Source organism: Melopsittacus undulatus, chromosome 19, assembly GCF_012275295.1.
Source record: "Melopsittacus undulatus isolate bMelUnd1 chromosome 19, bMelUnd1.mat.Z, whole genome shotgun sequence".
Classification (NCBI taxonomy): Eukaryota; Metazoa; Chordata; class Aves; order Psittaciformes; family Psittaculidae; genus Melopsittacus; species Melopsittacus undulatus.
The window spans coordinates 4,437,708-4,704,330 of NC_047545.1; the positions used below are offsets into that span (position 1 = coordinate 4,437,708).

The 266,623-nt window shown below is 52.4% G+C and overlaps 10 protein-coding genes across 17 annotated transcripts; 6 read left to right on the forward strand and 4 right to left on the reverse strand.

Moving 5' to 3' along the window:
- Nucleotides 1-7,442: 7,442 nt before the first annotated feature.
- RFX2 (regulatory factor X2) lies at nucleotides 7,443-51,924 on the forward strand. 2 transcript variants are annotated; one of them, XM_034070957.1, is made up of 18 exons: nucleotides 7,443-7,560; nucleotides 29,546-29,658; nucleotides 31,915-32,004; nucleotides 32,621-32,700; nucleotides 33,326-33,593; nucleotides 37,456-37,530; nucleotides 40,847-41,028; nucleotides 43,654-43,773; nucleotides 44,609-44,724; nucleotides 45,384-45,502; nucleotides 45,829-45,941; nucleotides 47,616-47,764; nucleotides 48,253-48,350; nucleotides 49,112-49,261; nucleotides 49,648-49,856; nucleotides 50,182-50,335; nucleotides 51,642-51,684; nucleotides 51,806-51,924. In XM_034070957.1, exons 2-18 carry the CDS (start codon nucleotides 29,554-29,556, stop codon nucleotides 51,913-51,915), a joined length of 2,181 nt encoding a protein of 726 aa, XP_033926848.1. In that variant the 5' UTR covers nucleotides 7,443-7,560; nucleotides 29,546-29,553; the 3' UTR covers nucleotides 51,916-51,924. The 2 variants fall into 2 exon arrangements, with proteins under 2 accessions (XP_033926848.1, XP_005141287.2); XM_005141230.2 differs by lacking the exons at nucleotides 7,443-7,560; nucleotides 37,456-37,530 and having other exon boundaries at nucleotides 29,554-29,658.
- Nucleotides 51,925-55,238: 3,314 nt separating this feature from the next.
- Nucleotides 55,239-57,168, forward strand: LOC101875414 (la-related protein 6-like). Its single transcript, XM_005141245.3, has 3 exons — nucleotides 55,239-55,408; nucleotides 55,641-55,839; nucleotides 56,209-57,168. Exons 1-3 carry the CDS (start codon nucleotides 55,239-55,241, stop codon nucleotides 57,166-57,168), a joined length of 1,329 nt encoding a protein of 442 aa, XP_005141302.3.
- A 9,058-nt stretch (nucleotides 57,169-66,226) lies between these two features.
- Nucleotides 66,227-94,116, forward strand: CTXN1 (cortexin 1). Its single transcript, XM_031055003.2, has 3 exons — nucleotides 66,227-66,316; nucleotides 93,153-93,266; nucleotides 93,691-94,116. The coding sequence occupies exon 3, from the start codon at nucleotides 93,801-93,803 to the stop codon at nucleotides 94,086-94,088; it is 288 nt and encodes a 95-aa protein (XP_030910863.1). The 5' UTR covers nucleotides 66,227-66,316; nucleotides 93,153-93,266; nucleotides 93,691-93,800; the 3' UTR covers nucleotides 94,089-94,116.
- Nucleotides 94,117-96,147: 2,031 nt separating this feature from the next.
- Nucleotides 96,148-183,300, reverse strand: LOC101873380 (fibrillin-2). Of its 3 annotated transcripts, none has more exons than XM_031055007.2 (65): nucleotides 183,145-183,300; nucleotides 179,199-179,501; nucleotides 168,016-168,098; nucleotides 165,937-166,035; nucleotides 161,566-161,661; nucleotides 159,715-159,810; nucleotides 146,842-147,039; nucleotides 146,312-146,437; nucleotides 137,332-137,457; nucleotides 131,256-131,408; nucleotides 130,434-130,631; nucleotides 129,661-129,804; nucleotides 128,829-128,948; nucleotides 128,091-128,216; nucleotides 127,504-127,626; nucleotides 126,560-126,835; nucleotides 126,142-126,195; nucleotides 124,484-124,609; nucleotides 123,982-124,107; nucleotides 123,299-123,418; nucleotides 122,454-122,591; nucleotides 122,324-122,374; nucleotides 121,178-121,303; nucleotides 120,409-120,636; nucleotides 120,177-120,302; nucleotides 119,691-119,819; nucleotides 116,875-117,000; nucleotides 116,477-116,602; nucleotides 116,018-116,140; nucleotides 115,622-115,747; nucleotides 115,366-115,491; nucleotides 114,833-114,955; nucleotides 114,379-114,501; nucleotides 113,968-114,093; nucleotides 113,649-113,771; nucleotides 113,147-113,269; nucleotides 112,497-112,658; nucleotides 111,946-112,014; nucleotides 111,577-111,702; nucleotides 111,183-111,308; nucleotides 110,949-111,098; nucleotides 110,718-110,789; nucleotides 110,403-110,528; nucleotides 109,831-109,956; nucleotides 108,832-108,957; nucleotides 108,479-108,595; nucleotides 108,146-108,274; nucleotides 107,430-107,549; nucleotides 106,860-106,985; nucleotides 106,629-106,781; nucleotides 106,170-106,235; nucleotides 105,812-105,937; nucleotides 105,530-105,649; nucleotides 105,020-105,142; nucleotides 104,617-104,748; nucleotides 104,011-104,136; nucleotides 103,584-103,790; nucleotides 102,829-102,954; nucleotides 101,924-102,046; nucleotides 101,329-101,445; nucleotides 101,042-101,170; nucleotides 100,305-100,424; nucleotides 99,743-99,974; nucleotides 99,320-99,488; nucleotides 96,148-98,679 (listed from the first exon to the last, which is right to left on the reverse strand). In XM_031055007.2, the coding sequence occupies exons 2-65, from the start codon at nucleotides 179,366-179,368 to the stop codon at nucleotides 98,305-98,307; spliced, it is 8,622 nt and encodes a 2,873-aa protein (XP_030910867.1). In that variant the 5' UTR covers nucleotides 179,369-179,501; nucleotides 183,145-183,300; the 3' UTR covers nucleotides 96,148-98,304. The 3 variants fall into 3 exon arrangements, with proteins under 3 accessions (XP_030910867.1, XP_030910864.1, XP_030910866.1); XM_031055004.2 differs by lacking the exon at nucleotides 183,145-183,300 and adding an exon at nucleotides 182,191-182,210; XM_031055006.2 differs by lacking the exon at nucleotides 183,145-183,300 and adding an exon at nucleotides 181,996-182,128.
- A 26,605-nt stretch (nucleotides 183,301-209,905) lies between these two features.
- EBI3 (Epstein-Barr virus induced 3) lies at nucleotides 209,906-212,072 on the reverse strand. Its single transcript, XM_034070874.1, has 6 exons — nucleotides 211,966-212,072; nucleotides 211,427-211,651; nucleotides 211,227-211,344; nucleotides 210,965-211,137; nucleotides 210,393-210,556; nucleotides 209,906-210,298 (listed from the first exon to the last, which is right to left on the reverse strand). Exons 1-6 carry the CDS (start codon nucleotides 212,063-212,065, stop codon nucleotides 210,146-210,148), a joined length of 933 nt encoding a protein of 310 aa, XP_033926765.1. The 5' UTR covers nucleotides 212,066-212,072; the 3' UTR covers nucleotides 209,906-210,145.
- An 845-nt stretch (nucleotides 212,073-212,917) lies between these two features.
- ANKRD24 (ankyrin repeat domain 24) lies at nucleotides 212,918-220,301 on the reverse strand. 2 transcript variants are annotated; one of them, XM_034070977.1, is made up of 19 exons: nucleotides 220,191-220,301; nucleotides 219,107-219,237; nucleotides 218,921-219,009; nucleotides 218,560-218,624; nucleotides 218,308-218,365; nucleotides 218,159-218,229; nucleotides 217,852-217,958; nucleotides 217,589-217,776; nucleotides 217,020-217,048; nucleotides 216,793-216,885; nucleotides 216,260-216,364; nucleotides 216,125-216,169; nucleotides 215,920-216,018; nucleotides 215,774-215,846; nucleotides 215,566-215,687; nucleotides 214,316-215,488; nucleotides 213,587-213,724; nucleotides 213,435-213,500; nucleotides 212,918-213,137 (listed from the first exon to the last, which is right to left on the reverse strand). In XM_034070977.1, exons 1-19 carry the CDS (start codon nucleotides 220,257-220,259, stop codon nucleotides 213,060-213,062), a joined length of 2,799 nt encoding a protein of 932 aa, XP_033926868.1. In that variant the 5' UTR covers nucleotides 220,260-220,301; the 3' UTR covers nucleotides 212,918-213,059. The 2 variants fall into 2 exon arrangements, with proteins under 2 accessions (XP_033926868.1, XP_033926869.1); XM_034070978.1 differs by lacking the exons at nucleotides 218,560-218,624; nucleotides 220,191-220,301 and having other exon boundaries at nucleotides 219,107-219,152.
- Nucleotides 220,302-222,013: 1,712 nt separating this feature from the next.
- On the forward strand, nucleotides 222,014-228,037 carry SIRT6 (sirtuin 6). The gene is made up of 8 exons (XM_005141234.3): nucleotides 222,014-222,126; nucleotides 222,527-222,654; nucleotides 223,356-223,538; nucleotides 225,279-225,338; nucleotides 225,816-225,911; nucleotides 226,305-226,385; nucleotides 226,673-226,796; nucleotides 227,586-228,037. Exons 1-8 carry the CDS (start codon nucleotides 222,061-222,063, stop codon nucleotides 227,919-227,921), a joined length of 1,074 nt encoding a protein of 357 aa, XP_005141291.2. The 5' UTR covers nucleotides 222,014-222,060; the 3' UTR covers nucleotides 227,922-228,037.
- Nucleotides 228,038-228,400: 363 nt separating this feature from the next.
- On the reverse strand, nucleotides 228,401-233,230 carry CREB3L3 (cAMP responsive element binding protein 3 like 3). 2 transcript variants are annotated; one of them, XM_034070845.1, is made up of 11 exons: nucleotides 232,792-233,230; nucleotides 232,346-232,413; nucleotides 231,497-231,612; nucleotides 231,070-231,325; nucleotides 230,556-230,671; nucleotides 230,190-230,321; nucleotides 230,002-230,108; nucleotides 229,824-229,892; nucleotides 229,623-229,707; nucleotides 229,100-229,196; nucleotides 228,401-229,010 (listed from the first exon to the last, which is right to left on the reverse strand). In XM_034070845.1, exons 3-11 carry the CDS (start codon nucleotides 231,608-231,610, stop codon nucleotides 228,670-228,672), a joined length of 1,317 nt encoding a protein of 438 aa, XP_033926736.1. In that variant the 5' UTR covers nucleotides 231,611-231,612; nucleotides 232,346-232,413; nucleotides 232,792-233,230; the 3' UTR covers nucleotides 228,401-228,669. The 2 variants fall into 2 exon arrangements, with proteins under 2 accessions (XP_033926736.1, XP_033926737.1); XM_034070846.1 differs by lacking the exon at nucleotides 232,346-232,413.
- Nucleotides 233,231-233,837: 607 nt separating this feature from the next.
- Nucleotides 233,838-244,311, forward strand: MAP2K2 (mitogen-activated protein kinase kinase 2). Its single transcript, XM_034070901.1, has 11 exons — nucleotides 233,838-233,963; nucleotides 235,028-235,238; nucleotides 236,258-236,404; nucleotides 237,048-237,125; nucleotides 237,572-237,623; nucleotides 237,719-237,843; nucleotides 239,510-239,723; nucleotides 240,590-240,654; nucleotides 241,224-241,285; nucleotides 241,931-241,976; nucleotides 242,810-244,311. Exons 1-11 carry the CDS (start codon nucleotides 233,878-233,880, stop codon nucleotides 242,918-242,920), a joined length of 1,197 nt encoding a protein of 398 aa, XP_033926792.1. The 5' UTR covers nucleotides 233,838-233,877; the 3' UTR covers nucleotides 242,921-244,311.
- Nucleotides 244,312-246,105: 1,794 nt separating this feature from the next.
- Nucleotides 246,106-263,996, forward strand: ZBTB7A (zinc finger and BTB domain containing 7A). Of its 3 annotated transcripts, none has more exons than XM_034070698.1 (3): nucleotides 246,106-246,213; nucleotides 258,349-259,553; nucleotides 262,128-263,996. In XM_034070698.1, exons 2-3 carry the CDS (start codon nucleotides 258,364-258,366, stop codon nucleotides 262,579-262,581), a joined length of 1,644 nt encoding a protein of 547 aa, XP_033926589.1. In that variant the 5' UTR covers nucleotides 246,106-246,213; nucleotides 258,349-258,363; the 3' UTR covers nucleotides 262,582-263,996. The 3 variants fall into 3 exon arrangements, with proteins under 3 accessions (XP_033926589.1, XP_030910839.1, XP_030910838.1); XM_031054979.2 differs by lacking the exon at nucleotides 246,106-246,213 and adding an exon at nucleotides 247,251-247,818; XM_031054978.2 differs by lacking the exon at nucleotides 246,106-246,213 and adding an exon at nucleotides 254,837-255,040.
- The last annotated feature ends 2,627 nt before the right edge of the window (nucleotides 263,997-266,623 follow it).

The window sequence follows — 266,623 nt, forward strand, 5'->3', positions numbered from 1 at the left end:
TTCGGACCACAACGTAAGGACATGGAGCTGTTGGAGCAGATGGAGCAGCCCCTGTGTGGAGGCATCGGGGCTGTTGAGCCTGGAGAGGAGAAGCTGCGTGGAGAGCTAAGAGCAGCTTCCAGGGTCTGAAGGGGGCTACAAGGATGCTGGAGAGGGGCTCTGCATCAGGGACTGCAGTGACAGGACAAGGGGTGATGGGTTCAGACTGAAAGAGGGGACGTTCAGGTTGGAGATAGGGCAGAAGCTGTTCCCTGTGAGGGTGCTGAGGAGCTGGCACAGGGTGCCCAGAGCAGCTGTGGCTGCCCCATCCCTGGCAGTGCTCAAGGTGACCCAATGGTTTGTGCTGGGAGCAACCTTAAAGCTTCTCCAGCTCCAACCCCTGCCACGGGCAGGGACCCCTTCCACTGGAGCGGCTGGTCCAAGCCCCTGTGTCCAACCTGGCCTTGAGCACTGCCTGGGATGGGACATGCCATGAGGGAAGCTCCTGCTGGAGCCCACAGCAGCACTGACGATATTGCAGCTGCAGTGACTCGATGATCTGAAGTGTTTTTTAAAAGCCTCAGTGATTCTGATGCCTTCACGTTTCTGTCCTGCCATGACAACTGCAGGTATTCAACATGCTGTAGCAGAAGACTAAGGTGGAGGAAGATGCCATCAAGGACAGAGATGTCCCTCAGAGGGTAAGAGTGGAAAGATAAATGCCTTGACAAGGGTTGGGATAAATGCAGATTGGGGCCATGGTTCTTTAGGCTTGTGCATGTCAAATCACCCAGGCGTGGTTAGAAACACTGGTCTGCAGGCACTTCTTCCTGTCAGGGGTTATTGGTGAGGCAGAGGCCAGCTGCTGCCATGAGCTGCATTCTGCTTGGCCACATGTTTCCTGTGACCTCCAGAACATCACCCCCCTTTCCAGTGAAACAAAAGGAATTCCATTGGCAAGTTCTTTCTTACCTCGAGCAAAGAATCATCCACAGCTGTGGACACAGAAAGAGTGGGAGTAAGTTCCTCTCGAGCTTAATTGTTCCCCATATGGAACAGGTCATATCTGCCCACATAAATGACACAAGACAGTTACACAACTTTTATCAGCCTTCTATCAAGCCTGGGCACTGGGTCTGTGAGCTATTCTGGGCTAGCATTCCTCTGATAACACAAACTCCCAATTCCAGAGTCACTGGTAGCAAGTGTAACTGCACCTCAGGACGTTGACTTGAAAGATAATGGGGGGGGAGCAATGCACTATATCAGTAATTTCCATGTGAAGCTCAACAAGAGGATAAATGCACTGAGAAAACATGGTGCTAAACATGTGGTCCCAGGGGAGGAAGGGAGGCAGAAGAGTCTGTTTGTTGCATAATAATGTCTAAACTCCATCAGGTCATGTTATCTTTCCCACTGAGGACTTGCAGCACCTTTCTGGTCATGTGAAAGTGTCTACAGCAAATAGGTGTGGGTCCCTCTGGAAAAAAACCCCCGACAAAGCAAAACCCAAAGCACGGACATACCATTACCACCACTGCAAAGAAAGAGACAGACTAAAATCCCCCTTTAAGTGAAGTCCTGGGTTCACATCCAACTTTCAGCTGTCACAAATCACAGAATTAGAATCTCTAGTCTATATCATAATTTAGTTTGGTATTAGATATCACCTCTTTTTAGAGGTCTTACTTAGATCATCTGAACATTAAAGCTAAAACCAAATTGCAATGCTATTTATGCTCACAGGTAACTTCACTTTCAATAAAGAATTGGATGGAAAGCCATTCGCTCCAAAATAAGATGCATGCAGAAGTTACATAGACTCATATAATGGTTTGAGTTGGAAAGGACCTTAAGATCATCCAGTTCCAAACCCCTGCCATGGGCAGGGACCCCTTCCACTGGAGCAGCTGCTTCAAGCCCTTGTGTCCAACCTGGCCTTGAACACTGCCAGTGATGGGGCAGCCACAGCTTCTCTAGGCACCCTGTGCCAGCACCTTGGCACCTTAACAGGCAAGAGCTTCTTCCTTAGATCTAACCTGAATCTCCTCTGTTTCAGTTTAAATCCACCACCCCTTGTCCTGTCACTACAGCCCCTGATGCAGGGTCCCTCTCCAGCCTCCTTGTACCCCCCTTCTGACACTGGAATCTGCTCTGAGGTCTTCACACATCTTCTTCTCTCCAGGCTGAACAGACCCAACTTTCTTAGTCTGTCTTCATATGGAAGAGTTGCTTCCAGCAGCTCAAAAAAACCCCAATTGCATTTCTGACACTTCAATAGCAAAAGAATTGTGGTTTTCCTCTTGCTGCTGTAGGATGAGAGCAGTGGGTTTGCTTCCCCATTCCCAACCCAAGGGACTTTGGTCACAGTGTTTACCAGGCAGGTTTACCAAAGCAGAACAAGGCTGTTCCCTGTTTGTCCTCCCTGTTTAAGCTGTGTTATAATGAGGGAAGGGATGAATTTGCAAACAGAATAGCACATAATAACACAGAAACATGAGCTATCGCTTCGTTGCCCAGAGTCCAGATACTGTTGTTTGCTGGTGACAACACAAGCAGAGGAGTTGCTGCTGGTTGGCTGTGGCTGGGGTATGGAGCAAGACCTGTGCACCTGTAATGCAGACAGAAATGTTAATAATCCACAGTGCTACTTAATATTTTCCTGTGTTTTTTAAACATAAACTCGCTCTAGTAAAAAAGTGACAATTGAAAATCCTCAGAGTCAGGAATGTGTGGAACTTCCATGGGAAAGAGCAGAACCTTTCTGGTTAATATTCAGGTTCCAAATTTATGTAAGGTTACATATTTTGTCCCTGATCAGGGTGGAAGTGACCTGAACCATTGCAAACACTCACGAAGAGAGGTTGTGTCCTCCCACAGGCTGGTTTTCAAAGGAATTCCACCCCAGCTTACCTGGTCAGCACATGAGTTTCCCTGTATCCCTGTCAACAGGGTGGGGAATACTCAGTTAAAGTCACTGCACCAGGAAAGACGTTTGGCAGTGGACAGCAATTCCACTAAAACCTTATGTTTTAGTCAGTGATTGGGGGTTGAATTACACTGATGTTGCCTCCATCCAGAAGTTGTGTTGACAAAAGCTGCATTGATTTTGTTATATCAATATGTCTATCTTTGACTACATCCGAGTTGTGGATACATCCTCCTCTAGCTCCTGTGAGCTGAGGAGGCTGCAGCTCCCTGCAGAGAGTGGCACACAGAAACCCACAAACTCCAGTTTTTCCATGACTGTACCCAGTGTTTTTTACAGCATTTCCAGGCAGCTACGGCCAAAGCAAACAGATAACATGCCAGATCAATGCTTAGTCCTTTAATTCCACTGAAAGGAAAGAGAGCATTTGGGTTTCTAGCTCTGCTAAAAAGATGTTGGGGGAAGACACAAGGTTGGGAAGAGCAACCTCTTTCAAAGTCCACGTCATCAAAACACTGAGCCAGGCAGCCTGTGCCAGAGACTGTTATGATACCTCCTGCCACCCAAGAGAGATGGAAGAAAGAGCAAGGGAAGGGCTGAACTCCCCTTCTTCTTTCTCCCGTCTTCAGCACTTCAGCCCTGGGTGCTTTCAGGCTGGGTAAGGCTGGAAGGACAGCACAGAGCATCCTGTAACTGAGCAGTGACAGCCTGGATTTCAGTTTCCTGCTGAAGACATGTGCAAAGGATGATGTGCTCTGATGCCACTGGGAAATTACAGCATGACCTTGGCACAACCACACTCAGATTTATCCTCTTAAGCCCTGGTAAAAGCATTGAAGAGGGTTGTTGTCTGACCAGCAGCAGTTTATGATGCAGAGGACAGCACTCCTGGGGCTGTGGTTGGAGCAGGCTCTCACCCAGTGTTGTCAATACACTGTGGTGCTTGAGGGATGTGCAGCTCCATGCAGGAAAAGCCATTGCTTCAGTTGGGTTCAGTCCCTCTGAAGATGTTGCCTCAGGAGAAGGTGGTACAAAACCAGAACCTATCCCACCTCTCATCTAAAATGATTGTGAAGTTAAATTTTATCACTGATATATTGAAAGAAAATCCTTTATGGTCGTTTAGACAATCTGCTTGGCTTGCTTGGGATGATGCTGTTTATACTGTGGTAGAGCAGACTCTGAGAGCCACAGGTTCAGGCTCTTGCTGTTTCACACCCTATGCACTGAAGTCACTCAAAGACAGCACAGATGGGGGAACCGGACACAGAAAGCTCTCAGGTAGAGCAATACCTGTGCCAAAAAGGGAATTCTCCCCATTAAAAGTGGCTAAACAAGAGCACACTTTTATTTTAAGCAAGAAAAACCCCAAAGGCGATGTTTTGGTCTGTTTTGGTTTTAATAATTGGGATTTTATTTTCATTTCTTCACTAAAACAAGTCAAGGGAACAGCTTCATTTAAGGTTTCATCACCAGCAACAGAAACAACAACATTTTTCACAGATAAACATGAGATTTTAAAGGACCCCCCCACCTTTACAGAGCATTTTCTTCCATCAAGAGATGGTATTTTGTCAAAATCTCCCTTTAGTGAAATCAAGTTGCATAGAGCCTTTGAGCGGGGTTGTATTTGAGCTCAATTTCAGTTTGCTTTGAGGAATGTGCCCTCCTGTGGGTATGTGTTACAGCTGCAGCAAACGTGCCTTTGAGCAGGCTCAGTTCCTTCTCTTTCCATATCACCGGCTTCTTTCAGGAAGGTTCCTTCCCCAAGACCTAGCCAAATATTGCACTGAGAGGGAAAAGGTCTGGCTTATGCAGACAAGGAAACAAGGAGAAAATCATTCCAGTGATCAGCCTGACCCAGGAGGTGACAGACAGGTCCCTGTGATCACTCCCCAAGTTCCCAGGACTGAACTGGTGAGCTTTCAAGGTTTGTGGGGCTTAATCAAAACTTGTGTGCTGGGCATTGCAGGGTATCGTCCAAGTGATAGAGTCATGGAATGGTTTGGGTTGGAAGGGACCTGAAAGCTCACCCAGCTCCAACCCCTGCCCCAGGCAGGGACACCTTCCACTGCTCTCAGGTCTCCCCTTCAGGAGCCTTCTCTTGTCCAGGCTGCCCCAGCCCAGCTCTCTCAACCTGGCTCCAGAGCAGAGCTGCTCCAGCCCTCACAGCATCTCCATGGCCTCCTCAGGCCTCTCTCCAACAGCTCCACGTCCTTCTTGTGCTGTTGCCCCAGAGCTGGACACTTCTGGAGAATTTCTTTAAACTCTCAGTAAATTTGAGTAATGACTCAAAATAAACGTGATGCAATTCAATATGGGCAAATGCAATGGTGCTGAAGCAGGAATAAGTGACCACAGTATTGCAGGGTTGAAAATAACTGTTTACATAGCACTTGTGTGGGAAAGGCCTGGATTTTTCTTACAGTAAAACCAGAGGGCTGGTCAGTTTAAAAGGGAAGAAATAAGAACTACCTTCAATCACATTAGAACTCACTGTTAAGAGAAAGATTAATCTGGTTTCTATTTCCCATGGTAAAGGTGGAGGTTTATGTGCATTAGATGACTTCTTACAAACCCTTCCATCTCTGTTTTCTATTTTACTGTTTATTGAGCATTGACACCCTCACCTAAAAGCTGATCTCTTTAAATATCCTTGGCTTAAGGGTCTACAGCCCACTGAGAGACTTTGCAACTTCTTGAAACCTCACCTGATGCATACTGGGTGCTCAGACACACACTCTGTGGATGCTTCCAGTATAAGCCTCCTAGTGAACTTCCAAAAGCAGATATATCAACCCCCGATCTGCAGACAGACCAAGAGCTACCTAACCAGCAAGACCAGTCTCTCCAATTTGCATTGCTTCACTCCTCACTCAGGGACTTTTTCTCCGTCGCTCTCTTTTCCACTTACTCCTTTCCTGATACGTTAGGTAAGAAAATGAATGATCCTGCGGCAATTGGAGCTGGCTGTGTTATTGGAGTCTCCATGGGTACGAATTCCACACACTTCCTTGGCTTAGGCAGGGACATACTTTTCAGAAAACGTTAGAGAAAAATACATCCTCAAGGCTTTTCATTGCATGTCAATAAGGTTATCCTTGACATCCTGGAGTGGCTGATGGGGAGTTTTCAAAGCATTTGGAAAGCGTGTGGTGATGGGGAGAAGGGTTCAGCTCTAACAGTCATTTTTCTCCTCCTTAATAGCTGGTGCGGTGCTGTGGTTTTGACTTGAGCCTGAGAACAACGCTGATAACACACTGATGTTTTCAGTTGTTGTTCAGTAGCATTTACCCTGATCAAGGACTTTTCGGTCTCATGCTCTGCCAGTGAAGAGGGGCACAAGAAACTGGGAGGAAGCAGAGCCAGGGGAAACAACAAAACCACCACAAACAGAAGTATTCCATAAAGCTTGGTGGAAAATGCTGCTTTCCTTGGCAGCACCTGCCTTCAAAAACCATGGGGAAGAGCACAGATTGGTTTCATTATGCGGTAACAGCTGAATTAAGTGAAACTGAAGTGGATGTGGGAGCAAAGCACCTCTCTCCCCAGTAGTTAAAGCAAGTGTCTTGGCCATTGCAGATCCACCACTTCAACTTCAGATAAATGCCCTGGACATAGGACAGCTCAGGCCAGCTCCGAAGCAGCAAGGTTGATTGACATGTGTTGGTGAGAGTGGAAGAAGGACACATTACCCCCTGTAACAGCCCCCTGTGGCTGTTCTTTGCAAAAAGACCAGGATAAGTTCCTCACTTGTGCTCCAGGCCCTGCATCAGCATCATTGCCCTTCTCTGGCCCCGCTCCAGCCCTATAATATCTCTCTTGTAGTGAGGGGCCAAGAACTGAACACAGGATTCGAGGTATGGCCTCACCAGTGCCCACTGCAGGGGCACAACCACTGCCCTTGTCCTGCCACACTGGTACTGATCCAGGTCAGGATGCTGGAGGCACAAGCTGCTCATGTTCAGCTCCATCACTCAGCATCCCCAACTCCTTTCCCATGAGCAGTTTCCAGCCGTTCTTCCCCAAGCCTGGAGCCTTGTGTGGGGTTGTTCTGCAGCACTTTGCCTTGTTGAACGGCATCCCATTGGCCACACGTGTCCTAACCCAGGCTCCTGGCCCCTGCTTCTCCATCCGTGTCCCCCTGTTTGGATGGCTGTGACGTCACGGCCGGTCGCTATGGAAACGGTGTGACGTCACGGGGAGCTTGGAGCCCCTCCCCCCCCCGTTACTCGGGATCCGACGGGGCCGTTTTAACGGGGGAGAAACGAACTTTTCCCGTCGGCGCGGGACGCCGCGCGCCCGCCCCGCCCCGCGCCGGAGCGCCAAAGCGCGCGCCAACTCTCCGCCCCGCCCCTCCTCCCCGTCCCCATTGGCACAACCAACCCCCTAGTCCCGCCCCTCTCGCGACAGACAGCGGCGGAGCCAATGGGATGCGGTGCCTCTCCGGACACGCCCACCCCCCTGCCCTCCCCTCGCCGCGGATTGGGCGGGGCCGGGCGGTGACGTGCGAGGGAGAGGGTAGCAACAGTTGCCTCGAGACCCGGCGGCAGGCGCCATAGTGACCGTAGCCCTGGAGACTGTTACTTGCCAACGGGAGCAACGCGCGGCCCCGGCGGCCGGAGCCCAGCGCAGCCCGGCGGGGAGGGCAGGTGAGCGGGGGCGATGCGCGCTCCCGGGGTCCGGTGGGGGGGGGGGGGGGAGCAGATCCCCCCCGTGCGGGGGGGGCCGAGGCGGGGGGACCCCCTCCCCTACTCCATCTCCCTACCCCCCCCCCCCCTCCGGTGTCCCCGGTGCCCCTGGAGCGCATGGTGCTGGCACCGGAAAGTTGGGAGCGGAGGAGCCCCCCCCCCCCCCCCCACGGCAGTGGTGCGGACCGGAGCTGTGAGCGCTGCCCCGGACCGGGGTGCGCGCACACAGCCCGCACACCCCCCGCATCCGGGGGGGGGGTCATCGCGGCTCGTCCCGTGCCGTAACTGCGGGTGTCCGGTTGAGCGGGGCGAGCTGGGAGCGGACGCGGCCGCAGCCGCTCTGCCTCCGCACTCCTCCCATCCCCGCTGGGAGCTGGGTCCGACTCCAGCACATCCCTGTAGTTTGCCGGAGCTCTCGGATCCCAGCGCTTGCTCTCTTGTTGGTCTTAGAAACGAGCGAGAATTGCACTAGGTCCTATTTTTAAGCCTTTGCCGTCTATTCCTGACTTGGTTTCTCCTGTTTGTTTTGAATAAAGTGCGTTGTGAAACGAGACTCACCTCCTGTTAAAGCAGGATTTTGTGTATGTGCCTATTTCAAGAGGGAGTTCCTGCAGTCTGATTAAATCTTTCCATTCTTTTCGCTTAGATAACTTCTCTAAAGTCTTTATTTTGGGGTTTGCTATTGAAAGAAGCAAAACTTACCAATTAAAGAGCAAGGTGGAGGAAATAGTAATTTTATTAAATCTACTTCATGGGGTTTTTTGCACTTAAACCTCAGCTTAAACATCCTCAGCTTGAGATCCATTTGTGAGTCAGGAATTTCTTCATCTGCTTCTGGCCAAACTTTTCAACTCAATCTCAGTAGAAATCATTGCAGAATAGAGAGAAACTGTTGGCTAGGAAAAAAGATCCATCTCAAAGCATAAACTTTAAGCTCCCAAAGCCTTGGGATCCTTCTCTGCCTCTGCTGTTTCCAGGGTGAGTTTGCCTCAGTCCCTTTAAGATGGATTCAGTCGTATCCTAGGCTTTATTTTGAAGTTACATGTCCGATGGAAGGCGTTTTGGGAGGCTCTCGCATGGCTACGTGGTTCAGGATGGCTTGGATCAGCCGCTGGAGGTTTCTGTTTCACTTCTAGATGACTGAATTCAGGTGAGGGAAAACTGCACTTTGCAGGACCATTGGTGTACTCTGATGTGCTGGGGTTTGGAGGTTTAAGCCTATGTTCTCAAAGCTGTTGCCATAACGGTGAGGTTTGGAAATGCCTTTTTTAAGCAGAATCTGGGTTCTCAGGTAGCTGCAGGCTCTCAGCCTTAAGGGTGAAGGTGTGCACAAAAGCAGGCGAGGTGTTGAGAAGTGGAATTTCTTTGTCCCTCTGGCTTTCTGCAGAACAGGAATGATCCCAGTGCGCTCGTGGTGGTGAGAGCATCCTTTGGCACAGAGGAATGTGAGGACCACGTCCCTCAGACTTCACAAGGGACTCCCCCAGACAGTCCCTGCTTTGCATTTCCCTGCTGTGTCATTTGCATCTCATGAATTCCTCTCCTAGCACCGTGTCCCTGTCCTGGGGCCCAGCTGCCAGCTCCGCTTGCTCTGGAAGGCTCTGCGCAAGCGTCGAATCCCAGCGCTGTGCTACGGCAACCAGAGAGGGTGCAAGACACTGGGGGCCATAGCCCAGTGCAGCAAATCCTCCCTTAGCATCAGCTCTGCCTTCTCAGAGAGCAGTTTGGAGGCTTTGTATGTAAGTTTAGAGGTTTGGTGTACAGATGGAGGCCTGTGTTCATCAAGGGACTGGGCATCATGGTTCTGTTGAGTCCTGCGCAGCAGGGCTGGGAGGGAGGGCCAGGGTCACCTATCTCAAGGCTTGAGGCTAAGCCTGGTCTAGTGAGAGTCACCGTTAAATCATGGGTGAAGTACCTGAAGGTACCTTAGAAAACCACTTCCTCCATGTGGAAATGTGATCTGATAGTTTAAGGCCATCATCACTGAAGCTGTGAGCAGCCTCCCATAACACTGACTGGCTTCTGGTGTCCTGTCTCCTTTGTTTGGGTAAATTCTCCACTTGGGAGTACTCATTGCCACTAAAAGTCACTCTCTCCATCACGAAGCATCTTCAGGGCTGCTGTGAACGTAAAGCCTCAGTCAGTGCTTAGTAACTGTGCCTTCTCCTCGCTGGAGCGCAGTGAAATAGATGGCGCCAGTCATTGTCTTTAAATAGTCTCCCGCTTGTAACACCTCAGCGCACTGACAGCTGCTCTGTTTAATCACAACGTCCTTTCACTTTAATAGCGGCCGGTAAACAGAGCTGCTTGAGCGCATTCATTCCAGCAGCTCTGCCTTGGTCGCTTTTAGCACTCCAGAGCTAAAAGCATCGTGCGGAGTCACAGTGCAGGGAGGGCTCTGCTGATTCAACAGGCGCATCTCACCCGCTCCGCAGCCAAACTTGCTGCTGGAGGCTGCCCAGTTATATTTAAACCAAGTGTCCCCTCTTTCCCTGCCTCGGAACCCATGCCAGCTGGAGCACAGGGCTTGCTATGGGTGCTGCGAGAGGAGCACCCAATGCCCCTGCCTCAGCTCCCTGATCCCGGGGGATGGTTCTGCTGTTTGAAGCATACTCAAAGCTTCTGTCTGTGATCTGCACTTTGAGACGTGGGGTTTTGGCTTATTTGGCCCAGCAGTTCTTTATTGCTTCGTTCAAACACAAATCCACCTTATTGTCTAAGAATGTGCTGGCTTTCTCACATCAGGCTATCTCTGTCTAAGCAGCATATGAACTAATTATGCCATAAATACATAGATAGACAACAAACGGTTTCTTTGACACAAGCTATATGTCCCTCAATATACTGGACAAAGAGAAACCCTTCCATATGGGGCCCTACCTCCAGACAGTCACTTCTTAACACAGAAAGCACAGAGACCATTATTTCAATGCACAAACTGTTTGCACGTAGGGGGGAAGTTAAGAAACCAAACCCACCTTCAGCTTTGGGTGGTGTTTTTCTGATGTCTCTATTTCCCCCAGCTGAACCAGAAGGACTAGAAAAGTTTAAATGTCCTTAATTCAGGGCACTTGTTTTGGCAATGTGTAGTTACCTGTAGACATGTGATTTCATGTCAATGAATGCAAAGAACTTCCTCTTCCAGTGATGCTCCTCTCGCTTACAACACTCTGGGGTTAGGCTGTACCCATCAGGCATTCAATTGACAAGGAGTATGTGAAATTGCACCAGAAACTGGAGTCTTCCCAATCAGAACTTTCTAAAGAGCTTTGGTGTGTTGATCTGGTGTTAGGTAGCAGTTAAGGAGCCTAATGAAGGTGTTTGACAAGTCACATAAAGGCAGCCTGTGCTGAGCTTGCAACTGGGTGAGCTTTAGGGTCCCTTCCAACCCAAACCAGTCTGGGACTGTATGATTCTGTGGCTGATGGTCCTTTGAGGTTAACGCAGAGTGAAGGGCCCCACTGAACTGAGCCTGGAGTTAAGAATGCTCCTTCTTTTAGAGATGTCCCTAGTTAAGACTGACAAGCAACATCAGGGGAAGAAGAAAGAAAGGAAAGGGGCCAAGTGGAATGATTATAAGCAAACAACTTCAGCATAATAAAGCAATTTCCTTAGCTGCCACCAGTCAGTCATTGTGAGACTGTTCTTTAGTATCAACCTAAGATCCCACTGCCACCATGACAACCCTGGAACTACCCTGGATCATTTCTGGCTTAACACACAGCTGATCAAACATTCACCTTGGCTGGGGAATTAGCTCAGTTATTTTGTTCCCCCTAATCTCTGGGGGAGGGTGTTCAGCAGGTTTGAGGCAAAGGAACCTCATGCTCCAATTAAAACCCCCAGCCTGGCTCTGTGTAACCAAGCAGGGAGACACTGGGCCACAAGGACTTAGGGGTTTTTTCCTTAGAACTATAATGATGAGAGGAATCAAGGCACTGAGCATGTAATTCTTGTTACGATCATGTATAGGCATTCAGCAGCCCTCCATTGGAATGCAGCAGTGATGGCCTCACTACAACGCTGGTTGAAGTTATCACCAGGTAGGAGGCAGTTACCCAGGAAGCACTTAGATGGTAGAACTGCTGCTTGCCTTGTGAATAAATGGACTGACTTAGATTTCAGAGTATTGCCTTGTATGCAACCGTGAGAGACAACTGTGGAAGGTGAGGGCTTGTGAGCCACCTAATTCATGTTTCAAGTTATACTGAAACACAAAAGTGCTTTTTGGTCCTTACCACTGCTGTTTTCGGCATTTTCATGCTTCCCAATTGAGATGCTGCTCAGAGGTTAAAAATAGTTAAAACCAACCAAAAACCCCATCAAAACCCATAAGTTAAAAAGCACAATCAGCATTTCTGTGCCACTAAACTGTGTGTTCCCAGGGGTTTACCTGGCTACAGCAGCCCTGAGTCAGTTCATTACTTACTCTTTCTCGAGTTAAACCCTGTGTCTGCTGGAGCTGTTCCAGTGCTGGGATGCCCCAGTGTACCCTGGCACCCCATTGTCCTGGTGAAGCACAGCAGAACACTGGGGCTGGTCTCTGTCACAGGGCAGGGGCAGAGCAAAGGTTGTCTTACAGCAAAGACAGGGCTTAATGACTTTGTGCTGGCAGTGGGTCTTATCCGTCACAGAAACCTCCTCTGCACTCCCCATCCAAGACATTCCAGTGTGATGCCTCATCGGCTGCTGCTGCGTCATCCCTGTACTGTTGGGAAGCGCCGTCGCCACAGCCCTTGGTTACTAGGGAAGAGCCAAGGGAAGAGCCAGCTCCAGGTAGAGGATCATTAGGCAGTTTAAGATAGAGAACTCCCTTTAGAGATCACCTCCACTGAGAGCAATCACCCCTGATGCTGTCATGGAAGGAATGTGTGACGCACGAGCTGCTGTGCTGGGGCTCAATACACAACCTACAAACACTTAGCTTTTAGAGGTGGTTTGGGGAGTCAGCATTTGGATTCTTAACAGGGTGTGATGACAGAGAGACACAAGTATAGGCCAGGCAGTGCCTTTCTGTTTATCCCGTGGTATCCATTGTCACAGTGGATTACATGAGCTGGGGTAGTGGATTGCAGTGTAAGTCTTTCCTAAATGCAAACTGTGGACTTTTCTGCATCTTTTTCATGGATGCAATCACTCAGAACCATGATTCATCGTATTATAGTGCTTAGGAATTAAGTCCCCTACTGCTTTGTGTGTAGCTCCACAGGTACCCTGCAAGCTCTGGTTTCATATCTCATGTGTAAGAAGCACTAATCCTCACTTCCTTGATGGGGACTGAAAAGAGAAAGTTCGATATCAAAACATCTGAGGGTGTGTTTGTCAATGATATCTGTATGCTTATGCAGGCCCTGGGGCTGTATCTGTGTATACACAGATGTATGTGTGCATACACACACACACAGGTATATGTACATGATACATATGCTATATATGATATATACACATCATGATGGAGTGTAGTTCCAAGAGCACACCACACCGAAGGATGTTTATTCCACACTTCCAATGCACCTCCTTGCCTTCAGGCCCAGTCCTCACTGGGATTTCTGTGCCACCTTAGACTTTCCAATGGGATTGTGCTCTCTAAGTCCTGTCTTCTCCTGCCCCAGAATCCACATCTACTGGTACTTCCGAATCCATGTGGGAAATGTGGCTTTATTTGCTCACTGCTTTCTCTTCCATTTTCCATTAAGGAAAAAGTCAGTTTCCAGGAGCCAGAAAGTTGAGACTTGTAAAGATTCAGACTTATAAAGTGCTTTGAAATCCTCAAGTGATGGCTGCTTTACTGATCAAAACCACTGCATTGTTGTGGCTGGTGTCATTCTTGCTCTCCTTCGTGCCCTCTCACAACCCCTTGTGCAGATGCACTTGCTATTTCCTCTCTGGACACTGAGATTTTAGCCTTCCTCCTGCAAAGGGCTGCAGGGGAGGATGTGGAGATGTGCTCAGTGCTATGCTTTGGTCCTGAGGACTTGAAAGATGACAACCAAGCAAGCAACCAAACCCTCATTAGAGCGATTCCCTGGGGGAAGTGAAGGGATTGGGGTTTTCTTGCTGAAGTGGGGTCATTCTTCAGGCTGTTTTACAGTCCCAATGAACACACATGTAAAGTGCTCTCAGAAAGGAATTCTATTGGGGAAGATGAATTGTAGCTGAGCTAAACTCCACTGTTCATCTTGCTCTGTTTGCGGTACCTGATGAGAAACACAGGCTCGTTTCAGTGACACTCCCTCTCTTTGCACATATCCAGAGACAGTTTATGGCTTGGATTGAATTTTTCCAGCTGTATGCTAACCTCATGGCCTTAAAACTCCAGCTTCTTTCTTAAATGCCACCAAATAACTAAAGTAATAGCTCATACATTGCAATTCGTATTCATGTTCCCCAAAGAATTTCCAATACTTCGGTGATGTGTCTCTTATTAGTCTATCATTAAGGAATCTTTGTGATAGCTTTCATTTTGGCTGCTCTTTGGTTGCATTTACATTGTGATGTTGGCCAGCAAAATGTTCCACAGTGAACATTTTGAATGCATCTCCTGATTTCTAACTGCTCTCTTCATCTATCAGGATGGAATTACAGGACATTACACAGTTATTTCTGCTGGAGAAAAGCAAACTGGCTCTGGATGAATTCTGCACTGCTGGCTTATGGCCATCCTAGGCTAGTAGGGAACTGGAAGTTGGACCTGTGACCTCATTACACCTCAGCTGGGTACAGCAGGTTGACTGTGTTATTCCTTGGAGATGAGAGTGTGTTGAAGAGCTGTTTGGAAGGTAAAATCCCTGTCCCGATGCCTTGTGCTGGGTTTATAACATCCGTGGGTATTTTCCCACTGCAGAAGCACAAGCACCATTCCCCTGTGGACACACGGGAGCACACACATGGAACTGGAGGTCAAGGCTGTAAACACAGTTTCCCTAAATTCCATTCTTGTTCTCTTTGCCAGTGGCTTCTGGCACCATTGCTGGACCTGCCTCCTTCCTAGAGAAGCCAGTGTCTCTTGTGAACTCCATATAAACTCCTTGTGGTGCTCCTTTGAGTCCATGTCTTGAATTGGATCTTTACAAGGCCCCCCCATAGCTTCATGTCCTTGTTGAAGATGAGCTGACTTTTGGCATATAGTGATGATGGGAGGAAAACCAAACTGATGTGGATGCTCAGCTGAGCAATGTGCATTATTGCTACTGGAGTGCTTTGGTTTGTCTGAGCAAGTGAAGTGCAGATGCAGAGGAGAAGGTGTTTTCTTTTCCCCCTCCATCTGCAGAAAGAACTTCACTAAGAAAATGAATGTCATGCTTGATTTTTAGAAGCTGCTGTCAATGGCTCTATTGTATGGACTCCCCTGACCTATACCACTGAACTAAACCCATTTGCTTTTGATTTATAGCATGCTAAATAAGAACAGAGACTGACCCTTCTGTTTTGGAAGACTCAACTGGAAATTCAGGAGTAACAAAATCCACTTTCTTTTTTGCCTGTGAAACAGGCAGATGGGACCATTTAACATCTCCTTTGCTATAGGTTATTTTTGCTGACGTCTGATGTCAACTAGCATCACAAGCAAATATTTAAGAGTAAAATACCATATTGCTGACTTACAACTCTGTTGCTGCTGGTTTACACTGACTATGGTTATAAAATCACTCGTGTTGGCAAAGGTTCTGTTAGCAGCACTGGAATTGTTTGTCTATAGCATTTTAAAGCAGTTATGTTTGCTGCTATTACGTTAGTGGAAAGCATGTTTTGACATCTTCCCCTTAGCTCCCTGACTAAGCTCGGGATTTGGAATTCCATCTGGCTGCACTGAAGTAACACGTTCCTCCATTCCTCACCCAAACCTCTCCTCGGTAACTAAAGGAGCCACTGAGAAGGTTCAAGTGGTTTTTAAGTGAACAAATCATTCTGCTTTGAACAGTGGCAGAGCAATGGTCTCTGCTGGCTACCTGCTGAAGGGGGCTCTTCAGAGGTACTGGAAGCCTTTTCTAAGATGCTTCAAGTTGTTTGAAGCATGTTTGGCTCATAAATGCCTTCAAATCATAGCCCAGGAGAGGGTATAAGTAGGGAAGTAGAAAAGGGTCAAGTATGGATGTGGTAGAAACCTCAGTCCCATTCCTTTAAGTTACAGAATAAACGGATGTTTCATTTGACAGTGACAGAACCCGTCTGTAATTAATGCTCCTTGACCTGTCCTTTCCCTTATGTCTCCTTATTTTCCTTCTCTGTTGTCTGTGTGGGGAAAGATGCTGCAAAGAGGGGGATGAGCCTGTGGAATGTCGAGTTGAGCAGCAGCTTCCATCTTCTGGCTTGCTTTTTAGACAGGTTTATGCAATTCCATCAATGACAGGAAAATGAAGAGGGAGCAGTCATGGGTCGGGAGGTAAACAGCTCCTCATTTAAAAAGAACAACAATGAAGTGAATCGCCAGCAGCAGTGGAAGATGGGGATGCTGCCTTGTTCCTCTGCTGCCTTTGAAGCTGCACAGCTCAGGGGAATCAGGCTGAGGGGGTTTAATCAACCACTCGTGCAATGTCTGTCATGGGAACAATCCATTGAAAGCATCAGAGCTCACACAGAGGAGCAGGGTCTTGGCTTTTAAATGTCTCCCCCTGATCTCCCTCTCCTTCATATAATGACAAATCCTTATTGCTCTGTGCAGCAGAACAAGGAGGAAAGTTGCTGCTGATGGCTCGGAGCAATTCAGTGTTCCCAGCACTGTGCTTCTTGCAAGGACCAGACCAGGTCCATGTTCCAGGTGGCTCTGGAGGATGTTTAAGGCCGGGGTATTCAGTGGTGCTCTGGGATGCAGTCATGGAGCTACAGCTCCAACAGCATCCTCACACCTCTGTAGCTGTTCCAGAGGGCAAACATCTGCTCCTGGGGTTTGCAGCTTTGCTGCAGGAGTCCTTTAAGGCAGCTGTGGTGGCCCTGCGAGGGAGCCTGACCTTGCTTAGAACCATAACAAGGTTCAGCCTGACCAAATAGGCCTGACAGGCTGTTGTCATATGAAATATCCATGGGAAAAAGTGGATGTCCCAACCACTGATCCCTGTGGTGTCTGGCTTTGTCAGGTTGATCCATTCTCCTGTGCAGTCATAGAATCATGGAATAGGGACCTTCAAGCTCAAATCCCACCCCCCTGCCACGGGCAGGGACACCTTCCATTGGAGCACCTTGCTCCAAGCCCCTGTGTCCAACCAGCTCAGTCTCCCCTCTGGCAGATTCAAGCCATTCCCCCTGTCCTGCCTTCACCCATGAGAACATGGTGATGCTCAGGGTATTGCTTCTCACTCTGCCTGTTTCAATGCTGTATCATTTCAAGTGAGCTTCATTACAACACACTTTTTGGCTGGAGTATTCCTAGAGAACTTTTCTTTTTGCTAATGGTGCTGCATCTTTCTACTAGTATTTGCTTTGCGGATTGTTTGGCCTTAGAATAGCTGCGTTGTTCTTAGCACTGATGCTTTCCTTTCTAGAGGAGATGCATTTGTTTATTCCACCCTTGAATAATTTAGCTGCTGTTGATAGCTTAAAATGCTGTTTTTCAGAGTAACTGGGTACTTGAGTTAGGCTGCAAATGAATGCTCTTCTGGATTTCCACCTGCAAATGACAGAGCTGCTACATGAAGTTTGCTATTACAGAGCTTTAGGGAATCCAGTGGAGTTTGCATTTAATCAATTTGGTTTGTGGAGGAAAATTGATATCAAATCTGGCAGTGATTTCAGCAGTTATGGTTCAGAAATGAAATGATGCCTGATTCTGGTTCCACATGTGCTGGGAAGAAAAAAACCAACAAAAACCAAACCCCACAATTATTGCTTCTCTTACTCGTGACATGGGCAGAGCCATTGTGTGTGAAGAGATTTGTTTCCAGTTGAAAACGTTTGTCATCCTCAGCTCTAGCCCACTATTGCTGCTCACCAGTGCAGCCCTAACCCAGGAAACATAACTTCAAAAGACCTCTATTAGAGACAGCATTTACCCTGAACACTTGAATTAGATGGTGACATAAATTATAGCACCCTGGAATGGTTTGGATTGGAAGGGACCTTAAAGCCCATCCAGTTCTGACCCCTGCCATGGGCAGGGACCCCTTCCACTGGAGCAGCTGCTCCAAGCCCCTGTGTCCAACCTGGCCTTGAGCACTGCCAGGGATGGGGCAGCCACAGCTGCTCTGGGCAGAGAACCAGGGGATGCTCTCCCTTGAGGCAAACACGGGTTTCTTTGCTGGAACACGGCAGTGAGATGTGATACTGGGGGTACCCTTTTCATCCCTGACCTGACACACACGTAAAGGAGGAATGTGTGAAGATGTAAAGCAAAGCCCAGCCTCCTCCCTGCTTGCTAGTGGCATCTGAGCTGAGCTGGCAGTGCTTGGCAGCTCATGTTTGGGATGCAATGGGGCAGCTGCAGAGGGGGATCTGACACCAGGACCTGCTCCGTTTCCCAGGCTCCAGAGGTGTGTGGATGCTCTTCTGTGCTCCAACTCCTGCTCTTCCCACTGTTGCCCAGATTGCAAGAGGAGGGATTCTTAGCATTCCTTCCAGTCTGCATCTTAGCTACACAACGTCTAATTACACTGCTCCACAACAGCTAGCCAGCAAATTAACATTAGAATGGATCTCAAGGTTTGTAATTACTCACAAATGTCACTGAGCTGGAGGAACCTGGGCTCTGCCTATCACCAGCCTCTCCTCCGATGTGCAGCCACCTTCTCCTGCTTCTGGAGTCTACCTATAGGTGACTGATTCCTTGTCCTGAGGCTTTATTGTCCTTAGCAGCACCTTCCTCCTCTATTGCTCTGGTAATTACTTTGGATACAGAAGTGTCACCAGAGTTCAGTGAGCCCAGGCTCGTAAGGGGAACTCGATATGTGTCTTGGTTAAACCACAACTGATTTTCTTTGCTGGGCTGAAGTATCCCAGCCCTTTCTACACACTGGCAGCTGCTGCTTTCTTCTCTCTTGTCCCAGATCCGATTTTTGTTCCTTCAGGCAAAATATCTGCTGTAACTGCTGGAAGAGTTGCCTGTGGCAATGATGGGGATGCTGCTTAGAGACCTGAATCGCCTGAGGGAGGGGAGTAGGAAACCTCACACACTGTGTAGTCTCCTTAGTGCTTGTCCTTGGGCAGGGCAGTGGCCTCAGCATCCTTTCTGCTGCTCATCTGCCCTGCTTTCCAGCAAGAGCAGGGGTTATCATCACAGGGGTTCCCACCTCCTGTGGGATGGCTCTCACTGTTCAGGGGCTGGAAGCAGCAGGAGCAGTGGGGATGTTTGCATTGTTTCCCTCTGGGCTCCAAACTTAAAGCAGGATCTTAGGCTCCCTGCATAGACAGCACAGAGGCAATTACCTCCAGAATTTGCCTCAGGGTAGCTGCATCTCCTGGTACACTAAAACTGAGCTTTTCAGCCTCTGACAAGAGCATCTGGGGGTAGGTAGCTAATGCTGGGTGCTGGAAATCCTCTGCCTCTCATAGCGCCTGCATCAAGAGCATCCTCTAACTAAACAGGGTCTATTCAACCCTTACCCGGATTTAACTCAGTTTTCCAGCTTAGTTTAACCAGCATTTGCTTTGGAGAAAAGAACTGTGTGCTGGGAATTGAGGTTTGCTGCCTTTTTGTGGAGAAGGGGGAAAGGAATGAAATAATAGTTAATACTTAATGCATATGAGCAGCAATGCTGCTGGGGTTGCCTAGCAGCCACTTAGACAAGCAAGGGAATAAAAAGGGCTGTCTGAACGTGGCTGGAGCTGCTTTCTGGGTTTGTGGGTGGAATCTGACCCATGCAGTCCGGGTTGGGTTGGTTTTGGGAGGGGGAGGAGATGGTGGAATTTACAACTAATGGATATTTTAGCTCTGCCGGATCATCTCCATCCGCTCCCTCACCCCCATCTGGTTTTCCTTTTCACTTTTTCAAGTGTAACTTGGAAAGCTTGAGCCAAAGGGAGGTGTTAAAAGTTTTGTATGGTTTCTGGAGCTGGAATGGGCAAAAAACACTCTTTCAGAGAGACTTTTCCCCTCCTCTTTAGGACTGCATCTCACAGTCTGGAGAGCATTAGCATTTCACGGCCTCTTCAATGCGCTGCTCAGCACATGCAGTAGATGCTGTGTAGCCTGGAAATAGCTCCTGCAGTCACACTTGACGCTTCTCCCTTTGCTCTCATGCTTGCAAGGAGTGGATGTACATTGAGTTTTCTGAAAAGCAAAAGCAGAAAGGGATAAAAAAGAAAAGAGGAGGAGGGAGTTGCTGTATGATGGTGAATAAATGCTCCCCCTCCTGGGACCAGAAAACCCCAAAAGGATAAAGTTGGATTAAACCCCATTAGGCGATAAAACGAAGGAAGGCTGTTTAAATAGTGGCTTCTTGAAACTGTGTTCTTCTCTTACTTCCTCACTAAAGGCTGGAAAGCTGGAAACCCTTTCTCTTGTCAGGCATAGCTCAGTGGGAGCAACAGGACTCCAACAGCTGAAACGTTAAACCCCTGCCAGCATCCACACTCCAGAGGAGAGGTGTCAGCTCTCCATTTCAATGTGTTTGCCTTATCTCAGCGGTAACTTTTTAGCATATTAAAGCAGGAATGATGGCACTTAGCACAAAGAAATGGGATGAGAAGACTCTTGGACTTAATGTGCCCATCTTAATAAGGTATAAGTATTAGGGCAGCCAAACTCCTTTAGGCCCTGAAATGAGCTGATTGGACTTGGGTCAATGCCAGCAAAAAGATCACTTTAGGTAATACTGGTGGAAGGAGCAAGGTCGAGTTGTGGCTGCTCTCATAGAATCCCAGCCTGGTTTGGGTTGGAAGGGACCTTAAAGCTCCTCCAGTTCCAACCCCTTCCACTGGAGCAGCTGCTCCAAGCCCCTGTGTCCAGCCAGGGATGGGGCAGCCACAACTTCTCTGGGCAACCATATTTCACCCAGCATCAAAACTTCAATGCTGGAGTTTTCCATAAGGCAATAGGCAGGGTAGGGAAAGGTATCATTAAATAAAGGAGCTTGTTTTGAGTTTAATTTTCCCTGCAGTGAATGCAAATGCTGCTGCATCACCTCCACCCGCTGCTCATGGTGAGGGGTTGATCCCTTTGCAGGGGAGATTCTTCCAGTTATGCCATTTCTTCATTCTCAGTTGTCACTTTTACATTGCCGAGCTGTGCCCCTCTCCTGCCTGTCTCGCACCAGCACCAGCTCTGTTGCATGTGCCCAATGACTTGTTATTTCTCATCCAGTGGGTGAGTGATGTCTGCTTTCCATGACGTGTGCCTCAGAGAGGCAAATACCTTGCTGCAATTTGTGCTGTGCCCTGGGTGTCTGTGCCATGGGTAGAGAACCACCCAAACCCATGGCATAGGCAGTGCTAAAAGCACATCCACATCCGGAAAGCAGCAGCCTCTGTCGGTAATCACTGTGTGGGTGAACTGATGGGATGCCAATTCCTAAGCTTGGATTTCAAAGTTGGAGGGATAAATTCTGCCCAAATTCGGCTCCTATTGAATTGGGGAACCTGTGACAGCAGCATTAGCATCATGGCGATTAGCAAACACAGCAGAACTTTTCTGTTTCAGGTCATAGCACTGAGCCCAGGACAATGATGTGTTTCCACCAGCCCAGCAAAAGCCTGTCTCTAGCTTGATTTCCACCTTAACATCCTCTAAGTGTTTGTAAGTTTTTGCTAATGATTAATTGCCTCAAATTTTAATGTAAAAAAAAGCAAAGTAGAGAATTTAAATGAGTTTCCCACGTTCATGGAATTAGAAGAAAACATCTTTTTGGTGAGTTTCTCCTCTTTATCAAATCAGAAGACACTCACAAACCACACACGCCCTCTCCCAACAGCTCATTTCCCAGCCTACCTCCCTCAGGCTCACACATACCACTAAGGAAAAAAGCAAACCTGGTTTATGTAAGCCAGATCCTACTTTAAAAGGATCTAAATTGGATCACAGAATGGTTTGGGTTGGAAAGGACCTTAAAGCTCATCCAGCTCCAAGCAGGGACCCCTTCCACTGGAGCAGCTGCTCCAAGCCCCTGTGTCCAACCTGGCCTTGAGCACTGCCAGGGATGGGGCAGCCACAGCTCCTCTGGGCACCCTGTGCCAGCGCCTCAGCACCCTCACAGGGAACAGCTTCTGCCTAAGAGCTCGTCTTCATCTTCTGGGAAACCTCTGGAAATCTACACATAGGTGATGGTGGTGGGGAAATAAAGTTGCAAGAGGACTTGCTCAGGGACTCGTGTTTGCAGGGAGCTGCTGCTGGTGCCTTCCCTGGGCAGCAAACTGCAGCCACAGCATGGGGGTAGTGCGTGCGTGTGTTTGCCTAATGGCCAGTTACAACCAAAAGAGGTTAACTCCTTAATAACGTTTGTAAACCCAAACAAACCGAAGCCGGTTCCTTTCCTGGGCATCTGCTGTGGAGCAGATCCAAGTGCCCAGCCTGGTAATCCGTTTCTTCTGCACTAACACTTCAATAAAGCCCAAACAAAGCCCCGCAGCCCTCGGTCCCGTCCCCGGCCCCCCCTGCGCAGTTACTATAGCAAAGCAACTATTTGTCAGCCCTCCCGGCCTGCTGAAAATACCCACTGACATATTTAGTGAGCGCTCGCGATGGGGATGGGGATGTTTGGTTTGGGAAGCGCTCCCTGCGTTGCCAAGCAACGCGCCCTGGACACGGGAGGGGACCGCGTCGCCCATGGCAACCGCTGTTGCTCCCCAAACAGCGCTGGCTGCGCATCCTCCCCCCCCTGTATCTGCGGCTTCCTCCGCCCTCGCTGCGCTTCCGAGGGGCTGGGAAGGGTCCATGGAAGCCCTCAGGGTAACGTGAGGGTCAGGATTCAAGTCAGCTTCCCCCTCCGTGAGTTTATGATGCCAAAGGGCTTAAATCTTCCCTCTGGGTTTCACAGGCTCCGAGCACAATGAGGATGTTAAACTGCGGCTTTGCCTTCCCTGCTCAGTGGATGGAGAAGATCAAGTGGTTTGTGGGTGTCATCTGAACCCCTCCCTAGCCAGGCTGAGGACGGAAGGGGCAGTGGCCTGAGATGCCACTCACACGAAGCCACCCCCCCCTCCTTATATCTCCAGGCCAAACCCACTGCCCACAGGAATTTATTGCCTGGATAAAAGGCATAATTCACTTAATTCTAGTTCCGCAAGAGTCAATTCTCTTTCTTCGGGAGAGTGGGAGCCATCAGTGCAGTTGTTGCAAGCTCTTCTCCCATTCGTCTAGAACACGGTCTGTCCTCCTCCTCCTCCTCCTCGTGCCTGCCCAGGTACTACCTGCCTCTCAGAGGGCAACAGTGACCACTTCTTGTTTCTCTCCTTGCTCCTTTCAGGCTTCTCAAGCTCCCAAATACAAACCCACAGCATCCCCAATGCTCGTGACCGCTTGCTCATCCCCGTGAGCCACGTTTCAGCCCATGAGCAGTCTCCAGAGCCCATGAGCTCAGGCTGTAGAACCCGAGACAAAGTTGTCTCTCCTCTGAATGGCCACAGTTGATGTTTGTGGCTTGTTCTGCTTAACTTTGTTAAGCCCCGCACTGCTTGTGAATGGTGCTGTATAAATAAATAACAACATAGAGGGCTGTGTTGGCAGTGGTTGCTTCTGTACTGGTTGGTCACTGGAGAGGCATGATGGAAACAGCCACCTCTAAAGGAAATCCTGCAGCAAATCTCCTATTTCACACTTACAGTGGCATATTCCACAGTTTTCTGTCATAGGACAAGTTAGAAAAGCTGCTATTGCAGAAACACAGTCAAAGTCCCAAGGTTTGCAGTTCCTGGTCCCAAAATGAGCCCAGTTCAGTGTGTGGGGAGTGGGAATTAGCTGTACCCAGGTACCTGGGATCATCCTGAGAGCAGACAGAAGCAGGGCTAGAGACCACAGGGCTCAAATAACCAGATGCTCTGATTTGGGTGACTAAGATTTGGCTTAGGCAGGAAGCTTTGGAATGCTTTTGTGCCAGATTTTCACTTGATGTGCTGTATTTCCCCTGATGAATCACAGCCTGGGAAACCCCTGCAGTGCACCTATTAAAAATGTGAGGAAATGAGTAATATGAGCCCAGAAGTTGGGCTTGGGTTTGCCAGGCAGCACCAAGGCTGATGCTGGAGCCTGTATCTGAAGGACCTTGCTATGGAGTACAGTGTGATGTGTGACTTGTAATTCCTCCTTCCGGAAGCTTCCTTACTGCTCACCAGGTATCAAGGTGTTGTTTCTTGGGTACCATTATTTGCCATCATTGTAGCAAACCTGTCCTGAAGTCAAAACTGAGCTAGTGAAGAGGAAGGAAACAACTCTTCCATCCCTGGCACTGTTCAAGGCCAGGTTGGATGGGGCTTGGAGCAAGCTGCTCTAATGTAAGGTGTTCCTGCCCGTGGCAGGGGGTGGAACTGGATGAGCTTTAAGGTCCCTTCCAACCCAAACCAGGCTGGGATTCTATGAGTTTCAAGCACTCGTTGGACTTTGAGAACAAACAGGGGTTCCCAAGTAGTTGTGTTGGGAGCCTGAGGGTGAAATGCAGAGGCAGTGAACAGGCTGCAGGCTGGCCCCTGCACCAGAAGGGATGCTTTCAGATCCGAAGGAATCCACTCCTGGCTTTGACACTTGGAGCATATTCCTCTTATTAACCTAGAAAGCAAACAGGACAGGGTTTTGTGTATGTGTGTGTTTGTGGGGAGGTTCACAGCATTGCATTGCCTGTGTTCAGGTCTGAGATCCATGCACATGGGATGTGTGCATAGAACATTAAACCATCCCAGCGTCTGCTCTTCAGTCTCAGCTGGCTCTTAAGGAAGCTCCACATTATGCAGCCAGCAGGGCCACATTCCTCCCTCTCTTCTGCCTCTCTGAAAGTTACTTTTAAAGCCACAGCAGAGATGAGTGAGCTGCTGTTACACAACAGTGCAGTGTGTGTGTGTGTGTGTATCTGTATTACTTGAGTCCATGAAGTCTAATTAAAGACCAAGTGTATATTTGTATTTTGGTGTATTATTAACTCACTAATAAAAGCTGTTTCCAAACTTGTATTTTTCCATGAGGACCAGGTTGCTGAAAACAGAAAAGCAACCAACTAACAGAGCCCCTGAGCAGCTCTGCGCTGCCTGCTGCCCTTGGGATGTGTGCTTCGGGTTTATCTGTGTTTGCAGGGAGCTGGAGCTCTTGGACAAGCGGCCTTTGCTTCTGGTTTAAATTCATCCAATCTCATCAGGGGAAGGGTCTGGTGCCTTCTCTGTTCATAACATTTCACAGCAATATAACAAACAGCCTCTCCAAAATCAGGTTCTTATCAGGTTCCTTGTCGGGTTTCTTTCCCCCTTTTAGCCCCTTCATTTCCTGCCACTTAGTAGAAAGCTGAAGGTTGTGACATGAGGTTCAAGACACCCTTCAGATGATCACCCTTCAAGTGCCAGCCCCTGCTCATCTGACAGGGCTTGCTTTCAGCTGCAATGGCCATAAGGGCACCTCACCCTGCCCAGAGCTGGCCCAAACCTCTCTCCTATCCTCTGCAGGAAGGGGGTGCTGGTTTAGGAGGGGCTGTGATGCATGCAGATGATACAGGAGCGCTTGTGTCTGCTGCTGGGGATGCCCAGCACCATCCTCGGTGCTGCTGCAGGCATTCTGGGCTGTCCTTGGTGTGCAATGAGGGGTTTGGATGGAGCTCAAGGTTTTGATGAGCTGAGATTTGTCCTGTCTTAGCTATTCCTGGCATTCCTTCTCTTACTTTCAGCCACTCTGGAGAGCACTGAGGATTCTCAGGAGTGAGAACCCCTCATTCCTCTTTTAAAGCCCATATACAAACGTGATGCTCAAATAGCACTTTTATTCCTTCTGAATTCCCTTACTCCAGTTCTGGATTTCCTATTTATGCAAGCTCCAGGCCAACTAAACCTGAATAAAAGTGCCAGAAACCAAAGAACCTTTTTCACATGTAAAAACCCCTTCTTTTGAAGTAAAAAACACACAAAACCAAGCAAAAAGAAAGCAAGCAAACCCCTGGGTTTAGGTTTTGATCCCAGCAGTGTTCACCATCCCCAGCATTTGCAGTAAAATCCCAGCTATCAGGAGGTTTCTATAACAGGATGGCTGTATCCTGAGCTTGCAGATGGAAACGGGACCATATGTGATTCCCTGGTTATTTCACCCCCTGCTCAGCCCAGGAGCCATTTGACAGGAAGAATCCATGGAGCCCAAACTGTGCACAGCTGAGCACCCGGTGCTGGGTCTCCTACATGGCATTAGCTCCTGCTAATATTAAAGATGTCCAAAGGTTACCTCCTGCGTTGATTCAGGGTAAAGCTTCCTATAAACTGCCATTAGCAATAACATCCAGTTCTTGAGGTTTCCTGGTGCATCCACCCTTTGTAGTCCTGTGTCTGCATGGAATGAAGCTTCTGTCTGTCCCCGTGGCAGATTTAGCTTGGATTCGTTCTATGGGATGTGGCTGACAATGTGTGCAGGTGATGATGAAAAGTTCAGGATACCTCCTTTTAGCAGGAGAGCTAATGCACTTGGCATGTGCTTCCTGTTGGAACAAAACCATCCGAAATAAAAAGCAAGTGTAATTAGAGCAAGTTCACCTGGAAAAAGACACTTTTTCCACCTTTTTATAGAAAAATAATATAGTAGAATCATTGATAGTTCTTGAACAAGAAACTCATCAAAGATGTTTTCCTTTCCCTCACTTATGTTCCAGTATTACATAGCAGCCTCCCAGTGTCTGAAGAGAAGGCTCCAGGGAGACCTCAGAGCAGCCTGAGGTTTTGTAGCCCTAAAGGGGCTACAAGAAACATGGAGAGGGGCTTTGGACAAGGTTGACCTTTGAAAAGCAAATTAAATACAATTCTTTATGTTACTTGTCTTCAACTAAGCAAGTGATTCACTGGAACAGTAACAGTGTTGGTGCTTCGAAAGCAGCACTGCTATGGATGTATGATCAGTCTGGATGCTGGCGTAGGCTAGCTCATGCATTTTACATTTCTGCCTTCAGAAAAGAAAGAGATATAAATGTGAGACCTAAATACCCCATGAGAGCCAAGACTGTGCCAGTCCCACCCCTGCTTTCTGTAAGGCCGCTCCTCAAATAGAAAAGTGAGGCAGGGGAGGATTATATTCACTTCCATTGGTGACATCTTCCAGTATAAAACCACCAAGGAAGTGGGCTGCAATTCCAGCAGGAGCAATCCTGGGCCTGAGGAAGTCAAGCACTTAAACCCTCTTTTATTGGAAGGCTCAGGGCTGCCTGGGATGCTGCTGGTCCTCCCATGTCCCACAGAGCATGGACCAAAGGAAAGCAGCCCAAATACATCCCTGGGGCAGGCTCCTGCTCTGGCTCTGCTCAGCAGCAGGTACTGGATGCTTGGGGTGTTGGCATTTAGCTTTGGAATGGTTTTGAGTGCTCAGGAGCTCATAGTTTATATGAAACCGCAGTTCCTCCTCATCCCCTGGCAGCACAGCCCCAGCACCCTTCCAGCTCCTTCCTTTCCTGAGCCCTTCTGGGGTCCTTGGGAACCGGTGCAGAGGATGCTGCTGCTTTCCCTTCTCAGCACTTGGAAGCTGTGGGATGCTCTCCTGCTGTCCCCCTCTTTCCCTCCCCATTGAGCATGGAAAATGTTTTGCTCCTCTTATCTCTGCTTTCCCAGTGTCTGGCAGCTGGTTCAGGCAGGAGAGATTAACAAAGGCAAGGCCATTTACATGAAGGCAATGTGGCTTATGAATGGAATGGTGAGAAGTGGGGTTCTTATCAGCCCTCAAGGCTAGTGATAGTACTGCTTGTCTTTCTCAAATGCATTCAGACTTGGAGGCCAGTGCTCCACAAATCCCTTACCTGGGGGAGTACTGTGGCTGTTTTAGGAGTGGGAAACTTGAAGCCTGGGGAAGGGGAAGCATCTGTTCAAGGTCATGGAGCAAATCGGTGGCAGAACCAGAAACAGCACCCAGGAATTCGTAGTTGTTTTCTGTCTTTTCTTTCCTGTTTGCTTGGATACCCAGACAGCTGTGAGTAAACAGGAGCTTTGTTATCTGCCTGGTTCATTCAGGGATGATGCAACCTGGAATCCAGATTTCTGCAATGCCTTCCACAGTCCTGATGCTGCCCCTGGCATCACCAGCCCCATTGAGCTCCTGATGCTGCCCCTGACATCACCAGCCCCATTGAGCTCCTGATGCTGCCCCTGACATCACCAGCCCCATTGAGCTCCTGATGCTGCCCCTGACATCACCAGCCCCATTGAGCAACCGGAGTTTTAGACTTATCTGTACCTGAATCACTGATGTCTTGAGCAAGGTGCTTTTCACAGCAATTTCATTCCTAATGGTCAGGTCCCTTCTGCTCTTTTTCCTGCCATAACAACTGACTTGTCTCTTTGCTCTTCCTAGCCCAGCAAGGAGCCCTGGATGGGGATGCTGATCCTCTCTGTGACCCACCAGCAGCTCTGTTGACTACTAATGAGCTTCTCAGTTCCTGCCAGCTCCCCAGTGCAGGGGCTGCCAAGCTGCCAGGCTTTCACCCGCTGCCAAACACCACAAGACACCTTCTAATAGCTTCTGTTGGTCACTCCTGCTGTGAGAGAGCTACAGCATCCTTCCCCAGGCAGCAGAGGAAGCAAGCATGGCTGGGACGAACCTCTCTCTCTTAGACCAGATCTAAGAGGAAGGCAGCAAATCTTAGATATTTGGGAAACAGGAGGGCTCACTTCAGAGCCAAGTAAGGAATCATGGAATGGTTTGGGTTGGAAGGGAGCTTGAAGCTCATCCAATTTCAATCCCCTGCCACAGGCAGGGACCCCTTCCCCTGGAGCAGCTGCTCCAAGCCCCTGTGTCCAACCTGGCCTTGAGCACTGCCAGGGATGGGGCAGCCACAGCTTCTCTGGGCACCATGTGCCAGCGCCTCAGCACCCTCACAGGGAACAGCTTCTGCCTAAGAGCTCAGCTCAGTCTCCCCTCGGGCAGGTTCAAGCCATTCCCCTTGGCCTGTCCCTACATCCCTTGTCCCAAGCCCCTCTCCAGGTTTCCTGCAGCCCCTTTAGGCACTGGAGCTGCTCTCAGGTCTCCCCTTCAGGAGCCTTCTCTTGTCCAGGCTGCCCCAGCCCAGCTCTCTCAGCCTGGCTCCAGAGCAGAGCTGCTCCAGCCCTCGCAGCATCTTCTCTGATTCATCTGCATCTCTGTTAGGAGAGGATGATCAGAAACACTGTAAAACTTTCTTCCCTGTGGGAGGTGATAAATGAGATGGAAGCAGAGAAGCGAGGCCTTTCATGGGCATTGGCTTTAGGGATGTGGCAGAACTGCCAAAGAGCTGCTCAAGCAGACGGCCAAGCTCCAGCAGCCGATGTCCATAAAGGAACCACAGGGGTGTTCCTTATACCACACACATAGCACCCAAGAAGAGGGAAGAGCAAGACTTCGGATGCCACATTCCCTCTCCTGGAAAGCTGATGCTTTATCCATCCTCTGGATCTCTGGCTCTCATGTTCACTGTTAGAAAGATGCTCTTCATGTTCCATTATTGGTTATTCTAACCCAAACTGGCCACCCTACTTTTCTGACAGCATTAGCTAAGCTCCAGGCACATATTTATTCAGGGTTTTTCCTTTGCAGGAGTTAAAGATGATAAGGAATAAAACTGACTTTAGAAGTGTGCTTTTACTCTTCCCGATCTGGAGCTGTCCTCACTGTGACACACTAATTTTCCAGCGCTACTTTTTGGTTATATTTAGAAATGCATTTTCTGTTCCTTCCCTCTCCTTTCTGTGGAACAATTGTGCAACTTTCTTTTTTCTTAATATAATCCCCTATTAAAATTAGCTCCAAGCCTAAAAAAGAGGCCTCTGTGTAGGAAGGTAGCACCTTCCTTCCTAGCACTTCCCTTGGATCTTCCAGTGGGATTTTGTGCCGTTCGGGTTGCTGGGATGTAGCTGTGCTTTCCCTGCCTGACCTCCCCTCCGCTCTCCCCAGCAGTGAGCATGCAGAGTTCAGAGGGTGGATCAGACTCAGCAGCTTCTGTGGCACTTCACACCTCAGCATCAGCCCAAGCTCCGGTGGTGCAGCTGGTGCCATCATCTCAGCAGGTAATGGATGCACAGGGTTTCCATGGGTTTGCTGGAAGATGTACTTTAATCCAGGGGGTTTATACAGGGAGAGGTCAGGTTGGATGGTGCTTGGAACAAGCTGGTGTAGTGGAAGGTGTCCATGCCTGTAGCAGTCTGGGATTTTAGGTTTGTTAATCAGCAACTTGAAGTAGTGGAGAGAAGCTGTTGCTGGACTTTGATAAAGGCCACAGGTATTTGCTGCGTTAGCCATGCGGACCTGCAAGCTATAAACCATGGGATTTAGACCTTAACTTGGCTACCCAAGGAAGCCACTTCATGCAGCCTGGTGTTTGCTTTGGTGTCAGATCCTGTTGTTATTTGGTGTGTCAATAAATGTAGGAGAAAACGAAACAGTCCTTAAAGGCATCTCTGCCAATGAGGTACTGAACTCAACAGAGAAGAGGTGAGGGAAGTGCTAAGGCAGGGAGAGGGGGAGAAGCAACATGCTGGTCTATTCCTTTGGTAGGTGGATTCTGCCATTTTCCACAGGGGAGGTGTCCGTGATTCTGGTACATTAATATGATGCACTTGGGAGGTCTCCTGATGGGAGAGAAATGAGAGCTTCAGCTGATAAATGAAACTGCCTAGCTGGAAATGAGAAGGGTTAAGTAAAACTGGTTCCTTTTTGTGCCTTTTGGGGAACTATTACAAGAAGTTGTTGTCGCAGGAAGCTGGAGGGATAAGAGGATGGCTGGGTGTAACTTAGCTACACCCTTCCCAGCTCCCAAGTGAGCAGAAGGAGCTGCCATTGGATGCTGCTGAAAAGGAACGATTAGAAGTTAGGAACTGGTAGGAGCATCTCCCCAGCAGACCTGGACATTCACCTCACTGCTCAGCTCACTGTCACCTCTCCAACTTCCCATCTTGGATTGCTCTGGGCAGCGTTTCTTGTTCCTGTTGGAATGATGCGGATACCCCTGAGCAATAGTGCCAAGTGTTTTAGGCATCGTCAGTCATTGGTGTGGATTTGACTGTGACAACTTGTTAAAGAAGTTTAGAAACCCCACTGGCTTTGGATTATGGAATTACCCATCCAGCCTGTGCCGGTGCATAGAGTATGGAGTGGAACTCCATGAATTAAGGAAGGCCAGAGGATCATGGAGGATTGCTGAAGAGGAGAAGCATGCAGAGCATTCCCTTCTCACCAGCAGGACAAGGAAAACACTAGGGATGAACTGCTGGCAGCGTGACTGGTGTGAGGCTGAAGCCTTTGGTGGTGTTGATCACTGGGCTACCTTTCAGTGCGAGCAAAGGCTGTACGAGCAGGACGGCCTCATCTTACAGGTTGGGGATGAGTAATTCCAGCCAGAGGGCTAAAGATCAGAAGCATGTGTGTATAAGGTAGCCACTAATGGTCAAGGTCTCTTTAGGATTTATGTGGGATTCTTTGGCCGCTTTTCGTTCTGTTGGCCCAATCTGCTGGGCATTTTTAAAGCCTGAGCCCACAGAAGATGACTGTTTCCTTGGGGAAGGTCCTCACTGGTTTAAAAGACCATACTGATGCTTGGCTTTGGGCCTCGCTGAATCATTTCCATCCCCCACATCCCCATGCTTGTTTTGTTGGATCTGCAAGGTGCTGAGCACTCTGTGAGGTGTGTGTCCAGCCTCAAACAGCACAAAGAGCAGGAGGATGATGGAAATGACAGGGCAGAGGTAGAGGACAGTGACCACCGCAAGGGAAGGCAAAGCAGTTTTGTGCCCATGGTGGCACTGAAGATGGAGATGCTTCATGGGAGCTTTGGTGCTGGTAGAAACTGGAAGGGCTGTGCTTGGAGAATGGGATTTCTTATTGCAGGAGGCAGAAGGTGGTTTGGAATAGAATCATAGAATAGTTACGGTTGGAAAGGACCTTAAGATCATCCAGTTCCAACTAGATACAGTTGATATATACTAGATATATACTAGAATAGCAGCCCTAAGAGAAGAAACTTTGCAATAGGAGGAGAATGTGAATGTGTGAGGAGTGGTTCTTGTTTAGCTGTGACTGAACCTTATATTGAGCTGTTGTTATTTCTTCCTGGGGAAACAAGATGATCCATGGCAGACAATGTGGATCCAGCTTTTGGGGTGTGGGGTTCAGGGGGATGTCTGGTGCAGATTGCATTGGAAGGATGGGAACTGTAGGGATGCTAAGAGGGACTAGTGCTACTGAAGTAGGAGGCAAGAGTGTGAAAGAGAATACCTAACTCACCTGTGTTACACACTGAGAGTGTCTGTTGCTGTATCTTCTTTCAGAGGGTTTTGGTCCAAGCCACAGGCTCTGCTCCCAAAGGAGCGCAGATGCAACAAATCTCTGTTCCCAGAGTTCAGCAGGCTGCACAACAGGTAATAATACCTCTGGGGTGAGACACCACCCACATCTAAACATTGCCAGATAGCTGCTTAGGAAGATCCATGCTCTTGATGAGAGAGCCCTGGACATCACTACGAGAGCAGCTTTCACCATCTCCCTTCCTTTCTTAGACTGATGACAAAAGAACCTCTCAAGATACTTAAAGTTTAGAAAGAACCTTTAGCATCCTGGTTGTCTTCAATATGTCTGAAGAAAAGCCCAATTTGACTGAGGACAACTGTGTCCCTCCCACATGGACATTGCAACCTCTTCTCTGAAGGGAAGGCTGCAGCATGATCTCACCCTTATTAGTCAGCAGAGAGCCAGCCCTGAGACGTGTGTGCAGAGGAAACCCTGCTCTATTGTTTCCACTGCTCATGGAGCAAGGACTTATTTATTCACTTTAATTTGACCTTTAAAAATAAATATTTCCTTTGGGATTCCTGGGGGGGGATTGTTTGGTTTGGTTTTCCTTCTCTTTTAAAAAGAAAACCTAAATGTCAAGGTAAAGTTAAGTTTCAAGGTTGGAAGTTGTTTAAGGATGTGATGTGCAATTCCTTCTGCTCTTCCCAGGCAATCCCTAACTCAAGTTTCTGATGCTTGTTTCAGGTGCAAGCCGTGCAGCATGTCTATCCATCCCAGGTCCAGTATGTGGAAGGAGGAGAAGTTGTTTATACCAATGGAACCATGTAAGAGTCCCTTGTTGGCAGTAGCAGAGCCCTGTTCCCCTCAAAGCTGGGTTGAGCCCTTTGGTCCTCTCAGGCTCTTTCCACCCCGGCACTGCTGGCACAGTAAAAGGAGGAAGAGGAGGAACAGTTGCTTCTCGTGCCATGTTACATGCATAGGGGTAGTTTCAGCCAGACTCTGGCCTTGGAAGAGGTATTCTCATAGAATTCCAGGGAATCCTGCCACATTGAAATGTCAGGTATTTGCCTTTGCCCAGCCCATTGTGTGGTGATGTGGGGTGGCTCTAGGAACCAGAGCAGAACTACTATGGAAAGAAGGGGGGTTTGTAAGGTTTCCTCTTCCTCCTACTGTCCTTGGGGATGCTCTCAGCCTTCCTCACTGGAGTTACCTACAATGGCTGCAGAGCTACCCCTGGGCTCTGCTCTCACTGTTGCCATGGGCCTTTGCTCCAGGGCAGCCAGAGGACTGATCACCATTGCCAGCACTGACTCCTCCAGCACAGGTTTCAAGTTCAGTGGAGCAGATCCATCCTTTTCCCAAAGGTGTTCCTGATTTCAGGAGCTGTTGTCCATGAGGTCAGATGGAGGAGCTCCTCTGCACCTCCTGACCCTGTTGTTCCTTTGACAGACGAGCTGCCTACTCCTACAACACGGAAGCTCAGATTTACGCCCCCAGCAGCGCAGCATCCTACTTCGAACCGCAGGGAGGTGGAGCTCAGGTGACTACAGCGGCATCCTCCTCTCCTACAGCCATTCCCTCTCACAACATGGTGGGCATCACCATGGACATTGGGGGAAGTCAGATCCTCTCCAGCTCGGGAGCCTATCTCATTCATGGGGGGATGGAAAACACTAGACATTCTCTGTCACATACTTCACGCTCCTCTCCAGCAACGGTATGTAGCCCTGCAGATATTGCAGCTCAGGGGCCAGGAATTAGTCCAAGGGGAGTGAAAAGCCTTCAGAGAATAAAAGTTCCACTTGGTAGTTAGCACTGTGTATATGTCTGTATAACATGCCATGCAAATGCAGGCGGGAGAATAGACACTGGTGTACTACAGACCTTTTGCAAGGGGAGTTTGCAATGTCTCTCTTGGTGGTGGGCAGAGGCTTGGCAAACTCTCAGTGGATCACTGAAATGATGCAGCACGGAGGTAAGGATAAGTTCCTGGGGGTTCTGTGCTTCCCCCTTTCTCCCTCCAAGCAAAACGTTTTGGCTTTCCAATTCTAAGCAATTGTCTACATTAACATTTCCGAATAACATCCAAACATGGGGCTTGGCTTACCCAAAATCAAGAAATAGATGCTTTTAATGAAGAAAAGACCTGAATAATCCATTATTAACACAGTAGATAACTAGCCTGAAAGGGGTGTCAAGCTGATCACACCAAACGCACAGTGATCAAAAAATCTTTATATGTATCTCCTACACCATTGTGTATTCTGCCCATGCCACGTTGCAGAAAATGCATTTTAGGGATAAACCTGATCAAACAGAAATGTTTTAAAGCTCTCCTTTGCTTTAATGGTGTCAGTGGAGGTGCCAGGATGCTGGAAGCACAGCTGTACAGCTGCGTGGGACTCAGGGGGATGCAATTAGTAACCCAACCCAGCCTTTCTGCAGCTAGAACCTACCAGGGCTTTTACCTGGGATCTGCCAGGAAGGGCTGGAGCTCATTCCTGGACCACTGCTCACCTTCCAGTCCTGAGTTCTGTGTGTTGCTACACGTGAATGCAAACAGAAGCACAAATGGAGATGTAATTCAGCTTTTCAAACATGAACAGCACCACCCAGGGAGAAAAGCAGGAGCTGGTTGCTACCGAGCACTCCTGAAAGATGTGGTTGTGCTTCCTCCTCCTACTGAGTTTTCATAGAGACTTCATGGGGCTCAAATCTTTGTGCTTCAAAGGTTGTCTTTGATGCTGGAGTGCCTGTGCTCTGCCTTAGGGAGCAGTAGGGGTAGAGTCCTTAGCTTTGGGTGGAAGGGAAATGCCAGCTCTGGGTTAGCTGGGGGTCATTTCTTGTGTGGTGATTGTGTCTGTGTGTCTTTTAACTGGTCAGAGGTTAAAACTAGCACTGGATTTACTGCTCCAGGGGGTTGGGAGGAAGTAGCTGCTGATCTTGTCACCCACGTGGGGCTGCATCTTGCAGAGCTGCACAACACCACTTGTGGCTTTGGGGCTTGTGGCTTTGGGGGTTTGTCTTTTGGATGCATTTCTCATTCCCATGGGGATGGGCACAATGGAAAGAGCCCAAGTGGAATGAATCAGTAGAACTGCCCCATCAACAGCTGTAGTTTGGAGCTCTCACACCAGGTAAAGCTGTTCAGCAAAACAAAAGCATTCAGGAAGTGACCTTTTGGGACATGCCTCTGAAATAAATCCACTCTGCTGCAGGTGGGAATGGGCTCTCTGAAGGAATTGTAACACGGAATGGCTTTGGGTCTTGTGGAGGGGCTCGAGGTGGTGAAACAGTGCAAATAGTGCCAAGTGGGGATGTGTCTGTGGAAGGCTCCAGCACAGACCTGAGTCAGAGGGGAAGAGAGGAGAGCCATGATAACTGCTTTGACCAAATCAATGGGCAGGAGCAGTAGTTTTCATTGCAATGTCTTGCTTAAACAGAGGGTAGGAAAGGCTGGTGGTAAAGAGGATGGAGAGGCTGAAGTCCTGGAAACGTGTACTTTGGGCAGGATTAAGAGCTTTGTGGAGAGAAAGCAGTTGTGCTTGGCTCCTGTAGCTGTAGCATGTAGTGTTTGCATGTGGCCTGGGGTGTAGTGCAAAGGGGATGGATGTCAAAGTGGGCAGCAATGTGAGGGCTTAGCTATGTGAGAGGCAACTGTAAGGAATGGGGAAGCGAGAGGGCTTCCGTATCTGCTGGAATAATGATGTCCTGCTCCATCCAACGGGCTCAACCAGCAGCACATGGAACAGTCCCATTCAGGCTTTGCCAACAGAGCACTGTTAGTCTTGATTTAAATTAGGCTTTGCCATCTTCCAAACCTCCCATAAGTGGGTCCTTGAAGCTCTTCACCTTCGTGCAGGGCTGTTTAAGAGCTTTTAGTTGTTCCCCTGTAATATTGCTTCTTGCAGATGCAAAGTGTCCATTTATATGGGACACTTCCTGCAGTGCCAAGAGGACAGGCAGCATCGCTGTGCTTGCATAAGAGATGTTGCTCAACTGGCACCACGCTGTGAACAGAGGAAGGAAATGGTGTTTCCCTCTAATGCTGATTCATTTCCTGAAGGCTGCATCAGCAATCAGGCCTTGGTTCCTCATGGTACACCAGGGTGTGATGGGCAACCCACTGAAACAGAGTCAGTCTTAGACTGACCTTTGTTTAAACTCAATGATAACTACTTGAGAAGTGCTACAATGGATGGAAACCAAGGAAGCTGTGCTGGCAGTGCTTGAGCAGAGGATCAGGTTCAGAGATGGGTATGGCACAGACTGTGTCTTTGGGTGTCCAATGGAGTTTTGTTTGAATGCTTGGGTGTTATTCAGAAGTTAGATGTGGTTTGTTCTGTTCTCCCAGCTTTCTGACAGAGCTTGGGGTTGTAAATGGCTGGTTTTAGCTCAACCTTTATCTTCACTGTGCTAGGAGTTAGTGCAAAGGGGGTGCAGGACCTGGCTACTGCGTGAAGGAGATGCTTTGTGCCTACAGAAGACTGCATGTTAAATGAGGACAGATGCTAGAGACAGCTGCTGACTGCAAGCTGCACTGGCTGATGGGTTGCCTTGTCCTGCCTGCACTAACAAGTCACAGCTAACATGGGTTTGAGCACATTTCCTGGCAGGAGCAGGCAGTGCCTTCTGTGGGGTTTGTTTCTATCGGTTTGGGGTTTTTTCTTTCCTTCCTTACCTGCAAAAACACTTGTGCTCAGCAGCACTGGAGCTCTGGGACCTCAGCCTCATTGGCTAGAGATTGACAGAGATTGGGAACAGAGTGCCATCAGCAGAAAGGAGAAGACAAGAAGGGTCCAGGACAGGCTTTGGGCCCGAGGCAGCAGCCAAGGCTGGGCTGAGCATAGAACAGAAGCCAGGCAAAGGGAACAAGGAGACTCAGGGGCTCTTCAGGAGCCACAGTGCCCCACCATGGCTCTGCTTGGTGAAGCTCTGAGGTGATGGACATGAGCACAAGTAGCATCCAGATGCAGCAGCCGGTCTTCATTGGAAGGTGAAATCTGTCTTCTTCCTCCAGAGTCCCTTTGCAGTTCTCTTCAGCAGCAAAAAGAGCTTTAATACATCCCATTCCATGTGTCAACACTCCTTGTGCCCCTACCTTAGTTAGTTGCCATTGGTTTTTGTCAGACTATTAAGAAGTAATAACAGAAGTCATTACTTCCAGCTCTCCTTGGAAGGGCTGGCTAAAGCTCACCTTCTCCATAGCACATCCCCATTGCCCTGCTGCAGCAGTATCTGTCTGGTGAGGTTTTGGTCTAGGCATGAAGGGGAAGGAAAACTGCTGCTCTTTTTAAAGTGGGCAATAGTGGAAGGTCACCCCCCGTGGTCTGTTCCTTCACCCTCACAGGGGTCCTTGCTGTGATGCTGCTTGCATGCCATACAGGAATGTCTCTGCAGCTTCATCCCATAAAGACTGTGCCTCGTCTGTTTGCCTCTTTTTCACAAGCCTGTTGGTATAAAGCATTAATCATTCAAGTATTAATAAAAACCAATAATCTGGCTGTTGCTAACTATCTGATTTCCTTTCTTTTTCTTTTTTTCCCTGTGTTTTTTTTCCCTGTGCACATTTTCTGTAGCTTGAAATGGCGATTGAAAACCTACAAAAAAATGAAGGAATTACATCACACAAAAGCAGTTTGCTCAACAGCCATGTAAGTTACAATCAGAATTTACAACCTTTCCCCTGCTTTGGTAGGAGCATTATTTGTAGCCCTTTGGTATATTCAACAGCACGAGCCACTCAAAGCAGCCTGTGATGCAGCTGCAAGAACCAAGAGCCTGCCCCAAGTGCTGTGATGTTCATGTTTGTTGGTGAGATGCTCTGGATTCTGGTAACTGCCTCTGCCCTGTGTTTGTTGATTCCATCTGCCTGGCGATGGAAATTGCTGGCAATTAAATAAGCACATTTGAGGAAGTTCTTTCTTTTCACTGGAATTGAAAGATGGCTGGAAAATCACTTGTAATTCTACAGCAATAACTCAGCAGGGATCAGCACAGATATCCCTTAGATAGCTCCTACCAAAAGCCTACTCCTGTGAATGCCTTTATTGCCTCTTACTGTGCCTCAGAAAGACCATTACTGTTACAATGCTCTGCTAAATCCATTTGCTAGACCTCTCTCTTCTCACTACGCCCACAATTTCTGTGCTTTGTGTGACGTTCCCCCTATTCTGCTGGTTCTCTGCATCGTGGTTTATGGCTCCCATGCAGTAGTAGCTTACCAGTGAGCACATGCTTGTGTGAGATTTGAAGGCTCTAATCCAAGCCCTGTTGAAGTCATTGGGCTTGCCTTGACTTCATTGTGTTTTGGTTAGGCACAAGCATGTTCTGCACTGAGGAATCACAGCGGACAAAAGTGATGCTTCTTTATCCTAACAGATTTCTCTTTGCTTTGCATTTGGGGGTGTAGCTGTTGTCATTCTTAGGGCCTGCAAAATCCCTGCCCTTTTCACCCCAAGGAAATAAAAGGAACATCCCAATGCAGAGCAGGACGCAGTGGGTCATGGTGTGCTGTTGAAGGAGGTTTGAAAAGGAGCAGGAAAAGGATAGAGGAAAGAAAGTGAAGATAGAAAAGAGATTTAATCTGACCACAGGCTGTACAGGATGGTGCTGGGGCCTGATCCAGCCTTTATATCAGATCTTCCCCACCTTTGTCTTGCAGGATAGAATTAAAGAACCTAATATATCTCTTCTCAGGTCATGGTTCATAGTTTGGCACAAGGCAAATTCCAAAGCAAATAAACTGCTTCCTGAGCATCCAACTCCCAGCCACAGTGTGTGGAATGGCCCAATGAGCCTGCAGCTCTTTTCACATGTTCCCTTGCATGTGCTTTGCCTCAAGGGTTTCTGCTCTCTGGGGTGGTTCAATTTCCACCTCTTTATGTTAAGAAACCAAGACAAAACCCAGGCAGATCACTACCTATCCCAAACACTTGTGTGGCCAACACAAGATATTGTCAGGATCACACATAAGAACCCAATTTGCCAAAGCTGAAAGCAAAATATGAGCTAACAAAAGCTACTAGCTGAGGAAGTTGTGAGATGATGCTAACTGCACTGTTAGTTGTGACTGAATTGCTCTGAGTCTTCAGGTTGCAGAGTTTATCGTTCGATGTTTATAGAACCATAGCATCATAGAATGGTCCGGGTTGGAAAGGACCTTAAGATCATCCAGTTCCAACCCCTGCCATAGGCAGGGATGCATCACACTAGACCCTGATGAAAAGTCCTTCTCCAGAATCCTTGGAGTGTTCTGTCCCTCATTTGAAATGTCACAGTTTGCACATGTGGACATTGGTGAGATCCTGGTTCATTTTGTTGCTGTCAGCAGATGGTTCATGCCAGGAATCTTTGTTTCAAGCACAGTAAGAAAACGAAAGGTATCTTAGTCAAGAAGAATGTTCTTTTGACATAATGCTGTTTAACCAAAGTGATTGTGAAATGGAGCCATGCTTGATGGCTTAATTTAGCCTCAAAAACCCTCCGAGAAGGTTATTGAAGTGCACTTGAAATACCAAATTTGGAAGCTTAAGCTAATGTTAATACCCCAGTGACACATGATTGCTCTAATGAAATCGTGTCGATCTATTACTGGTGCTGAAAGGGCTCTGCTCACAAGTGGGCTCTGGAGTCACTGGGTCAAAGGATTATTTCTTTGCCAATTATGAGCTTGGAGATGATGTAAAGAAATGTGAGAAAAATGACAGCATAGCACTCAGAGGAGGAAAGGGAAAAGGTGGTTTTTCCTCACTTCCTCTAAAAGAAAAAACCCCAAAACACCAAAATAAACCCCCATCAAACTACTGGACTTCTGAAAGGTTCTTAAGTAGTGCTGAGGACAAGAGCTTACCCCCAAATAGTATTTAAGTGGAAAAGAAGAACCATAGAATAGTTAGGGTTGGAAAGGACCTTAAGATCATCTAGTTCTAACTAGGAAAACTCATCCAGCTCCAACCAGTGATTGGATTGGAACCTGCTCATAGTATGCACAGCAATGAAAGCGTAGAATAACTTTGTCATTGTCACAACTGTGCAAACGTCAAGAAGAAGGGATACAAATGGCAAAGAATCTTTAATGTTCTCATTTTAAGTGCTTGCAGGAAGAGCAAAAATAATGTTTTTTTGTGAATTATTTATATTCTGACAGATTTCTTTTTTAAGCTTTTCTGTGTGTTTCATAAGAGATTTCTAATTCAATTGTGGGAGTTCATATAGTGAAACTCTGTAATGTTCAAAGGACTATAAGGCAAATGAAAGCTGAAAGATGAAGAGAATATTCTAGAAATATCTGGGATTAGACTAAAAATGGCCAGGATCAAATTGAAATGGGAGGGTTTTACCTGTGACTGATGTTTTGGCATCCACAACCCAAGTCGGTTTTGCCACTGATGGGGAAATGTGTCTGGTGAATGTGATGGGGATGTGTCTGGTGAGGGCTGGAGGTCTGCATTCAGATTCACTGCACTCTTTCATCAGCAGCAATGTCAGGAGAAGTTCAGACAGTAAATCCTGAAAACTGGATTTTGGAGCTCAGGTTTTGGAGCTTGCTTTGGTAACTGTTGATGCTATTGGTAAGGGAACACTTGCAGATGCATGCCAGTCTTCACACTGATAAAGCCTTTGCAGCATATTTGGTTCCTTTATTCCTCTGAGGCAGTATCTTAACATCGTTATTGCTGAAAAACAAGAGGGTTTACAGCTTGATTTTGGCTCTACAGGAATCCATCTGAAGCCAAGGTGGACACTTTGCTGGCAGGTGGAGTGGGTTGTGATGCTCTTGCAAAGCCTGTTTGGGTGATGCAAAATGCAACTGGCAATATAAGTTACACAAATGAACTCAGAGAGATGAAGCACCCAGCATGAAGCTCTCTTGCAAGGGCAGATGGGCATTGCCACTGTTTGACGAGGCCAGTTCCAGCTCTCTTTAGACTTTCATGTGTTCTTTCTTTATGTTTCCCACACATAAAGCTCCAGTGGTTGTTGGACAACTACGAGACAGCGGAAGGTGTCAGCCTTCCCAGGAGCTCCCTCTACAACCATTACCTGAGGCACTGCCAGGAGCACAAACTGGATCCAGTGAATGCTGCTTCCTTTGGGAAGCTCATCCGCTCAGTGTTCATGGGGCTGAGGACTCGTCGCCTGGGAACCAGGTTGGTACAGATCTACACTGAAATACAAACCTCAACCCTCCCACAACACCTCTCATGCATATTGAGGAGCTGCTGAGCATCATTGAGCAGGCACAGGTCCACAGGAAAAACCAACCATGATCCTGTAGGGAAAGAAGTTGCTATTGTGAGGCATGGAAGTGATTTCCTGTGAGGCAAAGCTGCTTTCTCATTAGGAATTAGCAGTGTGAGAGGCTTGGCAATACAGTGAATGGCAGACACATTCCAGGGCGCCGGTGACAGTGCCTTGCCCAGCCACACAGTGGAATTTGGTCTAAGTCCCTATCCTAAGGAGTTGAAAGAATATGTTATTTGAACCTCGGCTGCCTTCTCATTCCATTACTGTCTCTACAAGACGAAGTAACTCAGCTGGAATAGGGTTAATTTTCTTCCTAGTGGCTGCTGAAGTGCTGTGGTTTGGCTTTAGCCTGAGAACAATGCTGATAACCCAGGCATGGCTTAGCTGGTGCTCAGTAGCACTTAACCCTGATCAAGGACTTTTCAGTCTCATGCTCTGCCAGTGGGGGGGGGCATGGGAAACTGGGAGGAAGCAGAGACAGGACACCTGAACTAGCCAAGGGGTTATTGTATTGAGCATCACTTATGTTTATTATTTTTCCTTTCCCCTTTTAGTTTTATATTCTCTCCCCCATCATTTTCCTTATCGTTAGTAGTAGTAGTAACAGTATATTTTGCTTTAGTTATTAAACCCTTCTTATCCCAACCCATGGGGTTTACATTCTCTCCATTCTCCTCCCCATCCCACCTGGGGAAGAGAAGGGGGAAGGTGATTGAGAGGCTGCATGGTGCTGAGTTGCTGGCTGGGTTTAACCCATGACAGTCAGCTGCAGAGCCCCAAATCCTGGTGCTGTACAATGGTTTCTCCCTTTGGGTCCATCTCTGGATGCAGACAAACTGTACAGATGGAAATGGATTATTTCTTGAATACCCAAAGCTGAACTTGTGACAGAGGTTTTTCTTTTAAAGCATCAAAGACCCATAGGATGTTACAACAAAAGCATAATATAAGAAACTATACTTGCTCTGAATTACATGTGTCCTACAAGGGAGCATCCAAAGAACCTGCATGGCTTGCAGAGCTGTGTGCATTTATCCCAGCTTTGAATTTATACAAGTAGCTCCTACACTAGAGAAATACAGATTGCTCTGATTGTGCAAGGTTTTATAACCAAACTCGAGCTTAGATGTTTGGGCTTCTAAAGAAGAACAAAACCAGATGTGTCCAGGGCATTCCACAGCTGGAATGTGGAGGCAACAGTCATAAGAAGAGTTTGGATTTCTTTAGATTGGTTCAAGTGCAAGAGATCTGAAATCATTTCTGTAGAGGAGAGAAAATCTTTAATCTCATCAAGGATTAAAGGAAAATAACAAGCAAAACCCAGCTTAAAACTGCAAGTGTGCAGCTGGCATGGATACCAGTAAATATGGAAATAGCTGCCCACTGTGATTTGCTTATTCATTAATTGAAATGATAAATGCAGCAATCATTTAATTTGCAGGCACTTAAAATCACTTAAGACGTGGCCATGGTGTCCTTCATACCTGAGCCCTCAGTGTGTGCAACCCCTCTTTGGTACAGTGCCAAAGACCAGACGAGTCAGCAAGGAAGAAAGGGTTAATTCCTTGACAAATATTCCTCTCTTAAATTTCCTATCTAACTTTCCAATGGGAAGCATCACTGGATTTAAGGTGCTTCCAGACCATGTCATGGTGATGCAGCAAATGAATCTGAAGCATCCCCCATCCCCATAGAGGCTCTGGAGACCTTCCTTGCTGCTCCTTCTCAGCTCAACTGTTATTAGGGGCAGACTGGCTAAGCCAAGCTGGACACACTGTCATCACGTATCCATGGCTGCATAATTGTCCTTCTCCCTCCCAAAAGCAGATGCTTGGGGAGTGCAGAATTCCAGTTGGATGGAAAAGCTGGAGCTGACACATCTGTCTGATGTGATGGAAAGATGCTCTCCTGAGATGCACGCAGCAGCTTCACTGGCCAGCCCAGGGAGCAGAATTACAGCCTCCTTCCCTTGCAAAGAGCTTTTAGTTTTCACAAAACCTCCCAAAATGAGCAACTCCAAGAACAAAGCCACATCAAAGCCTCTTGCTGTTGCTGTCAAAGGGCTGGCAACAGAAAGACGTTTTCCTTATCGTAGTTGGCTGTTCAGTCAGGCTCATTTTCTCCAAGCCTTGATAAAGATGGAAGTTTGTTTTGATGGAAAAACAAAGCAAATCCTTAAATCCTAATCAAATAGCAGCATCCCCTGAGGTCTTCCTGTCATTCTGTTAAATAACACTTTGTATTGTAACACGTGGCTCTTCTCTGGTTACCACGGGTTACTTGCAAGAAACCTGGCTGGGTTTTGCATGTGGATGTCACTGAACTTTGTGACTCGGGGTTTTAGGTTTTATAGGGGATGATGGCATTCGTTAGTTCCTCAGTTCAGGAATTCTCATAGTGCTTGGCAGCGGAGCAAAGCGTGCTGTAAGAAGCAGGGTGTATTGTCAAAGCAAGCCTAGGAGTAAATAGCAGGGCTGGGATGTCCCTTCCATTAAGTTGCTTACACTGAGCAATTTCAACACTTTCAGGGGAAACTCCAAATATCATTATTATGGGATCCGCCTAAAGCCGGAGTCTCCGCTGAACCGTTTGCAGGAGGATACACAATACATGGCAATGAGGCAGCAGCCCATCCACCAGAAGCAAAGGTAGGTGCTGCAGCAGCTTGGAGCTCACAAGCTGCTCCCCCAACGCTGCCAAGAGCAAGGGTCCTTTCCCAAAGGATGCAGCAGACCATATCCTGGGACTTGACTTCCCTTGGGAGCAGAGAGAGCCTGATGGGACAGGTCAAACCCAAGTGTTGCTGAGGTGCCAGAGCTGAGCTGTGGAAGAGGGACTGCAAATCTCTGGCTGCACTGAGAAATGGAAGGGTCCAACAGTGATTCTGGGAGATGCTCCATCCCTGCAAACATTCAAGGCCAGCTTGGATGCGGCTGTGAGCAACCTGATGTAGGGGAAGATGGCCCTGCCCATTGCAGGGGGGCTGAACTAGGTGGCCTTTAAAGGTCCCTTCTCACCCAAACCATTCCATGATACTATTATCTCCCTATTCTGTTTGTAGTAGTCCCCTGCTACAGAGAATGCCACTGTATGTGCCCCCTTTTCCTGGTGTCCCTGTGACCAAACTGTTCTAGGACCTCAGCTTTGGAGTTATTTGTCCCAAATGAGTGTAAGGGACTTGGAGGCTTCTGTTGTGTTTGGGTAGATTTGGGGTTTTGATTGGTTGTTGGGGTTTTTTTGGTGCCAAAGTGCAAGTTAAATAGTGCTATGGTTAGTTTTGTGATTGCTTCTCCTTTTGGTATCACCTTGGGCTAACTTCTTAGCCCCTTTAATTCCACCTTTGGAGGTTCTCATTTCCCCTCCTCTGCTTGAATGTAAGCTCATGTATTACATGATGAAGGCAGAAGTCTTCACGCCGGTGTTGCAAATAACGTGTGTGTTTGCTCCTGCCTGTGTAAATCCCAAACCATGCTCTACGTACAGGTACAGACCAGCTCAGAAGATGGATGGAATGTCAGAGAGTGGCTCCAACAGTAACTCACACACTACGCCAGAGCAATCGGTTGCTGCTCAAAGTCAACATCACCAGCAATTCATAGGTGAGGAGACTTCTTAACCTGTCTGGTTTTCCCCAGGTTGGATGGGAGGAGTGGAGGTCCTGAAGAGCCTGCCTGAGACTTTATGTCTTCATTCCAAAGGCTGCAATAACCTGAGGGCAGATGATCCATGTGGGCCTTCTCCTTGTGAGATGCACTCTCTGGCTTTACTGGTCCTGGATCTATGTGTCTCCATCACTCCAGGACATAGCAAATCCCAGCCAGCTCTGAAATACAATTGCTCCTGATCCATCTTCTATGTTCCATTGTACCCTCAAAATACCAAAGAGGCATTTTGCAGGCTTGAGAGAAAACCTAATGAGAAGCGTGGTAGAGAGGACAATGTATTCTTCTTCCTTTTATTACAAAGAGAAGGAAAACATTTGCCTTTCTACACTGAATGAAGAGGTTGTGCTTGTTCTCTTTTTGCCCCCTATACCAACATGAATCAGGGAGAATACTTGTCAGGGAGTTGGGGGACTTGGTTTAAACCTCGACAATACTGAATCATCAGTCTTATTTCTCCTATTTCCTCCCAACTAAAACATGAAAGATTATCATGCACAAAAGCAGCACCTTGTGCTCATCTGAGTGCTGAGTGTAACTGAGTAACTGAGTGCTCCTAACTCTCACCATCTTTCCCAATCTTTTCTTTTCCCTAGATGTAACCCATGTCTTTCCTGAGTTCCCAGCCCCTGATCTAGGCAGCATCCTCTTACAAGAAGGGGTGACCATGAATGATGTGAAAACTCTGCAGCTTCTTTACAGGCAACACTGCGAGGTGATGATTTGGAATGTTTTAAATGGATTTATTAATCAATGTAGGAAATAATTCATGTGCTCATCTCATATCCTGCTCTTAGGAAAAGCCAGAATATGATAGGGAACGCTTGATTTGCTAGGTAATACAACTTAAATATTGTGCTTTCTGTTCTTTTCTCATTCTGTGACAAGTTTTATGCTGTGTTGATTGCCAAACCCATGCATTTCCTCTTCTTTTCCTTGTAAAGTATTTAATCTAAATGGCAGCACATGCCATTTATGCTCACACCATGTGTCAAGATGCTGGCAGAGCGGCTAATGGCTTCTGTTCTTTGTTGTTGTTAGGTGACTTTGGATGTTGTCATGAATCTTCAGTTTCATTACATTGAGAAACTGTGGCAATCCTTCTGGAGTCCTAAAACACCATCTAGTGATGGCTCTGCTGCTCTGCCGGCCAGGTACACACTTCCATTCATTCAGAGCGCTCTATTTCTTGGGGTGGTATTCATCCATTTAAAAATGCCTGTGGTATCTTCAGCTTCCTGAGGCGTTTGGGGTGCTTGGTAGGACTCAAAAGTATTTGCTTCCCAGCAGAATCATTGCAGAGGCTGTCAGGAGTGTCTGTTGTAGCAAGCACACGAAGTTCAGACCCCTGAAGAAAGCGTCTGCTCTGATCATGTACATCTCTGTGCCTTAAACCTCCTGTAACAAGTGCTCATTCAAAATGCAGAGATGGATGAGAATGTAAATGGTCATTAAGAGCCATTAAGAGTTAGGATTCTGTGCCATTAGGTATCCATCCGGAATGACATCTAAGGCTCTGAGGTTTTAGTGCCATTGAGACTGATTCGCTTCGTTGACTGCCTATCCAGATCTCGATGTGCCTTATAGTTCGAGTAATCAGCAAATACCCCATAATAATCTGTGCAATTGTCCTCAGTAGATGTTGCCCAGTGGATCTATTCCTGCAAAGAATCCCTGTAGCTGTGTTTGATGGTTTCCAAATCTCCTTTACTTCAGGCTGTATCCAAGGCACAGTGCAGCACCCAGAGAGCTGTGCTAGGTACAAACAGGCTCACTAAATGCTGGAGGCAGCATTTCTGCAGGGCTCTGTCTAAACCAGCGTGTCTTGCTAAGGGTGCTCTCTATACCACTGCTATAGGTAAATCACTCCCTCCCCCTGCTTCACAGATATACAAATATAAACCCAAATTATTATCAAATTGAAAGCACAATAAAAGGCAGATCATGGTTCCACTTAACAGAAAGTTCAGGTACTTGATGGCCAGTTCCTCCATGGGGCTCTTCTAGCTTGTGGAGTTCATTTAAAACTGCTCAGGCAAAGGCTTCAAGTGCCTTTATAGTATGTCCAAGGCTTGGCTTTAATGCTTTTAATGTAACACATGGGGAAAGTCCCTTCCAAATCCCCAGTTCCCAACATAACATCTGAGCAGCTCTGCTTTGATGCGCTGGCAGTGCATTAAGGCTTTGGTTTTCTTTGCTTGCTGTTTAACCAAGTATCTTATGCATTAATCATGCAAAAAAAAGTTTCCATACATTTATAAAGTAAAAATAATGCAACTTGGTTGACCTCATTCAGCAAGAGACAATACACTCTGTTCCCATCAAGCACCAGTTATTTTCCCCTCTGAAAACATTCAGCATTTGAAGGTGTTAAACACTGAAACCATTTGTAGTAGCTGTCAGTACTGACTGAGCTGCTCAAACACCATTTGTTGCCACTGCTACAGCTGAGGAGGTTTAGAGCACAGGGAAGAGGAGAGCTGTAAAGGTTTTAGAAGTGGAGAAGAGAAGCTGCATGGAGACCTCAGAGCAGCTTCCAGTGTTTGCAGGGGAGCTACAAGGATGCTGGAGAGGAGCTCTTCATCAGGGACTGCAGTGCAAGCACCAGGAGATGTGGGTTTGAGGGAAAACTGTGCTCAGAGCCCATGGACAGAGAGGTGCTTATAGAGTCAGACAAGACTTGCACAAGCAGTCAGAGATTTCCTTTTGAATGAAACATGAATGGCTTCTGCCTTTTTTCTACTGCAAATGGGTTAGAAATCAAGAAGAGTGAACACACTGAGCACAGATCTGCTGCTAATGCTGCCTCCCTCCTCCTCCTCCTACAGTGAGGAACATGAAGCAACCCTCTCAAAAGAGAAGCTGATCAATCTGTGCAAGTACGAACCCATCCTCAAGTGGATGAGAAGCTGTGATCACATCTTGTACCAGGCTCTGGTGGAGATTCTCATCCCAGACGTGCTCAGACCAGTGCCCAGTGAGTATCCTGCAGTCAGATCATGGGATGTTGTGTTTGACAAACAGCCATCAGCCTGGCTACCTCTTGTCACAAAGATTTCCATTATAAAAGCACATTTAGAGGGGTTTGTTTTGAATGCAAGCTAAAATATTATGGCAACAGCAATATTCATCCTGCAGCATTGCTCTGTGTCAGTGGTACTTTGTGGCCCCTGGAAATTCCCATGCCTCTTAAAACCTGGTTTATGGCATATCCCATCTCCTGAGTTTGGCTAGGAGTCAAGATGAAAGCATAGCCTCAATGCACAAGAGCTAATCCTTGTGAGATGCTTCCTTTGAGATAGTATATTTGGGTAGGACAATCCTGTCCCATGCTGCACCTCCTGAGAATTTGAGGTCAGTTTTCATAGGGCAGATCAGTGATGGGCTGGGCAGTACTGGAAAGCCACATCCCTCTGAGCTGCTGTTGCCAGTCTATGTGATTTCTAACTGCAGGCTTCTTTGCAGGCACACTCACCCAGGCTATCCGTAACTTTGCCAAGAGTTTGGAAGGGTGGCTGATGAATGCCATGAGTGATTATCCCCCCGAGATTGTCCAGACCAAGGTAAGCAGAAGGAGCATGATACAGGTCAGAGATAGGAATTAAGTACCTGTGTGTTGCGGTTTTCCAGTGACTGGAAATCACTGCTTGGGTTTGGCCGTGTGTGCCCCAGACTAACACAATGCAATGGATGGTTATGAACCAAAGTAATTATGCCCCATCCCTGGCAGTGTTCAAGGCCAGGTTGGACACAGGGGCTTGGAGCAGCTGCTCCAGTGGAAGGGGTCCCTGCCCGTGGCAGGGGTTGGAACTGGATGAGGTTTAAGGTCCCTTCCAACCCAAACCATCTGATGACCTGCAGGGGAATGTCTTTGTACCAGCAGGTGATGATGCTCTGTCCATTGAACCATTCATTTATCCTAAGATAAAGGCTCTGTGGAAGAAAATCTCTGCACTGGAATGAGGTTTGTCCTGCTAAAAAGCACAGGACACCACATAGACTGAATGGCACTGCAGAGGCTGAACCCAAGGCTCCTACTTCCCCTCTCCTTAAAGCCATGTATTCGTGTAGCCTGTTCTCACTTTGCTGGTCTCTGCTGGAGGCAGAGCGTGAAAACCCTTTAGCTTCAAGAAACACAGAGGCTGGTTTGCAGGATGCTGCCAAAGAGCTGCTCTGAAGGAGCTGGGGCATGCTTTGGACAGCAGCACAAGTAGGGCTACGCAGGGTACCCCATCTGATGTGCGCTGTGTGCTTGAGCTGAGCACAGAGCTCGTGTCCCAGCTCCATGGGCTGCTCCTCACGGAGCCCTGTGGCTGTGTTGCAGGTCGGGGTGGTCAGTGCCTTTGCTCAGACACTACGGAGATACACATCCCTGAACCACTTGGCCCAGGCTGCCCGGGCTGTGCTGCAGAACACCTCACAGATAAACCAGATGCTCAGTGACCTCAACCGAGTCGACTTTGCCAACGTGCAGGTAACTTGTGGTGCCTTGCCCTGTGTCCTATTGGCTAGAACAGGGACTTGAAGGAGGTTCCCTGCTCATAGCCAGCATCTTCTTTCCAATACTAAAAAGCAGTTAAATGACCATTTTCAGGGTTTAATGTTACTTTTCCAGGTAAGTTTGCCAGCGCACTGTGAAGAGTGGAGCAGGCGTTAAGGAATTTGTGTAAGAAGTAGTGGTACCAACCATTATATAGTTCTAATAATGATATTGTGCTGTAGTCTGGATGAATCGGAGGAGACAGGATTCCGAGCTCATGCACACTTCTTGTCTGCTAAGAAATGAAGTCGAATTCCTGGGATGGGATGCAACAACCATTCAGGCTTGGCACAAGTAACTCAACCCTTCTTTCTGAGCAGGAGCAAGCCTCATGGGTGTGCCAGTGCAAGGAAGGCATGGTACAGAAGCTGGAGCAGGATTTCAAGCTCACTCTGCAGCAGCAGAGCTCTCTGGACCAGTGGGCAAGTTGGCTGGATAATGTTGTTACTCAAGTCCTGAAGCATCATGAGGGCAGTCCCAGCTTCCCCAAGGCAGCCAGGCAGTTCCTGTTGAAATGGTCTTTCTATAGGTACATTTCCTTTCTCATTTTGGAGCTGTTTCTGCATGGGGCTTAGGGCATGTCAATAGCTCCTTGAAAAGCCAAGGCCAGTTTCTTTACTCCCATGCAAATCTGGTTAACTGTTGATCTGCCCTGGTACAGAAGGGTACAGCTGTGTCTCCTATATCCTTACAGGATGGGGTTAGGATGCTCCATCAACTCAGTTCTTATAAAGTGCTTTTCTAGTCTTGGGCTAGAGGTAGAAACAGAGCATTGTCAGGGACAAGAACCCACATCAGCTGTGATGCAAGTGTAAAACACAACCCAAATATTTTGTTTCCTGGCCATTTTCCAGCTCCATGGTGATTCGTGACCTCACCCTGCGCAGTGCTGCCAGCTTTGGCTCCTTCCACCTCATTCGCCTGCTCTATGATGAATACATGTTTTATCTGGTAGAGCATCGTGTTGCCCAGGCAACGGGGGAGATGCCAATTGCCGTCATGGGAGAGGTGAGAATTGTTTATTCCCTAGAAACAGACCCAAATTTATCAGCGCTCCAAGAGAAGTGGTTGGTTCACAAACCACACTGTGTCCTCGCCATGTTCTTAGAACCAGCTTTGCTGAATGATTTACTGACTTGTTTTGAGTGCCTGGCACAAGGCTTCAGCTCCTTGAGCATCCTTCATTCTGGCTGGTTAATACCTGAGCTGGGGGGGGGATGCAGTTGAGCATCAGCTGGGTTTTTAAGGTCTCTCCTTAACCTGTGGGTACCAACCCTGACTTTGGGGTTGCTGCCAGAGCAAACACAAGAACTGAACCAAGCAAAGAAAGGTCCAGAAGTAACTTTCCCTGCAACTTTGAGTTCATTTCAGCTGTTTTCTTCCTTCCATGGAGTTCATGTGAGCTGCACAGATCAGCTGTGTGTGCCTCTTGCTTCCCCTTCCCCTCCTATTGGACCCATGCACCAAGTCAGCAGTGCTGCGAGTTCCCACTATTCCCAACAAAAGCCTCTTTACTGATATTAAAGGAACATGAAAGGCAGGGAGTGGCTCCCAGGAAAAGCTGCCGGTGGGAATCTTTCATCCTGCCCTTTTTGCCTTGCCATCATTAAACTCTTGCACTGTTTCTGTTCTCCAGGAGGGGGCTGAGTCTCCCCACCAAAAGAGGGTGAATCTCACATCCTTCCATTTCCATTGCTCCCTTTAGAGCTCCTGTGCTCCTCAGTTCCTTCTGCTGCCCCACTTTCAGCGTTAATGTTACAGCAATTTAGTGTTTCAGAGGGAGAGAACACATCTTCAGACCAAGTATATCCCCAGCTCTCGTTACACTTGGCACAATGGCCTTGCAAGCCAAAACACTCTCCTGACATGAATGCAAAGGCTTCACAGAGAGTTGTAGAGGTGAAGTGATGGGAGAGTCCCAGGAGTGGTGGTGAACTGGGATGGTTTGGGTGAGCGGATGCCCAGCAAATGGAGAGGGCTGGAGAAAAGGCACCATCCTTTGGTCTGTGCCAGCACTTGGATGTGATGTGGGAGATGGAACAATTTCTTCCTTCATTCCAGAGCTCAGTCCTGCCCTGGATTGTTGTTGGGGTCGGGTGGGGGGGGGTTTCCCAGAGGTTCATATGGCAGCTACAGGCTTTACCCCAGAACACGTGGTTGGTTTTGCTGTTCTTTACCATTGCTGCTGGTTGTGGCTTCTCCTGAGCGCTCCAGCTGCTGGTTAGAATCGCTTGGGAATAGATGCCAACTTGCAGGACTGATGCCTTGGGTCTCCAAGGAGCCTCACTTACCTTGTCTTTCCTTTTCCTTTCAGTTCGGTGACCTCACATCCCTGTCCCCAACGCTGCTGGACAAAGGTACCTCCTGTCCCTCAGGGTTGAGCTGCTGTGGGAGGGGGAAGCTCGTGCAGGCTCTCTTGGGAAGGAGAAGCTCTTCCCCTCTGAGTGCCACTCTCATGCTGAGCTCTGTCCTTTGCAGATGACGTTGGTGACATGGGCACCGAGGTGGACACGGACTCCCGGAGCATGGGGGAGCCGCTGGTGAAGCGGGAGCGCAGTGACCCTGGTTACTCACTGCAGGAGATCTGAAACTGGGATCAGCTGGGGGGAGACGTCTGGAGCCAGGGTTGATGCTCACAAGCCTGAGTCTCCTGTATCTGCGTTATTAGTGCCTCTTAGTTTCTCTTTATGTTTACTTGTGTTTGAGGAGGGCTCCGGGTGAGCCCAGGATGGAGCTGCTTTGGTCGCCTGCTTTCCTCCAGCATCACTGGTGGCTGGAGGGAGATGGTCCAAAGTCTGCTACCAAGCGATGGAAGCCCCGTGGTCAGCAGCAGATCCGATGTGCCTGGCTGGGTGAGCCTCTCCTCTCCAGCCTGAGCCAGGCAGGCAAATGAGGCTTCCTCTTTCAGGGAAGGTGGTTTGGGTTTCTTCCCCACTTGTCAGACTTCACTGTGATACAGACTTGAACCAATCAGTGCCCAAGAAGAAAGAAAGATGCCTGACCCTTCTCCAGCCTTTCAAGACAAGTCCTGGCTCTGACTTTGCCAAATCATTTGTACCAGGGAGTGCAGGACAGTACATCCCTCGTGTACCCAGCGGGGCAGAGGGCTCCAGGCTGCACATCCATCTGGTCCCAGCGGAGTGGTGCACATGTGTGCTCTGGCATTGACACACACATGCTCTGGGACAGCATTCCCAGCTGCTCCCATGTCTTCCCAGCTCAGCGTTCCATTGCTGATCTGCAGATGCTCCTGGGCCACTGTCAGGCCAACTCAAGATACCAAAGGACTGAGGAAGCAGCAGCTGGTCACAAAGCATGTCCATTGCCCCCTGTGCTCGGATGCCTATGGGCAATCCCCATCCTCCCCAGGGTACCCAGGCAGAAGGGAACTGGTCAGACTCCTTGATGTCCTGCTAAGGGGTTGAAGGTGGGTGCAGCTGCCTGGAGGGCTGCGTGTGGATGGGGTGAGGGTGTGTGACTGCAGTGCCTTAGGCTGGGCTGGCTGAGCCCATCCCATGGAGCAGCGAGGGGCTGGCACAGCCCCGGCTGTGCTCATCCCTCCACCAGCATTCCCCATGGCTGTATCCCTTCTGCAGCATCGTGCTGGTGGCTCCCGTGGGGCTGAGCTGGGGGAGCTTCTGCCCCAGCAGGGTTTTATTCTCCCTTTCCATGCCCTGTGAGGCTGATGTGGATTACACAGGGCAGAGGAAGGGTTGGAATCTACCATCCAGTCAACAGCAAAAACACCCCCCTGGGGAAAATCTGTCTGTGAATAAAGGCTGTGTCATAAATAGCTTTTATTATTATTATTTCTCCTGATGCAGTATTTGATGTGAGCTTTTCCAGGGGTCTCGTGTACATCTGCATATCAGTTTCTTCTATCCAAATATATTACTTACTCACTCCAAATGGTACTAAGGTAGCTGTGACACTTGAAAAACTAGTGCTAATGGAAAGTAAAGAGCGTGTGTTTAGTGGCACATCTCTCCCTCCCACTGTCCTGTGCTGTTGTCTGTCAGGGTGATGTTTGTCTGTAAATGTCTCATAGCAAAGTAGCAGGAGACAAGTGAGAAAGCTGCATTTGTCTGTAAATAACCACAATGAAAACTCCCTGGGTCAGAGGCTGCACTTCAGATCCTGCTGGTAAAAGGGTCTAAAACACCAACTGAGCAACCAGGTCTCAAACTCCCCTGCTCCCACCCAGTGTGGCCTGAACCAGTGCTGGGGCACTGGCTCTTTGCAGCCGCTACTGATGGACCTCAGCCACCGTCTGCTTCCCATGGACGGACAAAGGAGATGCTCTGGAGCTCTGCAGCACTGTGCAAGGAGTCTGGATAACACCTACACCCCATCTGCACCAAATTCCCAGCTAAACCTGAATAGCAATAAACATATATCAAATGCTCAGGCCTGTACAATCCATGTTGTGGTGCTGTTTCTTCTTCAGTCATTGAAAGGAGGTGTCAGGAGGTGATGCACTGAGGGGAGATGCAGGATCTGTCCAGTGTGGTGTGATCAAAGCAGTTCTGGCCAGGGACCTGGTGCTTCCCACCACACATTCCTTGTCACCCACCACCCAGTGCCACCACCTTCCAGTGGCTGTTGCCACTTCCTGTGCCACCTCCTGCATCCCAGGACTGTCTCTTGCACTCAGCATCACCACCACACAGAGAGCCAGGATGTGACAGGGAAGTTTGAGGTGGTGCTGATGAGGGGTGACACCGATTGTGCCAACCCAGGGCGTGCAGCATCCCAGAGGCAGTTTGGCATTGCCAGTCCTTGGAAGGATGAGCTTCAAGCAGGACAGTGGGGCACAGCTGGGGGTGCAGCAGCAGGAGCCCCACAGGGCTGGGGCAAGGCATTGGGGCAGGGGACCAAGGAGGGAGGGATGCTGCTAGGGATGCATCCTACAGTGTTCCCAGAGCTCAGGGTGGATGTGTGATGGGCCCCCTCTGCCTGTTCCAGAGCCCCTCTGATCCCAGCATGGGCTCCAGCAAAGGGATGGGTTTCATCCCAAACCTTCCGCATCTCCTACTGAATCATGGGATCATACAGCAGTTTGGATTCAAGGGAGCTTCAGAGCTCATCTCTGCATTGAGCAGAGACATCTTCAACTAGAAGAACCTTCACCTGAGGCTATGGGCTGTGCTGCCCCACAGCATCACCCCATCCCAGGGCACCCTGGCCTTCACCCCTGGGGCTCTCCTGCTCCTTCCCCTGGCACTGGGGTATTGCTTCAGGAGGAAGGACTTTGCCATCACTCCGGCAGCACCAAGAACCCAAGCGATGCCCTATGGGTTCAGCCCTATGGGCTGAATGAACCCTCCCTACACCCCCTGTGCCTGTTACTGCCCCCACAGAAGAAAGAGAAACTGAGGCACAGAGAGAGCTGCCTCATGGCAGCGGTTCACTGCCCCACTGGCTCCCACAGGGAGCCTGTACTGGTACCAGTGCTGCTACTGGTGCCTCTGTGCTGCTACTGGTGCCTCTGTGCTGCTCTGCTGCCTGGCCTGGCTCAGCAGCGACCACAGGGGCTGCCCCCAGGGCTCAGCTGGGGCTGCTTAACCTGCAGAGAGGTTTCACCTGGGGCTGCTGGGTCCAGAACCCATCCCTGGGGCTCCCTTGGGGTGGCTGCTCTTATAAACCAGCAGCCTGGGGGCTCTGAGGGCTTTTCCTTCCTTTCTTTTCCTTTCTTTCCTCTCTCAGGAGCCTCTGTTCGGAGGTGGGGAGGGTTTGGGGTCTGTGCCTGCAGGGGTCTGGGATGTAGTGCCAGGACTTTCCACCCTTCCCAGTACTGCCAAGCAGGTAAGGGCACAGCCACAAGCTGCCTCTGCTCCCCCATCCTTGGGCTGGCTGTGGTTGGGAAGCATCCTGGTGTTCCTCTTCTCCTGTGTAATGTTCCAGATGAAGGATGCTCTCATCCTATAGCTCCGGGGTGGCCTTAGGGCCCTGTTCCCAGCCCAGCTGCAGTGCCCCAATGCCAGGACCAAGGAATTCCTTCCCAGCACAGCATCTTCATCCACCATGGAGCTGCTCACTCGACCTCCTCAGGCAGGAGGACTTCATTGAGAGCTTCAGTGGGTATGTGGCTACTGGGATGTGTGTGGGGACTGAGCATTACATTTATCCCCATGGAATGGGCTTAGCTTCACTGTCTAGCACTGATGTTCCCAGGGTACAGACTGGCCTTGCTCCCCTGTAGCTGGGGCAAAGCTCTGGCTCTCTGCTGTCTGCACCATTGTGCCTGTGCCTGGGCACTGGTGCACATCCCAAAGGCCACCAGCTCATACTGGTGTCCCTGCTGCCCTGCCAGGACCTTCCGCAACACGAGCCCCTCAGGGGCCCATCTGTTGGACTCCAGCCCCGACCAGCAGCTGATCCAGAGGATTGTGTCCCAGGTGGAGTTCTACCTCTCTGATGAGAACCTGGCCAGGGATGCGTTCCTGCTGAAACACGTCCAGAAGAACAAGATGGGCTTTGTGAGCATCAAACTCCTGACGTCCTTCAAGAAGGTGGGCACCCCCCATGGGTGATGTGTGGGGGCTCTGTGGGGCTGTATGGGGAAGCTCAGGCTCTGTGTGCTGGGGAAGTGCTGGTGGTGCAGGACCAGGCTCTGCTCTTTGCCTTTCAAGTGCTGCAGCAGTCTGGGGGCTGCTCATGGTTCCTCTGGGATGCTTTGGGAAAGACCATCCCAGAACCAAACCACTGCAGGGAAGTGCTGTGATGTGTGGGGAGCCAAGGGGGCACTGGAGACCTTCACCTGAAGATGCTCCTGTGGAAGGAGGGGGTTGTCTTGCTGCGACTTCAAGTAGATGGGGTTGAAGCCTGCCTGGATGGGGATGTAGACTGATGGGGATGTGGTGTCCCCCTCTCTCCCATAGGTGAGGTACCTGACGCGTGACTGGCGGCTCACACTCTATGCTCTGCAGTTCTCCAGGCTGCTGGAGGTGAATAAGGAGGGGACCAAAGTGAGGAGGAAGATTCCCATCCCCGAGTCCCTCCTGACTGTCCCCCTCAGCAAACTGCTGCTGGCCTGGGAGCTGCAGCCCCAGGAGCGGGATACCCACAACAGCTTCCTGGACACCATCACAAGGATGTTCAGCCCCTTTGGAGCCATCGCTGCCATCCGCATCCTGCGTCCGGGCCACAAATTACCCTCGGATGTGCGGAAATACACATCCCGCTTCCCGGAGCTGCTGAGCAAGTGCTGTGCTATGGTGGAGTATGAGAGCCTGGAGAGCGCCTGCAGGGCCTTTGAGGAGCTCAGCAGCAGGAGCTGCCTGGGCAGGGAGTGCATCAAAGTGGTCCGGCTCTGGATGAGGGACTCCAAGAAGAAACGTGGTGCTGAGAGGAAGGCAGAGGAGCTGGACCAGGTGGGATGGAGGGTGCAGGCGGCGGCTTCCGTGCTCCCCCATAGCCCTGGGGACTCCGGGCTCTGCGGCTCTCCAGGGTCAGATGGTGCCAGGGTCCCACCACCCCTGCTCCAGAACAAGGACCCCTCAGCACTCGCCTCATTGGATGGGAGCTTGAAGCTCAGCACCTTCAGCAACAGCATCACTGAGCCCCAGCTCCTCAGCAGCAAAGTCTTCCCTCCGCTTGGCTTGGATGCCGGGAGCTGCTCCAGCCCCATCTGCAGCCCCGAGCGCTGGCGCGGATGGAGCCCCTGGCACAGCAGCCCCGTTCCCGATGGCAAACCCTGTCCTGGCTCTGCCCCCCCAGTACAGGGGATGCCGAGCGACCGCCTGGGCCTGCGGGACCTGGTGCTGCGCCTGCCCCACGGCTCCGATGGCACCAAGGGCTTCTGGAGCGGCAGGAGCGGAGAGCTGGTCCTGCGGCGCTGAGGCTCCGGCGCCGCTGGGATGTGGGTTTGTTCCTTTGTTTTCCTCCTCTCGAGGACTGGGGAGGTGAAACTGCTCCTGCTCCCATGGGGAATGGGCAATAAAGAGGAGGAATTTTCCAGGCACTTCCTGCTGCTCTGGTTGGTTTTGTTCTTTCTTTGCCCCTTCTTGGCCTTGGGGCCGCCCAAGGTGCGGATGGAGAAGGGTGGGAGGGTCCCTGTAGCTCCCTCCCTTGCATCCTTGGGGTGCTGTGGGGTTCTGTGGCTGTGCAGGGAGATGGAGCTGCTCAGGATGAGGCCTTGCAGGCTGTCCTGTTGTGAGTGTCCATCCCCACCCCGGCCCCAAGGTCCTTATCCCCTTCAGTGTGGGGCTGTGTCCATGAGTCCCCAGGAACCCATCTGTGCTGGCTCCAAGGGGGCTGTGAGGCATGGTCAGAGCATGGGGAGCTCCAGCGTTGGGCTGGGAGACACCAAAGAGCCAATCTCTGCCAGGAGCTGCCCTTCCCCATAGCCCCGGGCTCACCAGCAGCTCTGGCACATGGCACCTTCTGCACCTCCAGCATCCCTGACCCCATGGGTCTGCTGCAGGAACCTCTGGGGATGGACCTGCAAGTGAAGAGCAGCCTTGGCCCAAGTTTAGCAGTGGTGGATGTTGGTGATGCTCAGATGGAGCAGTGTGCCCTGCATCCCAGGAGGAGCATCCTCATCCTGCTGCTGGCCATGGTGTCAGTGCCTTGCCCTTACCTCCTTTCTGTCTTCAAGATGCTTTGAAGCTGCATTGGTGACATCTCCCCTTTCTCCCCTCGTGTCTGCCACAATCAGACCCCATAGAGCATAACCAGGCCATGATGTATCCTGCAGTGTGAACAAGGTGAAGGTTGTAGCAGCAGGAGATGGATGGGGACCAACCCCAAGCAATGGGGCTGCTTGGTGACAGCTCAGGTCTCTTGTCACTTGAAGGGCAAGTCTTGGCCTTGAGGGCAATTCCCTCCTGCACCAAACTCCAGTTAGCAGAGCCACTCATCCTGCTGCCAGGCTCCCATGCTGGAAGCACAACTCACAGTCCCCATGATTATAGACACAGTCAATTGCTAATTGTGTGCAATTTGCAGCAGGGAGTGTGCCTGGCTCTGGGATGTGTGTATATTTACAGTGCTGGATACAGCAATACAGTCATTATGTGGTATTAATAACATGGCCTGCTTTATAAATAACAGGGAATCTCCCTCTGGCTCTGCTGCTTTGCAGCATGGCTCAAGGCATGGGGTTCTGGGCCTGCTGATAGCAGGAATGGGGGGGGCTTTCCTGGTTCCCCCTGACTCCCTCACTGGGGTAAATGGAGTCAAGTACCATGTGCAGGGTGGGTAAATGGAATGGGGTTGATGTGGGATGGGTTGGCTGTGGAAGTGTCCAACATCCCAGCTCCTCACCTGAGCCCTTCCTTGCATTGCTGCCTCCTCACCTCACCTGCAAGTGATGCTGGTCCCTGGGCAAAGCCATCCAAGGCAGATCCTCCTGCCAAACCCCTCCCCTGCATCCCATCCCTCTCCAGAAGGTGCTGGGAGCTGGGGAAGGATGTGCCAGAGCTCTGGGGACAGCAGCACCTCCATTGCTTTCACCTCCATCCATCCCAAGGAAACCATCCCCAGCCTTTTATGACACCAGTGTTTCCTTCCTGCTCTGGGCAGCATCTGCTGGAGCTGTTCCCTGTATTTGGATGGGAAAGCTGATGATGCTCCTTGAGCACATGGGCACTTGCACTCTGCTGAAGGTGCTGGGGGCTTCCAGCATCCCGGCTTTCTGCTGTGGTTACAAGTAGAGGAGGGTTGTGACCTGCTGCAGAGGGAAGCCCCAGCTGTGCTCAGGAGCAGCTCTTCTCCATGTTAATGAGGCCTTTCCAGCAGGAAAGATGTGGCAGTGATGGATGATGCTGTGCTCCCAACCTCCCTTCCCGGCTGCTGCAGAGCAGCTTTGCCTCCCGCATCCCAGCTCTTGGTCACAGAGGGAACCTGGACCTGGGTCCCTCTGAGGATGCAGCCATAGGGGATCCCTTCCCACCATCAGAAGGCAATTTGGGTTTTGTTTTCCATAGGGAATTCCTTGCCAGCCCTCTGGCAGGATCAGCACATGAGCACTCGTGCTTCCCTTGGTCATGCTTTGCCTTTTCCTGTATTGCCTCTTTCCAATAGACCAGCCTTGGAACAGCTTTTACTTTCCCAAGGCTTTATTTCATCTTCCCATCTAATCCATCTCCACACAGGATCCCAGGATATTAGTTAAGGCTTAGTTGGAGGAGTTCCATGTGGCTGTATTTCCTGCCCAGCTTTCACAGCCTAACATCAGACAGGCCATTAACTGGAGCAGTGAACCTCACGAGAAGAAGTGGTCTGATGTTGTAAGACTGATTCAGTGTGATCATCCCCGAGCACAGACAGCTCCCACCAATCCCAGCTCCTAAACCCTGCGATGTCCCACTCCTGCCCCACATCTCTGTGTGTTTTATGGGTGTGTTAATCCCTCTCTGATTGATTTCTTTGTGTGCTCCATCTGCTCTCAGGACCAGCAGGATGTGGATGCTCTAGAGATGCTCACTGGAAACCTACCTGGGCTGGTAAAGAGACAGGGCACTACTTCCATCCAAGCTGCTTCCTCACTTTGTTCGCTCTTTAATTCCTGCAGTGTTATTCCATTTGCCTTCATAGTCTCATTTGGGTTTCTCCTCCCAGCCCTGCTTTTGTAGTTCTGATTCAGTACTTTGTACTGTGGCTCAGCTTTACGTGTCTCTTTCTCCGCTTAAATCTGTAATTGCCCTCGTTATTCCCAATGGAGGGAGGTCTCTTGCTCTGCATTATGGTCTTGCCTTGAGGGTGAGGTTCTACAAGTCCTCTGGAACCAAGTCTTTAATCTCAGGTCTATTATGAGCACTTTATTTCTAGGAGCATGGTGTTCTCACTTCCCATAGCAAGTAACCAGGGCTTGTGCTCATCACCTCATCTCCCACCAAGCACATCTCATGGCCCAATTCAAGGAGTTGATTCCTATTCACATTCATTCATTAGCAAACCTTGATAACCAGGGGCAAACCCTTCCTTTGACTCTTCCCTACTGTGCTCTGGACCCTTTGCCATGCAGCAGAGGTGCAGGTGGCATCTCCATGTGCTTCTGCTGCTTTCAGACACTGCCCGTTTCCGCTGCCTCTTTGGGGCCGTGGGTCATGTCAGGACCATGCTGGTGCTCAGAAGTAAGGTGGATGTGTGTGCATTGGAATGCACGGCAGGAAGCTGGATGAAGATGGAGAAGGGAGAAGGAACAGGGATGGATGAAGCTCCTGGGGCCAGCACAGGCCAGCCTGGAAGCAGGAATGGGGAAGGCCGATGCAGGGAGAGATGTCCTCTGTGTTCCCTTTGCCTTTCCCAGTGTTATGAATTCAGGTCCTGTCTGGACCTGAGACTGTCTGCAGGCCAGAGGGCACTGTGGCTGCCAGCAGACGTGAGGTGAAGCAGGCTCAGATGGATCCTCTGTGCTGAGCCAGGCTCTGGAAGGTCAAATGAGACCCAGGCTGGGGTTCCACCATGTGCTCACCCTTAATGCATTGGGGGGGCAGCTTTGGAAGGGCAAAATCCCCCCAGGAAGGGTGTATGGGGCAAGCAGAGGGCTCAAGGCTGCACAGAGAAGCATCTGCCTTGATGATGGAATGAGCCTCCAGCTTAATGCATGGCAAATCCTGACATCAGTGAAATAAACCATGTCCAAGTGGAACTTCTTCCCAATTACAATTCATTAGCGAGCCCTGAGCCGCTGGCCTGACCACAATCAATACTTAGCTGGGAGAGGAGCAATTTGCATCCCTCCCTGGGGACCTGAGGTACAGCATCCCATACCAGCATGGCTGGAGCAGAGCCTACCTTCAGAGTGGGGTCCCCCATGGGTCCCATCTGGCTTGGACCCCTGTGTATGGCACAGGGATGAGGACAGCATCCTCCTGCCTTTGTCTTGCCCCTCCATGGTGCTGTTGGGGTCTTGGTGTGGTTTGAGGTGGGTTGGCCATAGAGGACACGAGCTCCTGACAGCTCCCCCCATACCCTCTTTTTGGAGGAGCTGTTGTAGAGCCATAGAATGGGTTGGGAGGGACCTTGAGAGCTCAGCCAGGAACCCGTCTGCAATGAACAGGGACATCTTCACCTTGGCCAAGGTCCCTCTGTGGAGCACAGCAAGCCAAGGGGGCTGGTGAACATGTTGCCTGCCCCCCCCACAAGCACTGTCCCTGCAGACTGAGCCACTGCAACCTGGGTGCTGCTGGAGCCAACTGAGGGCATGGGGCCAGCTGGGTCTAAACGCTCCCATTGCATTCACAAAGTCCTTAAGGAGTGGTGGCATCTCCACTGCAGAGGGCTTCAGGCCTGGGTTAGGTGCCTTTTGGGAATGGACATCTTGGCCAGTCAGGAGATAAGCCTTGGGCAGCATGGTCTGGTGTGAGGTATCTGTGTTCGTGGTCCTTTCCAACCCAGACCGTTCTATGGTCCTATAAGCAGGTACCTGGCCCGCATCATATAGGAGTTCTGACTTGTCCCTTCTAGCATCTCCATCCATGGGTAGGAGTGGTCTTGACACCCTGAGGAGCTTGGGTTGCCATCTCAGACCTCCTCCTGCTGTCATCGCCAGGCACTGAGGGCTCTGCCCTGCTGCTCCTGTTGTGTTTGAGCTCACAGCTGTGTTTGCAGACCAAACACTCCTCACAGAAGATTTTGTTCAGCCATTTCCGAGTTTTCTGCTTGATTTTGATGAAATGTGGCACCCGGGATAGCTCTTGAAAGGGTCCCCAGTGACTCCTCTGGTTCACTTGGTTGTCTGTTCCTCCACCAAACGGCACAGATTAGGGATGCAGCCCGTGCTGCCAGATGCAATTGTCCTCTTTGGACTCTCTGGCACAGGCTTGTTTCTTTTCAGACTTTAGCATACAAAATGTTCACTGCCAGATTACAGCTCCAAGGTAAGCCCTGTGCCAAGAACAATGCCTCAACCTCATTTAAGAGCAGCTCATTAGAGGTGGAAGTTTTGGGCATGAGGTGTATTTCATCTCAGGAACGCACCTGCCTGGCCCAGGTACAGGTCTATGGAACAGAAGTGTTTTGTGCTGCCTCTCGAGATGCTCATCTCCCAAAGCCTCTGAGACGGGTTCATTTTGGTGGTGAATGACTCCAGAATGGTTCTGGAGAATCACGGAATGGTTTGTGTTGGAAAGGACCTTAGGATCATCCAGTTCCAACCCCTGCCATGGGCAGGGATGCCTCACACTAGACCACATCACCCGAACCCCATCCAACCTGGCCTTGAACACTGCCAGGGATGGAGCATTCATCACTCTTTGGGCAACCTGTTCCAGCCTCGCAGCATCCATTTACACATGGATAAGCTCTGTGAGCACAGGGAGGTGGCTCCTAGTGCTCGAGGTGGGTTTGAAGGTGCACATGTGGAATATGCCGGCTCTTACAGTGCGGAGTCATCACAGAGACATGGACCATGACCAAAGGAACAGCCACCTCCACTTGTCAGCTCCGCATTATGATCTGGGCAGCAGCTGCAGATGCCATCAGCAATTTGCTTTCCAGAGGGAGAGTGCTCAGCGTTTCCAAACGTCACATCCACGTTAAAGAGTCCAGAGGCAGATGCCCAAACTGAAGAGCATCCTTGCCCAAGCTCCAGCAGGTTGGAGCGTGTGGCCAACCACGCTGCAGCCAGGAGCTGTCAGCAGCGAGACACAGAAAGCTTGCAGACAGCTATGGGAAAACTCCCAAGGATGCTCTGGGAACAGGGAGAGGGGCTGGAAGGGCCTTGGGAATCCCAAGGAGATCCAACGTGTCTTGTGTTCCCCTTTAAAAGCCATCCCACTTCCATGTAATATTTGTACTAGTTGTTTGCAGAACAAGTCTTAATAGACAAATGACTGCAGATTAAAGATGAATACATTAGTTTTCTTTTGTCCTTGATCTAAATCTTGTATTTCCCTGGTATGCTTTCAAGTGAGGTGTTTTCTACAGCAGCTTTCCTTCATCTTCACTCTGCTGCTGCAATACCACTAATTGCTAACTGGAGCTATTTGATGGCATTTACAAGTTATTTTGAAAGAGAAAAACATCCCAAAAATACCACATTTTAAAAATACAAATTCAGCAGAAACTTAAGGAAACCATTTCCTTAACAGACACCCAAAATGTGCCGTGGCTTTGGAAGGATCCCTCCTCCCAGGAATGTCAGCTCTTGGAAAGGATGTGAGCCTGAATCCCAACATCCTGACAAGCTCTAATTGCAGTGAGGTCTGTAACCATGCTCTGACTGCCCAGGCAGGAGCAGCTCCTCAGCACACACTGAAAGCTGCCTGGGAACATGTGCCAAGCTTCCAGGCCCACCTCATCCCTGTGTGTGTGGGATGCTCGCTTCTCCCGATTCAGTTGGCATTTGGGCTGCATCCCCATCGGTTGCTGTGTGGGTCTGCATGGAGCACCTGCCCTGATGGAGATGAGCTCCCGCAGTCTCTATTGACACCATCAAGTCTGATTTCCCCGGTAACGTCTTTACATCCTCCGACACGATCTGCTGTAACCATAGAGACACAGCAACACTTTGCCATGGTTGGGGTTGGGTTTCTGTCCCCCTCTCAGATGCTGTCAGCCTCCTCGGGGATGTGATGACTCCGGCTGTACCCTGAGCTCGGCATCATACAAACGGAAGCTGGTGTGTGCTCTGAGCACCCCACTGCTGGGGGGGAAAGGGCTCTGCCCCACCAAGGCCACCTCTTCCCATGTAATGAGAAGGCAACAATGAGCTTCTGCCCCTGGAGTGGCTCTGATGCAGCCCAGCAGCTTCTCTGCTCCTGGGGAGCCAGAGACAGCTCAGGGCAGGATGGAGAAGGGGAAAAGATGGAGAGGGGCTTGTGACAAGGGATGTAGGGATGGGACAAGGGGAATGGCTTGAACCATTGAGCCAGAGCTGCTCTGCAGGAGCAAAGAGCTCAGGGAGAGAAAAAGGACTTAGCAGAAGGTGTCTGTGCTACAGTGACACAAAGAGCAGGGCAGAGGCCACTGCAGTGACTGTGCCTGGGCACAGCTCAGTGTCCAGCACCCAGTGTCACAGCCTGAGCCCTGCTGGTCCCCAGAGCCAGCATCTCCCAGGAAAGGAGCTGGAGCGAAGGAGGAGCATCCACTGCTGAGCTCTGGGCTGGGTCCCACTATAGGAATGTTAGAGTATCTGTGTGTGGGACACAGGCCCATAAGCACAAACTGGGCATCAGCAGGAGCTGTGCTGACCTGTCCTACCCACCAGCAGTAGCCATGGCTTTGAATGCTCCTCTAACACCTTTATTGCTCTGTGCATGTATTCTGTATCATTGCAGAGGACACAAGTCCAGGCGGCACAATCCTGCCTGAGGAGATGCTGGGACAGACACAGGAACACAGGAGCCTGGGGAGCTTGAAGCCTCTTTAGGCTGAAACAGAGGAAAGGGGACATGGTCATCCCCACTGTGTGCAGGAAGCCAGCTCTGGTGCATTGCTCAGGAGGATGGATCCAGGCAAGGGATGGCTGCTGTGCAGCAGCATCAGCTGTGCTTGGCTGCAGGGATGGTCTGAGGGTGCGCTGGTAGCACCTTGCTAGGGAGGACCTGCAGCTCCATCACTGCTCCTGTCCTGTATCACCCCATGCAAGTCCCCTGGAGATGCCCCAGCAGGACAGGAGAGCTCTGCTAATCTCTGGTAGCAAAGTGTGCTCCCAGCTGTGAGCTGGTGCTGAGCACAAACAGCAGCAATGCTGTAACATGAATGCATTAGAGAGGGATCATTTCCTGACTGGAGAATCCTGGATCCCTCCTGCAAATTGTCTGCTTCAAGGCTGTGGTCCCTTCCCCAGCATCCCTTAAACCCCAAAGCATCCCTTAAATCCCAAAACCTCCAGCTCTGACCTCTGGCAGCATCATCACCCCTTTGGTCCCACAAGCACTGGGGCACTCCTCACACGCTCCCCACCTGCACCCTCAAGCAGATCCACAAACCCCCTCACTGCTCCCTGCTCCCCAAGCCCCACACCTCCAATGTTCCCACAGCAACCCACCAGCCCTGCATCCCTGCTCCTAAGCATCCTCGATGCTGCATCCCTGTCACCCCAAGGCCATACCTGTCCCCTGCATCCCCACATGGGACTGCCATCCCCTGATCACCCTCCATGCCCCTGCAGCTACCTCACCCCCCCATTAACCTCCCTGTGTTTCCACAGCAGCCCCATGGCACTACTCCTCCCTGCAGTGCCCCCCACTCTGTTCCCAAGGTCCTCCCACAGTACACACCAGCACACACCCACTGCAGCCCCCAGCCACTCGGGTGGCCCCCCGGGGACCCCATAGCATCACATTCCCCTGCATCCACATTCCACACACAACCCCCCCCCCCCGCATCTCTTTTGCACCCCACACTCCCTGCATCCCCAAGGTACCACATCCCCCTGCAGCCCCCCACATCCCCCTGCATCCTCCCAACATCCCCCTGCATTCCCAGGGTACCACACCCCCCTGCAGCCCCCCACATCCCCAGGGTACCACATCCCCCCACATCCCCCTGCATCCCCAGAGTACCACACCCCCCTTCAGCCCCCCACATACCCCCACATCCCCCTGCACCCCGAGGGTACCACATCCCCCTGCATCCCCCTGCATCCCCAGGGTACCACATCCCCCTGCAGCCCCCCACATCCCCAGGGTACCACACCCCCCTGCAGCCCCCCACATCCCCAGGGTACCACATGCCGCCGCATCCTCAACACCCCCAACTCCCCCTACTCCTCTCCTGCATCCCGTGTCCCACCTCCCCTCCCCCCCCCAGCACTCCATCCTCCCCACCTTCCTGCATCCTCACGTTATCCCACCCCCTGCCAACCCCTACCCCCTATCCCCACCTCCCCCATCCCCATCCCCTCCTCCCAGCCGCTGCATGCCCCGGTCCCCACCCCCCCCCCCCGGGCCCCACCCCGGTGCCCCCCCCCCTCCTCCCGCAGCCCAATCACAGCGGGTCGGATGAATTCAAACCCCGGCCCCGCAAGCACCGGCGGTGGTTCCGTTCCGGGGCCGGGGCTGGGTCCGGATGGGCTCCGGGAGCCGCGGGGCGCAGGTGAGCGGGGAGGAACCGGGGATGGAGGGGGGGATGCTCCGGGTACCGGTGTGTGTGTGTGGGTCCCGTCCTCCCCGGTACCGGTGTGTGTGTGGGTCCCGTTCCCCCCCGGTCCCGGTGTGTGCGGGGCTCCCATGGGCCCTGGGAGGATGGGGTGTGCAGGGGATGTGTGTTGGAGCCTGGGAATGGGGTTTGGGCAGGAATAGAGCTCCTGGATGGGAAAATCGGGTGGGGCATTGTGGGGAAGAAGTCGGGAACGGGAATTTCTGCAGCTGCTGCAAACGCGCTGATTTCGGAGTTCGTACAGCAGGAAGCGAGGGGGGGGGGGGGTCTGTGGGGACCCCTTGGGGTGAGGGGCCTGGAGGATGCTCAGGGCTGGGGGGCGAGAACGGAGCCGTGAAACTTTTACCTTAAATCGAGCTGATTTCTGCCTTGTGGGGCTGTGCGGAGCAGGGGAGAACTGCACCGGGAGGGGGGCAAGGAACCGGCCCAGGCAGCCCCACGGAGGAGCTGGGGTCCCCCCTTGGGAAGAGTGGAAGCTGCGGGGGGTGCCCGTGTGATGCTGGGTGAGCCCTGCCCGTGCCAGAGGGGATTCTGCTCTCCTGAGCCCTGGGGAGGCTGGAGGCAGTTTTTGGTGCAGAGGCTCATGTTAACCATGAGGACACAAGCTGTAGTGGCAAGTGGGGATGTGACAATGGCTTTACTCGCGTCCGAGTCTCCCTGCCGATCCTGGGGTTGGGCTGTTTAATCCATCTATTGTGATTGTTTTCCCCCAAACCGGAGCAAGAAAACCCTTAGGCTGGTCGGGCAGACTCGTTTGCAGTACATGGGGATGCACTGTCTGCTGGAACCACCCCACCCAGCAGGAGCATGTTGTCCCAGTAAAGCCCAGTTTGGGGCTGGGTGGGAAAGGCCCCTGCAAGGTAAAACCCAAGGGATGTGTTGGTGTTCCTTGCTGGGAGCGTGCTGGTCCTTGGGTTTGCAGCTGGGAGGTGGCAGAGTTGGAAGCATCCTTTGGTTTTGCTGCGAGTGGCTTTTGGTAGGGCTGGTCCATGGGATGGGAGGTGGGGAAGGGTGTCCTGGGTGCTGTGTTCTTCCCTTGGGGATGCAGTGTGGGATGAGTGCTCAGGATGCTCCCCATGGAGCTGGGAAGGGAGAGCCCCGGCATCACCCCTGCAGGCTGCCTGCACATTGCAGGGGTTAAATACCCAACCTGCACATCCCCCTGGAAAACATTGGGATCAGGGATGCACAACCTCACTGCGTGCTGCCAGCCTGCTCCATAGGCTGGGAGAGGCTGGGTCTGTCCTCACCGGTGCTGCTCACTTGTTGCAGGTGGCACAGGCTGGGCCATGGAGACAAATCCTGCTGCTTCTCACTGTGTTCATGCCAGAGATCCTGCTCTTTTGTCCCTAGCATTGGCGGCTCCGCTGCTCTGTCTGCAGCGTGGCCAGGGCAGCATTCCCAGTCCTCAGTGGGAATCAGGTGGGCTGCACATCAGTGACCAGTGCTCCCTGCGTGAGGAGCAATGGGAGGATGCTGGGTTATAGCAGCAGACCTGTTCTATTGCCTCTGTGCTTTGGGGGTGCTGATGTAGGTGACAGGAGCGGGTGGCATCCTCTGGCTGGTGGCTCCGAGCTACCTTCTATTGCCAAGTGAATCCTGAGCCGATGGGGTTTCTGAATAGCTGCTCCCAGGAAGAAACCCCTGTTGGGCTGTCGGGAGCCTGGGAGCTCGCTCGGATTTTACTGCAAAGATTCCCTACAAAGTAAAATTGATGGATCTAAATGTAATATTCTGGAGGGGAACTTAATGGCCATTAGGCTGTTTCTTTCCAGCTCTGAGTGCAGAGCTGCGCCATTTAACTGAAGGATTAAAGGCATAAAGATAAATGAAGAGGCTGCCAGATGGGTGGAGGGTGGCAGGGGGTGGATGCTCTGGGGCATGAGGCCAGGAGATGGAGAGCAAGGACCTAGAGGCAAGGTCTATGTGCGCTCACAGCATCCCTGCGGGCAAGAGTGCCCTTGGCTGAGGCTGAAGCAGGTGGGGAAGCTCTGGGGGTCCCTGCTGCTGCTGTTGGCTCTCATTAGGCAAGGGCAACCCCAACCCAAAGCTGCTTTATGGGCCAGGGGCTGGCCCTGATGGAAGGGCCGTTCCCGGTTGGGAAGCTCAGATCCCTGCTGATTCACTGAGGTGCTGCAGGGTCGTCTTGGAGACCTGGATGTGGGTGACTCACACCCTGCACTGGTGTCCCAGTACAGCTGCTCAGCACCCGCTGAGCGGTCCCAGCTCAACCCCAGCAACAATAGGTCCTTTCCAGGTAATTCCCCCAGTTTCTATACTGGACATGATGTGCTGTGGGGTGGAATAGCCCCTCGGCTAGTTTGGATTGGGTGTCCTGAGTCTGTTTCCTCCCAGCTTCCTCATTCACAGAACATGAGACTCAAACACATTGAGGACCATTCCGTGTCTGCCGCTCCAGCATAGGCAGAAGGTTTCTGTTGTGTGGGGAAGCAGGATGCTGCTTGGAGCTGGGATGTAGCTGAGGTGTAGATCTGGAGCCTGGGCCAGGATTCAGTAATAAAGACATAGCTATGGATATTAATGGCCTTTCAAACCCTTATTTGCCATTCTCTTCCTATCCTGGCAGGGCTCAGTGCCTACCAGATCTCTACATCCCAGACACTGAGGAAGAACTTCCTTTGGGGGGGGGTTTGTCCTCTAAACCACTGCATTTGGAAGCACATTTAGCTGCTGCTTGAATTACCCAGTTAATGGAAGCTTAGGAGCAGAAGGGGTTTGAGCAGGGATCATTGTGCCCACGAGAGAGCGATCACTTGAGTCCATGGATAGGAACAAACAACCCCTGGGAGCTCCAAATTAGGCAGAGCATCATTTACTGAGCTTTGCCTTCAGCCCTGGCTGTGCTCCGGAGCACTGCATGCCTCTGAGCTGTGTTCTTGGGCTGTAGACCACAAGCAAGCTGGCTTCTCCTCCCACATTCCAGGGGTGTCACATGCAGGGGCTCTGGGAGAAGGGAGGTGCTGTGGGCATGGGATGCTGTTGGATCTGCCTCAGCACTGTGCTGGTGCTGCCCTTGATCTGCTTTCCCAGCCTTGCTGCTCCACACGAGATGCAGTGATGTGAGTGCAATGAGTTTGCTGCCCCTCTGGGTGGGATCTGAGGGTTAAACTGCATCAGGTCGGGGGCTGAGGAGTCACCTTTGGGTGTGATGGGCTTTGCAAGGAACTTGGCCATGTCCAGCCCTGCATTAACCCTCCTGTTCCTTGCTGCAGGGGCTCTGAATGTATGAGGTGACCACATCCATTGACACAGCAATGGATGTAGTGCCAGCAGGATGGGGACCCCTTCAGCTCAGGGAGCCATGGGGCAGTGATGCTCACAACTGATGTGGCTTAAGGCTGTTGGGAAGTGATTCATCCCACAGCTCTGTGAGGTGATGGTCATCTTCAGGCTTCTCTTAACAAATGCCATGGGCTGGAGCATCCTGATAGAAACCTACAATGGGTTGGGTTGGAAGGGACCATAGTGCAGTGGTGCTGAGCGGGGACAGGCACAGAGGGATGGAGGACATTTTGGAACAGAAGGTGTTTAAGGGCTGGTGGGCCCCAGATTTGGGGCAGCACATGTTCTCCTGCCCTTCCTTAAGCAGTGTGGGCTTTGAGAGCAAGGACCTGGGCTTGCTCAGCCCCATTCCTGAATGTGAACACCTTAGTAGTGTCCCACTCTTTGAGGTCCAGGTCATGACTTAGCTCCTCTCTGCCTGCTCATCCCCATCTGCTAACAGTGCTGTTCCAGGGCATCACTGGTCAGTTAGCACTGAGGCAGTGACTGAGGGCTAAAGGGATGATGCTGGCAATGGGAATGGATTCCTTGCTGTTGTTTCTCTCAGGGTTGGAGCTGTGGCTTTGGGGAACAGGGCAGCTCTGTGGGGCCAGAAGTTGGTGCTGGGGGGAGTCTGTTCTGCCTGCAGGAGACCTGGAGCTGTTGCCCACACTTGTAGGGGCTGGTGTCTGCACACCTTAGTGCCAGTTTTGCAAGGGAGGAGGGCATGAAGAGCCGGATCTCCCCATCTGGCCTCCAGTACGGAGATGCTGGAGATGCCAACGCTCCTGTCACACTCAGCCTAGGTGTGGGCTGTGCTGATCTCATCTTCAGGCTCTTTGGTGAGATCCAGGAGCAGCCTCCAGCCCATGCAGTGCTTGGGGAGGAACAAGCTGGGCTCAGGCTGGTGTGGAGCTCGCAGGGAGGATTGCAGGGGATGGTGGTCAGTCCAGAGCCAGCTTCTGAACTGCTGAGCTGTAGAGTGGGCTTTAGCCTTACCCCTTGCTCTGTGCTAGGGCCAGACCACTGGGATAGTGTGGTCATAGCACCTGGGTCTCACCATGGGCCTCACTTCATGTGTCTTGGCTGAACCCAAGAGCAGCAGCTCTTAGCCGGGCGGACCAGGTACCGCAGACACAGGTTTGTGTGCTGTGCTCCCCTCTGCAGCATCACATGGATGTCATGGATTCCATGTCCTTTCTGCCTGTCGTGATGTGGTTTCTGATGTGGGGCTCCACACAGTCAGAGCCCTTTGCGTAAATGAGCTGCTGCTTCTGGTGTGTGGGGAACAAGGTAAGATAGAGGGGATCTGGACATGTGGAGGGGCAGAGCATCACCCCTGGGCTGTCCATGCCAGTTGGCAGAGCTCTATCAGCAGATAGTTCTATAGCGGATATCCCATAGCAGAGATGCTATGGGATGACAGGGGTGTGGGTACTGAAGAGGGATGGGGGTTAAGATGCAGCCAGTGCCAGGGTTCAAACATGAGTTCAGGTCCCAAAATCTTGGCATGGGCTTGCATAGTCCTTTTGCCTGCAGAAGTGACCCAAGCAGGATCTGCTGCCTTTTGTAATGATAGCTGTAATGATATCCTTAGTATCAGGAGCCCATGTGGATAATAAGGCATCAGCTCAAGGCCTGGGAGCTGTTGGAAGCAGCAGGCTGGTTGCTTGTGTGGAGATGCATGGGCTAAGGCAGCCCTCTCTTCCTGCCTTACAGTCCTGCAATTGCCATGAAGGGATTAGTGTTGCCCCATGCCTTGTATTCCCAGATTAGTCCCAGTGTGCTCAGAGCATCCTGTGGGAGCTGCTCCACTGCATGGCATGGGGGGCATCCCTTGGCATGGCTTTGCATGGCCAGGCTGTGCTTTCCATGTCCCACGAGGAGCTGTTTCTTCCCCAGGTCTGTCCTTTCTCTTCATCATGGGCTGCTGCTTCCCTGGGAACGCAGGAGGGATGGGGAGAGATGCAGGGAGTGAAGCCACAGGAGCAAGGACCTCTCTCTGGGGACGCATGAAGACATGGGGCTTAATGCTGTAACGCATCTTGAGCAGCCTTATTTCCCTCTTCTGGAGACCCTGTGGGACCCGTTTCCTTGATTCATTTATGTATTTACCTATTTATCCTCTCCCAGGATGTGCAGTGATAGCAGCTTTGGTTTGGTAGCTCAGGCTGAGTGTTTCTGCTTCACCTCCAAGCCTCTGGGTCCCCTCTCAGCTATCCCACAGGCTGTTTCACAAGCAAGGACACTGGAGCTGTTTCTCCCCATAAGTTCTATCCCTCACAGCCCTCATATCCATGCTGTTTGGCTGCTCCCAAACCAGGCATTATCCCTGCTCCCTTGTTATGGGTGGGCAATGCTGCTTTTGATGGCAGTGACCGCCTGTCCCCATCACACAGCTCTGCTACCCCAGCAGCAGCACCAACCCAGACCTGTGCTGCAGCCTGCACGAGCCTCTGGCAAGGTGGCTATGGAAGCAGCTCGAGGCACTGATGCTCCCAGCATATCAATTCTTCCATGTATTAAATAAAAGAGAGAAATAAATCTAAGGCAATAATAGCCCAGAAAGTGATAGGCCAAGATCAGCAACAGTAAATGGATAAACACTCAGCCTTTGGGGAGAAGCAGAGCTGTTTGATGCTCTTCAAGTGCACATCTGAGCAGGGGCACGCGGGCAGATGTGTGTACCCATACAGATGTGTGTGCCCATACGTGTACCTATGTCTTTGTGCCATACAAACCATACACATGTGTGGTCCCAAACTTCCTCTGCAGAAGTAGCTTTGCTTTTTCCCCTCATTGTCCAGATTTTCCCTGTGGCATTGAGCTCCTGGATGGCCCAGGTTTGGGGGATGAGGGATGAAGGCCCTGATTGTGGGGTGTGAGATGCTGGTGTGGGGCCAGCTCCAACAGGTCTTGTGGAGTGAAGGTTAAAAATCACTGTGGAGCCCACAGTGCTCTCCCTTGGTGGCAAGGAGGGATGGGAGCTTGCATGGGTCAGCCAGGGCCAAAGGCTGTTGGTGTTCTCCATGAAGTGTGGAGGTGATGGAGATGGTACCTTGAGATGTGCCTGATGGATGTGTGACGCTTGGGTAATGGGGACCACGGCCCCATCTCCCACCTTCTGGTAAGGACTGTAGGAAGGTACTGAGGCAAGATCAGGTGGAGATAAACCTGCCAGTGAGTTGTTCTGCATCTTGTAGGGTTGCAGGTTCTTGAGGCCAGATGGAGCTTGTCTGGATCTAGAATGGGGAGACCTCCAGGGAGGGGTGCAGAGACTCGGTGACAAGAAAACCTGATCACACCTTCTCCATTCATTGCCTTTGCCATTGTTCCTGCTGGTTGTGTGTAACCAGCTCCAGCCCCTCTTGTCCCAGAGATCTCCTCTGGCTGGACCAGTCTGTCCCCATCCCTCCTCAATCCCTGGGGCTCCTCCACAGAGCCCAGTGTGATGGAGGAAGAGCAGGGCACAACCTCCGTGTGCAGCACATGGGCTGCAAACAAGGCCTGGGGGAAGCATCAGCTCCCATAAACCCAATGGGGAGGTGGATGGTGAGTGAGACTGTGCCGTGGGTCCAGTTACACCAGTAGACCTGGTCTTTGCTTGGTGGGGTTGACATAAATGACAATGGAGACTGGAGCTGGGGCAAGAATAGAGCAAAGCTCAGCGGATGGCAAAGGAGAGAGCATCATCTCCATCATCCAAAGGGGTTCTTGTTCCGGAGGTGCCCGGGTTTGGGTAAAGACCACGTGTCTTTGGGTTGTGATTGTCTTTTCCAGTAAGAGCAGTCTCGGAGGAGTCAGCAGGACTCGGCCCAGCCGTGCATCCCAGTGTGCCAACATGCTTCCAGGAATGAGCATGGGGCTGCATTTCTCAGTTGTTATGTGGCAGGGAAGCAAATCAAGAAGTGATGACAAGTGCTTGGCACCGGGATGGCACACAGTGTCCTGGCACAATGGGCCTTGTGCAGTTAGACAAGACCAGCACTGCCCTATGAGTTCTGATACCTGGCACCTTGCCGGAGCTTAGCTCAGTGGCAGCCAACCTTGCTGTATCCCAAAGGATGTGCTGCAGGTCTCCATGGATCGTGGTCCCATCTCCTGGTGTCCCATAGCTGCAGACAGGCATTCCTGTTGCTCCTGCTGATCCCTGCCTGTTCCTGCTCTGCACACACAGCGTGAGGCTGGCACAGCAGATGTGGGAAGGGGGAAGTGTTTCAGCAGTGGGCTGCAGGAATAGGGTGTCTTTGTTGCCTGTGGCTCTAGTTCTGGAGATGCTCTTCCCTCCCACTGCACCTCGTGCTCTGCTTCCCAGGCTCACAGATGCAGGTTTGACTCTTCCACAATATGGGACTGATCCTGAATTTCCCCTCCCCTGGGGAATGGCAGCACAGGGCTCAGGATAAAGAGCATCACAACCCTCAGCAAAGCTCTAGCAGTGAGTGCTGAGCTCTGGGGAAGGGCTTCAGGTGATAAACCCCACACAGAAGGACCCATCCCACTGCAGCCGAGTGCCTTTGGTTGGCTCCATGCAGTGTGCCCCATGGCTCTGGTGAGCCTGTGAGCAACCTCTATCTGCTGGGCAGCCTTGCATGGGGGTCTGTGATTGTGACCCACATAAGAGAGGGCTTCAGCCACCCCTGTGCTGAGCTGCAGGGGTGATGGTGCTGCTCAGGTCCCCCAGTTCAGGGTCCCTACCCCTGAGAGGAGATCAGGGTGGCTTTGTTTCCCCCTGATTTTACATGGTGAAATGCAGAGCTGCAGAGTCCAGCTGTGAGAGCTGCAGTGGGATGCAGAACTAACAACCCTTTCCAGGTCTGAAGGTGATCTTCTGATGCATCCAAAAGATCCCCAGGGTTCATTAGCACCAAAATATCTGCAGATGAATATAACAGGCAGCATCAAACATCAGGGCTATCTTTTGTACTGCTGAATAAGCTCACAGTAGGGATTAGAGAGCCTTGCCCTGTGCTGGGTGATGTTGGAGCTGTTTATAGGCACTGGTTTACAAAAGCCAAGTCCAGGGCGTCCATGAACACTAAAAAGCCATCAGGCCAGGCAGGATGGTTTAGCCTGGCTGTCCTGTTTGTGTCACTCATCCCACCATTCCCACATGGATGCATCCTTGGCCATGGGGTCACACTGGGGAAGTTGTGGGCAGTTTTGGCTACCGCTGGGGTAAGGAGATGACAGTGGGTCAGAGGGATCTGCTTGAGCCCTTGCTGTGGTCCAGGGCAGTGCTGTGTCTGTAGTGGGTTCATGGTTGCCCAAGTACAGGTCAGGCAAAGGGAACTGTGGCCAAAGTGAGATGTGATGAGCACCTTCCCTAAGGGAAGCAGAAATGGGATACACTGGCTTCCTGCAGCCTGCTGCCTCTTGCTGCTGATGGTAGATAACATCACTCGAGTTAGTAGCAATCTGCTCCAGTCACGAGAACAGCATCGATTTACACAGGCTGGAGACCTGGAATCGATCTGCATCTTTATCAGCTCATCTCAGCTGACAGGAGCTGCAGAGAAGCTCTGTCCTGGGGATGCTATTGTTGCTTGCTTCAGCCCCTCAGGTCTTTGCTTGGTCCTGCAATGTCATGCTCCTGGCTGCAAAGGCTGGAGGGATGTTCTCCAAGGGGAAGCTCTTGCAGGGAGTGCAGTGTCCCCACACTAACCCTGCAGGCTGCTGACAGCTGGGGGGCTTTGTGGAAGGTGCAGGCCAATTCCAGCAAGGCTTTGCCTTCACTTTTCTCCCTCCCTCTCCTGCTTTCATTTGCCTCTGAGCTGGAGGGGTGGAAGGGATAAATCCCAGAGCATTCAGGTGCCAGGGGCTCTTTTTGCCTTTGCCATTCCTGAATGAGAACAATTGGCCCATGCTGGCTTTGGAAAACTTCCTTCTCCCTTTGCATTTATCATTTATCAAAGCCTTTGCTGTCTGTTCGAATGGGTGGGATAGTCCTCTCCAGTCCAAGCAGGGCTGCACTTCTCATTTGGAGAGCAGGAGCTCCCGAATTGAATACCAGGATCCCTTTCCAGTGTGATGGACTCTGCCTCTGTGCACTTTCATGACAGGAGCTTGTTCTTGGTTTTGCTGTTAACCTCAAGCTGAGCTATGGGGCGAGAAGTCCTCGCTAGGAAAAGCATCCTGTGCAATTCCTCCTCCTTCCTTCTCCTCCATGCTCTTGCCTGCCAGCAGACAGGAAGCTCAGAGCAGGGAAGGGGGTTGGTTTCACAGGTTGCCATTGCTGGAATGGAGAAATAGAGCAGCTTTGGGCAAAGCTGGAGTTCTCTTGCCAAAAATGGCATGAATAATTCAAGTCCTCAAGGAGGTGTTTGCTGATTTGGAAGGATTTTTTGATGCAAAAGGCTGAAGGTACCACCTGAGCAGAGCAATACATTCATTTAATGCTGTCTCTCTTCATGTTACCTATTTCTATGATTCTGGGATTCTCTTTCCCACTGAAGCTGCAGCTCAACCTGCTGCCTGGCAAGTGCTGGGCTTTGGTGGTGATGCCCCTGTCTGAGCAGGAGGCTTGTCCAGAAATGATCCCATTTCAGCCCAAGAACAGCATCAGGCTCCAGCTCATCCCCTTTGACTCCAGAAGGACTCGTCCCTTCTGCACAATGTGGTGCAATCCAGCCCTGCCTTTGTCCCAGGCAAAGCACAGTCAGCAACCCATAGCAAGCAGGCTCAGGACGGGATGAGGATGGGATGCTCCTCTTGCAATTGTTCCCTTCTTCTTGGGTTTTTCCCTATTCTACCAGACATTAGATATATGCTTAGAAACTTGGAAGTGATGTAGAAGTGTGGGAGCAGGGAACCTTGGCTGAGTTTATTCTGGGTGGCCTGGTTCCCTGCCGGAGATGCATCCTTCTGCAGAGCCCTGTGTGTTCCAAACATCACTCCCACCCAGCTGGAGGAAGCAGCAGGACTTGAGAGAGGTAAGAAGGCTCAGGGGGGGCTGGCAGAACGAGCTGGATTTGATTGGCAAAGAAAGGGAACTAACTCTTCCCAGCGCATAAAGCTCTTATAAAGTGATCAATTGTCCTTTGCGTCTGCTGGGACAAGATGAGAAGTGATCAGCTTAATCTGGAGGTAATGAGATTTAGGTTAGAGATGAGTGAGATGCAGATGGGCGACGGAGCTCTGGGACAATCCACTCCAGCTGAATCTTAACAAAGCTCTGGGCTGTTCTCAGCATCCTCGGGCTCATCTCAGGGCTGGGGGCAGGTGGGTTTTGGGGATGCTCATGCTTTCATCCGTTCCTTGTGTAAAACCCTCCTCTAGAGTAGCTTGTTGGTGCAGACCCCCTGTGCTGCAGCATGCCAAGGGAGCTGGGCAGCCTGGAGTGGGCAATCCAACTCCTGCACGTTTGCAGCCATCAGGATGGAATGTCAGCTCCATCATCTACAGAAACCACAGAACAGTTTGGCTTGGAAGGGATCTTAAAGCTCCAACCCCCTGCCATGGGCAGGGCAGCCATACCCAGGCACCAGTCTGCATATTGCTGCACATGAATGGTGGCAAGCAGGACAGCAAGGCAAAGAAACAACTTAAAATCACTTAATTGCAGCAATGGATTTCTTTGCATTAGCTTATTTGCCCACTTGCTAAATAATGAATGTGAGAGCCTGGTAATTAAATGCTGAAGCCCTGATTCGCTTTGCATTGTTTAAAGTTCTATTACCATTGAAATCCAAGAATTTGCCAAGTAATTTAATTGCTAATTACCAGTAATACAGTTACTTCCCATCTTACCAGCATTAGTCAGCATTTATGTGTGTTGTTTGCACAGGGCATAAAAACACTCCTGCTCTTTTTTCAGCAGCTATCTTGTAAGCTTATCAAGCATTTGTGCTGATGGAAGGGCCTGTGGCACATCTGCTTTCAATGGCTATTCAAACCATGAGTTAAAATGCAGATCCAAAGGCACAGGCTGCCTGTGGAACGTGCCCAGCTTTGCTCCGCATCTTCCTCCTTCCTTTCCCTGCTGAAGGTCCCATGGACACCAGCCCCCGTTGCACTTACAAGCTCTTTTGCTGTATATAGCCTTGGGTACAGTGATATTGAAGGTTCTAGAGCTAGAGAACAGGCCTGAGCATCATCCAAGATGTTGTTTTCAAGTTAGGAGTGACAAATAGGCTAAAAAGGCATTTTCTAATCCCTGAGAGCTGAGCTTATTGGGAAAGGCCCTGGAGGAGGCAATGAGATGTGCTGGGATGGTTTGGATTGTGCAGAGGCGTCAGGAGGAGGGTGAATAAGATCTAAGCTGCAGGGACTGAGGGCCATGGAGATGCTGCGAGGGCTGGAGCAGCTCTGCTCTGGAGCCAGGCTGAGAGCTGGGCTGGGGCAGCCTGGACAAGAGAAGGCTCCTGAAGGGGAGACCCTAGAGCAGAGGGTGCTGAGGCGCTGGCACAGGGTGCCCAGAGAAGCTGTGGCTGCCCCATCCCTGGCAGTGCTCAAGGCCAGGTTGGACACAGGGCTTGGAGCTGCTCCAGTGGAAGGGGTCCCTGCCCGTGGTAGGGATTGGAGCTGAATGAGCTTTAGTGTCCCTTCCAACCCAAACCAGGCTGGGATCCTATGGCTGGAGCCCCCAGTCTTATGGAAGGCTCTCGGGAATTAAAAATCAAGCAGGTCTGCTGGATCAGATGAGGGATTTGGGTGCAGATCAGTGGTGCATCGCTCTGGGCTGTGTGGGCATACTGAACAGTGGATGTACTCACTGCGGGTGGGTGGGAAGGAGAGGATGTATGTGGATGAGTGCAGAGATGGGGGATGTATGCATTTGTGTTACATGCCTGCATGCATATGCAGGCTGTGTGCATGTGTGGTGTATACAGCATGTGCTGGGAGAGTGTGTTGGGGGGTACCAGAGATGTTTGGGGGTGTTAAGGGACTGTGACTGTATTTGTATGTGATCCCCAAGAAATAGTGAGTGCTTCTCAGCTCTTCTGAAGGGAGCTTGAGGGATGTGCTGAGGTCTTGCTCCAATGAACTCATCATTAAACATTTGTAATGAGTCACACGCTCCCAATCAGGAATACTTACTCAATGTCAGTTCATTACTCAGCTTCTTCCAAGGATTTACTCATAGCTTTTTATACGGGAGCAGGACAGGCCACATTCACAATGCCAAAGCAAGGCTGGGTCCCTGTAAGGCAAAGTCTTTGTGGCCCCTTTCTAAGGGCTTCCATGCTGGGGTGGCCTCTGCTGACTTCATCCCTTCCTAACCTGGGCTGCTGCTCACCCTGCTTATGGGTGCCTGCCTACAGGGCATCTTCCCCACATCTGGTGGACCCAAGCCTGACCTAAAGTGGATCCTCCAGTCTATCAGAGTGCGGGATGAGGGTTTGCATCCCCTTGGTTCCCTATGGATGAAAACATCCTGACAATCTTTTCATCAGCATCTTCATGTTTTGGGCATTATTTTCCATGGGGATAATGTTAACTTTGAGAGGAAACCAAAATGCTGTTCTGAATGAACACCTTCCGTTTCAAATGCTAATTCAGATGAGAGGATTCTGCTTTGTACAACGTTTTATCACAGTGTTCAGTGCTGGAGTGGGGACCAGTTTTGTTCCTGTTAACGATGGGAATGCTTCATTCTGGGAATCTCCATGTGGAGATGTTAACCTCCCATTGGGATGATTTCCCTGGGACCTCTGAGGACCTCAACCGTGTCAGCAGATGTATTCTTGTCCCATCCTTACACTGCTATTGCATTCAGAGAAGTCTAGAGCAGAGAATGTGAGTATCTGTAGCCTAAAGAGTCTGGATGCAGCTCTGAGCTATCCAAGGCTCCAGTTTACTGAAGGAATCAAGTCATCACTAATAATAGTCTGCCAGTTTCCATTAGCCTGGGTCATTTCCTTCTCTGAAGCAATAATCAGAAATGTGAGATGCTGCTGAGTGCAAGTAGCTCTCACTTTGCTTTCCATCCTGGAATCTGAGCAGCAAAGAAGTGACTGGGACTTGTGGGGGAGAGAGAAGAATTGCTCCTGACCAATTGCTGCAGGGTGCTGGCATTGCTGAAGGCATTAACTGGTTCTCCAAGCTCTTGGAAATGATCTGCAGATCTGCTCTCCAGCCATTTGGTCCTGGTGTAGAGCATTATTTTGCCTCCATGAACCACAAAATCAACCAGGTTGGAGAAGACCTTTAAGATCAGGTCCAAACCTTTACCCCAGGACTGCAAGTCTACCACCAAACCACATCCCTTTGTATCTGCTGAGGTTTCTGTTCGTTCTTTCCTCCAGCTTTCTGAGGTTTTGAGATTGCATCTGGACCAGTATCGCCCTGTGAAAAGCATCACTGGTCATCAACTGCCTGTTCCACTTAACCATTTTCACCTACTTGCCAACCAACATTCAGCCTCAGTTTGTTTCCCAGGACACAGTGGGAGACTGGAACCCTTCCTGTTTGTGTTTTAGCTAAAGGTGAGATTTAACCTGGTTGGTGATAGCTTCATACCATGGGTATCCCATGTGGTGCTGCCTGGCTGCCATAAGAACATGTGAGGGTTGATCAGGCTCTTTCACAGCTGGATCAGCTGGAGGACTTTGGGGACAACCCTGACCATGAGCTGACTGAAAAGAGAACTGATGGACTTCATGGGGTGATGCTCTTCTGGAAGGGCACTAAAGCAGGGGCTGGGTAAAACTGGGCTGCCCCCTTGTGCAGTGTATGAACACAGGCTGAGAACCAGCTCTGAGAGGTAACGACCATGGATGGGAGCTGGGTTCTGCTATAGACACAGGGAGGTGTCTATATGTGATTGAGGAGGCAGCTGATGGTAGAGGTGGGTCACTCATCAGCAGGCTCATCCAGCCAACAGTGTGTGTGCTGCTGGAATGAAAGAGGCTTGGGGAAGCCGGGGGAATGCTGAATGGGATCTGGGCTTCCAGCGTGTGGCTGTGACTAACACTCCAATGAGCTCCTTGGCTGGGGAATTGCAGTCTGGAGCAATAGTGCCATTACTCACCAGGGATCATCAGAAGGATATTAATAAGTTGAAGAAAAGTCAGTGAAGAAAGTGACTGATGAGTGAAGATGAGAAATGGAGGCTTTACATCGACAGCTTGGCTTATCAGAGGTATCTTCATCACAGGGTACTAATGTCTGGCTGGGGAAGCACCTTGTTCTACCAGCAGAGATGCACCTAAGCCCAGCAGCTGAAAGCTAAAGCTAAATAAGCTCAGGCTAAGTACAGGTGCAGGTTTTAAGGGTATTATTCAGTTACCAACAGCACAGGCAGTTTTCAGAGAATAAAGCAGTTCTCTATCTACTGTGAAGAGGAATCACCTCAGGGCAGGTGAAGCACTTCAGCTTCCTGGCATTCACTTGGAAATAAGCATCTAAGGGAAACAATCTATTGAGTGCTTATTTGTGGTCTGCTTAAGATTTGATTCCTATTTTTAGCTGGAATGTGACAACTGGTGCTGGTTTAAAAACAAGCCCCCAAAACCTCAACTCAATACATCCTCTTCTGACACCAGAGGCCTGGCAGGAGACTTCTGGCATCACAAGAGGTATGAGGCAATGGTGAGGACTGGAAAGTACTGGGGATTCTGGGCTTTCAGAGAGCCCTGGCTTTGCATTTGCTTCCTCTTTCAGGGGGATTCCTTTTGTCTTGCCAAGCTCTAGACTCTGGTTCTGTTCCTGCCTTTGGATCTATTGCCCCTAAGCTCTGTGGATCTGGTTCCATCTGCTCAGAGAGGGAGACCTGCAGAACATATTCTTACTGGTGTTGGGATCTCCCTGAGCACCTATTCCTGTTATGTTCAAGGTGCTCCCTTGAGATGGAGCCATTTCTCCCTCTCTTAAAGCTCTCAGTGCTGTAGTGGTCGGGGTTGTAGCCTCCAAGACTGACTCCTGTGCTTCAACCCTGTGTTTTGGGGGTGGAAGGGAAGACCTGAGATGGGTATCCCTCTAGAGAGCTCCTGGGGGCTTGGGAAGTGCGTTTTGGCTCTCCTTATGGCAAGCCTGGGTCCTAAGGAGAGGACACTGCACCAGCTCCTGACCTGCAGTGTAGTGGCAGAGACGCTTGTAAGGGTGTTTTAATTATTGAGACACTCATTCTAATTGTGTCCCCTGGTTCCTGTTCTGCTGAGATTACATCTGCTCCTCGTTTTCTCTATCCTGGCTCTTCTCCAAGCCTCTCTGCTGCGCATATGGAGCGTGCAGAGGGGAACTCGCCCAACAGACCAGAGAGTGGGATGCTCACTGCCCCCTTCCACCTACTGCTAAGGTAGGGAGGAGACCTGGAACACTGAGGATGGTCCCAATGCAGCCTTGGTCACGGCTTGGTGATAACTCCTGTGTCCCCATGATGGCCGTGCAGACCAACCCCATGCTTGTGCCTGCAGCTGTGTGATGGCAGTGGAGATGCAGGCAGCCTTCAATGCAATGCTGTTGTGGTACTAGCAGACCCTCAGGGAGATGCAGCTTCTTCTGGCCAAGGAGAGTTTGCAGGTGCTTTTTATACCCAGCCCTAGAACAAAACTAAGGTTGTTTCTTTTTCCTCTGTGACCATCTCTGTCTCCAGTTCCACTGCTGCAGTATTGTCAGCCAAGTTGGTAGCATCTGTTTTATGCTCCAGAGTGCCTTAGCTTTGTTGGAAAGGGTTTGGAGTGCAGACTGCTCTCAGACATTGAAAGTGGATAATGGGGAAACATCTTAATGGAGGAACATCCAAACCTGCTGTGGTTTTAGTGGGTTGGTTCAGGATGTTCTGGGTAGCAGCCATCATCTGCATCTCTGGGGCATCCAAAGCCTTGGGAGGTACCTAGAGGGACAAGCAGCTGTATGTAACCATCCCTGCCACACCAGAGAGTCTTCTGGTGAGCAGATGAGGGTTCCTGTGCCCAGGTCAGGATGTTCTCAGGGTGAGGATGAGTAGTGCCTGAATCCAGTCAAAACCATTTCCTGATGGCCTTGGACACTGCTTGAGCTACTCTTGGCCTTTATATTTAACAACACTTCCCCCTCTCTGCTCTTTATTCACTTGTGGATGTTTTTGGAGAGCAGCCATTGCCTCTCTGCAGGTTTTTCACTAGGCTGAGCTCTTCTGGTCTCTTATCATAGAACTTCCCATCCCACTGATGAGCTGCACAGCGTTCACTGCATCCAGCCCTGTTTGAGACCGTGCTTTGGAGCTGCACACACTTCCAGATGGGGACTCCTAAAGCCTTACCCTTATTACTTGCCTCATTTCCTTCATATAAACTCTTCTTGATGGCTTAGGTTGCTTGGGAATGCTCCATCCCTGGCAGTGTTCAAGGCCAGGTTGAACGGAGTCTTGGGTGATGTGGTTTAGTATGTGGTGTCCAGTTAGGAACTGGACAATCTTAAGGTCCTGTCCAACCCAAACTATTCTATGATTCCATGACACTATGGTCTTTCCAGTGATGTCCAAGTCTTCCATGAGCTCAGTGATGTCTCTCAGACTCCCATATTCCATTTTGTCCCTTACTCTGTTGTGTCTGGCCAGTTACAGCCCCTAAATGCAGTTGCTCTCCAGGAGCAGGCTGTGAGAGCACCATTAGCAACAGCTCTGCTCACTCCCTTCTTCTCAGCAACCCCCCTCGCATCTTCCTCTGTGGCTGACAGCTCATCCTGTTTCCTTCACCATCACCCCCAGCCTAACTACAGATTTCTCACTGCACCAAGTACTTGCTGAGATCCTGGGAGATGACAGTAATTGGGATTTATTTCTATACACAGGGATCTTGTTAAGAAGAGCCATCAGCTTGCCTGGCATGGTCATGCTGTTAATGCTGGGGCGTTTTATCTCACATATATGTCTTTGCTTTGTTCCCAGTTTACTTTGAACCATGAGTGCTGTTGTAGCTGGACTCTATGGAGTCTGTAGTTGCTTGTGTATCTATTTACATCATTGTGTATTGTTCTTTCTCCAGCCCAGGAACTGTATTTGCTGTTCTCCAGAAAGAAGAGAGTAATCAATAGCCTGTAATCCCATATCCTGGTTTAACACAGTTATTAGCATTCCCAACTAAATATTCCTGACTTTAAGTGCTGTTTTTCCATGGGAGATATGACATAGGTTATCTGGTCCTGCTGATTAAAACGTGTTAGATCTCAGGCTGATGCTCAGCTTAACCAAGCTGTTCCCACTGGCCCAATGCCTGTCTCTCTCTCTGAATTGGCATCCTGCTCCTGTGCCCTGGCTGCAGCTCAGCTTCCCAGAGCAGTTCAGGTGAACACAAGAGCCCTTTGCTCTGACACCCAGCAAAGCCAGGACATCTGTGCCTGCCGTGCCCCAGCCGGTGCCCTGCGCGGAGGTGATTTCTAGGTAATCTGAAGCAAAACAAGGCACCAGGTTCCCTTCCCTTTGTCAAACTGAGCTCCACACTCTCTGACTCTCCTCCCATGGCTATTGCTGGTTTTCTGGGAGAAGGAATTGCAGCCATAGAGTGGTTCCTGGAATGCACAGGGCGTCATTAGCAGAGGGTGAGTGGACCTGTTGGAACCTAAGTTTTCCCATGGGTGATGCAGAGGAACCCCACAGGAGCAGAACCATCACTGTGGGGATACCTGGAGAGTACTGGGGTTGTTCCTTAGCTCCTTGAGCTTGTTGCTTTATGGCTCAAGGCCCTTTTGCACTGTGATGCTTTGATAGACGACCAGCCCTCACTGTAACGATGGCTGCGCCTCTGGGTGCAGTGCAGTCCCTCCAGTATCTTTATACTGGGCACCCTCCTGCTCTGGGAATAGATTTCCAGACAAAACTGGGTTATGATGCAATGAAGACTGAGAAGATTAATCAGTGATTTTAAGGGAGTGGGGGGAAACACCTCAGGGGGAGGTGGCAGTGATCCCACATCGAGCTCTGCTCAGAGCAAACCAGATAGAGACAATGGTTGGATGTGAGCACCTTAACTCTGCCTGGGAGCTGTGCCAGGCATTGAGGGCCACCGAGCTAGAGCAGCGTGATTAGGTGGTTAATGTCAATGCAGTTAAAGAACACTGTGGGTACCATGGCAACTGCACTGGCCACCGGCTTGCTCTTGGAGTCGGGATGCTGCAGGAGCCTGAGAGGTAAATGAGCTGGGAGAGAACCTGCACTGGTAAAGCACCAGGAGGGTGCAACAGGCAGGTTTGATCCCCACTGGGGATGGTTCTGCATCCTCACTGATGTGGCTGCGCTCCTCATTTGTGTGTGGATGTTGAGTGTTTGAGGTTAAATAGCTCAGAGCACTGGATTGGATGAGCCCTAAACCAATAGACAAGATGATGGGAGACTGGCAGTAAATACCCTGGCAATTTTCCCCATGACATTAGGAGAGGTCGTGAGGTCTTCAGGGTGGTGGCAATGTCTCTGCTATGCCTGAAGGGAGATGCTGAGGTCTCCGGCTGTATCGGGATACAGACAGAAGACAGAGGAGCACAAGTGCTGAAGATGAGCAATTAGCTTGTGGTGCTCACACTTCCAGATTGTCAGCACAGCCCCAAGGAGCCAGCTCAGCATCAGAGTCCCGACCTGCAGAAGCAGTGACTGTGCATCTTGGTTTCACCACTGAGTTTAATGAGGCTGAATGCACACATCCAGGGCTGGAGCTCCTGTCCTCTGGGGCTGAGTGATCCTCTGGTCCCCCTTGGCCGAAGAGCTCTTGTTTCTGGTCAGGGCACAGCAAACAGCATCTTAGCATCTGCAAAGGCTGCTCCTGCTCCTGGGGAGCTTGCTAATGAGATAGTGAAGGGCTGTTGCTCTTCAGAGCAGATGTTCACTGGGAGCTTTCTTCAGCCAAGGAATTGCTGGGGTTGTTTTACACAGCCCTGCTCAGGGATGTGGGAGTTAAACACAGGAAGGTCCCTGTAGGCAATTTACCTGCTGTTGTCAGCCAGCACATGGTGGGAATGAGCTGCTTTGTACAGAAACAATGGAAGATCTGTTCCTTCTCATTCATGGGGGAGTTCCGTGCTCATCCATGGAAAGGTTCATTAAGTTGTGCATGGACTGATCAGGGTCTGGCAAGCTATCGCGAGGGGTCGGAGATGGCTCTTGTCCTATGTTGTTCATTTCATTGAAGCCTCAGAGTTGTTGCCCTGGCCTCGGAGCAGGGATTGTAAATCAGAGAGCTGAGAGTGAAACACGTTTCTGTAGGCTTGGATGAAAGGGCCCTGGGGAGCTCTGGAGATGGGTTATCTTGATGGGGTCAGAGCCATAGGCATGAAAAAGCACACTAGTGATGTGCAAGACGCTGATAACATTTGCTTGTTCCTAGCTTGAAGACTAGCTGGGTTTTCTGTACACTGAGCTGGGGTTTTTTTGCTGCCTAAGCCCTTCCATCTGCCCTTTCTTCCTTTCATTCCCAAATAACAGACTCTAGAGACATCTCGGTTCCTTCACGTCAGAGCCGGAATCTGAATTAATAATGTGCTAAGAAAATAAAGGCAGTTCCACAGACTTTAAATCAAGGAGAGAGCAGCATGTTAAAGAGTTTGAGCAAACCACATTACTTTGGGTGCAGTTTTAAGGCTGGTGGAAATAAATCTCCCAGCAAATTATTGATGGTGACACATCCTTTCAGAAAGAGCCTGCTCAAGGGATGCTCCTCTTTACCATGAGGCTCTCAGTGTGATTAATCTCAGATTAATGTGTCCCGGTGCAGGTGTCAACACCATTTGTGTCCCAGAGCCTCCACATCACCTGGGCTGCCACATCTGGTGAAGACCATCTCGCTTTTGTGGGTGCTTCTCCCTTTGTGGGCCTGGGTTGGGCAGAACCATCCCCAAAGCCGGGTGGAAGTTGGGTCTTCCCGATTGGAGGAGGATGGCTCTGGGGGTCTCAAGCACTGTGAGCCTGCCCAGATATCACTCTTTACTCAGCAGCTGCATCCCAGCTTAACAAGGAGGAAGGCAGAGAAGTTAATTTATTGCTGCAAATGACTTTGAAGTAATTAATTGATCTTGTCAAAGGCAAGGGATAATTTCATGGCTGTGTAATCCCAGCAGAAAGATACTTCTTGTCCCCTGACAAGGCAGCTTTGATAGAGCTATTTCACTCGCACACGCTGGAGTCAGGAAGGGGACATCTTATTTAATGCTTCACACTAATTAGAGTGAAGCAATCGTGTTCCCTCTCTGCCCCAGGGGGGGCTCAGCATGTGCCACACAGGCAGGGGAGGTCCCCGGTGACCAGCAGGTCTCAGCATCCATGTATGGACCTGGCTGGGATAAAACGGAGCTGGAAATGAGGAGATTCCCGACCATTGGATGAGGGAAAGGGGGATGAAAACAACCTCCCATCTCCAGTGGAGCAGAGCTCCTGTTGCAAGGACTTGGTGCTTGGGATGGGGACTGTGGCGCAGGATTAAATCCATGCTCTGAAGTGCACTCAGAGTTGATAGTTCTGATCACCAGAGTCTTCCACGTGCCTCGGGGAACTTGTGTCCTGCGTTTCCTCAAGGCTCATCCAGCTCTTCCTGTTCTAAGAGGTAAAGTCTTCAGCAAAAGGGTATCCTCCAACTCTAATACCTTTCCAAGGAGTTAGGGCAGGGTGGGAAGCAGCTGGAGTTGGACTTCCAGCACAGACAGGGCTCATCCTTATCTGCTCAGGGACAGAGGGATCGGGCACAGGGTTGGGAATCACATCCTCCTTCATTGAGAGGTTTCATTGGTTTGTTGCATTAGTTTGTAATGGTGATTCTTTTACATGTTGCATCCCTGTGCAGGGATACAGCTGGAACCTTTGCCTCCATGCGGAAATCTTTACCTCCATGCAATCGGCTTACACATACACCCATCCAACTGCCTGCAGGTGTCTTGGGAGGCAGAGATGTTCCTGCATACACTACAGGTTCTGTGTTCTGTAAGGCCTGGTATGCTGTGTATACTGGAGCTGGAGAGGGATTCTTCATCAGGGACTGTAGTGATAGGACAAGGGGTGATGGGTTCAAACTGGAACAGGGGAAGTTCAGCTTAGAGATAAGGCAGAAGCTGTTCCCTGTGAGGGTGCTGAGGCGCTGGCACAGGGTGCCCAGAGCAGCTGTGGCTGCCCCATCCCTGGCAGTGCTCAAGGCCAGGTTGGACACAGGGGCTTGGAGCAGCTGCTCCAGTGGAAGGGGTCCCTGCCCGTGGCAGGGGTTGGAAGTGCATGAGCTTTAAGGTCCCTTCCAACCCAAACCATTCCAGAGCCTTATGATCCTGTGTACAAGTCATGGCTTCACTATAGGGGAGTGCAGGGGTAGTTTGGGCAATCCACATGTGTAGTCACTAAAGCTATTTGTGCTCCACAGCAAGGCAAGGTCTACACCATCCCCTGGCTCTGCTGCTGCTGCCCCATACTCTATTCCCTGTGCTGTTGGGATGGCGCAGGCTTCACACCTGCATGCTCAGCACTCTTCCTGCTCCTCTTGGCTCTCCCTCAGTGCCAAGTGCCCAGTGAGTGTCACAGATGCAGCCTGCTCTGCTGGAGACAATCCCAGCAAGGGAAATCCTGTTCGCCCCACACCATGGCTCAGCTCCTGGAGAGCTCTCAGCTGGAGTAATTGTGTTTGCACAAACAACCCTCCTCGGCTTAAAGAGGATAAAATCAGCAGGAGCTCATTGGGATGCAGCCCTGGTCTCCGCTAGGAGCAGAGATGCTGCCACAGTCTGAGCAGCTGGACCAGAGGATGCTCTGGGGGCATGATCCCTCCTGGGCTGGTGCAGGGTGCTGGCTGCAGCCTGGGTGTCCAGAGCACCTCTGTGCATTGCACCCAGGTGCTTTCTGAGGGAGGAGAAAGGTTGGAGGAGGTGTTGAGGACCCCTCTGAAGAGATTGGGCTTGGAAACGGTAGCAAGGGCTGGAGCAGACTTCTTCATAGAAAGCAAAGGGACATGGAGAGGGGTTGGTTTGCACTCCCTTGTCCTCACAGCCCAACAGCCTGGGCTAAAGAGTGATGGGGAAAGACCCGATCACTCTGAGAGATGTGATGGGCAAATGAGGCACCATGAGGAATCCCACAGCAACACCTGGAAATGGTGACCATTGATTCCATCATCTCAGGGACCAGCTGCTATCCTGAGACCTGCAGAACCTGGGCATGTTTCCCTGTGAGCTGGGTGTGACTCCCCACAAGCTCTGTGCATCCCAGGATGCTGATTGCTGCTTCAGCCTGGGGTGGGAAGGTGCTTGTGGGGCTGCAGTGGGGCTCTGCAGTACCTTGAACATAGAATCACAGAATCAACAGGGTTGGAAAAGCCCTTTAAGAGCATCCAGTCCAACCCTTACCCCAGCCCTGCCAAGGCCACCCCTAACCCATGGCACTGAGGCTGTGTGCACACTCGCAGGGCCGGTGCCTGCAGCCCTGCCCTGGGCAGCCTGTTCCAATGCCTGAGCACCCTCTGGGGCAGGAATTGTTCCTCAGCTCCATCTAAACCTGCCCTGGTGCAGCTTGAGGCTGGTTCCTCTTGTCCCATCCCTTGTTCCTTGGGAGAGGAGACATCTCCATAGCCAGCTGTGTCCCCAGCATCTCTCTGATACACGACCCCTTGTCCTGGGTGCAGCAGCAGTGGTGTGGGTGACAGGGGCTGCCTGCCTAGCAGAGATGCTGTGCTTGCTCCAGCACATCCCAGGCTTCCAGGACTGGGGCTGCACGTCTGGGATAGGCACACTGGGGACAGACAGAGGTTTTGGATGCAGTGCCCTGGGGATTAAAGGGTCTTTCACAGGGTAACAAAGGGATTCAGGAGTTTAAGGCCAGGCTCAGCCGCCAGCCCTGTCCTCTCCCATGGTCTGGCATTCCCAGGCTGGCAGCTCAGGAAACTTCTCTCGTCTCCAATTGCTGTGCTCCACCTTTTATTCTAATTGATTCTGCATCGCCATAGGAACCCGCTCCAGCGTGAATGAGGAGCAGCTGCCTTCCCTTCCCATTCCTTCCCTTCCCTTCCCTTCCCTGGGCGCTCCGGGAGAGAGGCGGCTGCTCCTTCCCTCGAGATGGCAAGTGATGGAGCCGGGATTGCACACCAGCCAGGTACCACCCGTGCCCCATCCATCCCTCTGGAGCACTCATAGGGAATGCTGGGGGGGGAGGGTTGTTCCCTCTGTGCTTGGCTACCAGGGACCCCCCCACCCCTCAGGGTGATGGGCGCAGGAGATGGGGCTGGCGCTGTTTGTGTGGTGCTGGGGTCCAGTGGAGCTTCTGATGGATGGGTGGAAGCAGCTTTCGGGGGGGGGGGGGGGGGGGGGGGGGGGTGTAATCTTCCCTGGTGGCTTGGCTTGGCAGCATTGGGTTTTCCATGTGTGCTGGGATAACCATGGAGAGGGGCATGTGAGGGTGTGCTGCAGAGCCCTGCACTTGGCTGGGCTTCCCATGGCCTCCAGGGAGAGCAGGGATCACAGAGCCTGGCCTTTGGAGGCAAGCATCTCCCCATGGCCGAAGGGTCACCCCTTTCCCTTGCAAGAGAGCGGATGGAACACCCCTCACAGTGTCTCATGCTCCTGCTCTGACTTGATCCACTTGGTTCTCCCTTCCATGCCTGTGGTCTGCTTTACCTTCCCCTGGTCCTGTGGCAGAGATTGGCACTGCCTCCCTGGGCATCTGCCCCATATTTGCCTGTGCAACCCACCCGTAGGTGGGTCAGACACAGCCAGGCTGATGCAGGGGGGGCTCAGCATCCCTCCTGGACCACAGTATTGTCTGTATGCACACATAACCCACCCTGATGGTGATGGGGGTGTCTCCCTGCCAGGGATGGTCAGTGCAGGCTGCTGGGGTTAAGGCTTGGGTGCAATAAGAGGGAAGCTGGGAAGAGGTTGGATACGCTGGATTCCTGAAATGGGAAACAACTTTGTTCCTGCTGGGGCCTGGCTGTGTGCTGAGGAAGGGCAGAAAACATGGCCCTTGTGTGAGTCCTGCATCAACAGCTGGTGGCAAAGGCAGGAGCAGATTCCCATGGAAAACACAGCACCTTGGCTTTGGGATGCACAGGAAGGGAGGACAGAAAAACGTGGATAGCCCCAGCCCTATTTGCTCACAGGGCCAGGGTGCATCCCATAAAGAACCTAGAGGTTCACAACGTGCTTTGCTGTGGGGCAGAAACACTTCTGAGGGCACAGTGCAGCTCTTTGCTCCCATTGGAAGTGCGTCTTCCCTGGTTGTGCTCCCAGCGGCAGCCACGCGGTGCAAGCACCCATTCCTATGGGATTCATTTGCTTGACCCAGCAGCAGCATTTACTGGAAAAGGCAATGAATTCATGACAAACATGGGACAGTGCCAAGCACAAGGATGCACTTCCCAGAAAGGCATCCAGCTGCCTCCATCCCAGCCTTGGGCTTTGGGATACAGCAGTGGTAGGAGATGGGGAGCACCACAGCCCATCAAAGCCTTTCCCTATCCTTAAGGAGCTTCGGCCCTAGAGATCTTCCTGCTTGGCAGATCCCATTTGCCTGCAGCCCTGGCGAGGGCGTTTGCTGCTGGGTCTCCCTGGTGATCACATTTGCTGTCTGGTGGCAACAGGCGGTTGAGCACCATGTGCAGCGCTGCAAGGGGAGCACTCGGGGCTCGCAGGGAGCAGCAGATGCGCTCAGAGCCCTGTGTTAGTGCTTGTGCCACATCGCCCCCCCCTGCCCTGCTCGGGTTTGGCTGCGGAACCAGCTCCGTTTCACATCCCGAGGATGCTGGATGCGGCGCTTTGGCTTTTAATCCCCCACATCTCAGATATGGGGAGCGAGAACAGGGTTGTCCTTTCCAAAGCAGGGTTGTTTTAGCGCTGGCCTGATGGATTCACTCCAGTTCTGTGTGCAGTCATTTTAGTCTGGTTTCTGTAAAATCTTCATTGGAATTGAAGCGTTTTAGCCCCTCCTGGCTCTCCTTCATCAAAACCGGCTCCACTTTCTCCTTTGAAGACTGAAGTCGCATTTCTCATTGTTATATAATTGTAAATGTCTATTTTGGGGTATAAAAGCACTAAGTTGGGTTTACTTCCAAGTGTGCAAATTGGATAATTCCCTAGTTGCTGGACTGCATTCCCAACACCTCTTAATGAAACCCTGCCCCACTGTGCCTCGCATCCTCTTCCAGTGTCATTCTTGAACAGATCAATCCTTTCTGGTGCAATTCTGCTTCATTGTGCACATCACTTAGAAAACACACATCCTGCTCCCAGAGCTGGGCTCCCTGCTCACCATCCCCTCTATACCACGCATGGAGCATGGGCTGTGCACTAATGCAGAGCAAAGCGTGGCTGTGCCAAGGCTCCAGGTTTCATCTTTTATTTGCTGGTGGGTGTAAAGTGTTTGGAGGAGGAACAGATTTGTTTGAGGGAGGTTACTCTGCTGTAAATTGGAAGTAAGCAATACCCAAAATGTTAGCATCCAGAAATTGCTTTCTGGCTGACACAGGAGACTTTCTCCAGCTGCTTTTCCTAATTAGGCTCTGATTCTGCTTTGGACACTTCCAATCCCAGCCTGGTTTGGGTTGGAAGGGACCCTAAAGCTCATCCAGCATCCAGGGACCCCTTCCACTGGAGCAGCTGCTCCAAACCCCTGTGTCCAACCTGGCCTTGAGCACTGCCAGGGATGGGGCAGCCACAGCTTCTCTGGGCACCCTGTGCCAGCGCCTCAGCACCCTCACAGGGAACAGCTTCTGCCTAAGAGCTCAGCTCAGTCTCCCCTCTGGTAGGTTAAAGCCATTCCCCTTGGCCTTGCCCATCGCCTCCCTTCTGTGCCCACTCAGCTTCTCAGCCTGGAGGTGTGTGCAGTGGGAAGGGTGAGCCCCACATCCCAGATGGCATCCTGCACCCTGCACCGCATTCCATGCTCGCCATTCCCAAATTAACATCTGTGACATGTTTCATACCCAGGAAGATCTCAGCCCGGCGCTGCTGGATTGTTGACAGTGATCCTCTTCCTTTGTGAGTTCTGTCCCTATTAAGCAATTTCCTTGCTCATAGTTCTTTTTAGTTACTAAGGGAACATGAATCTTAATAAAACTCAATCAGATGTTCCTTAAATAACAGCTGCCTTCGTTTAACTGCCTCATCAGTGGGTTTTTTTCCTCCAGGAAATGAAGATCTGCTTCTTTACACAGCAATGAAAAAGCAACAGATCCCAAATGCAAGGGAAATCCTGGCTACTACAGGATATAATACTGGGAAGAGCATTTAACAGAAGATCCTCTGTTTTGTCCTGAATGTGCCATTTCCTCCCTGTACTTTTGATGTGAATTAGTTGGGCACCTCCACATACCCGATTTGTGCCCAGGTAGCTCCTATTGCAGCAATGCCGGTCCTGCACATCTCTGGCACTGAGAACCAACCAGGAAGAGGGGATTTCTCAACCCAAATGTGCCCATGGGAAGCATGAATCCCTGAGCACGATGCTTTCAAAGCCCAAGGGGTACTCGAGGAGATGGACACTGTGATTGTCCCCAAAGACCTCAGTGGAGAGGAGCAGGATGGGCAGGAGTTGCCTTGTGCTGTTTTACTGTGACTCCGAGTGACTGTTTGTCCTTTTTAACCTCTTGTGCTCTCTTTGTCCTCTGCTTTGCTTCCCTAGCCCAAGAAAGCTGGACCCTGGAGAGCTTCCCTCAGTGACGTGGCTGCTCTCACGCAGCCTTCTCCTCCTCCTGCTGCAATAGCGATGCTCATGTCCCCATGCAGCTGCAGTGAGGTACGTGCCCTCCTCCTCCATCGGGACTCAGCCTCTTCTATGCCTGCTTCAAACCCCCCTCCATAGGAGCAAGCAAACTCTAAGCTCGTGTCCACCTTAGAGAACATCAAGACCAGAGCAGCTGAAGCTCTCAATGCACTCGGACCCCACTGCTGGGTCCTTTTCATTGTGAATGTCCCTGTGATCCAGAGCACTTGGTCCAAAAGGGGTCCTGCAGCATTAGCTTTGGTGGGCACTGCTGGGGATGTATGACCAGAGAGTCAAGCTCTGCACCCCTGCCCATCCATCCCATGCCCTCATCCCCTTGAGCTTGCTGGAAAACCCGGGATCCACTTGGGAACTTCCCTGCTCCTGGTTATTTGGCAGTGTGGCTGCAGCCTGTGTCCGGCTCCCCCTCCATCACCATCTCTGTTTCCTCCTCCAGGAGCTCTTGGCTTGGTCAGGAGTGAATCCCGAGCTTGGCATAGCAGCACCAGCGGCTATGGAGCGACCTGTGCTCCGGGTGCGTGCCTGAAGCGGCTGCCCGGGCACCGAATGCGCCCGGCCCCCGTGCTCCTCGCCTCTGCCATGAATGATGCATCGACGATGGATTATGAACTGCTGTCCCCCTCCTTGGTGGAGCACCCAGCCGGCGCTGCGGGTATGGATGCCGAGCAGAAAACCGTCTTTGCCTTTGTCATCTTCCTCCTGGTCTTCTTAGTGATGCTGATGGTGCGCTGCTTCCGCATCCTGCTGGACCCCTACAGCCGCATGCCTGCCTCCTCCTGGACTGACCACAAGGAGGGGTTGGAGAGGGGCCAGTTTGACTACGCCTTGGTGTAGAGGGCAGGGATGGGGCGAGCCTGGGTGCTCCGTGTGCCTCCCACCCCGGCTGGCCCCGGCCCCGGCCCCCCCTTCCTCTGTGGTGTTGCAAGGATGCTCTGGGCAGGGAGGGGAGGTCAGGCTCTCTCCTGGGGTGGGTTTTGTAGGGGTTTCTCTCTTTTCTAAGCACTTTTCAGTCCTCTTTGCAGTCTGCAGGACTCTTGGAGAGATGTTGGAGGGGGGGATGCGGCTCTGCATGGTCCCTGCTGCCCCCCGTGGGGCAGGGGCAGGAGGTGATGGGGCCGGGCATGGCAGGACCTGCCCTTGGCCACAGCCCATGGGGCTCCTGCTCTGGGTGCTCTGCCTAGTGCCAGGCCAGAGCTTTGACCCCCACCTCCTCCTTCCCCCCCCACGTCACCCTCGTCTGTGTCCTCTGGGGTGTGCTGACTGGTCCAGTGCGTGTGTGTGTGTGTGTGTCCCTGTAGCTGAGCTGTGTCTGTCAGGGGGTTTATAGGCACCAGACCCAAGTGCTGGCTTTGTTCTTCTCTGTGTGGCAGCCCCGAGTGCCCCCAACCCCTGGTCCACAAGTGATGGGGAGGTGCAGCCCCCTCTGGGCATCCAGCCCTGCAGCCTGCTCTGCTTTACACCACAGTCCCTGCTCCATCGGGACTGGGGTGGCCTCCTCATGCCTGAGGGCTGCTAGAAGGGGCAGGGGGGGGGTGGCCCTTCCCTGGCTGTCCTGCATCTGGGTATCAATGTGTGTGTAAATAGCTGAGGGGAAAGCCAGGCTGTCCTGCCTGGTGAGTGGGATGCTGCAGCTAGCCCAGGGCTAGCAAAAGCCGTGGTGGGTTATGGCTGTGGGCTGGTGAGAGGGTTTGTACTAAGGGAGGTGAGCACATGGGGGAGAACCTCTTCCTCCACCATGGAAATAAAGCTGCACTGTGCTAACCCCACACAGCTCTTCCTCTGCTCTTTGATGCATCCCATCAGGTGCTCAGTGGAGAACCGGCTGCTCCCCAAGCACTGCTGGGCTGCCCCATGTCTCTGTCTGAGCCAAGGCCCCACATCTACCAGCACAAGCTGGAGCTGCTCAATGGGGACGGGTGATGCAGGACAGGAGCATCAGTGGTGGGTGCTCCTTGGCCACAGCACATCCCCAACCTGGCCACATCTGCAGCAGGACCCGTGGGCCATGTCCGGATGTGTCTTCTGCATCAGTCCAAGCCTCAAGTGCCCCCAGGGTTGTGTGAGCAAGGGCACGGAGGGAGAGGCAAGGAGTCCCTGCAGAGCAGTGACCCACAGCACAGGGGTACCCAGCCCAGCACCTGCACTGGTGCCACACGTCTCCCACCACTCACCTACTGCCAAGCGCAGGCAGCTCTTGGAGGGGCAGTTTCCAGCTGTGAGCTCCATGGGATCTTGCTTTCCTCGGCCTTGGTTTCATGGCTTCACTGTCCCCCTGGCCCGAAAAGCAGCAGCTCCGTCCCTGTCGCAGCGATGCTGCAGCTCTGCAGCCCTCTTGTGGCACATGGCTGTGTCCAGAAGGGGAGGTCAGGAAGGGATGCTCCAAACGAGACCAGCAGCCGGACCCTGTGGGCAAGTGCCTGTATCCCTGCACACACCATTCACTGCACAGGCTCCACAGGCCTTGCCCTCTGCATTGCAAGCAGTAAGGGATGCTGCACAGGCAGGGGGAGCAGGGCAGGAGCTGGGGGAACAGCAGCTTTGTCCCCACTCTCCTGCATCTCCTCTGTCTCCTCTTTGCTGCTCCTCAGCCCAGCAGCACTGAGGGATGGGGTTCAGACACCCATCCGGGTCTGCTATCAATCACTTGCCTTCCACTCCCTTTGCTGGGATAGAACAGTAGAGCAGAAGAGACTTTGCCTATTGATCGCTTTGGGATGGACCCCAAAACCCCTCTGGGTGCTGAGGCACAGAGGGATGGGCAAGCTGGGTGATGCTGTGTGTCTGTGAGGAGGGCAGACAAGAAACCAGCGTGGGCTCCATCCAAGCTGGAGCTGGGATGGATCCCACCACATTCCCAGGTGTCCGGGAATGAAGAGGAAGGAACAGCCTCAAATAACCCAAAATAATTTTATTGTTGCTGTTGCTTCTGATACAAAACAAGGGATTCCACAAGGAGCCGCCTCCGTGTGCGGGACAAGGGGGAGCAGGGGCTGGGATCCAACACTTCCCCTCCCCCCCCAGATCAAACCAACCAGCAAGAAATGTCAATACCATAGAAAACACCACAACAACCAAAAACCAACCCGAGAGGAAGGAAGGGCCCTTGAGCTTTGTCACGCACACACAAACCCAGCTCTGCTCATTATTATTATTATTAATAATAGGTTTTGATTCTTAAAAATAAAAAAATTCAAAAAAAAACCAAAAAAGCACCTGTTGGAAAAAATAAAATAAAAATTAAAAAAAAACCAAACCAAACAAAAACCAAACCAAAATAATCCTAAACCCAAGCCCAGCCATGAGCCCCCCCCGGGCACAGCGCTGCGGCTCTGGCACAACCCAGAGCCCAGAGCTGCGCTATGGAAAAGCTTCTTCAAGTTTGCCATTAGCCCCAATCCAGTCCCCATTGACTGCCCCCAGCCTATGTGGGGGACAAACCAACCCCCCCTCCCCAAGTCCCAACCCAAGACTGCAGGAATGTGCCCTCCCCAGAGCCCCCGGCAGCCCCACGTGTGGTGGTTATCCATCCATAGGGAAGGGGGCATGGCTACAGTGCACTGACGCTGACCATTCAACACCAGCTTCGGAGAGCTGGAAGCACCTCAGGTTTGGTGATAAGGTAGTTCTGTGTGTCACCGGAGTGAATTAGCACCTTTCTGTCCTGTGGTGAAGCACAGGGTTGATGCAGAACTGAAGAGAGGGTCATGCAAAACTAAGGGGATGGCATTGCAGAGATGAGCTGGGTGAGGAACATTCATGAAGGAGGAAGGAAAGCCAGGACAGAGCAGTCTGGACAGGCTGCCTGAAGCAGCAGGGAGACCCCAGTTCACTTAACTCCCATTTCCCAGGCTCATTTTAGTGCATTTCACTTGTCTGCATTAACCAGAGCCCTCCCATCCCAGCTGTCCCCTTGGCCTGACCAAGATGTATGTGACAACCAGAGGGGAGGCACCTGCAGGCCCTGCTCCTGACAGGGGGGGATCTGGCCCCCTAAGCACCACTCACACACAAGAGTGGCTCGGAGTCAAGGGCTGTTTGCAGAGTGAAGCTCGGGCTGTCCCTGCCTCTTCCTCCCTCCCACTCCATCCCCAATGTTCCTGCTGCTGGGAAGCTTTTCCCAGGATTTCCAAGCACTCCATCAGTGCTGGCCAGGGAATGTGCCCTGCAGCATCCGCACACATCCAGCGAAGCCCTCCATCCCCACTGGCATGGGAAGCAGCCAGATGCTCTGTACCAGACTCATGGCGTTTACTTTGTCCAACCACATTCAGCAATGCAATCATTTTGCCTTTCCCCAGAGCTTCTCCTCCACAGAAGGACACCTTAACCCCTGGACTTGCTGGAGCTCTGGAAAAGCCCTTCCAGCTCCAATCTTTGGTGGCCATGCACGCGTGTTCAGCATCCTGCAGCATGAAAACCCTGGCTTCCCTTCAGGAGCTTGTGGTCCTGTAGCCTGGCTGCTTCCTGATGTGAGGTTCACAGCATGAACTGCCCCTTCACTCAGAGGGGACCTTTTCTGTTTGACAGAGCCTGAAAGGACCGGAGAAAGACAAGGAGAGGACAGAGAAAGCCAGAGCATGGGCAGTGTGGGGATGGGTTGGTTTCTGCACAAGCAAAGGAGGAACAAGAGCTGTTGGGATGTGCACTAATACCACATCGTGCCATAGCTCCTCCCAAAGCTGCCCCCAGGCCCCCCTCACATTTCCTGGCCTGTGCCCATGGAGGACAGGCAGCTTCCCCATGGTACCAGCTCGGACTAACACAGTACCTCGGTTAAAGGAGACAGGCAAGAGCTGAGCAGAGGACTGGGGGCCAAGGTCTGAGCCTTTGGCACAGGTCACCCGAGCTCGTTTGTGGTGTTGGACTCAAGCCCCCCGTGAAGCAGCGTTATCCCTGCATGGCCAAGGTGAGTGCTGAGCCCAGAGGGACGTTTCCCATCAGTGGGGGAGATGGTGGCAGGGGGTGCATGAGAGAGGAGGCAGATGTTTCCAGATGTGGATGGCAAGGCGAAGGACTGGACTGTCGGTTGGGCGGGTGGATCTCATGGGTGTTAGTAGAGCTGGAGCTGAAGCTTCATCCTCAGTGCTTGGCCCAGCTCCCCTGCTAAGTAGTTGAGGTGGTTCTTGGCCTCCAGTTTCTGCAGTTCCCTCTTGCGGTACAGGGGCACGCTCACGATCTCCAGCAGGTAAGTGCCCGGCAGGATCTTCTTGCGGCCGAGGTGCAGGAAGCTCAGCCCCTCCTTCTGGTGGATGCGGAAGTAGCCGTCCTCATTGCCATGGGATATCAGGTACCGCACGCGGTTCTCCAGCGGCTCCACAGCCGGCAGCAGCTCCAGGATGTGCTCCTTGTGAGCCAGGTCAGACAGGTTCAGCATCATGGACAGAGGAGCATCCACATCCATGCTGGCCAAGTTCACAGTGTGATCCTTCGGAAGGAACCAGGCATGTTACTTACATGTTACTTGCATGTTACTTACAGATACCAAGCAAAGCTCCTGGCCAGGTGAAGGACTTGATTTAGAGGAGTTCTGCTTCACAGAATCAGAATGGGTTGGGCTGAAGGGCCCATAATGACCTCCCAATCCAATCCATCCTGCCCAGGCCTGTGAAATCCTTGGGGGAGCCTTAGATAGAGCTTCCCTCTGAGGAATAACCTGTTATTTATAGCGACAGGTCCAGTCTGGAGTGAGGAAGTAAGTGCTTAACACTCCTCTATAACCCCATGGGAACTCCTCCCCTGTTCCCTTGCAAGGAAACACGTATGTTTCATTCCTTGGGTGCATTCCTCTCCAGACATGTGTGGTCAAACCACACAAGTGCATCTCACTTCAGATTGCCCTGATCTTCTCTAATGTGTTTGATTTCTGCAGGACTTCTGGACTCAGTGGCACTGACAAACACCCAAGCACCCAGCATAGGCAGATACAGAGCTGCTATCTCTGCCTGGACTCAGGCAGCTCCACAGGAATGGGTACAAATGCATGGGACCTACCCCAGGCACTTATCCCCTAAGTGCCCGAGCTCTTCCCTTGCTCCACCACATGCAGGATGCCATGGATTCCTCACCTGGTGCTTCTCAGTGCCATTGACACTGCGTCGCTGCCGACCCCTCTTGGGGTAGCCATTTATCTTGCACTCATAGCAGGTTTCAGGGGAGAGCAGGTTGTCCTCATCCTCTTCCTGGGGGGCAGGAAGGTAGGAACCCTTCCCAAAACCCAAGCCAGAAATGCAGTGTCTGGTGGCAGAAGAGCAGAGAGCCCCATCTCAGATGCATGCTTTGAGAAGGAAATCTTACCATTGCTCCAGGTTCTCCACATGGCACCCAGAAACACTTGCAGGATAGGATATAGGGTATAAGACATGGCTTGTACAGAATGACTTTAAATTGGATTGGTGGCCGAGAACTGCGGTGACTGAGCATGTTTGGGGGTACCATGCCCTTGGCAGCCTGCAGTATCCCCCAGGACCATACAGGGACTATCTGCTTACCCTTGTCCTGCTCGGAAGTAGCCTCCAGGACATCCACAGAGGTAACCTCCATCTGTGTTGGAGCAGCCATAACTGCAGGGGCTGCCTCCTGCTGAGCATTCATCCACATCCTGGCACCCACCAAAGGCTTGGTCAAAGTCAAAGCCCGATGGACAGACACACTTGAAGCTCCCCAGAGTGTTGTAGCAGGAGGCAGAGCCGCAGGCAGTGGGGCTGGAGCACTCGTTTTCATCTGTACCCAAAGACAGAACCAGTCAGAAACTCACTGTGCTGCTGGTGCTTCCCCACCCCATAGGACCAAGGGCATCTGCCCATAGCCATTGCTGAGCTGGCAGTGAGCTCCCTTCTGAATGGAATAGAATCACAGAATGGTTTGGGTTGGAAGGGACCCTCAAAGCTCATCCAGTCCAACCCCCCTGCAATGAGCAGGGGCGTCTTCAACTGGACCAGGTTGCCCAGAACCACATTCCCCAAGGGTGGCTGGAGAGGGATTTGGGGTTTCAATGCCCTCTATCCCCCATCCCACAGCTACAGGACACAAGAGCCCCCATCCCACACTCACCTACACACTGGTTCCACTGGTAGTGCTGCACGTAGCCCTGTGGGCAGCCGCAGCGGTAGCCCCCAAGCACGTTCTGGCATCCATGCTGGCACCGGTGGTTTCCATCACACTCGTCCACATCTGCATCAATGGAACCCAGATGGGGTGAGACAAACTCTGCCTGACTCATGGGCAGCACTGGGGGCACAGGACCATGCGCACATGGTATGTGCCTGGCAGCCAGTGCCCTTGAGGGTGCTCAGGTGGGTTCTTCTGCCTAATTCAGTCTCTGCAGCTTGGAACCAAATGACACCCACACCCTAACCCATCCATTCCCTTGCAGCCCCTACTTGGATGTTCTGGCCTTAAGATTCTGTTAGCTTTGATTCTGTTACCAGATCTACTCTGCTTCAGGCTGCCTGTGCTGGACACAGGCTTTTCTTTAGCATAGCATATGGTGGGTTTTGGCCAGCACGAGATCTCCCCTGATGAGCTACAGGACCATTCCTTTCCCAGCTTTGGCTGCTGAGCACTGAGACCTTCCTCTACTTGCCCAGGAGCCGGTGCTCCTCCAAGCGGGTCAGACACTGATCTCTTATTTGCATCAAGAACCATTCCTTTTGCAAATCCCATGTGGATTTCTGGTGCCTTACAATAAGGAGCAGTCCCTTCGGGCTGGACTGAACTGCCTTAGAGAACATGAATGAATAAGGAACCCTTCCCCATGGACCATGTCCAAGCCCCAGACACAGACCCACCTTCGCAGTTGACTCCAGAGCTGTCCAGGGAGAACCCTTTCTGGCACTCACAGTTGTAGCTGCCTGGTGTGTTCAGGCACTGGCCCTTGGCTCCACACAGAGAGGGCTGAGCTGTGCACTCGTTGTTGTCTGCAAACACAGGAGCCCACTTGTAAGCCCACCCCAGGGCTGTGGCTGTGCTCAGCTCTGCAGACAACCACTTCCCATCATGGAGCTTCCCCAAGCAGGCACTGGGAGGGCTGGAAAGTCTCTTGTGCTTAAAGCTAAGCCCTGGAGCCTTTACTCACCAATGCAGGAGGAGTGGTGCTGAGTGAAGCCTGGGGGGCACTTGCAGTTGAATCCCCCGATAATGTTCACACAGAGGAACTGGCAGTTGTGCTGCTTGGTGGAACATTCATCCAAGTCTAAAGCAACAAGCGCAAGAACACGTGTCTCAGTTTATCTTAGTGAGAAAGTGTCTTAGTGGTCTGAGTCTGTGACACCTGCATGGATATGGGGATGCCCAGTGGGTCAGTCCAGCCTCTCCCCACCGCATACACAGACACATTTAGAAGGTGCAGAGATTCCTCTCTGCTTATCGTGTAATCCCCAAATCCCAGGTCCTCCTGCATTCTTAGGGCACCCTCCTCACACTGCCAGCACCAGGAGGAGCCCTGACAGTGACATGCACAGCCCGTGATGCTGACACAGGTCTAAAGGGTCTGTGGAAGGATGAAACCCTAATGCATCAGTCCACAAGGTCCAGCAAGGCAGCTTTACCCTATCCAGCCTTGCCTCGTGGTGAACAGCAGGACCTGACTGGTCTGTTAACCAGCTCTTGTCACCCCAGCTCAGCTGCCAGAGATGGGGCAGGACCTCTGCTGCCTTCTCCTGCATGAATACCTTTGCAGATCTTCCCATCTTCTTGCAGAATGTACCCTCGGGGGCAGGAGCACTGGTAGCTGCCTTCTGTGTTCTTGCAAATGAAGTTACATGGCTTAGGGGACTGGTTGCACTCATCCAAATCTAGACTCGAGAGACAAGACACATCAGCATCCATGGGTTGTGTTGCTGGACTCTGTCCCCACCACCATTCAGTCTACATGTGGCAATCGCAGGTGTCATGGCCCCACATGTCCCTAAGATTCTGGCATTTCCTGCCCCAGATAAATGCATCTTTTCCACTCTCCAGGTGAGCAGAGACAAGGGGTTGGAGGGAACACCTCAGTCTGAGCCAGCACAACACATCTAGATCTCTTACAGGAAAAGAGCTGGATCAGCTCCCTGCTCAGACATGGGTGCTGTGGGACCTGGTGGATCTGAGTGACACCTTTCCCAGGCTGAAGAGATGGGGAGATGCTCCTTTTGAGTACAGGGAACATCAGGGATAGGGTCAGCCCTCTACTTCTGCAGCTTTGTCATCTCTGCTCATCAGAATTAAGACAAAGCCAGGCTGAGAACACTGGGGTTGTTCAGCCTGGAGAGGAGAAGCTGCCTGGAGACCTCAGAGCAGCTTCCAGTGTCTGAAGGGGGCTACAAGGATGCTGGAGAGGGGCTCTGCATCAGGGACTGCAGTGACAGGACAAGAGGTGATGGGTTCAGACTGGAACAGGGGAAGTTCAGGTTAAAGACAAGGAAGAAGCTCTTCCCTGTGAGGGTGGTGAGGCCCTGGAATAGATTGCCCAAAGAAGTGGTGGATGCTCCATCCCCAGCAGTGAGAGCTGGCCCTGGGCATGTGGAAAGTAGGGGTGGAAGCCCCCTAAGGCCAAGGGCTGTCCAGAGACGTGGGTTTCCTTGTCCCAGCTCACCCACGCAGGCGGTGCCGGTGATGTCTGCAGTGTAGCCCAGCCTGCAGTGGCAGCGGAAGGAGCCGATGCTGTTGATGCACTGTCCATTCTTGCAGAGGTTGGGCAGCACCTTGCACTCATCGATGTCTGCAGGAGGGAGGGAAGGACCTCTTAGTGTTGGTGCTGCCTTTGCCACCATGCTCCTGTGCCAGGGGAGATCAGACTCTCCCAGGGAGCCAGAGAACATGGGCAGAGAGATGAAGGGCCTGGAGCACAAGGGATGGGGAAGGGCTGAGGGAGCTGGGGGGGGTCAGATGGAGAAGGCTCAGGGGGGACCTGATGGCTCCCTCCAAGTGCCTGCAGGAGGATGGAGCCAGGAGGGGCTGGGCTGTGCTCCCAAGGAACAAGGGATGGGACAAGAGGAAATGGCCTCAAGCTGCACCAGGGCAGGTTTAGATGGAGCTGAGGAACAATTCCTGCCCCACAGGGTGCTCAGGTATTGGAAGAGGCTGCCCAGGGCAGGGCTGCAGGCACCGGCCCTGCAAGTGTGCACACAGCGTGGGGACAAGGTCCTCAGTGCCATGGGGCAGTGATGGCCTTGGCAGGGCTGGGAACGGTTGGACTGGATGAGCTTAAAGGGCTTTTCCAACCTGGATGATTCTATGATCCTGTATAAGATAATGTCACAGAGGTTTCTTGTCTGCTTCAGGCACTGTGTAGGTCTATCCCAGGGGAAGTCATCTGGTACCCACATCTTTGCCTTTGCCTCAGCTCACCTCTGCCATCAGTGGAGTACCCTGGCCCATGAGGACACATCTTCTTGTACTGGGCAGTCCCAGGCAGGGGGCAGAGCTCGCACTGGGGGCCCCAGCTGCGCCCACTGTTGCAGCAGCACTCAGACTTGGTGACCAGGTTGCGGTTGGTGGAGGACATCTGGCACATGGTTTGCAGCACTTCAGTGAAGCAGAAGCCTTGACGGGTGTCTGGGCAGAGAGAGGGAGGATACAAGGTCAGGATGTGAGTCAGGGGCATCTTCAGGGATAACCGAGCAGCTAGTCCAGCCTGTACCAGTCCCAGACAGGGGGGTAGTGTGGTTTGGGCACTGCTAAAGGCAAACCCGACACCTTTCTGCTCAGAAACACCTCAAAAGCATCATCTGCTGTTACAGAGGCTGCTCAAGCCCCACCAGGACTTGACAATTACCAATACACTCTGTGCCAGACGGGCTGACTTCAAAGCCTTCATTGCAGTCACAGCGGTAACTTCCCACCGTGTTGATGCAGCGGCCATTGGGGCAGATGCCAGGCTTGGTGCGACACTCGTTCTCATCTGGGAAGGAAAGAGCCACAAAGAGGTGAGGCACAGGCCACATTCCAGCTTTCCATGAGCCCCCGTGTTTGAAACACCCTCACATAGACCCTGAGGACAACTTCTGCATCCTTAAGCACCTGAGGAACACATCCACCTGCTCTGGACCTCTCCCAAAGCAATGTGGCTTTGGGTGAGAACCCAGCTTCCCTGCTGTGCCTAACACTGCAGGTCTGGGCTTGACACAGACCTGGAGAGACTCAATAGAAAGGACACATGGCATAATGTTGTGCTGGAAGTGTATAGACCATATGTCCAGAGGTGAACAGAGGTTTTGTGTGTGTGGGCATCTAATAGGGCATCCAGGAAGTTCTGACACATGGGCAGCCCTGGGGAGGAGCTGTTTGACAGAAGGGCATAATATAAAGCCACATGGACACTGTCTAGAAGAGGATGGTCTCCAGCCCCCCTGGGGATCCCTCCCAGCCTGCTCCTTGCTACCTGTGCAGCCCTCTCCATCCGGCCTGCGCTGCATCCCCGGTGGGCAGATGCACATGAAGGTGCCGATGAGGTTCTTGCACAGCATCCCTCTGGACTCGCAGTCATGCAGTCCCTCTGCGCACTCATCCAGATCTGCAACCGAGAACCTCGTGAGCCCACGTTCAACCTGCCAGTGCTGTTGAGACCACTAGGAGCTGAGTCCTTGCATCTGCACCACTGCAGCATCCCCTCCTGCCTCGGTCCAGGCTGGCTGGCACACAGCATGGACACCAAGGCAGGTGGGAGCAAGCCCAAGCCCAGAGATGCCAGCTCAGGAGTCTTCCACCCAGCACCAGAGACCCACAAAGTGCAGGAGCAGGGGAGGGTGTGGGACCCCCCCTGATGGGTGCAAAGGGGATTTTACCTCTGCACATCCTTCTGTCTTCTCGCAGGGCATATCCGGACGGGCACGTGCACTCATAGGAGCCAAAGGTGTTGATGCAGCGGAAGGCGCAGAGCAGAGGGTTCAGTGAGCACTCGTTGATATCTGGGGGGCAGGAGAGAGGAGAGAGCTCCACTCTGTGCTCTCAGCACTCAGGAACAGTGGGGGGTCCCCCCTCCCTCTGCATTCATCTCATAAGAGCTCTGTCCCACCAAGGCTTCCTGCCATGGTCTCCACCACTGATGGGTACCTGGTGTCAGCATCGCTGACAGAGCCCTTGCTGAGGCAGCTCCTGCATCTCAGTGGGTCCCCTCTTGGGCTCCAGCCTCAGAGGAAGCTGAAGGGGACCAGTGCTGATGTGCACAATAACTAACGTGGAGATGAGCCCCAGCCAGCCTTCCTGCCCTGCCCATTGGAGGCTGAGCTGCTGCTCACCCAGGCAAGTGACCCTGTGTGCAATGGGGCAAAGGGATTGCCCCACAGCAGCATTACCTTCACATGTCATCATGGGACCTGGCTCGAAGCCCTCATCACAGGCACACTCGAAGCCTCCCACCACGTTGGTGCAGGTGCCATTCCCACAGGGATTGCCAATGGAGCACTCATCAGTATCTGGAGGAAAACAGGACCATGTTATGGAGAGGAGCTAGGAAAGGTGCCAGAGCACTCAAACAAGCCCAGCAAGCTTTAAGGCTTAAGATCCTAAGGATCTTAAGGTCCTTTCCAACCCACTCCATGATTCTATGATAGAAGGAAGAGGAAGCAAGCTCTTACCCACACAGTTGACCCCTGTGTAGTCCAGGTTGTACCCAAAGGGGCACTCGCAGCGGAAGGACCCATCAGTGTTGATGCAGGCCCCATTGATGCAGACACCCAGGTTCTCTGAGCACTCATTGACATCTAGAAGGGAAACCGAGGCAATAAACCTCATGTGAGCACGTAGCCAACAACATCCCTGTCCTCTCAGCACTGACCCTGCAATCCCAGATGCTTCCTCTCCAGAGCTGAAGTGAGCATGAGCCTGGGAGAGCACCCAGTCCTATGTCCCTCCAATCACTGACATTCACTCTTACTCTCCAGAGAGCCTCTGGCTGCTTCTAGGCAGCCTCCCCATCCCTAGATCAGACCTTACCTTCCCGGGTGTCACCTGGGCCTGGGATAGCTCCATGGCCATATGGACACAGCTCCTGGAAGGCAACTGGAAGAAAGCAAGCAGAGAAGTGAGGTGTTTTTACAAGGGAAGTGTCCTGTTGCTGTGCACCACTGAGAAGAGGCTGGCACCATCCTGCTGGCACCTGCCTTTGTGCTATTGATCTGCACTGATGAGATCCCCTCTGTCTGCTCTTCTTCGACCAACCAAGCACAGCTCCCACAATCTCTCCTCATCAAAGAGATGCTCCAGACCCCTGAGCATCCCTGTGGCCTCTGTTGGACCCTCTCCACTATGTCCAGAACTGGACATAGTCCAGTAAGGGCTCCTAGGTTTGAAGGCAGTATTCTCCAGATGGAGGAGAACACTGTGCTGGTTGTCTTGCCCTTGCTCTGCACACAGAGCCACCTCTCCCATGGAGCTGGCTCCTAGCACACCTACCATTCCCTTCCTGCGGACACAGCTCACAAGGGTCTCCCCAGCCTTCTCCTGGCATCTTGCTGCAGCAACAACGAGCCTTGGTGGTGTTGAAGGCCTTGGGGACAGAGCACTTCCCGTTGTCAAAGCGAGTGAAGCAGAAGCTCTGGCGAGTATCTGGGAGAGGATGGGTTATGCACAGCTCGTTGCAGACATCCATTATCCTCCCTTCCCACCCGGATGAGCTGCACTCACCAAAGCACCGTCGCCCGTTGTCGGACAGCACAAAGCCTGGAGGACACACACACTGGAAGCTGCCAGGGGTATTGGTGCACGTCCCAAAGAGGCAGATGTTGGGCTCCTCTTCACACTCGTTGATATCTGGGAGCATCAGGAACACACAGAGCAGCCAAAGGTGACTCCTTTCATCATTGCATTAAAACCAGCTGTGAAGCTGTGATGTGTGCAGAGCATCATCCCAGCCCTCACCCTTAACCCTCCCTGAGGACTTATGGGGCAACGAAGAGGCACAGCAAAACCACCAAGCCTCCTCTGTCATGGGATCAGGCCTTGCCTTGCCTTGCTCTGGGTCCAATTGCTTTCAAGAAGATACTTACTGGTGGTGATGCCCCAGCCCGCTCAGGAAGAACAAGGGAATAGTCCAAGGTCACCCCTCAGTGCCATGGGTTAGTGGTGGACTTGGCAGCCCTGGGGTCAAGGTTGGATTTGATGACCTTAAAGGGCTTTTCCAACCTGGCTGTTTCTATGGTTCTATGGAGCAGATGAGCTGTGCTGGAAAGGGAGGAGGCACAGAGCCAACATTACCGATGCAGTTGTCGTTCTGCACCTCGTAGCCGGGGGGGCAGATACAGCGGAAGGAGCCCTCCAGGTTCTGGCAGGTACCCGGGGAGCAGGTCCCAGGCAGGCTCACACACTCGTTGATATCTGCACAAGAGAGGAAAACACCCGGGATAGCATCCACGCTGAGCATGGAGGGCTTGGGCACAGGTACATCCCTGCCCCGCATGCAGCTGCACCCTTCTCTTCCCAAAACATGGAGAGGAAGCAGGTAAGACATTTCCTAGGATGCTCTATCTCACGTACCCTGGGAATATGGACTGACCCCTGCAGGACCTGGTGCTGCAGGAGGTGGAGTGATGGGCACTGAGTGCAATGTGCCTGTCTGTGCCCACAGCCCCTGGTTGCAGGGTAGCTCCCAAGGCATCCCTTGGTGCAGGGGCATGGATAGGACATTTCTCCTCACTGCCTGCAAATCTCAGCCCATAGAAAGGAATTGCCTTGACTGTTCCCTGCATTGCTGGAAGGGAGATGCAGGCATAGTGAGGCCCAGTCCAGCTTTCATGGGCAGTCAAACGATCAGGCTTTGGTTGTGGAGGACCTGAAGCCTTGCAAGTGGGGTTCTCAGTTGCCTCCAATAGGATCATCTTGGGGACCACATCTCATAGCACTGCCCAGTGCTAACCACACCAGCATGCAGCAAAACCCCCAGAGGAGGGCCAGCCTGCTGCCTGAACACTCACCTACACAGTTCTTGCCATCAGGGGTCCGGTCATACCCCTCTTGGCACAGGCACTGGAAGGAGCCGATGCTGTTGATGCACTGACCATTCCGACACACCTGCCCCACCAGGGATGAACACTCATCAATGTCTGCGGGAGGGAAATGAGAAGCACGATGGGAAGAGGGATGTGCATCGTGTGAGTGTCAGTCCTACCCCTCTGACACATCCAACTACCCCTACAGCCACTGCCAGCTGACAGCCTGTTCCCTGTATGCCACCGTGTATGCCCCCCAGCCAGTGCCACGTTGGTCCCAGTCAGCAATCCGTGAAGCCAGGATTTCACACAGCTCACCCATGCAGTCGTTGTTGTGTGTGAGCTCGAAGCCAGGGAAGCAGAGGCAGTTGTAGGAGCCAACCGTGTTCTTGCAGGTCCCATTCCCACAGGGCTGTCGGTCACACTCATCAATATCTGCAGAGAGAAGGTCACAGCTCATTCAGGGGCTGGGTGAGCTGAGAGCCACTGGTTTGGGTGTGCAGATGGGGTCCAGGCAGCTGCACAACACCCCTGTGGCTTTCAGGGGCATCCTGGGACCTAGAGGACACCGTGGCCCTCGGCTGTCCTTGGCACCAGCCAGCGGGTGCTGGATGGAGCTCACATCCATCCTGATGGGTGCTTGCCAGCAGGGCTCTGGCAGCCACACTGACCCATGCACATGGTCTGCTCCCCCGTGGCCTTGAAGCCGTTGTGGCAGATGCAGACGTAGCTGCCCTCGGTGTCCACACAGTCCCCGTGGCTGCAGACATTGGGGATCTCCTGGCATTCATTGCGACCTAAAACAAAGCCAAATGGGCACCAGTGAGCAGAAGGGATGGACCAGATGGGAAGAGCTGACACGCTGCTGGGCACTGCGTCTGTGAGAAGCAGGGTCTCTGTTTCCTGAGAGCTGGCTTCACAGAGAACAAGATTTATGCATCATGCTGGTGCCCTCAACATAAAAAGGACATGGAACTGTTGGAACAAGTCCAGAGGAGGCCACGAGGATGCTCAGGGGATGGAGCAGCTCCTGTATGGAGCCAGGCTGAGAACATTGGGGCTGTTCAGCCTGGAGAGGAGAAGCTGCATGGAGACCTCAGAGCAGCTTCCAGTGTCTGAAGGGGGCTATAGGGATGCTGGGGAGGGACTCTTCATTAGGGACTGTAGTGACAGGACAAGGGGGAACGGGTTCAAACTGAAACAGGAGAGGTTTAGATTGGATATAAGGAAGAAATTCTTTACTGTGAGGGTGCTGAGGCACTGGAATGGGTTGCCCAGGGAGGTTGTGAATGCTCCATCCCTGTCAGTGTTCAAGGCCAGGTTGGACAGAGCCTTGGGTGCCATGGTTTAGTGTGAGGTGTCCCTGCCCATGGCAGGTGTTGGAACTGGATGATCTTAAGGTCCTTTCCAACCCAACCCATTCTGTGAGTCTATGATAATCACAGCACAGCCAGGCCTTAGCCCACAGGCTTGACGAAAGACAAGGAACCCACACATGGGACTGGCCCATCCTTCATCCTGTCCATTGGACATGGAGCATCCTTCATCCTGTCCTTCCTCTGCTCCACACATGGGGGTCTGTAAAGCCACCTGAAGAGCCTATGCAGGGGTGTCAGCACCTCACACACGTGTCTCTGGATGGAATAGGTAGCAAAGAGCTCCCCTCTTACCCACGCAGGCTCCGCTGGGTGACAGCTTGTATCCGGTCGAGCACTCGCACCTGTAACTGCCTGGGATGTTGATGCAGTCGGCATTGCGCTGGCAGAGGTTCTCCCCACTGCTGCACTCATCGATGTCTATGGGGAGAGCAGTGCAAACCTGGGCTGTGCCACCCACAGCCTGGCAGGGCTGGAGGGGCTCAGGGCAGGCAGCTGAGGTTAACCTTTGGTTTGGGCACATCAGGGGCAGGTTTGGAGCTTTCAGGAAAGTAATGGGTATAGTGGCTTTGCAGGAAAAGAATGGGAATTTCAGTTCTCTCTCAAAACTTGGAGTCACATTTGCAACAAAAAACAAACCAAAAATGGAGAAAGGGAAAACCAGGCAGGAAAATGAACAGAAATCAGCACATTTTGTCCAACCATTGATGTGGAAAATGAAGATTTCAAGAAGGCTGAGAGCATGTACACTCTGTCCATGTCTGCTGACAGCCCTCACTCTGGTGCCCCATGGGGAGACGCTGATGCCACCCTGAGATCCCCCCTCGTGGGCATCCTTGGCAGTGTTGCCCTGGCTGCCCCATTACCTTCACAGATGAGCAGGATGTTGTTGTAGCTGAATCCAATGGGACACTCACACCTGAAGCTGCCAATCTGGTTGATGCAGACACCATTGGTGCAGATGGCAGGGATCTCACTGCACTCATCAATATCTGCACACAGACAACATCTCTCAGCATGCCAGGAGGGCAGCAGGGAGGAAAGCAGCCCCCATAGCTTCTCTATTTCCTTGTCTTACCTCTGCTCAGGACTTCGTTTACCAAGGGAGGGGAAGGGAACAAGCTCACAACCACTGCAGGCAGAGAGCAGAGGGGCAAAGAGCTCCCAAAGGCTCTACTCACCAATGGGCTTTCCCGTGTGGATGTCGATGATAAAGCCAGGAGCCTGGTTCCCACACAGGATCTGGTACTCGGCTGCAAGAGGAACATCAACGTCATGCCTGTCCCCACAGCACTCACCCCCAGGCACCCTCTGCCACACAGGATGCTCTCCCTTCTCCTCCTGTCAGTGTCTGTGCCTCACAGTGCAGGGGATGGCTGGAAGGGCAGCAAGGGGCAGCCAGGGTGACTTACGGCTGGCTGGAGTGGGGCAGGGCTCGCATGGCTTGTTCCAGGCTTTGCCAATGTTGTAGGAGCAGCAGCACATCTTCTTGGTCATGTTGAAGGAGAGCTCGTTCTCACACGTGTCGTTGTAGTTGCGGTAGCACACGCTCTTCCTCATGTCTGCAAAGGCAGCCCCAGTGTCTTGTGCCAGCCCCACCACTGGCACTGCCAGATCCCTGCCCGCAGCTCCAGACCATGCCATACCCATGCAGTTATTTCCTCCATTGACTTGCATGTACTCAGGGGGACACACGCAGGTGTAGTTGCCGAGGGTGTTGTAGCAGGTCCCGGGCCCACAGATCCCAATGTGAGCAGAGCACTCATCAATATCTGCCAAGGAAAGGAGATTGGAGGTCAAAGCACTGGGCAGAGGGGGAAAACCCGACAGGGGAGTGGTGATAGGTTTGGCACAAGGTTCGGATGGGCCTGATACAGGGACAGGGTTTGTGATGAGGATGGGAAGACTGGAAGAGAAAGGGGAAGTGATTCTGCCAACCACTCCTAGGGCAGCCCAGATACACACATGTTGCACACACATGCACATGTACACACGTGTGTGCCATACACGCCAGGCTCACAGGCACCACACTGCAGCTACCTTCACAGATGCGCGTGTCCTCATTGAGGTAGTAGCCAAGGGGGCACTCGCACTGGAAGCTGCCAAAGGTGTTGACGCAGTTGCCACCCTGGCAGAGCCCCGGCAGCTCCTGGCACTCGTCGATATCTGAGGAGGGAGAGCAGGCAGGGGATGGTCATTGCCTGCCAGAGCAGTGCAGGCAGTGCCTTGACGCTGGCATCCACAGCGGGTCCATCCCACCACCTCCAGCCCCTGCTGGAGCACACCAGAGGAGAGCACACACATCCTGTTCATCACTGGTGGTCAGGGCTCAGCGTGCACCCAGCCAGCCCAGTGTCACAGCAGAGAGTGCCCACACAAGGCTGGGGTTTGGGGTCCATGTCCGCTTACCTTCCAGGATGACAGTGATGGGGTTGGGCCGGAAACCTTCCCCTCCAGGGCACAAGGTCTTGTATTCAGCTGCAGAAAAAGTCAGTCAAGGGGGTCCTGGGCTTAGTGGGCTCCCATGAAACAGGAGGGGCAGTGAGAACCAAGAGAAACCCAGGAGACACAGGCGGTGAGGATGGTGATGGAGCATCCTGACTCCCACTGCATGCCAAGCCAACTGTATCTGCCTGCTTGCCCTTGAATGGGGTTATTCCACATCCACATGCTCTCCCCTAGCCCACTGTACTGGAAAGAGGGATCCCAACCTGTATTCCTCAGGCACAACCAGCCTGGTATCCCGCACCCCATCTCACCACTCCCACTGCACTGACACAACAGGCTTACTGCCTTCTCCCTCAGCTCCCCTTGCTCCATCATGATGCTACCATACCCTGGACCAAGGACCCCCAGCCTCAGTTGAAAAGCCACAGGGAAGTGGCCCCATTTCTCTTCTCAGCTCTATGCTGCCCATCCAGCCCATGCCCAAGCTCACCCCGGGGATGTTCCCAACTCACTTGTGTTGGCTGGAGGACAGAGCTCACAAGGGTTGCCCCATGCACGCCCCAGTGAGCAGCAGCAGGATGCCCGAGTGACCCCAACTCCAATCTCTGCGCTGCAGGAGATCCCCCCATCTCCTCGATCCTGGGTGTCGAGGAAGCAATTCCCAACACGGGTATCTGCACAAAGACAGCAGTGGGTGAGGAAAAGCCGCTCCAGTAAAGACTTGTGTGCACAGGAGGAAAGAATGGCACTATTGCTTCAAGAAGCAGGGAGAAGGATAAGACCCTAGTGCTGAACCAGATGCCCACACTGTCCGTCTGTGTTGTACTGTCCTTGCAGCTCATGACTTTGAGAACCCTTCAAGAATAAAGGGTGTCCAGCCTTGCATGCCATCAGTATGGGTGGGGAGCATGACCCAAATCATGCCCCCAGTAACCCAGGGCCTTTCAAGGAACAAACACTGAAGAACAGCTCCAGAGCTGCCCAGGAATAACATTACTTCAACCAGAAGAGCACCCACACTGGTGTCACAAGGTGGACCAGGCTTAACAGGAGGTAGGGACTCTTGTGCTGCTGCAGTGCTAAGCCCAGCATGGACATCCCTGGGATGTGGGATCAACAGGGAATGCCAAGGTCTTGGATGGAAGGTGTCCTCTCCACTCACCCACACAGCCCACACCAGTGGGGTTCAGCTCAAAGTCCTGTGGGCAGTTGCAGAGGTAGCTGCCAGGGGTGTTGACACAGAGACCGTTGATGCAGTTCACAGGGTCTGCACATTCGTTGATGTCTGCAAGGATGGAAAGATGAAGACTGAAAAGTGAATAGATGAAGAAACCACAGAAATCCAGCCCTAAGCTCTGCACTGTATGTCCAGGACACATCCTCACGTCCACAGTGTTTCTAAGGCTCTTCATGTGATGGTAGGCAAAGCCCTTCTAGAAACAGACCTTGCTTTGCCCTACTTCACCCCACTACACACAGAGTCAGAAGAAAGGAGCAGAGCCACAGCTTTCTCTCCCATCCACCTCCCACCAAGAGCAAGGACACGTCACCACATCACACAGGGATGCTGACATGGCTTTAAGCTGCTAGTGCCACTCCCAATGTCATAGCTGGGGCAAGGTCCCACCAGCAGATCACAGATCCTCATCCAAGAGCCCTTATACCTGTGCAGTTGCCTCCACTCCTGTCCAGTTCATAGCCCTCATCGCAGGCACAGCGGAACATCCCAGGCAGGTTCTGGCAGGTCCCAAAGACACAGATGTTCTGGAAAGTGCACTCATCAATGTCTGCAAAACAGAGAGAGATGAGGATTCAGGATCTGGCGACCCACCTGAAAGCAAAGCCACAGCCTTGCACCACCAGGGGATGGTTGGGCTTGCTTAGGAACAGCTCAGGTGGTGACAGTGCAGTGGAGAGAGCAAGACCAGGCAGGAGATGGGCACTGGACCTCCTAGAGCAGCAGTCCGAGGGCTGGGCACTCACCCTGGCAGGCCTTGCTGTCCTCCGTGGGGTTGAAGCCCATCTCGCACTCACAGCGGTAGCCCCCGGGGGCATTGAGGCATTGGCCATTCTCACACAGGTTCACGTTGTCCGCACACTCGTCCACATCTGGAGAGAGTCAGAGGCTGAGCTGGTGTCCACCCCATGAGCTTGCCCAGGAAACCCCCTTGAGCTACTTTCCACCCCAATGCTCCCCCATTGCCTTGACCCTCCCCAAACACATGCTGAGCAGAGGGGGATCTCTGCTGCAGGCTGTGGCTCAGCGCAGGCTGCAGTGGCTTTGGGGGGACACCTGCTTTGGGGAGCCCCCAGCCGGGCGCTGCACCAGGCTGGTGGTTCCCAAGGGATGACTCCATATCCCAGCAGGATGCCCATTGAGTCTTTGGGCCTCACCAGAGCAGGAGAAGCCATCCCCATTGAAGCCTTCTCGGCAGGCGCAGCGGTAGGAGCCTGGCGTGTTGACACAGTTGGCATTCAGGTTGCACTTGTGCTCTTCGGTTGCACACTCATCCAGGTCTGGGAGGGGAGAACACCCTGGTCAGTGCTTTGCCTCTGGCCTTCCCTCTAAGCCCAGGCAGGTAGAGGACAAGCAAATGGCCCAGGAGACCACAGCCTCCAGGCACCTGCAGCACTCATGATGCTCCAACACATCTCTGTGAGCCCCTATGGCCATGAGACACTCCCATGGCAGTGCTGGCACACACAGGATGGCAGTGAGACACTTCCACACACATACCCACGCTCCCAGTACCACCCCAGTACAGACACACGTACCCTTACATCCCTTCACAAGTGTCCGTAGAACATCTGGACACACAAAGACCCTCTCCAGGGATGAGGAACTCACCATTGCACTTCAGCCCATCTCCAAGCCAGCCTGTACGACACTTGCATTTGAAGCTCCCAGGCACGTTGATGCAGGAGGCGTGCATGTCACAGTTGTGAGCCCCAATCTCACACTCATCAATGTCTGCAGGAAGGAAGGACATCAGAGCTGACACAGCTCAGCCTCCCTCAGAGAGGAGGGGGTAAGCTCCTGCTAATGGGTCTGGGTACCAACAGCTCCCAGGATGCTGAACCCCAGGGCATGGGAACAAGGTGCTTTGGGGAAGAGGCTGCCCTGAGTTGTACAACTCTCACCCTGCTCACCCCTGGAAGATGAAGACAAAAGGAAGGGCATGTCCCTGGCTTGACTATCAACTAGGAGAGTGCCAGTTCCTGCCTTGGCAATCTGCCTGCCCACAGGGGCTCCCAGCACACAGCCACATCCCCAGGTGTGCCCAGCATCCCGCAGTGCCAGGCTGGTTTCTGTCCATGGCAGCTACAGGAGGTGTTTGTGAGGGCTCCCACCAGCACCCTCCCAGCCTGGTGTGTTCCTACCTGTGCAGCCTGTGGTTCCCTTCTTGACAAAGTAGCCCAGCTGGCAGTGACAGATGAAGGAGCCCTTTGTGTTTTCACACTCGCCATGCAGGCAGATGTTAGGGTTGAGATCACATTCATTCACGTCTGCAGGAGAAAAAGGACTTTCTTGGAACGGCACAAGAACCATGACACAACTCTGGGGTAACCCTCTGTAGCCCTTCCTCCATCCAACAGCAGCCCTGTGATGCAGTGCTGGCCACTGCCTTGGCCTCACCAATACAGGTCTTCATATCCAGGGATGCCATGAAGCCATCGAAGCAGAGGCAGCGGTACTCCCCAGGGATGTTAGTGCACTGCCCCCCATCGCAGATGTCTGGATTATCCTCACATTCATCAATATCTAGAGAGGAGACCAGAATAAGGTTGTTAGAGCCAGTGAAAGGCTATTGTGGGAGCAGGAGGGAGTCACAAGAGGGACTTTGCTCTAAATCACATAGTGACAGGACTCTGGAGCCTTTAATGAGGAGCTGGACATTGCAGTGCAAAGCAAAAACATCTGTCCAGGAAAATCACCTCTCTGGAAGTGACTTAAAGCCAACGCTAAGGCTGACTGGCCATGGATGCAGAGGTCCCTGGGGCAGCACCTATGAGAGCCAAGCTGATTGCTCACCTGCACACGATCTCTTGTCTGGCATCAGAGCATAGCCTTCACTGCAGCTGCATTCATAGCTGCCCTCCGAGTTGGAGCAGTGTGTGTCACAGCCACCGTTGGTTATGGTGCACTCATCAATGTCTGGAGGAGAAGGGAGAGGTCAGGCAGCTGCCTGGGTCATGGACCCATATGTGTCTTGCAATGGAGCTGCTCACAGGGCCCGTAACAGGGACAAGGTGGGAGAGGTGTTGAAGAGGAAACAAACCCCCCCAGCCACGAGAAAGCATCTCCTGCTTTCCATGCCAACCACTTGCAGCTTCACAGCTGATGACCAGCCTGGCTGTAGCTCAACCAGGAGATCCCCCCTTGCCTTTCCCTCAGACACCCCACCAAGCATCTTAAGAGGCATGAGGCCAGGAGGGTTCTGGATGTACACTGGGGTCTTGGCACAGCTATTTGGCAAAGAGAAGCACTCACCAACACAGCCCTGCCTGTCCAGGGTGGCCTGGAAACCCGAATCACAGGCGCACTGGTAGGTACCAATGACGTTGACACAGCGTCCATTGCGACACAGGTTGTCACTGAGGGAGCATTCATTGATGTCTGCAGTGGGAAGAACAGTTTGAGCAGCCAACCACGCTGACATCACGATGAGCATCATCTGGTCCCCTCTCTGGGTACCCCCCACCTACTCCTCTCCCCAGGCTGAATGCCAGTGCCCCACTTCAATGAACAGCAGGCAGAAACCAGACATCATAAGTGCAATGAAACCCTGGGAACGACCTCAGTCCCTCCCTGATGAGTGTGTTCTACCCCCATTCAAGTCTCCCTGTACCATTACCCTTGAACACACTCTGGTTCTAACATCATCTCACCTATGCAAGTGTTCCCTTCAGACGTCAGCTCGTGTCCAGGAGGGCAGATGCATTCAAAGCTGCCATCTGTGTTCATGCAGATCCCACCTCTGCACAGCAGTGGGTCCCGCTCACACTCATTGATATCTACAGAGAACGACATGAAATCATAGAATCATAGATGGGGTAGACTGTCCCCTTCAGTTTGGTTTTCCAGGTGATGGGGTGGAGCTGGTGCCATGCACCACAGTCCCATCACCACAGAGGGACAGCACAAAAGCCAACAGGGCAGCAAATGCAGGGCTTGGGTGGATTGATGGCTGAAGTATGCACTTGGGAAATCACAGCTCTTGTCTTGAGTTCAGTCGAATGGGAAGTGTAACATGAGGAGGACAGAAGTCATTAGCATTGTGCACATTAGGCAGCAAGGACTAGAAAGATAGTTCCCAGCTCCCATCCACCTAGGACAATGTCCTAGGGTAACAATGTGAACATTCTTGTTACCAGCCTTCAAGTAGTGCCAGCATCACACACAGGACTAGGAAAAGAAATCTCATTACTGAGAGAACTTAGCAGGGCATCAGTGGGACTGTGAATCTCAGTATCCCAGAAATGGAGATGGAAAAGGAGGAGCAGGATCAGTGTGAACTGTGGGAACCCACACCACAAATGGCATGGAAAGACACAAACCCACGTGAGTGGCAGGGATGCGTTATAAAGAACTCAGAGAATCAAACATAAGAAAGAAATCCATGGTATTGAATCAAGCCACAGACTGAAGTGGTTTGACAGCCCAAGCCAAAGCAGAAAGAGCAGAATATGAAGACTGTCAGTCAGACAAGCTCTCCTGGCTAGACAGATGAGGAGAGGACCATGGTATGCCAGGAATTGGAGGACAGCAACAGTCTGGCTGACTTACTGGAGACAAACTGAGGTACTGAGGTCATTGAGGGGGGATTTGTTTTAAGCTACAAACAAGAATTACTCAATTGAAAGCAGATGAGAAGCTGACAGAAGACAACCAAGCATTGGCCAGATAGGAGGAGCTGTAAAAAATGATCTGAGGAGAAAGGATGATTAAACGGGCAGTGAAAGGGAGCCCTTACAACCCTAACTGGGAATAGAGTGGGGTAGAAGGATGTAGATGGTCTACCAGAGCTCCTCATGCAGGACTTCATCTGTGCTATGTGTTTGGGGAACTGGACAGGGGCTTGATTAATGGTTGAGGTAGGGAAATGCTGCAGATCCCAAGGAACAGTGAAGGAAGAGCAGCAGTTGATGAGATCTCACCCAGAAGTGAGACCTGGTTGAGAATCGTTTTAGTACAGACTGGGTAGAAAGCAGGCCAAGGAAAACGGGTTGAATCAGCAAGATTCAAGCTGGAAGCTATTGAATGGTGAACCTCTTGCTGAGCAAGGTATTTCTCCATGTTCTCATGCCAGTGGAGGCATTTGATTTAATGGCACGTGGCTGTGGGATGTGCAATGACAGCAGTGCTATGAAGACCAAAGCTTAATGCGTCTTCTAATAGGGGAGTAGAAATAATAGGTCTATTAATCTCAGTAGTGATCTAATCATAATATAACTGACAGCTCCTTGCAAGGAACATACCTTGTCTAAGAAGGGGACCAAGCTACACGTAACTGGATTAAATGACTGATGTACTATGTGAGACATCATTTAGGGCAGGTAGATGAACCAAGTTAGGAAGATACCTGTGGTGGCATGGAGACATCTAGAAAAACATCTACAAGTGGAGAAACATCCTGCAACGGTGTTGGAAAAGACATGGGTCAATGTAAGGGTTGAACATGAACCATGTCTGGAGATGGGTGTACATTTAGAGTGTGGATATGTAAATAATCAGTGGCAGAATAAACAGAAGATGGGTAACACAAGGCTGAAAAGAAGTAGAAGGAGATGAGACATCACCCAAAGGAAAGAGCCAAGTGTGCATGAGAACTGGAGCTCACAGCCAATGAGTTCAAGCTGCTGGCCTGGCAGAGCTCCACTGGGCAGTAGCCAATCTCCAGTACCAAGGTTGCCATCTCCCTACATACCAGGCATGGTTCCTGTCCCAGCTCAGTGGCAATGCCAGGCTTGAGCTCCAGCTGCTGGTGGCTGAAACAAGAGGAAAGGTTGGTGGCCAAGGTTTGGTGCAAGGGGAGCTCGAAGTGAAGGAAGAATGAGCATTGTGCATAGACAAGTACAAGATGGGAAAGGAAACTTAGTCTAGTGTAAAATAAGGGAGGAAACAGTGCACTGGGATTGCAAGGAAATGCCCTTTGGGTACAGCAAGCAGGAAAGGGATGGGAAAGAACTGGAGAAAAGCTGGTTGGTGGCACCTGGACTCCCCTGTGGCCTCCCACCGCTGAGGTAATGGTGGCCAGGAGGTGGCAGGGCAGGATCAACGATATCCCATGGATGTTGCACAGGAAGAGCCCAGGATATATATAGAAATAGATAGATATAGATATGTGTATATATATATATAAAACTACGGAGTCCTCCCCGATGCTGGTCTGGGCTTCCCTGGCTCATGGGACACCCCCAGCCCCGGTGGCAGGCACAGGCTCTGGCCTCTGGACCAGGAGGTCATCATGAATAGAGGTCTCTGAGGGAAGAATCCCAGTTTTGGCTGGAAGTCTCACAACCCTTTCAGTGCCTCTGCATGGTGCAGAGCCTTGGAGCACTGCTTAATACCAAGGACCAGACAGGATGCTAGAGAGGCAGGCACATGGAGAGCAGCTCGGCACAAAGCCCTTTGTGGCACCAGCTACTTTCTTCCCTGTTACAAAAGAGTAAGGTGCAGCCCTGCCCTGGGGACAAGTCCTTACCCATGCAGTTCTTCATCATCATGAAGCCACTCTCGTAGCCTTCAAAGCACTCGCACTCGAAGCTGCCTGGCGTGTTGACACAGGTGCCATGGCCACACAGGTCTGGTGAGATGCGGCACTCATCGATGTCTGTGGGGATGAAGAGCAGCTAGTGGAGGCAGAACAGACTACACGCACCACTACAGCTGCCTGTAGTGCACATCACATTCAATGAACAAGGACTGGCAAGTCTGGCCCAGCAAACCAAGGAACTCCTTTTCCTGAAGGGAGAGACAGCAGTTAAACTTTCTCTCTGGTGCAGGATTCATCTTTCATCCCATGAGCAAAGAAGCCTTCCACTCATGGTCCTGCCTTTGCCTTCTCAGTATGTCCCTAAGATAAAAGCTCTGCCTCCTCTGGGTACCACCATCACACTAAGAATCCCACAAGGTGGACAGGGCTGCAAGCTGGGCAAGAGTGTTCCAGAGGAAGCTGCTCTTCCCTTACCTGTGCAGTTCCTTTCTTCAGCATCCAAAGCAAAGCCGTTGCCACAGAGACACCTGAAGCTGCCAATGGTGTTTCGACAGGTCCCATGAGTGCACAGGCCGGAGAAGACCTTACATTCATTCACATCTGTGGGTGAAGACACAGCAGGGATGTTTCAGGGAGGGGATGTCTGCAATGAACCTTAGAGTCCCCAGGCAAGCAGCAGGGTCCTTGTGCTCCTCTTTCTTCTCACCTTTGTAGAAAGGCCTTCCTGAAAGCACATCTCCTCGGTTGGCGAAGCCGGGTCCCCTTGGGCAGATGGCCTTGAACTCACTGGAGCCAACCTTGGGACACTCTTCACAGTCGATGCCCCAGGCTGAGCCCACGGAGCAGCAGCACATGTCGATGCGGTACTTGCCTGGCAGAGGCTCTGTGCACTCATCCTCATCCCATTTCATGTAGCACTGTTCCACACGCACATCTGGGGAGAGAGCAGAGCTGAGCCCCTGCCTGCAGCACCCAACCTCTGGGAAAACCAGAGGTATTATTGCCTGTGGTACAGTTGGCAAGGTTTCTGGATGGAGCATCCTCCAAACAATGCCCAGGTAGGGGCCATGTGAATGAGGCCACCTTGTTTGCAGTGCTAATAGCATGGACATGGCCAGCCTGTGACTGCAACAGGAGCAGAGAAAGGAACATCCACAGTGTAGTCAGCAGTGCTGATGGCCCATATGAAGGGCAGAGTTTTGTCATGGTGTGCCCAGAAAGCAGCCAGGAGTTGGTTTAGGGTTGCTGGTCATTAACCAGTTAGGTTAACTGTATGTCTACCCCTGAAGTCCACCCAAACAGAATGATTGCATTACTAGCTGAACCTGGAGACATGAAGCTATGGCAGCCTTGCAGGTATGATGTGCTATCACTCAGTTCTCAAGACTGTTGCACATGGTGGGTAGGGGATGGTTGGACCACTGTAGATAGGGCTGAAGAGTGACCAGGATGCAGCTGAGAGGAGGTGTCCTTACCCACACATGTCCTGGCAGTACCATCAAGGGTCAGTCCTTCTGGACACTCGCACCGAAAGGAGCCAGCAGTGTTCACACAGCGCCCATTTGGGCAGACACCAGGGAAGACCTCGCACTCATTCACGTCTGTGGGCACAAAAGCAAGAGACAGGCATGAGACCAGCACCTGGACAAGCCCAGAGTGGCCTTAAGGAGCTCTTGGAGGAGATGGAAGTGGTCCTGCTGGCTGGCATAGCACTGACAGTGACAGCAGGACTCACAGACATGGGTACTGCTGATGGAGCAGCTAAACTTGGAAACCCACTTCCAGGTACATGAATGACAAGAAAATCAGCAGCAGGCATCAGCATGGACGGAGCAGGGGGAGTCACGACTGATGAGCTTGATCTAATTCTATGATAAAGTGGCTGGCCCAGCAGGCAAGGGAGTAGTGGTGGGTACTGTCCACCTAACCTTCAGTAAGGCCCTGAGCACTGCTTCCCATAATGTCTTCATACAGTAGCTGCTGATGTATGGGCTGGTTGAGCAGACAGTGAGATAGACTGAAAGCTGTCTGAATGGCTGGGCTCAAGAGAGTGCCGTTCAGTGGCCTCAGTACCGGGTCTGATCCTGTTTAACACCTTCATTAGTCGTCAGGGTGATGGGGTAAAGTGTATCCTCAGCAAAGCTGCTGATGGCACAGAGCTGGGAGAAGTGGCTGCTACACCAGAAGGTCATGCTGCCATCCAGAGGGCCCTTGGCAAGCTGGAGAAATGGGCTGCCAGGAGCATCCATAAATGCTGGAGGTCACCCAGCTGGAAAGCAGCTCGGCAGGAAAGGGCCTGAGGTCCTGGTAGACACCAAGTTGAACATGAGGCAGCAACGTGCCCTTGCTGCAGAGGCCAATGGTATCCTGGGCTGCATTAGGAGCATTGCCAGCGGGCTGAGGGAGGTGATGCTTCCTCTCTGCTCAGCATGTGTGAGGGCACAAATGGAATCCAGTTCTGGACATCCCAGTATGAGGCAGAGATGGACAGACTTGAGAGAGTCTGACAAAGGGCCACAAAGTGTAGATCCCCCCCCAAAGACTCAAAGTTGCAAGACAGCAATAAAGAATGGCCCCGTTCCTAATAACCATGCTCCTCTCCTGTGTCCTGCAGCAGTTACCTTCACAAGTGACCCCCTTCATCCTGGCATACCCCCGGGGACAGGCAGTATCTGCAAGAGAACGGAGGAATGTCAGCACAGAAATGGGCTTCCTCCTGCTTTGCCAATGGTGTTGCCAGCAGAGCCTTACCGATCTCACAGCGCTCACAGGGGCTGCCCCACGCTGCCCCCAGTGTGGCACAGCATTCCGACTTCAGGGTGGCCCCGTTGATGTTCACCTCGCACCGTCCGTCCTGGATGTTCAACCAGCACGTCCCTTTCATGCTGTCTGGAGAGGCAAAGACAAGAGGTGAGTGAAGAGATGCTCCTTGATGGAGGTTCCCTGCTCCATGGAAGCCAGGCTGCCGGGAGAAGCAGCTAGGAGGAAACTCATGGAGCTGCAGTGGGACTATTGTTCCCTGGTGTCACTTTAGCCTTCATGCTGTGGAGTAAAGTGCATGGGCACAAACACTGCTGAGTTGTGGAGCAGCATCTCTGTGCTCTCTGATACAGCTACTGCATCACTTCTGTGTCCTGCCCTTCTAGTTCCAGCCTGCTCCTCTTCTGGGTAGAAATAGTCCTTTCCTCCAGCTGCCCCTGACCATCTGGGAGTGGGAAGTGGGTACCTCATCTTGGTGAGATGGGATCTACTTCATCCTGATGTGCCTTAATGTCAGCACACTACAAACCCATCTGTTGATGGGAACCCAGCATCCTGATGCCCTGAGGGTCCCCTGAGGGCTGTAGCACAGCCATGTCTGCTGCACACTGCTCAAAGCACTGCCTGAGGCTGCAGCTTCTCAGGCTCTCTGGATGCATGAATGAGGTGTTGATTGTCACCAACAACCAAAGAAGCACCGGATGAGAAAGAGAGGGGTCAAAAGATCCCCATCCCCAAGCCAGGAATACAAGACTTGCTTCAGATGAACAGCAAGGGATGATGATGGGCACTACCAATACCAGCCACTGTGCCAGAGCTGCCTGTCACATCCTTACCCACACAGATGGTGCCGCTGGGGTCCAGCTTGCTGCCAGGGGAGCACTCACAGGCAAAGGAGCCAGCATTGTTCCTGCAGACACCGTTCACACAGGGGTTAGAGGTGCACTCATTGATATCTGTGGGAAGAAAGGGACTGTCACTGCAGTGAGTGCCATGGGACCTGATGTTCTGGGCCAGAGACTGGGGGGAGATGATGAAGAACATGAAGAAAAAGAGGTTTTCAGCCTCCCAGAGGACCCTCAGTCCAGGCCATTTTTCACCTTCTTTACAGAAAACCTCTTTTTTCCCCCTCTAAACAGACATTTATGTGCAAAGGGCCAATTCTCAAACATTTGAGGACTTTGTGGTCAGCAAATCATTTCCCCCACTCCAAAGCGTAAGTTTGCAATCAAATCACCAAAACTTGCCATTTTGGTCAGGCTTTAGCTAAAATTTGGGGGCTCTAGAGGAAATTGTTCTGGTTTTCTGTCACTGAACAGCCCAGATGTTCTAGGTTTGGACGTCTGCTCTTTTGGATGAAGTGTGAAACTTGCCCCTCGCAGGAAAAGAAACCACAAACCCAAAGCCTGGATCTGCTCCAGTTCAAACCACTGTGGTCAAAAGGGAACCAAAGACACGTTAGACCTTGAGCTCCCTCTCAGGCATAAAGATGCTCTCAGGTCCTTTCAAGTCTCGTTACCTTCACAGGTATCTGTCTCTGTCCTGAAGACAAAGCCCTTGGGGCAGGTGCAGGTGTAGCTGCCGGGTGTGTTGCGGCACAGTCCATTGTCACACAGCAGACGATTGACAGTACATTCATCAACATCTGTGGGCAGAGAGATGGGGTTCATGAGCTACAGCATCTGCAGAGCTCCAGCAGCCAGAGAGGCACAGAAATGCATCACCACCCTCAAAGCAATGCCATGTGGAAGGTATGTTACATCACATACACGTAGCACCTTGCTACACGTACATGTGATGTACATACATGTAGCTTGCTTGGTACAAGGTGTTATGCAAACACAAAGCACCTTGTGCTCTTCCATGTGGACAACGCATCCCTGAATGGGAACAGTGCTAGAGAGCATCAGCTCTATCACCTCAGGCTCCTGTGCATGTGGCTCCCAGCCCCACACTGAATGTGTGCCACCCTCTCCCCAGCATCCCTGAGCTCCTGGTCCCTGCCACAGCCCTGAACTCACCCACACAGTTCTTGCCCGTGGGGTCTGACTCGTAGCCCAGGTTGCAGATGCAGCGGTAGCTCCCACGCAGGTTCTCACACATGCCATTGGGGCAGATGTCTGGGTTGAGGGCACATTCATTGATGTCTGCACAGAGAAAGAAGTCAAAGCAGATGGATCCTGGCAAATGCAAATACAGAAAACTTCCCCCCATGAATTCTTCATTGTTCCTTACAGTGGGTACCCCCCTGCAGGAATCTTTCCTTCCTGTCCTACTGGTTTGACCCAGTAGGTCCTGGAGACCCTTTTTCCTCTCTTTCTGGGGCTATGGCACTGCCTATCTTGTCCTGGGGACGCACAGGTATGATCTAGCATAGGGCTTTGAGCTCAGAAGGAGAGAAATGGATAGGGGGTTGAGATAAACCCAGATTCAGCTCTTTATCAAGGGCTTTCGGGTCTTTCTGGTACATTCCTGAGTCTCCTTACACTATCTTTACCCCAAGTACTCAGGGCACACCATTTAATTATCCCTTCTACTGGTAAAGCTGGGAGGAAGAGCTGTTTGTAAGATGCTATGAGCAGGATGCTGGGTCCAGCTGGGATAAGGGCCGAGCATGATGAACAACCTGCTGTGGTACCCAGGCAAAGAGATTTACCCTGGCAAGAACCAGGCTCCCCACAGAACAGGGCAGGTTTGTGTCTGTACAGCAGCATCCTCACAGTGCCATAGAGCCAGATGGCAAGAAGCCCAGGACGCTGCTGGCCTTTGTCTCCACGCAGTTGGATTCCAGTTACATCCCCAGAGAAATGCAACCCTGGAGAGCACTGAGTGCATCCAGGCCTGGCTGCAGGCAGCAATGGGCTGACCAGAGCACGTCTGACGTTAGCTTCTTGCTAGAAAGCATCTTATCGTTAGCCTGAGAGTGACTTTGGCCAAGAGACGGTGCCCTGGAAGGGAGCCCAAGAAGTCACCAGGGTTCTGCCTCTGGCTCATTCCCATTTGGAAGGTTCTGAAAGACCGGAGCTCTCTGGCTGCTTTGTGCTCTTCCTGCTGATCCAAGCACTGCCCGGGGCTGGCAGCGCAGCCGCCTGCCTGACCTCTTGCTGTCTAATGCAAAGCAGCCCATTGGCAACACATCCCAACACACGCTTATCACCTCCCTCTCCCTGAGCCCTCTTCCCCCGTGACCATGGAGCTGGAGGGCAGAGGATGGAAACAAGCAAGAGGATGCAATTGGTCATGCTCTTCATTCCCACCAAAGCCAAACTCTGTGTGTGCATCCCCAGCAATGTGGCTCCCACAGGGTGCCAGGAATCAACTCCTTGTTCAAGTCCTCAGGGATGCTTGCTCAACATTAACTCATGGAGGGAGGAGACAAGGCACACAGCACTCCTGTCTCCCTGTGCCCAAGCTCACATCCCACCCACTGACACTCACTAACACAGAGATAGGTTCTTGCATGCACTTACACCCACCCAGGCTATGCAAACTACCCTGTGCCTACTCATAAACAGCTCTTACACACACAGGTGTCATGGAGTAACTCTCCAGCACACCCTCCACAGTGGTAAGCCTCCCAGGGAAAACACACCTACAGATGCATGCACTCTCCATTAAAAGCAGCTGAGAGTGATGTTAGAGGTGCCTGTGTAGAATCTGCTCCATGGGATGCACATACCTCTGCCATCAGCTGTTATTCCAATGCCACTGCTGCAGAGCGCCTGGAATTCAGCTGTGTGGAAAGCACAACAGAGCTGTTAGCTTTTCTAGGCAGTTCACACATAGTCACATAAACTCTTGGTAATGCTGGATTTATTGCTTGGTTGAATGTCACCTATGGGCTTCCAAGCAGTGTCAGTTTACACTCATACAATGTGTATTTTAGAGCTGACACACTTAATAGTCCAACACTGTAAGAAGCCCTGCAAAGAGATCAGCATCAGATTTGTGGCTCCAACCTCAGTTTGTAACTGCATGGCATTCCTTCCCCACTGCCTATGGCTTTCCCATGTCCCTGCCAAGCCGTCAAGGCCATCTCCAGGACCTGCACTGTCTCCAAGCACCTCTTTGCAAACTCAGATGGAAGAGGAGCTCACCAGAGTTCTTGGCTGGACAGGGCTGGCAGGGCTCTCCAAAGCCATGGTCTGGGTTAGCACAGCAGCACTCAGACTTGGTCACTGCTCCAGGGAAGGGACGAGCACATGTGCCCTTTTTAATGCCTCCGTAACATGTGCTGCGCATGTGGGTGTCCACACAGACCCGTCCATCCACGCCGATGGCCAGGCCCCCCAGGCACTCGCAGCGGAAGGAGCCCTCTGTGTTGATGCACCAGCCATTCATACAGATCCCTGGCGTCTCACACTCATCGATGTCTGAAAGAGGAAGGAGGAAGTGCCTGTTACTTACCCACAGGCAGAAGGAGACACTGACAGGAGCTTTGCACTGCTTTGCAGGGTGACTTGGATGCTAAGAGGGAGCCAGAGATGCAGTTAGAGCATCACATCCCTTGTGTGCTCTGCTGACTCTTCCTGATGGTTCAAGGAACCTGAGACCCAGCCCATTGAGTAGCAGGGTCTCTGCCCTGTTTACAGCTCAGTGACCCAGAGAATTCACCCAATGTCACAGCAGTATAACAAAGAAATGTGTTCTCCTCCTCCTTTCTCCACTCTGCCTTCCCATTCTAACCTGCCTGGCTTTGGGAGGTGGCACACAAAGTGCACTGGAATGTGCTGCAGAGGCTGGGGAAGCTATGGAGATGACTGCTGCAGCTCACACTGGTAATAGGAAGCTTCACAGCCCTGCTTTACCTCCCTCACAAAGAGGATTGAAGCTCCAGTTTGTGCTGTAGTGGAGGTGCAAGAACATTTCCCCCTGTGCCCATTCTGCTGTGAGGGGGTCATTTCTGAAGGCAGAACAGGAGATGTCTGGTAACAGCCTTGGTTTTCCTCAGCTCCTCTTGTCTCAGACACATCTCAAGTCCCCAGGAATGTGGGCAGCATGTTCAGAAGAGGACAGGGACCAAGGCTGGGGACCTACGCACCCACACAGTACCGCCCATTGGGAGCCAGCACAAAACCAGGCTTGCAGATGCACTTGAAGCTGCCATCCTCATTGATACACATCCCATTGAGGCACATGTTGGTCGTGGCACATTCATCATGATCTGGGGAGGACAAACAGAAACCATGAGTTGAGCCTGAGAGCATCAGCAAGACTCTCCTGTGCTCAGAAACATTCTGGCTCCCATCTCATGGTCAAATTGGTTCTTATGGCAGTGGGTGCTAATCCTCAAGGCAGAGTTCCCACTGCTGCTCCTGGGTGAGAGCTGTCCTGCTGCATCCCTGCTGCTCTCAGTACCCTGCTCAGCCAGTGCAGCTCACAGCAGCACTCACAGCTGGAGAATGTCCTCCTTCCAGACCCAGCCCTGCTCACACTCCTGGACCCAAACCTACAGGAGCACTCCAGCAGCACAAGCACCCCTATAAAACAAACACCTTCCCATTTCAGTGCTCTCATTTTAAGATGCACTCTGCCCTAGAGATGAAGGGAATACAGCAGGGATTAAAGTAACCACCATTCCCTATGAATCCATACTCTCAGTCCCAAGTGCACCAGGAGATAGCTTACCAACACAGTTCTTGCCATCAGGGGTGATTTCAAAGCCTGCATTGCAGATACACTGGAAGCTTCCATCAGTGTTAACACAGCGGCCGTTCCTACACATCACCCCGTTCATGATGCACTCATCGATATCTGCCAGGGAAATGAACACAAGGAAGTAGCAGCAGGTGGAGTGAGAAGCAATCCAGCTTAGGATCAGATCCAGTTTAGGATTATAGAATCATAGAATGGATTGGGTTGGAAGGGGCCTTAAGACCATCCAGTTCTAACCCCCTCTCATGGGCAGGGATGCCTCACACTAAGACCGTGTCACCCAAGGCTCTGCCAGTCACCTTCACAGGGAAGAGCTTCTTCCTTATCTCTAACCTGAACTTCCCCTGTGTCAGTCTGAACCCATCACCCCTTGTCCCATCGCTCCAGCCGCTGATGCAGAGTCCCTCTCCAGCATCGTTGTAACCGCCTTCAGACACTGGAAGCTGCCCTGAGGCCTCCACGCAGCTTCTCTTCTTCAGCCTGAACAGCCCCAAAATGCCACATGCAACAAGCGTAAAGAAGAAGTGAGGACCCCATCTCCACCAGCAGAAAGAGAACCACAGCTTAAAGGATTTAGTGTCTCTTCCAACCCAAACCATTCCATGACTCTTCCCTCTCCTTCCCTTTTACAATCATTTTCCTTTGGTACCCAGGTCTCTTATAACCCATCTTGCAGCACACTGTCATCTCCAAAAGAGAAACAGAACCCACCAATGCAAGCCTGCTTTGTGGGAGTGCTCTGGAAGCCCTCGTGGCACTTGCAGTGGTAGGAGCCCGGTGTGTTCACGCAGTCACCATGCACGCAGGGGCTGCTGGAGCACTCATCCACATCTGCAAGAAAAGCCCGAACCCATGAGTCACCACGATACACAGCAAGCTACAAGGAGAGGCAGCAAAGGCTGCCTTGATCCTGTCCTTTCAACCCCAGCACTCAGCATCACAGCCAGCAATGGATGTATCCCTTCCCTCAAGTGAACCAACTGCAACACTCAGCTTGGTGTCATTTGCAGACTTGCGAAGGATGCCCTCAGTACCATTATGGCACTGATGAGGACACTAAAGAATGGTCCCAGAATGGACCCTTGAGGGACACCACCCTTGGACTTTGAGCCATTGTCTATAACCCTTTGAACACAGTCCCCCAGCCAATTCCTTATCCATCCAGCAGTCCCTCTGCCAAACCCACATCAGTCCAATTTAGAGGTAAGAATGTTGTGGGGAACTATATCAAAGACCTTACAGAAGTCCACACAGATGACAGCACAGCTCTTTTCTGTCCACTGATGCAGTCACATCAAAGGCCACTAGATTGGTCAGGCATGATTTGCCCTTGGTGAATCCCATCAGCTCCCAACAGACCCAGCTTCTCCTGACTACTACACTGCTTGTGGCAATGCTGTGGCTACCACAGGAGTGGTCACCCTCGCAGGGCACACACCTTCTTTCAGCCACACTGCTTTGGAACCTGACATGAGCCCTCTATCTCCAACGCCTTGTGTGGGTCTCTGACTGCAATGGGGGCTCTGGGGCAACAGCTACTCACCGATGCACTCCCCACGCACGTCCTGCTTGTAGCCCATGTTGCACTCGCAGCGGTAGCTGGATGGGGTGGGGATGCAGCGTCCGTTCAGGCAGAGGTTAGTGAAATGCTTGCAGATGTCAATGGTCTGATTCAAAGTGGCAGTCCCTGGAAAGCACAAGGGACAGCATCAGGGTTACAGCACAAGGGACAGCATCAGGGTTACAGCATCAGGGTTACAGCTCCCTTGATTGTGCCCAGGAAGCACAAGTGTCCTTAAGTCCAAACCCTGTGACAATGATGCTCCTGTACAAGCATGGGGCTGCGGACACACACTCAGCTGTTTCAGAAGCCTCTGCAGGGTGCTGCAGTACCTGGCTGACATGCACAAGATGGCTCAGCCTCTTGGAAGCAAGGTGGGAATCAATACTTATTGACATCCAGTGCATCTCCATAGGCTTCAGCCCTTAGCATGGAGCTATACAGGGATGCCCATGAGAGAGGTACCCAAAGAGGCAGGAAACCCAGTTTTGTAGGGGGGAGGCAGAGACATGAAGCTAACGTGAAAGCTTCATTCCTATTTGGTCATTACAAAGATATTCTGCACTGGAGCCAGGCTCAGCTCTTGCTCTGCCAGCAGATGCTGTTTGATCTGCTTCTGGGCTCAGCACCCTGCACAGAATTAGTGTCGCATCCCATCACTCGCCTTGTGTCAGAGTAAACCCTGTGGCTAAGAACACAGCCGTGTGCAGGGATCAGCAGCAGGAGGATGCAAGTAAGAAAGTCAGTTTAATTACCAATGCTTGAGCTTCCTGCGCCCATTCCAGGCAGACCTGGGATCCCGCCTTGTCCGTTTGCCCCATTTGGTCCAATGCCTCCAGGCCCATTGAGTCCTGGCCCAACACCATTGGGCCCGAATCCAGGGATTGCTGGAAAGTTCCCAGGGAAGCCTGGCACGACCGGGAGTCCTTCGATGCACAGTCTGCGGTACTCATCTGAAACAAACCAGCTGCCTTAGTGCTTTCCCATGAGCACCAGAACCCTCCTCCTGCCTGTGCCAGGAACAGAGGGATGGGAGAGGGACTGGCAGAGAGCAAAGAGGATGGGAGCTGATGGGAACAGGACTGATGGGTGAGGAGAGCGTTAACACTCCGGAGCAGACGGTGAGACACAGCTTGCCAGGGTGTTTGGCAACAGCTTCTTGGGGTGCACGGCACCATGGGCTCCCTTCATGCAGGAAAGGACGGGACATGGGAGAGTGCCAGACACTGTAAAGCTCTGCCCTGCTAGGAGCTGGTGGTGAAAGAAGAGAGGCAGAGAGCTGTATCTACAGTGCTGTGCCTCCTCAAGGCCTCCTGCTGCCGGGACTCACCCTCTTTTGGCCCCATGGTTCAATCATGGTGGGAGCCAAAGGGAGCTGAAGGAGCAGGAGGAAAGGGATAACTTCTTGCCTTGACTGAACTCATCTGGCTCAACCTCAGATGAGACCCGGGCAGGAGAGCCAGCATCCCCATATGACCCTTCCCTGCATCGCATGGTGATGCTTGTCCACATCAAACCCAGGGTACCACTACAGCCATCAGAGCCAGGACTTGGCCATGGATGGAGGCTGCACTTACCAGAGCCCCGGACAGGGCACATCTCCGGAGTCTGAGCAATGGCCCAGCAGCGCCCAGAGTCACAGCAGCACTGCATCTTGGTGTACTGGCCAGGAAGGTCCCCAGCACAGCGGCCTCCGATCAGCGCAGAGAAACATGCCCCAATCCGCTGGTCTGCAGAGGGAGAGGACAAGGAGCCACGTTCACAACATCTCATCACCATGCTCCTGGTCACCATTCCCACTGGTGCCTTTTGTGGCTGCCCTCCCGTTCTGTCTCATCTTCCCCAGATCATGGAGTTCTCCAGCATCTCCATATGGAGCACATCAAGGCTGTAGGGCCAGGCCTCATTTCCCAGTATTACATCTCATGTCCCCATTTAGGCTTCTAAATACTAGAAGCAGGCTGAACAAGAACCAGAAACAGGCAGGAGGTGGGAGCTGGACAAGCAGACCCAACACATTCCAGCTGAATCCATAGATGAGATCCCCCACCACATCCCATGCTCCCTCAGCTTCCCAGGGAAATGGGGTTATTTACAGGTGTCTCTGCTCTCACCAAAGCTTCTGCACTTACAAAACATGTCAGCGACGGGTTCCCCCACTGACCTGATGCTCCAGCTGGGGCAGGGAACAGGCTGAGATGAGGTGGACCACTGCAAACACTGACACTATGGACACCTGGACCTAGCCTGTTGCTGGGGACAGATAAACTGCTGTGGACTAAATCAATGCAAAATAGCATCCTGGAGCTGAGGTGTCCATTCTTCAGGTTCCCCTCCGATGTTAGCATCTCTCTTGTTTAGTTATATTTGTGAGCAAGGGTTGGCCATCAATGCCGATACTGAAGTCCAACAGGCGCTGAACTTGGCTACATGGACTCTTCTCCTCTCTTGGGCCATTGGACCCAGCGTGGTAGATTTTCCTCCAACTTCTGCCACTACAAACACTTCCCTGTGATAACAACAACCCAGTGCTGCCTGCTTCTATTCTGAGGGTTCCCAGGCTCAGCAGGCATTCCCCAGCATCCCTGCTCCAGGCTGGAGTCTTGGCTGCAGCCCTCCTGGGGCAGGGCAGGGCTGGCAGACCAAGGTGCTCAGAGTTTACCTGGGGATCCAGGTACTCCCTGCATCAGTGATCCCCGATGCTGTGCTAAGGAAGGACCTTCCCACAGCCACCACTGTCCACTGTGGTCCTGCACATCTCAGGCCTGGCAAGGACCTGGATCTCATTCCCACAACTGATTAATGGCAGATGTCCCAGGCTTCCCATGAGGACACATTCCCTGCCAGGTCCCAGTGGTCTCAGCATCTCTCACTAAACAAATGGACCTGTTCCTAATTCCACATCCCTCCAGCCTACCCACTCCCATTCCCAGTGGATGCCCACTTCAGGTCATGGGTCAGTTCCCACAGCCTGGATTGAGCTGGGAGGAGAACAAGTCCTGGATGGTGGTCAAAATGCATGAGCCTGGCCAAAGCCACAGACACTGGCACCAGTGTTTGGTGTGTGTGGAATCTGGACCAGGCCCAGGAGACTGAGGGTCTTTCACACGTCTGGCAGGCTCCGTCTGGCACCAAGTCCTCCAGGAAAATCTGGAATCTTCCACTCATTCATCTCCTATCCTTGTTTCTCAAGTGAATTAATGAGGGGGAAAGTCTGGTGCGATTCCTCATCTGTGCCTCTTGCCATCAGGCTGACACTTCCCTCAAGTGTCATTGGGATCAACTGCATGGAGCTGTTTGATCTCTGGGCTGTGCTTACATCTCTTCTCTCACCACAGCTCAATGACTTCCCGAGGACAGTGACCCCAGTTAAAGCCAGGAGCACTAAACCCACAGGTCTTTCCCTCAGATACATCCTTTCCTGCTTTCTGAACGAGCCAGGGCAGGATAGTGGGGCCATCTGGGAAAGCTGCACATCAAACCCTTAATGTGGGTTTAACTCAATCAGGGCTTAGGGCTGAGCTACAATGAACCTCGAGATCTGAGGGTGGTAGTTTGGAATAAGCCCTTTGGGCATTAGAGAGGATGGATCCCACCCGGCTCCTACTGCTCTTCTGTGGGATGCTTGCTGTCCTGAAGCTGTGATACATGGTGACAGCCAGGCAGTTAACGGGTAAGGAGGGATTTGGAGCAGGCAGCCTCCTTCCCCACAGACAGACATGTGCTGACAAGTTTGACAAGGTCACAGCAGTTTGTGCAATGGAGGGAATGGTCCAACCCTTCTCATCTGGACACGGTTATGACATTCAGCTGCCTTCGCTGCAGTTTGCAATGATCTCTCTCAGAAAGAAAGGTCAGAGCTAATTGAAAACTCATCTGGAGCTGCCTTTGGGCAGAGAGAGGGGTGGAAACGAAAGACAGAAAGACAGAAAGACAGAAAGACAGAAAGACAGAAAGACAGAAAGACAGAAAGACAGAAAGAAAGAAAGAAAGAAAGAAAGAAAGAAAGAAAGAAAGAAAGAAAGAAAGAAAGAAAGAAAGAAAGAAAGAAAGAAAGAAAGAAAGAGAAAGAGAAAGAAAGAAAGAAAGAAAGAAAAGAAAGAAAGAGTCATCCACCTCTGTGACCTCCTGCAGGACCACCCACACCAGCACAAAGCCATGGTGAGTTTGTTCTGCCTTCCCCTGCAGCTGCAAAGGGAACAGGTTTGCACAATAACCTCTGGAAATCAGATAATGCTGCAGGCAAGAAAGGAGGTGAAATTCCACATGAGATTAGACAGGGCACAGAGGTGGGGGATAGAGCCACAGGTCTGCCAGAGGTCTCTGACCCCTTGTTTCAGTCTGAACCCATCACCCTTTGTCCTATCACTGCAGTCCCTGATAAAGGTCCCTCTCCAGCATCCCTATAGCCCCCTTCAGACACTGGAAGCTGCTCTGAGGTCTCCATGCAGCTTCTCTTCTCCAGGCTGAACAGCGCCAATGTTCTCAGCCTGGCTCCATAGGGGAGCTGCTCCAGCCCTTGAGCATCCTCATGGCTCCAACAGCTTCATGGGCTTGTGCTGAGGACACCAGAACTGCAGGTCGTCTGTGCACAAGGCACCTAAGACCGGTTGTGCACCTGCAAAGGACTCTGCAGTTTTCATCCCTGTTTCTTTGCTTGGTGACAAGTGGGGACAGGGGGAGATGGAGGAATGGAAAAACCTGGTACTGCTTCCCAGGAGAGCCCTTCAAGGGGTGGGTATTCCACTCTGTGTCTTGTCATGCACAGAAACTGAGAAGCCCAAGTGACCAAACCCAAGCCAATGGTTGCAAAAGGCATTTGGCTTTGTCTACAAAGGACTCGAGGGCTATTGGCTCGGAATGGAGCTGCAACACAGCAGCATGGAGCCAAAGGTCTCCCACCCAAGATGTCCAATGTTGCTTGGCTTGCAAGATGGTGGTGCCTGTCTCAGTGAAGAGTCACGCCAGAACCAAGGCACAAAGCACAAAGCATCCCTCTGTGCACAGCTCCTGCATCCTTCAATGCCCTGGTTGCTACTGAGGAGCTCTGCTCAGAGTCCCAGCTCCTTATCAACCTGTTTTGAGCCTGTGACCCTCACCCCACTTCCCTTTGTCATCTTGCCCTCATATTTCCTTATTCCACTCGCTCTTTCCTTCCCTGGATAACAACCAAGGTGGGTTAAAAGGTGTCCCCAGGCAGGTGAACTCCTCACTGACACCCTCACATCCTTCTCTGAGCCCAGGACTTTGCAACCATAAGCAAGATCTGGCCCTACCCAGAACCATAGGCAATAAATCTGCTGATGCTGCCCAAGCAAAGCAAGACCCAAATCATTCAGAGCATTTGCTGCACTATCAGGGAAAAAGAGCAAAGCAAGCGATGTGCAGAAGTGCTGACTTGCCACAACCAGGGGAACACCATGTGCGTGTCTGGAAATGCATCTGCAAGGCCGTTTGCTTAAGCTGTTCTTGGAAAGCAACACATTGTACTGGAAAGGGAAAACCCAGCTCCCAGCCTGCCGCAGCTCCTGGACAAGCCTGACTGAATGAAGCTGCTCTGAACATGCATGGACCTGGATTCAAGGTCAAGCACAAGTGGTTGGATCATTCAATAAATCACAGCGTAGCACAGAATCATAGCATCGAGGAGGTTGGAAAAGACTGTTAAGATCATCAAGTCCAACCGTTATCCCAGGACTGCCAAGGGCATCACTAACCCATATCACTGAGGGCCTCATCTGCATGGTTTGTGAACACTTCCACGTTCATTTCAAACTCTGACAGCTTTGCTGCTGTTCACGTTTCACACTGAGAGCACCTAATGAGGGTTGGGCTCAACCCCAGCTCGGGGCCTTGCTGTTTCAGCTGCAGAAACTCCAGGAGATTGTGCAAATGCAATAAAAAGGTGTTTACTTTACTAAAAAGGGAGGGGAAAGGGATGGCAATATATGAAGGCTGCCACCATAAAGTCACCACCTCACCAGTGCTGGTGCCCCATGATATATGAGGCACTGTGGTCACGTCCAGTCTAAACATCTGGAGGTGGCAGTGTGACAATCTCTTCAGCTCTGTTCATCCACCTTATTTATTCATTTCCAGTTTTACAAACTATCCCTGTGATTTATTTCAATCAGGGACTTAAACTACCATAACCCCCCCAAACCCAAGCAATAAACTCACCCCTCAAATGAAAGAAACAAATGAGGGTTTGCAAACTACGGATCCCAGGGCAACAACACCCCAAAAGTAATTGTGTCTGATGCCAGAATAAATACTGTCTGTCCCAACATGTGGCAGCACAGCAGCAGCATGTATGAGCTGAGGGAAATGGCTGGAGCATGATGTATTGAGTTCAGCTGCAGGCATAGTCCACTGCAGCTAAATAAGCTTCAGTCCTTTCCAGCCCCAGCTACTCCATGATTCTGAGTCTATGGCTATTTTTAAATCTGGGCTTTCTAATTTTACTTCGTTTTCATTTCTCGAAGCTCTTGGTTTCAAGGAAAGTGGGAAATGTCCATATGAGTCATCCATCCCTCCAGGCGGATGGCAGGGTCTGGGAACCAAGGGAGGAAAAGCAGCTCATTCTCATTAAACTCTATCAGAGGTGATTCTTATGTTAGACTCGACACCAGTTTTCTCTCCACAACTAGAACACGATCATTTTGTACTCCAGTTTCTGTGGATAGAAAAGAATCTGGAAAGGATTCTTTTCCCTGTATTCATTTCCAGGCCTCACCGGAAAGCAGCACCTGACGTTTGCCATTGCACTAACATTGCTCTTGTACCAGTTTCTCATCGCAAATCAGTGCATCCTTGCCTTTCAAAAGGCAAATGACCTCCCTGACCAGCAAGACAAAGGCTTGGATTCAGTTTAGCTAAAGTGAGTGCCCCTGCTGAGAGCAAGTGAACAGAGCGCTGATCTATTTCTCATAGAAGCTGTTGTCTGATACAGAGAGAAATGGACCATCAAATAGTTACAAGGCTTGGAAAGGCATTTTGATCTAATTTTTGAGCCATTACCTGTGGTCGAAGCAGGAAAGAGGAGATGCTATAGAGGTCCCTGTTTGTTTGCACTGGTTATGCAAACACTTGGAGTAAACCTTTCCCCACTTCAGCTCTGCAAGGCAAGCGGATGAATGTGCGGTCGTGGGATGTTCCCCACCACTGGGCTCCTCTTTGCAAGGCTTCCCTTGGATTTACACACTGCACAACCACACACTGTGCCTGCTGGGCAGGTGTAGGGAGGGTATCACTGTATCTCTCCCTGGCTGACACCTGGAGAAAAGGGATTCTCCCACTAGCTGATGCAGTTCTGTGGGTAGGAGCACAAGGATCCTTCCTCAACCAGACCCTTCCACCCCAACCCTGCTCCTCAGTGTCTTCAGCAACCCTTTTTTCAAGCACCTCAAGCACTGAGGCTCCTGCAGTTCAAATTACGGAGAGGGAGGAAGCCCTGGTCTGTAAGAGCATCAAAACCTGTGACCAGAACAGGCACACAGAGGTACAGCACAAGGAAAAGAGCATTTTCCAGCTATGGCAGGAGCAATGTGCCCTCTGATCTGCAAAGATAGTGATGTGCAAATCCTCCCCTCTGGGGTTCAGAGCATGATGTCTCCCTGTATCTGTGGTCCTCGGATCTATTTAGCATCTTACCAATGCAGCGTGATCCATCAGGGCTGGTCATGAACCCACGTGGACACGTGCACACGTAGCTGCCTGCTGTATTGGTGCACTCGCCACCATCGCACACGCCAGAGATTGCACCACACTCGTCCACATCTAGAACAGAACAAACCAACAGTGGGTTAGGATTCCCTGCAAACCATCTCCTTGCCTGGAGTGCAGATCCAGGACCAGTGCTGGGATCACAGAGGGAAGCAGCTGCTGTTATGGCTTGTCATGGGATGCTTGAGACCGGCTCATGCATTATCTGATGAAGTTCTCCATACAGGAGGGATTTGGATCAATTTTAAGCACATTCAGGCATCTAAATCCAGGTGAAAAGGCATCTGTACTATTGGTTAGGCAAGGAGGGTCCAGACATGTCAAGCTGTGGGTTCAGCTCCTCCATCAGCAGTCCTGTTTTAGTGTCATTTGTGTAACAGTACCATGAGCATGCCATAGTTGGAACTGTTTTATCTCCTCACAGGGAAGACTGGAGAGATGGAGCATCCTTGGAGAGATCCCACCTAATTATCCATGGCAATCCAAGAAACACCATCCCTGTTAGCAAGTCCTGCCCCACACTGCTTCTGCTCAGCCTGCTTCTCCAGCAGCCCACCGTGGTGTGTGTGACTCTAACACCCCAGGGAGGTGCATCTCCCTGGATTTAGAGCATGGGAAATAAGGACATTGCCATGAGGTTTTGGAAGGTGGAACAGCCAGACCCAGACAACAGAAGGACCAGGCAGCTCTGGTACCCAGGCAGGTGGTAACAGTCATGGGAAGGTTATAAGAGCACCACATCTCAGAGGCACTCACCCCAGTAATGCAGCTTCTGAACATACAAAGTTCAGCAAGTACCAGTACAGATGACACAGAGGGAGACAGACCATAACTTATAGAATAGAATAGTGAGGGTTGGAAAGGACCTTAGGATCATCTAGTTCCAACCTGTTTGCCATGGGCAGGGACACCTCCCACTAAAACGTCTGTGTGCAGCTATCACCTGGGACCTAAAGCTTTGAAAAAGCAATGGGAGCAGAGGGGTAAATCAGTTCTTTTAACAAGAGCAATCTATTTTCCACTAATAAATATAATTAGTATATATGAATATTAATATATAATGGTAATATCATTAAATGCAGAGGTTCCGGACGTGCTTGTGGGGCACTTGACTCAAGAACTTGCCTGGGAACAGGGCTATCGATATTTCTATTGCCAACTGAAATCTGATTCAGAAACTGAGATGGAATTAGAGCCAACCCCTACTTAATCCACCCAAAGCCATTGGTTGGGGCTTATGGCCCAGGTGGTGGTAAAAGACAGAAGCAATATTTGCCCAATAGTTTTTACAGTGGCAAAATGAAAGAAACACAAGAAAATGTGTCCTGGCAATTGGCAAAATAAAGTATTTCTGCTGAGCAACTTGATTTATTGGATTTTAAACCTATGGTGCTGCTGTGAATGGCTATGGGGGGGGAGGTTTATATGCAATTCAGATGCTGCCTGGGGCTGGCAGGAAAGTAATGAAAAGGAACTGGTCAAAGCCTGCTCCTTTGAGAGGGGGTTTGCTGATGTGAACAGCACAACCACCTTGCACAGCCTGATGGCATTAGCATGTGTGAGGTTAGAGATGCTGCAGGGCAAAGGCAGACCAGTAAAGACCTTTCACATGGGAATGGGGATGGAGAATGTCTTTGGAAGAGCTTATCGAGCAGATTTCAGTGATGAAGGGATAATGGGAAAGTTACCTGGAGCCAACCCATCAGGGCAAGGGAGGGACCAGAAGAGCTGGCTCTGATGATGGGTATATGAGCCACAGTGTCAGAGCTGAGGAAGAGGCATGAAATCTGTGTAAGGAAGAGGAGTGAGGTACCCAGAGGGGTGCTGAGCTGTGTCCTGTCCAGTGAGAAACCGGGAAAAGGAGTTGGGAAGGAAATGTCTGACTCCAATCTCACAGTGCCATGCAGTGGCTACTGATGCTAGTGCAGCCCTGAGCAGAAGGATGGGGAAGCAGGGGTGGTGGTACCCCTGAATAAGGTTCATTCCTGGATACCAGAGCTCTGTGTGGTGCCAGCTCTCACAAGAGGGTGATAACAGAAAGGGGGGTCAGACAAAGTGGGACACAGTGAAATTCATCCTGCCCAGCTCAGCAATAGACAGTGGCAATGTGATGATCTGAGCTGCCCTTTGAAGTGAGACCTACAGTACGGACAGAGACCCCCCCCCCACAGGTGCTTCATGTGGTCAAAGCAATCCCCTTCAATCCCTCCTCCTTGCTCACACAACCTCTTACAAACACAATTGGCTTCTTTTTCCCTTTGGCTGCAACTCCCCATCCTGCGGAATTGAATGAAACCCTATTTCAACACACACCAAGTGCACAGGGCAGGTTGTACACCCATACATCCAGGTGTATTCCTGTTTGGCTTCTTAGGAACCCCGGACCTCAGCCAGCCAAAGGTTTCAAGCAGGTTGTGCAGAGACATCGCCTCTGTCCTTGCAGTGCTCCTTTAGCTCTTTGATGCTCAGAGCCCTCCCAAGCCACAGACACAACTTGAAACCTCCAAAGGCAGCAATGCAAACCCTCAGAAAACACTTCCCCCACCTGGGCCCCTGCAGGGAAAGAGATTTTATCACTGCAGCCTGCCCTGTCATTTAATTACAGGCCTGTGTTTGGTTACAGTTTGCAGAGCACTGGAAGGGAAAGAGCTTTATGAAGCGAAAGCTGCTTGTGCTATTTGAAACAGCAGCTTAAAAACCCCTGCAGAGCTCGCCTGAAGCTTGTTGTATGGGAGATCTGGAGGCCAGCTGACGGGTGCTGCATGCTCATGACATAGCATCAGTCATCCAAAGAGAAGCAACCACATTCCATTCTTAAGGAAAACCAGAGGTAAATCAAAAGGTTAAACCAAACTGCAGCATCCTGGTCCCCCTTGGCAATCCCAGCTCACGAGGGCAGTGCTAGCAAGGAGGAGGGAGAAAGGCGGCTTCTCAAGACTCCTCACACATGGTGTACATGGAGAAACTGAGCTCTGGGCTTTGTTTTAGCTCTTCCCCACCACATTCTGCCTTCTTTATGTGCTCTTTGTAAAGGGTCTCCTGGTTTCTGATTCATTCCAAGCTGAAGCCTGTGGGGAGCTTGACACAGTGGGGGCGGATATGGAGAACTCTCATTAACACCCAGCTCCGGGCAGGGAATCCTTCCAACTCCAACCTGGCTACTCCAGGACTTTTCCAAGCCTCTGTTAAGAATTAAAGCAATATTCCGCATGCTCTGCTCCTCAGACAACGCAGGATTCAATGCAAACGTTGACTTTGGATCTGCTCTCCAAGGCGCTGGGTTGGAGTTGGCCTCATCATTAAGGCTGAAAACACTGGAAGCCAAAGGCTACAGAGCTTCAGGAAGAGAGCTGCAGCCTGCACAGCCCATCCACCACGGGTGCCCATAGACATGGTGAAAGCCCAACCCTTCCATCCGCTGGGAAAACAGGGCTTGATGGGGAAAACATCCCTGTGTCACGTAGCAGAGGTCATGCCTCATCAGCCCTCTCTCGTGCAGCACATGGAGCTTCCCTTCCAGAAAGCACAAAGAAACCACAGAGGAGCGTAATGGAAGGCTCCAAACCACACCAAATCCATGGAAATGAGCTTTGAATGGATCCAAACAATGAGCTCTTCTGTGGACATTTTGTAAGCAAATTGAAAACTCCCTAATAAAATGGCTATCGTGTTCCAGTTGGGAGGAGAGGGGCCAGCCTCCCCTCTGCTCATGGAAAAGCAGGAAAGCTCCTTCCCATTCAGAGCCATGAATGAGATTCAACAGGGTGAAGAATACAGAGCCTTGTTTTCATTAGAGAAATGGGGATTTTGGGTGGTGGTGACGAAAGAGAAGCCTGTAGGGACACAAGTAGCATCTACTGTGTCACCCTCCCGATGCTAAATGGAAAGGGATGAGTAAAGAAGAGAGATTTGGTCTCCCTTGGCACAGTCTGGCCCCTGGAGATGCCAAAAATGGTCCAAAAGGCTCAAGCCTGCCTGGATTTAACAGAGCCTGCACTGAGCATGCAGTGCCTCTCACTCCCTGGCCTGGTGTTTCTCCATGTACTTATTTGTACCTTGTATTTTATCATCCTGGAACAATTTTGGATGCGAGACACTCATTCCTTTTGGGGTATTGGGAAGCCTGCTGGGTGAGGTGCTGGCATTCCACACTTCACTGATAACAGAGCTGGCTTAGCACTTTGGATACAGTAGAGGAAGAGCTATAGGGAAAAGAAGCTAAATTCCCATCAGAGAGCCACTAGAATGATGGAAGGAAAAAGCTGTATTCAGTGATTCCACCCCTAATTCTGTGCCATGGAAATGTTCCCTTAAGTGTCATTTTGACAGCTACTTCCAGGTTAACTTCCAACTGTCGCTCTGTGTAACAGCCCCTCACTTCCCTATGTCTTCTTGATAAAGGTCTTTGTACCAGATGATGTGTCTGATTTTAGCTTTGACGATTCCTCTCCTCATTTAGCACCTTCAGTGTCAGAAGGGCTTTGTGTCCTCCTCAACAATTCCATTCTTCCAGCAGCGTTATCCATTGGATATAAGTATGCCCTTCTCTCAGTGCTCACACACTTCCCATTCCCCTGCAAGCCTCAAGATCCAGCTCTTTTCCTGTTTTTCCCTAAACCAGGCACAGGGTCTGTCACTTCAGCCCTAAGCTGGGAACATCTGCTCTCCTTGCTCATCCTTCCATCCCAACACAACATAAATGCAGCTCTTTGGCCCTTGCAAAGCTGCCCTTGTGTCCAGGGGTGATGAACAGAGATCATTCCCCTTCCACCCCACTGCTGTGTTTCACCGACTGCTATAAGTGAGCAGCAACTCTCCCTGCCAGAGATCCCATTATACATTGCACAGCCCCAAACTCAGGAACTCTTGATCCCTTGAGCTGCCTCGGAATACAATGAACAAAGGCATAAAATGAGCCACTCTTTGGAAGTGTCACATTCATTAGGGATGTGCAGCAGAGATAACTCTGGAACTGAGCGACCCTGAACGTGGAGGATATTTAGGTTCACATCCAAACTTGATGCTGTGCACACATCCTCATGTGCTGCAGGAAGAGGACATCATTTGCCTGCTGGGGTTGACCAAAATTCATCCAGGGCCTCCAGCTGCAGCCCCTTTACGTGCCTGGGAGATGAGGCCTGAGCTGGCCTCTTATCAGCATAGAAGATCCTGCATAAGAAAAGCATCCTTATACTTCAGGGATTCAGGGCCTGAAAATGAAGCCTTAATTCAGGTGCCGTTTGTGCTAAGAGATAAGTATCACCATGGGAAAGAAACAACATTATCTCTACTGCCTTTTCCCACCGACAAACAGCCCCAAAGAAGATTAGTGGCACATGCTGCTGTTAATAAGGGAGACATCATTCATCAGCAGAGCCAGTGACATGGGCTCTGACCTTTGGCTCAAACGCAATCCCATCTGCTGACCTCACTCCCCAGCAGGAATCTTCTAAGCAGAAAAGACAAGCTCCTGGGAACTGGGGAAGAATTTGACATAGACATTTAATCTAGTTTTAATACTTCCTGGATGCTAGGCTTGGATAAGGAGTCTCAAAACAAGAGGAAACCAGCTCCTCCTCCTAAAGCAGGATGGTCTCAGTGCAAGTTGAGAAATCCCTCCTTTCACCAGCTATAAATACAGTGCAAACAGGCTCAACAAGGGAACTCCTGCAGCTTTGAGGTTTTAGGCTTGGAGCATACCTGGATAAAGGAAATATCCTCTTATGCTCATAGTTGTTATTTTGATGAGCACCCTTGGCTCAGTGAGGAGGTTACTTGGACGGACGCAGCTCCTTTGGCAGTACAATCTCAGTAGAGCAGGAATTCAGCTCTATCCACTGTACCAAACAGTGCTCCTGATGTATCAAAGCACGCAGCAAACACCAAGACAGGGTCCAGATCTTCGTGTCTTTATAAAGTGTTAGCATCAGAGGAAGCCCTTACAAGATGCTGGCTCTATTCTGCTCTTCAGTGACTTACGGGGGGTGTATGTCCTACAGGGAAACAGGGATAACCCAAATATCCTCTTCACCTTCTGGCTGCCCAGTGGGGATGTGCTGGTGATTTGTGTCTGGGAAACAAGCCCTCAAAAACAACCTCTACCCTGTCTGTTTAGAGCAGCCTTCATGCTTATCTCATCTGCAGAGAGGGACCTCTAGGTCAGTAAAAAGCATCCTCTTTTGGTGGTCTCCTTAGCAATTGAGGTAAGATAAGTGATGGAACAGACACTATAGATGCTGAAGATGTCTCTTTTTATGGCTATCCAGGAAGGAGAGTGAAAGGAAGCTGTTTATGGCCTCATCATGCTGCTTTTGCAGGCGTTCTGGGAAGTGGGGACCCACGCAGAGGCCCCTAGCATCTGGATGACAGATTCAGACAATGGATTGTTTTTAATCTTGCCATATAGGAGATTCCAGCTAAACTGATCTCATATGTGCTTTGCCTGGTCCCCAGCCAGCACGGGTGAGGCAGAGCAAGGCAAGAGTGATTTTCTGTGTCCTGAGGTTCTAGTGCAGTCCAGCCTTTGCCCATCAGGCAGCCAAATTGCATGGGACATCATTGAATTTGGGAAGCAGGTTCTTCACCTGAGATGCATGTAAAATGCTTTGGATTCCATGAGATCCAAGTCCTTGGATGCTGGAGCACTGAAACTCTTCCGTTAACTTGAGAAAGTCTCGTGGCTTCCTGCCAAGGAAGATCCACAGACAGATGTGACATGAAAGAGCCTCCATTCCCCACCAAAGGATTAACCTCTGTAGGTTGTGTCTCACTACGGAAAAGCTTTTCAGAAGGGCTGAACCCAGATCACATGGAATGCACTGACACAGAGACTACTACAGTTATCCTAACCAGGAAAGGTCTGGAGTACAAGAAAGTGAGGGTATGGGAACAGTCACCTGGAAGCAGTGATGCTCCTTTCCCTGAGAACTGACTGCTGGGGAAAAAAAAAACCATAGAATCCCAGATTGGTTTGGGTTGGAAGGGACCTTAAACCCCCCCATCCAGTCTGGTCTGAAGCACTTCCAGGGAGGGAGCATTCACAACTTTCTTGGGCAACCATGAGACAATGGATGCTGTCAAACCCACAGTGCCGCTGGGGTGGGTTCCTGTGATGCTGACTGCTTCAAGTGCTCTCTCTATATGATTTTGCCACTTAGAAACAGATTCCAGGTTAATTGTCTGGATTCCAGTGCATTTATCATCCCTTGTCTCGGTTACAACAGAGCCTGGGAGGGGAATGATCGGGAAGTGGAGTTCCTGAAGCCCAGCTAGGTGGGTTGCAGTCACACCAGTGCAATGAACACATTTTACCCCTAAAATGGCAAACGCAGGCAGCAGGGTTTCATTAGGGTATGTGGGAAAGAGCTTTAACAGCCAAGGCAGGAAAAGTTTAATGCTGGTTTCCTTTTCATTTGCCAGATGTTTGGAGAATACAACAAATGTTGATTCCCCTGTTCCTGAGTGGTGCAGGCTGCATGGCAAGGTGCTGCTGTGAAGCACTTGGGGAGAGCATGTCCTTCCCATCACACACCTCTAAGGTCTGCACAGCTCTGAGACACACCAAGCAGGGATGAAGGAGATGCTGAGACTGGACCTTAAGGAACTGGAGCAGACTCTGATGAAGAGGGCTCAGATTGGTGGCACTATGAATGTTCAACATTCCGACTGCACCTCATCCTGCCTGTGCTCCACGCAGGAACATGTGCCTTATGGCATGGACCAAGACATTGGTCTCACTGTGTGAGTCCTGAATTTAACAAAGTAACACAGTGGACCAACTTACCCTAAGTCCAAGAGCAATTCCAGGGCTTCCAGAACCAGAGATTTCCCTTAACTGCCATGACTAGTCTTAACATTGTTAAATCTTCATACCCTGAAGCATTTTGAAGCACTGCATCATCTCCAAGAGATGCTGAGGCTGAAAAGGTCACTCCTATCTACACCACCATTGGAGATGAGCGAGGTGCATCCTACACAGTAACCAGAAAGCCAGGAAAGCCAGGCAGGCTGTCTGCAGATAACCCTGGCCTGGCAAGGGGGAGTGCTTCCCCAATGGGAATGGGGCAGTACCAGGCCACTGGCTCACAGGATCAATGCTCAGAGGATAGTGACTGACATTTCATTTGTCCCTGCTTTGTACTGAAGGACAAGGTTCAGGTTCTGTCCAACACGTCAGTCTGGAAAGATGTCACCAAGTCAGTGAAGCATCACTTGCTCCACACCCTCATCCCATGGAATCAGACTTTCTGCCCTGCACTGAGGGCCATGACTTCATTTCTGGTTGTCTTATACCATCACCATCCCGGTTAGTCAGACTCCACCTGCTTTGCCTTCCTTTCAGTTGCTCTATTGAATTAGAGGCAACAAGTTGCAAGCTGCAAAAGGATGAATATCAAGTGGATAAGGAAAATATTCCTCACCAAGACAGTGGTGCAACCCTCAAACAAGAGCCTCAACAGGAAAGGCTCAGACTGAGCAACCTGATAGAGCTTTGAAGCCAGGCCTGATCTAAGCCAAGATCTAAAGCCTTCCAGAGGTCCCTTCTGTTCAATGGGTCTGTGGTGCCATTAAAAGACCTTTCAGAGAACACCTACATGAATAAAAACCCTCTTCCTAGTTGAAGAGATCAGGCAAGCTCTATTCCTCACTGCCTTGGGCTCTGGGAAGCAGACAAAGAGATCAGAAATGCATTCTAAAGTGGGTTTTCTATCGTGCCTTCACGCTTGCCATACTCCCTCCTGATTGAAACTAACACCAAGGCTGGTATGGGAGCTCTTTCACATCTCTATTTTGCCAGGCCAGGAGATGCCCTGGGAGCAGAGAGGTTCAGGCCCTTGTGTTCCCAGAGTGTATCCTGAGCCCTGTGCTGAGCAGGCTGGTGAAGATGTGCAGGAGGTTGCAGTCCTACCTTCACATCTGTGGTTGGTCTCACTCTGCTTGTGACCCGCAGGGCATTTGCACTCATAAGAGCCCACTGTGTTGATGCAGTTTCCACCTTGACAGAGGCCAGGAATGGCTTGACATTCATCCACATCTACAGGAAGAAGAGCAAAGATCTTAGAAAGCGAAGCCATTGCAACACACGAATTTTCAATCCCATCATGGTCAGAACCCTATGAGAAATAAGCTTTGCTCAAAGTACATGGATTTACACTTCATAACACAATTGCCCATCAGATCGCATTAGAAATAAGGTGAAGGACAGAAAATGGGCATAAATATGTTGCTGCCTTATCTACACAAGCAAGAGGGGGGTCAAAGTATAGTAATGCTTTCCAAAGCAAACATTCATGTGTCTACATAGAATGATGGCTTTAGAAAAGCTTACACAGAGAACCAGTGTCTGTACTGGGGCTCCTGGCAGGCGTTCACCGCTCACCCTGTCAGTGCCCACCAGGATGGGTAAGGGAACATCCCCTACATGTTCATGGCATTTACCTTGGCAGGCTCCAGTACGAATATTGGGAATGAAACCTCGGCGGCAGGGATGCGGTTGAGCAGGGCACATCTCACATGGGTGACCCCAGGCCCTCCCAATGGTGGCACAACACATGGTCTTGGTGCAGACGATCCCACTGAGCTGGCCCTGGCACATCTGGTTATTCACTTGGCTAAAGCAGGGACCGGTACGATAGTCTGAGGGAGAACAATAACGTCCACAGGTTAGATCAAGACACAAACACGAGGTTTCTGTCCCACACAGGGTGTCTGTTCCCCTGCCTACCAGCACAGCTACTCAGGTGCTAGGGCCCACTACTGGAGGTGGTGACCTTGTTTCATGTCATCATCATTAAGAGGTTCTCCAAGCCAGCTCTTCCTGATCTCCCTCAGGCTCATCCCATGAACTACACTCATTCTATGCCTTGAGACACTCCTTTTAAGTACTGGCCTTAGAATGAACTCAAGATACGAAGTCAGGCAAAGAAGCAACTGCTGGGGTTAGCAAAGTAATTACTTCATTTCAGTTAGGGGCAAAGATGCCTATGGAGATGCCGTCGTACAAGCATCTCTCATGGACAGCCTGTATACCATAAACATAGAGGATGATGGAGATGTCTTGCTGTCAGATCATCTCTACATGGCTTGCAGAGTAAGAGTCACAGTTCTCACCCATTAAACATTCTGGGAAAGGATTCCCAAACCTTTCCCCATGATGTCTACTGTAAATGCCACAAAAGGATTTCTACACTCTCTGACAGCCTCTGTAAAGTCAGCCTCCTGCTGTTATACATGTCACTGTGATTAATCTCTTTGGTTTAACTCCTAAAGGTCCCCTGGCAATTTCCACTACATCTTTAAACCCCAGATGCTGTAGAACCCACCAGCCTGTTTCCCATTCCCAACAAGGATCCTCCTACCCCTTAAAGCCAAGAATATTTTGAAGGGCTTGTTTGCACTAAGGAATGTGGCTTTGCCACTGTCTGGGCTCTCATGACCCTTGATTAGGGATATTAGCACAGCAGGCATTCATCAGGAAAGAAGATTCTGAAACAAGAGGGATTTTCCTTCCCCTGGGAATAGATGATTACATGCAAGTGTTTGATCTGTGGCCGGAAAAAGGACCTTTAACCACGTTATTGTCAGACCAGAAAATTCCCCATTAACTGCCTAAGGATGTTGGTCAAAGAGCTGCTATTTCAGATAGTCCAGCTGCGCTTTGCAAAGTTGCTTAGGGAATCTTGATGTTGAAGTGCCCAGTAATTGGCTGTGAACCCAAATCCCTGCATCACTCCCCAGCTTAACCCCCTTTGCAGTGGAACATTTGGGTTTGACATGTGAAGCAACAAAAGACTTGTATGGAAGGTGGTTATACCTCAGTCATGAGCCCTGGGCAGCATGGGCACCACATGTAAAGGTGAACAGTTCTGTTTCCAGAAATGTCCTGGTATAATACAGACACTGAACAAAAGAAAGCTCCATTTCTTGGCCTGCAAATTCTCAGCTAGAAGCCTTTCCACACATGATCTTTGCAATCAGCTCCCTTCTATTTAAATCCTTACACACATGTGCAAAGAATAAAAAGCAAGAAAAAACCATAGAATTGATGGTTTGAAACAGAAAGCTTTCTCCCATAGGGTATCAGATCCCATCTCCCATAGGGTATGTGTGCATGACAGCCACATTGGAGAGCCTACATTTGCATGAAACCAGGAGAGAGTGGCTTCATCCTGGGCTGTAAAAGATCACCTGGAAATCACTGCAGGCTTTAGGCTGACAGTGCCAGTGCTGATGCTCCTTCCTCAGTCCTGTGGCAAAGCTGAGTAAAAACCATGAGGTTCAACTGGGTTATGGGTGTCCCACCTGGCATCAGGGTAAGCAGAAGCTACATGGAAACCATTTGAGTTGTTGGAAACAGAGCTTTGAGGCACAAACTCAGCTCAGCTTGAATGTGGCAGTGCCCATGTGCTTCCTGTGAAATAGTGAACATCATCTGAGCTGCTTTGAAGCCTTGTTAAGCCCAGGACAATACCTGGTCCAACTGCTAACAAAGAGCTTGCTTTCCCCCTTCCAAAAGGAGCACGGAGAACACGTGGCTGATGTCGTTGTGGTGTCTACCTACAGAGGGCTCCTAGAAACTCACATCACACAAATGTAGAGCCCAAAACTCCATTGTACAGAGAGGGGAAGGGTAAACCTGCACCTCCCACATCATCCCACCGAGCCTGGACGCACCACAGCAAGAATTCCTCCGCATTGATAACGAAAGCACAAGGAGAACACCCCCTTTTAAACAAATAATTGACAAAAATAGATTTTCATATGTAGATCACTCCTTTGGAGGGAGCGAAGCCAAGGAAACTGCAGTCTGGAATGCAGAGAGCCTGGCTGCATTCCACCGCCCATCTGTGGCTGATTTTAATGGTGAAATGATTACATTTTTAATGGGGCACCAATCACATTTTATTAAGGAAATATGCACGCTTGGATGGCTAAAGCCCTTTTACAGTCACTGTTTGGGATCCCACTTTCCAGGAACCCTGTCACAGGTAGCTCTCCTTTAGAAGCTTGGTCTTTGCTGGTATGTCTCTTAGAGAAGCAGAGACAAGGTGGCTTCCTCAATGAAAGCTGAGCTTTCTTCCTGTTTCCTCACCCTTTGCAATAACAGTGCCCAGTGGTAGGATATGGATGAGTTCCCCCTTTCCATCTGCAGGTAAAGTTCTCATTCAAGAGCTTGTAAGAAATGCTGGATCAGGCTTTAGCTGGGGAATCAGAATCTTTTCACCTCTATGGAGGAGACTTTTAACACATACGTGGGCCTTTAGGATCACTTGTAGCTGCAAAAATCAATCACTGCCTGACTTAACCTCTCCAAATACAGTTAGAATCATAGATTGCTTGTCACCATCAGGTTAGATTAGGTTACTCTTCACCGGAGCAGGCAGCAAGGAGAGAAAGAGCTCACAGGGCAAAAGGCACCACGGAATCAGAGCTGAAGCATTAACATGTTTGCATGAACCACGAGAAATCTGACTCTTTGCTATGGTCCTTGTGTTCAAACCCAGTCTCCCTCCACATATGAAGCATCACCTCCCCCATACTAGCGACTTGTGCAGATGCTGCAGAGCTATGGTGTGGCTATCGTGAGTCTTATCTACCCAACCCTGCAGCCAACGCAGGCCCCAGATGTGCTCAGAAGAGGAAGCTTAACAGGAATAGACCTCATTCCCAGTTCCCATGTTTGGCTGGTTGTCATGGAGATTGTTAGGAACCCCTATAGCTAATGAATCCCTGACAGTTCCAAAGCCGCAAAGCCTTGGGGGGTTGATGGGTGGGATCCTTGCCATTACACATGCTCTTACACTGAGCCACACTATTCCACTTGCAAGCAGCTTCCTGAAAATATCCCTGTAGACATTTTGAACTCTCCTAATGAGTGTCTAGGATGTAAGTGGAGGAACACTATATGGTTGCTGAGGACATCTGCCTTCACCCACGTGCTGCATGGAGTCCTGCTGGAAGAGCTGGGACATTAAAGTGCAATGAAGCGCATTATGGTTCAGCCAAACCAGTACCTAAAGCCTCAAAGCTTCCCCATGTCCACCACTTGAGGACCAGGGATGCTGCCCTGGCTTTGCCTACCCTGCTTAACCCATGTTCACCTTGTCAGAGCCTGTCCAAGCTCCTCCAAGAGGTGATAAAGAATGATGCACTGCTCTTTATAGCCAGCCATGGCTATAATTTAGAGCAGAAATGCAGCTTGGAGTCATTAGAAAAGAATAATCAGTTGCAGACACTTTAAAATCACCACTCTGAAGCTATCAAACATTTATGGACAACACTTGGAAGGCACCTCCTCTATTGCTCAGTTTGCCCAGTGCTAAATGAAAACAAGGGCTATCTTTTGTAGGGAATGGTTCCCTGGGATATTCAGTGCCATTAGTTTGCATGGAAATGTTAAATCCAGGCTGATTCCTTTGAAGGAGACCTCAGGCTGAACACTTCCCTAAACAAGGGTGTTCTTCAAACATTGCCTAACACCTGAATTGAAACAGCGCCTGAACCATTTACAGCTTCATTTCATATCCAATTCAAATGACTGCTTTGTTGGAGAACAAAAATTAACATCCCCTCCCTTTTAACTGATTCTTCTTTTCTCTTTGTGGAAATCAGTAGGTTTAGACCAAGAACTCATGAAAAGAAGCATTTTGCTGGACACCTCTCACAAGGAAAAGGATCCCTCCACTCCTCTAACATCCCTCTTCCCAGCAGGGTGTCACCAAGAGTGCTTGCAGTGGAAATTCAGATCCCAGGGTAAAGATGGAAAAGCAGGAACAATCCCTTGCTATTTAAAACACAGTCCTAGAGGCACCAATACGCCTGACCCAGCCATATAAGCAGAGCCCAGAGGTGAAGGGACCCAAGAGCTCTCCCTTGCATCCCCAACCCCATCCTGCAGCCTCCAGCACCATTTGGCTGGGATCCCCTCCCGAGCCAGGCCATGGGATGGGTGAATTCCTTCTTCACAGCATAAATAAATAGAGCAGTGAGGAAGGAGAGATTTTCCTTTGCTAAAACTCAGATCCCTTCTCACAATAAACAACACCACTGCCGAAGGCTTTTCCTTCAAGCACTAAGGACAAACGTTGCCTGTAAGCAACCCCCAGGGAGCCACAGACCTCGCTGGGATGAGGTCACTACCACATATGCCCCAGGCTTTGGCAGGCTCCCTACAAGCTCCAGTAAGGCAGCAGAGCAGAGCAAGGACAGGAATATCCAGGCTGATGGCTATTTCTGCTGGTTTAATGAATGGTTTCCATCAGCAGAAGGCTGGTCCCATAGGCACAGCCTGGCAGCTCCTCCTGTCTGCAACCTTCCGGAGCAAGGCAAACAGCCTTGGGAAAGGGCAAGAAGAGACCAAGGCAAAGCACTGACCTGATAGATCCCTCTGCAAGCTTCTACCCAGAGAGATTCCCACACAAACTGGCTGCTTGTGGTGGGGCCATTCCCTAAGGAGCCCATGGAAAACTGATAGCTTCCAAATTAAAAGCTTAATGGAGCAATTCATGTCATAGAGACACCAGAACGTACAGGGAAGAGCAGCATCCAAAAGCCACCAACCAACCGAGGAGCCAACAGAAAGTCCTGTGCTTGTTTCTGTTGCACTGTGACTGCAGAGCTTTCACATGGCTATAACAACCATCTAATGCTGATCCTCGGTCTCGGCACACACCACAGCTCCAAGTATCTGTTCAGCCTCTCAGGCTGCCTCCTACGTGACAGCTTTTTGTGGATGCAGGGAGAACAGCACAAGGGTCTCCGTCAAGGGCTCCTTTCTCATGGAATACTTTCTCCACCTAGTCATTTCCTTACCTCATACAAACACAGCCACATTCCTCATGTTTAACTGCTTGGACTTCTGCAGAGAAGAAAAAGCTGGCCGGGGCGGTTCCTAAGGCCAGACATTCCAAGGGCTGCAATAACATATTCCAAGGAAATAGTAAAGGGAGAGCTTTTTTAAGTTTTCCTGTCCTATTTTTACAGTTTCCTGTCAAAGTCTTCGCCTGATGAAACCTGAGATAGAGCTCCACGCACAGCCCAAGGGCTCTCCACTGCAACGGCGTCTGAGGCACAAAGCACACACACTGCAACATGGGGCTGGTAGTCCAAGCGGTTAGAGAATCACAGAAACAACCAGGTTGGAAAAGAGCTTTAAGCTCATCCAGTCCAACCATTCCCAGCACTGCCAAGGCCACCCCTAACCCATGGCACTGAGGCCTCACAGGGCTGGTGCCTGCATCCCTGTCCTGGGCAGCCTGTTCCAATGCCTGAGCATCCTTTGGGGAAGGATTTGTTCCTCAGCTCCATCTAAATTTGAATTAGGAAAACGCCTGGGAGTGTTGGGGCATGGAAGAGACCATGAGCTCGGAACACTGCTGAATCACTGCCTGGTCACTTAATGCAGAGATGGATGTGCAGGAGTGGAGGTGCTCGGGGTGGCAATGGGGTTTGATAGCTCCAGACTCTTTTCATGGGGTACATGGACCTTGCTTAGTTGGACAGGCCTGAAGCTGCTGTGCCACCATGAGCTGAATGCCTTCAGTAGATGTGGACCAAACAATGCTTCTCCTGCCAGTCTGCATTCCTCCTCATCCATCTTCATAGGCTTGCAAGAAAACAGAGCTGATGCAGAGCCTTGGGTTAGTGTCAGTGCACAGGAACTGCAGCCGTTCATGGGTCTACCTCCAAATGTGCTCAACCAAGCCTTTGGGATGTGATGCTCCACTGCACTCCTCACAGTCCTGCAGAGCGCTGCTTCCAGACCTTGCAGAGCCTTCAGATTTGTGTGAAATGGGAAAAGAAGCATTTCTCTCTGTGCCACTTTCCTCCCACAGGGATCAGCAGGTTCCACAGCATCAGGATACTCCTGTTCATGTGAGAATGCCACTGCATCCAAGAGTGATGGAGAGTCAGCAGATGAGGCAGTCGCCTTCCTGCCCAACCCAGAGCAGGCAATGAAGTGTCAGCTGCAGACAAGGAGGTCCAACCCATGATGGTCCAGCCTCCTTGGCTCACTCAGCTACAGCCAATTCAAATGCTCCCATGTCTCTCAGTGCAATGCAAGTAGCTTGGTTTTGAGCAGGGTTGACTCGAGCATCTCATTGCAAAGACCCCTTTTGCTATTACTTGTACTTTTGCTAAATTTTACCTATTTAACCTCGAAACAGGTTTATACCAGGATAAGCGGTTTTGGAGAATTCCCATCAAAACATTCCTGTCATCTTTGAAGATAAATCTTGGGAATGCTGTTTCCATGAAGGGCTCTGGAGGCAATTCATTCTGATTCCAGAGGCTGCTTCCCATTCTGCACAGCAAACCAGCCCCTGAGCCACATGCTGAGCACCAAGCCACAAACAAAGGTATCAAGAAGCTGTGCTGCCCACACGGGCTGGGAAAAGTAGTGATTGTCTCATTAAAGATTGGACCGTAAAGCCCATGGCATGCAGGAAAATTACATGTGCAGGATGTGCCTCCATCCACCAGCATTCCCAGCAGCCTGCGACTGGTTTTCTGCAGGGATCAGAGGGAAATGTGGTTTTACAGCACTACAATTATTCCATCAGGGAAACCTGTCTGCAGGAGGAAAATGGCAACTTACGGCTGAGGAAAGACTTGAATCCCACTCCTTGGGCAGTTGGTGCCAGACCTTTCCACACAGATGCAGGTGATGAAGAGCAGTAGATGCCAGAGCTCTTTAGGACCACAGTTCCCAAAATGTGTTTTTTACCACAATGTAGAGAAATGGGAGGTTTTGCCCCATCTTTGGAGGCAGGCTGAGGAGAAGGAGCTCCACCACATATCTATATCATATATTCTATATCCCAGCGACATGCTCTGCTTTGTGTCTTAACATCTGTATTAGCAGAGGACTAGGACAGAGGAGCTGAACACTCGGTTTCTAACAAGGATGAGAGATCTCTTTATAAACACAGCCTTTTATTACAGAGCTCATCTGGGGGGTGGGAGATGCCAGCAGCACTCCTGCAGAAGAGATTTGATGGAAGGAGTATCAAGATTAATCTGGAATTCATAGGATGAAGGGCTTGATAAGTGTCCAGCAAGTGCCCCCCCTACCTTTTTCCTATCCCAGAGAACTGATATCGAAGGACGGACGGACGGAAGGAAGGAAGGAAGGAAGGAAGGAAGGAAGAAAAAGAATTCCTGGCACCCTGGGACAGCCTTGCAGCTCAGGGGATGCATGGGGAGAGGCAGGCAAAGGGCACTCAAGGAGCCACATCTCAGTCCATGGTTTTGGGATCTCTCCATTCCTCTGGGACCATGTGTTGCTCTTCCTTCAGAAGAAGAGCTGGATTTGGGCTCAGTTTCACAATGGCCGTGGACCTCAGGCACCGCCTGTTATATGGAAGAGAGATCTTTGACATATCTTCATCTGCAATGCAAGGCTGAGATTAAAAACCTTCCTGCATTATCCCAGAGAGCACTGAATTCCCATGAACTATTTGTGGTCCCTTTGTCGCCAGCATGATGTATGTCTTTGTGTGCCTGGCCTCCGGGGGAGCTTCCAGCTGAAGGTATGAAATCCATAAAGCCCTCCCCATTACTTCACTAGGAGCAGCATTTTGGAGTTCAAGTCTGTGACCTGAGTTAAGAGAGGAGTGAGCAAAGGGACCACATTACTGCTGCCTGCTTCCTGCTATGGCTTTTGCATGCACCCGGGGGGCTCAGACACATCCTGTGTGGCTGTTTCCTTTCTCCTAAGCCTCCAAATTAGACTGAATATTTTAAGGAGGGGGAAAGAAATCATTATGAAGAGGAAACAGAAAAGCTGAGACAAAGCCACTCTTCAGCCTCCTCAGGAGGGGGGTTGGAGATGCTTCACAGGCAAGAATAATGGGGTATTCTGCAGTATTCCCACCATCTGGAAATCCAAGTGGATTAAAATGCAGTTTATGCTCAGCCACTCATGAGCATCCATCTGTATGCTACAAGACTGTGTTTTGGATCATGTATTCTGTTTATACATGGCAGGGGATGTCTGACACTGGAAAAGCTACGGCTGGAGGGAGCAGTAGAGATCACTGTGGATCTGTCTTGCCTTTAGACAAAACTGACTGCCAGAATTAGACCTAACCAAGGCTTCAAACCAACCCAGTCCTGGCCATGGGTTTGGAAAGAGAACAGTCCCACAGTGAGGATCATGGAAGAAGAGGAGAAGCTCACTGCCTTTTCCATGGATGTTGCACATCCAGGGTCTTCTGCGGCTCCCATCCTTGGTTTTGTTCACATGTCTGGAGCTCTGTATTCAGTGATGAGGCTTTGTTTTCTTCTACTGCCTAATGAAGAGCCAGAACTCAGGCACTGGATGCCAGCTGAAAGTTTGCTGTTATCTCTACATGGACACAACTCCTTCCAAGGCTCTTGTGGGATATGGGACTTGGGAACAACCATGCAAGGCTTCAGGAGCACAGCTGGCTTTCAGCTCAGTGTTTGTATTGAAGAGCATCACCGCAGGAGTTTGCTGGTTAACCTTGCACCATGAAGAGGAGGAGAACATGCAGACACAGCCAGAGCCCTTTGAACCAGACAAACCAGAGCAACCACAGACAATCTCCACAAAGATCAAGGATGCTACTCTAAAAACCTCATTTTCCAAAGGAAAAGATTCCCTTCCATGAGAGGTACCAATGGGCATCCACAGCGAAGACCTCAGCAGCTGGACGGGAAGAAAACCCAGTTCAGCCTCATCCTTGGAACACAGGAGGAGCTTCTCCACCTCCACCTGAGACAAACATTGTCCCTTTTCACAGCCCTTTTCGTCCTGCTTGAAGGAGGGTGAGATCAGAGACACGACACCAAAATGTCTCCTTTTTCTGTAAACCCACTGAACACAGAATGTGGCCTCTTTCCCCACAGATTCCTTCTTCCTGTACTGCAGCTTTTTCCTCCCCCACTGATGCGATTGGAGTTCGTGGTACCAGAGGCTGCTGGGGTTATACAACATACTCTCTAGTTCTTCATCCCTGAAGATGTCAAGTAGAGAGAGGAAATGATGCTAAGATTCTCTGAGTACCCGGCTATTAAGGTATTTACCTCTGAAGTGGAGTATTTCCTGAATGAAGTGTGAAGTTGGTTAGATTGCTTCTACTACAAAGCAGCCTCTTACTGGAGCCCTGAACTGTTGAACATGAGGCTTGTTGAGTGCATGGCAGCAGAAGCTGTTGCTTAGCCTTCAGGAATGTAGTTTATTACTGGTTCAAAGGAAAATTATCTCCTTTTAGGGTTATAGCAAAAGAAAGGAAAATTAAAACCATAAATAAACCTGCAATTGGATTGATTTGTGGGCTTTGAATCCCTTCTTTTCATCAACATGGATGACTGGCATGTTCTCCAGTGCTTGCCACTGCAGACAAGTCCATAGTCCACCTGTCTGTGGCAGAACAGATCACTCCTCTGCACACACTCATGCTACAGTCAGTGCCTGCACATTACCCAGCAGTGATTCAAAGCAATTGCCCCATTCCAGTAAGAGAGATGGATCCTACAACACATCCTCTCCTCCACAGGCTGAGTGTGGTCTGATCTCCCACCCCAGCTGGTTCCTACCAGTAGACATCTCACAGCAAAGTACTAAGGGAAATGATTGTCCATACCACGTTATCCCTGCTTCCTTTCCAGTTTAAACTACCCGTAGAGAGAGCCTTGGGTGAAATGGTCTAGAGTGAGGATTCCCTGCCCATGCAAGGGGGGTGGAACTGGATGAGCCTTAAGGTCCCTTCCAACCCAAACCATTCCATTCACAAAAGCTCTCTGCCCACTGAGATTCAGGCAGGAATCCAAGGAATTTCCAGACTACTCAACCACATTCCCAGCCATGCATGGATGATGTGGTGATGCTCCCATAACATAACTGTTCTTCCTCCATGTGAAGCCAGTGGCTTTCAAGCTCTGCTTTGAATTAATCTTTCTTGGGGGAGAATCTTTAGGAACGAGATTCAGAGCTATAGATGGAGCTAGAGATGATCTGTGTTCCTTCCAAGCCTGTTACTGGAGACTCCCAAGGATGCTTGTAAACATGTCAAATACCACGGCTGCTTTAAATGGAGAAACTGAGCAGAAAGCCAACGGTGGTCCTGTCTCCAGTGAGTCTGGGACCTCATCGTAACAGATGGAGCAGGACTGAGTTTGCTCCTTGGAAGGGTTAAGTCCTTCGCTGTCCCCCCATGGGTCAGTCTCCACCACCTCACCTGGCTGCCAACTCCCCAGCCAGGAGCCTCTTTGAGAAGTGTAACTTTTAACATCTCTTAGCAAAGCAAGCACGCTGTTTGTCTTGGCAGGGAAGAGCCGTGTATACACAGCTGGAGAGCTTGTTTTGTCTCTTTGTACAAGTCTGGACTAACCCAAATCTCTAAAGGCTTTGTAAAAATGCTCTCTTTATGTAAAGCTTTTTATACATTACAAGATGTCTCCAAAGCCTGGCCCTGCTGAGACCCCTCGTTCCCTGCCTCTTCCACTCTCTCTGCTAACCCCTCCACTACCACGCATGCAAAGCCAGGACAGTTGGGATTGTTCAGTCCCTCTTGGCATTGCTGTATCCAGAAGTTTCCTTCAGAAATTCCCAGCTTTCTTTTCAAACCCAGCCAATGTCTGTGTGGATTTACAGACCTCAAGACTGCAGATCCCTGGGAGCAAGGCAAAGAGAAAGCAGCTCTGCAGACACAGGGTTGGAGCGTGGGTTCAGGGGATGGAGCCTTGCAAGGCAGAGCCTTGGGAAGAGAAAGGCTGTTATCATAATAGCCTTCCATAACTAAAGCAGTGCAGATCTGCACGTGTATGTATGGCAAGGAGAGGGCTTAACAAATATAGACCTGCAGTGCTCAACCGATATCTGTGTTTGAAGGAGAGCACAAAGAAGGAGGCTGGAGCAATGAAAGGTTACTTCAGTAAATGTGTGTGGAGGCTTTTAAAGAGCTTTCCCTTCTCTGCAGCCAATAAATGTGAGGCTCAAACCACAGCAGAGGCCTTTTATGGGGCACCTGCACCGTTAGGTTCAGTAGACACTTCTGCAACCCAAGGAACATTGCACAGCTACGTTGAGCTCTGCCTATTTCTGCTGGCTGCGATTCAAGCAGGGCTGACTGATGCTTGGGCTACCAGAAACCAACTGTTATTCCTATCTCACCCTCTAAATCACACTGCCAAGAATCCCCAGCTTGGAAAAAGAAACATTAAAGGCAGGAACAAGCCCAATCCTTGGACACGAAGTGAAACAGAATTCGCCCAATCTCGGGAAAGTGAGAGGCTAGGAAAAACAGAGCGTTTCCAGGGTGCTTTGATGTTAATGCTGGGAGCCTGCACGTTGGCTTTGTGTTTCAGTTTCATTTCTGCTCTGTGCCACTCTGCCCCTTGCCAAAAATCATATCAGAGCAGCGTCGTGGGATGTCCATCCAAGCCAACAGGAAAGGGAGACATCAGCCAAACCCTCAGTCATACCCACACCGCCCAAGTGTAAATCTGATCTACTCAAGCACACACTGGCTGGACGAGCTACAGCAAAGCCACATGTCACTAAGAGCCATATTCTTAGCTGGTAAAAACTGTGTTTCTCAGTGGAGCTGTTTCATAGTGGAGGAGCAGCTGGCATCAAACCGCTTGAGGTTTATAATAAACCAGAGTTGGCTTAGGGTTCATTCAAAACAGTTTTACTAAAATAAGGTTCTGTCATGGAAAAACTTCACTTCTGGCCATAATTTTCAATGTTTTTCGAGTAAATATAGCACTAAACCATAAAAACCATTTTGCACAGAGTAGAACAGAACACAGCCCTGAGGAGAAGGACTTGGGGTGCTGGTCAATGGGAAGATCCCCATAACCCAGCTTCAATGTGTGCTTGAGCCCAGAACCCCCCCGTGTGCTGGGCTGCACCCCCAGAGTGTGATCTCCATGTTTCTTTCCCCTTCTCTCTTAGTTTTTAGGAAGGGACTGATGCTCCCATCTCCCCTCCATGAGGATGCTGCAGGAATAGACTTCCTGGCATTTCTAAGCCACTCCCAGATTATCAAGATAGGAAAGAGGGAAATGCCCAAGAGAAGAACACCCTTCTTGTACCCAGCATGGGGGTTTATTAACGTTTAGAAACAGCTACAAGGGCCACATGTGGAGAGGAGGATCCAGAGACACATAACAAGGGATCTCAGGGAGCACTTTGGCTATGAGGTTGTTATTAGAGGCTGTGCAATCAGGCAAAGGAATAGAGCAGAAACTCACATCCAATTGAGTATCTTTAACAATGAAATCTCCAACCGCTCATCCTTTGTCCTGTCAGTGATAGCATCATGAAAACGTGTTCCTTACCTCTCTCGCACTGGGGACCGGTGAATCCATAGACACAAGCACAACGGTTTGGCCCAATGCATCGACCTCCATTCTGACAGCCGTTTTCACAGACAGCTGTTTTGAAAGGGAAAGAGAAATCAGGGATTCATGCTCTTAGTGAGACCCCAGTGTGGTGCTGCCAGGACTTGGACTATTGCCTACATTGTGTTGCTCACCCATCAAGAGGCTCCTCCATGCAAGGAATATACAGAGGGAAGCCTGATCTTTTTCTTCCCTGGAAAATGACTTCCTGTTTCTGAATGAACCCATTTATAAAAAGGCTATAAAGTCTCATTTCACTTGAGAGGATTTCCTTCGCCCTGGAATCTCAGTTCATTCAGGTCAGCATTGGGATTTAGATGTCAAGGTCAAGATGAACGGATACAAATGAGGAACGGCATGAAGGCAAATGTTTCACGTGTGACAGCAGTGAATTGTGAGGAGAGGGGACTTGTCAATCCCACAGATCCAAAGCAAAGAGGAACGAGCCTGATCTGCACACAAAGTGTTCACTGCCTTTAAGTCAGACCTGCTACCCTAAGCTGAGAAACTGCAGTTAACTGAAGGCAAAGGAGGAGGTTGCTGATTAGGTCCTGGCCTGGGGCTAAGCTCATTGAGCAGGATGTAGGAACACTCCTGCAATGCCATGAGCAACTGATGGCTGTGACAGATACCATTGACCTATCTCAGCAGCTGTAACGACTGATGAGTAGCATTATGACACCTCCTAAAGCTCCTACAGAGAGCTTCACTCTCTGAGCTCCTCAGTTGCCCAACACCACCATGAGCACATTGTAGAAGAGTAGAATAGACCCTCATGAAAGTTGAGGTCCACAGCACCTCAGTGTGGCCCTGCCTGGTCTAGGGCCAAGCTCTGAGCTGCAGAGGCCAGGTACTGCTGCATTTCCAAGCCTACACTCATCTTAGAGCCGAGGAAGATGAAATCTGCTCTCTGGGATGCTGCCAGTGGGACTCTCCATTGTTCCCCACCCTTTCAGTGATGTCTTGCCAATATCTGAACCATTATGAAAACTCTACTGAGGATATTATAGGTGGAGCTGGTAGCAGCACATAATTAAGGTTGCCTAGCACGTTCCATTCTAAGCCCAGGGTTGCTGTTACTTATAATTTTCCCAAGCTTGAGCTGTTCGGAATGAGATTTTCCATATGGTGTGTCTGCTTGGAGTGAAACTGTTTGGAAAGCTGCAGCAAGAAAGGAATCAGTCATAGCTGAGGAGAAGTTTAAGGGGAAATATGGTGTTTTGCCCAGCTTTTACTTATAGACCTGACTGGGAATCTTAGCGATTCTCACAGGGAGGCAATTCAATTTCTCCCTATGAAAGGCAGAAGTAATTGGGCAAACAAGAGAACCAAGTCATAAAACGCTGCAAAATGTCTTTCAATTACTATCTTGAGGTTCCTCTATAGAAAATCAGTGTTGTCAAATAACAACTAAAAACTCAACTTCCCAAATGTAACCAGGAGCAATTTATAATCCAAAAGTACTGGTTGGTTTGTATTTTTGTTGTTCTTCTAATGGAGAATATGCTGTTTATTTAAAACTATTTGCAGAGAAATTATATCTAATATACATATATATGTATTACATTTTATTTACATATATATCTATGTATATATACATTTACAATTACATTACATCAAATATGTCTATATCTGTATCTATATCCCCTAAGGAGAGTGGGCTGAGATTTCAATGGAGAGGAGGATACAGTGATGCCACCGAAGAGCACATCAGTGTGTGCAAGGTGACCTCTCTGGTCATGCAGCTGCATGGATCCAGCCTCACCAGCAGCACTTGCAGGTACTTACGTTGGCCACAGTAGGTTCCAGTGTAGCCCTTCTGGCAGAGGCAGGACTCCTCATTGCAGCTCCCACCATTCATGCACCTCACGTTGCAGGTTTGGACTATGAGGAAGAGCAGGGAAATATCACACAACGATGCAAGCACTTGTGATGGGAAGTGAACAGCCCACACATAGGGATGTTCAAAGCTTTCTGGTCTCAGTGCAGAACCTAAGGGTGATGGTAAGTGGCCAGTTCCTTCAAGTTAAGCAGAGAGACTGTTGACCTCCCATGGTGGGATATGAGCCCATAGTGTGGTTAAAGGCTTACACTTCTACTGAGGTACAATGACAAAAGTAAATAGAGAGCCTGTTCTTTATTCCCTAGGTGTAAGATGTTTTATTCCTCATGTACCTGATACTGTTCAGACAGGGAATACCCACAAGCACTATGGGCAGTGGGAAACTTGGAGCAGTTCAGGGATGTACTTCAAGAGCATCCCATACAGGATAAGGTATCATTGTCCTCTTACAGCAAACAGCTTTTAGAGCCATACAAACAGAGCTCATTCCACAGAAACTCATCATTTTGCTTTCTAAGTTAAACATCTGCAGCTTTGCCCTTTCTACAGGACACTGGAACTGTGAGTAAGGACATAGTTCCTGGTACCTCCCTTTCTGTCATAACTCTGCCATTCTAAACAAGCTTTTCTTTCAGAATACTACACTTCTCAAGTATTTTCATACCCTTTTTATGATCCTTTTGGATCATTGCCCCATTTTAGAAACAGACTTTTCACATTCTGGGCTGTCTACTCTTTAAAATGCCATTGTATTAAAAGACCAGTGAGATGTTTGGGGGAATAGGACTTCTTTGGTGGAGGAAAAGCATCAGCTTTTAAGATACTTCTTTTTATGTGGCCTATTGCTATTACTATGGTGCAATTCATTTAATACGAGGGGTTTTTAAGAAATCTGAAAAGAAAAGCATGTATCATCTATTCTTCTTGCTGTGTTAGAGTTCAGCTTTCACAGTAGATTATGCCACACTCAAATGTGACTAATGCACTGTAGGAAAACAATAGCAATAAATAAATTGGGAAGCTTTATACTGATGTAGACACAAAGCCAGTATTGGCTTTCATTACTATTCACTGTTTAAGTAATGTGGTATTTAAGCAGAAAAGCCCCAAAATGGGGCTTAACTGCTAAACATTGAGTTACAAATACAGGTCAAAGAATTTTCCATCTTCCCTGAATGGCCTGGAACGATGCATTCATCCTTTGTAAGATGTGACAACTCAAACTGCAAGCCCCGAGGTTATAGCAAGTTATGTGAGAAGTGGTTTTCAGCATGAACCACCTCATGTCTGCCAGGGATAGAAGGGGCCCTGATTTGGCAGCTTGAAGGAGAGTGCATATGGGAGTGGATGCTCAGCTATGGCTTGTGTCTGCTCTGCTCTAAGCAGGGAAGAGCTGGGGCCAGTGCAAGTGAAAGGTCTGTCCAAAAGGTAGTAGGACAAGTGTCCAATAGGGATAATATAGGGTTGATGCCTTGCTCAGAGGAAGCCTGAAAGGAAGGAGGAATGGAATGGGAAGTCTCCGAGCTTTGCGTTCAGGATGCTCAGCACATGTGCTGTACATCGAATCCATGCGTTGCTGGTGTGGTTTGAATTAGTCATGATGTCTACTACTCTTCCTATTGCTCTATGGCCAGAGCTCAGGCCAAATTTAGATGAAAGCTTAATGATTAAGGAAACTAAGCTGGAGGCTTCAAAGCATTGCCTGGATCGTCAGACATGAGACCAGTCTCCCTGGGAAAAGGCAGTTTCCAGCACATGCTTCCCCTGCACTGCTCCCTACAATTAATCAGCCCTGGGAAAACAATTACATAGAGCAAATCTGGGAGGGCTGCCCAGAGACAGAGGTAGCTCAGAGCTGTCTGTCAGAGCTGTCCGTCTGTCAGGAACCAGCATCCTGAGCCTCACATTCAATGCACTCAGCAAGGGGAAAGGCTCAGTGAAGTCGAGGCCTTTTGGGACATCAGGGTCTGACATAAAAGAACCCTGATGCTCATCCAGGAACTTTCCCACTGGACCTACACAAAGCTAGTTCCTTTCTTCTGCCATGGTCCCCAAAGCCCTGAGGTCCCATCAACACCTCACTTCTCCCCCAGGATGGCACTGTTAGAACCCCCCTGCCGAAGACCATCTTCCAACTGAGGATTTCCAGGCCTGTTCTGCTTGGTCAGGGTTTGCCAGGGTAGCAGAGACCAAAGTCCTAGGAATAAAGGGAATGATGGTTCGCCCTGTTTAACTGGATTAGATCAGTTCTACAATGGGTTTGAAAGGACCAGTGCCTGCCACCTTCAGCACTAGTTTCCAGGCAGGTTTTCTCTCTGCTTACAGAACACTACTATCCAAACAGTCACTTGCAAATGACTCCTGAAATATCCTTGCTCCCCATAGCAGGAAACCAAGCCTTTTGTTATGACAGCGAGAGGCACAGTGGCTTTTATTGCCTCTGGAATGCACAATTTGTCTGCTTTACCTCCCTGAAGCATTCATGATAAATACAGACCCAAGCATCCCCACAATGAATGCCAGATTTGATGAAGCCCCTGCAGAGGAACCTACCCCCACCTCGAGTGCATGCTGCAATCCAGCCCAGGCTCAGGGGACTGCCAGGGCTGTGCCCATATGTATATACTGCTTACAGCATTCCTTGCATTCCTCTGTGATTGCAACCATATGGACCCTCACTCCCCAAACTGTGTCTTCAGCACCTTCCTCTCAGCAAAGACATGGGGAAGGTCTGCAGGAGCAGCACACACACATGGGTCTGGTGCTGAGCGCTTGCTGGGGACATCTGCAGGGCTGGAGCACAACGTGGCACTTTGGAAGCAGCTATGGGGAATTTCCTTCTTGAGTCACACCCTCAGTGTGGGGTTGGGGGGGTTCTGGCCTTCAATCAGATGCCTGCAAGTCACTGGAGGAACAATAGCTTGCCCACAGAGGGGCAATGATGGGAAATAAATGTGTGGGTTGTCTCTAAAAACAGCCTCAGAAGACTCTAAAATCCTCTGAATTCCTACCTTTTACATAGAGGACAGGCAAAATCCATTCTTAAACTGATCCTGTACCACAGCTCTGTTTCTTTGCTTGCAGGGTTTTACTCTTTGGCTGGTGTTTGAGTTGTGGCATCACTTATGGGTGAAGTGCTTCCATAGTCACCCACGATTTGGTTACCCCCATTTGGAGATCTGGATAGCAATGCGTGGATGGGGACCGGCTGTTACTTTAGGAACAACTGAAGCCCTTTGGGGCTGCCTGTAAATCCTGCATTGACCCAGGTGGGTCCCTATGCTGGCTCATAGGAGCTCATAGGCTTGCACATTGGGCTGGCTATGGCTTTGTCTCTCTAAGCCTAACCCCCCCCATAGGAGGGTGATCCCCCCCAGCTCTGATTACTCTCCCCAGCACTGCACCAGCCTCCAAGACAATCATCTTCATGCCTGAAGATCCCAAGCTTGAACATCTCGAGCAGCAACTTGTGGCCATCACCCTCTGTTACGTGACTATTGACTCATATCCAGCCTGAGCTCTACATAATTCCCAGGTCCTTTCAGCAATACAACGGAAAAAGGGGCCCAAAGGAGCAATAATTCCCTTCCAGAAAGTACACAACATCATTAGCCATCAGGATTTAGCCTGGAGCAGGAGTGCTTTCTGTGCAGAACCATGTGCTGCAGGGTAACGGAGGGGTTGCAAGCAGGGTCTGGTACTGAATGGGCAGGGATTACCAGAGGGATATGGGAATTGCTTTCTGGATACGTGCCTGTCGCCCTGAGTTACTCAGAGACCTAAGCCAGTCCCTTCCCAGGTCCAAGCTGGGAGAAGAAAGCAGAAAAAGGGGCAATGCAGCTTCTGCATTCCCACCTCTGCCAGTGGGGAAGCTCCTTGTGTCACAGCAGTTGGTTAAACCCTGGGCAGCTCTCCCTGACGTCCAAATCCCAGCCCAGGAAAGGCTACATCGTTTTTCCATTGGGAAAAATAGACTATTTATTCGGTTCCCAAAAGCAGTGACAGATTCCATCCCACTGCAAAACACAGCCAGGGATGGATGCATGGACTCTATGGCAGCAGCATCGCTCTTTGCTGCCAGGATGCGGTTTCTGAGCTGCATCCTGCAGGATCCCTCATACAGGAATTGCAGTGAGGACCTTTAAAGGGCCACAAGAAATGAGACTTTCTGACTGCTCCCCAGTTCAGACCAGAACCTGGCTGCCAAAACACCAACCATTGCAGGGATGCACAGACATTTCCTTTCATTGTGATGGGGAAATGAGGAGAGCACAGAAGGGCTCCAGAGGGAGGAGCAGCACCAGCGATGTCCTTACCTCCAGCTGAGCCGCAGTTGGGAGAAAGCTGTCCATTGGAGCACGTACACATGTTTGGCCGTGAACAAAAGCCATCACCACAAGAATTCCTGCAGATTGCTGGAGGAAGAGAAGGACACAGGGATGAGCAGAGGGCTGGGGTGTGAACCAGCTCACAGGCATGGCTTTGGCTGCTAAGGGGATGAGAAGTCATCCCTTGTAAGAATAAGAACCTGGGTAGGAAGTTGGGGCACCTCTCGAGGACTCAGGGCAGAGCAGTGGTGGGAAGGACCCACTTGTTCACAGGGAAACATCTTCCTTTTACCATAGCCAGGGGTTGGTCCTGCTGCCACACTGCTTTTAGAGGCAGCAGAGGACAGGGAAGATGTATGTCACTTTTATATTTGTTCTATTATAACATATATTTGTTATTATAATATATGTCATAATAGAACAAATCTATTTGTTATTATAATATATGTCATAATAGAACAAATCTATTTGTTTTGCCTGCTAACAAAGCTTCTCAGCAGAGACAAGTGATGCTCACGCTAAGCCAGGTTGTTCTTTTCCTTACACTGTGTGTGTTTCCACAAAGCATTGTGAACTCTGTGGTCTGGCATTGAGGGAACTGTTACTGGGATGCATCTCCTGTGGAATGAGGGGCTGAGCCTGCATCAGCCAGAGATGCATCAGCAGGATGCCTTCATAGCAATCCCCATCCCTTCTTGCCTGGGACCCCTGCTAATCTCTTCCCCTTCCTGTGCCATGGGAGCCAAGAGCATAGCTGGCAGTGTTGCTCCACCTGTGTAAGCACAACTTTTATGAGAGCCCCATGAAAGTATCTCATCTCTGTGTGTTTTATAAATACAATCACAAGCCAGCGTCCCCTGAGGACCTGCAGCCCAGATGCCATGGGTTAGTTATGAGAAAAGTCAGCAGCCAGCCCTGAGTGTCACTAACCCCACATGCCACAGAGCAGCTCTTTGGCTGGGAGTTCCTTAACCCTTCACTGCAGCCAGCATCCAACTCAAGCCCTGTATCCTTATCAGGGCATCCCATGTCCCAAGGATGCTGAGGAGGATTCTGTGGGTTTCTCACAGGAGAAAGGACACAGATCTTCAATTCTCATCATCACCTGGGGTGAAGTTGGATGCATTTAATGCAACTCTTATCCTGAGATATGAGGCCTCTTCATTGCCCTTCTGTTTTGAATGCACCAAATGCCATTCTTTGGGACTGGCGAATCGCTGTGTGCAAGGATACATCAACCGTCCCCGTTCCAGCCCATGCTGAATGGAGCTTTGAGCTACTTGGTCTAGTGGAAGATACCCTGCCCATGGGACATGGAGGTTGGAACTGGTGGAGTTTTAAAGTCCCTTCCAAACCAAACCATTCTGTGATCACTCCTAACACAACAGACACTGTTTCCATTGAGAGTATTTGCAGCTCTGAGCTCAGTTTTGGACATCTTGTCCCAGCCTGCTCTCTATTAGGAAGCACAAAGTGTTTCTCTCCCAAAGTGACTGAGTTTAGAGCCTGAAGATGGAATTGCTTCTGGAATATGGGACCTGTATGAGGTGGGAGAGCCCACTAGAGGAGCCTGTTGTTTTCCTCCCACTGTCAACTCCTTTTAGGAAGTCTGGAAAAGGGCATTCAATACAATTCCAAGTGCTTTCTAACACAGAAGGTTTCTTCAGGAAGCTAAAACACTGGGAGATACCAGCATCCCACAGTGCTCTCAGCTAGTTTGGATGTCCAGGCTATTAATACCTCCAGGACATCATGTATTTACTGTGTTTCAGCATGAAGCACAACCAAATGCAGGTAAAATCACCCCTAGAGTCCCCACTGAGAACCTGATTTATTTACTCCTGAACTGACTTGCACTCCCCATGGGGCAGTGGACAAAAGGCCAGGCACTAAATGGCACCAGTTGTAACCACCCTGGTTTAATCAAGCCTCACAGAGATGAGAATTCCCAGCACCGGTGCTCCTGTCCCAGTGGGTTATGAAATGTGTTATCCACTGAACTGTGAGGTGCACATCCCTTCCCACATGGAATTTAGTGGTGCCCTTAACACGCAGATGGATACTCACGGACGATGCACTGGTTCCCTCCAGGCAGCGTTTTCCAGCCGGGGCAGCAGTAGGAATGGAACCTCGAGCCACAGACATTGGGTCTGAAATGAAACACAATCATTGTTTGCCTCTGTTTCTGTGCATTGGATGAATCCAGCATGGATCAGCGCTGCGGGAGAGCGCGGAAACAGCTTCTGGTGGGACATTGCTCTGCCAAACCCCATTCCCTCGCTGGGAGCTTGAACAAGACACGTTTCATTCCCACCAAAGGAACCACCATACATTACGTCAGGAACTGACTTCTGAGCACCCTGTGCAGAATGCTCTGAGCTTACAGTGACTCTCTCAGGGCTATATGGAGCCCAAGGAAAGCCAGGTCTACCCTGACATGAGGCTGCAGCATGGAACCATAGCCACAATGTTCAACATCATCAGCCTAAAACCAGTCCATATCAGTATGTCAATGACCTGAGCAAGCTGCTCCAGTGGAAGGTGTCTCTGCCTGTGGCAGGGGGTTGGAACTGGATGAGCTTTGAGGTCCCTTCCAACCCCAACCATTCCATGGTTCTATTATCAGCTGGATACCTGCATTTTCCTGTTGAGAGAGCTGTACCGTTGGTCTGTTTTCCTGTCATTGCCTTTGTTTGCTCGTCCCCCTTTCCAACATAAGGATGTGAACAGCCATGCAAGGAAGGTACCATCAACCTTCGTACACTGTTATACAGCCATTTTATCAGGCTTTTTGTCAAAGTCGTTGAAGGAAGATGTATCTTCATCAATCCCATAAGCCATAACACATGAAACTCATACTGAAGTGAGTGTTTTGAACTGCAGTTGCAAGTGCCACCTTTTCCTAAGAGACAAGGAGCCAAGGATTTCATCAGGCTCTGTGCAGAGATGCTGGGAGAGGCCCTGGGCACCCTGTTATACAGTAAGCTAAAGCACCAGATCTCCATTGTTCCTCCAGAACTGAACCTTTACAAGCATATGCTAAACGTTAGCCGAGTTGCAAAACAAAACATGGGGAGAACCCGTTTTGAATGGGTTGAAATTAATGGTGTCACAGAAATGACCTAGAGGGAGAATGAAATCAGATTCCAAAGCAATAACTCAGTGAGGAGAACACTGTTTTGTGAGGAAAAAAACATAACATTGAACCAAATTGTGTCAAAATTGCTTTTGGAAGTTAATAGCAGTCATCTTAATCCTGGGAACAACAAGCTGGAAACCCACATTCCCTTCAGCAAGAAGGTGTGGATAAAAGGGACTCCATTTAGCTGTTAAACAGCAAACTGCAGCCAGTCTGTGGTGAAGTGCTCCTCGGATATGGGGATACCAAGGTTAGAGGTCAAATAATTCGAGCTCCATAAACTTGCCCTTAACTTGGGTTATTGCTGATCATCAAAATCCAGACATTTCAGAACCAGCAGGAACCCAAAACCAAGAGGGTTTTTCTGCTCCGCTGGTTCTCAGCTTTGCCTCCCTGCTAGTCAAAATAGCAAGAGGGTCTCATCCAGACACGATGCAGTCCTGGAGAGACACAGTTGTACTGCTGAGATGGTGCTAGGGCCCGGGTGGCTTCTATTTTGGGTGTTAGAGCCATGGAGATAAGAGCATCACTGCTGGTGCAGCCCCATGGTTTGGCTGGTGCAAAAATAGACCTGCAAGACAAGGCAGATCTTCCCTTATCACCTTCTGTGCCATGCAGGGAAAGGCTGGAAGAGCTCAGCTGCTCAAGAGAACTGTTTGCATGAGTGTGAATATGGCTCCAAGGGTGATGCTAAGAAAGAACTGAGGGAATCACAGCGTTGGCCATAGCATCTTCTTTGTCCTCCTTAAATAAGGATTCTAGAGATAAGCAGGGACAAAGTAAGCATGAATTTCAATTGATGGCACCAAATGCTGCCTGCTGGCGGTGGCTCCATCTGAGAATGGGGAGATGCCAGGAAAACAAACCCAACTGGAGCAAAGCTGGGGCCATGTGATGTGGAAAGGCACGGCTATTAGTAAGAGAAGCCTTTCTCCCACATCCACAATGGGGTTGGAGGCATGAGCAAGGGCTGGGAGGCAATCCATACCACAGGACTGCCTGAGGCTCAGGGTGCCAGCCTGCCTGTGGGGCCAGAACACAAGCAGCATCTGGCTGTTGCTGTTAGCAGCCTGGGAAAGGCAGCCTGGAGCACTGAGCTGTTGCTCACTGGCTGAGCAAGCAGCCAAAAAGGACTCGGTCCTGCCAGTTATTGTCAGATGCCCAGTGTGACCCCAGAAGAATTCATTGCTAAAGGCAGGAAAGGGCAGAGAGCACAGAATGAGGAGTCCAGGCTGAGAACACTTTGCAGACACAGATGGAAGCCAAAAACTAAGTTGTAGAACCACAGAAGCAACCAGGTTGGAAAAGGCCTTTAAGAGCATCCAGTCCACCCATTCCCAGCCCTGCCAAGGCCACCCCTACCCCATAGCACTGAGGCCTCATCTCCATGGTGTGTGAGGGCTGGTGCCTGCAGCCCTGCCCTGGGCAGCCTGTTCCAATGCCTGAGCACCCTGTGGGGCAGGAATTGTTCCTCAGCTCCATCTAAACCTGCCCTGGTGCAGCTTGAGGCCGGTTCCTCTTGTCCCATCCCTTGTTCCTTGGGAGCAGAGCCCAGCCCCTCCTGGCTCCATCCTCCTGCAGGCACTTGTATGGAGCCATCAGGTCCCCCTGAGCCTTCTCTTCTCCATCTGAACCCCCCAGCTCCCTCAGCCCTTCCCCATCCCTTGTGCTCCAAGCCCTGCACCAGCTCCATTGCCCTGCTCTGGCCCCATCCAGAGATGAGTGAGGAGCCCAGATTCAAGGTGCAGCCTCACCAGTGCCAAGTCATCCTGAGCTTCCCATTCACCCACAGCTACATTAGCACATGCACACAGGCTCTTGCACGCTCCTAAAGCCATGGGCAAAAGGATACCCAGCTAGGCTGGGCTCTCCAAACCCTCAGAAAGCTCTGTTTTGAGGAACAACTGCAGTGTCCACCCAGCAAGACACAAAGCTAATGAACCCTTGGCTGCATGGAGTGTGTGCTTTCCAGAGAGCAGGACCAGCAGCCCAGGGTCGTGAGCAATCAGTGCACCTCAGTTGTCACCAGCCATCAAAAGTGGTATTTTCATTCCTTAAATTAGAGGAAGAGAGGTGGGAATGGAACTTGGTGGATTGCCAGGGCTGGGGGGAGATGCTCTGATCCGCACAGGGATTGCTCCCATAGCTGGTCATGTTCTCCTTACTGGCCTCATCCAGAGCAATGGAACACATTCATTCAGGGGGCAAAAAAACCCACTATAATTCATTACTTGGGGCCAATTTCCTGTTCTTCTCACCAAGTGGAGACTCTTGGCCAGTGACTGAGGATGCCCTGGCCTGTGATCCTGGTCTGCCTTGGTGCATGCTCAGTGGTCCAGCACATGTTCTCCCAGCTCATTGCTTTCTTTGTGGTCTGGGTACCTGCTGCCAGTGCTCTCTGGACCAGTCTGAGTTGCTTGGTAAGGGCAGAGATGCCAACACTTGACATCTCTTCTCTGCTGCCTTGATGAGGACAAGTCACAGTTACAGAATAGGTACTCATTGTATTCAAACTGCTTTTCCGTAAGCTAAGCCTCTGCTAAGGAAAGCACTTGCACCAGGTCCCAGATGTACATCGGGCAAGTGACCAAGCACGAATTCCTTTCTCTTTAAGTGTTTCAAGCAAAACACTCACTTAAAAACTACCCTCCTGCCTTGCCAAAGTACAACTGTGCAGGGCTGGAGCCCAGTGTTGTATGGAAGAGTGTGCAGCAACTTCCCCACCAGCACATGGGATCAGTGCCTGGTGGCTTCAGGATGAGAAGCACTTCAGATCAACCATCCCACCACAAACCAAATGGTCAAGAGACTTCATCCTTGATGCTGGTCCTCAAAATAGGTGGGACAAATTCATCAGAGGAGAAATACCCAACAGCAGCAGACCACATCCTAGACTAGACTAGGAGAAGCGTGGCCACCAGGTCCAGTTATCCCCCCCCTTTCATAACCCCCTAACGTTAGGAACCCATGAAGCTTACTCAGCCTTCTCAGTCTTTCTTCTGTCCTCTCTTTGTGTTCTCTGAGTATCTCAAGAAATAGGAAAATCTCTCTTGTACTCTGCCAGCACATCCAGTTTGGGGTACATGGGGTGAATGGCAACCCCACAGTCACCACCTCCCCTGTCCCTTACCTCATGTGCAAGTTTATCTCTGTCCTCAGGTTTCAGCTGTGGGATATTTATGGGGAAATCAAACCATCCAGGCAAAGATTTAGCCAACTCTCCATGTACTTCTACTTGCTCAGCTTTAGGAACAAGCACCAGCCCAAACACTGCTCCGGATTGCCCCAGCCCCTGCAGATTTTGCTGTAGATACACCAACTGGGTGACAATGGAGCTAACACCAGGCTAGAGAGGATTCCTGGTTTTGTTCAAGCAATATACACAGTGTGATAAGTTATTTGCTAACGAGATAGAGTAATTCCACTGGAGAAGCCAGCTGCTCCTATCCTGTTCCCTGTTTAATGCAAGGATATTAACTCAGGCCTGCAAAGGAGGTGCTTAATTCCTCCCACTTGAAACATCATCCTCTTGTTCTGCAGAGCAGCCCAGCATCTGTTTAACTTTCAGGAATGAGTTCAAATCCCAGTGATTTCAATTAGTTTTGGTTCTAAGAGCTCCATTTTCAAGGTGCAGAGATGCCAACTTCCTGTTACCACCAGTAAAAGCCACAACCCTTAAGACTGCCAACAGCTATTTTGCTGGGTAATACTGCAAACCCAAAAGTATTCAGAACTGAGCACATCCTGAAGCTGTTTGCTGAGCTCTGGATCACTTCCCTAAGACTCTCTGCAGTACCTGCAATACTCAATCTGTGGCAACACAAACTGGGACTCAGAAGACCTTGACATAGGATGCTCAAAGAAAGCTGAGCCCTCCAAGCATCTGAATTCAGCTGCTGATCCTCCACTGTGGCTCTCCTTAAGGAAGCTAGGCAGAGGTGGAAGAGTACATCACTGCCTGCTCCTCCTCCCAGAGCCTACAAGGGGCTCTAGACAAGAGAGATTGGTTTAAGTGATTAGAGGCTATTTTTTCTTGGCTATTTAACAGGAAAGGAAGCCTTGATTTAAGCAGTTATTTTAATCTCAGGTTTCATGTTTTAGCAATTTTATCCCAGAAAATGGAGGGTCTGAAGCTAAAGAGAGTGACCCCATAGACACCTACTTCACCACTTTCTTTAGTTAACCAGGACCAAAATATATGCCTTTTAACTGAGCAATAAAGTCACTCAGGTGCTTACTGGTTTCATTTCTATATTATTAGAAAATGGGGAGAAATTAAATCATGCTTTCCAGATGGTTATTACATTCCTACTTCTAATACATATTAAATTCTCTTTGTCTTGAATTGAACCAGCATTAAATGGGTCTTTTCCATGTTTGATGGTGCTTCTCCCATCTCTGTGGCCAGGGCTGAATTTCCTACCATAATTCAGAGCAGCAAGCAGATTCCCAGGAGCCGGTTAACACTTCCCTTTGGGAAGCAGCATTACCAACAATCCCATCTTTTCCCCTCCCCCTTAAATGCTGAAATCAATCAAAACTGCAAGTACGATTCTCAAAGCTTCCAACAAAACCCATTCCCTTCTCCAGCAGATAATCCCTGCCCATACCAACATCACCTCCATGCTTCCTGCCAAGAGCAAGAGGAACCAGCCTAGGCCAGAAGTCCAGGATCAAGCCTTTCACAATACAAATCAAAGCACAAGGAAAACTTGGGAACAAGAATCTTCAGTTGGAAGTTTCCATCTGCTGCCTTCATTTTGGTCCTTCTATTGGTTATAGTATTTCAGTTCTAGCTTTATGAATAAATGTTTACATGCCTGGAGTGGGTGGACCTGGAAGCAACCAAAGAGATAACTCAAGAGATGCTCAAGAGACAACTGGATCACAGCACTAGAAGCTCCAGGTGCACCTTTACTGAATGACATCCACTCTCTCTACACTTGGCTTTAGCAAGCCTCAGAGCACAGAGACCCACATCCTGCCCAGGGCAGGAAGGTGATGGGGCAAGGCAAGAAGGATCTGCTACGGTTTAACCATGCTCTTCCTCATAGCTTCTAAGTGGAGATGCCCAAAGCTTTTCCCTTGCAGATGGAGTCTTCAGAGCATACATAAATATGTGTTTCACTGTCCTGTAAGAAAGCTCGGTATTTAGAATGAAATAGAAGAGGATATTTCAGTTGGAAGGGCCCTACAGTCCTCACCTATTCCAACTGCAATGACATGTGGGCAACCACAGGCAGCACGGTCCATTTCAGATCATTCTCATAAGTACTGGAGGGATGTTGTTACTCTTTGGCTACACATGGTTGCTGTTTCAGTTGTAGTCAGTGACATACCCCATAGATTTGCTTTTTTAAGCATTGAAATCACCATAGATACTGGCTCTTTTTCACAAACAACCCACACAGTCAGTATGAGAGTGTCTGGTAGCCTAAACCATAGCATGAAGTTAAGCAATGGGACATTTTAGCTTCTACTGCCTCTTAGTAGCACTTTGGTTCTCACTCGAAACTGGATTTCATTTTCATGCAAGTTTCCTACAAGTCTGAGGTCAAGAAATCCACTTCTTTTAAGGAATGAAAGCTGAACTTCTGTATTTAAAGGACTTTGCTTTGAGATGTTAAGAAATCAGTACCTCTCACTAGGTTCACAGCAGCAGCAGCAGCACAGATGTACCACTGCAGGAGAGATTTGCTGACTCCCTCTTAGGGCTTTTTCCTTGCAACAAAGTCAGCTAAAACACTGCTCTTAAACTTGGCAGAGGCAAAATCAGGGCCTGAATCATGAAACATCTGACATTGCTGGTTGCGCTTTGGGCATCAGCTCCTTTTAAAGGCACCTGTTTCCAATAAACCTAAAGCAAGTGTGAAGAAAATTACAACTGCTGCTGGACACCCGTCTGCAATTCCTGCAATGTCAGGGATGGAGGCGGATTAAAACACTGCTGGGAGTCATCTGCTCCTGTGCACATCCTGGAGTAAACTACTAAGGTGGTGAAGCTCATCTCTATGTCCAACCTCCCCTTGACATTGAATAGCATGCTCCATCCCTGGCAGTGCTCAAGGCCAGGTTGGACACAGGGGCTTGGAGCAGCTGCTCCAGTGGAAGGGGGCTGGAACTGGGCGAGCTTTAAGGTCCTTTCCAACACAAACCATTCCATGAGCATCCCAGCATAAGCTCCAGTTTAGCTTGGTGCCATGTGGCCCAGAATCACAGGCTATGGCTCTCCCTCTCCACTGAGCTCCACTCCCAGGCTTAGGCTGGTGGATGAAGAGCTCATTTACCTCCCAGCAGCTCCTCTTCTCTTGCTGTTGCACAGTTGCCATGTGCCTTTGCTCTCCATTCCCCAGTGTCAAGTTGCAAACTAAGGAGGTGTCACAAAATCTATAGCAGAGCAGCTTAGGAACTCCTCGTATTCCCCATTCCCCACACTCAATAGAGACATCTCTTTCTGTGCAAGTCAGAGCAACGCAAGAGGTAGAACCAATGCCTCCCCCAGCAGCCTCTCTTCATCCATCTTCTCAATTGCAGTGGCCATTTCATCATTAATGGGCCTGACATAATTGGTTGTGTTTAAAGTCAGGCTGGAGCTGAGCCTTTCTTCTTACTTGAAAGAACAGGCAGCCATGAACTTACAGGAAATCATTCTGCCAGCAAACAGCTCAGCTGGCTGCAGACTAATCATCTTTTCTTTCCCCTTTGTTAAACACATTCTTGCTCTTGGAAACTGTTCAATAGTTCATTAAACTAATAATCCCATTCAAATCCTGCCTCATAAATGGATTTGTCAGTGCTGGGCCTTTCAGGAGACGGTCATTTTAAATTGCCTTTACTTTAATGGGTTTAAGGATAGTTTAAATCCCGGCTTTGGCTGTGATTTATTGGTCCACATTACTGTTATTTGCAAAAGCATTGTTTAAATAACAGCCTTGTTTGTTTTGCATTTATTTCATTTCTTTCCCTTTAGGAGACTGGGATGGGAACAGAGCTCCAAATAAATGATTCCAGCAGAAATCCATACAATCCTTCCTCCTGCATTGCTGAAGCCTCATTTACCAGTGCGGCATCTACAACTTCCCAGTGCACAGCCAGTTCACTGCAGACGTTAGCAAGGAGACCTTGTGTTGGTCAGAGGTACCAGACAGCAGCTTCTCACTACAAGCTTTATGATATAAAAAGGCCCATGTGATGCAGCTAAGCTTTGCTGTAGTTTAATTCCAGTTCTACTTCAATTCCTTCCATGCAAGCCTCAGAACTAAAGCTATTTCAGATGAACCTTTGGGTTGAAATCCATCTCTCTAACAAAAGAGACTTGCAGGTCTTTGAGAGCAAACGCCAAAGCAAATACATGACATGATGTCAAACTATTCAACCAAAACCACAGAGAAACACGTTTAGAGGTTCAGGTGGGCATTTAGAGGTGTGCTATTAGAATAGATCATGCCACAAATCACGTAAGCCACCTGCGTGTCTACACTGTAAAATAACACCAGGTTTGTATAAGCAACCCTCCCTTTCCTTCCCATTCAAAGCTGCCCCAAGAAAAATCACTGTCCATTCACTTCTTCTGCTGCTTGTCTGTGAATGAAGCAAACCTTCCATGCTGGCTTCTCCATTTCCCCCAAAGTGTATCAAACTCTGTTAAATTCCACAGCAGCAAAGAATCCTGATGCCTTAAGGCAGCAAAACCCAGGTCAGGGGAGATGCTGATCCAAAGCTGCAACTCTCCAGCATTGTTCCAAGCCAGAGCATAAGGACAAGGGACTGGTGCTGTTTGGGGAATCTGGGTCTGTGGCTCTGCAGGAGATGGGTGGCACTGGCTGCCAAACCCATCTACAGCATTGTAGCTGGTGACATCTGTAGCTGCTTTCTACGCCAAGCAGAACATTATTTAGACCATCACTCTTCAATAGAGTTCTCATCTCAAGTGCTGTTGTCTGCCTGTAAAATAGAGATTTTGGAAAGAGATTGCCAAAGGGCTGGAAACCCTGATGCAGACATCTGAACACAAAGCCTAGGAGACAGTCAGGGCTGCTTGACACAGAGCATGGGAAGCCCCTGGGGCAGAAGCTCCAGCCACGCTGCCTTCTGCCAGCTTCCACTGCGATTCCCTCCCTGGAATCTCTGCTCTCCTAAGGGCCAACAAACAATGGCTCTTTGGTTGCCTCCCATTAGATTGCACAGATTCCCTCAAACAGACCCTGCATTTACCCCAGTGGGGTTTTTGTTGCTTTTCCTACAGCAATTGTTTCAGAGGGCATGAGGAAAGTAGAAGAGAACACGATGGAGGCAGTGGTGTGGTCCTCAGCTCTCTGCTGGCACTTCAGGTCCTGCCTCGAGCTTACTGTGTGGCCACTAAGAACTTACCCAACCAATAACTGGGGATTGCTTTACTTCAATGCTGCTCCATGTCTGAGGCTTTCAAGTACAGAAGGGAGTAATTTCTAACTTGGGAAACTGGGTTTCAGCTTCAAAATGCGCTTGGGATTTGGAGCTTGAGTCACCAAGAATCAAAAGGATTTAAGCAGTAAAACAGTGTTTGAAAACAGGATTTGGTCAGCTAAGACACCGAGTGCTGTAAGACCACTGGACACCAGTGACCTCCTTCCTGGTCCCATAGGGAATGGAAAAAGTAATTTCCTTGCTCTGCCCTCCTTTTCTTTTCACAGGGCTGTCTGGGACAGCATTACCCATGCACACAACTCCTCCCAATGCTTTCTAACCCCACTATGAGCACAGTAATCAATCACACACAGCCCCGGGCAGCCAGGCTGAACAAGAACCTCTGGATCTGGTACACTGCCATCCCATCCTTTCCAAGTAAGGGCCTCATCCCACTTAGCCATAAAGGTCTGGGAGGTTTCACCTGATGGACTCCAAGAGAAGAACACGATGCAAGCACTTACATAGAGGTCATACTGGGGGACACATCCCTACTCTGCGAGGGAGCTTTGGGGAGCAGTTTGGAGAGGAGGACCCCCCTGAATCCAGTACAGCAGGAGGCAATGGACACGCACAGTTGCATTGCCAGAGCCCTGCCCCTGTGCTCCAGCCCAAACACAGCACATTTGACTGTCTGACTCCAGCCCATTGAAGGAGGAGTCCGGCACGGGCCAGGCTCCGCGCGTGTATCACGTTCTGCTCCCATCCTGCCCACTGACACAGGAGCACGTTCCAAGAACCACAGCCAGGCAGACTTAAAATAACCCCGGATCAGTGGCGGGGCCAGGAACCATCTTGGGAGCCTGCAAACACCGCTCAGCTCCAGCACCAGCCTCGCCAGTTGAGCCCCATCTCCCTCCTTGGGTGGCAAACGCTCCTGGGTCCAGCTCTGGCACCCATTTGCCTGCAGGTGAGCCCACAAGCCACAGCCACACTGGGCATCAAGAGTGCGAGACCTTCCCGTTAGCAGCAACCACGAGGAAGCAGTTACCAGAGGTAATAACCTCTCACTACAGCCCAGAGCATTGACTGGAAGCAGAGAACCGAGGGCAATTCCAGGGTCAAAGCCTGGGTTGATAGAATCCCCCCAGTAATGGTGGAAAGCCCAACCACAGCCACCACTGCCACAGCCACCACTGCCACAGCCACCACTGCCACAGCCACCACTGCCACAGCCACCACTGCCACAGCCACCACTGCCACAGCCACCACTGCCACAGCCAACACTGCCACAGCCAACACTGCCACAGCCAACACTGCCACAGCCAACACTGCCACAGCCAACACTGCCACAGCCAACACTGCCACAGCCAACACTGCCACAGCCAACACTGCCACAGCCAACACTGCCACAGCCAACACTGCCACAGCCAACACTGCCACAGCCAACACTGCCACAGCCAACACTGCCACAGACAGACAGGTTGTGGATAGCTCTTCATAGCCATAACCTCACTTGGGCCCCGAGGTGCTGTGATCCCCAAACCAAAGCAGCAGAGCTCAGCACCAAGCTGTGCTCATATGGGAGTCAGCTTGGTTGTCTCCTGTGGCATGAGCCCTCCTCCTACCATAGGCCTGCAGAGCTCCTTCCCGAGCTCAAGCAAAGTCAGCTCTGTACACGTCTCCAGATGCTGCTTTGTAAAACAGAGAAGAACATTAAACTTACCCTCGTAAAGTGTCTTGGCCTCTTCTTCTCACTCTGTTTGCTGGCTGTCTTTCCTCATAGCCTGCAAATCTGTCTGTCTGCAAGTCCCCTTCATATTGACCCTGGGCTTGTTCCACATACATAACTGCTGTACATCCCAGCATGAACCTGGCCAGCCATAATACCCCCATGATGGCACAGACTCCTCGATTCCCCCAGCTGCCCCGAATGCTTGTTCCAGCTGGAGGGTCCCTGCTGCCTTGGTAGAGGATGGGTTTTGGCAGCAGCCCCCAGATGCCAAGGTGCCGTCCTGCTGTTCCCTTTCTAGAAGCAAAAACAGAGGAAAGAGAAAGACATGAGAGCTCTTCAGGACCTTCATAGTCTCAAAATGATTGATGACCCCCAGCAGCCCCTCCCCAGAGTTAGAGTAGTGGGACCATGCAGTCCCCATCAAGTCTGGCTCCTTGTACCTGCAGCCAACACGGTCACATCATCCCCTATCACAGCATTACTAAACCTTTCTTTCCCAAAGAGGAAACCAGAAGATCTCCAAGACTTATGGCTCTGCCCCTGCATCTATTTTCCTGCCTTTCTGATGGAGAAATGAAGAGTGACAAAAGCACATCCGTCCTGTGCCTGCCCATGGTGATGGGTTATGACACTGAACTCAGCATAGTGCCTTGGTTCAGAGAGCAACAGGAGATGCTATGAAGAAGCAAGAGAACTTCGAGAAAGAGCAGATCCTATTTATGGACCACCTTTCCTGGTCCCAGAGCTCTCTTTTACTGCATTGTACTCCCGACAGGCCATGGCATGGAGATCAGTTGCTGGAATACCTGGTAATTGTGGCTGGCTGAGGGGAGGGATCCGCTTGCAGCCCCATGCGAGGGACATGTACATCAGGGATGGGAGAGCATGAGCTGGGGCCAGTGTGTGAAGGCACAGTGCATTGAGCTAAGCTTGGTTTCCATGGAGGATGAAGGGACAGAGCAGAGCTGGGCATGCTGGAGGGATGCAGAGCTGCTGAGCTGGGACAGGCACCAGAGGCCATGAGGATGAGGATGGTACAGGCTTCAAAACCTCTGTGGAGGGGATGGAGTAGAGCAGTAGGGGCAGGAAGGAGGCTCCCCACACCTCTGGCTGTGCACACACCTGGAGGCAAGCACAGCATGGTCGTAATGGCCATAGCTGGGCAGGGGCCAGATCCAGAGCCTGGCCCTGAATCACTCCAGGGCACATCCTGAGCCCCTAGAGCCCCTGTGCCCTGAGCAGAACAAGGCCCCTTCCTGGGGGGAAAGGCTTGAGCCCTGCTCCCCCAATGGGACAAGGAGCCCACAGTGGTCCCTTTAGTTCAGTCCATACAGCAGCCATGAGAGGCTCTGAGGGGCAAAGGGAAACAGCCCTGGGAAGGGTCACAGACCCCGGCACAACACAGACCCCCACAAGTTGTCACACTCCTTGTGACAAGGCAATAGCTTCGTGCTGTGGGGCTGTGTGGCCAGGCTCGTGGTGGGAGCCCACAGAGGCTGTAAGGAAGCTGCTTAAAAAGGCTCTGTAAAACGGATTACAGAGGAATGCACCCCACAAACGGGCCCCCTTCCCCCCCCCCCCCCCCCCCCCTTCCCCAAGCCTCCCAGCTCTGTCTGTGCAAATGGGGCTGGGGAGCCCTTCCTTCCATCCTTCCTCAGCAGCAGGAAGCATCTCTCACCTCGAGACCCCCACACGTTTGTTCCTTCAAGGAGAAGGTCCCCCCCGGTCCACCCCAGAGTGGAAAAGCATCTGGTGCTCCTGTGGAGGGCTCCGAGCCCGCTCCGAAGGGGAGGGACGGGGCCCCCGAGCCTCCCCTAACTGTCCCCCTTGCTTTTCCCACTGCAGCGCTTTCCCGTTGCAGCCCGGCCCCATAGCAGGCAACGGGGGGGGGGGGGGGGGGGGGGGGGGGGGGGGATATAAATAAATAAATAAGTGAGCCCAGAAAAGGCACAAAATGTGCCTGAAACGGACAAAATGAAGCAAAGAAACGTAAGAAGAGTCAGAACTAAAGCCTCACTGCTCGCAGAGCCCCTGCGGGGAATCGCGCTGCTCTCGAGGGCAGCAGTTTTCCAAGGTCTAATATTTCAATGGGAAAGAGTGGGAAGGGAAAAGGCAAAGGCAGAGACAAAGAAAGTGCCCTTCCTGCAGCCCTGCGAGCGCTGCGGCTTCGCTACACGCGCCCGTCTGCGGAAGGCTGGGATGGGAATATCCCCAGTGAGACAAAAGGGAGTTTTCCTCTGCTCCCGAGGCAGGGAACGGATGGGAAAAGGAGCTCCTAAAGAGCAGCACAAAGTTGTGCGCTTCGGGACATTCCCAGCCCTTTGTGCTGAAGTTTGAACTGCAGAGAGCACAGACGCATCCATTTCCTCCCGGCGCAACGAGAAGCATGACAAATGATCGATACACAGGCGCGTACCCCGAGAACGTTCACACAGGGCTTACTAAGAGAGTATGGAAAAGCCATTTACACCATCAAAAGACAGCTCCAAAAAGAAGGCTCGAAAAGGACTTTCAGCGCTGAGAAATTCCCTCAAACAGCCCTTGTAAGAAATACACTGACAAAGCAAAGAGAATCAATCACTACATCAGAGTTGAAACTGAGTTTGGAGGGAGCCAGGAGAGAGGTTTCCAACCCATGCTTTTGAGTGTGCAAATGCAACCAATCCATTAAAATAACAATGTGCAAATCACAGTTAACCCGCAATTAGGCAGACAAACAATCAGGCAGATAAAGAGAAAGAAATCAGCTCTCAGCTATGCAGCTCTGGATTGAAATCTGGGTAAATACCTTTCCGTCCTGGAACTGGTGATGTGCCCAGAGCTCCTTTGTTTAGTGGAGATCTGGGCAGAAAAGAAGGGACTAAAACCCTCACTCTTGAAGGAGAGAAGAAAAGGTACAGCCTCATCCAAATTGGACAGGGGGAGGGCCTTGCGCCGGGGAAAGGGGTGCAGGAGGAGTGGGAGTAGCAGAGGACAACCCTACCGCATTCTTCAGCCAAAAGTCTTCCACTTCAAGGAGGGGCTGGGGGAGAGGTTGGGTTTAGCAGGAGCCGTCTGAATGCAGCTGTGATTATCACCTAAGCATTCCTCCTTTGGGCCGCTTCATTAGGGAGCGCTGGCAGTTCCAGCTGGTCCCAAATTTAGGCTGGAGCTGCAGGAGGCAGGAGGGCATTAGTAACAGTGAGTTCACATCAAAAGAGTTGGGGGAAAATAATTCATTTCCAATTTGGGACTTCAATTCTTTTACTTTTTTGTCCTTTTTTTTCTTTAATGGTATGTTAAAAGTAGCAAAAAAAACCAACAGAAACCTGATTTCAAGTAAAAGGCACTTTTCTTGCTGAGTATTTTCCTATCATTAGTACAGCTCTAATGAAACAATGAAGGAAAGATGGACTTGAAGGATAAGTGACCCAGCTCAAAACCTTCGCATTCAAAAGATACCTCAGCTCCAAAGGACAAAATCTCTGCAGTTAAAAACAATTTCTCCCAATAAATATATTTAAAGGAAAAAGAAAAAGTATTTGGTGATTAAAAGTCTGAACTTTATCCCTTTATAAAAATACTCTATAAGTATTTGGTGATAGAAAGAAAGAACTTTGTCTGAATGGCAGCTCCGAGTCTCATTCCACTCCTTTTCTCCATGCAAAAATATCCTCCCTCTGCCTCTTGCTTTCAGAATCGTTACTGATGGCTCTGCTTTAAATACTATATAATAAAACGCACATGGCCTCCTCCTCCCTGAGCTCCCTCTGCTCTGGGCCACTGCACACCCACAGCCTTGCCAGGAGGTGCAAGTCCCCCAGAAGCCCAAATCAAGCTGCTTTTCAGGTCAGATTGGTTCAGAGAGGTCTCTGCACCAAACGGGACCCAAACGGCTCCACACAAGATCCCAGGATGCCTCCTTGTTATCCCACCATCTGGCTTGGAGCTCGGTTACCTCTTTACACCCAGCAGATGAGGGCTCAAATGCAGCTATCGGCTCAGTTCCCAGAGGTGCAGATTCCAGGGCAAGCCCCAAGCTGATGGGGATTCTGTCATCTCTTGTGCTCCTTTGAAATGTCCTCACTGCCTTTCTTTGTTCTTTGGGCTCTTCCTCATCAACCCCCTACAAGCTTTATAGGAGTCAGAATGATGCTCAGCCTAATTAGCAGCAAACTTGCCGGGACTGACAGGGAAAAGGCAGAGCTCATTTGCACAGGCAGCCAATAACGGAGCATTGCAGGGAATGCAGCTCTGTCAACACATCTGCAGAGCTCCACAAGATACAAAAACCAGTTCCCTGGCCTGGTCCTGCAATACCCGTTTCAGTTCAAGTAAGTGTGGGTTTTACCTGGTTGGGAATGGCAGAACTGGGAGCAGAAGAGCAATGGGAGCACAACCACAATCTGCCTTTTCCTCCCTCTCAAGGGCACAGGTGACAACAGCCGGGCCAGTTGGCATTGCAGTCCAGTCTAGTTTAATTCTTGCTAACACCTACGTTGTGATCACCATGTTTACGTGGGCACCACATAGGTAAAAGCATTTGGACACCAAAAAATGCACACAGGGGCTCTTGGATTTGCAGAAGCTCCCAGAAATCTGCGACTTTTGGCCACCAAATATGATAAAACCCAGCCCAAAGCAAGTGATATTACACAAAGGGATATCACACAAAGGGACAAGTTGCATCGCTTCTTCTACAGGTACTAAATCAACCACAGAGCTTCACTTTTGGAGAGCATTTGCAATGCCAGTTAGATTTCATTTGGACCTAAGGTATCCAGGCTAGTGAAAAACTGCTCTTTGGTGCTTCGAATAGATGCTATCCCATGTCTCACCTCTGGCATGATCCTGCTCAACCCACTTCCTCTGTTAATTCAATGTCAGGGATCTCAGAGAACGCATTTAAGGAACATCTCCTGGGTACATTCGCTCTCCTCTTTCTCTGAGGGCTGCAGTGAGGCACAGCCCTACATAAGTGAAATACACCTCCCTCCTTGCCCTGCCTTCCACTACAGAGGGTTAAGAAGGGTTTTAAGCCTCTGTGAACACGATGCTCTTCCCTCCCTCCCTGGTTTTCTAGAGCAGGGCTTTGCAGCACAGCTGCATGTGATTAGGGCATAGCAAGCCCCAGGATTCAAGCAGCCCAGCAAGATCTCATTCAAAGTCTCATTCAAGCCTCCAACCGGTTCTTTATTTCCCTGCCATCGAATGCTTGTTGCTGGCCACAGGGAGTTACAAACACTTGTATATGTTTGTCTAGCTCCCCATCTGTTTTCCCCCTGGGTGGCTGGGTGGTTTGGCATTGCTTTTGTGCATGATAACACTCATCCCAATCATTCCTGCACCTAACCTGGCCCCAAGCAGCATGGAGAAGGCAAACTGAATACCTAAAGCATCTTTCCTACCTCTGCTATGCGCATCCAATATAATTCCTTAGCTCAAGATAGGGAATGGAAGAGGAGGTTGGAAGGAAATTCTTCTTTCTTTCAGGGAACAGTGGGATCCACATCAGCCCCCTGAGAAACAAGAAGCAGGAGGACAGTCACTGCTTCCCAGCTCCACAAGCTAAGAGCCCTAAAGCATAAGAAGCAGTAGGATGCTTAAATACCCTCCCAGCCAGCCTACATGCAATTACCCTCAATAAAAAGCAGCTGTCCTGCTGCAGGCTTTAGGAGTCAAATGGAGAATCCCTGTCTTAGTATTCCCTGAAAGAAAGAAGTCTTTCCTTCCAGCTCCCTCTCAATCACACAACAGATCTATCTGTAACAACAAGCTCCAGGAGAGGAACACCAGCCGCTCCTTTAGCTAAGGCTGCCTCACTGATAAATGTGACTTAGAGACATTCCTTCCTTCGGCCCCTGCAGCTTCCAACTCGTACCCATAGAAAACCCCAAGAGCCCAGACTGGTTGGAACGCACGTGAGGAGCTGTAAAATGAATATCACACTAAACCCTCCCCTTGCCAGCCTCTGTGAATGAGCACATGCGTCTTCATGTAAAGCAGGAGCACGCCTTGCCTCTGTTCACAGGGCTGCCATGAGGATAAACTGCTTGTGAAGTGGGTCAGGTTTAACACAGGGAAATGCTCGTAGTTAATTATTGTTATTAATGATGTGCCTCCAATAGAGCTGTACAAGGAAGTGATTATTTTTGCTGCGCTGGACACGCTGGAAAATGAAGAGCAAGGAAGAGTGGTTCTGGGGTGGTTTGATGAGCATTTTAGCTTGACATGAACATATAACTTGACTTTAAACAGTGAGCATTTGGGTTTGGAGGGGGCTTTAATTCATCTTAAATGATGATCTTTGTTCGAGCGCCTGAAATGCTGTTTTGAGGGGGAAAAGGACAGAGCATCATTTTACCTTCAGTGAAAGGGAAGGTTTGCCCACGATCGATTTTCTGTCAAAAGCATTTGACGAACTGGGTAGAGATTTGCAAGTTTTGCACAGGATAAAGCCAGGAATTCCTGCCATGACTCCTGTGTGCCTGGACTGAACAGTGGGAATAATAATGGATCTGAGCATCCAACTAGGTAGAGACAAAGATGCCATCTCTTCACTTTGATGCACTGGCATGTGGCAATCCTATAGGAAAATAGTCATATATAAAATCCTCATTAATTAACATCATTATAATCATGCAAATGCACAGGGAGAATGTTTGAAGCTGCTTAGGAAGCTGACTTCAACATTTACTTCTTAGTGCTTGGCTCTTCTGGGCTGTGCATGATATCAGGACCTTATGAATATATCAAGATGGGAATCTGGCACGTTAGTTCTGTTACACGTTATTAGGCCTCTCTCCTGTGCTTCTGTACTAAGGTGCAGCAGACGATGTCTTCAGTCCTATCAGTGACTGTCAAAGCCCCAGAGCAAAGCTGAGTGAAAGTAGCTTCAACTTTTCCATGTCTGACTTCATGGAGTGTAATGCAAAAAATGCACTTGCTAAAATTAGCCCATGTTGCTTCTTGCAAGATGACACAATTGGGCTCAGGACAGCAACAGCTCTCAGTCCTGATGTCATTTAAAGAGAAGGAATCAAGATCAGGCTCTTGTGCTGGGAGCTGAGGTCAGGGAATGTGGGATTTTGCTGCTGCTCCAAGCTCCCTGCAAGGCTGTGTCCTGGCAAGCCCACGGCTCTAGCTTTGAGACAGAGATCTGATTTAAAGGGAATGGTGTGAATGGTGTGAGGAGGATGCACATCTGAGAGCCGTGTGGTTCTGTGGCGAGGGATGCTGCCAGATGTGATCACTGGCACCTGCTACATGGATGATGGTGATGGAGAAGGATCCTAGGAAGCCAGGGAGCTGTGGGTATGGGCTCCTCCTTCTAGGGAGCTCTTGGATGGAGCTGTGACCCCTGGATTGCTGCCATAGGCCCAGCACAACCTGCAGATCATCCTTCCTCCTGCAGCCACTCCAGAGTGTGGCCACAGTGCTGTCCTCAGGCTGCTTTCAATGATGCTCCCACAGCATCTCCTGGGGTTTGTGAGATGGAAACAGAGCCCAAGAGACAAGTCCCATCCTCCTTCAGGAACAATCACCTCATCTCTCTGTACTTCAGCTTCTGCCCCCCTAGAACGGAGGCCTGATGCCCTCTCCCTTTGGAATGTTTCTGCAGTGAATAGGAGTCGAAAACAGATGCAGGGAATTTCCAGAAACTTCTCATCAGATTTCATAACATATCTGAGATCAAAAGTGGAACCTGTCAGCACCACAGGAAGCATTTAGAGGCAGTCACGAACAAACTCAGACAAAGGTTTCCTTAGGGAAATGGTTCCACATTAACTGTTTCACTCGCTTCCCCGTTTCGCACACAGCTTAGCACCATCCACAGGTTTTTAACATCAGATCAGACTGGTTTAGCATCTTATCTGACATCCTAAATAATGCAGCCCAGGTCAGTTTTGCTGCTTTACCTTTTGCCAAGTCCGATCACATTTGTTTCATAGAATCACAGAGCCACAGAATGGTTTGGGTTGAAAGGGACCTTAAAGCTTCTCCAGCTCCAACCCAGTGCCACAGGCAGGGACCTCTTCCACTGGAGCAGCTGCTCCAAGCCCCTGTGTCCAACCTGGCCTTGAGCACTGCCAGGGATGGAGCAGCCACAGCTTCTCCTGAATTCAGTGTGGATTAACCTGGATTAGAGTCCCATGGATGGGACCCTGGATGAGGTTACCCACCCTGAGACCTCAGGCTTCAGGCAGGGCCATTGAGACAGGACCGGCTCAGATCCAGATCCTGATGGTTTTGCCTCTGGAAGACCTGAGCTGATCTCAGGGTGGAGGGCAAGGAGACAATGGAGATGCTCAGATCCTCACTGCCATTCCCAGAAGCATTCCCTAACTCCGCACACACGTGTGAGGCATCATGTTCCTGTGGGAACTGGGATGCATTAACGGAACCAGACAGACCCATCCCCTTCACCGGAGCCAACAGCAAGGATGGAACCCGAGGTACCCACTCCTGATAAGCTGCTATCAGTGGCTTACTCAGGCCCAGGCTCCCGCCTGTGTGTGAGCTTTGCAGCCTCAGAGCCTGGGACCACAGTTGCAACATTCCTTTTGTTTTCTAGGAATTCGACTCCACCAAGGAGGGAAACCACAGGGAAATTGTTTCAGTGTGCGCTGGGGATGGGGAGCGCAGGGATGGGGCCGAGGGATGATGTACAACCCCAGCTCCACAGCCAAGAGGCTTAAAACAACACCGGTTTATTTCAACCCAAGGAAAGGAGCTTTTTTCCCCTTCTCTTTAGCTTGGCAGGCAGCAGCGGCCGGGCTGAGCCCAGGCAAGCGCAGATCAAAGCCAGGCCAGCCTGCTGCGAAAGCTCCAGCCCTGGACGTTTATTAAGCTTTGATTCATAAAAAGCATTGCAGTGAGTGCAGTGGGATTGCACTGTGGAACTTCTGACAGGGGAGCTGCCTTCCTCAGGATGAAAATCACCTCTTTCCCCCGCCAGCAGTAAGGTGATCCCTCCATTTCCTGTGGAATTCCAATCAGGGATACAAACACCTTTCTTGTTGCCCTCAGGTGGGCTGGATGGAGTCTGCATGGAGGTGGTGGGAGGCTCCCAGCCATGGAGCGGTCATCTCCAGGCAGATGTGAACCATCCCCAGCCCCAAAGAGGCCCCCGGTGCCCTCTTTTCCCTTGGCTGAATGCAAAGTAAGTCCCTCATTTTCAAACCTTCTTTTTCCTTTGTAGCTCTTTTCTCCCCTTTGTGCAATCTGCAGCACAGAAGTTGAACTTGGCAACAGCGCTGGAACAGATGGAGAACACTGGACCAGCTCCCCAGATCCCAGGAACTCCTGCTCGATGCTGTGTGCAGGATTTCCAGCCACTTACTGCTTGGATCCGCCAAGGCAAAGCCTAAAAACAGTTTTCAGATAGAGGAGCTGGAGTTTTCTGTAGGACATCAGAAATGCACAAGTCACCACATGAGTGTATTCCCCAGTGGAAGGTCCAAAGTCCTCAGATTCCATGTAAACTCATTTCTAAGTGAAAACAAGAGGATAACTTCAGGGTTAACCATAGAATCCAGCCTGGTTTGGGTTGGAAGGGACCTTAAAGCTCATCCAGACCAAACCCCTTCCCCTGGAGCAGCTGCTCCAAGCCCCTGTGTCCAACCTGGCCTTGAGCACTGCCAGGGATGGGGCAGCCACAGCTTCTCTGGGCACCCTGTGCCAGCGCCTCAGCACCGTCACAGGGAAGAGCTTCTGCCTAAGAGCTCAGCTCAGTCTCCCTTCAGGCAGGTTCAAGCCATTCCCCTTGGCCTGTCCCTACAGGCCCTTGTCCAAAGCCCCTCTCCAGTTTTCTCATTGGCCCCTTTAGGTAATGGAAGACTGCTATAATATAACATCCCTTCCTACAAGTCACTTGGCACAAGTATCAGTGTGCCCAGAGCAGTCACTTGACACAAGGAGACAGAGCAAAGGGACTGGAGAGGTTCTGGAGGGGAGCAGAGGGCAAAAGCTCCCTCTTTTCCATTGTAAGGGGGTTACTGGTCTCTTTACAACGTGCAGTAAAGGACAGGCTGGTTAAAATTACAATAAGGTTTACAAAGAGCTCTGGAATGGTGATGGGCAGAAGTCTCCCATGGAAAGCAAACTTTCTAACAGAGATATTGTTTGAAGCTCTGGAATCATCTCCAGATTCTTCCAGTCAAAACAAAGCAGCACGTATAATAAGTGGCAAGTGAGAAGTTCAAGATTTGGTATTTCTTAGTCTTCTTTTTACTTTCACACCAAAAAATGTGCAGGGGACCAGATGGGATGCATCGGATGGTGCTGATGGCGCTGGCCAAAGTCATTGTGAGGCTGCTCTCCATCATCTTTGAAGGATCAACCACATCCCAGGCTGTATCAGCCAGAGTGCAGCCTGCAGGTCACAGGCAGTGATTATTCCTCACTGTTCAGCACTTGGGAGACCACATCTGGACACTGTCTCCGGTTCCTGGCTCCCCAGTACAAGGAAGACACTGATGAACTGGAGGATGTCCAGCAGGCGCCACTGAGATGGACAGGGATTGGAGTACGTGATGTGTGAGGAGAGGCTGTGGAGAATGAGTTTGTTTAGTGAGAGGCAAAGGGAGGAGGAGCTGATCTTGTTACTGTCTGCACCTACCTAACAGGAGGGTACAGGGAAGACAGACACAGGTTTGCTCATAGGTGCGCAACAAAAGGCCAAGACGCAATGGGCACCACTTAGATTTAAACCCTTGTACAAAGACTGGTCAAACCCTGTGAAGAGACACAGAGGGACGATGGAATCTGCATTCCTGGGATAACTCCCACTCAACATGGACTGGAGATGCTTGCTTTGGGCAGGTGGACACCTCTGGAGGTCCCTTCCAACCTGCACAAGCCCATGGTTTTCAGGTTAAAATGACAGCTCCATCTCACATTTTGCCTTGTTTAGGGCTGATAAAATATAAAGTGAGGCCAAACGCATCATTTCATCTTAGGTCAAAGGGCAGATTTCAGGTTGATCCTTATGGATTGCAGAGAGGCAAATGAAAGTGTCCCATTCCCTAAAGGTGAAAGGAGCTGGGGCAGTTACCTCTCTATTTGGAGAATAAAAGCTGTACTGTGTATGATTTCCCCTTCTTTACACGTGGAAAAGACCTGTGAGTTCATCTCTCGTGTTCTCTGCCAATGCATGATGTTCTATTACATGTTGGTTTCCTTTCTCAGTAGATAAAACAACTCAGGTTAGTTGGGAGCATTGAGCTTTGGTTTAGTTCTTCAGAACATGCCCACGTTTGGCACTGCCCCATTCAAACAATTGAGTGGTTCCTCAGGACTCCCAAACACAGGAGCAGAGGATGAACCATGGGATGGGAATGAAGAGAAGGCTCAGGGGGGACTTTCTCACTCTCTACAACTACCAAGGCAGCGTTGGATGGGGCTTGGAGCAGCTGCTTCAGTGGAAGCTGTCCCTGCCCATGGCAGGGGTTGGAGCTGGATGAGCTTTAAGGTCCCTTCCAACCCAAACCAGGCTGGGATTCTATGATACACCCAGCATGCAGTGCTTCACATGGCTGCATTGCCCTGGATGGGACCTCTTTAATTCTTCTCCAGTGACATGTCATCTGTAATATGGCACTTGGTTTGTTCTGTTCAAAGGACGCCCACAGATTTGGATTTGCCTGTGCAGAATCAGTTTGTAACTGCAAACTCCCCTCAGGTTTCATTCTGCCCAAGCATTCTTCACTCCTTGTCCTAGGCTTTGCCTCCACAGAAGGTGCTGCACAGAACTGCATCTGTATTGTGAGCATTGCCAGACCACACAGGCAACTCTGGAGCTGGAACAGTACAGCGTGTGCTGGAACAGTCTAACCATCCCACAACTGCAGCCCAGTGCCATGGACAACAAACCAGCCCAAGCAACAAACTGAGCCCCATGTCCCTGCAGGAACCTGCAATCCTTGGAATGCTTGAGGAAAGCCCAGTTCTGCCACCAGGAAGTCAGGTTATATCAAAAGCAGGGGAAAGAAGCTCCACTGAAATTACTATAATGAGAACAGTTCTCCTGCCCTGAAAACAAGCATCACATCATGGGCCATAGTCAGATCCTTAAACTCTCTTTCTGCTCCAGGACAAGGCAGTGACATCTAAGCCGGATCTTGATCTCCCTCATCCCCTGAACAGTGCATGGTAACTGTCTGGAGCACTCTTCATTGCCTTGCTCCAGACCTGGGTACCAGCAGGTTATCAGCTTGGACTATCCCAGAGCAATGCCAGCCCCATGCAAGGGTCTGTCTGGTTACTGCTCAGACCCTGTTGTCTAAGAATGCAAAATAGGTTTGACATTCATTACTGAAAACCACCGAAAGACCAAAAGTGATGAGAAGAAACCTGTGCCCACCAAGCACTCAGTTACAGCAGCCATGTACAACAGCTAAGAGCACAAGGATGCGAGACCCCTGTCTTCAATCATGCGCAGCCTTCAGCATCCTCACAAGGAACGCACACAGCAGACGTCTTTGTGTCTTGGGCTGTCTGGCAGGAGACCTTTCTGTGTGTCTTGGGAGTTGCATCATTATTTTGTCGTCTTGCAAACATCATTAATATTTCAAGGTCTGGGGAAATAGATTTTCCCTTTTATTCTTTTGGCTCATGAACAGACTCTGCTTGTCAGGGTCGTGCGCGAGTCACCAGCACCCTCTGGTATGAGTTAGTCTATCAGCTGATGTCATTGTTTGGCCATAGGAACCTGAATGTCTTTAGTCCATCGCCTGCAGGGTCTCTTTTCCAGTTCAGTGTAATGAGAGAATAAACCAAGAGCCAGCAGCAGATCTGTTTCCTTTTAACATATATAGATTGGAGCTAATAGTTTAGCTCTTACTTCTCTGCCTTCCTTGGGAGGTGCAAAACACCCTCTTTCGTCTCAGCTCTCTCTGCATGGTTCCAGCTGTGAACTGAGAGCAGAAGCAAAGCTTCCTCAGTGCCAACACCTCAATGACTCAGTCCCTTGAACAGGCAGCTCACGGCTGACGTCTGACATGGTACAGGCGGTGGACGTTGGTTCCAGAGGGCTGGAGATGGAGGCACCAGGAGCTCTGCTGGGAAGGTGTTGGTATGGGCTGACACCAGGGCCGTGGGTCTTTCTTTTGGGTGCGTGGTCATGGCTTTCACCGAGATGGGGAATGAGAAGCCTGAAGGAGCAGACTGACAATCAGACTTGACTGCCTGGATAACACGTGTGTATGGCCTGTGATGCTCCCTATGCTGTCTGTAATAAAAAGCTAGGAGAGAAATTTAATGACACGTTAAAGGGGGGTGGTTCAGCTCCTATCAGTCAATATAACTGAAGCTGGCTGGATTAGGAAGCCTTTATTCAAAGTGTGGTTCAAGGATAGTGTGGTTGTCCCAGGGAAAACACCAACAGGGCAAGCACTGAGTGAATGGCATCGGTCGGGTGTGTGTGCAACAGGTTGAGAGTTGCTTAAGACAGATCTCAATAGGGATCAGGAGTGTGCAGGAACGTTTCTGGCTCTGTGATCTGTCAGGCGTCCATCAGAGGCACAGGGAAAGTCCTGGCAGGAACATCTGCAGGCCCCAAACTGGACAAGGTTTCAACAAGGATAAGGACAGGGCCATCAAAGGCAGCGAGATGAACCACAGAGGCTGTAAAACACAGCTCCAATGCTGATCAAAGGCCTGGAGAAGGTCCCTGGCCACAGGGCTGGCACGGCTGGTCCTGGGTTATCAAACAGGAGGAAGTCTGAGGGATGAACTGATTGCCAGGCATGGATATCACTGGGGGAAGGGGGAATGTGGGATAGGAAAGAGCTCTTTCCCATTGGGGAAAACACACAATCAGCTGGATGCCAAAGGATGAAAATCAGAACTAAGGAAAGCATTTCTAACACCAGGGATTTGCCAGTGCAACTGGCTGCCAAGGAATGATGGGCTCCCCTGTGCCCAGTGCCTCTGATCAAGTCTGGATGCCTTGCAGGAGGGAATGCACCGGTCAAACTGAGTGAGTTAGTACAGGACCAGGATAACTGGGTGAAATCCAGTCATCTCTGATATGTATGAGGTTTAATGTCCCTTCTGGCTCTGTGAAACTGCATCACCATGCAGATGTCATCACACCAGCTCCCTCAGCGTGTGATGAATTCCTGGTCCTTCCCCAGGCTCATCCCTATAAAAATGACAACTGTGGTATCAACAGTTTCAACTACAAAGATGTGAAACTTTTCCCTCCTCTGAACCTGTTTCTCTGGGAGTTCCTGCCCAAACCCATGCTCCAGACTCTCTTGGTATGTCTGTGTTTTTAATATAAGAGTTGCCCTCCTCTGGACACCTAATGGGTGGTGGAGACCCCAGAGACCTGCAGACCCCCCACTGGTTCCAGCAGAAGGTGAGGGTGATGTGTTTGAGCCATAACTGTGGCCTGAGGCATCTCCCTGCCTCCCTGGACAGGTTTGCTCCAGATTCACACGAGCCTTAGGGGACATCTCCAGGGAAGATTCTCAATCCAGAGCCTGAATTCACACTTTCTGCAATGAGTCAGAGGACAATTTCCTCCTCTTTTTTCACCATCTTTCCCCATTTCCTTTCAGTCCCATGTCTCCTGTTTCCTTGGCTCTTTCTGCATGGACACCAGCAAGGCCATCCTGCAGGAAGTCTGTGTCTTCCCTGCAGCTGCACATCACCCAGTGTGTGCAGTTTCCTGGTCCCACTCACTGGAGACATGAGTTCATTCAGGCTCCCTCCAGCTAATCACTAACAGGCATGGAAAAAACCCCTCACACACCAGAGGAGAACATAAACATCAATGTGATGTGCACAAGCTTATGAAGACAGGACTATATGAAACACATGGTTCCATTTTAAAAAATACTCTTACAGAGCCTTTTTCTTTTTTTCCCTATTTTTTTGGCCTTTTTTTCCCTGGGCTGTGAATAGCAGCTCTTGTTTTGTTGTTATTGTTGTGCTTTAGGAGGACAATACCATGGCCATAGCTGCAGACATCAGATATGTCGGTAGGGAAGATAAGCTTCCTGCAAGAGCTCTTGGCTCCTGCCCAGCTCTCCATTAACTCCTTCTGGGATCGCTCCGGGTCTGACAGCCAGGGCTGAGCCACAATGGAGTGGTCAAGAAGCCCCATATGCTCTGAAATACTTTATCTAATCTTCTTTCTTAAACCATTTCAGCCCCTCCAGTTGGATTCTTCAAAGTCCTTCTTTGTGCTCACAAGCCATTTCCTGACAGCCTTTGGTGTGCAGGGAAGAAAGAGGCTTCTCTGCCTGGCTGAGACAAAGGGCAGGGGATGTGTGCAGTGTAACAGGCAGTGCAGCTCATAAACCCCTGTGAGCACCTAGAATCATAGAATCAGCTGGGTTGGAAAAGACCTCTCGGATCATCAAGTCCAATGAACTTGAGCCAACATAATATCATAGAATCATAGAATGGTTTGGGTTGGAAAGGACCTTAAGATCATCCAGTTCCAATGCCCCTGCTATGGGCAGGGACACCTCACACTGAACCTGTCACCCAAGGGTGGCCAGGTCACCAAGGTGGCCAGGGATGGAGCATTCACAACCTCCCTGGGCAACCCATTCCAGTGCCTCAGCACCCTCACAGTAAAGAATTTCTTCCTTATATCCAATCTAAACCTCTGCTGTTTCAGTTTGAACCCGTTATCCCTTGTCCTGTCACTACAGTCCCTAATGAAGAGTCCCTCCCCAGCATCCTTATAGCCCCCTTTCAGATACTGGAAGCTGCTATGAGGTCTCCCCGCAGCCTTCTCCTCTCCAGGCTGAATCAAGTCCACCTCCTTCAATGAACTGCATTTGATCAAATGTGAGTGTGGATGGGTGAAAGCAATGGGGAGAAGAGAAGCTTTTCTCCTTACACACATACCTGCAGCTTCATTGACACCCTCTGTAGCTACAGGGATGAAGTTTGGAAGAGCAAACTGACAGTAAGCAGGATACCCAGAGGCCGTGCTGGAAAGGGAAGATGAACAGAGGCCAGTTCAATGAGCTGGATGAGAACGGAGCCCCCAGCAAGGCAGCAGGACACAGCCCTGCCTGGCCTGCCCCGGTTAAACCTGATGGCAAGGCTCACAGTGAGCAGGGAGGTGACACAGCTCAGGGCTGTGCACTCCATCTTCAGCTCATTTCCTTTGTCAGGATGGTATATTAATGTATGGGCTGTTTCTTGGGGGGGGCATGGAGCTCAGCACACTGAAGTCCTTTGGGTACAGAGTCCTGGGACTGGCCTGTTCCTCCTCCCATGGGTCTGGCCATTCTGTTTGCCAACCTCCTCATCACAGCAGCATTGTTTCCACTTCAAAAGCACCACCAAATACAATCCAGCCTGCATGGCCCTGATCTACAGCAGAGTGTAAACAGGCAGACCTCCTTCCAGGCAGGGCCAGGAGGCCAGTTTGGGAAGACATCCCAGGAATCCTGCCCAAGGGCTACAGCAACCCTGGCTTGGAGGGGTGGAACCCCCGAAAAGTCACGTTCTCTGAAAGGCTTTATTAATTCTTGTTGCTTTTTAACACTGGGGCATGAAATATTGTTTTTGCATTGAGATGAGATGAGGGTTTGCAGATAAAGACCAAAAGGAGAACATGGTTATGCTTAGTGGAGTGGGGCCACGGGACAGAGGGACAGCAGCTTTACAACAGTAAAAAAGCACTCTGATAGAAGAGGGCATGTGCAGGGTGCAGAGAGCCTCACATAAGCCTGATTACAGATTCCTCCATGTCCCTCCTTGCCATTGCTGCTTTAACCTCCTACTTGGAGGCTGCTTGGGATTCCAGCTGCTTGCTGAAGTGAATGAGCATGGGCATTCAGCAGAAAGGAAGGAGTAAAACTCAAGCTAACTCATCTAATTCAAGCTAACTAGATCTAATCCCATTGCATCAGGACTGCCTGAATCGGCTCAGCCAGGGGGTTGTGGAGGATCCTGGGTTTCTTCTTCATAGAAGTAATTGGGCAAATTACATAGAAGAATCAAATTGGGCAAAAAGGAAATATAACAGCCTGATTTGAATCTTTCCCAGTGGATGGATGAAACCCGGACTAAGACAGAGGGAATATTCAGGTTCCTTCCTGGAGACTTCTACACGCTGCCATTCCACTGCATGCATCTCTGCAAGACATTTCACCCCCTCCATCCTCTTCTCCTGCATCCTGTTTCAGTCCTGTTGCATTGTCTGGTTTGTAAGTAGGGAAATGAATCTGCTGCAATCGCTTATGTTTCGCTATAAAGAAGTGCCTTGGAACAAACCTCGAATGCTCAGCACTGATCTTAGAGCATGTGTGTCCAAGTGAAAGGGAAAGAACCCCCTCAATAAACACTCCTAAGCTGTAGGAGCTAGAACAGGACTCGAGTCCCATCCCATCTCTGCTGACTCCTTTGGTGTTGTACTGTGCTGCATCACCCCTAGGCTGGGATATACAGCTCCTCTCCTACTACACTCCTACAACTGAGGCCCATGCTCTCCCCCTTCTCCCTCCCCTCCCATGTTGGACAGTGCTGTGTTTATTTTGGTATTCACTAAAAAAGCCTCTTTTCTGCTGGCTGCTTGGTTGAATGGGACAGAAAGAGATGAAGAGAGGAGAGCACCCAGGTTAAAGAGGGGGCAGTGGATCTCCTGGCCCTAAACACCATCCAGACATCACGGGCTGCTGTGCCACACTGGCATCTTGCGAGATGTGAGGCGATCTCAAGGGGAAATGAGGCTTTTCCAGCTTTCACCAAAATCAGCCGGATTCTGCCCACTTCCTAGAACATTCCTGGAACTGAGGATTGCAGAGGTGCAGCTCTCCAAAGCCGTCACGTTCCATGTGGAAAGCTGCCATGGTGCTGAGCTCAGGCTGAGCTCCACTCAGAGCCCAGGACTGCTTCCAAGCTCTTGGCACCTTCCCCACTCCACTCGTTTGAATCTGTTGGAGTCAGCCTAAGCACTTCTGCCTCAGTGCTGGGGAGAAAACACAGGACTCCTGCTCTCTTTATTCCAATGGGCCACTGCGACATGGAAAACCAGCTGCAAGTGGTGCACAGCACAGCCCTGGGAAGCTCAGGTAGAGAATAGCCTATGGTGGGCTCAAGCCACAAGCTCTGCAGAGGCACATACCATGCCTGGGTGCTCCTGATCCATCCTGAGTTCAGTCTGAGTTAACCCTGTCTGTCAGAATTCACAAGAGAACACGGACATTGGGAATCTGAGTAATGTGACCAATGGAAATCTCAGCCTCACACATGGAGATGTGCTCTGCACTTCAGCTGCTCTATCAACACACTTGTAGGTATGCAAGTGGTAGGAAATGGGCAGATAGGAACTGGGTTCTGTGCCAGGCTGGGCTGCAGAAGGGCTCGTTGCATCTCCCCGGTGTTACAAGCCACTGAAGGAACAGTCGAGGGTCAGCCTCTCACTTCCTTTGCCACTTCCACATCTCTGGTATCACTGCATTGGATTCCAGCTTCCACCGGAGCAGGCACTGACTCAGCCCCAGCACTGTCTCCTTTCCTTAAGCAGCTGATGGGAAAGCTCCAGCTCTGGCTCTAGGTGCTGCTGCAGCAAGAAGCTTTACCAGGCAGTGACAGCAGAACCAGGGCCCTGGGCAGGAGCAGAGCATACAACATAACCTGACACATGCAGCAAAGGAGGCTTTAGAAGGACGTGAGGGAATAGGGGCCCATGAAAACCATCCTGATGAAGCAGTTTAATCACCTTCATTCACAGAGTCAAAGCTTAGAAGAGACAAAACACACTGGGATTCATATCTCTCTGCTTTAATAGAGTGTTTGATACGGTTCATAGCCGTGAAGAGAAATCAGAGACCTATGCAGCTACTGTAAGATGGATACTAAAGACATGAGGAGTGAACACAGAGCAATGGTGAATGGGTCAGTGTGGTGCCAGGAGAGGGAGCGGGGACAATCAGCCTGCTGGAGGGATCAGAGGATCTCCAGAGTTCCAGGTTTATGTGTGATAGAACAAGCAACATCCAGTGGGTTTAGTGCCTGCCTTGGGAATGTTCCAGGAATCTCTGGTTTCCTGCAAGCTGCAAACCAAACCAACCACTCTCAGGGTGTTTAACCTCTGCCTTCAGACAGAACCAAGCAGTAAGGGAGCTTGAATTTGCAGAGGGTTTGTCCAGATATGACCAATATGGACTCTTCCTCCTATAGGAGAACCAGCCATGCGCACTGCTTGGCTCTTCATTTAGTCTGGAATCTCTAAAACACTGAGTGTCTTAGGGTTTGCACTTCTAATCTCTGAACAGGACTGGTATTTGAAGTGATGTGAGTTGGAGAATGGGGATAAGATCATCCCTGTAAGGCTGGTTTTCACTTGGTTATTCTGTGACTGTGACCCTTCTAATACCCCAGGTTCTGGTGTCAGCAGTGGGACCCCTGTTGGGTTTGATCACAAGCTGATGGTCCCTGCAGCTCCTCATGTTACGTTTTCCCTATGGAAAGTCACTCTTCCAAACCTCTGTCTGTGATCCCAGCTGTGCACATCTGCATCTCCCAAAGGTATCTGAGCCACATCTGCAAACGTACTTTGGCACTGTCAGCCACAGCGTGACCCATCTGCTATTGGCTTTGAGTTCTGGTGTCACACCCCATGGTACTGGTGTTACCCATCATGTAAACCACTGTGCTGTCCACCCTTCTGAATCGTTAATGTCCATTGGGGAGCTTCCTTTGCATCAGTTCTAATGGCTTTATTAAACATAGAGCAGTTAGGGCTGGAAAGGACCTTAAGATCACCCTCCAGCAGTCACCGTGTCTAAGGTTCAAGCCATCACTTCCATTTCCTGCCATCATCCGTTGGAGTCTCCAGGCTGCAGCTCTGGCCACTCATCCACCCATTGCCTCTCCTGACCTCGAGCACTGCTCTAAGCTGCTTCTAATTGACCAGAGTTGTGTTTAATTCGGCAGCCTCAGCTCCTGCCAGGGCTGCTGCAGTCAATATCCAGGCTGCAGCTCATCTTCATCACATTACACGGGTCACTGCAGCCCCTAACGACCTGTTTCCAGCCAGGAAGCATCCACCCAGCTCCAAGCCAGCCGCAGGGAGGGAGGCTGCAGGGTACCTTGTGCAGCCAGGCCTAGGAGATGAGGACACGGTGATCCCAAGAGGCTGGGCTGAGCACACCTTGAGGAATGTATGAGCACCATGAGCATGGTGAGTTATACACCTTAGCAAAGGGCTTGTGAAGGAGATTCTTGGCTCCCACTTAAGGCACTGTTCCAAAGCATCTGTCACTGGCACTCCCATCAACACATATTCAGAGGGGAGAATCTGCCCAGCACATAAACCACCTCTGCATCCCCTCTCTGTGCTGCTTGTTGTTCTGCTTTGGTCTAACCCTTACATACCCTCCTGCAGTGAGAGGAGCTTTCATTCAGCTGCTCCTCCACACGGAGACCCCCCCCGGAGTGCAGATCGTTCAGGAGGGATAACTCACACTGGGCAAACTGGTTTGGGAAAGAAAGGAAGAGCTCTACCAGGAGCAAGGCAATTCCAACCCCACACAGATGGATGCACACTCTGAACCATCAGGCTGGGGGGAATGGAGCCATTCTGGGAGCACCACTGGCACTTCCCTCGGTGCATTCAGTGAAAGCACAGTTTTGTTGGAACCGAGTAAAAAAAAGAGGGGAAAAACCCAAAATCAACCCAAAAAAGGCTGAAAACCCAAGAGTTACGGGGACACAAAAATGAGCACACTGACACCCATCCATGGTGACTAGATGCCCCAGAGAAAGTGCAGTGAGGGTCATGGAATGGGATGTCTCCTCAGTGCCTCACCCACTATAGCTCTAGAAAGAGTTAAATCCTCGCCCACTCTAGCTCTAGAAAGAATTAAAACCATTCCTGACACTTGGAATCTGTAGGTTACACTATTTCCTTAGTAAAATGAGAAACAGCCACATCCCATGCCCCAGTCATGTTTTCAGAGCAGTCACCTCTACATTCACTAACAGATGCAATGAAAAACTGCTCAGAAACCCCTCTCCAAAGTCTCTGCTAAGGGATGGTTACCAACAGTGAAAAGGAACTCAACACACATCCATCACTGGCACCACTCCGGATCCAACCAGATCCTCACTCACATATAGAAGGTTGCAGCAATGTGTAACCACAAAGAACAACCCCATCTCCAAGACACTCTAAAGAGGTTGAACGATGCCTCGTGCATGTCCCCACTGCAAGAAAAACATCTGGTTCCTATGCAGTGGAAGATACCCTCCAATCTGATGGGCTTTGGGTTGAATGGAAGTATGAATGTGTGCTGCCTGCATGAAAATTGGGCTGAGTGAAGAGCACTAAGGAAGCATGGAACAGCAGGAATAATTGCCATATCCCTTATCAGCCGGAAAACACTGTCTGGACCTTTCCAACAGAACCATCAGCTTTGTGCAAGGTGTCTGCACAAGGAGAGGTGAGCTCAATGTCCCCCCATGTCCTGGAAATGGTAAGAGCTCGTGAGACTGGAGACTTGCCACCCATCTGTGTAAGCTGTCAGTCCCTAACCACAGCCTCCTGCAGGAAACATGCAGCCTCTATGTGGAGATGTCCTGGCAGCCTCCACCCCACTCATTCCCTCGCTGGCTCCTGAGCATCCACATCCCACATCTCCCGTCCTCCCAGATGTGATCACAGAGACCAAACCTAAGGAAACATGACTCCCTTTCTGAGAACTCCATAGGGAACCACACTCTCACTACCTACAAGGCAGGATCACCCCGAATCCCAGCCCAAACCACAAGCTGGAGGAGGACACAGCTCACTGGATCCCAGTGATCCCACAGACCTGCAGTGCTTGTGGGCAGCTAAAGTTGCCTGTGAGGGCTTCCAGCTCTCTTTGGAAGACGGGTGATGGCATGCAGAGGGAAGACCCTTCCCATCCTTAGGGCTCTTTGGACTCTGTGCATCTCACAATGATCTTAAGGGATTCCAACCTAAATGATTCTGTGACTCTCCTCATCCTAGAAGAGAAAGAAGCAGGAATAGAGGAGGTATCAGTGAAGTGGTAGGTGGTGAAGAGAGAGCGGATCATGGACAGGAACATTAGAGCAGACAAAGCCTGGTTCTAAGGCCAGGCCACCCATATCTGGACCTGGCTGGACTGAGCTGACACATGGAGGCACATGAGAGGAGCTCAAAGTATGCCCAGCCTGAAGCTGGATGTTGCCAGTTATCCCTCTGCTGAACCACTTCCCAGTGACATCTGTGCAGGTGAAGTGGCTCCTAAAAACCTTTGCTTATTCTCTGGTGGAACATTCCATGTTCCTCCCATCCATTTTCCCTATTTTTTCTGCCTTTTAATGAGCAGATGAGCTAATTTCTGCACAGGAAGGAAAAGCCTGGGTGGAAACCCTGCCTCAGAGGCTGCTGCACGGAGCAGTGGCGTCATTCTACTGGTGTGGACACCAGTCTGACTTCATGGAGCTGTCCATGTGTTGGAGAAGACACTGGCAGCGCACTCATAATTCCTCTTTAAGTACCAAAACCAGATTAACCAAGCCAAGCCTCATGGCATCCATAGACTTAACCTTGGGAAGGCTGCAGAGTTCTCCCAGTGCCCCAGTCTCCAAGCCCCAAAGGAGCTGAGCCCCAGGACATCCATCCCCCATCGAGGCTGGGGCAATGGGGCCTTCTGTTTCCCCATGCCGGGTTCAATCCCGAGAGGAAGGTTTGCTCCTATAGCCACACAGCCCTTCTGCTCCTTTTGGGCCTGAACCAAAGACGCACCTCCCTTCCCCCTGCATTTCCCCCCGACACACCTTTCCTTCCCCTGGAACATAACCCCAAATAAGATGTTGGCCTGACATGAAAGGCAAATGTATAAATATTTCTAAAAAGAGCAGGATTCCTGCCTCTCGCACAGTTTGCTCCAGCTAATAGGTTTCAGATGTCTCACATACTTCATTCATTCAGCCCCATTCAGTCTCCTAGGAGCCCCCGTTGTATTTATTAAACACAGCAATTGTGGAATGTTCAGCACTTACAGAATAAAACACACCATTTCCCCCCCTCCATCGCCCACCCCCCTAAAAACAGTGTGATTAGAAAGCTTTGTGAGTGACCCAAAACTGTCATTCTGGTTCCGATCCCAGTGCCCACTCCAGCATCCTGCCCGTCCCAAACGCTGTGCCCCAGTTTAACCCTTCCTGGGCTGTTCCAGCCCCCAGGAACACCCTCTTCTGTGGTTGTCCCCCTCGGCAGGACCACTTTCTGCCTCCCCAGAGCACCTCCGTTCCACTGTGTTATTATGAAGTGTGTACTTTCAGACGCTTGGCTCCCAACTGCATCTTATGTCTGCAGCCTCTCTTCCCACTGCTCCATGTGAGAGTCAAGCCCTGAAATCCTGCAGGATGCCAGTGCTAATTTCAGCAGCAAAGAGCTGGAGAGCACGAGATCTTTCCTAGAGGGATTCAAATGGAAGCAGACATAATACAAGAGCCATTTTTCATTACAATGCTGGCAGGGAGAGCAGAGGAGGATGTCTGGACTGGAAGCACTGGAGAGGCAAGAGGTGGAGTTTGTTCCAGCCAAAGCAACCTGCCAGCACTGGGTGACTGCTCAGAACAATGTGTTGGAGTCTGGCTTGGTCCCAGCCCTTCTTTGGGGAGAGACGCATGAAAAGCAGATCTTAAAGGGTATATGAGGCCCGGAGTCTGGGCTGGAAGGTCTGGCAGGAGCCAGCAGCACAGAAATGGCCTTTGCTTAAGGCCACGTCCAGCTTGTGTGATGGATGCGTTTCTGTTGAGGTCTTGAGCGCACTCATAGGACTTCACAGCCCCCAGACAGCCCCACCTGGGGCCCCTGGGCCAGGAGCTTCATTTCAGCTCAGTCCTGCCTGAGTTATGGCCAAGATGAGCCTGTTCCCAGCTCCGTCAATGCTGCTCTGGACTCTGGTTACCATCTCCATCTGGGTGCAGACCCTGCCTGCAGAGCTGTGTTGTCCTCACCTACCAGCTCCTGGTCCCATAGGAAGCAGCCAACCCTCTCCCAGGCAGTTTGGAAGTGCAGAGGGGGCAGCCTGAATGGGTGATGCAGGAACCAGGGCATGGAAAAGATGGGGTCTAGGAATGAGCATCCCTGGGAAGGAGCAAAGCGCTCGGATGAGACCCATTAGACCTGGGAAGGCATCAACAGAGACAAAGGCCCTGCAGGCACAGCACTAGGAAAGCCTCATGGCTACACAGCTTCTGGCTCTTGGTGGTGTCTCCATAGCCAAAGAGGACTGTGGGGATGGCACCATATACAACAGGGTTTAGGAGGGTTGTGATGTCCCTTCAGAACCATTCCTCTTTGTGCGACCAGAGAAGACTTCTTCATCCCCTGCACCTCCCTATTTAGGAGCTCAGATCACCCCATGCTGTGCCACTGCTCTGGGCTTTTCCTTCCCTCAATGGCAGCACTATTGCAGCAACAGCCAAACACATCATGGGAAAAGTGACCTCTCCCAAAGGTGTCAGGATTCATTTGTCACCCTGTTTTGCCTGAGCCCCACACCCATGGAGAGACCCCCGGTTCATGGGAACGGCTCTGCTGTCACTGTTTCCACATTATGGGGCTCTGCCCTCTTCAAAGACCCCAGAATAAGTCTTGTCCCAGACACGTTCCCGAAGGAGTCGTTGGTTTGGAGTCAGGAGCTTTGGTTATTAGTCCCTGGTTACACAGGAACAGATGAATAGTGATGTGCTGGAAAATGCACCAAGTGTGCTGAGAGTCACTGCAGAGCAATCCGAATGCTTCACTACAGCCCTGTGGGGGAGCACATCTGCCCCAGCTCTCTGCTTGGGTAGGATAACTCCTTGCTCCGACCACTTCCAGGGCATTCCCACCTTTGCCATTTGTTCTCACCTTCTAATTGTACAGGAGGCAGAACACCCCCGGGAGCCCTGGTGCCTGCAGTACTGCTGATGCTCTGGCCTGCATCCTGTCCATCCACAGCAGCAAACCCCTGTTTCCCCTCAGCCAGTCCCCTTCACATCATCTTGGAGTGTTCCTTTCCCTACATTTCACATAACAATAGGTCAGACCTCATGTAGATCATCAAGGAAGGCTTGAAGAGGTTAAGGAAGCCATGGAATGCAGCATCGTGCTGAGATCCTGGAGTGACAAGGATGGAAACAGGCAGCTTGTTGCAGGGAAGCAGGAGTCAGGGAGACATTCCTGGGGCAAAGAGATGGCCTGGGATGCACCAAGGCAGCATCGTGGGGCTCAGAAGTGTCTTCCTCTGGAGAAGAGCAGAGGCTGGCTCTGTGCAGCTCAAAGCAGGGCAGGGAAGATGCTGCAGACAGGATCCTAAGCTCTTCCATGGACCCCCTTACTTCAGCAGTCTCTCCTCTGACACTGGGACCACAACTGTGTGCAGGGAAAAGGGTTCCGAGGGGTTCCGAGCTTCCAAAAGCTTTAGGGATTGGAGCTGAGATTCAAGGATCCGGAACAGGAATCCATGGTCCATCCTGCAGTACTTCAGTGTCACTCATGGCATACATACACATCTTCTGGAGGGATGCCCAGCTCATGAGCTCAAAGCAATGCCCCAGTCCAAGCATCTGAACATGTACTGGAAAAAACCCTACGGAAGATTCCTGCCCATTCCTGAAACTTGGTGCCTTTGGGACAACAAAACTCCCCATCCCACTGCGGGTTTCCAGCCAGGCTGGGTAAGCATCTGCTGCTGATTAAGGGTTTGTCATTTGGAAAGAGCTGACAATTACCTCTCATTATTCCAAGTAGGTCAGGTTCTTCAGCACAAGTTTATGTGATGACTGTTGGCTGGAACTGGGGCTTTCAGGCCCCAGTGGTCACTGGAGAGCTGAATCCCACATTGGGGGAACAAATTCCTCCCATAAATAACAGGTCCCCCAGGCGTTGACCTGCACAACCCTGACCTCCTGAGCTGAGTTACCCACCTGCTTTCATACACACCCTATGGGTCTGTTGGAGTTGAGCTGTAGTGAGACCCGATACCAGGCGGTGGGACTGACAGAGGGACAAGGAGCACAGCCTGATAACACAGTGGGTTTCCACCTGACTGCTGAATGACTCCATGCGTTGGGTCTGGCTGGGATGGAGCTCCCACTTTGTGTGTGTAGGGCTCGATCCTGCGGGATTTTCCTGGCAGGTTGTGCTTTGCTGACTGCTCAGCTTCCCATTGCTTTCAAGGCAGTTTATGTGAACCATTCCTGCTGTGCTGGATGAGCTACGGGAGAGCTGATGCCCAAGGTGGTGCCTTCAGAAGCTCTGGTAACAGCAGAACGGGTCTGGGTCTCCAGGACCAGACAAGGGAGTGAGGGGATTTCCAGGATGCAGGAATTCCAAAGGCAGTTTTCTCATCCAACTTTCCATGTCAGAATTCCCAGCTTGCTTGGAAATGTCCTTTGGGGCCTCGAGGGCAAGGCGAGGGTGTGAAGCAAAGGATGCCTCATTCCTTTATCTCAGGGACTCCTGGGATCTATTGGCCTGGATGGACTCTAATTCCCCCTGAGCTGGGAACTTGGCTGTACCTGAGCAGCCACCATCAACGGGGGTTGGAGCAGGTGACCTTGGAAAGTCCCTTCCAATCCAAACTATTCCATGATCCTATGAGCAGTTCTACTTCTCCAGTGCTCTGGGGGCCTTGCCAAGCTGCATGGCTGCCCCCCTGGTCCTCACAGCAGGATGAGGGAATGAGTGTGATGCTCATCATCCTGCCTGATGGGAAAGCTTTTGCTCCCTCTCCCTTCCAGACAGGAGCAAAGCTCTTCCCAGAAGGGTTATGGCCATCAGCCGATGACAGTGACACTCCGACTGTTCCCTTTGAGAGCTGTGGCAGCCCCAGGGAAGCGCATCAGTTGCTCCTTATCTACTTCATTCCCCCAGAAGTCCATCCAGTGATGCCGTCAGGCACAGCCACATGAACAGCCCAGCACAGGTATCCCCTATCCACATCCCAGGCAGCTTTTACCCATGTTTCTGTCAGTGCTATCTCCAGAGAGGGCTCCTTTGAAGGCAGGCACACAGACCCCAGCACAGAGCACCCAGTTAATGAGACAGTTAAAATGGTACAAACACAACTGGAAAATATGCTGCACTGAAAGGCCAATATATTCAAATTCCTTCTCCCTAATTACATGTGATTGCTTTTTGGCAAGCGCTCAAGCTGCCAGAGCAGTGAGGTTTTACAAACATTCACATAGGCATTAGATCATTGTTTGAATGAGTTATTGGCAGCCCAAATCCGAAGTAAAAACATAGTTTAAAGAAGACCATATTGAACAGGGTGAAGCTGTCTGCTTTCATGTCTCCTGATTGTCTCTGGACGCCCAAGAGCCCCTCGAGCTTCATGTCACTCACATCACAACAGCATGCATGGGTATGGCTGTCATGCTTGTGGGGTGTTCTGACACATGCTTGTCACTCGTGTGAAGAACAGGCCACAGATGGGCTCCTTTGCCTGATTGTAGAGCAGAAATCACAGAATCACAGCATGGAAGATGCCACCTTGGTCATGCAGGGTCACCTGGAGCACACTGCTCAGGGTCCTGCTGCCTTCAGCTCTGCAGTACTGCACCGACAGGTCAACCCCAGCCATTTCTGGTACATGGGGTTATCCCTGCCCTTGCCTTTGTTGCATTCCAACCGGTTGCTCTCTGCCCATCTCTCCAGCCAGCACAGACCCTGGACCTTAAGGTCCTTTCCAACCCAAACTATTCTGTGATGCTATGATCACAGACAGAAGTGGCTGTGGGCAGTGGCTGTAAGCACTGATGTACACGGGTGATCTTCACCAACCTGCCCACAAACACTCCCGTTACACCAGTGTACAACCACAAGAACACCGCAGTCTTCTCCCTGTTCCTGAATACAGCAATGCACGTGTCCTCCAGCATCACTTAGAGGAGGAAGGTGGTGCCTTATGGGAAACACCACTGACCATGTTGCCCCTGCACCGCAGGAGGCAGAAGCCTGTTTTGGGGTGAAGCTGTGCCCCACACACCCCAATGGTGCAGAGCTTGGCTGCTGGATAGAAACACTCCAAGCTCTGGCAGCCGACCAGCCTGGAGCACTGCATGGTGTGGCTTCCACCCCAGAGCCCGTGCAGGACACCCTTGCCTTACATGTGCTTCCTAAATTAGATCTCCTGAGACCCACGTTGGCTTTTTAAGAGCAGGGTGAGGTTGTCAGTGACCAACATTACCCATTAAATAGGAATCAGCAGCTTTTATTAGACTTGGAAGTGCTGCAAAAGGAAAAGGGGGGGGGGGATACAACATCACAACCCCATTCACCTCCCCAGCAGAGCCCCTCTGCCTGGCACAGAGGGGTTTTCACTCTGGTGCTCTGTACGTGTTCAGTTGCCTACTGCTGCTAAGCTACAGCCCCAGACTAAACACAGGAGCCTTGTGAAGGTGCAAGAAGACAAGGTTTGGAAGGGGCAGCTCCCCCATAGGCCCCTTCTCCTAAGGCCAAAAGGAAAGGAAAACCCAAGCTGGAAAGGCTCTGTCTGAGGCTTGCCAAGCTCTCCACCCAGGAAAGTCAGGGTATGCAGGCTCCTTGCTTCCCAAATCAGAGCTTGAGCTGCACACTCCCTGTCTGCTCCAGGCAAAACCCCAGTTAAATCCCACTACAACACAGCAGCAAAGCAGCCCCAGGGAGTCCCTCCATGCAGGTCCCCTCCATGACACACTCAGACATAAGCTATACCTGTTGGACAAGCATCTCACAAGCTTTGGTCCATGCATTCATTGACCAAGAGGGCTGCTCTTGTGGTTGTGTGAGTTCTTGTGTTCCCAGGGAGCTACTGCTCCAGGCATGGAGGTACCATCACCAAGCACACCCCAACTGCCCCAGGTCATGGCCCTGTATTCCAGAAGCTCCAGTTCCATAAAGGAATTGATGAAGCAGCATATTTTGGTTACAGAACATGTAAATGATGGAGAAGCATCCGTGAGAGCTTTGAGAGCTGCCGGGTGACCAGAAAACACGTCCTGCAAAGGGCGTTTTGAAATCAAAACCCAAAGTCAAAGAGTTCTTATTAATAATGTATGAAAACAAGCAAGAAACTCCACAGGAACCACCCTGTCAAGGCCCTCCTGTGTTTGCCACCACATCTGAGCGAGCCTGTCAGATTTATGCGTTTTGAACTGATTTTAGTGTCGCAAGCAATGGCTTTCTTAAGAGCTGAAGCAACAAAAAAGCTTCAAGACCTTTCTGACTATTAACTAGTGCCCCTATAGCATCCTGCAAGTCATTATCATCGTCCTACAGAGATGGAAATGCAGCAAAGCTGGTTTCCTTCCTAAGGTCATACACTGTGATGGAGCCAAGGGGAGAAATAATTGGTCCTGGGTTTTAAGCATTAAGCAACTCTGCCTGCCTGGAACCAGTAATACAATACCTTTGTTTTCTTGCTCAACCAGCACAATCCACAGAACACAAAGAAAAGCAGGAGGTGGACTTCGGTCCCCATATGTATCATCAATTCTTGCCATCTCAAGACCTTGTGAACACACATTCCAAACCCACCCACGTTCCTGAGCCCTCAGCCGCTCTGAACTGCACATTTCCCATCCCACAGACCCGCTTTGACTCCCAGCACCACAAAGGCTGCTTGGCTTCTCCAACCGCACCAGGAAAGCCCAGGTGTCCAGCCCAGTTTGGAGTCCCTTTGAGCGCACATTGGATCACCAAACACACACACAATGGCCGATTGTCAGCGTGAGGCCAAAGGGAGCTGACACTTCCCAAGGAAAACGCCTTTGCTGTGTGTTCGGAAGGTTACACAGCTGTAAGTCAGACCCAGACGGAGCTGGAACCCTGGAGGGATGCTCGCCTCAGACACACATGGCTCTCCTGTGGACCGGCTGCCATTGACTCCTGCTGCTGAGAGCCCATTCCTGCGCCTGGAAGTGTTTCACAGCCTCAAACTGATGTGTGATCAGAGAGGGCAGCAGGGCCCTGCGCTGCCGTTGGGGAGCATGGGAAAGGATCCAGGGAATTCCGAAGGGAAGCCGGGCTCCTTGCCCTGGCAGGTACCGGGAAGGTCATAGAATAGTTAGGGTGGCAGAACTGCTTGAGCATCCCAGGACAGGGCTGTGATGGGGACGGGTGCTTGAGGGGCTCTGTGCTTCCTCTGCCACCCCATCTGCATCCTCACCCTCACCAGAGCCACCCATTGGGCTCGACACAAGCACAGCCAAGAGAAAATGGACTTCACCTTCCCTTCAGAGAAGGACAGAGCCAGGAGGAATCTGCTCTCTGCCCCCGAGGAGCAAGTGATGGGACAAGAGGAAACAGCCCCAAACTGCGCCAGGTTTAGATGGAGATTGGGAACACATCCCAGGGAAGGGGCTGAGCAAAGGGCTCAGGGGTAAACCCTGAGGGACCCCGAGGGAACAAGAGCGGAGATGGGGCAAGGGGGGAGCAGCGCTGCAGTTCCGCCCTGCGGCCAGCGGGGGCGCCGTGCTGCGCACACGGCGCGGGGGGGCTGCCCCAGAGGCGGAAGGGAGCGGTGAGCATCACGGCTCACGTGTGCGAGCAGCGCCGCCTGCCGGTGGGAGGCCGGCAGGGGCAGCACAGAGGGGTCGGAGACCCAAGGGCTGAGGGTTCGAGACTGCGCTGCCCCCTCAGAGACACCCCCCCCCCCCCCCCCCCCCCCCCCCCCCCGGGTCAAAGGGAGCGGCTCCAGGGATGGAGAGCACCACAGAGCAGGATGGGGATGAGAGCTTCAGGGGTGTTTATTGCCTGGCTCTGGCTCCTGCCGTCCCTGTTACGGATGTTACGGCTCCGTTTCGGTGCTCTCAGGGCTGGGGCGCTGCAATGACAACGACTTCGTGCTTCCTTTGGACCTGATTGAGACTGCAAAGACCAAAGAGACCAAAGAAACATCAAATAGGCAGGAAACCCCCCAAACTGATGGGGAAAAGGGGACAGAGGGCGGCGTGGGACAGGGGATGGGGACGCTGGTCCTGTGCCCCCATCACGGCTCCATCCATGGCACCCCCGAGGCAGGCGCGCTCCAGGCACTGAGCTCCCCGGAGTCCATGAAGTCCTTGGCAGCCACTTGGACATGGAGCAGGGCTCCGGGGCGCAGGTCCGACAGCGTGAGGGATGTGTGCTCATACGGAGCGACCTGCGGGTACCACGGAGTGAGGGGCACTGGGGCATCGCTGAGGGGCAGCCCTCGGCTGTGCCTCAGTTTCCCCACCGGGAGGGTTGGGCAGTACCATTGTGGTGATGAGGACGTCCTCCTGCGCATAGCGGATGTGGTACCTCAGTGGGAAGTACTCTGGGAAGGGCCAGGATCCCGGTGGGCTCCACTCCAGCAGCAGCTTCGTGGTCTCCCCAGGGATGGGTGAGACCCGCAGGTCCTCAGGAGGGTCTGGCTTTACTGATGGAGCAGGGAGATAATGAAAGGGTGAGGGGTGCGGGATCCAGCATGGGGGTGCTGAGTCCATCAGCCCCATTGGCTGAGCTGTGGAATCATAGAACCCTAAAATCATGGAATGGTTTGGGTTCAATGGACCTTAAAGCTCCTCCAGCTCCAACCCCTGCCATGGGCAGGGACCCCTTCCACTGGAGCAGCTGCTCCAAGCCCCTGTGTCCAACCTGGCCTTGAGCACTGCCAGGGATGGGGCATCTCCAGTCCCGGCTGTGTCAGTGACCTGAGCCCCAGCAAATCATTGCCCTGATGCTTCCCCATCCCAAGTGAAGGAGCAAACCGGAGGGGAACGGCCCAAAGGAAGCCCCAGGGCTGGCTCAGGGTTAAGCGCAAGGCTGTGGTCCCATCCGCACTCACTGATGCTCTCCAGCAGGAAGGGCAGGCTGGAGGAGGCAGCACCCAGCGCGTTCGTGGCCGTCACGTTCACCACGTAGGGGATGAGGGAGAAAACCTGCACGTTCCCAAAGGAGCAGCTCCGCGGCCCCGTGCGGACGCACTCACCCATCCCTGCATCCCCCCCAGTGCCGTGCCTGGGGGACAAAGGGGGGTGAGGCCCCGTGTACAACACAGGCTATGGGGGGGGGGGGGTGTTATGCAGTGCTCGGAGCCCCCCACTCACCCGTACGTGGCCACGAAGTCGGTGTCGAGCAGCGGCTCCGGGTCCAGAGCCCAGGAGCAGTTCACTGCCTGCGGGTATCTGATGGCCCAGCACTGGAGCGCAGGCGGAGCGGGGGGGTCTGCGGCAGGGGACGGCCCCAGTCACCCCCTGGCAGGCTCCCCATTGGGGAGCAGGGCTGCAGTGGGGCCGGGGTCACTCACAGCCCAGCCGCAGGCACACGGTGCCCCAGGTCTCGCCGGTGCTGGGGTGGTGGCAGCTGTAGCAGCCCTCGTGGGCCAGGCTGGCGTTGGGCAGCACCAGCCCCGGGGCAGGATGTGATCCCAGGGCAGTGTCCCCCCGGTGCCATTCGGCCGTGCGCCCCCCTGCGGCCGGGCACGGCAGCAGCACCTCGGAGCCCAGGGTGCTGTACTGCAGCCGGCAGCGCCCTGCGGACGTGCGGTGGTTCCCATCAGGGGATGGGATGGGTGATGCTGGGTCGGGAAGGGTCTATGCTCTGTTCCCCCTCCCTCCCCACTGCCCCCGGTCTCCTTGGTCCCCTCATGTCCTCAGACCCCTCAGTGCCCCTGTACCTCCATCCCTTCTCCCTCCATCTCCATCCTACAGCCCTTCCAGTCTGCCCAGTGCTGTTGTCTCCAGCCCCCACAGATCCCCCTATACTCCATTCCAGTCCCCCAGGTCCCACATACCTCCATCCCAGCTGCCCCAGCCCCTCCATCCCCTGTCCCATGTGCCCCCATACCTCTGTCCCCGTTGTCCCCATCCCCAGTGCTGCCCCTCGTGCTGTTGTAGGGCATGGTGCAGGCAGGTGCCACAAGAGCCACCACCCAAAACCACCTCATGTCAAGGAGACTCAGCAGAGCTGCCCAGTTCCAGCAGGGACCTGTGGGGACAGGGGGGATCAGTCAAACCCCAGTGCAGGGAACAGCAGGGACACCACAGCCACAGGGACATCACCCTAAAGCCGAGGGTTCAGACCCATCTCTGGGCCACCCCCCTGTGCTGTGCCTCAGTTTACCCTCTGGCCGTGCTGCACTCACTGGGGACAGGGATGGTTTCTCCCTGCAGTGGCTGGATCCTGATGCTGGGAAGGCAGAGGGGCAAACACAGGACATGGGGTGTCCCATGGGCTGTGACGCATGGACCAGCAGCCACCAGTGTGATCCTATGCCCAGAACTGGGGTTTGGGTCCCTCCATATCACAACCAGCTCCCCAGGTGGCTGGGAGCAGCTGGGGGCTGAGCTCCCCACTGTGACCAATCCCAATGCCCTTGTCACTGCCTCGCTTTCCCCATATCATGGCCAAGGGGGTCCCCATGGTGCCCCCAGGCAGGCGCTATGGGGCCTCCCCTATCCCCAGCCCCACTCACCGCAGTGGGACAGGCACCCGGAGCACAGGATCCGGCAGCACCGCAGTGGGAAGCCGCGGTCCCGGTCGGCCTCAGCCCACTTCCTCGCACAGGAAACACTGTCCCCAAGGGGGGGACCCGCTGCCAAGGGTGGCCCCACAGGAGCCCCTGTGCATGGGGCCCAGACCCACAGGAAACAGGTTTGGGTTTCAACCCTTCCCATTCCCCCACCCTGCTGCCTTCATGGGGACATGGGGGCTGGAGCAGATGATGGCACCGGTCCCACATTGTCCCACATAGCCCCCAGTACCTTCATTCCCACCCCCCCCAGGACGAGCTCTCCCATCGGTGTGAGTATACTTTATTGCTGTGGGGCTGCAGGGGGTGCACAAGGCCCCAGGGCTGAGGAGGGGTTAGGGTTAGGGGCACAGAGGGTGCTGCCATGAGCCTGTCCATGCCACTGCTGTGCCAGCATCCCCTCAGCAGCTCATCTGTCCTGCTCCTGCAGCCGCTGCATCCGCAGGATCTGGCACAGGAGTCTCTGCACGTCCTCGTCCATGTGGCCCTGGGGTGGAAGGCACAATGGAGAGGACATGGAGGAGTCTGTGAGGAAACACCCTCATGGGAAGAGCTTCTTCCTTATCTCCAACCCGAACATCCCCTGTGTCAGTCTGAACCCATCACCCCTTGTCCTGTTGCTATAGTCCCTGATAAGGGTCTCTCTCCAGCATCCCTATAGCCCCCTTCAGACACTGGAAGCTGCTTCGAGGTCTCCATGCAGCTTCTCTTCTCCAGGCTGATCAGCCCCAATGTTCTCATCCTGTCCTGGCCCCAGCTCCCCACAGCCACGTCCCCATCTCACCTGCACAGCATAGAGCAGGTGGCTCCTGTACAACGTCACCACTTTGCTGTGTCGTGTTTCTGTCTCCTGCAGGAGAGCAATGGGGCTGTGAGCGTGGGGTTGGCAAAGCCCAGAACCCACCAAACAACAGCCACAGGACCCATGGTACCCACCAGCAGCTTCTGCTCCAGCACACGGATCCTGGCCTGGAGGGCAGCAGCATCGGGGGGTGACTGTGGTGCTCCCTGGGACTCGGGGAGGACCTTGAGGGCTTCCTTCAGTCTGAAGACCTCCTTTGAGAGCTCCGTGATCTGCAGCACACACAGGGGTTAGAACCTTGTGTCCACCATGGCTGGGACCACAGCACCACCGGGTGGCTCCAGGCTGAGCCAGCGCTTCCCCAGCCGTTCCCTCTGCCCCCATTTCAGTCTTGGCTTTGGGAGGATAAAAGGGGAAGGTCCACACGGAGGTGTGTGTGCTCATGTGCATGCTTATGTGTGCAAACATGCATCTATGTGCAGATATCTGTGTACATGTGTGTGCATGTTTGTGAGTGTGTTCCCTGCAACCTGAGCAGCTCCTGAGCCAGAACTTGAACCACAGAACAAATCAGCCTGGTTTGGGTTGGAAGGGACCTTAAAGCTCATCCAGACCAAATCCCTTCCACTGGAGCAGCTGCTCCAAGCCCCTGTGTCCAACCTGGCCTTGAGCACTGCCAGGGATGGGGCAGCCACAGCTTCTCTGTGCACCCTGTGCCAGCACCTCAGCACCCTCACAGGGAACAGCTTCTGCCTAAGAGCTCAGCTCAGTCTCCCCTCGGGCAGGTTCAAGCCATTCCCCTTGGCCTGTCCCTACATCCCTTGTCCCCAGCCCCTCTCCAGTTCCCATCCACCCATCCCTACCTTCCTATCCCTGTCCCTGACCAGCCGGACCGAGTCCTCAGCCTGACCATGGAGCTCCCGCAGCTTCCTCGCCTCCTCCTGCGCCTGTGCCAGCTCCTTCTTCGCAGTGCTCAGTTGCTCCTCGGCCGCCTGCCGCTCGCTCTTCATGAACAGCGCCTGCCGCTGCACCCGGAACACCTCCTCACACGTCTTCTGGTGCCGCCGGTTCAGCTCCTCCAGCCGCCGCTCCAGCGCCGCGGCCTCGGCCCGCAGCGCAGCCTGCGCCGCCTCGTGCTGCCCGCGCGGCACCGCACCCGCCAGCTCTGCCTCCAGCCTCGCGGCCTCGCGCCCCTTGGCCTCGACGGCTGCCTCCATCCGTGCCGAGCGCTCCCGCAGCGCCTGCGCCTGCTCCTCCAGCGCAGCGGTGACGCGCGCGTGCTCGTCCCGCGGCACGCAGCCCCCCTCGTGAGCGCGCCGCAGCCGCGCCAGAGCCTCCTCGTGCTCCCGACGCCCCACGGGCCGCGCTGACAGCTGCTCCCGCAGCGAGCCCAGCTCCGCGTCCTGCTGCGCCAGCGTCTCCCGCAGCCGTGCCAGCTCTGCTGTCACCTCCTGGTGCTCCCGCGCCGGCTCCACCGCACCCGGTTCAGGGCCGCCCGCTGCACGCCAGGCCCGCGCCTTGGCCTCCAGCTCCTGCCGCAGGGCCTCGGCCTCGGCCTCGGCACGCCGGCAGCGCTCCAGCAGAGCCTCCTTCTCCCTCGATGCCTCCTCCAGGGAGGCCATCACCTCTGCAGCCTCCTTGCCAGCCTCCAGACGCGCCTGCAGCTCCTTCACCTGCTGCTCCCGCTCCTCCAGCGCTGCCTGCGCCTGCCGCAGGGCTGCCCGGGCCTCTGCCAGCTCAGCACCAGCCACAGAGGAAGAGGAGGGCTGTGGGTCACCCAGTGCTGCCTGGCACTTGCCACAGGTCCCGGCTGGCTCCTTGGCCGGCTGCGGTGCTGCTGTGCTCCCTTCCATGACCTGCTCTGGGGCTCTGGGCTGCCCCTCGGGCTGCCCACCGGCTTCATCCCTGGCAGACAAGCCCCCGCACTGTGCCCGCACCCGCTCCAGCTCCTGCTGCAGGGCCTTGTATTGGCTGATGGGCACAAAGTCCCCCGGTGTGGATGTGTCGCTCTCATCCCGCTCGTAGTTCTCCAGCACCTGCAAAGGAGATGGTGATGCCACCGAGGCCCAGAGGACAGACACGGGGAGGGACAGACGGACAGACAGGGACTTGCCTGTATTTTCTCCCTAAGCTCCTTGTTCTGCACAGTGAGGGACTGGACCTGTCCCTGCAGCGTGGCCAGCAGCTCCTCGGCCGAGGGGCTCAGTGTCTTCTTGGAGAGCAGCAGCTCTGCCCCTGCAGGGTGCAGGAGCTCTGATGCTGGTCCCACTGTGGTCCCACACCCCACTGCAGGCTGCCACCCCCAAGGGCCACCCCATTACCTGGGAACTCAAGCGGGTCTCCCTCCTCGTCCTGCAGCGTCTCGATGTCGTAGCTTGTGTTCTCCTTCTCATTCTGGGGGTGCAGAGTGGTGCTCAGCCCCCAGCACCCCAAGCCGCTGGTGCTGCCAGCTTCTACCCACACCTACCTCCAGTGAGGACAAGCGGCTCTGCAGAGCCTCCACCTCCTTGCCCAGCCGCTCCTTCTCCCCATCCCTCGCTGCCAGCCGCTGCTCCAGCTCCTGGATCTGTGGGGCCAGGCACAGGGGTAGGGTCCCCTTGGCTCCCACCGCAGTCCCAAAAGCAGCCACAGCACAAGGACCCCGTGGAGAGCCACCTCGTCCATGGCCTCACCTGCTTCTCCATGGAGCGCAGGGAGCTCTCATCCAGCTCTGCCCGCTAGCAGGACACAGAGAGAAAACAGAGAGGCATTAACTCTGCCTCCATCCCTCCCATCCCATCCAATCCAACCCCTCAGCTCACTGGTACCTCCCGTCTCTGCTTCTCCTGCTGCTCCAGGCCCCGGATCTTCTGCAGGAACTGGGCCCTCTCCTGCCGCAGCCGCACGATCTCCTCATAGGCATCCCTGTCCTCCTGCAGGCACGAGGCTGCCGAGCCCCCTCCCCAGTGCCAGCCCCTCCTGCCCATCCCCACCGGGACCCTCACCATGGGCACACCGTGCTCCGAGGGGTGCAGGGAGCTTTTGGGCACCAGAGGGAGAAGGAAAGGCTCTGGCACAGCATAGACCCCCCCACCACCACCAGTGCCAGCTCAGGCCCCCAGGTGAGGGGTGTTTTGGACCCATGGTGTGGATAGAAAGGGGCTGATGAACAAAAGAGGGGACTGGGATCTGGGTGCTGCACCCCAGGAGCAGGGATGAAGCCTCTGTTGCAGCTCAGGCCAGCCCATGAGCATCACCCCCACTGCACAAGGGGGTGAAGCTGGAGAATGTTGCCCAAACTGGCCATGGTTTGGCTACCCTGCACTGGGGGTGGCTGCGGAGCTAAGGGGGACCCCCTCACCTGGCTGGGGGTACCCAGGGGGGGCAGAGGGGCTTTCCTCTTCCTTGGGGTGCTGCTCTTCTCCCTCACAGATGACTGACTGGGTGAAGATGTCTGTGGAGACACCAGCACAGAGGGGACATCACACGTAAAGTGACTCCCTCCTTCCTGACCCATTGCCACCCCGGAGAGCCCCACGGCTCCTGGGGACCCCCACCCTAGAGGGGGGCAGCCGGGCAGGCCCTTACCTGGGACATCTGCTCAGCTGACTCCTCCTCTGTGGGGCAGAGTGGGAGGAAAGGGAAATTGGGGCAGTTTAGGGGATAGTAGGGGCAGGCGGAGCTCGTGTGGGTGCAGGGGCACCCCTGTGTGTGCTCATACAAGGGTGGGCACTGAGGGAACACAGGCGTGGGCACAGGGGGACATGTGTGCATACAAGGAGCACACACATATATGGGATACATGGATGTGTAATTGCAGGGATGCACACACATGTGCAGACACAAGGAGACACATGCACCCAGATGGAGACACACATAGAAACACGCGTGCACTTACACCCCCATGCTTGCAAAACACATGTGAACATACATGTGCAAGCATGTGCAGACACCGAGACAGGCAACAGAGGCTCAGCACCATCTCCCTGCCCTGGGCTGGAGACAGCATGGGCAAAGGCACCCCCAGAGTGTGGGAGAAGGGGAGCCATGCTCCCCAGCCTTGCTCAGTGTGGCTCAGACAGCCTGACCCCAAAGGGTGGGAGCACCCCATGGGTCCAGCCCTGTGGACAAGCAGCAGGGTGGCACGGCTGCCTTACCACTGGCCCAGGACCGGCGCTGAGCAGCCTCCTGCAGGAAGTGCTGGATGAGGGCATTGCCTGTGGCCAGGCTGTAGTGAGCAGCATCGTGACCTGTGGAGTCCACCACAGCTACCCGGGCACCAGCGTTGACCAGCACCTCCACGGTCTCCACGCTGCCATTCTCACAGGCCAGCATCAAGGCTGTCCTGAGCACAGTGATGAGAGCAGAGGTGAGGGGTCCGTTCCCTCCATCTGCTCCCAGTCCCACCAGTCAGACTCACCTCCCCTGCAGGTCCCGGCTGTTGACGGCAGCTCCGCGGTGCAGCAGGTACCGGCACAGCTCCGAGTGGCTCATCTTGGCTGCCAGGATCAGCGGCGTGGAGCCATCCTGGGTTCAGGAAGGATGCACAGACAAGCTTCAGATCCCCCCATAGGGGGAAGCTGTTATCTTCTGTCTTCCGTGTGTCACTTCAGGGCGTGTTTTCATGCCGAGTACTGCTGCTTTTCCCCCTGCAGCTCAGAGGCAGCCCCAGCCTGGCCCCTGCTGCTCTGCACAGCACTGCAGAGTGAGGAGCAGAGGGATCTCACCTTGTCCTTGATGTTCAAGGGAGCCTTGAAATCACAGAGGATCTCGGAGCAGGAGATGCAGCCACTGAACGCTGGGGAGAGGACAGAGGCTGAGCTCTCTGCCTGCACAGGGACAGGAGCAGGACAGGGCTGGTGCTGTCCCCACTCACCTGCGTGGTGCAGCGCTGTCCGACCACTGCCATCAGCCACGTCCACAGGGCAGGAGGCCTGAGGGAGAGAGCCTGGGTTACAGGAGAGCAGGGGACAGACAGACAGACTCCCTGGCATGGTGGAGGAGCGGGCAGAGCTGGGAACCACCAAGCCAACCAGTAGCACTGGTGACGGAAGGGAGCCCAAGGACATGAGGACACCACGCTGGCACAGCACCCCCTCTCGCAGCACCATGCTCCCAGCACCGGTACCTGCAGGAGCTTGCTGACACACTGCGGGTGGCCATGCTTGGATGCCAGATGCAGGGCAGTGTGACCTGGGGAGAGGGACAGACAGACAGCTCAGGGAACAGACTATGGTAGAGAGGACTGACTGGGTGACAGACAGAGATGGGCACACAGGAGGATCTGCTGGGCTGGGGCTGAATAGGAAAGGAACATCCCATGGGCATCACCAGCCAGTGCTTTGGTCCCCCATTGAAAGGTGGGACAATTTACAGGTGAGGCCATCACCTCCGTCCCCTCTGCTCTGCCAGCAGGGCAGGACCAAGCAGGGAGCACTGGTGGCTCTGGGTGGAATGTGGCATTAGCCATGTGGTGGCCATGCCCTCACCTGAGCTATCCTTGGTCATGGCATCCACACCGTGGGCCAGCATGGCCTCGAGGCAGTCCACGTTCCCCCGCATGGCAGCCAGGTGGAACCTGCAGCAAGAACAGGGGCTGTAGGACTCGAGTCCTGGTACCAGCCGTGTCCCCAGCCCCATGTCCCTGGTGTCCTAGGGATGGGGTCAGCACTTACGCGGATTTGCCCTCTGAGTCCAGCTTGGTGGGGACCAGGCCCTTGCGGACGAGGAGGGACGTCACCTTCCCGGCATCGTTGTAGTCCACAGCTTGCAGGAGCTTCTCATCATTCTTGGTCCAGTCCTGGCTCTGCAATGAAGCCCAGAGAAGGCTGTGATGGGTTGTGCCACCACCAGGATGCTGGGCTGGGCTCAGGTGCCTGTCCCCGTCCCCATCCCTGCTATCTTCCACCCACCCCTATCTCCTGGGGTGCTGTGGTGCCTGACCCCCGGGTTTAGCTGGGATGAGGATCCCCTTCAGCCTCTGCTCCAGTTTATAGCTCCTAGACCAGATTTACAGCCCTGGTTTAGCTGTGGCTGGGGCAGACTATGACCAGCAAGGACTTGGGAAGGAGCCAACACTGCCTGCAGGTTTGCCCCTGCCATCCCAGTGACCCCAGGGCTAAACACAGCCAGCACCATGAGGCACCTGAGCCCCATCCCTGCCTGGCTCTCCCCACTGAGCCCATTCCCAGCCCTGGTTTGCTCTCTGCTAAGGAGAGGACCAAGCCAGGGCAAGCGCAGTTACAGTGAGAGCAGATCCCCTGGGATGGCTCCAGCCTCCCTGGGATACAAGGAGCACAACACTGTGCCCACCCCTGCAGGGCTGGGGCTGGATGGGGGCTTGCTGACAGCAATCCCACATATCCCAGGGCCACGGGAGCGACCCAGGATTCATCCCACAGCCCATGACGACAAAGTGGAGCTCGCTGCGGCCGCAGCAGCAGGAAATGGATGTCACCCTTGGGAGCTGCTTCCATCCTGCCCCTCACCAGCACCAGGGACCTGCACCTCTGTGCGCACCCGGAGGCCCTGCGGGGCCAGGGCACTCTGGAATAAACCAGTCCCCCAGGGTTACTGGGCAAACTGGGAGGGCAGCGCCTGCCCCCGTACAGTGTCACCCAAGGACAAAGCAGCTTGGGGAGGACGCAGCCGAGCTCCGGGGCCGGGATGGAGGCGGAGGGGGCCCGATGGGGTGCGGGTGACCCGGCTTACCCGGGAGGACGTGACCGGAGGGGACGGGGATGGAGGACGGGCACGTACCGAGAAGGAGGATGCGGCACAGAGGCAGATCTGCTTCATGGTGCTGCGGAGCAGGCGGTGGGCGGCCATGCACCCCCGGCCCCCCGCCCGGCCGAGGGCAGGCAGCGGCTCCGGCCCCGGGCCCCCCGCACCCGGCTCGGATCAGCATCGCTGCCCGGCAGGGGCCGGGTCCTGCCGCAGTGGGAACCGGGATCCGCCTCCCTCCATCCCCTGTCCCTCCCTCCCTCCCTCCCTCCCTCCTCGGCATCCAGAGCTCCAGCCAGCGCCGCATCCCTACAGGGAGCAGGTACCACGGTCCCAGCCACGGACCAGCACCCATACTGGTCCCAGTTAAAGTGGGAAGGGCTCGGGGCTGGGGGGGACACGTTTCCCACCCCATTCTGAAGCTGAGGCAGCAGGGCACCCCAAAACAAGGACATGAGCATCCTCCTGACACCCAGATCCTGCACCCAGGATCCAAAGAGCCTCTCAACCCTTCCCACTTGCAGAAGTGTCCAGGGGAAACTGAGGCACAGCGCACCCCGAGCAGGACAGGCCCACATGGGGGGCTTCATCCTGCCCCATGTGTCCCCAGTGCTTGTGTGCAGCCAGCGCTGTCAGCCTGTGCTCGGTGTGGAGGAAAGTGAGCCCCGAGCAAGTCATGAATAATAGAGGAGCACGGACACGCTGGTTCCAATGGGGAGGCACTGGAAACCTGGCAGCATCCCCAGGCAGGAGACAGGGATGGGACCAGGGACCTGCTTCCCCCTCCTTCTGCTGCCTTTGTCCCTTTGCTCTGCCCTTGGGTACACGGGGGGCTCAATCCCACCACTCAAAGCGGCAGCGCTGAGCTCTATGGGGCCGCTGTCACCACGGACCCCACATCCCGGAGGGGGACCACACATCCCTGTGGTGTGGGCGCATCCTGAGCCAGGCCCCGTGTCCGTCCGCACATCCCTGTGAACACCGGGGGCAGGTCCCTATGTCCCCGTGTCTCACATCCCTGTGAACACCGGGGGCAGGTCCCTATGTCCCCGTGTCTCACATCCCTGTGAACACCGGGGGCAGGTCCCTATGTCCCCATGTCCTCACATCCCTGTGAACACCGGGGGCAGGTCCCTATGTCCCCGTGTCCCTATGGGTGCCACTCACGTCCGCCTTCTTGAACTTGGCCTTCAGGCTCTTCATGGCAGCTCCGGCCCCGGGGCCGGGCCCAGGCCGTGCTCGGGGCTCTCTCCTCCGCCGATCCCAGCCCAGGACCCCCCGGTGCCGTCCCCGCTGCTGTCACCGGCAGGCGCAGAGCCCAGCGGGGGGGGCCGGGGCTGGGGTTGGGTTACAGCCCGGCTGCGGTTACAGCCGGGGAGCGGGGGGGGGGGACACGGGGCCGGGTGAGCTCCATGAGCCCCGGAGCAGCCGGGGCCGAGGGGCCTGGCTCGGATGGCACAGGCCGGGAGGGAGCCTGGGGGGGATGAGGGCAGCAGGATCGGGCTCCGCTGCTCTCTATGGGGTCTGCGGGTGCAGGAACGGGGGGGGCACGGCTGAAGCCATGGGGTGGGCACCCCCATTCCGGCACCCCTGCCCTGGCACCGCTTGCCCTCACCTGCCCTTGCTTTTCCTTGTCTTACAGAGCCCCCATCCCGTCCCTGGCACCCCCATCCCGCTCCCCCCACACTAGGGCTGGGATAAGGGTCGGGGGGGGGACAGCCAAGACCGGTCCAAGTGGGGGACCCCCCCCCATACAAGAACCCCTCTCCCTCCCTCTTGCCCGACACAAAGATGGCGGCGGCGGCTCCAAGGCCCGGCCGCGACTCCGCATGCGCCGGGCGCCGTGCGCGCTTCCGGCCGCGCTCGGTGCTGGCAACAATGGTGGGAGCGGCGGCCGCGCCGCGTCATGGCGGTGAACTACGCGGCCGGGCTCTCGCCGTACTCGGACAAGGGCAAGTGTGGGCTCCCCGAGGTGAGCGGCCCCATCCAACCCCTATGGGGACCCCGGGGCGAGGGACCCCTTGTGTGTGCCCGGCCCCATGGCAGCCCCTATGGGGAGAGCAGGGCGAGGGACCCCCTGTGTGTGCCCGGCCCCATGGCAACCCCTATGGGGACCCCCTGTGTGTGCCCCCCCCTCGGTGTCCGCCGGCACCAGGGCCCGTGTCCCGAGCCCCTCTCCGGGCTCCCTGCAGCCCCTTCAGGCGCTGGAGCTGCTCTAAGGGGTCCCTTAAGGGGCCTCCTCCAGGCTGAAGATGCTCTTTGTGCTTCAGTGCTTTGTCAGTAAGGTGGATAAGGAATTGTGCCTTGCGGTGTCTGCGGGAAGGGTCTGTCCCTGTTCCTGCCATTCCCGTCTGTTTGTCTCCTCCGCTCAGATCTTTGACCCGCCAGAGGAGCTGGAGAGGAAGGTTCGGGAGCTGGCGGACTTGGTCAGGAGCTCCTCCAATGTGGTGTTCCACACCGGGGCTGGGATCAGCACTGCCTCCGGGATCCCTGACTTCAGGTAAGGGCAGCAGGCGACGGGTTGGGAGGCTCCTGGAGAGCTCTGGGTGCTGCTCCAGCCGGAACAGCTCTGGGTTTTAGCACCCCTTTGATGTTAGGTTGTGCCCATAGAGTCATGGAATGGTTTGTGCTGGAAGGGGCCTTAAAGCTCATCCAGTTCCAGCCCCTGCTATGGGGACACCTTCACTGGAGCAGCTGCTCCAAGCCCCTGTGTCCAACCTGGCCTTGAGCACTGCCAGGGATGGGGCAGCCACAGCTGCTCTGGGCACCCTGTGCCAGCTCCTCAGCACCCTCACAGGGAACAGCTTCTGCCTTATCTCCAACCTGAACTTCCCCTGTGTCAGTCTGAACCCATCACCCCTTGTCCTATCGCTATAGTCCCTGATAAAGGTCCCTCTCCAGCATCCCTGTAGGCCCCTTCAGACACTGGAAGCTGCTCTGAGGTCTCCATGCAGCTTCTCTTCTCCAGGCTGAACAGCCCCAATGTTCTCATCCTGTCTCTGTACAGGAGCTGCTCCAGCCCCTGATCACCCCCATGGCCACCCTCCATGTGCTCTGCTTCCTTCAACAACCGAATCACTGGTGACCACATTCATTTTATAGTGCTTCCCTTCTCCATTGACAGGGCATGTGGTGCATTCCCAACTGTCCTCTCGGATCCCAAGGAATCCATTCTCACTGTTTCTGTCCCCACTGCTGCAGGGGGCCCAATGGTGTCTGGACTATGGAAGAGAAGGGGCTCTCCCCAAAATTTGATACCACCTTCGAGAGTGCCAGACCCTCCAAGACTCACATGGCTCTGCTGGGGCTGCAGAGGGTCGGCATCCTGAAATTCCTGGTCAGCCAGAACGTGGATGGCCTTCACGTGCGCTCCGGATTCCCAAGGTACTGCCTCATCCCTTTCCCTGCGCTGCCACGTGGCTGTTCTTGCTGCCTGATAAGCAACAGCCTCATGTGCAAGTGTTTGGTGCTGGGGCTTGATTTCCAAGGCTGGCTTGGAAGCCATGTCTGGTGTGGGAAGCACATGGAAGGGGGACATAAACCAGCTTGAACTGAAGAGAGGTTATGGCTGTAATGCAGAGGGTGGTGAAATGACACCAGCCTTGGTTGATGCTCTCTAGATGGACACCCAGAAGCCATTTGTTGGTCATGGTGTTGGGCTGTCGCATGTTGTCACCTGTCAGCTGCCTGGCAGGAGCTGTTGGTGCCACTGTGAGCGTGGCCTGGGGAAGGACACATTGGCTTCAAGCAGGGCACATACTCCTGGGAGCTGGGCTCAGAGCACATGGGCCTTTCTTTCCATTGCCTCTGTACCCATCCAGACTGGTGAAGGGACTGCAGGGAGGATGAAACCGGTTGCAGAGCCACATGGTGCCTGTTTGACCAGCGCTGTCTCACACAGCACTGGATCTGGAGCCACTTTTACACTTTGCTTACATTGAATTTCTTGAGAGATAAAACCAGGAACTTACAGAGCATTTTGCCTCTCAATACACTTCCAAAACTGCCAGGGCAGCAAGAAGGAGAGAGTCCCACAGTTGGGACCGATCTGATGTGCCTGTGGTGAGGTCAGGGACTCTCCATGGCCTTGTTCCTTCTGCAGGGAGCTGCAGTGTGTGGAGCAAGGGTACAGCATCTGCTCCCCATGTGGTGGGGACTGAGCTATGTTTAGTGTGGCTGTTTCAGAGGTGTCCTCAAAGGAACCCACCTCTCCATTAGCGCTCATGGCAACAAGGCTCTTCAGCCTGTTACAAAAGCACTTAAGGCCAGCAAGTGATTGTCTTGTGAGGCAAAGTGCTTGGAGCTGCCTGGAAAGGGAAGGGAAGAGCAGCTGAATTCAAATCACAGAATAAAGTGGAGTTGGGATGAGAACAAGGAGCATGAATGGAACCTTGGAGAGGATGCGTCTCATGATCATCTTCAGCCATCAGTGGCTGAGCTGCCTCCCAGGGGGAAATTCCAGTTATTAAAAGCCCTCAGTCCTGGTCCCTGCTCCTTGCACCACATTTGGCTCTTAAAACTAAACAACCATGGGAAAAAGAATAGGAAATAAGAACTAGAACTCAGCTGTGCTCCCTGCAGCCCATTGCTGCTGGCGCCTGCTGGTTTAGCTCTTCCACACAAGTAGAGCATGTGCTTAAGTAAGTGCTGCTGAACTGAGGCCAAACCAGGGGAAATCAAGTCAGTCCTGTCTGCATCCACCCTGAAGGAGCTTCCCAGTCACCATGGGTCTCACAGGAACACAGGGAGAGCGTGACTTTATTTTTCTCTGGCTTCTGCATTGAGCTCAAGGGGAGTTTTAGTCAAAACAAGCAGTGAAAGAGCCATGCAAGGACAGGCAGGACCAGCAGGAGCTGGGAAGAGCAAAGCTCTGGGCTCCCACTGGGCGCAGAGGTTTGAGGCTGGATCAGAACAGGGGCTGGAACTGGTGCTGCAGATGGAAGCATTGAAATGAAAAGGCTGTGCTGTGCTGTCCTCCCACTCCCCATTGTGGTGGCCATGGCACAGAACTGCTCCCAGGCCGTGGTGGAGGGAGCCTCGGAGGTGCAGGGTCTTGGTGAGGCTTGGGCAGCTTGCTCCATTGTCTGGGGCTCTCCCAGCTCACCTCTGGTGTTCCTCCTGCAGGGACAAGCTGGCCGAGCTCCACGGGAACATGTTTGTGGAAGAGTGTGTCAAGTGTGGCAAGTACGTGAGCCCTGAGCAGGGCGATGGGAGCTTTGGTGGTGTCCGCAGGGAATGATGGAGGCGCTGGACACACAATGGGGTTGTCGCCTGGCAGGTCTGAAGCTCAGTTTGGGTGGGGGGCATAGGCAGATCTGTCTATCTGAATCCTAATCCCTGTCAAACAATGGGAAATGAGCACTCTGGGAATTCTCTGGGATGCCTTTGGCATATCCTGCTCCTCGTGGCAAGGCAGGCTGCCTGCAGCAGGGGCTGTGTCTGCCAGCAAGAGGAGGTTGCTGCAGGCTGGTTTGTGGCAGACTGGTGCTGCTGGTCAGAGGGATAGAGCCACGGGCAGAGATCAGTGAAGGACTGAGGTGCTGCAGCCATTGCCTGTGGCTCTGAGCTGTCCTTGCAGCACCGGATGAGGTGTGAGCTGTGCCATGATGCAGGGTGGGTGTTTCACAGCAGTGCACCCATTCCTGACTGTGTCTCTTGCAGGCAGTACGTGCGGGACGCCGTGGTGGGCAGCATGGGGCTGAAGCCCACGGGCAGGCTCTGCAGCGTCACCAAAGCCCGGGGGCTGCGGGCCTGCAGGTACGTCTGTGGGGACATGGGATGGGGCATCCCTGCTGTGGGATGGCAGCTTGCACACCCCTTCCCCTCCAGCAGCATGCACTGCCCTGGAGCTGCTTGCTTCCATAGGGAAATGGTTCCAGCTCTGCAGCTGGAGGTGATCTGGCATCCAGACATGTCCCATGTGCCCCTCATGCTTTCTCACCCAGGCCCAGCAGAGCTGCTTTTCCCATCCAGGGGTGGGTGCAGAGCTGGGGACTCAAGGCCGTGGGGCAGAGCTCTGCTGGCTCCAGTCTGATACTGGAATCTCAGCAGGATCTGGGCCGCTGTCCCGTCTCCCAGGGCACTTCTGCTGCTGTTCCTGCTTGGCAGGGCACACCACTGAAACCACTGAAACCACTGTGTGTTTTCTAGAGGGAAGTTAAGAGACACCATTCTGGACTGGGAAGATTCCCTGCCCGACCGTGACCTCACACTGGCGGATGAAGCCTGCAGGTACCATGCTGGGGTTCTCCACACTGCCTGGGCTCTGCCTGCAGCACTCTGCCCATGGGCTGACCCAGTCTGGCTTTGCCCATCTGCACCTCACAGCCCTGAGGCTGCTTCCCACAGCACAGCAACACCCAGTCCTGCCCCAGAGAGTGGCCAAGAGAAACCACTGCAGACTCCTTGCACCATGGCTGGGAAGCTTGTAGAGCCCACACTGGAGCAGGGTAGGAGAAGCAGCCTGCAAACAGGCACGGCTCTCTCTCTGCCCTGGATGTCTTGTCTCCTCCCTGCAGGAAAGCTGATCTCTCCATCACTCTGGGGACCTCTCTGCAGATCAAACCCAGTGGCAACCTCCCCCTGATCACGAAGAAGAGAGGAGGGAAGCTGGTCATTGTCAACCTCCAGGCAACCAAACACGTGAGTGAGAGCATCCTGGCTGCTGGCCGGCTCCTTTCCCCTCATGTCATCTTCTTCCAGCCCCATCCCAGGGTGGCTGGGCAGAAGAGTGGCCTCACTTAGCAGGCAAACAGGCTGAGCTTCCCTGGTTGGAGGGTTGAAACTCGCAATAAACCCATGGAAATGTGTAGAAATCCTGACATCTCCTCTGGTGAACTCCAGCCTGGTGAAATAACCACACACGTGCCCATACCACAGGGCAGTTTGGTTCCTGTTCAGCCCTGGGTTTGGTGCTCTTAACTCTCCAAAGTGTTTGAATTCCCAGAGCTGGGAGTTTCTGGGGTGTTGTTGGAGCTCCCTTGTCCCTGTCCTGGGCTCACAGCCAGGCTCTGTGTGCATCTCCCCATCTCAGCTGCATTCTGAAGTGCACCCTGGTAGAGCAGTTGAGGGAGCAGTGCCAGACAGGTCAGTTCATGTTCCACCAGGGATGATTCCTTGGGGACAGGAGCCCTGGAGCCTGCATGCAGCTGAGCTGTCACCCAGGCCCTGTCCCTGTGCACTCCCAGGGAGCTCCATCCCTGGCAGCGTTCAAGGCCAGCTTGGACAGAGCCTTGGGCAACATGGTTGAGTGTGAGGCATCCCTGCCCATGACAGGGGATTGGAAGTGGATGATCAAGGTCCTTTCCAACCTAACCCATTCTATGATGCTTCTGTTCTTGCCCATGGTATGGAGTTTGGACTCGATGGTCTTTAAAGGTCTCTTCCAACCAAAACCATTCCGTGGTTCTAATGTCCCCTTGCTTGCTCCAGGACAAACAGGCTGACCTCCGCATCCACGCTTATGTCGATGATGTGATGATGAAGCTGATGAAGCACTTGGGGCTGGAGGTGCCAGAGTGGACGGGGCCAGTGGTGGTGGAACATGCGGAGCTCTCCAAGCCCGAGCAGCTCTGCAGGTTTGAGGCTGGGGCTCAAGGGCTGTGCAAGGAGGAGCCGCTCTCCCAGCACAATGGCACAAGTGGGCTGAGCCCTGACCTTGGGACCACACTGGTGGAACACCGTGACAGCCTGAAGCAGGAGTGTCCCAGCCCGGACATGGGGCCAACCAGGGTGAAGAAGATGAAGGTAGAGCCTCTCGTCACCTGACCCAGACTGTTTCCTGCCTGTCCAGATGCTCTGTGCCACTTTTCCTACCGACTTTTTGTAATACCCTGAAACACTGTCCCTTTTTTTATGTAAGTATTAAAACACTCGGATCGTGACTCGGGGCAGCTGCGCCCGTGGGCCCAGGCAGGGCACCTGAGACATACCGAGCCCCTTGTTCCTCCTCTGCAAGGAGGTGGTTGTGGGGCACCCCTCAGGGGGTTGATGGACAGGGTGCTAAGGCAGCTGATGCCACCCCGAATGAAGCCAGGGCTGGGCAGTGGGTGCCTGGTCCCACTGCCTCTGGCCATGCCCACAGCTCTGGTGCATGATCCGGCCATGGGCCATGGCTCTGCTGTGCCCTATTGCCTCATGGCAGCCAGGCTCAAGGTGTCCCCACCCCAGGGGTCCTGGAAACCTTGTGGTTCCCTCAGTGTTGAATTAAAGCAGGTGCATTTTTTTCCAAAATATCTTGTATTTAGAGATGAAAATAAAGCTTAAAAAAACCAAACCCAAAACCTACCAGTTGCAACATTGTCCAGCCCAGGGTCCCTGCAGCTCCTGCTGCACAGGAGGCTGGAGCCAAACCTCTGCTTCCAGTAAGGCGACTGGGAACCATCTCATTTTCCCAGTTCACAGATATAAGCAAAGCCAAGCATGTCCAGCATCCACCCATGCCCAGGGCCAGATCCTAAAGGGGTCACCCTGAGGTGCCACCCTGCACCACCCCAGTGTGATCCCCAGATGCTCCCTAAAGCTCCTCGGCCGGCTCCAACGCCGTGGGCCTGCTGTGCTCAGCCTGACTCCAAGCCAGCGGTGCCAGGCCATGGTGCACTGCAGTGCCATCCTCTGACACGGGGACACTTTGGACCCCATCCCCATGGCTCAGCCCCCCAGAGGGAATTGGCTGCGTGTCGTTATGGGGAGGCACTTTATCCAGACGTGGGGTGAACGCATGCCCACCAAAGACTTGGTGCAGGGTCTTGCCCAGGCGCTCTGACCACATTGGCTCTTGGGGCTTCTCATCCCCAACCTGGGGCTGTGTATAAGCCACGCGGGAGGCAGCTGCATTGTGCAGGGACCTGGAGAACACTGAGTGTGCAGGAGGGTGAGGGGATGCTCCAGTGCCCTGGGACCCCAGCACAGCCTCAGCACAGCCCCAGTGCAGCCCCAGCACTCACCTCGCACAGGTCTGAAGTCACCGTCTGCCTCGGCCCTGCTGGCAGCAAAGGGGCTCATGGAGGGGAAGATGATGAGAGTGAAGGAGAGCAGCAGGACCTGGGGGTAGAGGGGGATGTCACCATGCACAGCCCTGGAAGGAGGCACATTCTGAGGCATGGCTGCCAGGGACAGGGCTGGAAGCAGAACCAAGTCTACATCCCTCTGTTCCTCCTGGTGTGTGTGCCCGTGCCAGCACATCCATCTATCCCTCCCTCCATCTGTTCTGTCCATCCAACCCTTCCTCTGTTCGTTCCTTCCTCCTTCTGTCCCTCCTTCCACCTCTTCCTCCATCTGTCCATCCATCCCTCACTCCATCCACCCATCCTCATATGCTTCCATCCTTCATCTATCCACTCGCCCTTGAAACAACCATCCCTCTGCCCTAGTCCATGTCGACCCCTCTCTGCCAGTCCATCCCCTTGGCTCTGGGTGTCCCTCTCTCCAAGTGAGGAGGCAATGAGGGTTTGGGGTGGCTCCACGCACCGCAATGCAAGTTCCCGTCTGCGCTGCCTTGTTGCTTGACTGCACCACGAGGGCCTGGAGCTTCTTCAGCTGCTCCAGGAGGGACCTGGGGACAGGTAGAGCCCATAAGCACCTCCCAGCCCCTCCTGCCACCAGCAGGTCTGCCCAGGGCGTGGGGGGTCTCCAGCCCTTTCCCACCCCTCCTGCTCTAGGAACACCTACGAGTTCTGCTTCTCAAGGTGCAGGACTTTCCTCTGCAGCTCCTGGTTCTGGGCTGTGCACGCTGACATCCTGGGGGACAGGGAGAGGACAGGGTCGGGGGGGGCTGGCAGCAGCCCGTCATCAGGCAGCCAGGTGCCCCCCCGGCCGTTGGGGTGCCCAGAGCAGTTGGGGTCTGTACCGGCTCTCCAGCCCATCAATATATTCCTTCTTCTTCTTGCGGCTCTCCTGAGCCGACTGCTTGTTCCTGATCTTCCGACGGATCTTCTTCAGCACCCGCTCCTCGTACTGTGGGGGGGGTATGGGGGTCAGGAATGCTGGGGCTGGGACCCTCCATCCCACACCTTTCCCCGGCACGGTGGCACCCACCTTAGTGAGGGGCAGCTGTGTGGGCAGGGACACCCCCTCCTTTGCCAGCAGCTTCTTCTCGTCCTCCGTCAGCACCAGCTCCTGGAACTGGCCCTGGCTCGGCCTCAGCAGGGAGCTGTGCACCGGTGGCTGCTGTGGGGCCACAGATGGGGAACACCCTGGGTGGGGTGGGGATCCCACGCCTCACCCCGGGGACCACAGTGCAGGATCATGGTCCAGGAAGGCACAGGGATTGGACCATGATGTGAGAAAGGGGACAATTGTGGGGAAGGGGAGGGATGAGGAGAGGAGCAGGGAACGGATTGCGGTCCAAAGAGGAACAAGGCTGGGGACAAGAGGGATGAGGACACAGTAAAGGGGACTCACGGCATCATTGCTGCTCGAGAGCAGCAGGTCCTTGACAGTGAGGGTGCAGGATGCAGGTGGGGGGACCACAGGCAGGTCCTGATTCTCCTCCAGGAAGAAGCCAGGGTGCCACATGTCTGGTGAGGGGAGAGCAGAGGCTGTCAGCTGTTTTGTGTCCCCCTCTGTCTCCAGCGCAGGACCCACATCCCAGTCATGGCCCCACAGCTACCACGACTTGCTGCCACCTACCAGTTCAGTGGCCCTGGCTTCTGTCCTCCCCAATCAGCTCAGCACCCCCAGCCCCTCAACCCTCCCAGTTCTTCCCAGTCTGCCCATTCAATGCCAGTTCCCAAGCTCTCTCCACTCCCTCCAGTTCTCCCTAGTCTACCCAGTTTCCTCCAGTCCCCCCAGCTCTCCTAATTTCCTGAGTATCCCCAGGAAACCCCAGCTCCCTCACCCTCCTCAGATCCCCAGTCTTCCCAGTCACCCCCAGTATCCCCAGCCCCTTTTGCCTGGTCTCTTCCCTGTGGCTCACCCAGGTCGATGGAGACTTCAGGCTGCAGGACCCCAGCCCCACCCGGGATGGGCACAGCCCCACAGGGACTGGTGTAGGGGTACAGGACCTCATTGGGACCCACATCACAGCCCCCGGGGGGGCTGTCGAGCTGGTCAGAGGGGGGGTCCTCGGAGACCCCACTGTCACTGGTGGCTGGGGACCAGCTGGGAGAGCCAGATGCCGAGTCCCCGGAGCCCAGAATGGAGCTGAGGAAGTCCTCACTGTCCTGGGCATGCTGTGGGAACACAGCCACCCATCACCATGGGATACCCATCACCATGGGGTGCCCACAGGAGCTGTCTGTGCTGTGGGGTGCTCCCAGCTGCCAGACAAGGTGTGGGGATGGGGCTTTCCTGCCTGACCCAGGGGTGAGGTGGGGATGGGCCCCCCCAGGCCGGGGTCTCACCCTGTCCTCGTGCCAGGTGCCTGGTGGTCTCCCAAGTTCCACACTGCGGAGGATCCCGTCCTGGCGGTCGAAGAGGAGGTCCAGCAGGTCGAGGCTGCCCACGCCAGAGGCCATGGCTGCAGGGTGGTAGGGTCAGGTCCCTAACCCAGGCCACATGATTGCCCCCCTGCCTCCCCTCTGCCCCCCAAGTTGCACAACCCCAGGGGCACCCTGAATCGTGGTGCTGATGTGAGGGAGCAGGGAGCATGTTTGGGCATGGGCACATGTGTGCAGGACCATGGGGAGGTCTATCTACACATGTGACTCTGTGTGACCACGTGGATGTGTGCACAGCTAGATGTGCACATGGCTGTGCTGGCACATGTGTGTGCAGAGCTATGTGTCTGTGCAGCCACACAACCATGCAATGACGTGAGCATGTGAACACACGTATGTGTGGGCACCTGTATGTGAGCACATGTGGGCACATCTGGCAAAGCCCTATATGCACATGTGCGGGAGGGAGAGCACAGGCGTGCAGGGACTCAGGGGCATGGCAGTGTCCCCCCATCACTTCCTTCCAGCAGCTGAAACTCCCAAATCCTGTGTTTTTTCCCCAAAGAGACCCACAGATCCAGGAGCTCCCCACAGGCACCCACCTGCCCCAGCCCCACTGAGCCCCCCAAGTGCAGGAGCAGGACGAGCACCCATCCAGCCCAGTCTCATGTATGCTCTAAGATCAGGTTAATCATTCTTGGTGGCAAGTGGAGGGGGAGGAGACTGCTGCCACCACCCGCCCCAAGGAGGGGACTCAGCCCTGCTTTGCCATTGCCGCCCCAGGACTCAGGGAAACCCAAGGAGCCAACTCACCAGTTGCCCAACCCACAGATCAGCCAACTGACAACCCAGCTAACCAAGCAGCTGCCCAACTGGTTGACCTGCAAAACCAATTAACCACTCAAGAAACAGGCCAAATGGTCAACTGTTGTTCAACTGATCAAATAACTGACCCACTGACCCACTGACTGACCAGTCAACCAACTCACCACCCAACTACCCGACCCACCACTCAACCCAACTGCCCATCCCACTACACCCCATCACCCACCTGCCCTCCCCAACCTACTAAGCACTGACTCGAGCATTCCTCAAGCCCACTTTGGAGACAGTTGTCATTACCATGTTTGCTTGGCCAAGCCAGGCAAGCAGCTTTACTACACCCTGTCTGTCATCCTCAGTCCTTCCAATGAGCCATGATGGCCCCATGAGACCATCAGGTAGGCAGCCAGTGCTGAGTGCTATTAGCCAGGACATACCTATGTGCGAGGTTCCACTCCCACCGGCTCGTCCTGTCTCCTCAACACCCTCAGCGTACAGGGGAGCCAGCAGACACCAAGCAGGGACACCTCCACCTCCTCCTCCTCTGCGCTGCCGTGACCCAAGTGGCAAAGTTTAAACTCCAACGGCACAGAAATAACATCCTGGATTGCAAAATCCCCCCTCCCTGATTGGGGACACGGTGAGCAATGGCAGGGGAGGCCCTGCTGCACTCCTGTCACTCATTAGCCAAATGTTTTTGTCCTCCTGCACAACGCAGGGCAGCAGGGGTGGGCGAAGTCCGAGAGCTGGGATTGCCCATGAACTTTCACCCATTTTGGGGCTAATTTCCCTTTTTTCAGGCCAGTGTCTCAGTTAATCACATTTATAGGTGCTCAGAACAACATCCGGTGGAGACGTTAACTTAGACTCTAGCACTTGTGGCATCATCCACCATAAAGCTTGGTCCCTGTGGCCAGGGGCTAACCTGGGGCTCTGCTGCCTGTACCCTCTATGCCTCAGTTTCCCCTATCCGGGGCAGAATATGCTGTGGTTCGTTGTCCACTGCATTCATTCCATGGTGAGGCATAGGCCAAACACGTCCCCCAGAGCATCCTCACACTGGATCCCATGGGCTCCACAAGCAGGGAGCGGCCGGGTGAGTAACAGGGCCTGTGCCCGGGGACAAGGCCGTGCCCGGTGCCCTCTGCCCGGGGAAGGCCGCGGCCCTCGCTGGCGGCCGCTCCCTGCTTTATGGCCGGCAGCGGAGATCGGAACGCCTGGAACCGAGCAAAGGTCCTGCGGGGCCTTCAGCATCGATGGGGCAGGGCAGGCAGGGGGTCCGCCATTAATTACTAATTAGGCTGCTAATTACGGAGCCGGCGATCACCAACCGCTGCCTGAACCTCACCGCCTCACACCGCCCCTCCGCCATGGCCCCGCCCTCTCCCCTCAGCGAGCTCTCGCGAGACCTCGCAGCCCCTCCCCGTTCCCCGCGGGCTCTCAGGCCCCGCCCCCGATAGGCTCCGCCCCCCGTGGCCACGCCCCCGCGCGCCCCCGGTAGGCCCCGCAGGCGCGGCCCGGCCATGCTGGCCAAGAGGAAGCCGGTGCTACCGGCCCTCACCATCGCCCCCAGCGCCGCTGAGGGGCCGAGCCCCGACGGCTCCGCAGAGTGAGTGAGTGGGGCTGCCGGGGCCCGACCGGCCCGGAACGGGCGGTGGGAGCAGGCACCGGGCCGGGAACGGGCGGTGGGAGCAGGCACCGGGCCGGGGAACGGGCGGTGGGAGCAGGCACCGGGCCGGGAACGGGCGGTGGGAGCAGGCACCGGGCGGGGAACGGGCGGTGGGAGCAGGCACCGGCCCGGAACGGGCGGTGGGAACCGGGACACGGTGGTCCCGGTGCTGGGGTGACGGTGAGGGCCGGGGGCGAGCACTGGGGATGGGGGCACTGGCTGGGGGAGGGAGGATGGATGGGGCCAGCCCCGGGGTGGTTGGGGATCAGGGTGGGGGTTAGAGGGGTTGGGGGCAGGTAGGGTGGGATGGGCAGGGCTTGGAGGCTGTGGGGTCCGGGGCTGGAGCTGGGACGGGGGCAAGGCTTAAGGGTGTAAGATTTGGGGCAGTAATGAGGGCTCAATGAGCAGGACGTGTGGTGCAGAGGGGGGTACAGGCAGAGCATCGCCTGGGGGGGGTGTGCGGAAGAGGTGGGTGAGACCCCCCCCAAAATCACCCTGGGTGCAGGAGACAAAGGGGTGGGCAGCAAATGGGAGGGAGCAGCTGGAGCCTGGAGCTCAGCAGCAGGTGCTGGGGGAGCACAGCCGCCCCTTTGTGGGGTTTGGGGCTGCAAGGGAGCAGGGGCTCGCTGGACGCTCCTCATGTTTCACAGTGAAACCCAAGCCGTGCTGCCCATGTCGGGAGAGGTTCCTGGGGCTGCTGTTCCCTCCAGGCTGAGCTCTGCTGCCTCTTTAAGGGTTGAAGGATCTTCCTGTTCCTTGGCTTTCCCAAAAGAGCTCCTCTCCAGAGGAGATGTGTGTTGGGCACCATGGGTCTTGCTGTGTGAGGGTCCCTGTCAGCATTAGAGCTGAGTTCCTTCTGCCTCTCTCCAGAGCTTTGCTTTAGTCCCATTGCTGAGTACGCATCCGATGATGGGTTTCAGTTATTTCCTTCCACTTCCCTAATAAAGCCACCCCACTGCCCTCACTGTGTCCTGACCACTCCTGTCTCCTCCTGCCCTCTCCAGGGCAAACCTGGTGGACCTGCAGAAGAAGCTGGAGGAGCTGGAGCTGGATGAGCAGCAGAAGAAGCGCCTGGAAGCTTTCCTCACACAGAAAGCCAAAGTGGGCGAGCTGAAGGATGATGACTTTGAGAGGATCTCTGAACTGGGGGCTGGCAATGGTGGTGTGGTCACCAAAGTGCAGCACAAACCCTCAGGGCTCATTATGGCACGGAAGGTAAGGAGGGGATGGGGGGAGTGGGATGTGCCATCGTGCTCAAGGGCATCCAGCTTTGGTTGGGGTCTGTCTGTATCCTAACACCTCCCTACCCACCTTGCCTGGGTTGGGACTGTGGTCCTGGCTGCCTCCAGCTGTGTCCCATCACCCACTTAGCACGTTCCCAAGGTAGTTCCAAGCAGTCCTGACAGTGGCTCCTCTCAGACATGGGTTTATATGTGATGACATCCACTGTGGTGCCCTGTAGCAGAAGTCTAGGAGGTGCTTTGCCTGTTAGAAAAGGCAGAGCTGGGTGTGAACAGTGCATCTGTGGGACAGCTTCCATGAAAGCCTCTGGTCTTTCCTGCTATTGGGGTGGTTTAGTGGATCTCTGTGAGCAAATCCACTTATTTAGGTGGCTTCATTTGGAGCTGAGCTCTCGGAGCCTTCCAGGGTGGTTCATTTGGGAATGTTGGGTGTCACTGGGTGGTTGTGAGATTGTTGGGAGCTCCGTGTTCCTAACTGTAGCACAGGCAGGCTGCAGCACTGCTGTCCTTCCTGCAGAGACCAGCAGTGTAGGTCTGTGGGAAGGACAGGCATCCCTGGGGTTGGGTGTCCCAGAGCTCACCATAACAGTGGCTCCTGCTTTGTATTTCCTAGCCATTGCTAGCCTTTGGCTTCCCTACCCACAGCTGCATTGACTGACTCTGTCTGTAGAGCCTGAAGAATAAAGCAACTGTTCTTTCATGTGCATAATCTTCACAGGGTTTTGTACCCTCTGTGGTTTCCTTGATACTGGAGCACCTCTTCTTACACCATCTACAGAGCGGTGGAAGTGCTCCTGTCTGCTGAGTCAGACCTACAGCAAACTTGAGACTTGTCTCTCCCCTTACCCTTAGTGTTAGTCTGCAGGTGGTGTAAAGTCTATGCCAAAGCAGAGCTTCCCTTGAAGACTGTTTCATTCCAACACTCAGGACTTGCTCGTATGGTTCCTGGAAGTTTGGCTGTTCCACCTGGAGTGTTTTCTTCTTTCTTGGCAGCTGATTCATTTAGAAATTAAACCAGCCATCAGGAACCAGATCATCCGAGAGCTGCAGGTGCTGCATGAGTGCAATTCCCCGTACATCGTGGGTTTCTATGGAGCCTTCTACAGTGACGGAGAGATCTCCATCTGCATGGAGCACATGGTGAGTCCCTGTTCCTCCTCTGCAAACTGCTGCTCTCTGCTATGGTGTGAACTGCATCTCCCCAAGGCTTGAAATTGCAGAGAATTGGGTGAATTGCAGATGAAGTAGGTTTAGGGTGCTGGCAGCTGCCATGGTTCTTGCTCTGGCCACAGCAAAGGGCACACTCCTGAGTAGGAGCAGCTGCACACTCCTGAGTAGGCATTAAGATGACAGAGATCCACCTTTGCAAAGTGGAAGCAAAGGTTTGGGGTTAGCCAAACAGAAACGTTGTAAACCAGAGCTTGCTGTGAAGCACAACGTGCATCTTCTGTTGTCTCTGGCTGAGAACAGTGGTGCTGCTCCTCCAGATCAGTGCTGACAGCATTGTCCTTAGCACTGATGGAAAGGAAGCTAAGAACTAATAGCAAGAAGTAAAGCTGATAGAAGATAGCATTAAAATAGTTCTCAGTGAGGAGTTGGATCTCTAATCACCAGATATCTTTTTCTTGTCAAAGGAGCAATGCTGAGCCTTGATGCTGAGCTGGGATGCTCTGGCCTGCTTATACCCACTCACCCTCCCTGGACACGCCTGCCTGTATCTCCAGGTGCTCTGTTTTACTGCCAAGGATTGGCATGGTGGTAACTTTAACATTCTTCATTTTAGGATGGTGGCTCTTTGGATCAAGTGTTGAAGGAAGCCAAAAGAATTCCCGAGGAGATCTTGGGGAAAGTCAGTATAGCGGTGAGTTACAGTGGCTCTGCAGGCTTCCAGGAAGGGTTTGCTGAGCATGGTTTGGGAATAGTGCTTGTGTTGCCTTAGGAAGGTTTCTTCATGTCCCCACATTCATGTTCCTATGTGCCCTGGGGCAAGAGGATGTGGTGTATGCAGGAGGGGAAGGGGAAAGCATATTCCCAACCACCCCGTGTGGCTCTGACCCCTCGTGTTGCACTGATTGGTGTTGACTTCTCCTGGAGAAGATCTGGGAGAAGCTTTTGGGGGGCTTTGGTTAAGCCCAAACCTACGATTGGCTTGGTGATGAATTGCAGACCTTGAAACACATGGACACTATGGGATGGCTTTCCTCACCAAGCTGCAGTGTGGCAGCACCGGAAGTGGATGCACCATGTCCTGTTGAAGGGAGAGCACATCCCAGCAATGACCTTGTCCTGTCTTTGGTTTCCCTCTAGGTTCTAAGAGGCTTGGCCTATCTGAGAGAGAAGCACCAAATCATGCACAGAGGTGAGAGGAGGAACCTAAAAATAACTGCCTGCAGTACAAGAGCCCTGTATTCTACCCAAAGTCATGTTTACGCTCTTCCCTCTTGCTGTTGGCAGATGTGAAGCCTTCCAACATCCTGGTTAACTCTCGAGGAGAGATCAAGCTGTGTGATTTTGGGGTCAGCGGTCAGCTCATTGACTCCATGGCAAACTCTTTTGTGGGAACTCGGTCCTACATGTCTGTAAGTTCCTTCCAGCTTCTGGCTGGGTTTTTTCCACTGCCTGAGTTCAGCTCAGTTCTTACAGAATCACACTGAAGTGTCTGATTCACTCATGGATTTATTCTGTGTTTGCATCTGAACTGCCCTGTTCCTTGTTCGTGTTAGGGCTTTGAGGCACTGTCCTGTGCTGAAGAATCATAGACACACAGAACTGTTTGGGTTGGAAGGGACCTTGAAGCTCATCCAATTTCAATCCCCTGCCACGGGCAGGGACCCCTTCCACTGGAGCAGCTGCTCCAAGCCCCTGTGTCCAACCTGGCCTTGAGCACTGCCAGGGATGGGGCAGCCACAGCTTCTCTGGGCACCCTGTGCCAGCGCCTCAGCACCCTCACAGGGAACAGCTTCTGCCTAAGAGCTCAGCTCAGTCTCCCCTCGGGCAGGTTCAAGCCATTCCCCTTGGCCTGTCCCTACATCCCTTGTCCCAAGCCCCTCTCCAGGTTTCCTGCAGCCCCTTTAGGCACTGGAGCTGGTCTCAGGTCTCCCCTTCAGGAGCCTTCTCTTGTCCAGGCTGCCCCAGCCCAGCTCTCTCAGCCTGGCTCCAGAGCAGAGCTGCTCCAGCCCTCACAGCATCTCCATGGCCTCCTGGATTTGTTCCAACAGCCACATTCCTCGTGTGTCAGGGTCTGCAGAGCTGGACACAGGACTGCAGAGGGGGTTTCCCCAGTAACAGACAGCTCCATGTTCTCTTGAGGTGTCTTGTCAGCTCCAAGTGGTGCCCACCTGGCAGTGGTGCTTGTGGAGATGCAGAGACTTGCAGGGAAAGGCATTTTGGATCCTACAGACACTTCTGTAGTTTATTTGGCGAGTGTCTGTGGGTTCACAACCATCTTTCTGTGTGCAAAGCTCTGTCCAAAACACTGAGCGTGGAGGGGACACAGTGCTGGGACGTTCCCACCACCTCATGCTACCTCCTCCCTGCACCGTGGCCAGGAAGTAGTGGGTTATTAGGGAAGCCTTCAGACTCCTCTACTGTGTCTAGGGCTGAGCTGGTCTTGTATTTTGGGAATGGTTATTCAAGTACAGTTATAGTTAGGCAGTGGCTATTTAATATCTCCTTTGCACTCAGCCACTGGCTCTGCCCAGCTGACTCAAGGCTGCCACTATGGGTGACTTGCATTGATATATACATATTTAATTTTGTTGTTTTCTTTAGTGGTAAGAGCCTAGAGTGGATTTTCTGTTCCTCAAATTCCTCTTGGGTATTAACTCGAATAAGCAGTGAAAAACCCATCATGATAATAAATAGAAAGGGCTGTAGGGCCTGGGATAAGGGGGAATGGCTTTAACCTGCCAGAGGAATGATTGAGGTGAGCTCTTAGGCAGAAGCTGTTCCCTGTGAGGGTGCTGAGGCACTGGCACAGGGTGCCCAGAGAAGCTGTGGCTGCCCCATCCCTGGCAGTGTTCAAGGCCAGGTTGGACACAGGGGCTTGGAGCAGCTGCTCCAGTGGAAGGGGTCCCTGCCCGTGGCAGGGGTTGGAACTGGATGAGCTTTAAGCTCCCTTCAACCCAAACAGTCCTGTGATGCTGTGATGCAGAGTTTAATCTCTTTCATTTAATTCCATGCTCTTTATGACTCTGCATCTGGATGCTGTGAGTCAGTGTGTGTTTCTGTGCTCTTCCCTTCCAGCCCGAGCGGTTGCAGGGCACCCACTACTCGGTCCAGTCTGACATCTGGAGCATGGGGCTGTCGTTAGTGGAGCTGTCTATCGGAAGGTACCCAATCCCCCCGCCAGACTCCAAGGAACTGGAAGCAATATTTGGCCGTCCCATGGTGGACGGGGCAGAGGGAGACTCTCACAGCATCTCGCCGCGGGCCAGGCCCCCAGGACGCCCCGTCAGTGGTAGGGGCTGTCGTATGCATTGAACAACACACAGACATGGGGGCAAATGGGTTGGGTGTTGTTTGGTGTGGTTGGGTTGGCCAGAGGCTGCTTTGGATGAGGTTGTGGTGGGGAGATGTATCCAGGGAGACCCCTCTCTGCAGAGCGGATGGAGCCATGTTGATGCTCTATCAGCATCCATTCTACCACAGGGGGTTTCTGAGTCCTGATGAGTGCAGTTGAGGGTCTGGTCTCGCATGATGAGGTGGAGATTGCTTTCAGGATGCTGTCAAGGAATGGATTTGAAGTGCCAACCAGGGTCTGTTAAGGCTCTGAAGAGGCCAGTTTATCTGCCTACCTTTAGATGTCTGTGTCTTACAAGTAAGGTAAAGCCTGTGCTGGGGATGGGATGTGGAGCCCTGGGAGCGATGCTGTGAGGGACACTCAGAACTTGTGTTGCTCCTCAGGCTTTGCCCATGCTGCCAACAGGTTCCTCTCAAGCCAGAGGCAGCTTTTGGGGAAGAGCTTTGCAGGGAGCTCCCACAGAGGTATCCAACCAGCATGGGAGCTGAGGTAGGCTGTTCTTGAGCCGCTTGCTTGGAAGCAGAAGGCTCTGGAAGCGCTGCCAGCCTGCTACAGCAGATGGTTTGGTGCTCTCCAAATGCTCCAAGCTGGGATGTAAATCTGGGCTATAGGCATGGGGAAGGAAATGGGAAATGTTGGAATGCATTTTGGTTTTCTCTTCCACTACAAGTCTGTTCCCAAGTGGGCTGCCTCTGCCTCTCCCAATAGAAATCCCACTGCACATGTGTTTTTCACACAAGATGAAGCCCTTGGCTGTCCCCAAGCAGCCTCTCACCACTGTTTTTGTCATCTTACCCACACAGGCCATGGGATGGACAGCCGGCCTGCCATGGCCATCTTTGAACTGCTGGATTATATAGTTAATGAGGTGGGTATTTCCTTACCATCAGCTCTGCTGGGCTTCCCTGAGGCACCAAGGTGTCATCTCCACTCTGCTGGCTCAGGCTGGGCTCCGAAGCCTTTGCTTGCACAGGCTCTTTTCAATAGAGAGCCCCTCTCAGCTGCACGGGTGTCACAGAGTCATAGAATGGTTTGGGTTGGAAAGATCTTAAGATCATCCAGTTCCAACCCCCTGCCATGGGCAGGGACACCTCACCCTGGACCATGTCCTTCTCTGTTCCCTTTTCCCATCTCTCTGTGTTGCAAAAGAGCAGCTTCCTATGTCAGGCTGATGGGGGTTAACCCCCAGTTATTGTTTCTGGATCAGCTTCATCCTCTATAAGCATTGCCAGAGCTGAGATCTGTGGGGTTTGATCTGGAATTGTGTTGCTGCAACTTGGGTTTTCCAGCTTCAGCAGGGATTCAGTGCAGGGTCCCCCCAGCTGCACAATGAGCTGGAGAGCAGCTTGCTCTTGGGGTAGGAAACCTTCAGAGCAAGGTGTCACTCTGGTTTGTGACCCATTAACCCACTGAAAACCCTTCTCCTTTTCTCCCCAGCCACCTCCCAAGCTGCCCAATGGAGTTTTCACACAAGACTTCCAGGAGTTTGTAAATAAATGGTAAGGATTTCTCCTGTGGGCTGATGTGGGGACCCATAGGTGCTGCCTGACAGCTCTACAGGCCACTGCTCCACCCAGAGCTTCAGTGCAACACCATGTTCTCCTGCTCTGTAGGTGATCTGCCTGCCTGCAGGGATCCCGGATTGTGCTGGGAGCTCCAGCCTTGGGAAGAGATGGAATAGAAGCAGTTTATTTCTGGTGATGCTGAGCAGTATCCCAGCGCCTTCTAAATATGAGCCTGGCAGGGGGATGGTGGAACAGATTGACAGGGCTGAGTCACCCCACAGCCTTGCAGGCACCACACTGTCACCTTGCAGCTCTTGTGATGTGGTGGGGGAACACCTGAGGATGCTGCTGCAGCTCCTGTTAAATCACAGAGCTTGGACATGGCAGAAATCCCTGATTCCCCACCGAGTGTTGGGTCCTTTTCCCATCTGCAGGTGCATTTCCTCCATGCATTCTAAAAGAGATGGATCCTGCAGCTCTCCCCAGGGGCTGGGCTGTTGGAGATGATGCTTTCCAAGCTGTTTCCACACTGCCAGGAGGCCAAAGGGGCTTTTGGTGATGCTGGAGACCTTCAGGGGACTGGTTTCCCACAAGCAGTGTCTCAACGTTGGGTTTGCTCTCTTGTTCTTCTCATTTCAGCTTAATTAAAAACCCAGCAGAGAGGGCAGATCTGAAGATGCTGATGGTAAGTGGGGAGAGCAGGTTTCTTTCTGCAGTGGGGTGGCACCAGACCTGCCAGCTGCTGCCCCATCTCTCTGCACCTCTTGCTCAAAAGGCTGGAAACTCCCCAGCTGAGCTTAACAGGAGCCAAATGGAGCCTGGGAGAGGGAGTGTGACTCACCTGTAGTTCAAAGGCAGTGATGGTATCAGGCCTGTGTGGAGCTGGGGTGGGAACCACCAGCTGTCCTGGGCCTGAGAGACAAACCTTTGCCTCCTGAACTGGACAGATAAATGGGAACATACATGGGCTGAGCACAACCCAGCTTTGGTGAGCACTTGAGCCCAGAGAAGCTGTGGCTGCCCCATCCCTGGCAGTGCTCAAGGCCAGGTTGGACACAGGGGCTTGGAGCAGCTGCTCCAGTGGAAGGGGTTGGAGCTGGAAGAGCTTTAAGGTCCCTTCCAACCCAAACCATGCCATGAGTGCAGTGTAACCACACTGACCTCTGCACCACGTTCAGTCCCTGGGCTCCCACAAAGCCCTTGCAAAGGAGGTGGCCTTTGTGGCCCAGGTTGTCCTGTCCCAGCTCAGCTTCTCCCTGGGGGAGCAGCGTTTGCCATCCAGGAGCAGTTGGGATTGTGGGCACCTTGTCCTACCTGTACCTGCGCTCTGTTCTCCTGTAGCTATTCCCTGCTCCCATGCTGCGTGTTGACTATGGGGCCAGCACGGATTCAAACCCCAGCAGGGAAAAAACACTTCCTCTCCATCACCTTTCCCTGCCTCAGTCACAGCACTGGGATCTTCCCCCCTTTCCAGGCTGGGTTCGGGGCCATTCCTAACGCTGTTCCCTTGGCTTCCAGAGTCACACGTTCATCAAGCGCTCCGAGGTGGAGGAGGTGGATTTCGCAGGCTGGTTGTGCCGAACGCTGCGGCTCAACCAGCCCAGCACCCCCACCCGTGCTGCCGTGTGAGGGGCAGCACCTCTGCCTCCCCCTCCCGCAGGCCACACAAGCGCCCTCCCTTCTTCCTCCTCCTTCCTCCTCCTCGCATCCAGCGGCAACGCAGCATCATCCCCTCGGAAGCATCTCTCGGCCGCCCTGCAGCCGGAGCAGGGTTGGTTCCTATGGATGGATGGGGGGGGGGGTTCCAGACCTCTGCTCCGGATCCGGAGCTCCTGACACTTGGGAAATGCGGTGCTGCTTCTGTTCATTTTGGTTTGGTTTGGTTTTGAAACATGTTCATTTGGGTTAAAAACAGACAAGAATGGGGTGTGTGTGCACACGTGCACGTGTGTGAGACGTGGCCCAACCTCCACCTCCTCCTGCTGCGCTCCGATGTGGAGAAATGAGGGAAGGGGATGGAGAAACCCTGCCTTGGGTGGCCGGGAATGGTGTTGCTTTCCCATCCCTTTCCAAGCGCTGGGATGGGGGTTAGTGGTTGAGCAGAGCTGTGAGCTGCCTCCTGGCCCTGCTGCAGGTGGAGGAGAGGAGGGAGCTGTGTGTTCTCATTGGAGGGTTGTGATAGACCTGTTCTTGTCACACACACTGGGTGTTAATGAAGGCTCTCCATGTGTTGGAATGGCAGGGAACTGGGGGCAGCTGTGGGCTGGGGGTGAGTGGATCCATGGCAAGCCCTGGCTTGGAGCTTTGGGTGGTTCCCTGGCTCCTTCCAGTGCAGGGATGGGAGCAGAGCGGCTGGGGCCAGGGCAGGAGTGGGATCCCCTAAGGATGTCCTAAGGATGGGAATGGGTAAACCTCATCCAGGCTCCTGGTTTTCCTTCTCCAGCTGCCTCTCACCAAGTGCCCTTGGCCATGGGGAATGGAGGAAAGCCCCAGGGTCCCTGCTGGACCCCCCTTGAGCCCCCCACTCTCCTGGGATGGGGCTGGAGGGAGCCAAGGCTGAGCCTGGCAGAGCAGGGATGAACCCCCCAGTACGACCATGTTGTCCCCAGGCCCCACTGGCATTACTGGGGGTCATGGTCCCTCCTGGCTCTGTGTGTGTGTGTGTCCCATGCCCAGGAAGAACCTCATGCACCCCATGGCTCTGGCTGAGCCCTGCTCTCGCCTCATTTTCCACCCCCTGTGTGCATTTTTGGGGGACCCATTTCCCCCAATGGGGCTTTGCGCTCCCCAAGGAGATGATTTTGGGAAGCTTGGTGCGATTTTTACCAATTTTCCTTCTTTTTCAGGCTGTTTTTCTTCCCAAAAGCAAGGGGGGGTTGTCAGGGCCCTGGTAACCCCAAGGCCCTCATCTCCTGGGGACAACCACATCCCCCCAAGGCAATCCCATGGGGAAACCCCACATTTTGGGGGGGAGGGTTGGGGGTGTCTGTGCTCACTGGCTCAGCCTGGCTTGCTTGTAGTGGGCTTTGGCTCTCATTGAAGGGGGAGGTGGGGAAGGGGCAGGTCTGAAGCTTTGGGGTGATTTCAGGTGGTTTCAGGGCAGGTTTTGGAGGGGGGGGGGGAGGTTGTGTTGGTGCAATTACTTTTTTAGACTCAATATTTTCATCCTGGGGTGGAAAAAGCCCCCAAATAAATGGCACTTTACAGCTAATGGGCCTTTTCTGTTCGTGGTGGGGCCCTAAAGGGGCTTTAACCCCTGGGATGCTGATGGATTGCTGGAATGCCGCTGGCTTCTTGCATGGGAGCAATGGGGTTTGGATGTTTGGATGTGCTGGCAGCCGCCTCCAGCAGAAGCAGGGGATAAGGGAATGATCTGGGTATAAGCAACCTGCATGGATGGGGGATGGGAGGATGGAGCAATGCCCTAAATCCCACTGAGGGCTCTGGGCTATTTGGGGTGGAATATTTATGGCCAGAATCAGACCCAAAACTGACAAGAAGCTCTGTGGGGCCCGGGTGCCTGTTCCAGTGCCCACAGTGGCACTGGGGGGTGGGGGGATGTGTTCTGCTGTTGCCTCTTTGGGGTCCCCTCGGGGTGTGTGGGGGTGTCGGTGCCATCCTGCAGATCCCAGATAACTCCCTCCACACATGGGAGCTGCAGCAGGTTCTATGGTGTTGGCTTGGGGGTTCCATGGGTTGGGGGCACACAGAGGATGGGGTACCCCAAACCCTGTTGCTGTTGCAGGGCAGGAGGGGGATATTTGGGGGTCCTACCCCCCCCCCCCCCCAGCTATACGGGGGTGCTCTCTGTATGTGTTGGGGGCAGTCTGGGGGGCAGGGGGGGGTCTGAGCACATCCCTGTTGTGATGGGGGAAAGCGAAAGCAGCCACAAGCAGGAGGCTGCAGCGCATGGCCAGGCCCTGGGGTGCACCCAGGCTCCCCCCCCATATTGGAGCCCCTCAGTCCCCATCTCCAGCCGTGTTTCCCCATCCTGCCTCAGTTTCCCCACCCCTAGAATGGGGTTAATGGTATTGAGCCCCCCTTAAAAACCCCTCTTGGGGGGACACATGGAGGAGGGGGAAAGCTCCATGTGAGGAGCCAAAAAGGGGAGAAATGGGGAATCCCGGGCGCTGTCGATCAAATCTTTCCTATTCTTCCTCCTCCTTTAATTACTTTTTCCCTTAAATTATTACTAATTCCAGCAGCACCTGAGCCCCTGCAGGAACCTGGAGGAGCTGTTCACTCTGGAGCGGAATGGTGGGGAGCTCTTATAGCCCTGCAGCTCCGGTCCGGGGGGGGGGTGTGTGTCCGTGACCCCCAACCTGGCCCTGGGGCAGGCTGGAGGTGGTGGCTGTCCCCTGTCCCCTCCCCTGTCCCCATAGCCCTGGCTTGGAGCCCACCACTGACCTTGGGCAGAGCTGCTCCGTGTCCCCTGTGACACGAGGGTCGTCGGGAAGCGTCCCATGGGGTGACACGAGGGGTGTAAGGTGCTCCATGGGGCCGGTTGGGGGTCCTGGGGCTGCCCCATGGGGTGCCAAGCAGTGGGTGCCATGGGGTGACAGTGGGGATGGGGGTCCGGAGCGCTGTGGGGGCCGCTCGAGGGGTCTCCGGGGGGCTCTTAAAGGGGCCCGCACCCCAACGCCGCCGCCGCGCGCTGCGGGGGGCGCCCCCCGCCGGCTGCAGTGCTGCGGCCCGGGGCGGGGGGGGGCGGGCGCGGACGAGGGGGGGGGGGGGGGGGGGGCGGTGCGCGGCCCCTTTAAGAGCGGGGCGGCCCCGGCCGGAGCAGGAAGAGAGCCGCATACGGGCCTCGGCGAGCAGCTCCCGCGGGGCGGCCAGAGCCTGCTCCGCCCGCACGGCTCGGCCCGGCCCGGCTCGGCTCGGCACGGCGCGGCCCGCTCCGCTCGCTCGGACCGCACGGCCCGGTACGGGGGGGACCGGGGGGGACCGGCGGGGGTCAGGCCCGGGGAGGGGGGGGGGGGTTGGAACCCGACCTCTCTCCTTTCCCCCCCCCCCCCTCTCCGGGGCTGTGAGGGTGGGGAGGGGGTGCGGGGGGTGCGGGCCGGGGGGGTTCGTGCGGGGCCGGGAGCGCTGCCCCCCCCCCGCCTGCATACGTTGTACTTGGCCGGGCCGTGGGGGGGGGGGGGGGGGGGGGGGGGGGGGGGGGGGGAGAGGGAAGGGCCCCACCGGCGAGGGGGGGTGGAGGGTGCGCGGCGCGGGGGCTGCTGGGAGTTGTAGTCCGTTGTGCGCGGCGGCGCGCAGGTGCGTGTGAGCGTACGGACTACAGTTCCCATGGTGCCCCGCGCGCGCGGCGAGTGGGAGGTGTTTGATGGGCAGCGGGCGGGGCCAATTGGGGCGCGCCCTCCACCCCCCCCCCCCCCCCCCCCGGACCCGTTGGCCCTGCCCAATGGCGGGCGGCTGCGCGCGGTGGCCGAGGACAAGCGCGGCGGGGCCTGCGCCGCTCCGCGGCCGGGACCAAGGCCCTGACCCCGTGCGGGGGGGGGGGGAGACGGCCGCGGGGTGGGGGCCTTGGCTCCGACCCCCCCCCCCTCCCGGCCTCCATGGTCCGGCCCGCCCGGGGGAACGGGTGGGGTCGTGGCTCCCGGCCAAGGCTCCCTGTGGGCCCGCGGGGGGGGGGCACCCGGGCCGGCCCATGAGGAGGGGGGGGGCACTCGGGCTGCAGGGTGGGGTCCCCCGCGGCGTGCGCCGCTCCTCACCCCCCCCCCCCGGCCCCGAGCACCCCAAGGTCGTTCCCCCCCCCTCCCCCCCCCGGCCCCGGTGGTTTGGGCCGCTCCTTATCGGCGGCTCCGCACCCACCCCCAGCACGGAGGGGGGGCCGGAGGCCGCGCGGTTCGCAGCGATAATTCTCCCTCCCCCCCTCCCCTTCCCCTCGGTGGTTGCGGCCCTGGGAGGGCTCTGAGGGGTGAAGCCGCCCCCGGAGCTGCGCAGTGGGGCCCGGCTGGAGGAGGGGGCATGAGGGGAGAGGCATCACCCACCCGGAGGCCTCGGCTCGGCCGCGGCTCTGGGGCTGGAGGTGACAGGTTGGGAATGGGGATCGGGCTGGTTGAACATGGCCTTGCTCCTTGCGGGGGTTGGACGGGGTGAGCCTTGAAGGTCCCTTCCATTCTATGGGGCCAGTGGTGTGGAAGCGGAGTTGTGCTGCTTGCAGCTTGGGGTGTGTGCAGGGAAAACCCTTGGACCTGAACGCGAAACGGGACTCCCGGCACCTGGGACTTCCTCTTTACCAGTGCTTCTAAATCCCAGCGTTCCCATGCTGGAAGCGACAGCTCCCGGTGGGCACCCGCAGCCTCAGCTCCTGGAGCAGCTCTTGTGTGTGGGGCAACGACAGTTTCAGCTCAAGGACTCTTGGGAAGAGTTTGCTGCTGGTCTGAGTTCAGGATTAGCCCTGTGCTGTTAAACGTCTGCTACCGAAACCGTAACTCATTTATAAGTGCTTTATAGACACGGGCAGAGAAGGTCTCTGCCTAGAAGAATTTACAACCTAATGAGGACCGAAGCGGAGTGAAAAGGTCATCCTATTGCTTTCTAAAGTTCCCTTTTCCTTTCTTTTCCTTGAGGAAATGTTTTATGTTGCGTCGTTGCTGCTGCTCCTGGTTGGAAGTGGCAGCCTGTGGCCTCTGCTGGGGGTGAGCTGGGCTGGTTTAGGTCTGGTGGGTTGTGTTTAAACAGCTTCAAAAGCAAAAAGAGGGGAAACAGAGAGAAATGGAGCCGTTTATTCGAGAGGAGCCGTTCGTGTTTAATATTCATCCTGGCCCCTGTTTAGGCTTGTTCTGGTGAAAGGGAGTGAAGAGGCGCAACCAAAACACCGAGAGATGGTGGGATTTTTCCACCAAGCCTTAATTGCGTTAGTAACGTGGGGAGGGTTTTGCAAGGCAGGAGCTCTTCAGAACCTTGGGGGTGAAGGAGAGGAGTCCTTCCCTTTCTGCTGCCTGCAGCTCTTGTTAACACTTGGGTTCTCTGCTCGCTTGCTTTGGTGTTTGCTCATAGATGCACCTGGTGTTGTGGCAGTGGGTTTGGTGCATGGCTTTAGCCAGGTTGTGGGCTTCACGAGGTGAAGAGAGGTGCTGGGTACAGTTCCCTTGGCACGGTGAAGGCAATGGGTTTGCTTTTGTGTTTTGGGGCTTTGAAAGCAGGATTGAAAGGTAAAATTGTGTTCCCAGCGTGAGAACCTGGATGTCAGCTTGGGACACAAGTCAGGGAAGAAATTTATGCTGATCCCAAGGCTCTGTGATGGGCTGTGTGTGCTGCCTGTCTTACCCCAGGCATTCACTGGTGCCCAAGTGCTTGGGTTTAACTCTTTCGAATCAGGTCCCCAGCCTAAAAAGTCAGCTTCTCAAACCTAAAACTTGGGGCTGGGAAATGTCTGCACTTGAGATGGAGCCTAAACTCTGAGACCTGGGTTTAATCTTGATTAAATCAGACACTTGAGGGTTTTTTCCCACTCTCGGGTTGCTGCGTTTATGGAAAGAGAGGACTTCTGTGGCAAACAATTAGAATTCTGGTTGTTATCTTATAGTCAAAGCAATAAACTGTTGCTCTTAACTATGCTCTCAACCAGCCTTAACCTCAAATTTGAAGAGTCTGGTTTCAGTCTGTAATTAAAAGCCTTTTGATGGGGAAAAACTCAGGGAAAGGGGGAAAGGCAGGGATGAAGGGAAACGTTTGTACCCAGTCCCATGACCCTTTGATCCAAGCTGCTGTGTGACTGTGCTCCGTGCTGCCGCTTCCCCATCCCTCTGTCCCCATACCTGTGCCTGGAGCATCCCGCTGGTCCCAGAGGAGCTCTGGCAGGACGTCAGTGGGAGTAAATGAGGTCAGACGAGCACCGGGATCCTCTGCGAGTATCCAGGGACAATTGTTTCTCGCCCAGCGCCAGGATCGTCTTCCCTCCGTGCATAGTTTCAGTTTCCCTGCCTGCCCCGTGTCACTGCCGGCTCCTGTAGCACAGCCTGGACACGGCTTCCGTGGAGCACGTGGAACCCAAGTGGGTTCATGCCTTGGATGCTGCTGGGGCTCCTTCCCTGAGAGCCTGCGGGCAGCAGCCCTGGGCTGCAGGTGGATGGGAGCTCTCAGGAGCAGAGTCCCCTCCGAGGTGTGAGAAACTGGAACCTGCTGTGAGCTGCCCTGTTGTGCAGGTGGGAGCCAAGGCCACGGGGTGAGAGGAGCTGCAGATCCCTTGGCAAACACTGGCTCTCTGCCGCCGCTGCTTCACCGACCCCTTCCAACGGGTCCAGGAGCAGGATCTCCCTGGAGACAGCCTCTGCTGTCTCAAATACTTTCCATTGAGCTCTTCGAAGCCATGCATGGAGCTGTGTCCCCTCCCGGGGTGCAGAAGCACACAGCACGGGCGCTTATGGGTGCTTTCTTTGCACCTTCCGGACCATTTTCCATCCCCTTCCCACCCCTGCAGCTCTGTGATGCCCATCCGAAACCAAAGCACTGCTGCCCCGCTTAGCATCCCAGCAGAGGATGCTCCCAGCATCCCAGTGCTGCGTTTTAACTCCTTGTTGCCTGTTGTTAAACTCCAGTGATGTGCCCTATTTCCTTCCTGGTTCGTGCACCTCCTTAATTCCCACCAGCAAACTGGAAACCAGTCAGTAGATAGCTCTTCTTCTTTCCTGTTTGCTTGACTGCCTGCCCAGCACAGAGCTGGGCAAGCATCAAGGGTAGGCTTGTAGCTACAGGTTGCTGCTCTCCAGTTACCCGGAGCCTCTTGCCCCAACAGGCAGAGTACAAGCGGTACCGGTTCAGCGTTCCCGGTTGTGTGCTGAGGAGGGGAGGAAAACAGCTCCATGGCAGGACAGCGTTGGTGGGAATGAAGCGTGTGGCATGTTTGCTACTGGGATTCACTTTAGCACATCGTGTGGAGCCAGGAATGGCTGTTTATCCACAAACTAGGAATTACCTAAGGGACTGCCCTGCCCGGTGCGCTCTGCTTCATCAGGAAACTCCAGTCTTGCTCTTTATTTACTCTGCCTTTTTTTCTCACCCTTCCTGGTGTAGAAAAGAGGTTTTTGAGGTGTCATTTGGGTTGGTGCTGGACCTCCAAAGCAGAGGGCAAGGGGAGCGAAGCAGGAAGCATCAGGGCTGTCAGAGGGGAGGATGACGTGGAGGCTGCAAAGGGGAACCTGTGACATGGCAGTGAAGTAGGAGAGGGATGTGTGGGTTTGGGGTGGAAAGCAGGGTGTGCAGGGAGCTGGATGGGTGCTGGGGCTGTTGGAATGGGGGTAGTTGGGATTTGAGAGGTTCTCATGGCCCCTGTGCTTAGGAGCTGTAACAGGGGAGGGGATCGTGCAGTGAAGGGGCAGTTACTGCCTCATCAGGGAAAGGGCTGGTGGTGACTTGGAAGGGTTTTGGCTGCAACGGTGAGTGCAGGATTTGGCCTCTCTGGCTGTGCCTGGCCTCCAAGGGTGTATAAATACCTGCAGGAGCTCTTGTTTTCATCCGGCCTCGCTGGCTGGGATGTGCTGGTGGCCCCACAACCCTCGTGCTTTGGGGTGATGCTGGTGGCAGAGTTGCTTCTTCAGGCCAAGCCTCCAGTTTGGCAAAGGGGCCCGATTCTGCCTTTCTGCAACACTGGCAGCTTATTCCTGCACGGATCTTGGGGCCTTCAGCATTATGGGGCTTTTGGGTTGGAAAAGAAACCTTCCCTTTCCATCTGCACTGCGCTCGTAGGCAAGGACAAGGCACAGTTTCATATCTTGTGTTCTCTTCTTCCCTCTGCATCCAACTTTGGGGGCTTCCTGCAGCATTCAGGAGAACCTGGGGCTGAGCAGCAAAGGGCTTGGTGCTGTGCAGGATCTGAGCCCTCACTGTGGCTTTGCAGGGAGCTATGTGGGAGCAAGCCCATCGGAGGGCTGCGGCATGAGGCATGTGGGAACGCTTGGGCTTGGCTTTGGAAGACTTTGTTCCAGCAGCAAAACAAGCAGCTTCCATTAACACAGGGGTGGCCTTCCCGGCCCTGGGAAGCAGGCTGGGATGCTCTCAGCAGGCTGAGGGCTGCCTGTGGAGGCTGCAGAGGCTCAATGAGGAGAGGAGCAACTGGAGTGAACTGGAGCCTTGCTGGGTGAATTGGGTTTGGGCAGGGGCTGGGGGTCCCTGGGTGGCTCTCGGCCTTCTCAGTGGATGGTGGCGTGTTTCTTGTTGGCATGGAGACATTCCTGTTCCCTGGTGGCTGCTGGTGACCATCCCAGCACACAGACCTCATCCGATGGAGCTGGGACCATCGTGTCGAGGAACACCGAGGCAGATCCATGGTGCTGGGGAGGCTTCTAGCACCAAAGTAACCCCCTGCAAGGGAAACACACGTGGTCCTCGGGGCCGTGAGTGCACAGGCTCGAAGCAAGGCGCATTCCTGCTGGATTAACTACGGTCTCTGATGACAAAGGAGCAAATTGGCACGGAGGTCTGGGTGGAGGAACCAGTTCAAGCTCACCTTGCAACATCACCGAGGGCTCGGGACGGCCTGGTGGCTGCCGTCAGCCATGGGAAGGGGGTGGCTTTGGGGGGTGGCAGCCTGGGGAGGCTCTGTGGCTGTGGATGTGGCAGCAGGAGCAGACCCTGCTCCCTCAGGGGCTAAGGCTGCTTCTGAGGGTTGCCAGGAGTTGATGCTGCAGCCGAAACCCAACTTCCCCATGCGCTGTGCGGTGCCCTGGAAGGAAATCCCTGCCCAGCAGTGGGGATGTGCAGAGTGTGATGCTTGGTTGTCCCTTGTCTGATTTCTTCATTGTGGAAGTGAGCTCCCAGCATCTACAGAGACAGAGCCACGCTGTGATGTTGAAGATGTCCCTGCCCATTGCAGGGGGTTGGACTGGATCAGCTTTGCAGGTCCCTTCCAACCCAACCCATTCCATGGTTCCATAGCCCTCATCCTGAGAGGTGCTTCTCTCCAGGTATTCAGTACATTCAGGGAGCCCTGTGCACTGTGAAGGTGACTCTGCCTTTGCTGATTCTGGTTTAACTCTCTTAGTTAGCAGCAGTAATGCTCTCAGTGTTGCGGTTGGGCTTAGAGGTTGGAGCCGGGATCGGCTTAATGGGGAAGCAGGGAGAGAAACGGGGCTGGGGTTGCCGAAGGGGCACTTGTTTGGTGGGTTTGGTGTTGGAGGTGGTAGTTGGGAGCATTTCCCTCAGCAGCACTTATCCTTTCACTGTCCATGCTGCTAGGAAAGAGCCACATCTGGCATTGTCCTCTCTTGTGGGCCATCCTCTGTAAAGCACTTGCACACAAGCAGTTTGAGAACATGAAGAGCAAATAAACCCTTTCCTCCTGGTGTGTTCTGTAGCTGCATCCCTCATGGTTTCCTCTGGTGCACTGAGGAGTCCCAGACCTGTAGCATCTCCTGAAGCAGCACCACAGGGACCAGCTCCACCTTGGCAGTGGTTATCTCCCTGCTCTGGTGTGGCAGCGCTGTCTCTTCCACTGCTTGCTTTGGGAATCCCAGTTCCAGTCTGGTTCCAGGTTGTGGCTTGGCACCAGCGGTCACTGCTCCACCACTGAGGTGACTTGGTGAAGTTCTCTGCTGACACAGTGGTGAGGGCTGGGAGAGGGCCACATTTGAATACTGACATGATTATAAATGGGTTGAGGTGTAACATTTAAATTGGGCTCTTAGGGATACCATGGTCTGCCTGAGGGAGCAGGGAGATGCTGAATTACCCTAGAACCTGTCTGTCCAGGAGATGTGTCACCCTGATGAGAGCCTTGGTGATTGTCTTTGGTAGCCCGGTTTGGTGTCTGTGTAACGTAGACCTGGGACTTCTCCATCCCAATTCCTCAATGTAGCTCTTCCAGCCCAATTTAGATCCTCTGCCAAATCCATCAGACCTCCTGTGAATGAGCACAGGATGCAGCCGTTCTGAGCAAGGAAATGGCTGGCTGGCAGCTGGGGAAGGGCTGTCCTTGCTCCACCGGCTCTGCAGATCTGCCCCTCTTGGCCAGCGCCAGGAGAGGAGAGCACCAAGGCAAAGGCAGCTCTTGGCACCAATCCTGCCTCTGCTGTGGGAGGGGATTAGTGTTATTCCTCTGCTTTAAATACGAAGGAAAATCAAGGTGCTTTACTGCTGCGGTCATCAGAGCTCCCAGGATGCTCATTGAGGGGCGTTCAGCTCCAGCGCTCCATCCAGATTGCTATGGGAGCAATTACCACATATTCTTCCTCCCAGAGTTCCCTTGGCAGCAGTTGCAGGATGTGGGATTCTCCTTTCCTGTGCTGCTGAATCCTTGTGTGTTCTGCCCTGGAGATTGTTGTTTCTGTCGTGGTGTATTAGGTGTTTCTTCCTGGTCCATCTATGGCTCGTGAAGTGCTTTGGCTCTCCTAAGGTGAAGGATGCAGTGGTTGCAGGTTGATGACACTGCAGGGTTTTGGGGTGGATTTGCTGTTATGTTGGGATGAAGCAGTCCTAGAGCGCGGGTTCACTGTGCTGGAGCTTCCTACGCTGCCCAGGCATTTACTTCTAGGCAGCAGGGAGAGGCAAACCTCCCTGGCAGGTCTGAGCTGGCAGGGGCAAGGGAAGCCCCAGCTGGTTTGCTTACCTGATAGTGGTGCGAGTTCATCAGGTTGGACTGAAACCAAGGGTGGCTGCTGGGCCTGAGGAGCCTGAGCTGCCTTCAGAGCGTCCCAGCATCCTGCTTGCTTCTCCTCCTCACGTTCAGTTGGAGACATTGGGAAGCAGGATGCTCGGAGAGCTCTGGACTTCAGGAGCAGCACAAGTAAATGCCTTGAGGAGCCAGTGAAGTGGTGGCTTGGGCTGGTTGTGTGCTCAGGAGCTGACTGAGTCCTCGTGATGTGGCCAGTCTTGTTCCTTGGACCATTCTTCACGTTGTGAATCTGGCGGTTAGAGCTGTGGTAACAGGATAAAGGGAACATGGTGCTTCCCAGAGTCAGGGCCTTCAGCCGAGGAGCTGTGGGAGCTGCAGTGGCTGGAAAACAGAGTCATATTGTCCCCCAGGAGCCCACAGATATTTGCAGGATGCTTGTTCTGCTCTGATCTCTTCACTTCAATATCTGCATGATCTTGGTCATGTCATGCGTGTCCTCTGGTGTTTCACCCCGTGTGCAATGTCCAGTCAAGACATAAGGAAGCTGCAGTTCCCTCTTAGCTGTCAATGGCTCAGTTACCTGCTAGACACAAAAGGGATCTTCGCATTGCACTGTCAGCATTTTAGATTCAATAAAAACCCAAACCAAATCACTTTTATTTGATCTTGATTTTGCCACCCGGTGCAATGGGCTTCTGTTGGTGCACAGGCTCTTCCTCTGAGGACCACGCATCTTCTGCAGGTCCACGTAACTCAGCTGGGTTAGCCCCAAGCTGCCAACAGCACATTCCTTTAGAGAGCAGTTGAGTTTTAATAGCACCACAGAGTGGTTGAAGCAGTGACTTCTCCCAAGCAGGCAAACACCCTCCTTCATTTCCTCCTGCCTCCCACCACCTTTCCACCTCGTTGGCTTTGTGCTGCTGCGTGCTAGGTGTGTTTCCCCAGGCCTCTGCATAGTTTAGGGTGGATCCTGGGCAGAGGGAGACCTGCTGGGGCTTGTCCTTGAGCTGGTGTCAGCAGAGACGATGGCTCAATGCTCCCAATGGCCTGAGAGCTGCCTTCTGTCTCGAGGGATCCGGGCTCACCGATGGGGACGTGCAGCTGGGAGAAGGGAAGAGGGGACCTGGGATGATGGCTCCCGAAATACAACGTGAAGAGGCACAAGGGCTTGTGTTGTGTGACCTGTAATTGGGGTGAGCTATTCATAGGGAAAAAATGCCCATTTCTGCGCTCGGTGGTGAGTGAGGGCTGGGATAATGTTTGGGCCTTGGGCAGAAACCACTGCCTTTCTTTTTATACATATATGTATATATAGCAACATCATTTTAATCATCCTTTTCCAGCACATAGCAGGGTTTCTGCAGACCCTATGCTTGCTCTCCTATGCACGTTTCCTCCAAGAAACAGGGCTCAGCAGCTTGTGATCCCCATTCCTTGGGTACCTTTGAGCCGCAAGAGGCCAAATAACCTCTGTCCTGCACTGTGTAGTGTACAAATAACCATGTGCTGTAGCCCAAAAGGCAGTTCCTCCCAGGAAGCCTCGTGCTGGGGATTATAGAGGTGCCCTAGAGCCATTGTGCCTGATGCTCAGTGGGAAGGGTGAGGATGCTTTTCCCTTCCTGCCCCAAGCAGGTGCCTGTTATTGCCTCTCCTCTGTCTCCTGGACCGGGTGGCACCTGCGAGGAGAGGAGAGCACTGCCCTTTGGAAAGGGCTTCGGGATCTCTTCCAGGTGAAAAGCACATTGAAGACATTCCCTGTTCCTGGCTCAGCAGATGTGACTCAGCTCTTCACCCGATACCTGCGCAGTCCCGAGCTGCTCAGGTTCCCTGGTCTGCCCAGTGCAAAGGGAGAAGGGAAAAACCCCAACCAAACCACTAAGGTTACATGGAAAACCGGTCATTAAGCAGCATTTTGTCAGCGCTTTTGGTTGTGATCCCATCTTAATGTGGTCGTCTCATTTGGATGTAAATGTCACACTCCAGAGCTCCTGGAGGAGAGCAGTGGGTGACATCCCGCTGGGTGCAAGGGGTTTGGTTAACTCTGTTCTGCTCTGCTGGGGTTGGAAGGAGCAAGTGGATAACTTGAGCTTAAGGAAAGAACCTTTTAGTGCTGAGGAGCAGCATCAAACAGGAGCGGGCCTCAGTGCGGAACAGGTTGGATGCGGGACAGCCGGGATTGCCTTGAGCAGCATCTCGGGGTTCTGCACCACTGCTTGCACCACACAATGACAGCTTTTCCTGCCTGGAATCAGGCTGGATTTGTGTTGGGCTGGGCTTTGGAGCCAGGAACAGCCAAAGCTGGCTTGAGTTGGTGTCTTGGAAAGGCAGATTCGCTGGGCAGTTAGGCCAGGCTTGTAAATCAGGTTGATAAATACATTTGAGAGCTCTGGGATTGCTGTAAGCTTCCTCTTTCAACTGGGCTGTATTTGAAGTGGACTGTGCTCCCTCTGCTGCTATGGGTGCTATGGGAGGGGGAGCTCCAGACGCCTCAAACACAGACACTTTGGGGTGAAATGTGGCACTTTGTGACCCTGCTGAGACACTGGGTCTGGGACAGTGAGGGTGTGATGCTGCTGGGTGATCAGAGGCTGTACAGAGACAAAAGAGCTGCTGGGTGGGAAATACAGCCCAGTAGTGAAGCTGCCCCTCAGACCTTACCCTTGCCAAGGAGCTGGCTGGCTCTTGTGCCAGTGGTGTTTCTCACTGTCACCCAGCCATTGGGACCATTCCCAAAGGATTTGCCCATCGTGTCATTGCCCTGCTGCATCCTGTGCCTGCTCTGTGCACCTGTGAAGGTGGAAGGCTCTGTCTCTTGCTAGCCCTGCATCCATTCATCCCCTTGACAAGTGATGTGGGTTGAAGGGCCTCAAGCATTCCAGGTGCTGGATCCATTCCTGGGGGGCTCCGGGCAGCCTGTCCTGGGCACGAGGGACACAAAGGCCGTGTTGTGCTTGGAGAATGAGCTGCAAACCCCGGCAGTCCCATGACCCTACTGCTGTTCCCACACTGTCCGGCTGCTGCCAGCCCCATGGCTGGGCTGGGGGTGCCCCTACTGCACGGCCTGGCTGGGGGATGGAGCTCGGCTGCCCCAGTGCTTTGTCCATGGGGGGAGGCAGGAGGAGGGGGCTCTGGTGTTGTTTCCAGGGCCAGGAAGGGTTTGGGGGGTGGGCAGAGGTGTCAGACCCATTGATTTAGGGAGCGGTGTTGGGTGGCTCAGAGCGGGGGGTTCAGGGAGCCCTGGGCTGTGGAGGCTCCCCCCATGGTATCCCAGCCACTTAAGAGGCCAGGAGGGGTCCCTTGGACCCGCTATGGATGCAGAGATGCAGTGACCTTGCCCAAGGTCACCCCTCAAGCTGGTCCCCAGGCTGTGCTCAGCCACAAACAGCCTTTTCCTCCCTATCCTAAATCCCTGTGAGCTGCCAGCTCCGAATCCAGTCCCTGCTGCCGCAGGAGCCTGGGAACCAGCTCTGGAATCAGTGTCCTTGCTATGGGCATCCTGGGAAGCTGCTTTGCTTCCACACTTGGGCTTTGTGGGAGGACTTGTGCATCCAGCCCAGCTCCTCGGGCTCATCCCACCCTGAACCCCTGGTTCGCTGGTTTGTACATCCCTGGTGTTTAATGTTAGGGCTTTCCCTCAGAGCCGTGTCCCACAGGCTCAGAGCTGCCCTCGCCCCTGTTCTCTCTGCATAAAACAAGGTGCAGAAATCCCTTTTCCACTCGGTTTTTAACTCCTCTTGGATTAACGAAGCAGAATGAGGAAGCGCAAAGAACTCCTGGGAAGTGTGCTCGGGATGGGGGTGGCCACTCTTGTTCTGCAACCTGGTTGCCAGCTCTGTAATGTGGCGCTGGGAGTCGCTTCCTTGGGTTCTGGATGTGCTCCTGACTCATCCGTCCCCCACCATGGGGCAGCTGCTTCCCTCCGTGCCTCAGTTTCCCCATCTGTAAAGCGGGGACGTTGATGCCAAGGTGCTTTGTGAACCAGGTGACTTGTGTCTTCTCTTGGTGCCAGTGCTTGGGGTGGTGATGGAAAGGTGATGGAAATACTTTCATCCAAGTCATTCCGTGATGTGGTTCTGTGACTGTCATGAGTTCAGCTGGGCTGAATGAGCAGGGAACCTTCCCAGTAGAAGTGATGGGATTGGGAAATACTCCTCAACTTGACTGGTGAGGCTCCAGCCACTGTGGTCCACTGGCCATGCCTGCCAGCTGGGTCCAGATGCAGCCTGGCTGGGTTGACCCTGGCCCTTGCCAAGGCTCGCTTGCTCTGACCCAGATCCAGGCTGATTCAGCTCTTCTGCACTTCTCCTCCTTCCCAGAGCGGAGGTGAGCATGGATCCATCCTCACCTGCTGATGGAGGCAAGTCTTAGATGAGGATGTGGACAGGAGCTGGTGGCTGGTGCTTGCGGCAGAGCAGACAGGTCCCTGCTCTGCCTTGGGGACTGTGCCTGTGTGTGATGTGATGCCTCCTGCCACTCACTGAGCTTCCTTCTCCTCTCGCAGCCTTTTGCATCGAAGATGGCGGGTGGCGTGGACGGCCCCATAGGGATCCCGTTCCCCGATCACAGCAGCGACATCCTCAGCAGCCTGAATGAGCAGAGGAACAACGGGCTGCTGTGCGACGTGGTCATCCTGGTGGAGGGCCAGGAGTTCCCCACGCACCGCTCCGTCCTGGCCGCCTGCAGCCAGTACTTCAAGAAGCTCTTCACCTCAGGGTTAGTGGTGGACCAGCAAAACGTGTATGAGATAGACTTTGTGAGCGCGGACGCGCTGTCGGCGCTGCTGGAGTTCGCCTACACCGCGACCCTGACCGTCAGCACTTCCAACGTCAATGACATCCTCAACGCCGCCACACTGCTGGAGATCCCGGCGGTCAGGGATGTTTGCACCGATCTCCTGGACAGGAAGATTCTGGCCAAGAATGACCAGATGGATACAGTAGATCAAATTGATCAGAGGAACCATCTCAGAGCAAAAGAGTACCTGGAGTTCTTCCAGAGCAACCCCGTCAATGGCCATCAAGGCAGCTTCCCGTGGACCAACCCAGAGTTGAGAGACCTTCAGAGACTGAACTTCCGAGGCCAAGAGGAGGAGGAGGAGCCGGACTGCAATGGTATGGACTTGTACTCGCAAGCCCCTCTCAATGAAAGACCAAAGGCGAATGACTGTGATCCTGACAGCAACCCAGCCATGTGGCTGGACAGGGAGGAGGAGGAGGCGGCTCCAGGCTCCATGTTCTCCCCTTCTCAGAATGGACATTACAGCAGCCGCGGCCTGGCCACACCGGGAGAAGAGGAGGGTACCCCGGGGGCCCCTCTGGACCAGCAGGAAACCAGTGACTCCCCCAGCTTCGTTCCTGCTGGAGCGGAGACGGAGGATGACGGCAGGGAGGTGGATGGGATGGCTGCGAGTGCCCTGCTGCAGCAGATGATGAATTCCGTGGGGAGGCAGCAGCTGGGCGAGGACGACCGCAAGGATGACGATGGGGTCATGGATTATTACTTGAAGTACTTCGGCAGTTCGAGCGAGGGGGACGTTTACCCCTCCTGGTCCCAGAAGGTGGAGAAGAAGATCAGGGCCAAAGCATTCCAGAAGTGCCCCATCTGCGAGAAGGTGATCCAAGGAGCGGGGAAGCTGCCGCGCCACATCCGCACCCACACCGGAGAGAAGCCCTATGAGTGCAACATCTGCAAGGTCCGGTTCACCAGGTAAGGAGCGGGCGGCCGTGGGGGGGGGACAGGACCTGGTCCAGGCACCACCGGCTCTTGGCTCCCTATGGATGCTCTCACTGCGCTGAGCTGGGGCAGTTTCACTTTGCCTGCTCAGCTCATTCCCATTGGAACAGGGAAGTGAATTTGGATGCTTGGCTCTTGAGGTGTCTCAAGGGGCTGGAGTGATGGTGCCACAGCTCCTGCATGGCTGAGCTCTGCTGGAAACCCATCCAGACCTGGGCTTGGTGACACCGAACTGCAGCCCTTGGTGTTGCCAGCGTGGCCGAGGTGCCCAGGGCTGGGGAGCTGCTGAGGGATGGCTCCATGGGGTGACTGAAGAGGTTGGGTTTGGAGGAGGTTGGACCCCGCACTGCTTGTGTCCAGTCTCGGCCAGTGGTGATGCTGGGAGCAATGGTGGCCGGAGCAGCACAGACCCCACTGGTGCAGCTCCCTGGGGGTGTTCTCCTCAGCCCTGGTTCTGATCCCTCCGCTCCTCCCCTCCATCCACCACAGCAATGGCAATGCCAAAGAAAGGGGATATTGTTCCAACCCCTGCGGTTCACTCCAGTCCATGTCCCAGTGCCGCCTCCTCACTGCGGCTGAGCCGGGGCTGGGGTCCCATCCGAGGGCTCTGTGGCTGCTTGTCCTTGGCAGTGCCAACTGCTGCCGGCACCAGCACTGGGATCCATGGGTGCAGCATGAAGCCGATGGGGCTGAGCCACAGGCAGGAGGCCGCATCCTGCCCCACGGCACTGCCAGCCCCTCTCCGGTGCACACCATGGCCACGGCCGCACCCAGCCCCACACTGGAGAGCTGAGGAATGCAGATAATGGCAGGGGCAGGATGCCAGCACCCGGCCCTGCCACGCGGCACCTCCCTGCCCAGCGCCGAGCCCTCGGCTGCACCTGAGCCCCATGGGGTCCTGCTGCCCATGGAGGAGCTGGGAGGGATGGGGGGAGCCTGGGGCTGCCGGACAGGGCACTGGTGGGGCAGTGCCAGCCCCATGGCCAAGGGGATGTGGGTCTGGGCAGCCTGATCCGGTTGAAGAGGTCTCTGCTCATTGTGGGGTGGAACTGGATGAGCTCTGAAAGCCTCTTCCAACCCAAACTGTTGTGGGTACGGGATGGGGACCTGCTTCCCTCGGCCTCCCTGTGTAGAACAGGGTGGAAGTGCAGTCTTATAGCATCCTATAGCAGGGCTGTGCCATTTTCCAGCAGCTGGCATTTAGATATGGAGGAGCCTGGATAGGGATACAGGGACATGTATCACACACACTTGTGGAGCATCCTCCATGAGGCTGCAGTTGGTTTCCTGCTCCCCCTGCCCTGTGTCCACCCCCCCAGGGCAGCCTTGCCATGGGGCACAGCAGAGTGGGGCCAGCTCAGGCCTTATCTTAGAGCCTCTAATGTCAAAATGGGAGCAAACCTCACCCAGGCCCCCCACCAGCCTTATTCCACCCCTTTGCCTTCCTCCTCTGTGCTCTCCATCCTCATCCCATCAGGTGACAGCCTGAAAACAAATCTCTTCCTTGTGCCATTAAAACCTCTGTGTATCATAGAAACATGGGATGGTTTGGGGTGGAAGGGACCTCAGAGCTCATCCAGTCCCAACCCCTGCCATGGACAAGGACACTTCCCACTGTGGCATTGGGACCTGCTGGGAGGAGCACTCCTGGCTCCTGCAGGAGCACTTGGGGTGAAGGCTGCGTTGGTTTGGGGTGCTCCCTGCCACCCTATTGCTGGGTGAGGACCGGAGCCCATCAGTTCACACTGACTTCTGCTTCCTGGTTCCTCGGTGCTGGCAGGGGGAGGAGCACCCATGGCGCTCTGATGCTTGCTGATGTCAGAACGTGATAACGATTTATAGGATCCCATAGGGAATTACAGCCGTTTGGTGTGCACTGCGTTGCTCCCCAGCCCCTTTGGCAGCGGTTCCCATGCGGAACCCGGCCCTGATGGGATTCTCCTGCGGGAAGCAGCGGGTCCCGTGGCTCACGTGGCTGCCTTGGCCTCCAGCCCGGCTGCTGCAAGTGCCCTCCCCTGGCTGAGCGGAGCCAGCCCCACTGCAGCCCTGCCTGTGCTGGGACATTGATGGGGCCAGAGCAGGGCAATGGAGCTGGTGCAGGGCCTGGAGCACAAGGGATGGGGAAGGGCTGAGGGAGCTGGGGGGTTCAGATGGAGAAGAGAAGGCTCAGTGGGACCTGATGGCTCCCTCCAAGTGCCTGCAGGAGGATGGAGCCAGGAGGGGCTGGGCTCTGCTCCCAAGGAACAAGGGATGGGACAAGAGGAACCAGCCTCAAGCTGCACCAGGGCAGGTTTAGATGGAGCTGAGGACCAATTCCTGCCCCAGAGGGTGCTCATGCATTGGAACAGGCTGCACCCTCAGTGCCATGGGTTAGGGGTGTCCTTGGCACTGCTGGGAAGTTGGACTGGATGAGCTTAAAGCCCTTTTCCAACCCAATTCCCCCTGACCCTGCCCCAGATGATGCTCAGCCCCATCCCATCATTAGGGATGAACGCAGCCCCCCCACCACTGCCCTCCCTTCCCTGTCCTTTCTATCCCCCCCCGCAGGCAGGACAAGCTGAAGGTGCACATGCGGAAGCACACGGGGGAGAAGCCCTACCTGTGCCAGCAATGCGGTGCTGCCTTCGCCCACAACTACGACTTGAAGAACCACATGCGCGTCCACACCGGCCTGCGGCCCTACCAGTGCGACAGCTGCTTCAAGACATTCGTCCGCTCCGACCACTTGCACAGGCACCTTAAAAAGGATGGATGCAACGGGATCCCGTCCCGGCGGGGCCGTAAGCCGCGGGTGAGGGATGCCGCCGGTGTTCCCAGCACCCCACCGGGGAGCGCCGAAGATGGGAGCTTCCCAACGGGTGGGGAGAGTCAGGAATCAGAGGACACCCAGCAGAGGAACGGCCCCGAGCAGCAGCACTTTGAGGAGCAGTCCCATAATGAAGCGTCGGGATTGAATGTAGCAGGAGGGTCGGCTGAGGGTAACACGCAAGGACTCTCCTAAACCAAAAACATAGCGGATAAAGCATCACGAGAAGAAAACAAACCCTTTTAGTTAGCGACTTTTCCTCCTGTTTTTTTCTCTTTAGAGATGTTTCTCTCCCTTTTTTTTAAGAAAAAAAGAAAAAAAAAGGAAAAAAAAAGAGGGGAAAAAAGAAAACAAAAAAATAAGAATAGATTTTACGTTTCCAATCTTCCCATCGTAAGTAAGCGGATCCCTCGGTAGCCAAGGACCTTGGAAAGGCAGACGCTAGGCAGCACGGGGCGGGGATGGAAAGTGGCTCTGTCGCATGGAAAAGAGCTTCCATGTAAATCCAAAGCTTTATTTTGTGTCCAAACACACGTTAAAAAGAGAGGAGAAAAAAAATAACAAAAAAGTACTTATTTCAGAGATCTATTTAAGAAAAAAAAGCAAAAATAGCAAAAAAAGAGGTGGTAGGAGAGGAAGGGCTCGGTCAGGGGCTGGAGCAGGGCTGCCCCACTCTGCTCTATGGGAAGCCAGAGCCGCAGGCAGCGGTGGCTGCTGCATCCCAGGCAGCATCCAGGGATGGGGCTCAGGGTCTGTCCCGGCAGCCCCATGGGAAGCTGGGAGAACATTGCCGAAAATTGCCTGAAATTAGCCCAATTCTGGGAGTTTGCAGGGTGGGACATGGGGTTGGGGACACCGTTGTTGGTGTGGGGGCACCTGGCATTGGGGACACCCAATGATGGGGATACCCAAGGTGATGCCACCATCCCCATGCCAGTGCCACCACCGAGGGTGCACCCATCCCCATCCCAGGGGGTCCCTGTGCTCCTGGGAAGGAGCCAGGATGGATCCGGATCTGGCACCGGATGGATCCAGATCTGGCACCGGATGGATCCCACTGGTTCCTTCCCACCCCCCCCCCCCATAATCTGCAGTGGGTTTTGGGTACCGGCAGCGCAAAAGGCCCCGAAAGCGCCTAAAAATGGGCAATTCCTCTTGGAAAAGGTTATTTGAGGTCTCCCTTGAGGGGGCAGGAGGCCTTTGGGCAGGGAGGGGGGTGAGGAGCTGCACCCCCCGCTCCCCCAGCCCCCCCCTTCCCAAATAGTAAATATATATATATATATAGAGATGCTCTATGGCTCGAGAGGCGGGTAAAGACCCCTTGGGGTTAGCGGAGGATGATGAGAAAAGGCACCTTTCAGCTGGTCACCTGTTTTCTAAATGCACATTTTTAACTGAAATGAAACAAAAAAGAGATTTTTAAGCCCTTTTATTTTTTAAAAAAAGAAAAAAAAAAGCACTTTTCAGATTCTCTTCCTTTTTTTTTGTTTTATTCCCTTTTTTGGGTTGTTTTTGGTGTTTTTACTTTCAAAAGAGCAGGTTTTATTGGCCGAATGTATATGGAGAGGGAGTGAGACGGGAGCGTGTGCTGGGGGGGGCTGAGTGGTGGGGCTGGGGGAGAGACGGATGTTTTATTTAATGCAGAAATAAAAACAAAACACACACAAAAAAAGCAATAAAAAGGAATTTAAAAAGAATTAAAAACAAAAACCATGCTAAAAACCACAATAAAGCAGAAAAAACGCAAACCATACATACAAAGAAGTCTTAGCACTTTGCGATGGAACGGGTACTTTGAGCTCACTTTATCTTAATTTAAGAAGCAAAAGCAAAAAGATGTTTACAAGTGAAAAAAAAACAAAAAAAAAAAACACAAAAAAAACAACTTCTACGGGAAAAAATTATTAAAAAAAAAGCCTAAATTTATTTTTGTAAGAAAAAAAATTAATGTGTATATATATATATATATATATTTAACAAAGAAAGAGAAAAACCAACAAAAAAACCCCATCGGCAGAATCCCAACTTCCAGTGATGGAGCCCCAGTGGTGGGATGGGAGGACCGGGGCTCATTCCCACAGCATCCCCCGGAAGCTCCCATTCCGGGTGGGAATACCGGGTTTTGCTCTATGTTGTTCATTTTTCTCCCCTTTCTGCTCATTTGACGTTTATTCTGTTTTCTTCCTTCGCTGTTTCATAGCCAGTGCTAGGCCAGACCCGCTCCGGACAGGGGGGTTGGTACCCGAGGGGCTTTGCATCCCCCTCCAAATGCAGATCCGGGCATCAAATCCATTGGGAAGAGGCCCAGGTAAACCCCCCCTCTCCCCCCATGGGCTCCTCTGCGTAGCACTGGCTAAGTCTGGCATATGCAAAGAGACATCCCAGCGTGGCATTGTAAATAGACACTGACTTGAGGTTCTCTCTCGTCCTTGTTGTGGTATCTCTGCTTTAGTTTGTGTTGAGTTGATTTTTCATTGCCCCCCCCCCCAGCTCCTCGCTGCTGTTTCCCACCCCCCCTTATTCCCGATCCTAAAAGGAGCCCTGGAAGTTTATGGGGTTTGGGGTATTTGAGGGATAAACCTGCGGCTCCATGGGGCTGGCAAAGCTTGGGTGAGGGTGGGAATGGGAGAGAGAAAAGAGAAGGGGGGGAAATTGAATAAGATGGGGGAAATAAGGGGAATAAAAGAGAAATCCTAAACTCAATGGTTTAGGTTGGAAGGGGCCTTAAAGACATGGACAGGGACCCCTTCCACTGGAGCAGCTGCTCCAAGCCCCTGTGTCCAACACAGCTTCTGCCTAAGAGCTCAGCTCAGTCTCCCCTCGGGCAGGTTCAAGCCATTCCCCTTGGCCTGTCCCTACATCCCTTGTCCCAAGCCCCTCTCCAGGTTCCCTGCAGCCCCTTCAGGCACTGGAGCTGCTCTCAGGTCTCCCCTTCAGGAGCCTTCTCTTGTCCAGGGTTAAGAAAGGAATAAAAGAAGGGGGAAAACAGAAATTGGGGGGGAAGAAATAAGGGGAATATAAAAACATTAAAGGGGAATAGTAAAGGGGATGGGATAAATAAAGTGGGCTGAAAATCAGGGAGAAAAATCGGGAATTGGAAGAAATGAGGGGGGGAAATAGGGAAGAAAAAAAGGGGAAAAACCAGAGAAATGGTCCAAAAAAAGGAGGAGAGGTTTATTTATTCTCACTGTTCCCATAGCAGGAATGTCCCCAGTCCTGGAACAGCCCCATGCCCCCCCCCCAGCACTTGAGCACAGCTTCAGTTTGCACTATAATACTGAAAACAGGCAAACCCCCCCCAAACCCCACAGGTTTGTCCCGTCCCATCACCCTCCGTCATCGTCGTGGTCTCGTTTGGGTTGATTTCAGTTGAGTTTGGGTTGATTTCTGCAATTCAGGGTGTGATAAAAGTGTTGCCAAAGATCCTGCTGAGTTAGGGCCAGGCCGGGAAAAACCAGGAATAAACCAAAATGCATTAGGAATTCCCAAGCCCTGGCTGACCCCCCCCCCTTCCCCCCCACCCCAGGTCCCATTAATGAGGGAAAACAGAGGGAAAATGAAGCTTTTTGGTACAAAAGAGATAAAAACCCCTCTGAAACCTCCCCTTGCCCCACTGTAAGGTTGGGGGGCGGGGGGTCATGTCCATCCCCCCCCCGAGTGAGGGGTTTGGGGTGTATTGGTGGCAATGGGGAGGCTTGGGGGGGGCATCCCTTTCCACCCCCAGTGTAAAGATGCTGCATTGAGCCCCATTGCGGGCTTGTAACCCCCAAAATGGGGCTGAAGGGGGGGAGAAAGAGGGTGTCCCCCCCCCCAAACTGGGCTGTGATTGGGGGGGGGAGGCTGTTTCTGCAGGGTAAAGGGCTGATCCCCCCTTCAGTCCCCATTCAGCACCCACCACTCAGTGCGTGCGTGTGTGGTTGTGTGGTTGTGTGTGTGTCCCCCAAACCACAAAACCCACCAGATTTGGGTATTTAAAAGCAAATAAAGTTCTATCGGAGCTCGGATTTATTTATATTTTCGATTATAAAGGTTTATTTAATAAAGAGGAACCGTTTTGAAGGGGGGGGCAAAGTGTAGCAAACGTTGTGTTTTATAGTGATTATATATATATAGATATATATATATATACACACAGAGAGCGAGAGCTGGAAGGGCTCCTGGGGCATGGGGGGGGACGGGATGTGTGAGCCCAAACGAGGATGCTCGAGCTTGGGGCCACTTCTTGATTTCTTCTTTT

What these genes read in the sequence shown, in the direction of transcription:
- RFX2 (XM_034070957.1), top strand. Translation starts at nt 29,554, where the DNA reads ATGCAGAGTTCAGAGGGTGGATCAGACTCAGCAGCTTCTGTGGCACTT. An exon ending in TTCAGCAGGCTGCACAACAG is followed by an intron (nt 32,005 to 32,620) that starts GTAATAATACCT and finishes TGCTTGTTTCAG; the next exon opens with GTGCAAGCCGTGCAGCATGT. An exon ending in TCGACTTTGCCAACGTGCAG is followed by an intron (nt 49,262 to 49,647) that starts GTAACTTGTGGT and finishes CTTTCTGAGCAG; the next exon opens with GAGCAAGCCTCATGGGTGTG.
- LOC101875414 (XM_005141245.3), top strand. Translation starts at nt 55,239, where the DNA reads ATGCTCTCATCCTATAGCTCCGGGGTGGCCTTAGGGCCCTGTTCCCAG. An exon ending in TTCATTGAGAGCTTCAGTGG is followed by an intron (nt 55,409 to 55,640) that starts GTATGTGGCTAC and finishes CTGCCCTGCCAG; the next exon opens with GACCTTCCGCAACACGAGCC. An exon ending in TCCTGACGTCCTTCAAGAAG is followed by an intron (nt 55,840 to 56,208) that starts GTGGGCACCCCC and finishes TCTCTCCCATAG; the next exon opens with GTGAGGTACCTGACGCGTGA.
- CTXN1 (XM_031055003.2), top strand. Translation starts at nt 93,801, where the DNA reads ATGCGCCCGGCCCCCGTGCTCCTCGCCTCTGCCATGAATGATGCATCG.
- LOC101873380 (XM_031055004.2), bottom strand. An exon ending in CACAAAGCAGGCTTGCATTG is followed by an intron (nt 128,217 to 128,828) that starts GTGGGTTCTGTT and finishes TTTCCCTGGCAG; the next exon opens with ATATCGATGAGTGCATCATG. An exon ending in ACCCAGCGGAGCCTGCGTGG is followed by an intron (nt 108,958 to 109,830) that starts GTAAGAGGGGAG and finishes GCTTTGTTTTAG; the next exon opens with GTCGCAATGAATGCCAGGAG.
- EBI3 (XM_034070874.1), bottom strand. Translation starts at nt 212,065, where the DNA reads ATGAGGTGGTTTTGGGTGGTGGCTCTTGTGGCACCTGCCTGCACCATG. An exon ending in CGTGTGCCTGCGGCTGGGCT is followed by an intron (nt 211,345 to 211,426) that starts GTGAGTGACCCC and finishes CCCCTGCCGCAG; the next exon opens with ACCCCCCCGCTCCGCCTGCG. An exon ending in ACGTCCTCATCACCACAATG is followed by an intron (nt 210,299 to 210,392) that starts GTACTGCCCAAC and finishes TGGTACCCGCAG; the next exon opens with GTCGCTCCGTATGAGCACAC.
- ANKRD24 (XM_034070977.1), bottom strand. Translation starts at nt 220,259, where the DNA reads ATGGCCGCCCACCGCCTGCTCCGCAGCACCATGAAGCAGATCTGCCTC. An exon ending in GTGCCGCATCCTCCTTCTCG is followed by an intron (nt 219,238 to 220,190) that starts GTACGTGCCCGT and finishes GCTTCATTGCAG; the next exon opens with AGCCAGGACTGGACCAAGAA. An exon ending in CCTTGAACATCAAGGACAAG is followed by an intron (nt 217,959 to 218,158) that starts GTGAGATCCCTC and finishes TCCTGAACCCAG; the next exon opens with GATGGCTCCACGCCGCTGAT.
- SIRT6 (XM_005141234.3), top strand. Translation starts at nt 222,061, where the DNA reads ATGGCGGTGAACTACGCGGCCGGGCTCTCGCCGTACTCGGACAAGGGC. An exon ending in GTGCGCTCCGGATTCCCAAG is followed by an intron (nt 223,539 to 225,278) that starts GTACTGCCTCAT and finishes TTCCTCCTGCAG; the next exon opens with GGACAAGCTGGCCGAGCTCC. An exon ending in CGGGGGCTGCGGGCCTGCAG is followed by an intron (nt 225,912 to 226,304) that starts GTACGTCTGTGG and finishes TGTGTTTTCTAG; the next exon opens with AGGGAAGTTAAGAGACACCA.
- CREB3L3 (XM_034070846.1), bottom strand. Translation starts at nt 231,610, where the DNA reads ATGGCCTCTGGCGTGGGCAGCCTCGACCTGCTGGACCTCCTCTTCGAC. An exon ending in ATTGATGGGCTGGAGAGCCG is followed by an intron (nt 229,893 to 230,001) that starts GTACAGACCCCA and finishes CCTGTCCCCCAG; the next exon opens with GATGTCAGCGTGCACAGCCC. An exon ending in CACCTTGAGAAGCAGAACTC is followed by an intron (nt 229,708 to 229,823) that starts GTAGGTGTTCCT and finishes ACCTGTCCCCAG; the next exon opens with GTCCCTCCTGGAGCAGCTGA.
- MAP2K2 (XM_034070901.1), top strand. Translation starts at nt 233,878, where the DNA reads ATGCTGGCCAAGAGGAAGCCGGTGCTACCGGCCCTCACCATCGCCCCC. An exon ending in GGCTCATTATGGCACGGAAG is followed by an intron (nt 235,239 to 236,257) that starts GTAAGGAGGGGA and finishes CTTTCTTGGCAG; the next exon opens with CTGATTCATTTAGAAATTAA. An exon ending in CCCAGGACGCCCCGTCAGTG is followed by an intron (nt 239,724 to 240,589) that starts GTAGGGGCTGTC and finishes TTACCCACACAG; the next exon opens with GCCATGGGATGGACAGCCGG.
- ZBTB7A (XM_034070698.1), top strand. Translation starts at nt 258,364, where the DNA reads ATGGCGGGTGGCGTGGACGGCCCCATAGGGATCCCGTTCCCCGATCAC. An exon ending in TGCAAGGTCCGGTTCACCAG is followed by an intron (nt 259,554 to 262,127) that starts GTAAGGAGCGGG and finishes CCCCCCCCGCAG; the next exon opens with GCAGGACAAGCTGAAGGTGC.